Source organism: Salvelinus fontinalis, chromosome 40 (assembly GCF_029448725.1).
Source record: "Salvelinus fontinalis isolate EN_2023a chromosome 40, ASM2944872v1, whole genome shotgun sequence".
Lineage (NCBI taxonomy): Eukaryota > Metazoa > Chordata > Actinopteri > Salmoniformes > Salmonidae > Salvelinus > Salvelinus fontinalis.
In genome coordinates, this window is record NC_074704.1 from 19999318 (window position 1) to 20286906 (window position 287589).

Genomic DNA, 287589 nt, shown 5'->3' on the forward strand with positions numbered 1-287589 from the left:
ATATACAAAAGTGGAATTAACAATAAAAAATGAACAGTAAACATTATAGTCACAGAAGTTCCAAAAGAATAAAGACATTACAAATGTCATATTATGTATATATACAGTGTTGTAACAATGTACAAATGGTTAAAGTACAAAAGGGAAAATAAATAAGCATAAATGTGGATTGTATTTACAATGGTGTTTGTTCTTCACTGGTTGCCCTTTTCTTGTGGCAACAGGTCACAAATTTTGCTGCTGTGATGGCACACTGTGGTATTTCACCCAGTAGATATGGGAGTTTATCAAAATTTGGGTTTGTTTTCTAATTCTTTGTGGGTCTGTGTAATCTGAGGGAAATATGTGTCTCTAATGTGGTCATACATTGGGCAGGAGGTTAGGAAGTGCAGCTCATTTTCCACCTCATTTTGTGGGCAGTGTGCACATAGCCTGTCTTCTCTTGAGAGCCAGGTCTGCCTACGGCGGACTTTCTGAATTAGTGATGGGCATTCCGGCTCTTTTCAGTGAGCCGGCTCGTTCGGCTCAGCTCACCAAAAAGAGACGGCTTTTTTGGCTCCCAAATGACTTGTCTTTTTTCAAGTCAAACAGTTTCCGATAGTTTGACTATGATTGGTGTTAAAACAATTCTAATTAAATTATTAAATGAAATCATACTCTACCTTAACCACAATGTATTTAAAAATGCAATGATTTGATATGAAAAAGAACGCTATTAAGCATTTGCATTTAAAGTATAACTTTTTAATGTATATTAACAAAGTGCATATAAATCTGACCATTCAAAATGAATACAATCTGAACAGTATTGCACCATATCAACAAAAAAAGTACTGTAATACATTTTGTTGACAGATTTGTTTTCGTAATGTTTCGTTACCTCCACCTCATTTAGTTAGACTGAAGTTGACATAGCTAATGTTTTCTGAAAAATAAATGTCCCTGTATTTGCTGTGTGTGTGTGTGTGTGTTGACAAAGCATACGTAGACAGGTAGCTTGTTAATGCCAACTGATATATTTGGGTTCAGTTGTAACAAAACGTTTGTTTGTTTCAGGATGACATCTTCATCCCTGAAAATGTTTTCATCCTGGAGGAGACTGTGCAGGAGGCAGAGGAGGTACATGCAAATGTTATTTCTAAGACTATTGTTTATTTCAAGTATATGCAGTGTTTCTTGAATATAACTATAGCCTAATAGATGCCTTAATTGTTTTCTACCAATAGGAAAGAAGGGTTAGTGCAGCATGCCAAACTGACCCCTGGGTGCCAGAGTGTTCCTGTGCTGCGATGGAGAAGAGGTCATAGTCCTGCCCCTATACGCCACAGATGGAGCTGACGGAGAGTGAGATCAGTGAAGACCAGAAGTCGCTGTATGAACCTGCGAGCTCAGAATCACAATAACCACAGTGCGAGCCAAGATATACTATCGATCACCTTGGGGGAGCGGGCTGGTATTCCAAAAATAGAGAAGGACATTCAACAACGAATTCAAAGATACACCCATCCATGAAGGGAATCGGAGTGGAATTGTTTTTACACTTCTTTTTTTTTTTTTACACGTTTCAACGGATGTGCTACCTTGTTCCGGTCCTGCTGTTTTGACTCTCTTTCTCAACCTATGAATGCTCAGCTATGAAAAGCCAATTGATATTTGCTCCTGAGGTGTTGAACTGTTGCACCCTCTATAACCACTGTGGTTATTCTTTTGATGTAAAAGGGGCTTTTGTAAAATACATTTGATTGATTGATTGCTGTGCTGGACGTGGTGTATTCACTAACTGTCTGAGTGATGGGACATTTGTAGATGATCTGTAACATATTCTGGTGTGTATTTAATCTGCATGTTAACTTCTTAAAGTGGCAATCAGCATTAGAAACAATAACAAAGTGACTCCCCGCTCCTCTTTTGGTAAAAAGCTGAGGGATGGGGCTGGAGAAATGTATCCACTCTCAAATTCATAGACAGAGCAATAGATGCAAGGACTGATCATCCATGATATCAAAATTGTAATCCTGTTTCTATGATCTGTTTAGACTACCATGTACCCAGATAAAGGCGTCTGCTAAATAGCATATATTATTTAAGTCTACTTTGACTCAGTGTAGTTACCATTCCTTTCCAATAGTAGCAGCCAAAGCTATTTGAATTCACTTCTCTAGCAACACGGACATGGGATTAGTGTGCGTTGAAAGTAGTGTTATCTTCCAAGCAAGGTTATCTGGTTACGCTTGAACCTGTTTTTATAGTGGACAAGCTAACTAAGACTATTTCTACATAAGGCGCAGGCATAAGGTCTATGTCTTGAAACAATTATAGCAGGCTAGATTTACCAAATGAACTGGTTTTATTCAAACTCAAACTCTATGTAAATGACTTTGCTTCTGGGTATGTGCGCAGTGTTGCCAATTTAGCGACCATGTCGCTATATTTAGCGAGTATTCAGACCCCTTTAGCGACCCAAAGCAATCACAGGCGGCCCAGTCCTCGCGCAGCAGTCCCTCCCAGGAGATGTTCACTGCAAATCCGTCCAGACTGCAAATGAATCGCGCATGCGGGAAGCCGTCGCTGGCTGATCCCGTCATGGCTTACATTCAGGGCGGGATGTAAATGTAAAATGTTCTTTGTCTGAAATAAATCACTGCACAAAAATAAATCACTGCATTTGACTCACAGCCCCACTCACTTACTCACCTTGTCCACTGTGTGTGTGCCTCTCTGTGACATAAGCTAAACATCTAGCTGGCTAGCTCATCATGTCTCAGTCTAAACTGTACACTCAAAAATACAGAAAGGAGTGGGAATCAAACCCTGAATTCAAAGGCTGGTTGAAGCTGTTTATAGGAGATGATACACGGGCATACTACCTGTATTGTAAGGCTGATTTCTATGCCAAACTTAGTGATGTAAAAAAACACATGACAACTCAAAAACATACTCAAAAGGCAAAGCCTTATAACAGTTCCACCCAAAACAAGCTGCCATTTATGGTTAAAAGAAAAGGCTGGGGCCACCATGGCTTTAGCTATCGCTGGACACAGTTCCATGCTGGCATGTGATCACATTGGAGAAGTAGAGCTGCTTTCTCAGACTCCACTGCTGCTACCCACTTCAAAATGCACAGGACAAAGTGCACAGAAATGATTAATGGTGTTCTAGCACCATACTTTCTGAAAAAGTTGGTCGCAGATGTGGGTGACCAGCGTTTCAGCCTCCTCCTCGATGAGTCCACGGATGTAAGTGTTTCTAAGTACCTGGGGGTTGTGATAAGGTACTTTCTTGACACCAAGCAGACAATTGTATCAACATTTCTGGGGCTTGTTGAGTTGGAGGGAGGAGATGCCAAATCTATAGCCCGTGCTGTTGTGGCTTTCCTTGAGAAGTGTTGTCTTAAAAAAGAGAAACTCCTGGGGATAGGGACTGACAATGCCTCTGTTATGACGGGGATTAACAATGGGGTCCATAAAGTGCTGAAGGAGGAGTATGGCCTGTGGAGGATGAATCAGAATTAGTTGGGTAACATAGATAAATAAGATGTTTTATTTACATAATATGCTTATGTGAGATACTTGTGATTAGAATGTCTCCCTTTGGACTATACTGTTGGCAGTTGCACTTTTCCCTTCTCAGCTAGGGAAAAGTCACTTGGGGCCCAGAGAGGGGAGAGGTCAGGCTTGTCTTTTACATGTCTGGTAATATGCAGAATATCAGAAAGGGAGAGGTCAGAATGGAAGATTGTCTTCATATGTGAATGTATCTGTTAAACCATGTGAAGGGATGGCGTGATTAAGGGGGAACAAATTATCTCTTCGCTCCACAATGTCTGTGCGCACTCCCCTCAGTGAGCTTGTCCAGGAGTGGGGAGAAGAGGGGGTTTACTTGAGATGGGAGAATATAGAGTTGACAATTGAGTTATGCCTTGGATGAGGTAATGTTTTGGTACTATGAAGTACCAGGAACAAGATTAGAACCTAGTCTTAGAGACCAAACTGAACGATCATTTATAGCCAATGCTATATCTTTGTATTCAAATGTAGGGACTCTCAGAATTCATTATATACACTGAATTGATCTGAGAGTCAAAGGGCTATGGTGAAGCTCATATAATTAAAGATGAAGTTTAAGTATAACTCTGACTGGTGTGTGGTTTGTAACTCTCCTCATTTGGTAATACAGGAAATTGCCACGACAGGCCTCAAATATCTGGTTCTTATTCGCTGTGTGTGCCACTCTCTGCAGCTTGCTCATTTATAGTTCTAAACCTATTTAGGGTGTTCTTTACCCACTTTTTGTCTCTCCCACAACGTTATTCCTCTCTCCTACAGCGTCCATCACAATGACATGCACATGGCAAATTATGCAAATTAGGTGATGACGTCATTTAGGGACTTCTAGCGACTTTTAGGACAGCCAATAGCTACTTTCCTTACTGAGGAGTTGGCAACACTGTATGTGCGCTTTATGGAAGAAATGACACACGTCCAATTCTTCCATGTGCCCATAGGGTGAACTGGCGATAAACTGCCAGCCTGTATGCTCTGCAAACAAAAATCATAAGAAAAGTTAGTCTGATTGTCACGCCCTGGCCTTAGTATTCTTTGTTTTCTTTATTATTTTAGTTAGGTCAGGGTGTGACATGGGGAATGTTTGTGTTTTGTTGGTTTTGGGTGTTTTTTATGGTAAAGGGGTTGTTGGGTATAGTATATGGGTTTGTGTTGAATACATGTGTCTAGCGTTGTCTATGTATGTTTAGTTGTCTAGGAGAGTCTATGGTTACCTGAATGAGTTCCCAATTAGAGACAGCTGATTTCGGTTGTCTCTGATTGGGAGCCTTATTTAGGGTAGCCATAGGCTCTCATTGGTTGTGAGTATTTGTCTATGTGATACGTTTGTAGCCAGTGTGTGCACATCGTTGTTTTAGCTTCACGATCGTTTGTTCGTTTTGTTAAAGTGTTTCGTGTCGTGTTTATTTTTCGTCATCTTTTAAAATAAAAGAAGATGGCTTATTTTCCAACTGCTGCGTTTTGGTCCGTCAATCCACCACACGATCGTGACAGAATTACTCACCATTATAGGACCAAGCGGCATGGAAAGCGGCAACAGGACCTACCTACACAGGATTCATGGACATGGGAGGAGATACTGGATGGTAAGGGGCCGTGGGCTCAACCGGGAGAATATCGCCTTCCTCGTGAAGAGCTGGAGGCAGCTAAAGCCGAGAGGAGGCGATATGAGGAGGCAGCACGGAGACAAGGCTGGAAACCCGTGAGTACAACCCAAAAATTTCTTGGGGGGGGCCTTAAAGGGAGTGTGGCGAAGTCAGGTAGGAAACCTGCGCCTACTCCCTGTACTTACCGTGGAGAGCGAGAGTACGGGCAGACACCGTGTTACGCAGTAGAGCGCACGGTGTCTCCTGTACGCGTGCATAGCCCGGTTCGGTACATTTCAGCTCCACGTATCGGCCGGGCTAGACTGAGCGTTGAGCCATATGTCATGAAGCCGGCCCAACGCATCTGGTCACCAGTGCGTCTCCTCGGGCCGGCGTACATGGCACCAGCCTTACGCATGGTGTCCCCGGTTCGCCTACATAGGCCGGTGCGGGTTATTCCACCTCCCCGCACTGGTCAGGCGACGGGGAGCATACAACCAGGTAAGGTTGGGCAGGCTCGGCGTTCAAGGGAGCCAGTACGCCTGCACGGTCCGGTATTTCCGGCGCCACCTCCCCGCCCCAACCCAGTACCACCAGTGCCTCCTCCACGCACTAGCTATATGGTGCGTGTCTCCTGCCCTTTACCACCAGTGCCTAAACCACGCATCAAGCCTCCTGTGTGTCCCCAGAGTCCTGTGCGTCCTGTTGCTGCTCCCCGCACTAGCCCTGAGATGCGTGTCCCCAGCCCGGTGCCACCAGTCCCGGCACCACGCACCAGGCCTACAGTGCGCCTCAGCCAGCAGGAGCCTGCTGTCAGCACAGAGATGACTGAACTGCCCGTCTGCCAAGCGCCATCTGAGCCATCCGTCTCCCCAGCGCCATCTGAGCCATCCGTCTCCCCAGCGCCATCTGAGCCATCCGTCTCCCCAGCGCCATCTGAGCCATCCGTCTCCCCAGCGCCATCTGAGCCATCCGTCTCCCCAGCGCCATCTGAGCCGCCCGTCTGCCATGAGCCTGCAAAGCCGCCCGTCTGCCATGAGCCTGCAAAGCCGCCCGTCTGCCATGAGCCTACTGAGCCGTCCGCCAGACAGGAGCCGCTAGAGCCGCCAGCCAGACAGGAGCCGCTAGAGCCGTCCGTCAGACAGGATCTGCCAGAGCCGCCAACCAGACAGGATCTGCCAGAGCCGCCAACCAGACAGGATCTGCCAGAGCCGCCAACCAGACAGGATCTGCCAGAGCCGCCAACCAGACAGGATCTGCCAGAGCCGCCAACCAGACAGGATCTGCCAGATCAGTCAGCCAGACAGGAGCAGCCAGATCAGTCAGCCAGCCATGAGCAGCCAGATCCGTCAGCCAGCCATGAGCAGCCAGATCCGTCAGCCAGCCATGAGCAGCCAGATCCGTCAGCCAGCCATGAGCAGCCAGATCCGTCAGCCAGCCATGAGCAGCCAGATCCGTCAGCCAGCCATGAGCAGCCAGATCCGTCAGCCAGCCATGAGCAGCCAGATCCGTCAGCCAGCCATGAGCAGCCAGATCCGTCAGCCAGCCATGAGCAGCCAGATCCGTCAGCTAGCCATGAGCAGCCAGATCCGTCAGCTAGCCATGAGCAGCCAGATCCGTCAGCTAGCCATGAGCAGCCAGATCCGTCAGCTAGCCATGAGCAGCCAGATCCGTCAGCTAGCCATGAGCAGCCAGATCCGTCAGCTAGCCATGAGCAGCCAGATCCGTCAGCCAGCCATGAGCAGCCAGATCCGTCAGCCAGCCATGAGCAGCCAGATCCGTCAGCTAGCCATGAGCAGCCAGATCCGTCAGCTAGCCATGAGCAGCCAGATCCGTCAGCCAGCCATGAGCAGCCAGATCCGTCAGCCAGCCATGGGCCGTCCCTCAGTCCGGAGCTGCAGTCCCTCAGTCCGGAGCTGCAGTCCCTCAGTCCGGAGCTGCAGTCCCTCAGTCCGGAGCTGCAGTCCCTCAGTCCGGAGCTGCCATTCCTCAGTCCGGAGCTGCCATTCCTCAGTCCGGAGCTGCCATTCCTCAGTCCGGAGCTGCCATTCCTCAGTCCGGAGCTGCCATTCCTCAGTCCGGAGCTGCCATTCCTCAGTCCGGAGCTGCCATTCCTCAGTCCGGAGCTGCCCCTTACCCTGGTGCTGCCCCTTACCCTGGTGCTGCCCCTTACCCTGGTGCTGCCCCTTACCCTGGTGCTGCCCCTTACCCTGGTGCTGCCCCTTACCCTGGTGCTGCCCCTTACCCTGGTGCTGCCCCTTACCCTGGTGCTGCCCCTTACCCTGGTGCTGCCCCTTACCCTGGTGCTGCCCCTTACCCTGGTGCTGCCCCTTACCCTGGTGCTGCCCCTTACCCTGGTGCTGCCCCTTAGTCCGGAACTGCCCCTTAATGCAGTGTGGTTAATGTGGAGGGGGGTCATCTGGAGGAAGCTAAGGAGGCGGTTAGGGACTGTGGTGACGTGGGGACCACGACCAGAGCCGGAGCCGCCACCATGGATGGAAGCCCACCCAGACCCTCCCCTAGACTGTGTAATGGTGCGCCCGGAGTTCGCACCTTAAGGGGGGGGTTATGTCACGCCCTGGCCTTAGTATTCTTTGTTTTCTTTATTATTTTAGTTAGGTCAGGGTGTGACATGGGGAATGTTTGTGTTTTGTTGGTTTTGGGTGTTTTTTATGGTAAAGGGGTTGTTGGGTATAGTATATGGGTTTGTGTTGAATACATGTGTCTAGCGTTGTCTATGTATGTTTAGTTGTCTAGGAGAGTCTATGGTTACCTGAATGAGTTCCCAATTAGAGACAGCTGATTTCGGTTGTCTCTGATTGGGAGCCTTATTTAGGGTAGCCATAGGCTCTCATTGGTTGTGAGTATTTGTCTATGTGATACGTTTGTAGCCAGTGTGTGCACATCGTTGTTTTAGCTTCACGATCGTTTTCTTGTTTTGTTTAGTGTTTAAGTGTTTTTGTTTCGTGTGCCTTCTTAGTCAATAAAAGAAGATGGCATATTTTCCTAAAGCTGCGTTTTGGTCCATCAATCCTCCACACGATCGTGACACTGATACCGAAACTAAATCACAATGTATTTATAATGAGCACGGCCCATTATTGGTTAAAATTAGATTTAATAAATCATGATGCTGTCTGCGATTCAAACTCCGGTCATCTAATCAAAAGGTATATGTGTTACCATCGCGCCAAACAGTGCTGGTGAAAAACAGTGTTATAGGATACTGATTATACAGTTGAAGTCGGAAATTTACATACACTTAGGTTGTAGTCATTACAAATCGTTTTTCAACCACTCCACAAATGTCTTGTTGTAAGAGGTGCGTGACTGGCTGCAGGAAAGTCAGGCCCAGGAGAGCAGAACTGGGTAAAAACCGGAGCAGTTTAATAAGCAAAACCAACGGCACCCAGAACAACAAAATATGAGTACAAAATACCCGTCGCGAACCAGTCAGAAGTGCACATACACTTTAAAACAAACCATTTCACACACAGACATGGGGGGAACAGAGGGTTATATACACAACAAATAATGAGGGAATGTAAACCAGGTGTGTGGGAAAACAAAACAAGACAAAACAAATGGAAAATGAAAGGTGGATCGGCGATGGCTAGAACACCGGTGACGTCGACCGCCGCCCGAACAAGGAGAGGAACCGAATTCGGGGGAAGTCGTAACAGTTGTTAACAAACTATAATTTTGGCAAGTTGGTTAGGACATCTACTTTGTGCATGACACAAGTAGTTTTTCCAACAATTGTTTACATGCAGATTATTTCACTTATTATCACAATTCCAGTGGGTCAGAAGTTTACATACACTAAGTTGACTGTGCCTTTAAACAGCTTGGAAAATTCCAGAAAATGATGTCATGGCTTTAGAAGCTTCTGATAGGCTAATTGACATTATTTGAGTCAATTGGAGGTGTACCTGTGGAAGTATTTTAAGGCCTACCTTCAAACGCAGTGCCTCTTTGCTTGACATCATGGGAAAATCAAAAAAAATCAGCCAAGACCTCAGAAAAAAATTGTAGACCTCCACAAGTCTGGTTCATCCTTGAGAGCAATTTCCAAATGCCTGAAGGTACAACATTTATCTTTACAAACAATAGTGCGCAAGTATAAACACCATAGGACCACGCAGCCCTCATACCGCTCAGGAAGAAGACGCGTTCTGTCTCCTAGAGATGAACGTATTTGGTGCAAAAAGTGCAAATCAATCCCAGAACAACAACAAAGGACCTTGTGAAGATGCTGGAGGAAACAGGTACAAAAGTATCTATATCCACAGTAAAACGAGTCCTATATCAACATAACCTGAAAGGCCGCTCAGCAAGGAAGAAGCCACTGCTCCAAAACTGCCATAAAAAAGCCAGACTACGGTTTGCAACTGCACATGGGGACAAAGATCGTACTTTTTTGAGAAATGTCCTCTGGTCTGATGAAACAAATATAGAACTGTTTGGCCATGATGACCATTGTTATGTTTGGAGGAAAAAGGAGGACGCTTGCAAGCCGAAGAACACCATCCCAACCGTGAAGCACGGGGGTGGCAGCATCATATTGTGGGGGTTCTTTGCTGCAGGAGGGACTGGTGCACTTCACAAAATAGAATGCATCATGAGGCAGGAAAATTATGTGGATATATTGAAGCAACATCTCAAGACATCAGTCAGGAAGTTAAAGTTTTGTCACAAATGGGTCTTCCAAATGGACAATGACACCCAGCATACTTCCAAAGTTGTGGCAAAATGACTTTAGGACAACAAAGTCAAGGTATTATAGTGGCTATCACAAAGCCCTGACCTCAATCCCATAGAAGATTTGTGGGCAGAACTGAAAAAGCGTGTGCGAGCAAGGAGGCTTACAAACCTGACTCAGTTACACCAGCTCTGTCAGGAGGAATGGGCCAAAATTCACCCAACTTATTGTGGGTAGCTTGAGGAAGGCTACCTGAAACATTTTACCCAAGTTAAACAATTTAAAGGCAACCCTACCAAGTACTAATTGAGTGTATGTAAACTTCTGACCCACTGGGAATGTGATGAAAGAAATAAAAGCTGAAATAAATCATTCTCTCTACTATTATTCTCACATTTCACATTCTTAAAAGAAAGTGGTGATCCTAACTGACCTAATTTTTACTAGGATTCTATGTCAGGAATTATGAAAAACTGAGTTTAAATGTATTTGGCTAAGGTGTATGTGAACTTACAACTTCAACTGTATATATTGAGCACCCACCTACTGATATTAACCTAAATAATTTATAATCAAGCTAAATTTCACCAATTATTTAACCAGTATATCGGCTGCTGACTGGTCGAGTAACCTCTTCTGCCAGGAAGTCCTTCATAAGGATTAGTGGCACGTCCAATAAATACATCGCCGTCCAGACAGACTGACAGGAACCTCTGACTGGATATAATACAGCCACCATCCGCTGGAATTTTGTGCTGTATCGCCACCATCTCTCTACAAGACAAATACTCATTCTCTAGCCATTATCTGGTAGCATCCCCACTCACACTAGTTTGTGTTTGGCTACGCCGGCCCTCTAGCTGAGGTGTTTTAGGCGGCACGTCTGTGTTGTCACTGCTACGAGAATGAACTCTTTGATCTGGGGCAACGATCAGCTCAAACGTGAACGGCTTCAGTAGGTTTATTGGCTCCCTAACTAACATTTATTTCATTCTCTGTAATAAAGTTATTCTCAGACTCAGAGCTACTCTGTAAATTCAGACATTTTTGGGAGTTCCAACATTTTCTCTCCTGCCAGTGACGCAACAATGCCAATACGGCGATTTACAGTTACAGTTAGCTAGCGTTCTAAATCCTAGTGTTTCCATTCCCCATTAATCCCTTATTTTTGGCACCAAACTATCTCCATATACAGTACCAGTCAAAAGTTTGGACACTCCTATTCATTGCAGGGCTTTTCTTTATTTGTACTATTTTCTACATTGTAGAATAATAGTGAAGACATCAAAACTATGAAATAACACATATGGAATCATGTAGTAACCAAAAAAGTGTTTAACAAATCAAAATATATTTTATATTTGAGATTCTTCAAAGTAGCCACCCCTTTGCCTTGAGGACAGCTTTGCACACTAGTACCGGGGACCTTCAGACGAGTCTTGTGAGGCTTGTGGGCATTCTAGAGCAAAACAACATCGTGTTCATGAGAGTCTCATCTTTCCATAGAGGGGTCATAATAGTTTTAGGCCAAATGATTCGGACGCTACAGATGATTTTGTGAGAAGAATGATTTTCGGGATGTCTCATGGTCTGAGAAACACTGCTCTAGCTCTGCCACCTCAGATCTCTAGCTTTAACAAAGATTTTGATGGGGATTAGATTATGCTAATTAGATTTTATTGGCCGACATCGACCTTAAGGGGTTATTGAAAACTGAACCATGGATTACATAGACTAATTTCAGGGTGAGGAACCGTTAACATACATTTGTAAAACAGTGAACTTGTCCTTTAAATGTAAATAGAATGGCTAGACATTGACAGTTTTACCTTGTAGGGACTGCAAAGATATCAGGGTGGCTGTCAACCAAACCCAAAGTTTCACTGTCCCGCCTCTCCAATGTCTCCACCCATGTCTGTACTGGGCTCAAGTGTACGGGGACGGCAGCATCACACCTCCTCAACACAGGAAGACTGGAGTCTGATGGAGGAGGAGGCCTCTCTGGAAAGAGACCACAAATCATCAATAGCTTTCTTACATCTGACCTAGTTGGAAATGAATGCTCTAAAAATGACAGACCAACATTGCACTCAAGAATAAGGGAATAATCTGCTTGTGTTTGGAGTCTGGACAGGGTTCTGCAGTCTACATACATCTGTATAGAACTTGCAAACCTGCCCCATTAAAGCCTTAATATATTCTGATCCTTAATACTGTAGATTCCAGAATCTATTCTGGCTAAGTGCATAATAAGAAGGCAATGAATGAAAAGCAGAAGACCTACTTGATCTTGCAGGGTCCACAACTTTGTAAGGAATGGACACATTCAAGGGTAGAGCATTCACTCCAAAGAAAGATAAAGGCAACTTAAAAAAGGACATTTGATGATCAGCATTTATATGTACTATTGGTCATACCAGCCACTACATTTCTACAAGAAAGTGACCGCTAGCTAAGTTAGCATTAGCCTGTTTTAATACTCAAACTTTTAGTAATGCCTCTACCACACACTGTAACATTAACTGATATAGCAACAACACATTTCTTGTATTTTTTAAAATATTTTTTCTTTTGTTTGTTTATTCATAATAAAAAATGACCAACAACTTACATCCATCCCTATATCAAACATGTCTAAGAAAAAAAAACACAGATATAAACAAGAAATTACTAAATACATACAAAAAATAATATATATATATAAATAACAAAAAAAATATATACATACAAAATATTTTTTTTTAAGAACGCCAATTCTAGTGCAATTGTATTCACTCTGAAAAACTCTCATTATAATGATTCAGGAAGATGTTATTATTTTTGTTATTCACTAGGGTTAATGTCTTAATAAGATTATTTAATTCAATCAAAATTATTTTGGTATAGAATTCTGGAATTTTGGTTTATGTATATTTGGCAACAAGAATAAAAAAAATCACAATCATTTCAATGGTCTTGTTATCATTGCAATAGTAATATATTATATCCTTCATGTCAAAAACATGGGTAGTGTTCAAAAAGGTAATAAGTATTCTGCAAGGTTTTCCCCAAAATCTATCACAGATATACATTCATAGAACAAGTGAGTCAGATTTTCACCTTTTTCACAGAAAACGCAGATATCACCAACAGCCACACATTTGGACAACATAGAATTACATGGATATATCTTATGTAGAACCTTAAAGTGTACCTCCTTACATTTGTTTGGTATACAATATCTGTAAGGCATCAACCAAGCTTTTTTCCAGACAATGTCAGGAATAAGCATGTTCCAAAAATATATATTCCTCTAGGCGTAAGTTGATTCCGTGAATGGAAAATTTAACTTATGTATTTATTACAAGAAGATTTCTCAAGTAAGCCCACGCTTTCGAAACTGAGTTCTGGATAAGCTCTGTGATCATCACCCAAGTGAAGATGAGTTTTCATTAGTGTAGTTAGACCACTGGGAATGGTTTTGATCACAGAAATAAACTCTCTGAAAGGTATTGGAAACTGTTCATATGCAAGAATATTACCCCTGTCGTCGAAAGCAATAAGAACAAAGTGAATATTCCTCTCATGCCAGCTAGGGTAGAACAATGACTTATTCCTCATGGTTATGTCTGAATTATTCCACAAAAGAGCTTTATGTGGGGAAAAATTGTGCAGGAAACATATTTTCCAGAACATTTGTCACATGGGATGACACTGGAAAGACGAAGCAGGTTCGGGGAGTCAAACATTTAATAAAGAACAGGAACAGCGTCAGCAAACTAGTAATACAAACAAAAGACAATCAATGCAGAAGCGGGGAACAGAGCTGGGGAACTGACAAATATAGGGGAGGTAACAACAGGTCATGAGTGAGTCCAGGTGAGTCCAATATCGCTGATTCGCGTGACGAGGGAAGGCAGGTGTGAGTAATGGATGATAGAAGTGCGTGATGCAGGGCAGCCTGGTGCCCTTAAGCGCCAGGGGGGGGGGGGAGCGGGAGCAGATGTGACAGTAACCCCCCCAGGGGTGCCACCCGGCGTCCCACCTGGGCGAACCGGCCTGAGACATGGGCATTGGGCAAGCCGGTTGGGGCGTGGAAGCCCAACGAACCGGCAGAAGCGTGAGAGCCTGGCGAGCCGGCTGAGGCATGGAAGCCCGACGATCCGACTGAGGCAGACGCTTGTCGATCCCGCTGCAGAGAGGGAGCCCGAAGATCTGGTGGAGTGTGATGTGGGATGGGAAGCCGCCGAGCCAACCGAGGCAAGGAAACCTCTCGAGCAGGCCAGGGCGTGAAAGCCCGATGGGCTGGCTTAGGCACCCCCAGTTCCATTGGCGGTGGAATCCACCCCGACATCACCAACAAAACAAAAAACAAACAAAAAAAACTCCTGGACCGGCTGGGCGAACAAGAGCTGACAATCCGGCTGAGGCCCGACGTGGAATGAGCGCCATCCGAGCCAACCGGGGCAAGGAAACCTCTCGAGCCAGCTAGGGCGTGGAAGCGCGATGAGCTGACTAGGCACCCCCGGTTTCATCGGTGGCAACCCAGAGCCGATGCCACCATACCAACCGGAACGCCAGTACTCCCCAATGCTTTGTGTGATGTCTTCTGCATTCTGTCACATGGGATGACGCTGGAGAGACGAAGCACGTACGGGGAGTCAAACAATAAAGAACGGACATGGAATGAGACAGGAACAGCGTCAGCAAACTAGTAATACAAACAAAAGACAATCAATGCAGAAGCGGGGAACAGAGCTGGGGAACTAACAAATATAGGGGAGGTAATAACAGGTGATAAGTGAGTCCAGGTGAGTCCAATATCGCTGATGCGCGTGACGAGGGAAGACAGGTGTGCATAATGGATGATAGGAGTGCGTGATGCAGGGCAGCCTGGCACCCTCAAGTGCGGGAGCAGACGTGACAACATTAAGAAGGCGCCGAAGAGGATGGCTGACGTTTTACATACTCTTAACCAATTGTGCTATTTTGTTAGTTTTTTTGCGTTGTTTTTAACTTATTTTGTACGTAATGTTGCTGCTACCGTCTCTTATGCCCGAAAATAACTTCTGGACATCAGAATAGTAATTACTCACCACGAACTGGAAGAACCGTTTTCCTTTAACAAGTCCGATGAGAAGGATATACTGCTCTCCCGGGAACAGGCCCAAATCCCCATAATTTGCGTTTAGAAAAGACGGAGGAAAAGAGGACGCAGATTGTGCTACCTTCTGAGAATCCGTAAGCAAGCGAGTAAACTCCCACTGCCATCCATTCTACTTGCTAATATGCAATCATTGGAAAATGAAATTGATGACCTATGATTACAATTATCCTACCAACGGGACATGAAGAACTATAATATCTTATATTTCACCGAGTCGTGGCTGAATGACGACATGGATAATAAAGAGCTGGTGGGATTTTCCATGCTACGGCAGAACAGAAAAGCTACGTCTGGTAAGACGAGGGGTGGGGGTGTGTGTTTTTGTCAATAACAGCTGGTGCACGATGTCTAATATTAAAGAAGTCTCGAGGTATTGCTCCCCTGAGGTAGAGTACCTTATGATAAGCTATAGACCACACTATCTACCTATGTTATTTGAAGCCGTCTATTTACCACCACAGACCGATGCTGGCAGTAAGACCGCGCTCAACCAACTCTATAAGGCCATAAGCAAACAAGAAAATGCTCACCCAGAAGCGGTTCTCCTAGCGGCCGGGGACTTTAAGGCAGGCAGACAAATCAGTTTTACCAAATTTTTACCAGCATGTCACATGTGCAACCAGAGGGGAAAAAACTCTCGACCACCTTTACTCCACACACAGAGATGCATACAAACCTCTTCCGCACCCTCCATTTGGCAAATCTGACCATAATTCTATCCTCCTGATTCCTGCTTACAAGCAAAAACTAAAGCAGGAAGTACCAGTGACTTTCTCAATACGGAAGTGGTCAGATGACACGGATGCTACGCTACAGGACTGTTTTGCTAGCACAGACTGGAATATGTTCCGGGATTCATTCAATGGCATTGAGGAGTATACCACCTCGGTCATCGGCTTCATCAATATGTGCATCAACGACGTCATCCCCACAGTGACCGCACGTACATATCCCAACCAGAAGCGATGGATTACAGGCAACATCCACATCGAGCTAAAGGCTAGAGCTGCCACTTTCAAGGAGCGGGACACAAATCCAGACTCTTATAAGAAATCCCGCTATGCCCTCAGACGAACTATCAAACAAGCAAAGCATCAATACAGGACTAAGATTGAATTCTACTACACCGGCTCTTATGCTCGTCGGATGTGGCAGGGCTTGAAAACTATTACGGACTACAAAGGGAAACCCAGACGCGAGCTGCCCAGTGACGCGAGCATACCAGAAAAGCTAAATGCCTTTTATGCTCGCTTCGAGGCAAGCAACACTGAAGCATGTACGGGAGCTCCAACTGTTGTGGATGATTGTGTGATAACGCTCTCGGTAGCCGATGTGAGCAAGACCTTTGAACAGGTCAACATTCACAAAGCCGCGGGGCCAGATGGATTACCAGGACATGTACTCAAAGAATGTTCGGACCAACTAGCAAGTGTCTTCACTGACATTTTCAACCTCTCTCTGACTGAGTCTGTAATACCAACATGTTTCAAACAGACCACCATAGTCCCTGTGCCCAAGGAAGCGAAGGTAACCTGCCTAAATGATTACCGCCCGTAGCGCTCACGTCGGTAGCCATGAAGTGCTTTGAAAGGCTGGTCATGGCTCACATCAACAGCATCCTCCCGGATACCCTAGACCCACTCCAATTTGCATACCGCCCCAACAGATCCACAGATGACACATCTCAATCGCACTCCACACTGCCCTTTCACACCTGGACAAAAGGAACACCTATGTGAGAATACTATTCATTGACTACAGCTCAGCATTCAACACCATAGTGCCCATGAAGATCATCACTAAGCTAAGGACCCTGGGACTAAACACCTCACTCTACAACTGGATCCTGGACTTCCTGACGGGCTGCTCCCAGGTGATAAGGGTAGACAACAACACATCTGCCACGCTGATCCTCAACACTGTAGCCAAGGGTGTGTACTCAAGGGTGTGTACTTAATCCCCTCTTGTACTCTCTGTTCACCCACAAACGCGTAGCCAAACACGATTCCAACACCATCATGAAGTTTGCTGACGACACAACAGTGGTAGGCCTGATCACCGACAACGATGAGACAGCCTATAGGGAGGAGGTCAGAGAACTGGCAGTGTTGTGCAAGGACAACAATCTCTCCCTCAATATGAGCAAGACAAAGGAGTTGATCGTGGACTACGGGACAAGGCGGGCCGAACAGGCTCCCATTGTCATCAACGAGGCTGTAATGGAGCAGGTCAAGAGTTTCAAGTTCCTTGGTGTCCACACCAACAAACTATTATGGTCCAAACACACCAAGACAGTTGTGAAGAGGGCACGGCAAAACCGTTCCCCCCTCAGGAGACTGAAAATATTTGGCATGGGTCCTCAGATCCTCAAAAGGTTTTATGGCTGCACCATCGAGAGCATCCTGACTGGTTGCATCACCACCTGGTATGGCAACTGCTCGGAATCTGACCGTAAGGCGCTACAGAGGGTAGTGCGTACGGCCCAGTACATCACTGGGGCCAAGCTTCCTGCAATTCAGGATCTATATAATAGCCGGTGTCAGAGGAAAGCCCATAAAATTGTCAGACTCCAGTCACCCAAGTCATAGATTGTTTTCTCTGCTACCGCACTGCAAATGGTACCGGAGCGCCAAGTCTAAGACCAAAATGCTCCTTAAACTTCTTGTCAATAGGGGGTGCTGTTAGCACTTTGTAATAATGACGTTCCCAAATTAAACTGCCTCGTACTCAATTCTTGCTCGTACAATATGCATATTAATATTACTATTGGATAGAAAACACTCTCTAGTTTCTAAAACCGTTTGAATTATATCTGTGAGTGAAACAGAACTGGACTTAGAGCAATTCTCCTATTTGGATGTCAGAATGCCAAATTTTGCAAGCTGCTCTGAGATCTGTTTATAAATCTGCCTGTCTTCTATTGGTTGAGATGCACTGCATACGCCTTCCCCTGGATGTTAGCGAATAGGGAGACTTGAAATGGAGTCTTTACGTAGATCTGAAAGGTTATAAATCGCTTGGCAAGGACGTGTCTGGTCTTTTCCCTCTTCGCTCTGACGCACTGAGGACCTTGGCATATTGTACTAGAACCTTCGGTTATAGCTCTTAGAAATTTCCGGCTGTGTTTTTATTCGATATAGGCTTTAAAGACATCATAATGTTGTTATTTTAAACCGAATTATATCAGTTTATGTCAGTATATTGCGATTTTCGGGTATTTATTTTCGTGGCGTTCTAGGGAGTTGGGTATCTCTCTCTCACATGCTAATGTTTACTGCTAATTGCAACGTTGAAGAGGACGTTCTACAACCGAGCAACGATTCTTTTGGACAAAGGACACCTTTCCCAAGATTCTGATGGGAGTTCATCAAAAAGTAAGAACTATTTATGCTGATAATTCGTTGTTCTGTTGAAAAATGTCAAATGCATAAGCCGCCATTAATTGCAGTGCAGCCTCGCTTTAACGCACGCTGTATGTTGAAGTAACGTTAATTATAAAAATGTAACACAGCGATTGCATTAAGAACTAATTTGTCTTTCATTTGCTGTCCAACCTGTATTTTTTTGTCAAGTTTTGGATCAGTTACTGATTAGAATAGGTGCCTCTCCAAAGATTTCTCCCGACATTTTCTGGGCAGCTTTGCTACTTTTCTCATTGTATAACCACGATTTGTGCTGCTAAATATGCACATTTTCGAACAAACTCTATATGCATTGTGTAATATGATGTTATAGGACTGTCATCTGAAGAATTCTGAGAAGGTTAGTGAAAAAATTAATATATTTTGGTGGTTTATACGTTATCGCTATTTTTGGCTTGAGTCAATGCTGTTGTGATGTTTGCTATTGTGGTAAGCTAATATAACGCTATATTGTGTTTTCGCTGTAAAACACTTAGAAAATCTGAAATATTGGCTGGATTCACAAGATCTGTGTCTTTCATTTGCTGTACGCTGTGTATTTTTAAGAAATGTTTTATGATGAGTAATTAGGTAATACACGATGGTCGCTGTAGTTATTCTAGTTGCTTTGGTGAGAGTTGTGATGGTGGCTGCAATGGTAAACTATGATTTATACCTGAAATATGCACATTTTTCTATAGCATATAGCATATGTTATCAGACTGTCATCTGATGAAAGTGTTTCTTGGTTAGTGGCTATTTATATCTTTATTTGGTCGAATTTGTGATAGCTACTGATGCAGTAAGAAAATGGTGGAGTAAAAAAAGTGGTGTCTTTTGCTAACGTGGTTAGCTAATAGATTTACATATTGTGTCTTCCCTGTAAAACATTTTAAAAATCAGAAATGATGGCTGGATTCACAAGATGTGTATCTTTCATTTGGTGTCTTGGACTTGTGATTTCATTAACATTTTATTCTATGATATCCCTGTGGCTTTAGGCTAGGCTATGCTAGTCAGCTTTTTTGATGGGGGGGTCCCGGATCCGGGTTTGTGACTCGTTAGAGGTTAACAGGTTCTACCCCCAAGCCATAAGACTGCTGAACAATTAATCAAATGGCCACCGGACTATTAAATTGACCCCTCCCCCCATTTGTTTTGTACACTGCTGCTACTCGCTGTTTATTATCTATGCATAGTCACTTCACCCCTACCAACATGTACAATTACCTCAACTAACCTGTACCCCCGCACACGGACTCGGTACCGGTACCCTCTGTATATAGCCTCGTTATTGTTATGTTAATGTATAACTTTTAACTTTAGTTTATTTGGTAAATATTTTCTTAACTCTTCTTGAACTGCACTGTTGGTTAAGGGCTTGTAAGTAAGCATTTCACGGTAACGTCTACACTTATATTCGGCGCATGTGACAAATAAAGTTTGATTTTATTATATTTGATTAAAGCTTGTTGGTGAAACCTAGCCAATTTAGCGGGTAATCATTCAGGAATATAATTACATTTCAGTAAAAATTGAAGACCTCCGAATTTAATAAATACATTATTTGGAATGAAATACCAGAAAGGTTGTGAGATGGTGCAAAAGATATTGTACTGATGACGTTTATATTGTGTAAAGTCAAGTGTGGTAAGACTACCACCGAGCGGTGCGGAGGTGAAAATCTCTAATAACTGAAGCAATACTATAATTTTTAAAATCAAACTAATAAATAAAAATTTCGACAAAAATAGCAGTTGAGTTAAATGTTTTATCATACATGACAGAATTAATTTTCCAGATGTTATTTCAAGAGCAAAAATATGGAAAATAAGGCCTACTGTCAGAATCTGGTCAGAATAATGTTATCTAGGCTAATGCATTAAGATTTTTTTTAGAATTAATTGTTTTGTTGCATTAATGTAAAGATAAAACAAATTATTGTAATACAGCAAGTGTACAGTAAAAACACCTTTTCAAAAAGCTTTTCATCCATTTTGTAAAACAATGTGACAAAATGAGAACCCTTTACACATACATTTTCAACATGTTCATAACAAACACCAATCAATTTACATAAAAAGTACAAATAAGTGCAAGTAACAGAAGTTTTCTGCATTGTTTCAACAGAAGATTGTGATTCAAACAAGCCTAAAATTACATTTAGTCAGTTGTCTGAATCCTATATAAGCTTTGACCCTTTTAAGTTCTCATCTTCTGGAACTTTAAGGTCCACATTTGATGCACTGAAGTCGAGACATCTGAGTGTATGAGATCTACGGTTTGACTCTTCCTTGTGCCAATTTTTCAGGCTCCCAGTTCCGTCTGGTACATCATCTTTGGCATGTTTGGGAAATACTGTACAGTGATTAAATATATTTGATCTTCAGAAATTTTGGGGTTTGAACCATGAGTCAAATTTGTCATAGACTACAATTTTAGACTGTTTTGTACTTTTTTTATCTGCCGGTTTCATTCACCAGTTGGGGTTTCCGATTGTTTATTGCCCTTGAGGTCAGTTCTTCTCAAATTAAAATCTGTCTGTGAAACCACTAATCCACACTTTGGAGTGGGAATATAGGGATTGAGGCGTTAATACTGGGAAGACTTGAGTCTATATCTGGTATTCTTGTATAACTACCCAATTTAGAAGTCTTGGTATTGGGAATTTATGATTTCACTGTGAGGTCGCCAAGGTTAAGGTTTGAACCTCTCAGATCCACACCAAACACTTGGTAATCAATTTCTGGCAAATCAATATCTGCAATGGGATAAGTAGCGCTTCCTTTGACCTTCCTAGACTTCCCAACAGGCACTTTCATATATACTTGTCCTGGCATATCAAATCTTTTATATGTGCTCTATCAGATCTGCGTTTACTATGCGATGACACTTTGTATTCTGGGCCTCTGATATCAGCTTTGGGTAAACTCAGGCGGACATCTGGGTGACTAACTTTCAAGTCTGGTGCTTTTAGATCCACTTTAGCCTTTGGAGGAGAAATGTCATTTGTTTTCATAAAGTCCATATCTGATACTGCTCTTCTATTGGGATTTCCATACTGAGGCATATTTAACAACGGCAGTTTGAATTTTCGAGATTGTATAGCAACGTCACTGTCTGGCAAATTGAGATCAGCTTGGGGGCCTTTGAGGTTACCAAAGGGAACTTTTATGTCTAAATCTGGACTACCGATCCCTGTGTTTACTTTCAGGGTTGACAAGTTCAGGTCCGGTCCATCAATGTCTCCATCTATTCCAGCATCTGGAAACCTTCAAGACCAGAAAGGCCGAATTTAGGCATTTGAGGTGAGACATTTTGAATTTCCAAGACGGTAAACCAATGTTAATATCTGGAGTGTTTAAATCCATGTTAGGGGCTTTTAAGTCAATTGTAGGTAGGTCCAGGCAATTTAATCTAGGTCAGCACTGATGTCATGATCCGGTCCTTTTGGTGTAGACAACCCAAATGTAGGCATTTTGGGCATTTTGAATGTAGGAATGTTGATGTCAAAATCAGGGGCATTGATGCTACCATTTGGCCTCTCTATGGTTGGAACTCTGACTCTACCTGAGGGCATATCTGGAGCATTGAGGTCTAGTTTTGGGCTTTTGAGATGACCCTTAGATAGTCTCAAATCTGGGGGACTGATTCCCCCTTTTAGCTTTGGGGCTGAGAGGTCAATATCAGGTAAGTCATAGTCAGGTTCATCTACATTTGGCCCAGATAGCCTGAAACCAGGCATCTTCAAATCTGGCATTTTTAGACCTGTTCTAGGACCTTTGAGGTTAGCTGTGGGGGCATTGATATCTATATCTGCGCCCTCTAAGTCTCCATCAATGTCAACATCTGGTCTCTTTAGGTCTCTGAATTTAAGCATTTTATATTTGGGCATTTTGAATTTCCCAGAGGGTTCATTGATGTCAAGATCTGGGGCATTCACATCTAGTTCAGGGGCTTTGAGATCAGCATCTGGTAAATTCATGTCTGGAACATCAATTCCCCCCTTAATGTTTGAAGCTTTGAGCCTCAAGTCTGGGGATTTTGACATTGTACCAGGCAGCAAGAATGTGGGCATTTTCAGTTTGCCAGAGGGGCCATCAATGTCCAGATCAGGAGCATTCAGATCAACTGTTGGTTTCTTCAATGTAGGTACTTTGACTTTACCGGAGAGCATATTAAAGTTTACATCTGGTGCATTGAGGTCTAATTTGGGGCCTTTGAGGGCAACATCTGGCAGATCCAAATCTGGGTGATTGATTCCCCCTTTAAACTTGGGAGCTGAAAGATCTAAGTCAGGCCCCTTAACTTTTGGTCCAGATAAACCTAAATCTGGCATCTTGAAAGTTGGCATCTTGAAATTTCCTGATGGACTGTCAATAACAGCACCTGGAATGTTGAGATCTGCTTTGGGGCCCTTGAGTTTGGGAGATGACAAGTTCAGGTCTGGTCCCTCTATATCTCCATCTAGGTCAATATCTGGTCCTTTCATTCCAAATTTAGGCATTTTCAGATTGGGCATTTTCAATTTCCCTGTGGGTGAATGAATGTCAATATCTGGAGTGTTTACATCTAATTTAGGGTCTTTGAGGTCAATGTCTGGTAGATCCACATCAGGGGCATCAATCCCACCTTTAATCTTTGGCATTTTTAGACTGAACTTTGGTGACTTCGCACCTGCATTTATGTCCACATTTGGTCCTTTTGGCATTGTGCCTGAAAGCCCAAATTTGGGCATTTTCAGTTTACCAGATGGAGCATCAACATCAAAATCTTGATCATTGAGATCTAGTTTGGGCCCTTTGAGATGACCCTTAGGTAGTTTCAAATCTGGGGGACTGATTCCCCCTTTTAGCTTTGGGGCTGAGAGGCCAATATCAGGTAAGTCATAGTCAGGTTCATCTACATTTGGCCCAGATAGCCCGAAATCAGGCATCTTCAAATCAGGCATTTTTAGACCTGTTTTGGGACCTTTGAGGTTAGCTGTGGGGGCATTGATATCTATATCTGGGCCCTCTAAGTCTCCATCAATGTCAACATCTGGTCCCTTTAGGCCTCTGAATTTATGCACTTGAAATTTGGGCATTTTGAATTTCCCAGAAGGTGCATTGATGTCAAGATCAGGGGCATTTCCATCTAGTTTAGGTACTTTGAGATGAGCATCTGGTAAATTCATGTCTGGGGAATCAATTCCCCCCTTTATCTTTGGGGCTTTGAGATTCAGTTTTGTGGATTTTGGCATTTTACCAGACAGCCCAAATTTGGGCATTTTCAGTTTACCAGAGGGGCCGTTAATGTCCAGGTCAGGAGCATTCAGATCAACCTTTGGTTTCTTCAATGTAGGTACTTTGACTTTACCTGAGGGCATATTACAGTTTACATCTGGTGCATTTAGGCCTAGTTTGGGGCCTTTGAGATCTGGCAGATTCGGGTCTAGGGGACTGATTCCCCCTTTAAACTTGGGGGCTGAAAGATCCAAGTCAGGCCCCTTAACCTTTGGTCCAGAGGAACCTAAATGTGGCATCTTGAAAGTTGGCATTTTGAATTTTCCTGATGGACGGCCAATATCAGCATCTGGAATGTTGAGGTTTGCTTTGGGACCCTTGAGTTTGGGAGATGACAAGTTCAGGTCTGGTCCCTCTATATCTCCATCTTTGTCAATATGTGGCCCCTTCATTCCAAATGTTGACATTTTCAATTTGGGCATTTTCAATTTCCCTGTGGGTGAATCAATGTCAATATCTGGAGTGTTTACATCTAATTTAGGGGCTTTGAGGTCCATGTCTGGTAAATCCATGTCAGGGGCATCAATCCCAGCTTTAAACTTGGGGGCTGAAAGATCCCAGCCAGGCCCCTTAACCTTTGGTCCAGAGGAACCTAAATGTGGCATCTTGAAAGTTGGCATTTTGAATTTTCCTGATGGACTGTCAATATCCGCATCTGGAATGTTGAGGTTTGCTTTGGGACCCTTGAGTTTGGGAGATGACAAGTTCAGGTCTGGTCCCTCTATATCTCCATCTTTGTCAATATGTGGCCCCTTCATTCCAAATGTTGACATTTTCAATTTGGGCATTTTCAATTTCCCTGTGGGTGAATCAATGTCAATATCTGGAGTGTTTACATCTAATTTAGGGGCTTTGAGGTCCATGTCTGGTAAATCCATGTCAGGGGCATCAATCCCAGCTTTAAACTTGGGGGCTGAAAGATCCCAGCCAGGCCCCTTAACCTTTGGTCCAGAGGAACCTAAATGTGGCATCTTGAAAGTTGGCATTTTGAATTTTCCTGATGGACGGCCAATATCAGCATCTGGAATGTTGAGGTTTGCTTTGGGACCCTTGAGTTTGGGAGATGACAAGTTCAGGTCTGGTCCCTCTATATCTCCATCTTTGTCAATATGTGGCCCCTTCATTCCAAATGTTGACATTTTCAATTTGGGCATTTTCAATTTCCCTGTGGGTGAATCAATGTCAATATCTGGAGTGTTTACATCTAATTTAGGGGCTTTGAGGTCCATGTCTGGTAAATCCATGTCAGGGGCATCAATCCCAGCTTTAAACTTGGGGGCTGAAAGATCCAAGCCAGGCCCCTTAACCTTTGGTCCAGAGGAACCTAAATGTGGCATCTTGAAAGTTGGCATTTTGAATTTTCCTGATGGACTGTCAATATCAGCATCTGGAATGCTGAGGTTTGCTTTGGGACCCTTGAGTTTGGGAGATGACAAGTTCAGGTCTGGTCCCTCTATATCTCCATCTTTGTCAATATGTGGCCCCTTCATTCCAAATGTTGACATTTTCAATTTGGGCATTTTCAATTTCCCTGTGGGTGAATCAATGTCAATATCTGGAGTGTTTACATCTAATTTAGGGGCTTTGAGGTCCATGTCTGGTAAATCCATGTCAGGCGCATCAAGTCCACCTTTTATCTTTGGCATATTTAGACTGAACTTTGGTGGTTTCGCACCTGCATTTAAGTCCAGATTTGGTCCTTTTGGCATAGTGCCTGAGAGTCCAAATTTGGGCATTTTCAGTTTTCCTGAGGTAGCGTCAACATCCAAATCTGGATCATTGAGGTCTAGTTTTAGGCCTTTGATTTTACCTTTAGGTAGTTTCAAATCTGGGGGATTGATGCCCCCTTTTAGCTTTGGGGCTGAGAGATCAATATCAGGTAAGTCATAGTCAGGTTCATCTACATTTGGCCCAGATAGCCCGAAACCAGGCATCTTCAAATCTGGCATTTTTAGACCTGTTTTGGGACCTTTGAGGTTAGCTGTGGGGGCATTGATATCTATATCTGCGCCCTCTAAGTCTCCATCAATGTCAACATCTGGTCTTTTTAGGCCTTTGAATTTAGACATTTTGAATTTGGGCATTTTGAATTTCCCAGAGGATGCACTGATGTCAAGATCCGGGGTATTCACATCTAGTTTAGGGGCTTTGAGATCAGCATCTGGAAAATTCAGATCTGGGGAATCAATTCCCCCCTTTATCTTTGGAGCTTTGAGATTCAGTTTTGTGGATTTTGGCAATGTACCAGACAGCCCAAATTTGGGCATTTTCAGTTTACCAGAGGGGCCGTTAATGTCCAGATCAGGAGCATTCAGATCAACCTTTGGTTTCTTCAATGTAGGTACTTTGACTTTACCTGAGGGCATATTACAGTTTACATCTGGTGCATTTAGGCCTAGTTTGGGGCCTTTGAGATCTGGCAGATTCAGATCTGGGGGACTGATTCCCCCTTTAAACTTGGGGGCTGAAAGATCCAAGTCAGGCCCCTTAACCTTTGGTCCAGAGGAACCTAAATCTGGCATCTTGAAAGTTGGCATTTTGAATTTCCCTGTGGGTGAATCTATGTCAATATCTGGAGTGTTTACATCTAATTTAGGGGCTTTGAGGCCCATGTCTGGTAAATCCATGTCAGGGGCATCAATCCCACCTTTAAACTTGGGGGCTGAAAGATCCAAGTCAGGCCCCTTAACCTTTGGTCCAGAGGAACCTAAATGTGGCATCTTGAAAGTTGGCATTTTGAATTTTCCTGATGGACTGTCAATATCAGCATCTGGAATGCTGAGGTTTGCTTTGGGACCCTTGAGTTTGGGAGATGACAAGTTCAGGTCTGGTCCCTCTATATCTCCATCTTTGTCAATATGTGGCCCCTTCATTCCAAATGTTGACATTTTCAATTTGGGCATTTTCAATTTCCCTGTGGGTGAATCAATGTCAATACCTGGAGTGTTTACATCTAATTTAGGTGATTTCAGGTCGACTTTGGGTAAATCCAAGTCAGGTGCATCAAGTCCACCTTTTATCTTGGGAGCTTTGAGAATTAGCTTTGGTGCTTTTACATCATCATCAAATTTGGGCATCTTCAGTTTACCAGAGGGGGCATCCACATCGAAATCAGGAGCTTTGAGTTCTGCATGTGGTTTCGTTAGTTTGAATTTACCTGAGGGTATGTCAATATCTGAAGTACTGAGGTCAGGCAAACTGACGTCTGATACACACATCTCATCCGCTGAGAGGTCCAGGTCTGGATTCCTAAATCTTAGTCCAGACATAGCAAAGTCAGCCATACCAAGACTTGGTTTTTTGATCTTCCCAGATGGGATGCCAATGTCTGAATTTGGCAATTCTAGATCTATTTTGGAACCTTTAAGGTCTACTGAAGGTAAATCTGAGATATTGACATCAGGATCAGCCTCTATAGACCCATTCAATTGAGCTAGGGAGAAATCCGTTGTACTCATGTTGGCATTAGGCAACGAAAGTTCTCCACCAGGAGCATCGAGAGTCACTCTAGAGTCTGTTCCTCTGACATCAGGCTTGACCCAGAGAGCTCTCGGTACCTGTCTGTTAGGAGAGCCTCTTTCCCTAGAAGCTGTAGGTTGTCCAGAGCTGTCCTCCTTCATGAACTTCTTTATTTTGGCATTGAGTCTGTTATAGGAATCGTTCAACATCTGCAAAGAGAAGGCAATCCAAGAACAATGTATATAATTGATCTAACAACCTTGTGAAAATTTACTTTATTTGTTATTCAGCTAATTCTGTTAAACTTTAAATGTATTCCACAAACCTCCTCTGGTGCTTTCATGCTGTCCAAGGTCCCCATACTCTTGTGCAAATTATTTTTCGTCAAAACTTGAACCTTCTCATCCAATCCATTATCATCCATCAACTTCAGGATTTTCAACACATCGTCTTTCGAAAGTTGGTCAAAGTTGATTGTGGCACCCACAATTTCATCTCCTGAAAAAAAAAACATTTCTCAAAGTGAAACACAGTTAAAGCATGGTGACTGAAAATGTCAATGATTCTAAATGTGTCCTTAAAAACAGCTATGTATTTTATTGATGCACAAATGTCTGAGAAAAATCCCAAAAGTGAAAGCTCCAGTTTTTTTGTTTTTTGGGAGCTTTGAGACTCAACAACATTTTTTATTTATTAAATAAGAGACTCAAAAGTCATACCTTCTTTCAGCCCCTGATTGGCCAATGATCCATCAACAACACTGGAAACGACCAATTGTCCTTTCTCTGATTCCTCCAGCATCAGCCCATCAGAGAGCCTCTTCCCGCTGCGGACACCAGGCTAAAAGCAGACATACAAACATAGTTATAAGAAATGTGCAGACAGGCGTGTGGCCTCAGCGTTGGTCATGTTTCAATAACCCAAACATCAAATGCCAACAATGAACATTAAACTTAAAAATACATGTTATTTACAATAATTTACAAATCTATAATACAATAACTTTTTAAAATAGACGTTTTAAATAGCATACACTTCTAGAAAGTAATGCTGAGGCATAGGTGTATTTCAAAAAGTCAATTTCCTGTTGCTTAGCTTATTGTGTTGGAATATGCTTGTTATTACTATCATTATGGCTGATGGATGAATTATTTCACATACCATGATTCTTTATGAAAAGCTCTTCTGTCTAAATCTGTTGAGGGAAGAGTCAGTTGAAAAGAAATGCTCAACTTGGTTTCATGCTATAATATTCAAATCATATAGGTCTAAATATAGCATCATACTTCCATAGCTTCAAGAGTATCAAATGCAAAGAAAGAACATAATTAGACAATAATGCCACAGCTCATGTTACCCCTTTGAACATAAAACACTAAATCAGCTGAAACCATAACTAAAGGGCGGCTATGGGGGATTGATAACCTGTTTACATATGTAAATTGGCAGATGGTTGACACCCAGGTAGCTGCCCATTTGAGGTATTCAAGGTATGGCCTTGGGACATGGAGGGAACAACAGGAACAAGTTTGTCCAGAGATATATATATATATATAAGTGTACTATAGTCTGGTGTAAACTCAGAAATGACCACACCCATCAGTTTCTATTATGAAAAGCTTGCTGTGGCAGGGGCTCAAATAAAGCGATTTGTAAACGATCGCTTCCAGTATGTTCTTTCAAGTCATGTAAGTGATTTGTGTCACAAGCTTAGCGAGACTGCTGCTCTAAGAACAATAATTTGTTCCACAATTATCATCATCATCATCATTAACTTCATCAAATACTGTAAATCCAAAACATGAATATGTACAAATATTAATCACTCAGACTTATTAAACGATGTGTTTCAGTATTCCCCTATTGCTTTTAAGTCCACCCTAATGTTTTGAATGGAATAACTTTAATTCAGGAGCGGAGATTGAATGTAATTATGCCACACGCTCAACAATAACTACAGGTAACTGCCAAAATAATTGAAACACTTGAATAAATAAATAAACAAAGTCTGCTTTGCAGGCCATTAGTTTGGCCATTATTTTGGCTACCCCCCCATTTTGGCTACGCACCCATAAGATGCCAATGCCCCCATCCACAGAGCACGAGTGGTCACTGAATGGTTTGATGAGCATGAAAACAATGAAAACCAAATGCCATGGAGTGGCACCTGAGACAGCATTTTACGCCAACATCAACAAAACACCAAATGATGGAATTTCCCGTGGAAAACTGGTGTCGCATCCTTCCAACAGAGTTCCAGACACTTGTAGAATCTATGCCAAGGTGCATTGAAGCTGTTGTGGTTCGTGGTGACCCAACACTTTATGTTGGTGTTTCCTTTATTTGGGCAGTTACTTGTATATGCACTCATAAAGAAGAGTGCACTGACAGTAAGCTAAAAGCTGCAATTATATTTCATGAAACATGGCACGTTATTGACAATTACTGTTCAAATAATTCCTATTATTTGACATTCATTCACATTGTGCAGAGCTGTAAGAGATTAGAGGCTGACTGAGATTTTCTCCAAGTCAGCCCCCCGCACCTCTCTGATTCAGAGGCGTTGGGTTATATGCGGAAGACACATTTCAGTTGAATGCATTCAGTTGTACTGACCCTTACAAATACATCGTTGTGGACTTTGTAAACACTACAATAGTACATGGCACCATATCGTCTGGATGGAGCACTTCAGCAAAAGTTTCAAAATGTAAATTGACAATAAATCAAAATCTTACCTTAGTCTCCATTGGGTTGTTCTGACCGTGCAGTTTCTTGTTACTCCGCCACCGCGGAGTTTTACCACCGATGTGAGAAAGTTGTGACAGTGTTAGCAGTCCATGCTGTTCGGTACTCCTGTAGGACTGCCTACCCCTTGCCTCACTCAGCGAAAGCATACCCTCCCCAAAGCAGACAAACTGGTTCCACCTTCGGCATGCCTTCCAGGTGCCTCACTCAGTGAAAACATACCCTCCCCAAAGCAAGACAAACTGGTTCCATCTTCAGCATCCCTTCCCAGCCACAAACCGTCACATACATTCTCCAGTCCAGGTAGGCAGGGTGAACACTGAAACCTGTCCTCCCAAGACTGGAACTGTGAGATGGAGAGTGCTCTGTCTTTCTCTGACACACCAAGACAGGAGAAAAAAAAGAATTGTCTGTTAATATAACAAAAATGCAGAGGTGTGCCAAAAAGTTGTCTTGTTTCAAGGGAGGGGCAGCTAGGCGTTCATTCATGACTCATGGTAATTATAAGACACAACAATGAAGGTGTGGCGTGATCTAGGGATTAAGACTCGAATAGAACTGATTTATGAGACATAACATTCTTACTATGTAACCATACCTTTAAAGGTGGGGCTACTCCTTCCAATTACCATTAATGACAATTATGTAATCATACTGACATTTTGATAAACCCAAACTCAACAAAACAATAACATGGGATGTGTAAAACATATAAATATGACTAATTATGAAGATTATCCCAATGATCTTCAGGCAAACCCAATAAATAAAAAAGGTGACAAGAAATGTGTAAAATCAGTGCAGCCATTTTATTACACCTTCATATTACTGTACATGAGTACTGACCACTACTGAAAACGCTGTTGTTCTCTCTTAGTTGTTCTCTCTTACAGTGTATTACAAAACAGAAACACTCAAATGACTGATATACAGTAGTTCTACTACAGAATGGCTTGAAATCAGACATAACAACATTGTGAGGAGCTTCCAAACAAATGTGCTCCGTGTGAATGGTAAACAAATAGAAAAAGAGTAACTTTAAATTGTCTTTATTTATCACAAAGTCTATTCGTCTGTAGTACGTCCGTACAGCAAACAGTGTGTAAACATGCATTTTATCTATGTGAAGCATGTCCATTAATGTGCGCTCTTATTAGCTATTACTAATACTGCCAATAGACCAGGTGCAAAAGGAATCTCAGACATTCATAAATGATTGACGATGCTGCAAAGTGAATGACTGACTTGCTCTAGGAAGACAACTTTTCAGTCAAAATCCATTCTAGTGCTATAAAATACTCCCTTCATACAAAAGCAATTAAAGTGCTTATTCATTGATTCTTCAGACCCTCTGTGCTACTGACACATCGTCAGTTCTTTCGTACCACATTAACGTGTTTCCGAATAAAAAGCAGAGAAATTCCACATGACGCCCAGGTTAGAAAATTAACCCGACTTCCTAAAATGTAGTAAAAGAATAATCAGACCTTGGACTACTCAGACCTTGCAGATCTCTCTCAGGTCAAATGTCAGTCGGTGGGCCTCAAGGCAGAAGTCGCCGCCCTTAACTACAGATCTAGGATCAAATTACCCTACACCAAATCCTAACCTTAATGATCATGGGGATGAAAAACAAATCTAACCCTGGACCAGTAATTATTATAGGGCCAACTTCTACCACCTCCATTGGACAGGTGGTTGGTTGGTCCACAGAGTCTGACCACCACTGGCCTCCTGTGGGGAAACAGAGAGAGATCCCCATTGACATTTCCCATTGTCTTTAGTCCTCTGATCGCTTCTCTTCTCACTCTCCCCTCCCACCAACCAGCTTGCAGAAAATAGAGTCGTCTCTTTGGCACAGATCAGCAGGGGTGTCAAACTCCACCACCTTCCCAGAATCCATCACCAGCACCCTGTCTGAGTCCATGATGGTGTTGATTCTGGTGACAGAGAAAATCAAGGTGTCACTTTTTAAACTAGGACATCAAATTACGTTATAAATGTACCATGAAAACTTAAGTTATGTATAGTTCAGTATAAATGTCTACTAAAGCACTTAAGATCATTATGTAAAGTTGTGTTCACTGAATAATTTACCTTTGGGCAATGGTGAGGACGGTCTTGTCTTGAAACTTCTCTCTGATTGTCTGCTGTAGCAGTTTATCAGTCTTTTGGTCAACGCTGGCTGTAGCTTCGTCAATGCACAGAATCTATAGAGAGGAAACAATGGTTGAGAAAATAAGCCATGCTAGTATATGGATGGTTGAATTCAAAGCCATGTCTGTAATTGATATGGATGGTTGAATTCAAAGCCATGTTAGTAATTGGTATGGATGGTTGAATTCAAAGCCATGTTAGTAATTGGTATGGATGGTTGAATTCAAAGCCATGTTAGTAATCGATACGGATGGATGGTGTGGGCTGGTTCTTACATTAGCTTCAGTCAGCAGAGCCCTGGCCAGACACAGCAGCTGTCTCTGTCCCAGAGAGAGAGACTTACCCCGCTCTCCCACCTCAGCACCAAGACCACCTAAGATACACAAATACACTCAGAGGTTAGTGAGGCCACCTGACCAAACTCTTAGACACAAACATGAACTAATTACTACCTTCACTCTCTTCCTTTCTCACTCTCCTTTACTTCCTTGTTCTTTCACTCTCACTTGGTTTGATACCAGGGGTGAAAGTAGAATTAAGTTCTTACCGTATGGGACATACCACGTTTTTTAAAAAAGGGTCTAATCTAGGGCTGTCATGACATTTTGTGATTTTTTATTTTTTTTTAATTTAAATTTTCTCCCCTTTTCTCCCCAATTTTCGTGGTATCCAATCGCTAGTAATTACTATCTTGTCTCATCGCTACAACTCCCGTACGGGCTCGGGAGAGACGAAGGTCGAAAGCTATGCGTCCTCCGAAGCACAACCCAACCAAGCCGCACTGCTTCTTTAACACAGCACGCCTCCATCCCGGAAGCCAGCCGCACCAATGTGTCGGAGGAAACACCGTGCACCTGGCCCCCCTTGGTTAGCGCGCACTGCGCCCAGCCCGCCACAGGAGTCGCTGGAGCGCGATGAGACAAGGAAATCCCTACCGGCCAAACCCTCCCTAACCCGGACGACGCTGGCCCAATTGTGCGTCGCCCCACGGACCTCCCGGTCGCGGCCGGCTGCGACAGAGCCTGGGGGCGAACCCAGAGACTCTGGTGGCGCAGTTAGCACTGCGATGCAGTGCCCTAGACCACTGCGCCACCCGGGAGGCCCCATTTTGTGATTTTAAAATAAATAACTGCCGGTCTCAGAGTAATTGACCGTTAATTAACAAACACATTTGGCATCTCCTGGCTTCCACACCGATGCAGACCTTTGGAACCTCTACATGTTCTAATAAATCTATGTAATATAACCTTCACCATCACAATAAATCCCTTATTTATTTTAGACAGGTCTAAAGAAACATGATATTAAGAAAATGTAGTCTGTTTCAGAAGAACAGAATAGCATACTCTGAGTTGTCGTTATGTTAGGCCCTGATCTGGCTATGCCATATGGCTGTGGGCTACACTAGTTCATTTAGCAGACAAGATTTGCTTAGAAATCCATGGTATTATTTTATAGTATGAAGAATTCAATTGAACATAGCTGAATAAAATAGAAAGGATGTTTCTCTAAACGATTTCTAAGGGAGTGCGCACATGTGGCTATTCTGTGTTGAGGGGTTAACAAAGAAACAGGAAACTTTAGTTGTGATACAAACGTTGGGCTATATGTTTTGATTTTAATACTTTTTAAGGCTGCAAGATGCGACTAATGATGATTTGAAAAAAGTTGCATGAAAGGCATGAGCTCTGCTTTGTTTCTTGCACAGACAGCACACACTTAATCAGTCTCACATTCACAATTTGACAAGCACTTGATAATGCCTAAAATTTCCCGGTGGCATCCCGCTAGTGTGGCCGTAATGCCCCCTTAAAAAAAAAAATGCCTTTTGCGGCCAGTGGCGGTTGTGCGCTTGGTCTGAATATACAGTGCATTCGGAAAGTATTCAGACCCCTTCACTTTTTCCACATTTTGTTATGTTACAGCCTTATTCTAAAATGGCTTAAATTCATTTGGATCCTCAATTTACACACAATACCCCATAATGACAAAGCGAAAACAGGTTTTTAGCAAATTTATTAGAAAATAAAAAACCTTTTAAAAGCAATGAGGCTAATGCAACAGATCTGAACATTTAGCTTAAAATGTTGATAAGCTATTGGGCTATTCACATTATAAGCACAGCAATACGTACACGGCAGTAGGTTATAAGCACGAATGTTTCAAAATGCAATCAATTAGCAGGAAAACGCCATTCCAAAAGGTGACCATAAATGCGATTATGCATGTAATTCTTTATTATAAAAGGTGCATTTTTAATGGTGAAAATGATCTTCCCCAAATGTGAAACTCACGCACTGCCTATGTATGTACGTTAGGCTCTACACCGGTTGTAAAAACGGATTAATGTGCCTAAATTTTAAGAAGTTATTTGGCCACTTTAGTTGTGATTCAAACCTTATCAAAACATATAGGCCTATGGGCTAGGCTACATGAGTTGTTTCTTGCCTTAATGCACACAAGTGGGATCATTCACAAGTGTAGGGCTAATATTGTCACCCATCAGACTATTCTTGATTTAATCTTGTCTTTACATATACTAAATAATGTGTGTGAAATTAGTTTTCACTTAGGTCCATGATAACGGTCCATTCTGTCTCGGAACAGGGGCAGGGGAAAAAAATACATGCAATCGATGCGCTTAAATAGCGAATGGAGTTTTTGCGTGGTTCATTTTAATGCCAGCCAGGTAGGCTATACTTCTGTTTTAAAACGAAGCAATGTGTTTAATATTAGGAAAGCCTAACCTATTGAAAGCTGATGGCCTCTACTAAAAAGAGGATCCCATCAAAACACTGTTTTCTCCCGCAATTGCATAGCCTATAGAAAAGTTGCGCAACATCATCTCATCGATTACGTTTGCATTGATGTCAGATTGATTAGAAGGACAATAGAGTGCTGAGTACCAGGCAGTTAGGTAGTTTGGTAGGCTACTAGTGATCATCAGCAGCATCAGAGCTTGGAGAAGCCTAGTTACCATGACTAAACGGTTACGTGGAATTTGACTGCGGTCCTGGCAAGTGACTGCCGGTGTGGCGGTAATACGTTCACCCTAACAGCCCTGGTCTAATCATAGAATGACATATAAACTCAGCAAAAAAAGAAACGTCCTCTCAATGTCAACTGCGTTTGTTTTCAGCAAACTTAACATGTGTAAATATTTGTATGAACATAAGATTCAACAACTGAGACATAAACTGAACAAGTTCCACAGACATGTGACTAACAGAAATGGAATAATGTGTCCCTGAACAAAGTGGTGGGGTCAAAATCAAAAGTAACAGTCAATGCAGCTGGTGGCCACACCAGATACTAAGTACTGCAGTGCATCTCCACCTCATGGACTGCACCAGATTTGCCAGTTCTTGCTGTGAGATGTTACCCCACTCTTCCACCAAGGCACCTGCAAGTTCCCGGACATTTCTGGGGGGAATGGCCCTAGCCCTCACCCTCCGATCCAACAGGCCTCAGACGTGCTCAATGGGATTGAGATCTGGGCTCTTCGCTAGCCATGGCAGAACACTGACATTCCTGTCTTGCAGGAAATCAGCCATACTGCTCGTTCTGTGCGTGGTGGGATTGTCATGCTGGAGGGTCATATTAGGATGAGCCTGCAGGAAGGGTACCACACAGGGAAGACATCCTCCACCCTCATAACACACAGCGTTGAGATTGCCTGCAATTACAACAAGCTCAATCCGATGATGCTGTGACACACCGCTCCAGACCATGACGGACCCTCCCCCTCCAAATCGATCCCGCTCCAGAGTACAGGCCTCGGTGTAACGCTCATTCCTTCAACGATAAACGCGAATCCGACCATCACCCCTGGTGAGACAAAACCGTGACTCGTCAGTGAAGAGCACTTTTTGCCAGTCCTGTCTGGTCCACAGACGGTGGGTTTGTGCCCATAGGCAACGTTGTTGCCGGTGATGTCTGGTGAGGACCTGCCTTTACATCATGCCTACAAGCCATCAGTCCAGCCTAATGCGGACAGCCTATTGAGCACTGATGAAGGGATTGTGAGTTCCTGGTGTAACTCTGGCAGTTGTTGTTGCCATCCTGTACCTGTCCCGCAGGTGTGATGTTCGGATGTACCGATCCTGTGCAGGTGTTCTTACACGTGGTCTGCCACTGTCTCTCCTGTAGAGCTGTCTTAGGCGTCTCACAGTACGAACATTGCATTTTATTGCCCTGGCCACATCTGCAGTCCTCATGCCTCCTTGCAGCATGCCTAAGGCACGTTCACACAGATGAGCAGGGACCCTGGACATCTTTCTTTTGGTGTTTTTCAGAGTCAGTAGAAAGGCCTCTTTAGTGTCCTAAATTTTCATAACTGTGACCTTAATTGCCTACCGTCTGTAAGGTGTTAGTGTCTTAACGACCTTTCCACAGGTGCATGCTCATTAATTGTTTATGGTTCTTTATGGTTCATTGAACAAGGGAAACAGTGTTTAAACCTTTTACAATGAAGATCTGTGAAGTTATTTTGATTTTTACAAATTATCTTTGAAAGACAGGGTCCTGAAAAAGGGACGTTTCTTTTTTTTGCTGAGTTTAGATGCATAGATTACATATAGAATCCCTATTAATGTCATATGATCTCCGTGTCATAACTTTTATCCCTGTTTGATACCCCTCTTCTCTCATTCTGTTTGTCTGTTTAATTCAACTACTCTTCCTATTTCTCATCTGCTATATCACCCTCTCATTTGCATGATTTTTCATAATCTCCCTTCTATCACCATCACAATCTCCCTCTACTGTTCTCAATCCTCCCTTTCTTTCCCACCCTCCCTCTCACCGATGCGGTTGATGACAGGGCTGAGGTGACAGTCTTCCAGGGCCTCCAGTAGCCGGGGGTCAGGGTGACATCCACGTGGGTCCAGGTTCTCCCTCACTGTCCCGCTGAACAGAAACGGGTCCTGGGGGATTATGGCCAGTTTGGACCTGAAGGGGGAGTCACAAATACAGTGTAAAAAAATGGATCCGTCAACTACTCTAGAGTCATCGATTTTTTTGTAGTTCAAAATAAGCAGACGTGCTCGATGAATGTCGTCACCTATAAAGAGCTTTTATTACAGACGCACAGATCACCATCATCATCCAAGTACACAATAATGTTGAGTCTAGCAGTTTGAAAAGTACCAAAAAAAAAACATTCAAATCCATTATCATCATATCACCACCATAATTTCTTAATCCTCTCACCTGAGCTGGGCCAGTCCCACCTGTCTGGTGTCCACTCCATCCAGTAAGATCTGACCCTGGTTCAGCTCCACCATGCGGAAGAGGGCCAGGAACAGGGTCGACTTGCCTGAGCCCGTCCGGCCTACCACCCCCACCTTCTCCCCAGGCCGGACCACCAGGCTCACCCCGTCCAGGGCGTTGGGCAGCCCCTCTCTGTAGGACAGCACGGCCCCACGGAACTCCACCCATCCCTGCTCCGGCCACGAGGTGGGCACCTATGGTAAAGACGGAAGTAGATGGGTCCTCAGTCATTTAACAAACTTACTTGTTTTCTATTCCCCTGAATGGCCACTTCAGTAAGAAGTAACTGACCAGGCTAAAAGACCCAAAGAACTTGAACAAATAGATTTAATAATTTTAGAAATGACACCTATCCAACACCTCATGAAGACAACCACTGAAAACCTGCCACATAACCTTCTAAAAGGTCTACAGAGTGGCGTACACATCTGACATTGAAAAAAAGGAACTATGAAACCTCATCAATGAGGTGCACCTGAGTGGCATGCTATAAGACACACGTCCTCACAGGACTCCTCACCTGTGGGTTGCTGTGTTGTGGCTCAGTGGGCAGGGTGGTGGAGTACTCCTCGGTGCGCTCCACACTCACCAGCTGCATCTCTGTCTGGGTAAAGTTGAAGATGAGGCCTGACAGCAGGCCTGTGATGGACAGAGCATAGGACAGGGAAAGACCCACCAGACCTGGCAGGGAGAACAACCATAGAACAGTTATTATTAAGGCCTAGGCACAGCAAACAAGACATACACTGAGTATACTCTATACAAAACAATATTGGTCTCAGAACCGCTTCAATTCGTCGGGGCATGGACTCTACAAGGTGTCGAAATCATTCCACAGGGATGCTGGCCCACGTTGACTCCAATGCTTTCCACAGTTGTGTCAAGTTGGCTGGATGTCCTTTGGGTGGTGGACCATTCTTGATACACACAGGAAACTGATGCGCGTAGAAAAACCCAGCAGCGTTGCAATTCTTGACACAAACGGTGCGCCTGGCACCTACTATCATACCCTGTTCAAAAGGCACTTAAATATTTTGTCTTGCCCATTCATCCTCTGAATGGCACACATACACAATCCATGTCTCAAATTTCTCAAGGCTTAAAAATCCTTCTTAAACCTGTCTCCTCCCCTTCATCAACACTGACCGAAGTTAATTTAACAAGTGACATTAATAAGGGATCATAGCTAACATCTGGATTCACCTGGTCAGTCTACGTCATGGAAAGAGAAGGTGTTCTTAATGTTTTGTATATTCAGAGTACATGTACTGATACTATTTCTAGATTCTCCTCTACAGCAGCCTCAACAACTAGTAGACATCAGCAGTGTAATCTGAGTCAAGGCCTGTTGTGATAAACCTGTGCTGACTATGGGACACATGCTAACATGCTAGCTGGCTGCTCACCTGGGTCGATGGATTTGAACTGGTGCTGGACGACAGCGATCACGCTGATGCCCGTCACCACGACAACGCCGATCATCTGCAGGCGGATGTCCAGCCACTGCATGGCGGCGTTGCTAAGGAACAGACAGCGCTGGTTCTGCTCCAGACGCCGCTCGTTCTCCTCCTCGAATCTAGAGCCACAACAGACAAAGAACATGAACCTCCTTCCAAAAAAAAACTATGTTTTGGCCAACACCCCTGATTCAACTAGCCAAATCAAGGTTGGTAACCACAGATCTAGGTGGGTCCAAAATATAAATTCCTCATTCTAACTTTACTGTCCTCACCTGGAGGCACTGGAGCTTGCTCGGATGGTACCTAGGCCGCTCAGCGTCTCAGAGAAATGCGAATACACTGGCGAGAGGGTGAGGCTGCACAGACGCTTCAGGTCTCTGGATGTGTGTCGGTAGAAGCGCTGTGTGCGGTGGTAGAGCAGGCCCAGGGGCAGCAGGGCCACTAGGAACCAGGGCAAGCCGTAGCTCATCACTACCAGCATGCCCAGCATGCCGAAGATGTTAGTCAGCAGGATGTTGATGAAGAAAGGGAGAGTGTCATCCACGCTGTACAGGTCGGAGGAGAAGCGGTTAAGGACGCGGCCCAGCGGTGTAGTGTCGAAGAAGGTAACTGTAGCCTGGATTGATATAGAGAGGCAGGTGAGGGTTAGTTAGGTGTGTTTGTACTCTGTCATGGCAATGTAAACAGTAAACACTACAAACATGTGGATTTAGGTAGTCTAGCAGTCTGAACCACTGCCTTCAGATCACATATATGGCTGCAGCATGGGTTCGAATCCGGACCAATGCCTTTTCAGACTAAAACTATCTTTCCCACTGTCTCACCTCTATCCAATAAAGCATTTTTGTTTATGTACAAAAAATATACCTTAAAAATAAATACTACAAAATGTATAAAACATTTATTTTTATTTTTTAGAAACAGTATCCAACACTAGGAATGTTTGGACAAAACAAGTACACTGTAAATTATCTATAGAACATCAACTCACACAGTAGAGGCTGGAATGGATAATGGTTGGAATGGAGTCAATGGAGTGTTATCAACCACGTGGAAACCACGTCTTTGATATGTATTATACCATTCCATTGACACCATTCCAGCCATTACTATGAGCCATCCTCCCCTCAGCAGCCTCCACTGCTCTCACAGCATGAGTTGAACCATGAGAATTTTTCAGAAAAATCATAATTATGCTATAAATGTAAAATACTGCTTTTGCATGATCAAAACCATGACCATGATCATGACTAAACCAGTTTCCCGAGGGGTCAACTGAACAGAAAACGCTCAACCTTGAGGACTGTGTCCAGCAGTCTGTTGTGGATGACCGATGCTGCACGGATGCCTCCAAAGGCAAAGAGGAAGGCTCGGAAGGCGGTGAAGACCGTGTTAGCACCCGCAATGGAACCGTAAACTGTCAGATAGAACTTCACCTCCGAGCTCATGTTGGCGAAAGCTGTCGTTTCCATAATATTGACAGGGTACCTGGAGATAAGGGGAGAAAACACACATTTGAATAAATCTTGTCATGCGTGTGTGCTGCATCATGGATGTCTCTGCGATTTGACACCTAATTCTTTTACTGCACAATCTAAAAGATTTAGATTTAGAGGCTCTGTAATATCAATGTAGAGTACCTAAGTGTGACTTAAAGCAGTGTGGAGTCATAAGTGGTGATGGGTTCTGACTCCTAAACTTGAAATATTGAGTGCCATAGTCTGGTTTCTACACCAGAAGTAAATGGTTGTCTGTAGGAGGAATGTATATGGTGGAGGCAATTAAGCTTGGAATGTACTGAGTAAAGGAGAGGCAATCACACCGTTGCAGTCACTGATAAGGGTGGAGAGATGTGGTTTAGTGAGGAATGTGGGGCAGAGGTCAGGTCAGATTAAGGGAGAAGGAACTGTTTATTGCCCGCATCACTTAACTTCCTGCCTAGCAATAAAGATGTCATGTTTAGAGGGAAGGAGGATACAACACCCAAATTGGGGTATATATACTCATGCTGGGGGAAACTCGTGCTGTTCTTGTCTGTTCAGCTGTTCGACCCTTTGGGTGAATAAACTTGGTTTGAGCTTTTATAGTTGTCCATCAGTTTTTGCCGTGTTATTTAGAACCTAACAGTGGATTATATAAGAGGAATGACACTGCACATTCTGAGTAATTGAATCTTATCCAGTGTATCAGTCTCAACGTTGTAACAACCTCTATCTAACTTACATTAGTCCTCCAGGAGAGAATAGCAGCAGGTGTGGTGAGCTGTAGGCAGGCATGAGAACACTCTGGGCGGAACCATTGTTCTTCAGGTTAGAGATCCAGTGGGACAGCCACCAGTCAGACACATTCTTAGAGGCTGAGGGACAGAGACAGCAAAATGTAAAATACATAAACAAGCCAGCAAAGGCAACAGAAGTGTGATGTCATATTACGGCACCAGGTGGTCGCTGTACCTTGCATGAGGAGTAAGGACAGCAAGATGGAGACAGCCAAGGCCCCTCCTACCGCTCTCCAGTAGGTGTGGTAAACCTTCCAGGCCAGCCCACCCACCGCCTTCTGCTCCTCCCTTGACAGTGAAGACTCCACCTCTGCAAACAGCTCATTGGACGGACCCTGCTCCTCCTCTCGCTCAATAACATCTGATTCAAGTCAGAACGCAAATAAAAACACCTGCCAATTTTTCCATAGAGTAGTCCATCACTCAATTCAACAACGTGTAGAAAATAATCAAATGGACTTTCATTCCTCTGCATCAGTGATATTAGCTCTGTGTTGCAAGCAATATATTCCAAAACACAATGCTAAGAGACATTAACGACTACTGGTACCTTTCACCTTTGCATTACTGTCATTCTTCCGGTTCTTGGGCACTGCTTCTACCAAAGGAAGGACCTCTTCAGGTGTACCTATTTAAAACGAATGAGAAGGACATAGCGTTTATTCAGACATATGCGTTTACACAGAAAAGTAATTCATTATTCCATTATCAATTGAAGAACGTAAGGCCAGAGTTCACTACCCGTTTTAATAATTGTTCCATTGTCCATGAGAATCACCACATCAGCTTTGTCCACAAACTCTATGCGGTGGGTGCAAAGGATTCTGGTCTTGCTCCTGAGGATCCCCATGATGCATCTCTCCATGAGGTGATGGGCAACGTCAGAGTCTACTGCTGCCAGTGGATCATCCAGGAGGAAAATGTCTTTCTCCTTGTTTGTTTAAAAGAGAGATTGACATTCAATACAAAAAGCAAATTATTGAATGTTTTCTGCTATCCATACTTCTAACCTGGCAAAAGCTTGCTTGTTAAATAAAGTTGGAGATTCACTGAAACACAGTCTCTGTCTTTTCTAGATGGCTGTTGTGTTACCATGGATTCTGGTGAGGACTCTTACCATGTAAACAGCTCTGGCCAAGGCCAGGCGAACTTTCTGTCCTCCACTCAGAGTAACTCCGTTCTCTCCCACCTCGGTCCTGTCCCCATTAGGCAGAACCTGGACAAACAAGACAATTCAGTCAAATATTTTCAAATGCACCGAGTTTGGAATTCCTGTTTATAACATTCATTGGATATATAACAAATATATTAGAGGTTGGTCAAGTAAAGTTTGGACTGGGCCAAAATAAAATGGAACAAGGGATAAAGCTAGCATTGAGGTTGTCTATGAGGATAAGAGAGATTGAAGCAGAGAGAGAGAAACAGATAAAGAGAGTGAAAAAGAGAGGGGAGTCTCACATTGAGGTCGTCTGTGAGCGCACAGGCCTCCACCACGGCTTGGTAGAAAGAACTGTTGTAGTCCTTCCCAAACAGGATGTTGTCCCGAACTGTTGCATGCTGGATCCACGGCTCCTGAGCGGCTAAACCAAACCCATCCTCCCTGCCCTGGACGTATACATCACCTCCACGCCTACAGAGTGAAGTAATAATTCAATGATAGATCCAAAAAGATCATTGAAATAAACCAACAAAACAAATTTACTTGAGCTTTGTAAGCTTAGTAAATGAGGCGATAAGCACTACCTGTTGAGTTCTCCAGTGATGGCTGCCAGTAAGGAGCTCTTCCCACAGCCCACCTTGCCTACCACAACAACTAGGGATCCCTGGCGGACAAGAAAAAGATACATCTTTGCTGTGATAAGATGGTAGACCCCATGATTTCCAAGCTGTATAGGTTACATAGTTTGTGATGCAGGGTACACACCTTAGTGATGGATAGGTTGAGGCTATGGAGCATCAGACTTCCTTTGGGGGATTCAGTATCAGAGCTTGTGGGGTGGTCTGGCCCCCCAGGCCCCTGCCATGAGAATATGCCCTGACTCATCACAATGGTGTCCTGGGGGTCCTCAGGGGCCACTGTAAGTTGGAGCCACAAAGTCAATGAAAAACATTCATACACATATTTGCATATCTCACTTTCATACACAGTTATTGCACATGTATTAATTAATAATGTATGTACAAGCAAAATGTACTTTATTTATGCTGAGCACACACACACACACCTACCATGACTGAAGTATGCATCGAGGTCCTGGTTGGGAAGCTTGAGGAAGCATTGGATGCGGTCCAGGGACACCTTGGCCACCAGGATGCCGTTGAGGACCCAGGGGAAGCTGTTGAGGGGGATGATCAGCATGCCCACTAGAGCCAGAGTGGTGAACACCTGCAATGCAGGAGGGAAAGTGTCCCTATTCGAATTAGTCTCATGCACCCACATCATCATTGTGTTCCTGGGTATCAGTTAGTAGGTCTTTCAATAGTTAGTATGTCTGTTTCAATGTCCATTCTAGCATAGCTACCACTTGGAATGTTCCATCCGAAACATTACTTCATACAAGGTGGTATTGCTAGTGAGGACATTGGAACAGATTGATTGCAAAATATTTTGCTCACTTTTAAATGGTAACTACTATCGGATGAGGCACTCTAGTTTCACAAAATGAAATATGGACCATGCCTACCGTGGCTGCAGTGAGCTCATGGCCGAGCAGCATGTATGTGACGAAGGTGATGATAGATATGACTACGGGTAGAGATCCCCAGGTGTACACGCACACAGCATCCAGGTACTTAATGGCCTTGAGGTGGGATAGCTCTTGCCTCCGACAACCTGCTATCTTCTGGGCAAAGTAGGCCTCCCAGTTGTAGAACTTGATGACTCGTATTCCAAAGAGGACCTCTGTCATTAGCTGGAAGGCAAGGACAGGGCAGACAGGCGACATTGTTGAGTTCACATCTTTAGGTGAAACGTCTGCAAGCAGTTTCGCAGCTTGACATCGAAGACTTTTAATATAAAAGCTATAGAAGTTTTATGTTGTAATTACTACTTCATAGTACTGCTCTAAACAATAAAAATAATAGCATTCATATAGGTGTTGCTATGGTTGGTGTTAAGATAAAAGTAAAAGATAGTCAAAGCCATAGAGAATTTCTCACCTTGACACGACTATCCTTATGTGTGAGCATGTGCTTGTTATTCTCCATGATCTTCGAGGCCAGCACCTTATTGAGCGGCACCAGCAGCAGAGCCACACCCAGTCCTCCTAGGAAGGCCACACCCACCTGCAGGTAGAGCAGGTAGAGTGCAATGGAGAACTGGAAGGGCATACTCCACACCTCGTGGAAATTGTTGAAGAAGTTGATCACGTGGTCCGTGTCCGTGCTCATGAAGTTGACCACCTCGCCCAGGGTGAACCGCGCTGCCAGGCTGCCGCCGCTGACCCGCAGTGCTTTGCCGTAGATGGCGGAGATGAGGGCGGCGCGCGCCGAGAGTGAGACCTTCGAGACTTCGAAGGCAAAGATGTTCCGGATGAGGGCAGAGAAGAAGGTGCTGAAGAAGAGGCCCGTGGCACACCAGGCCCCTTGGCTGACAGGGGCCCCCTCCTCTTCCATGTAGTGCACCAGGCCGCTGAGGAGCAGGGGTCCCACGAAGCTCAGCATGTTGCCCACTAGCTTCAGCACACCAAGCAGGTAGTAGCGCAGTCCGAAGGCTTTGTGCAACACTTTTAACAGTCCTACCTCCTCCACTGCTATACCAGATAGTTCCTCCTGAAGGGGTGAAGTCCTTGTTCCGTTCTGTAGGCTCCTGTTTGCAGGCCTGGGTGTAGTGTTCCCTCTCTGTGTTGCTGCCCCCTGTTGGCAGTCCTCCCAGCAGCGGAGGAAGTGTTGGCGCACTGCGCTGGTGCGGAGCCTCCGGGGAAGGAGAAAGACGTTACATGGCTTCTCCAGCTCCCCACGCCGGCCGCGCCTCAGTAGAGGGTTCAACCACAGGTACATCAGGCGGGAGATGAAGTTACTGCCATCCTCTGCCACCTCTCCCGTGTCCTGGTAGGAACTCTCTGGGATGAGGAGAAAGCTGTCTGCATCATTGACGGACATGGAGGTGTAACTCCCTTCACCGACGCAGGGAGCAGCGAAGGCCAGGAGGTAGACCAGGAGAGAGAGTCCCCGGGTGGCTGCGAACACCAGCCGTGCCACTTTAAGGGGCTCCGCCAGGTCCAGGTAGGTGGCCTCCTGGGCGTAAGCCAGCAGGGTGACCACCAGGTTAGGGATAGGCAACAGGACCAGCAGTAGTAACACAGAGGGACCCCTGGTTCTTCTATAGATGGACCTCTGGAGGACAAGCAGGGCCCGAAAGTGGACCAGCCATGCCAGGACGGCACATCCATCAGCCAGGACGTCCATGTACATCTCCCCCCGGTGGAGGTGGACCACCAGGACCAAGTCCACCACGAAGAGCAGGGTCACCAGCAGGGCCGAGGCCACCCTGAGGCTCCAACCACACGGGGGAGAGGACCGGAGGAGGCTGCATCTGTGTAGTGCAAAAAGATAAAATGGTCGATGAACTGTCTGAAATATGGCCTGGCTAGATATAAAAACTGATAAAGATGCCAATCTACAGAATTGGATCCAGTACAGACATGAACTTACTGTTCTGGAGGTAGAAATCAAACATCTTAATTTTACCTAGGTACAATATGTGGGTCTGTATCGCATACTACTGTATGTGCTGTAGGATTAATAGTGGCCAGAATGTTCTAGCCTATGCCTTGTGATTTTGTGAGGGGCCTGACTGTGTGACCTAACATTACCTCTGAGCATTCAGGTAGCATGCACTGAAGACGGCCACTACAGCGTGAGCCAGGGCTCCCAGAATCAGCTGGTTAAAACAGGGGCTGATGGCTCCATTCCGCCACACTGGGAACGGGTCAAGGTTGTCCGTGTGGCACAGGCCAGAGAATAACTCACTGGGGCCAAAACCAGCCACCACACCTCTCCCCATTCTCCAAGCATCTAGGGAAAAGTTTATAAACATTGCAGATATCTATACTACTTCTGTAATTCGTTTTTCAACCTGTCTGATCAAATCTGTCAGCAACACTTGCAGTTGACTTCAACCAGGCCTACCTGTGTTAAGCTCGTCAAACAGATTGGGCTTTTAAGGGTGAGTTCACATAGCCTACAACACAGTTCTGTACTAGCTAGTTACAGTACACATGTAGCTAAATGTTTTGTTTTGGCTGGTCATAAGAAATGTGTTTGTGTCTCTATAAGCAGTCTACCTCTATGATTCAGTTGCACATGGTCTAGCTAGCTAGCTGTCACTGTCACTAGTCAGCCACACTTGCTTAGGGGGACATTTGTAAACATTGGGATGAGAGGCTAGCAAATCTCTCACCAGCGGCGTGTGTTTTTGTTCGTCAAGCTAATTAAACATTGCCTTTTGCATGATATAAAGCGTATATATAGCAAGACTCTCTGCAACTTGGGATAACACAATTGTCAAGATAAATTGAAATACCTGTTTACAGCTTTGGATTCATGGGGGAACGGTAGCACTTGGTGGTGGTAGCATCAGCAGTGCTACAACTTCCGGTCACGCGCCACATATATGTTTTCGCCAAAGCACAGGTCGCATTGAATTCAATGCACTAAATATTGTATCGCTAAATGGCAGGGGTTTACGAACCATAACTAAAAGAAAACCACTTTTTAAAAATGTATTTTGTAAACACTAATGCAGATTTCATTCTACTCTAGAAGACTCACTCCTGCGATTCAGATTCTAGTTTTTGGAAATCACAATGGGGAAATACTGTTTATTATAGTCACGGGTCTTACCAATCAGCTGGTACTATGATATTGCTTCATAAGTTTAGAGGTGATATTTATTGTATGTCCAAAGTCTTGTATGTCCAAAGATGGGTTATATTGATCTCCAAACTAGATAAGAGTTTTTTTTATTATATGCAATGTGTATATGTAGCGTGGTTCGTTCTGCGTTGTGTAATTTTAATTAGGACGCTGCCACAACTGACGGTCTGCTCGTTGAAATATTTTTATTTGCCCTGCACACGAAGAGACAACACACATATTACCCTTGGCGCAGTCACAGCTCTCGGGCACCTTGCTAGCCGAGGGTCAGGCAAAAGAGCGCCAAAAGGAATTAACAGGTGCTGCGTGCACACCCTCGCTGCACAACAGCACACCATACAAGTAGAACTATACAGAACATAATTCTGACAAAATAAAAGACATACCTGCACACGAAGAGACAACACACATGTTACCCTTGGCGCAGTCACAGCTCTCGGGCATCTGCGCGAGCACATGGACACTCACTCAACCACTGTCACAAGTACTCACAACTTACAACAGATACCCCAGTCAGTGAGCTCTGTGAAACTTGTTAACATAAATTCCTACACTGTCCACACTATAACAAACTTATGGTTGCAAAACAGTACATTGTATAACCTTATGACGGTTGTATATTAAACAGTTTCGGAGCCAAGGACAACATACCTTTCTAGCCGAGGGTCAGGCAAAAGTAAACGATAAAAGGGTATGGGAATACAGATAACCCGCGATGGGCCAAACCAAAATATACAAAACTTTTACAATCACATGTATGTACAATATTGGTATGAAAAAGTGTTTGTACACCAAATAAAAACATTAGCTATGCAGCTGTAATTAAATAAAAAAAATACACTGAATTATTATTATTATTATCAAATTATTAACATCCCCTCTTGACCTGGCCTATTTGAATTGGTCCTTGTGTGCAATTTGGTGCGTAATCTAGGGGTACAACATCACACTGCTACATATAGGTACAACTCTTACCTCAAATAAGACTGATAAGCTTACTGAGCTGCAAAACAAGTACACAAATGTATGGCTTATAATAGCTGGAGACTTTAATGAAACACCTTATAACTCTTTAGATATATTTCCACCTAGAATAGCTCAAAGAGCTCAGAATAGTGATATCATAACCTAATGTTGCAGTAAACTGACAGTGATTGATGCATGGCGCTTTAATACACACTTAAACGAATACACCTGTGTAATAGGTAAACGATGGTCAAATCCACAATTGATCTGTTTCTCATTTCTCCCCCACCTTTACAGTGTGTACAAGAAGTAAGCCATAAAACCTGCTCCTTTGACTGATCATAAAATTATATTATTTAAGTTAGAATGTTCAGAAAAACCCAGTGGCGTTCGAGGATACTGGAAATGTAATAATTCACTCCTAAATGATCCAGTCTTTAACAAGAGCTTAAAGAACTTGATCATAAACTCGTTTAATTTAAATGATTTAGAACCAAAACATGGAAGTAGCTGGGAAATATTTAAATACAAAGTAAGATCTATCGCCATTACACGCAGTAAGGAATTAAAGTGGCAAAAATGTTTGAAAGAATGAGTATATGAATAAATTGAATGTTCTTTTAGAAAAGCATACCCCTTCAGAAAAGGAAGAAACAGATCTGAATACATCTCGAATAGAACTAGATCAAATGTACATTTATTTAGCTTAAACGGCCTTTATTAGATCAAGAAAAAAGTAACTTTAAGAGAAAATATCTTTCTGCCTTAAATATTGACAATACCTTGTGTAAAAACCCTAAGTGTAAGGTTCTGTATTTATTTTCTTAGTCAACCTTGTGTTCTGTTTCTTTGTGTTCTTGAACGTAGCCCATTCTTTCATTTTTGTTCATTGATTTCACCTGTGTTAGTTACTCACCTGGTCTCAGCTCCTTATTTAGTTCAGTTCATTCTGTGTGTGCCTTTGTGAGATATTGTTCGTTTTGACTCCACTGAGTCTGTTCCTAGCTCGTTTGTGAGAACCAGTTATAGCCTTCAGTCCTACTTTTGATTCAGCTGCCTGTTTGCCTACCTGTGTATGACCATATGTGAAGAGGAGTTTTCTATAGTATAGATTAGAGATGCTCTGAAATCTATGAAGAAGGCCAAAGCACCTGGAACAGATGGTCTTTCTGTCGAATTACATTTACACTTTTGGGAACATTTAGAGGGACCAGTATTCAACATGTTCCAAGAATACCTAGTTAAGGGTGAGATGATAACTACCATGAAGTTCCCATTTTCATAGATAATTGGAGACCTATTACATTATAAAATGCAGCTTATAAATTGATAACTTTAGCATATGCCAATAGACTTAAAATGGGCCTAAACCAGCGTATTATTGAAACCTAAACTGGTTTCATGAAAGGTCGCCACATCAGCTGTGACATTAGAATAGTTTTAGACTTGATAGATTCAGTTGACGCTGATTCAGTTGACACCGAGGCTATTATTTTATTCCTCGACTTTTGTGAAGCATTTGATACAATTCAACACAAATTTGTGCACTTTTGGTTTCGGGACTAGTTTTGTCTCTGTCATCAATATGTTTTATAAAGAGATTAATAGTTACGATTAATCGTAACACATCTCAAATATTTCATTCACCGCAGCGTACGCCAGGGTTGCCCTATTTCAGGTTTCTTATTCATTTTAGTTGTGGAATTACTATCTATTAGCATTTTAAACAACCCTGAATTAAAAGGTATTTCAATTTTTGGAAAATAAATAAAAATATCTCAATTAGCAGACCATTTTTATTTTTTATTTTACCAGGTAAGTTGACTGAGAACACGTTCTCATTTGCAGCAACGACCTGGGGAATAGTTACAGGGGAGAGGAGGGGGATGAATGAGCCAATTGTAAACTGGGGATTATTAGGTGACCATGATGGTTTGAGGGCCAGATTGGGAATTTAGCCAGGACACCGGGGTTAACACCCCTACTCTTACGATAAGTGCCATGGGATCTTTAATGACCTCAGAGAGTCAGGACACCCGTTTAACGTCCCATCCGAAAGAGGGCACCCTACACAGGGCAGTGTCCCCAATCACTGCCCTGGGGCATTGGGATATTTTTTTAGACCAGAGGAAAGAGTGCCTCCTACTGGCCCTCCAACACCACTTCCAGCAGCATCTGGTCTCCCATCCAGGGACTGACCAGGACCAACCCTGCTTAGCTTCAGAAACAAGCCAGTAGTGGTATGCAGGGTGGTTTGTTTCTAAAAGACAAGGGTCAAATTGCTTTTCCACTTAATATTATCAAATAATTTACTTCTGCATCTGGTCTGGAACTTAAGTAATTGCAAAATATTGTCCCTGCATAACTCAAATTCATGCACATTTGTGGCCTGCTGGAGGTCATTTTGCAGGGCGCTGGCAGTGCACCTCCTTGCACAAAGGCGGAGGTAGCGGTCCTGCTGCTGGGTTGTTGCCCTCCTACGGCCTCCTCCACGTCTCCTGATGTACTGGCCTGTCTCCTGGTAGCGCCTGCATGCTCTGGACACTACGCTGACAGACACAGCAAACCTTTTTGCCACAGTTCACATTGATGTGCCATCCTGGATGAACTGCACTACCTGAGCCACTTGTGTGGGTTGTAGACTCCGTCTCATGCTACCACTAGAGTGAGAGCACCGCCAGCATTCAAAAGTGACCAAAACATCAGCCAGGAAGCATAGGAACTGAGAAGTGGTCTGTGGTCACCACCTGCAGAATCACTCCTGTTTTGGGGGGTGTCTTGCTAATTGCCTATAATTTCCACCTTTTGTCTATTCCATTTGCACAACAGCATGTGAAATTTATTGTCAATCAGTGTTGCTTCCTAAGTGGACAGTTTGATTTCACAGAAGTGTGATTGACTTGGAGTTACATTGTGTTGTTTAAGTGTTCCCTTTATTTTTTTGAGCAGTGTATTTTTACTTGAAATCCAATATTTAATAAATCTCTAGAATTGAATCTCTAGAATAGAACAGGGCTCCGGGCAGCCGAACGGAAATGGAGGAAAACTCGCCTCCCTGCGGACCTGGCATCCTTTCACTCCCTCCTCTCTACATTCTCCTCTTCTGTCTCTGCTGCTAAAGCCACGTTCTACCACTCTAAATTCCAAGCATCTGCCTCTAACCCTAGGAAGCTCTTTGCCACCTTCTCCTCCCTCCTGAATCCTCCTCCCCCTCCTCCCCCCTCCTCCCTCTCTGGGGATGACTTCGTCAACCATTTTGAAAAGAAGGTCGACGACATCCGATCCTCGTTTGCTAAGTCAAACGACACCGCTGGTTCTGCTCACACTGCCCTACCCTGTGCTTTGACCTCTTTCTCCCCTCTCTCTCCAGATGAAATCTCGCGTCTTGTGACGGCCGGCCGCCCAACAACCTGCCCGCTTGACCCTATCCCCTCCTCTCTTCTCCAGACCATTTCCGGAGACCTTCTCCCTTACCTCACCTCGCTCATCAACTCATCCTTGACCGCTGGCTACGTCCCTTCCGTCTTCAAGAGAGCGAGAGTTGCACCCCTTCTGAAAAAACCTACACTCGATCCCTCCGATGTCAACAACTACAGACCAGTATCCCTTCTTTCTTTTCTCTCCAAAACTCTTGAACGTGCCGTCCTTGGCCAGCTCTCCTGCTATCTCTCTCAGAATGACCTTCTTGATCCAAATCACTCAGGTTTCAAGACTAGTCATTCAACTGAGACTGCTCTTCTCTGTGTCACGGAGGCGCTCCGCACTGCTAAAGCTAACTCTCTCTCCTCTGCTCTCATCCTTCTAGACCTATCGGCTGCCTTTGATACTGTGAACCATCAGATCCTCCTCTCCACCCTCTCCGAGCTGGGCATCTCCGGCGCGGCTCACGCTTGGATTGCGTCCTACCTGACAGGTCGCTCCTACCAGGTGGCGTGGCGAGAATCTGTCTCCGCACCACGTGCTCTCACCACTGGTGTCCCCCAGGGCTCTGTTCTAAGCCCTCTCCTATTCTCGCTATACACCAAGTCACTTGGCTCTGTCGTATCCTCACATGGTCTCTCCTATCATTGCTATGCAGACGACACACAATTAATCTTCTCCTTTCCCCCCTCTGATAACCAGGTGGCGAATCACATCTCTGCATGTCTGGCAGACATATCAGTGTGGATGGCGGATCACCACCTCAAGCTGAACCTTGGCAAGACGGAGCTGCTCTTCCTCCCGGGGATGGACTGCCCGTTCCATGATCTCGCCATCACGGTTGACAACTCCATTGTGTCCTCCTCCCAGAGTGCTAAGAACCTTGGCGTGATCCTGGACAACACCCTGTCGTTCTCAACCAACATCAAGGAGGTGACCCGTTCCTGTAGGTTCATGCTCTACAACATTCGCAGAGTACGACCCTGCCTCACACAGGAAGCGGCGCAGGTCCTAATCCAGGCACTTGTCATCTCCCGTCTGGATTACTGCAACTCGCTGTTGGCTGGGCTCCCTGCCTGTGCCATTAAACCCCTACAACTCATCCAGAACGCCGCAGCCCGTCTGGTGTTCAACCTTCCCAAGTTCTCTCACGTCACCCCGCTCCTCCGCTCTCTCCACTGGCTTCCAGTTGAAGCTCGCATCCGCTACAAGACCATGGTGCTTGCCTACGGAGCAGTGAGGGGAACAGCACCTCCGTACCTTCAGGCTCTGATCAGGCCCTACACCCAAACAAGGGCACTGCGTTCATCCACCTCTGGCCTGCTCGCCTCCCTACCTCTGAGGAAGTACAGTTCCCGCTCAGCCCAGTCAAAACTGTTCGCTGCTCTGGCACCCCAATGGTGGAACAAACTCCCTCACGACGCCAGGTCAGCGGAGTCAATCACCACCTTCCGGAGACACCTGAAACCCCACCTCTTCAAGGAATACCTAGGATAGGATAAAGTAATCCTTCTAACCCCCCCCCCCCCTTAAAGAGTTAGATGCACTATTGTAAAGTGGTTGTTCCACTGGATATCATAAGGTGAAAGCACCAATTTGTAAGTCGCTCTGGATAAGAGCGTCTGCTAAATGACTTAAATGTAAATGTAAATGTAGTCAATACCAAAAAAAAAACTGTATTCTTACAGCTCTATCATAGGTTTGTACAACTGTAACCCCTGACCTTCTTACAGCTCTATCATAGGTTTGTTCAACTGTAACCCCTGACTTTCTTACAGCTCTATCATAGGTTTGTACAAATGTAACCCCCTGACCGTCTTACAGCTCTATCATAGGTTTGTTCAACTGTAACCCCTGACCTTCTTACAGCTCTATCATAGGTTTGTTCAACTGTAACCCCCTGACCTTCTTACAGATCTATCATAGGTTTGTTCAACTGTAACCCCTGACCTTCTTACAGCTCTATCATAGGTCTGTACAACTGTAGCCCTTGACTTTCTTACAAATCCATCATAGGTTTGTACAACTGTAACCCCTGACCTTCTTATTTTATTTAAGGTACATTAACTTTTGAAAGTCAATTGTTGTGATTTTTTTTACTTTTAATGTTATTTTATGTTTCTTCCGAGAAAATATACGTGTAGTGATGTCCTATGTTTTTTTGTTGTTATTGTATTGTCATTAGAAATGTTATAATAAGATTTTTTTTAAATACCAAAAAAGTATATATTTCTTTACAAAAAAAACAGGGAGCGTTCGCAATTGTATGCAGTTGGTGAAGTCTTCTTCTTTTTCTTCTTCTTCTTCGGTGGGGTTTATAGGCGGTTGGCATCCAACGTTATGGTGCATTACCGTCGTTTACTGTACTGGAGTGTGGGCCAGATACAGGAAGAAACTAAATCCTACCTGCCAGCTCCGTTGCTCTTGAAAAAAATTATAAAATATTTGAGACTATATCTAATGACGTTCTACTCAATATACTCTTTAAACTAATTTCTTGTATCTCCTTCTCCCTCATACTAGATCTCCGCCTCTTTCCCTCTGATACTACCCACACTGTAGCAATACATGCTCCACTGTACCTGTTTCCTGGCAATAATCACACTTTCCTGTTGGATGCTTTCCTATCACATTTAAAGGACTTTTTCAACCTGCTGTGTCCCAGCCTCTCTTCGGTCGGTGAAGTCGATATTGTTGTAATAAATTAAATCATGGTTTATATTGTTGTAAATTCATTAACTAATTAATATGAATCATCTACTGTGTACTCGCTTCGTGAGATTATTGCAAAATTGCTACATTTCTTAAAGATTAGAATGAAGTTACAATAACTTTCTAGATTAGAATTCAAAATGAAAAATTTATTTTCAGCAAATAAATTAACAAATGTAATCAAAAACAACATATTAAAACGCTTAGATTTTTCAGGCTACACCAAATCAAATCTTATTTGTTACATGCGCCGAATACAACAGGTTACAGTGAAATGCTTACATACAAGCCCTTAACCAACAATGCAGTTTTAATAAAAAATAAATAAATAAAGTAACAAATAATTAAAGAGCAGCAGCAAAATAACAATAGCGAAGGTATATACAGGGGCTACCGGTAGAGAGTCAATGTGCGGGGGCACCGGTTAGTCGAGGTAATTGAGGTAATATGTACATATAGGTAGAGTTATTAAAGTGACTATGCATAGATAATAACAGAGAGTAGCAGCAGTGTAAAAGAGAGGGGAGGGGGGCAATGAAAATAGTCTGGGTAGCCATTTGATTACAGTGGTTCTTCCTGTAAAAGTTGCGTCATACTGTAGCACACCTTGCGGGCCGCCGCAGAATTCTATGGCAAGTTATTTAACTGTCAGCCATTGTTGCCATTAATGCTAGTTTGACCACCAGAGGGCATCTTTGAGAAGCATTTGACAGTCTTCAAAATTGGCTGTACTAGAGAATTTAAAACCTTTTTTGTAAGAACATACTATATGGGATTGATTTTAAGAAATTTAGCTTAATTTGATTAATATTATGGTGTTTCTATTCCAAGAAAAACAAAACCCTCAGGGTTTCCGTTAGGACAATATGGCGCTGTACAACGTGACCGGTCGGGAGTAGGCTACAGTACTAAGACCATAACATTTCAACACCCTAATTGTAGTCTAACCAATACCCAAACGGAGATTCAGTGCTCATAAAAATGTAATTGATTTATCAAGACCAGTCCCCATGCTTGTCTCAGAGCAGCGCGAAATGGTGCTGAAATAGTTGACCACACGCAGGTAGGCTATTGCTTCAAATCCTATTGCTTCTAACTTCAATATGCTTTAAATGCCACAATGTCACAAATAATTGAACACACACAATTCCTAAAACTCTAATGCTTTACTATTTAATAATTTCTCCCCTCCGAATTCATATTCATTATATAAACACTGAACCCCCTAAGCAACGGTACTGGAATTGATCAAACTTGCAGTTTAATACATGTACAAAATTATTCTCTTTCCCTAAAAGCATAATGGTCATGACTTTGTTTTGTTTTTTTTACATGAAAGGGGGTCTTTAACTTGGCCCCGCAGACAATCGATCTGAGCTAGACTTAAGTTTCCTTGAACCCTAAAGAACATTATGTAGCAAACACACTTTTTTCCTGAAATCAACTGTCCAGACATCAAGCCATGAAGGGGATACAGTACTGAGACCCTATAGCTTGGAATCACTCAATCTTTTCAATAAATTATTTTATTTCCTCATTAGCCATGTACATTTGGCATAGGGTTTCCCAAGCTCGGCCCAAGTTTTAGTTTTTTCCCTAGCACTACACAGCTGATTCAAATAATCAAAGCTTGATGATGACTTAGACATTTGAAATCCGCTGTGTAGTCCTAGGGCAAGAACCAAAACATGCCCTCAGGGCTGGGCCCCAGGACCGAGTTTGGGAAACCCTGATTTCGCAGATGCTCTTATTCAGAGCAACTTACAGGAGCAATTAGGGTTAAGTGCCTTGCTCAAGGGCATATGAGATTTTTTTCACCTGTCAGCTCAGGGATTCTAACCAGCAACCTTTCAGTTACTGGCCCAACGATCTAGGCTACCTACTGCCCAATGTAAAACAAATGACAGCCAGGTAAATACTTGTACACAAACACACCTTTTTCAAAATTCATCCCATGGTTCTCAGTGAGGGCAATCTCTCGTGAAGGCTGATGGGACCTGGACGAAGAAGGACAACCCAGAACACAGTTTGAATGCTTTATTGGAGGGGTGGGTGACTGTAAAAAAGGAGCAAGCACCTGTAGTAAGCGCCTTAATACAAGTTATAAAAGATGGGCAATAGCTGAATATCTGAGGACTCCTGTTAATCAAAGGAAGTCTGAAATGGCACCCTATTTCCTATAGAGTGCACTACTTCTGACCAGAGACCATAGAGCTGTGGTTGAAAGTAGTGCACAATATAGGGATTAGGGTGCCAATTCAGACACAAACAGGATCTGTATCTATTACTGTAGTAGATCAGGTTTAGAGAGGGAAAAGCACCTGGTTCACTGAGACCAACATTAGGACCTTTTCAGTTTAGGTAAAATAACTCATCCACTGATCATTACTTAAAAATCAAATAAAAATCACACATTTTCAACCTGGGCTCAAGTCAGTGCACATAAACATCGGCATTATGTAACATAAGTTAGACAAAAATAAAAGGAATTATACAAATGCCTTTCCCTGGAAATTAGACAGAAATCTCTTTAAATACTGGGTGCAACTGTCTAAGGCAACTTTAAATTCGATAGAAAAGGGATCATCTAGAAGTAATGGTGTACAAAGCAGGAATGAAGCTATACAATGTCACATTATGCATTCTCCTTTCACACTGTACAGAGTCCACTTCCTTCAGCTCTGGCCAGGCCAGCCAAAATACAAGGCAGTGTAACTTTCTATCCTACATTTTACTGTGTCTCCCAGACACATTGTATATACACATTCAGGACATACAAGACAAACATAAATATGAGCAGGACTTTCTTTCCGTCCCCCAAGGCCCAGTTTAGGCATCCAGACATACTGGACACGATTTTTCTATTGGCTATTCAATGAAATGTTGATCTCATTTTAAAATGCATGAGGATCATTTTATTGTTGGGGGACATTTATAAATCTTTCCGATTAGTTCATAAAACATTTTAAAGAAAAATAGTAAAAATGTACGCTGTTATGCAGTTAGCTACATAAACAGTCAATATGTATTCATTGAACAGAACATATTGAGTAAAGGTTAATTGCTGGTGTTCTTCCTCGAGTGTTAAAGGAATTGAAACACCAGAAACCTTAGATAAATAATAGTAGATAGCTTGTCAATTTGTATGTCATATGAAGCGGAAATGTTTTATCACACATATTTGCCTCAAACGGATCTTAATGTAGATCATAATAAACAAGTTATGACAGGCCCGAGAAAGCATTTTAATGTCGATTATTTGCATCTTATGGCATGATTGTCATGCCAGAACAATATCTGGAACATATTTAGTTAATATCATAACGATATACACATAGCAATGCACTACATTTAAACTCATAAGGATGGAGTGTGTATTCAAAATAAATGTGTAACTCTTCACTCAAACAAAAAATGCCAAAACCTAATTTACATTTTCATATTTGATATAAAAAAAACTCCCGAAAAGGGTATTATGTCTGAACATCATAAATATCTATATTTGCCCATGTATGTGCGAATGTATGTTTGTGCGCACATACACAAAATCTTTTGCCAACTTGGGTTTTCAGAGTCTGGAACTGTGTAAGGTTTCAAAGTGGTCACCAAGGCCTCACAGGTATGTAGGTTCATTCCAACCAAATCATTTATTTGTTGAAACATCTATAATAGTACTTTGATATTGAACAAGAATAGAATTACAAATACTGTTCAAACCATGTAAAAGGATATGCATGTAGTGCAATTTACTGAAAAGGATTTGTTTGACTGAAAAAAGTACCTTGGATACCCGTGGGGCTTGAGGATCAACTTAGAAAAAAAACTTATTCTGGAGCTTCAACAACAATAATATTTGTTATTATTAACATTGAAAAGAATAAAACATGAAAAAACAAGAAGGGGCAAGAGTGGCTGGGGTCTCCTTTGGGCTCGGGTACTTTGGTAGACTAAATCTATCCGTTTTTCTCTCATTCCTCCCTCAGGCCTTGTGACTGGATATGGTGCTCAGAGCATGAGGTCATCAGAACACAGCAGCCACGCTTGCCTATCTTTCTGGGAGACCGCCTTTCGCTGTTCTACACATTCGGCCTATGTAGGTAAGCCTGCTGTCCGTAATTATATATATATATATTTTATCATTAATAAATTGACTGGAACAGTTGAGTCCGTGGGGGGAGGATTGGTATGTACACCAGGCTACGAAGCCTCTGAGGGGGGAGTAAGGAGAAGAGGGCGTATGGGGCGTTTTTGGGGTTCACCCATCATGAGACTACCCTCTTGGCATCCTCTCTTGCGGCCCTCTATGGGGTTTAGTTCATCAGGGTATGTCTGTGTATACAGTCGGTATACAGCACAGCTCACAAGTTCTTGGTGTTTATGTGTGTTTTGTAATGCTTCGTGAGATGGTCGCTCCTCATGAACCGTTTCTGACACTGGTTGCACTCGAAGCGCTTGTCTCCTGCAAGGAAAAGACAGAATAAATGAGTGGTTTAATTTTCCTGCATAACAAAACTATGAAAGAGCAATACCATCCTTCTCTGCTGCAAGGGAATCTCTGCAACAAATCTGAGTGCCTGCTTGAGTCCTGAAAACTTAAGCAAAACTTAACACACTGTATGTTACTGTACTGCTTGAGTCCTGACATGTGGTGAACACAATGGTGTATTAGAATGATTTGGCGTATGGAGTATTGTCGACTGACTTGTGCTAACTTTGCTGTGTACATACCTCCTCTGTGTGTGTCCTGGGGTGTGTTCAGTAGGTGGAAATTTTTTTGAAAACAGGGGCGGTACTATCTGAACTTGTCTAATAAGAACACAGGATTGTCATTATCCATTGCAAAACGTTTTGCTACGGTGCTCTTTACTGAACATGACCCAGTGTGTGTTGCAGACTGACCTACATTCATCCTACAGTGTGTATCAGCGTGTCTCCTGCGGTGGACAGACCTGTGTGTGTCCTGGCGTGCCTCTGCAGCTCGTCGCTGCGCGTGAAGCGTTTGCCGCAGAAGACCCAGTTGCAGACGAAGGGCCGCTCGCCGGTGTGCAGGCGCACGTGGGCCCGGAGGAGTGACGTTTTCCGGAACGTCTTCTCGCAGCCCGGGATGTGACAGATGTGCTTCCTCTTCCCTACCTCGCCGGGCCTGCACAACACAGAAAACACAAACTTAACTACACTATATATACACAAAAGTATGTGGTCACCCCTTCAAATGAGTGGATTTCGCTATTTCAGCCACACCTGTTATTGACAGATGTATAAAATCAAGCACACCGCCACGCAATCTCCATAGACAAACATTGGCAGTAGAATGGCCTTACTGAAGAGCTCAGTGACTTTCAACGTACCACTGTCATAGGATGCCACCTTTCCAACAAGTCAGTTCGTCAAATTTCTGCCCTGCTAGAGCTTCCCCGGTCAACTGTAAGTGCTGTTATTGTGAAGTGGAAACGTCTCGGAGCAAAAACGGCTCAGCCGGGTAGTGGTAGGCCTCACAAGCTCACAGAATCACCAAGTGCTGAAGTGCGTAAAAATCGTCTGTCCTCGTTTGCAACACTCACTACAGAGACTTTCCATTTTGGTAAAAAAAAAAATGGTTTTATACTGTATATAATGCTTTTTCCCACCAGGTGCTCAGGCCTGTCTCTAGTTTGCTAGTAAGAGCCACTTGCCTCTTCTCGGAGTCCTTACAGTTGGGGCAGGTGCAAGCCATGCGGCGTTTCTTCTCCCCAGGCTGGCCCTGCAGCTCCAGAGCCAGAGTCTGCTCCATCTGCATCTGGTGGCCCTGGGAGGTCACGCCGCCCAGCTGGAGGGTCCCGCCCTGCACCGTCTGCACTGTCAGGTGCTGCTGCCCTGAAAGAACAGTAGAGAAACTTTAACATCTTGCACATGTATAATAAACATATATTGTACATATATAAAGCTACTTTACACAGACATCCACACCCCAATCCACACACACACATACTGACACATGACCACTGACACACAAATGCAGGCCTCCATTGGCTTGCTAAAAGTCCATTGGAATGAAAACCGTTTTTAAAGGAAGACAGTATGGAAATAGAGTTGATATGGTCAAGCACTTTTTATATTTGTCCCGAACATACAGTACACACACACACACACACACACACACACACACACACACACACACACACACACACACACACACACACACACACACACACACACACACACACACACACACACACACACACACACACACACACACACACACACACACACCTCCTGCGTTAGTGATGGTGACGGGCACTCCTTGCACCTGGACCCCGTTGATGTTTATAGTCTGCACGGCCTGGCCCGCTGAGGAGAGCTGGGCCGCGTTCAACGCTATCATCCCCCCCGCCGGAGCTATTTTTGGTAGGGTCCTCTCCTTCCTGCCCCCCGCCAGTGTTCTCTTGGTGGCCCCCACGGACGATAGGGTGGTGGTGACCATGCCGGAGGGCGTGGAAACTGTGGTTTCCTGGAGCTGCACAGTCTGCCATTCGCCTGATGCCGTTTTGATCAGCAGCTGAGAGGAGCACAGGGGTGTCAGACTAACATGGAACAAGTCTGTCAGATTAGACACATTTCTGTACTAAAGGCCCACTTCCACTTTTATGGTGTGCAATCAAGACTCAATCATGAACACTCTTACTGACAGTTGTGGTTGCTTCGCGTGATGTATTGTTGTCTATAACTTCTTGCCCTTTGTGCTGTTGTCTGTGCCCAATAATGTTTGTACCATGTTTTGTTGCTGCTACCATGTTGTTGTCATGTGATGTTGTCTTAGGTCTTTCTTTATGTAGTGTTGTCTCATGTCGTGATGTGTGTTTTGTCCTATACTTTTATTTTTAATCCCAGCTCCAGTCCCCGCAGGCCTTTTGCCTTTTGGTAAGCCGTCATTGTAAATAAGAATTTGTTCTTAACTGACTTGCCTATTTAAAAAGGTTACATACACAAAAATACAAATAAATAAACATGTGGGTAGCCTGGAGTGAGTGTAGAGAGGTGGTGTGCATGCAGCATCTGTAAGAGTATTGTGTATGTGATCTGTGTGCATGACTACAGTGGCAACTTCAGACTGACCAATCTACAAATCACCTCGCATCCTAACTAACTACTCTGAGTAACTCCTATATCTGTCAGTTTGCTGAGAGAACTACATTGATGATCTTCTAACAACTTGTGTGTGTACCTGAGTGGGCTCTGGCTGCAGGCTGGGTGCAGGCTGTCTCTGGGGGACCTGAGGCAGGGTGGCGGAGGCGGCCTGCACCACCTTCAGGGCCTGCTGGGGGATCTGGACCACCTGCTGCTCCTGTTTCTGCTGCACCAGTTGCACCAGTTGCTGCTGGCCCGACCCGGTGTTCTGCACGATCAGGAGCTGGTTACCCGCCTGGGGAGAACACCGAGAGAGCAGCAATGAGACACAGACCTAAATCTGTCCAACACTTACTCATACAGGGACCCCAATACTGGAGGTTGAAGGGGTGATAGAGTAGGATAACCCTCATGTAAAGCATAGCACTTTGAGTTTGAGAAATACAGATGAAATCATTACTCATTTACACTCACAAGCATTGTAGACACATTCAGTAATTAGTACCCATTTGTAGCCCAATCAAGCAAGTGAACTAGTCGACAAGTCATGGTTGACCCTACACCAAATGCAGCAGAACAACAAATATACCTGAATAATATTCTCCCCGGCTTCTAACAATATCGTCTCCATCTGCTCAGGGGGCGGAGAGGTGGTCTGTGGTGGAGGGGCTGCTGCCACCAGCTTCTTCCTTCCTCGTCTGCCCTTCGTTGGAGGGGGAGGAGCTGCCGCTGGCTCCTCTCCGGTGGCTACGTTGAGGGGCAGCATGAGCCCGCTGGGCAGCCGCACCACGTTGGCTGCATTGGGTTTCCGTCCCCTGGGGGACGGCTTGATGGCCACCGTCTTCTGTGGGGTGATGGGCGCGGTAGCGGGCTGCGGCTGGGGAACCGTCATGGGCGTGGTGATGATGGCCTGGTTGGTACCCGGGATAAGCTGGATCTGTCCGCCCTGCTGCATCATCTGGATGGTCTGTGTGCCTCCCAGCTGCGGCATCACCTGGTACTGGATGTTGGATGTTTGATTCGAGCGGCCAGGGCTCTGCTGGATGGTGAGGACGATGGGGGTGCCGGGGCTATTGGAGCCCAGGCCCGCTGGCAGCTGGATCACATTTCCTTTAGCGGACAGGAAGCCCAGGTTTTTGGGAGGGGCGGGGGCGATGGGGGCGGGCTTGATGGGGAGGAGACGGCGAGGTTGGGGTTGGGCAGGAGGGGCGCTGACAGGGACCTGAGCGGCAGGGGGGCCAATCTTACTGCAGGTGGCGGCCAGGAGGGCGAGTGGGGAGGGCTGGGAGTCCTGTACAGGATAAGAGAGAGTGAGAGAAAGAGAGAGAGAGACAAATGGTTAGGGGTGGAACGAGTCGGACACAAAGGATTTACTGCTGATACCAGACCCGGGCGAAATCCCCGTCATTCGCATGAAGAAGCGATGCCGTTACAGGGGACACAGGTCAGGTGCCTTGTGAGAATTCGTCGGTGAGTGGGTAACCCGCCTCTACCATCCGTCCTATTGGCCAACGTCCAGTCATTGAAGAATAAACTGGATGAGCTCTGTTCAAGACTATCCTACCAACGGGACATTAAAAACTGTAATATCGTATGTTTCACGAGTCGTGGCAGATCGACGACATGGATAATATCCAGCTGGCTGGGTTTTCTGTGCATCGGCAAGACTTAACAGCTGCCACCGGTAAGACAAGGGGTGGTGGTCTATGTCTATTTGTCAATAACAGCTGGTGCGCAAAATCTAATATTAAGGAAGTCTTGAGGTTTTGCTCGCCTGAGGGTAGAGTATCTCATGATAAGCTGCAGACCACGCTATTTACCAAGAGAGTTTTCATCTATATTTTTCATAGATGTCTATTTACCACAACAAACCGATGCTGGCACTAAGACCGCACTCAACGAGCTGTATAAGGCCATAAGGAAACAAGAAAATGCTCATTGAGGGGCAGTACTCCTAGTGGCCGGGGACTTTAATGCAGGTAAACAAATCCTTTTTTACCTAATTTCTACCAGCATGTTACATGTGCAACCAGAGGGAAGAAAAAATCTAGACCACCTTGACTCCACACACAGAGACGCGTACGAAGTTCTCCTTCGCCCTTCATTTGGCAAATCTGACCATAATTCTATCCTCCTGATTCCTGCTTACAAGCAAAAACTAAAGCAGGAAGTACCAGCGACTCGTCCAATACGGACGACTGTGATTACGCTTTCGATAGCCGATGTGGGTAAGTCCTTTAAACAGGTCAACATTCACAAGGCTGCAGGGCCAGACGGATTACCAGGACGTGTACTACAAGCATGCACTGCGCTGACCAACTGGCAATTGTATTCACTGACATTTTCAACCTCTCCCTGACCGAGTCTGTAATACCTACATGTTTCAAGCAGACCACCATAGTCCCTGTGCCCAAGAACACCAAGGTAACCTGCCTAAATGACTACCAACCCGTAGCACTCACGTCGGTAGCCATGAAGGGCTTGAAAGGCTGGTCATGGCTCACATCAACACCATCATCCCTGAAACCCTAGACCCACTCCAATTTGCATACCACCCCAACAGATCCACAGATGACGCAATCTATATTGCACTCCATACTGCCCTTTACTACCTGGACAAAAGGAACACCTACGTGAGAATGCTGTTCATTGATTACAGGTCAGCGTTCAACACCATAGTGCCCTCAAAGCTCATCACTAAGCTAAAGACCCAGGGACCAAACACCTCCCTCTGCAACTGAATCCTGGACTTCCTGACGGGCCGCCCCCAGTTGGCAAGGGTAGGCAACAGCACATCTGCCACGCTGATCCTCAACACGGGGACCCCTCGGGGGTGCGTGCTTAGTCCCCTCCTGTACTCCCTGTTTACCCACGACTGCGTGGCCAAGCATGTCTCCAACATTATCATTTGCCAATGACACAATAGTGGTAGGCCTGATCACTGACAACAATGAGGCAGCCTATAGGGAGGAGGTCAAAGGCCTGGCAGTGTGGTTCCAGGACAACAATCTCTCCCTCAAGGTGATCAAGACAAAGGAGATGATCGTGGACTACAGGAAAAGGAGGGCCGAGCACGCCCCATTCTCATCAACAGGGCTGTAGTGGAGCAGGTTGAGAGCTTCAAGTTGCTTGGTGTCCACATCAACAACAAACTAACATGGTCCAATCACACCAAGACAGCCGTGAAGAGGGCACGACAAAACATATTCCCCCTCAAGAGACTGAAAAGATTTGGCTTGGGTCCTCAGATCCTCAAAAGGTTCTACAGCTGCAACATCGAGAGCATCCTGATTGGTTGCATCATTGCCTGGTACGGCAACTGCTCGGCCTCCGACCGCAAGGCACTACAGCGTGTAGTGCGAACGGCCCATTGCATCACTGGGGCCAAGCTTCCTGCCATCCAGGACCTCTATACCAGGCGGTGTCAAAGGAAGGCCCTAAAAATTGTCAAAGACTCCAGCCACCCTAGTCATAGACTGTTCTCTCTGCTATCGCACAGCAAGCGGTCTAGGTCCAAGAGGCTTCTAAACAGCTTCTACCCCCAAGCCATAAGACTCCTGAACATCTAGTCAAATGGCTACCCAGACTATTTGGAGTGCACCCCCCACCCACCCTTTACACCACTGCTACTCTCTGTTGTCATCTATGCATATTCACTTAAATAACTCTACCTACATGTACATACTACCTCAACTATCCGGATCCCCCACACATCGACTCTGTATTGGTACCCCTCTGTATATCATCTCACTATTGTTATTTTACTACTGCTCTTTAATTACTCATAGTTATCCATATTTTTTTCAAACTGCATTGTTGGTTAGGAGCTTGTAAGTAAGCATTTTACTACACTTTACTTTTAGTCTACACCTGTTGTATTCGGCGCATGTGACTAATACAATTTGATTTGAAACACAAGAAACCAGCAAATTTCATAAAAGGTTGTGGTGGCAGTAGAAGGCACAGCGGCAACAGGAAAAACCCTGGTACTTTATCACTAATATATGGTAAAGAATGCAAGCGACTTCAATGGCTAATTTCTCTGAACATAGGAAAAAAACATCACCCGATTCTCTCTCTCTCTCACACACACACACACACACACACACACACACACACACACTTCCCACTCCTCTTTCTACTCAACTAGTCTAAAGGCCAGTTTTATTGCTTCTTTAATCACTAAAGTTTTCAGCTGTGCTAACATAATTGCAAAAGGGGTTTATAATAATCAATTAGACTTTTAAAATGATAAACTTGGATTAGCTAACACAACGTGCCATTGGAACACAGGAGTGATGGTTGCTGATAATGGGACTCTGTATGCCAATGCAGATATTCCATAAAAATAAAAATCAGCCGTTTCCAGCTACAATACAGTTGTGGCCAAAAGTTGAGAATGACACAAATATTAATTTTCACAAAGTCTGCTGCCTCAGTTTGTATGATGGCAATTTGCATATACTCCAGAATGTTATGAAGAGTCATCAGATGAATTGCAAAGTTCCTCTTTGCCATGCAAATGAGCTGAATCCCCAAAAAACATTTCCACTGCATTTCAGCCCTACCACAAAAGGACCAGCTGACATCATGTTAGTGATTCTCTCGTTAACTTTTTATGAATGGGGGGCAGTATTGAGTAGCTTGGATGAATAAGGTGCCCAGAGTAAACTGCCTGCTACTCAGGCCCGGAAGCTAATACATGCATATTATTAGTAGCTTTGGATAGAAAACACTCTGAAGTTTCTAAAACTGTTTGAATGATGTCTGTGAGTATAACAGAACTCATATGGCAGGCAAAAACCTGAGAAAAATCCAACCAGGAAGTGGGAAATCTGAGGTGTGTAGGTTTTCAAGTCTTTGCCTATCCAAGATACAGTGTAAATTTGGTCCGATTGCACTTCCTAAGGCTTCCACTAGATGTCAACAGTCTTTAGAACCTTGTTTCAGGCTTCTACTGTGAAGGGGGAGAAAATAAGAGCTGTTTGACTAAGAGGTCTGGCAGAAGGCCATGAGCTAAATCATGCGCGCGGCCGTGAGAGCGAGCTGCGTTCCTCTTCATTTCTAAAGACAAAGGAATTGTCCGGTTGAAACATTATTGAAAATTTATGATAAAAACATCCTAAAGATTGATTCTATACATCGTTTGACATGTTTCTACGAACCGTAATGGAACTTTTTGACTTTTCGTCTGGACTAAGGTATGCCTGCGCCTCATGAATTTGGATTTATGAACTAAACGCGTGAACAAAAAGGAGGTATTTGGACATAAATGGACTTTATCGAACAAAACAAACATTTATTGTGGAACTGGGATTCCTGGGAGTGCATTCCGATGAAGATCATCAAAGGTAAGTTAATATTTATAATGCTATTTCTGACTTCTGTTGACTCCAGAACATGGCAGGTACCTGTATGGCTTGTTTTGGTGCCTGAGCGCTGTACTCAGATTATTGCATGGTGTGCTTTTTTGAAATCTGACACAGCGGTTGCATTAAGGGGAAGTATATCTTTAACACAGGTGTGAGTGTTGACGAGGACAAGGCTGGAGATCACTCGGTCATGCTGATTGAGTTCGAATAACAGACTGGAAGCTTCAAAAGGAGGGTGGTGCATGGAATCATTGTTATTCCTCTGTCAAACATGGTTACCTGAAAGGAAACACGTGCCATCATCATTGCTTTGCACAAAAAGGGCTTCACAAGCAAGGATATTGCTGCCAGTAAGATTGCACCTAAATCAACCATTTATCGGATCATCAAGAACTTCAAGGAGAGCGGTTCAATTGTTGTGAAGGATTCAGGGCGCCCAAGAAAGTCCAGCAAGCGCCAGGACCGTCTCCTAAAGTTGATTCAGCTGCGAAATCGGGGCACCACCAGTACAGAGCTTGCTCAGGAATGGCAGCAGGCAGGTGTGAGTGCATCTGCACGCACAGTGAGGCAAAGACTTTTGGAGGATAGCCTGGTGTCAAGAAGGGCAGCAAAGAAGCCACTTCTCTCCAGGAAAAACATCAGGGACAGACTGATATTCTGCAAAAGGTACAGGGATTGGACTACTGAGGACTGGGGTAAAGTCAATTTCTCTGATGAATCCCCTTTCCGATTGTTTGGGGCATCTGGAAAAAAGCTTGTCCGGAGAAGACAAGGTGAGCTCTACCATCAGTCCTGTGTCATGCCAACAGTAAAGCATCCTGAGACCATTCATGTGTGGGGTTTCTTCTCAGCCAAGGGAGTGGGCTCACTCACAATTCTGCCTAAGAACACAGCCATGAATAAAGAATGGTACTAACACATCCTCCGAGAGCAACTTCTCCCAACCATCCAGGAACAGTTTAGTGACGAACAATGCCTTTTCCAGCATGATGGAGCACCTTGCCATAAGGCAAAAGTGATAACTAAGTGGCTCGGGGAACAATACATCCATATTTTGGGTCCCAGACCTTAATCCCATTGAGAACTTGTGGTCAATCCTCAAGAAGCGGGTGGACAAACAAAACCCCACAAATTCTGACCACCTCCAAGCATTGATTATGCAAGAATGGGCTGCCATCAGTCAGGATGTGGCCCAGAAGTTAATTGACAGCATGCCAGGGCGGATTGCAGAGGTCTTGAAAAAGAAGGGTCAACACTGCAAATATTGACTCTTTGCATCAACTTCATGTAATTGTCAATAAAAGCCTTTGACACTTATGAAATACTTGTAATTATACTTCAGTATTGCATAGTAATATCTGGCAAAAATATCTAAAGACACTGCAAACTTTGTGGAAATTAATATTTGTGTCATTCTCAAAACTTTTGCCCACGACTGTAGTCATTTTCAACATTAACAATGTCTACACTGTATTTCTGATCAATTTCATGTTATTTTAAATGGGGGAAAAACTGATTTTCTTTCAAAAATAAGGACATTTCTAAGTGACCCCAAACTTTTGAACGGTAATATTATATATTAGAAACGTTGAAGAAACAATACTCCAAGCAGCAGCTCCATACTACTTGTTAGAGCTAGAGAACTGATACTGTATACTGGTTGTTGGGGTGGGCTTGGCGTGGGGGGGTCCGTGGGTGGCTTTTGATAATTTTATTGGATTCCTCATGTCTTTCTCATTGTTAGGAATAATTATGGTCATAATTCGATGTTAGGTACTATAATTATTGAAGATATGAATCTTATAAATTAAAATGGCCAATTTGGGTGCCATCAATCGGCTTTACTTCTCAGATATCAAATTATATTGCAACAAAATGTTTCAGGAATGCTAATCTTATCCATTTCTAACTACAGAAACGATTTCTGAACAATCGGAGATGGTGGGTGTCAATGCTCTTTCTTGTGCTTTTTGAAGTGGAGTGACTCTTGGGGCAGCAAAGCTTGGAGAAAAAGTTTTTTTTTAAAAAACAAATAGAGAGTTTATCATGAATTTCACACAGCCCTAGGTGGAACACAGTTTACATACAGGAGGTTAAGCTACATCTCACCATTGGCAACCAATAAAATACATAAACTGCAAACTTCATGATTCACAAAAGGATGGCATTGCTGGACTCAGTATTCAAGCTTTAGTCAAATAATGAACCCCTTGGTTACTTTTAAGACACCACTGCGTGATATTTACACATCCGAGAACTACCGAGGACAAGCAGGAAGTAGTCTAGCTGTGACTCACTTGAGAGGAAGTGGCAGAGGGTTGGAGATACTCGCTGGGACTGACAGCAACAGTGGTGGCCATACTGTCCTGTTGATCTGCAACATACATGGAAACACACATTGCATATACAGTACTGTAAATAGTCGAACACATTTCAAGTACCAAAAATAATGCAAGTCACTGTCAATACGTCTGCTGCAGAGATTCAGGAAATTATTAAATCCGAGGGAGCTGTTTTGCCCTAAACGCATGCAAAGGTATTCAAATAAGACACAGTACACAAAGGAAAATGGGCACTGCAACTCTAATTGATTAGTTGTGGCTGGCTAGCTACCACCCCGTGAATGCCAGTCACATCAGACTTTGGCGTACATTGTAACCTTTAATCCGTACTAAAAGGGCGGGTCTATGCCAATAAAAGATAGTCATACTCATGCATTGCCAACTACAACTCCTCGTCTACGAAGTACAGAATTAAAAGTCGCTAAAAAATACAGTATGCTAGCTAGCAAATGGGCACAGCAGAGGGCTACTACTTGTGTACAGTGAGTTGGTGACTACTGTATTTGGCTGAATTCTCACGCAATCTCACAAATAGCTCAAGCATGATAATGTATCGCGAGAGTATTAATACAAAAATTGGACTGTACAAATAATATGCACTGTGGATTATTGGGATCAATTGCAATCGTGACCAATGTGACTGTCTCTTTAAAATCTGATATTTCATGCTTAGAATTTTTTGGGGAGCGCGGCCTGAAAATAGCGCCGCCATCAAACGTACACAGATAGCTTCTTGCAAGCGAAATGGTTTGCTGGCTAACTGGCAGTCAGAAATGAAACAATTAGCTAGCATTGCAAATACTTTCTCGTGCAGCTGACTTTTCAAAGTGAGTGGAACAGACAGCCCATTGCGATACGTGCATGTGGAATTTGTTTTAATGTGAAATATCGAAAATGATTAGCATCAATGTATAGCTAACGGTAGCTGAAATTACAAACAGGATTCAGCTTTACTGGCTAGTATGCTAAGCTAGATACGCGTAGCAAATCAAACTCTTTGATACTGAAAAAAAGGCAGCCCTTTTCCGGAAGTGCATAGCTGGCTTGCACAATGCTCCTACTCAACCTCAAACATAAGGAATTTCCAGCACAAACTGTTCGATGTGTTTTCTTTAACACAGACCAAATTGTTTTACGAAGTACAATGTAATATAAACACCAATGTTTTAATTCCTACCCACCGCTCATGACGAAACTCGCTCTCCGTGAGCCTTCAAGAGCAAGCCCCTGGAAGATTCCGCCCACGCTCATGGACCAATCCACGCGCTGTTGTTGAATGAAGGATGCCCAGGCCAGCCAGTAGACACGAGCTTTCAATGTGATTGAAATTCTATTTAGCCAATGAAAAGCCTGAAACCTCACACAACCGTCGATGGACGCTATTTTAACCAATGGAGTATATAGATTATGGTCAATGGGGTGGGTTTTAAGGGAAAAGGTGGACCAGGCAAAGGGCCTATTATAATGGTTTAACATTTAAATGACGTCTATAATGTCCAATAAGAGCTCTATGGGACAAATCGGTCAAACTCAGAATGACATCCATTTTGATCAATGAGCTTGTTTTAAGCCATTTGCTTCAGGTAATACCTGCGACAAAGCACAGATACAATATGTTATTAGAATGGATAGGCTATACTCAGTCTGTCATAGTCAACACACAATAAGGCTTACGGATGACGAGGTATGAAGGCAGTGCTGATAAGGGCACAGGGCAAGCTGTTACAAACTTGTTTCTGTCACTCAAACTAAATTACAGCTGATCTGTAGTGATGTAGATCCTCAGGTAATCTATAGTAATAACATGTGCATGTTTTCTAAATACTCACCTACACCTATGTGAATATCCCAGTATTAAAACATTATAGTACCACTTTACACTAGCACCTGGTGGCCTACCATTTTTAGTCTGATTTGATATATGACATGGATAATACGCCTATAGAGCAGGGGTATTCAAGTCTTACCCTACAAGGTCCGGGAGGCCTGCAAGTGTTCTGTTCTACCTGATCATTCATTTTACCACCTCGTCTAAATCAGTCCCTGATTAGAGGGGAACAATGAAAACAAGCAGTGGAACTAGCTTCAAGGTCCAGAGTTGAGTTTGATGTGTATAGAGTATGGGCAAGAATTTGAAACCAGTCAGCAACAAAAGACCAGTTCATGGTTAGGGTCATTTCCATTTCAACACAATCAGTAAAACAATTATACAAAAAATTCAGCTCAGAATTGAAAATATCAAATTATTAAACCCTTAGTGTAGACCTGCTGGGCCTTCTTATCCAATTTCCTATTTCAATGTATAATCACAAACCCATTTACACAACTGGATTCTCTCTATAGAGGCAAATCACCAATACTGCTGGCATAGTTAGATGTCAAGTTTATGTGTTGTCCATCCATTAAGTTGGCCCCCAACATAGGAGCATGTGTGTATGAGCAGTCCTTGTTCTCCTAAAATCATCCTTCCTGTGTGTGTGTGTGTGTGTGCGTGCGTGTGTGTGCGTGTGTGTGTGTGTGTGTGTGTGTGTGTGTGTGTGTGTGTGTGTGTGTGTGTGTGTGTGTGTGTGTATGAATAGGATAACAATACAAAAAGGGCTATGAAATAAGCATATGTTTAGTAGGGGGGAACTAAAAAGCAAAGCAGTCAAAATTACAGGATAAGTTGATGTTTTTGTCAAGTGCAAGTGTTTAAAACTATTCTGTGTTAAGATTGACATTGCCTTTATGCTTTGCGTGCCTCTTGTCCCGACGACTATACAACAGGGTGTGTGTTGTCATTGGTGGTTTAGTTATCAAGAGTGTATGATAGAGTAAAAACATTTGACCTTGATGCTGTTTACACTACTACTTAATTATTACATCAGTCTGTATGGATTGAAAGGGCCATGTTCATCATTACCGCAAAAACACCCACACAGGGAACTGACATATACTGAGTGTACCAAACATTAGGATCAACTTCCTAATATTGAGTTGCGCTGTCCTCTCCCCCCTCCCTCATGAAGGCCTGCATGTGTGTGTCAGTGGTCATGTGTCACTATGTATAGTTAAAGTCGGAAGTTTACATACACTTAAGTTGGATTCATTAAAACTCGTTTTTCATCCACTCCACAAATTTCTTGTTAACAACCTATAGTTTTGGCAAGTCAGTTAGGACATTTACTTTGTGCATGACACAAGTAATTTTTCCAACAATTGTTGACAGAAAGATTATTATTTCACCTATAACTCACTGTATCACAATTCCAGTGGGTCAGAAGTTTACATACACTAAGTTGACTGTGCCTTTAAACAGCTTGGAAAATTCCAGAAAATGATGTCATGGCTTTAGAAGCTTCTGACAGGCTAATTGACATAATTTTAGTCAATTGGAGGTGTACCTGTGGATGTATTTCAAGGCCTACCTTCAAACTCAGTGCCTCTTTGATTGACATCATGGGAAAATCGAAAGAAATCAGCCAAGACCTCAGATTTTTTTTTTTAGACCTCCACAAGTCTGGTTCATCTTTGTGAGCAATTTCCAAACGCCTGAAGGTACCACGTTCATCTGTACAAACAATAGTAAGCAAGTATAAACACCATGTGACCACGCAGCCGTCATACAGCGCAGGAAGGAGACGCGTTCTGTCTCTTAGAGATGAACGTATTTTTTCCCCCGAAAAGTGCAAATCAATCCCAGAACAACAGCAAAGGATATTGTGAAGATGCTGGAGGAAACAGGTACAAAAGTATCTATATCCACAGTAAAACGAGTCCTATGTCGACATAACCTGAAAGGCCCTTAGCAAGGAAGAAGCCACTGCTCCAAAACCGCCATAAAAGAAGCCAGACTACGGTTTGCAACTGCACATGATCGTACTTTTTTTGAGAAATGTCCTCTGGTCTGATTAAACAAAAATAGAACTGTTTGGCCATAATGACCATCGTTATGTTTGGAGAAAAAAAGAGGGACGCTGGCAAGCCAAAGAACACCATCCCAACTGTGAAGCACGGGGATGGCAGCATCATATTGTGGGGGTGCTTTGCTGCAGGAGGGACTGGTGCACTTCACAAAATAGATGCATCATGAGGCAGGAAAATTATGTGGATATATTGAAGCAACATCTCAAGAGATTAGTCAGGAAGTTAAAGCTTGGTCGCAAATGGGTCTTTCAAATGGACAATGACCACAAGCATACTGCCAAAGTTGTGGCAAAATGGCTTAAGGACAACAAAGTCAAGGTTTTATAGTGGCCATCACAAAGCCCTGACCTCAATCCAATAGAATATTTGTGGGCAGAACTGAAAAAGTGGGTGCGAGGAAGGAGGCCTACAAACCTGACTCAGTTACACCAGCTCTGTCAGGAGGAATGGGCCAAAATTCACCCAACTTATTGTGGGAAGCTTGTGGAAGGCTACCCAAAATGTTTGACCCAAGTTAAACAATTTAAAGGCAACGCTACCAAATACTAATTGAGTGTATGTAAACTCCCGAACCACTGGGAATGTGATGAAAGAAATAAAAGCTGAAATAAATCATTCTCTCTACTATTATTCTGACATTTCACATTCTTAAAATAAAGTGGTGATCCTAACTGACCTAAGACAGGGAATTTTTACTTGGATTAAATGTCAGGAATTGTGACAAACTGAATTTAAATGTAAACTTCCGACTTCAACTGTATGTGTAGATTGAGGTGTGCATTACCCTCAGAACAGCCTCAATATGTCAGGGCATGGACTCTACAAGGTGTGAAACGTGTTCCACAGGGATGCTGGCCCATGTTGACTCCAAAGCTTCCCACAGTTTTGTTAAGTTGGCTGGATGTCCTTTGGGGCGATGGACCATTGTTGATACACACAGGAAACTGTTGAGCGTGAAAAACCCAGCAGCATTGCCGTCCTTGACACACTCAACCGGTGAGCCTGGCACCTACTACCACTTTACTTCAGTCAATTAAAAATGATTGTGCAAAAGAGGGAAGCCATATCTTTTCTCTTTTACTGAAAATGCTGAGCCTGTGGCCAGCTTGGGGTACGGAGGAACAGAATGATGAGCAAGTTACAATCAGGGATTTTTTTACATTTAAAACCAACAAACAAAGATCAACCATGGCCTCCTGTGGGCCAATTGGAGTCCACAACAACCCTCATAGCAACAGGAGGGAAGAAAACAAGGAAATTATGATAATTGGAAAAAATAGTAGTACAAATGGACCAGTGCATCAACTTCAGTTCATAGGTACAGTGAATATCTGTCTAGGGATTGATTCAAAGTCTAGGTTCAAGTTGTTTTTTTGTTTTCAGGTTGTTACAGGCTAGAAGAGTCCGTTCTCCAGTCCGTTCTCAATGAGGCTGTGTCCTTTTTTGTCCCTGCCCCATGTGTGCCTGCCGTATGGACAATTTTCCAGCATTCCACTTCTGTCCCTTTCTACTCTCATTGGTCAAAGTCAAGAGAAGGCATGGTCATCTGGATCCCTTTGACTGCAGCTGACTGGATACAGAGGGTGCCCGAGGACTTTGATTGGCTGATGCTGGAAGACTGGCAGACCAGCAGACACCTCTTCCAGTTACGTCTGAGACTCGGCCTCTTGTTCTACTCCAGCCCCTGGTCGAATGCTCTTGATTGACAGGTACATCTCTTCCTCTGCATCATAGTAGTAGAACTTCCTCAGGTACATGATCAGTGGTCTGGAGAGGGAGAGGTCAAATGCAAAAAGATACCTTTACATTATGTTTAGCATGCGAGGTAGTATTCTCTCTGTGTATAACACTCCGTAAAAGAAAGGAAACTGATGAAGATGATGATGGATTGCATTAAAGTACAGCTGCTACATATAGCACTTTTCACTTGGTCTCAAAGCACATCATCCATGTCTAATCTGTCAGCAATCAAGGATTATTTCCTTGATTTATTTATTTAGACTAAAATAATATGCTGAGGCATTTCTGTCAAAGCTCAGGAGAGAATGCTATTTCACATACAACTATTTCCAAGAAAACAAATACAAGGTTAAAATGAATGACTAAATAAATATTTTGATAAATTGAGTATGGCAGTACTTGGGCAGCGGCAGCTCCTGGATGTGGTCGATGCGGACCATCTGTCGGATGCAGAAGCGGCAGAGGTGCTGCAGGGACTTGACATTGCTGAACCGGGACACTGGGTAGAGCAGCTGCACCGGGGTAGGGGGGAGCCCTGGAACACACACACACACCCAAATGAGCACAAACAACCAATACAGATGCTCGTAACCTCTCAGCAACCTTGTATGCTATGCTTACTGTCATTCCAACCACTACACTATGTGGTAGTTCACATAAACATCTAATTGGTTAGGCCGTGTAGGAATGGGGGCCGTTTTTTACCTGGCACACGTGATCGCAGGAAGTAGAGGAATTTTCCATTCTTGGAGTGCATGATGGCTCGCTCGATAAACTCCACCACAGAATGACATCGGTCCTCAAACTTGGGGTGACACCACAAGCTGAATGTCCCTATAGATGGAGACATGGAAGGGACACACATCTTAAGGTTACACCGAACACTCACACGTACATACCATTTAAAGGGGAATTAAATAGAACCAAATACCATTTAAAGGGGAATGAAATAGAACCTTGTGGTACCACTTTATTTAAGTGTTCAGTTATAATGCTTTATTACTTGTTATAGGCACGTATTATATCATATGTCATGTATCAAACTTGTTTTTCTCAACTACCCTTTGGGTTGGGTGGCTGATATGTGCAGTATGTGTAAAACATAAATAGAATTAACTGCATGCTTTCTGTCTGTCATATATTTACTCTGCATGATAAATGTGTCTGTATGTGAGTAAATCCTGTTAGAAGTGCTTCATGCGTATGCCATGTATATTTGTGAGAATGTCTTTGTCGTTTACCCACTTTGTGTGCGGGTGACTCACCATGTTGCTCTGTGTGTGTGTCCGTGTGAGTGCATGTGTTTGTGTGCCTGCCTTCGTGTCTGTGTATGTGTGTTAATAAACATACTGACTGAGTGAGTAGCTACAACATTTATATTTGTGTGATTGACTGACTGTGTGCGTTTCTGTGTATTTACAGTACACAGGACTCACCTCTGTAGTACTCCATGTGGCGTGTGGTGTGTGTAACTCACCTCTGTAGTGCTCCATGCGCATGTGGTGTGTGTAACTCAACTCTGTAGTGCTCCATGTGGCGTGTGGTGTGTGGAACTCACCTCTGTAGTGCTCCATGCGCGTGTGGTGTGTGTAACACCGCTGTAGTACTCCATGAGCGTGTGGTGTGTGTATCTCACCTCTGTAGTGCTCCATGCGCGTGTGGTGTGTGTAACTCACCGCTGTAGTGCTCCATGCGCATGTGGTGTGTGTAACTCAACTCTGTAGTGCTCCATGCGTGTGTGGTGTGTGTAACTCAACTCTGTAGTGCTCCATGCGGTGTGTGTAACTCACCTCTGTAGTGCTCCATGCGCATGTGGTGTGTGTAACTCACCTCTGTAGTGCTCCATGCGCATGTGGTGTGTGTAACTCATCTCTGTAGTGCTCCATGCGCATGTGGTGTGTGTAACTCAACTCTGTAGTGCTCCATGCACGTGTGGTGTGTGTAACTCACCTCTGTAGTGCTCCATGCGTGTGTGGTGTGTGTAACTCACCTCTGTAGTGCTCCATGCGCGTGTGGTGAGTGTATCTCACCTCTGTAGTGCTCCATGCACGTGTGGTGTGTGTAACTCACCTCTGTAGTGCTCCATGCGTGTGTGGTGTGTGTATCTCACCTCTGTAGTGCTCCATGCGCGTGTGGTGAGTGTATCTCACCTCTGTAGTGCTCCATGCACGTGTGGTGTGTGTAACTCACCTCTGTAGTGCTCCATGCGCATGTGGTGTGTGTAACTCAACTCTGTAGTGCTCCATGCGCATGTGGTGTGTGTAACTCAACTCTGTAGTGCTCCATGCGCATGTGGTGTGTGTAACTCACCTCTGTAGTGCTCCATGCGTGTGTGGTGTGTGTAACTCACCTCTGTAGTGCTCCATGCGGCGTGTGTAACTCACCTCTGTAGTGCTCCATGCGCGTGTGGTGTGTGTAACTCACCTCTGTAGTGCTCCATGCGCATGTGGTGTGTGTAACTCAACTCTGTAGTGCTCCATGCGCGTGTGGTGTGTGTAACTCACCTCTGTAGTGCTCCATGCGTGTGTGGTGTGTGTAACTCACCTCTGTAGTGCTCCATGCGGCGTGTGTAACTCACCTCTGTAGTGCTCCATGCGGCGTGTGTAACTCACCTCTGTAGTGCTCCATGCGCGTGTGGTGTGTGTAACTCACCTCTGTAGTGCTCCATGCGCATGTGGTGTGTGTAACTCAACTCTGTAGTGCTCCATGCGGCGTGTGTAACTCACCTCTGTAGTGCTCCATGCGCATGTGGTGTGTGTAACTCAACTCTGTAGTGCTCCATGCGCGTGTGGTGTGTGTAACTCACCTCTGTAGTGCTCCATGCGTGTGTGGTGTGTGTAACTCACCTCTGTAGTGCTCCATGCGCGTGTGGTGTGTGACTCCCTGGGAGCGGAAGCTGAGGCTGAGGATGTAGCGGGGGTCAGAGCTGTCCCTCACCAGGAACGCCCCGTCAGGCTTCCCCTTCAACTTCATCTCTGCATCTTCCCAGTTCATAGGGCCCCAGTACCAGCCACACTGGGGATCGACATGTAGGTGATTATGAACGAATATCATAGAAACATACACACAGGCACAAAAGCACACACACACACACACACACACACACCATCCGTAGAATCGAATATAAACGTAGAACTGAAGGAATGTCATGAGGAAGTTATCATCAATTAACGGTTTGTTATCACACACCCACTAACACCAAGGCAGTTATCATCAGTTAAATATTTGTACCTATTTGTTAGTATGTAACCCAATCGATTAGTAGTGAGTCTATATTCAGTCAATATGTATGTGTATTTGCGAGTGTCATTGAGTGTGTCGCAATTACCTTTTCCAGCTCTCTCAGACTAGCGGTGAAGTTGCTGGCCTCAGGCCGCCTCAGAGGACAGAGCCTTGGGGGCGGGGCCAACCTGGAAGAGGGAGGGGCTGAGAGGAGCTGTGAAGAGGTGGAGTGAGGCAGGGCCCGGAGGAATGCATCTGAAACAAATAGAGAAACATTCAGTTAGACAGAATGATATGAATGTGTAGCCCAAACCATTGCATTTGGTATAAATGGGAGTTGCAAGAAAGTTCAAGTCACACGCATAGATCTCAAGTTAGGACTTGTTACTAATAGATGATAACAGTGTTCAATTTGAGCAAGACTGCTTAGACAGACCAAGTGCCACAAATACTAATTCTCAAGGCATATAATAAAAAGATTAGACAAGCATTGGTTCGCGACAGCACACCAAGCACCTTCACGATTCATTTCTACGCGGACTGGTCTGTATAGTCTTTCCTGAATACAAGCACGTATTTCACCTGAGGGAAATGATGCAACCTTGACCACAACACGCATGTGTCACACCATATCACTCTATGAACTTAGGCATTGGCCGACAGGCATACAGGTTTTATGTTACATGTATCTTCACAACTGCAGATGTTATATATGTTTATGATTGCTGATATATTCACACGTTTATAAATACAGCATTATAAATATATCATATTGGTACTGTTTTGTATTATGGTCTTTTCAGAGTCTTAGCTCTGGCCATTACGTGCTCTATCACGACACCGTCCGCCCGTTTGCCCCATGCACAGCTCCCAGCCCTCTGCTCTCTGGTGTCTTACCATTGAGGCTGATACTATGCTGGATGGTGGCATGGGAGGGATGAGGAGGAGGAAGAGGCAGGGGGAGGGACTGTAGGGAGGCCCCCATAACACTCACTAGGAAAGGACCAGGCTGCGGCCCACCTATGTCATCTGGAACAGAGCAGGGGGGGAAGGGGAGGTTTCAGACCAGGGAGGGGTCTATATCACAGGCTTTCTCAACTCCGCTCCTCTGGACCCACTGTGATGTGAAGTTTTCATCTCAAACTTTTTTTGTACTGTTAGTTTTTTTATACATATTTTTATTTAAATGTACTCCTTGAAGTATTCTAGGGTAATTAACAGATCAAAACGACATCCGATGTCATTTTATATTTTTAGGTTGCCAGAAATGGGTGATTCAACGTGACATTCAGTAAATTGGTTTGTCCTTGTACCACTGCTTGGCTGAACATTCAATTCTGATAGGTCGAGAGGGTGGGTCCCCAGGATCGATGTTGAGAAACACTGGTCTATAAGGCCACAATACAACAGTCCCTCAGACTTATGGCTGATGTGAGTGTTGCCGTGGGGATCAGAGATGGTGTAAAGCTATTAGGCTCTCCATCACCATGGAACAGAATGGGTATGTTTACATACTGTGATATAGCTTTCAGGAGAGGGAGGTAATACGGTGGGCATAGGACAGTAGGGTGAGTGAGGGTATGCAGGAATCATTTTTAGTGTTTGTGTTTGCCTACAGGTAAGAAACATAGGCAAAAGAGATGCGTGCAAGTAAGGGAGAGACACAAGGAAACACAGAGAAAAATAGACTACTCTACAGAGACACACATGGAGAGAAAGAACAGAGAGAAAGAACAGAGGGAAAGAAAGGAGGTAAAGTACCTAATAGACTGAGACTTCTGCGTGGCGGAGGTGGAGGCGTGGGAGGGTGCGGAGTGTTCGCTCCTCTCCTCGAAATATCCACATCCACCAACGAAACAGTCTCACCTGCACCCAGAAATGGAAAGAAGGAAAGAGAAAGAGAGAGAGGGAATGTGAGAAAGGAAATGATAGAGAAAGAGAGTGACGCTAGTAAAGTTACGTGAGTTCTTGGACCAGAGTTTGCCTCCTCAGCCAAGAAATGACAGAGCCCCTTACCAGTGAAAGGAGCAAAGGAAGCAGGAGAGAAGGCACTTTGGGCCCTGGTCATTCTGGGTTGGCTATGGCAAGAGAAAGACAGCAAAATAGGAATGAAGTAAGTTATAGAGGGATGGAATATAGAGGTGATAGGGTGAAAAATAGATATTAGCTAGGTAGCCTAGATTTAGAAAAAAATAAATATTCTGACAGTTATGGGTCTATAATATCCTGATACAAAATATTATATTTTAGGATAGGCTCTACAATATTACCTAGCACTGTGATCAATAAATAAATGAGTTGACCTCTATAGCCTACTATAAATTATAGGCATACAATCAGTAATTGCTCACAATGCTTAAAAGTGTGGAAGTCCTTACCTGTCCACGTCATGCTCCCCACCACTTCCACTGGCCACATCCATCAGACTTCCAGCGGAGGAGATTGAAAAGGCCACTGATGGCCTCTTATCCAGAAGGCTATTGGAACCACTACAGCTTTTAGTTCTGAAAAGTTTGCTCAGGCGTATTTTAAGTGAGCCCTTTCTGGACTTCCCTGGAACTTTTAGTGTTTTCTCTCCATCGCTTCCCCGACCGTTTGGAGTCCGGGGCGCACTGACGCACTTGTCTGCCCGCTTCCGGGGTGTTGATGCCTGGCTAGGGTTTGGACTGACAGGTCGGTCCGAGCTTGGTGTAGCCGCAGAGGCCCCAGGTATTTTCGACACCTCCGGATTCTGTTCTGTATCTCCCGGGCTCGGTTGAGTTGGGTTAGGTGCGTTTCCATGCAGGCTACATACTTGTGCGTCACCGTGCTCCGACGGACAAGGTTCTCCAGCCACCCCTTCCATCTGTCTGGTCAACTCTGCTTGAAAGCTACTGAGAGAAAATGCACCGGACATCTTTTGAACTCGACGTGCTCGACTTTCATCCGAATCGTCCTCCGGGCAGCCAGTGATACCCAGGCTGGCCACGTCCCCAGTCCCCAGCCCCTCCAGCACCAACAAAGCATCGCTAGTCTCAGTCGGGTCATCCCCATGCCCCATCCCCGCCGGTGCCGGCCCATGTGCACCCTGACACGAGCACTGGGGCATCTCCCCGTCCTTGAATAATATCTTGGGTACCGCGCCGAGCCCCAGCTCCCCGAATCTTCTGGCCAGGTCGAACACTGGGCCGTCGGGCAGTTCCCCGGTTGTGCACCCCCATTTCGACTCTATCATGGTGAGAGGATTGGATTTATCCGATAAGGGAGGCCAGTCTGATGGGTTGGTGATCAAACGGTGCCGATGACATAGCTCACCTCCCTCGATATCGGCAGAAACCGTGGATAATGCCACCCGGGGATGCAGACCCCAGCTCTGTGACAGATGGTTCTGCTGTTGCGCGTCGCCGGCGCTGAGCGTATTGTTATTGATGCCTTCGCTTATGTCGGAGACAGAGCCGGAGGTCTTGTCCAAACCAATATGTTCCCTCGACTGATTCCGACCGTCTGATTTACGGTCTAAAATCTCCTCACCATCCCTCAATATGTTCGGAAACACAAGGAGTTGAGGCCGTAAGCCGCCTCTGTGAGCGAACTCAAAGCCCTTGGCCTCCATGGCGATGTGTGGAGGAGGAGGAATAGACACCGACGGTCTAGTCGCCATCACCCCGGTGTCAGGTGCCGCCGTTCCGCCGCTCTGTTGTGCATTGTTCAGCGACGAGAGATGGCCGGAATGCGCGAGGCCTGTCTTGGGATCTCGGGAGAATTCCAAGCCCCCTTTCATGTTGCTATGAGCCAAGACCTCTTTACCGAGTCCTGCCACCACTCCACCCGACGACAGATTCCCATTCTCCTCGTCCAAGCGGTCATCCTCGGCCGCGGAAACCAGGCGCATCAAGACAAAATCGGGAGACATATCTTGCGCGTTGTTCATAATTATTCCTCAATTCACGAAAGGGAATAAACGATTTCAACGCTTCACATAGCTACCGCAGTTTGATGGATCCCCGTTGTCTTATAATAAAGAAAGGCCAAAGCGCTATCTACCATAAATAGGCTACGAGCGAATAAACTATTTAAAGTGTTCTTTCATTATCGCACAGATAAGCGCCTACAAAAAAACGACATCCATTTCTATTCTAACGAAGACCGAGCGAGTGCACGCATAAATATATCCAGCTTGCTGTTGTAAGCAGGCGAACCCCGGGGTCAAACATACGGTCTCATTTGTTAGAATAAAAAGCCTCACAAGTCTGACCACTCTCTCTCTCTCTTTCTCTCTCTCTTTCTCTCGCTATCTCTATCTCTCTCCGGTTCCCAGCGAAGCCCCACCCGCTCCCTCACTTCCGCAAATCCTATGCGTTCTGTGTTCAGTGTCTCCCTCTCCATCCCCCCATTTCTCTCTCCCTGTAGCGTGAAGTGATGAAAGAGAGAAATCAAATAAAAGTTTATTGGTCGCATACACAGATCTGCAGATGTTATCGCAGGTGCAGCGGAATGCTTGTGTTTTCTAGATCCAACAGTGCAGTAATATCTAGCAATACAAAAAAATAGACACAAAATAACACAAATAATTAATAATTTCAGAATGCTGGGCTACTTTGCAATTAGTGACTTGCATAGTAGCCTAAATATTACAACATCCAAATTGTTCCTATTATTGACATTGATTGGGGGAAATTAATTCAATACAAGACTATATTTGTTGTTGCTGAATTTTATTGATTGATGGCTGTATAATAGGCTATGGATTGATTAGTTGCAAGATTCAGCATGGTAATAACATCCCTGATAGCTTAGGCAATAATAAACATTTAGTATGCAAGGCCTATTTTGATTTCACTGCATGTCTTGGCAAATTATTGCATGACTTCAACAAATTAGTCCGTTATTTTCTCCAGTGCACGGTATAAAAATCTGACCACTTGTGCCAATGGCTGTGGGCAGTGCTGGGCACCTGATCTGCTCGGTCTGTTCTTGGCATCTCACCGCCCAGTCTTCGCCAACTTAAAAGCTGTGTCAATTTCAGTTCAATTTGTCTCGGGAAGAAACAATCTAACATTGTGCTATTAAAGTGACTAAGGAAATTAGGGGAGAAAAAATAATAAATAAAGATTCAGATTCTATTCTATTCCAGACTGTGCCACGTCATCAAAACTTCCTGGACGAGAGTCATTACACAGGCCCTCCACACTCTGTGACTGCACTTGATGTGACTGCACTTAAAAACATACATCTGGCGATTCAGCAATCCATGTGTCACTCATAGAATGTAATGTCAGAGAATAGAACAGGATAGAATATAAATTACATCAATTCATTTGCAAAAGATAAATCATCAATGCATGGGCGTTTATAATTAGACCTAACCATTTGACTTCCACTTTTAGCCTGCTATATCCTAAGGAGTTGCCTCCTAGACTGCACTCATTGTTCCCCAATTAAAGTGATGAGACATGATTGGGGAATTCTAGAGCCTTCCATCAGAGCAAGAAGCACTGTCCTGAGCTTGACAACCTACATTTCAGCAATGCCTATCTCCCCTTGTTGGATACCCTATTTCAGATTTCAGGATGCTATCAATTTCCTCCACCTGTCATATACAAAACAGACCACCTTGCAGACAAAGGATGACAAAAGGGTTTCACCCATAAATCATGACTCATTCAATCCGTTGTAAAAATATTTTTATTTTATTTACATCTCTCAACCAGAAGGTGGTGCTACAGGCCACCAATGATGGTAAATCCACTGAAGCCCAGTTTAATACAAATGATCATCGTAGAATGGATGGACAGACATTTAATTCTTGATGAGTGCTAGCTAGTATGTAAACACATATATTTAAGTCAATGAGATGGTGCAGGGTAATGCATTATCATGATCACAGATAATGTTTCATTCAAAAGCTGCTTATACAGGTAATGTTGGGCAGGGCTGGCAACACAAGGGGCTGAAAATGCACAAATGTGTAACGGATGTGAAATGGCTAGCTAGTTAGCGGGTACGCGCTAGTAGCATTTCAATCAGTTACGTCACTTGCTCTGAGACTTAAGTAGTGTTGCCCCTTGCTTTGCAAGGGCCGTGGCTTTTGTGGAGCGATGGGTAACGCTGCTTCGTGGGCGACCGTTGTCGATGTGTGCAGAGGGTCCCTGGTTCGCGCCCGTGTCGGGGCGAGGGGACGGTTTAAAGTTATACTGTTACATTGGTGCCGTGACCCGGATCACTGGTTGCTGCGGAAAAGGAGGAGGTTGAAAGGGGGGTGAGTGTAACGGATGTGAAATGGCTAGCTAGTTAGCGGGTACGCGCTAGTAGCATTTCAATCAGTTACGTCACTTGCTCTGAGACTTAAGTAGTGTTGCCCCTTGCTTTGCAAGGGCCGTGGCTTTTGTGGAGCGATGGGTAACGCTGCTTCGTGGGCGACCGTTGTCGATGTGTGCAGAGGGTCCCTGGTTCGCGCCCGTGTCGGGGCGAGGGGACGGTTTAAAGTTATACTGTTACATATGCACAACTATAAAATTGCTTGCTTATCAAGGGTAATTTTAAACAGAGTCCTGATTGTGAGATTTGCATTAACATTGAGTCCCGATTGTGAGATTTAAATGGAGGTATACATAAACACAGACTATGCACTGATCATTTGGTATCTTAACATTTACAAGCAGGCTTAATCCGGTATTACTATGAACAAACTCCCAACTACATACAGTAAAAGCACAGGCACATGTGAACACACAGAAACACACAGATTATACACACTTAATTACACACACACGCACACACACGCACGGACACACATGCACGGACGCACACGCACACACGCACACACATGGACACATACACACACACACACACACACATCTGTGCAGCATCATTGTCTTTCCCACACCACTGCAGCACCTCCCCTGCTCTGCAGTCCTGGGTGGGGGTAGGCGGCCCACAGGAATGGATGAAAATTCTCAGAAGCCCGTTGCCATGGCACCAAAACAAGGATGTGCCTGCATCACCCAGAGCCTGGAGTTGTCTGCTCCATCACTGAGATATAAGAAGGGGTGGGAGGTGTCTCTCTCTCTTTCTCTCGCTCCCTCTCACACACACAAACACTCCCTCTCTCTCTCCTTCTCTCCCACCCTCCCTCCTTCCCTCATTCTTAGTGATGATGAATACTGAATCGTATGATAAGGGAGATTCCCATTTTATAGCCACACATGACGACACTCAATATGAATCTATCTCCACCTGTTCGCCAAATAGACACAGGTAATCTATTTGTCAACACACATCATACAGCTGAAAGCATCATCAAATCTATAGCATCCCTAACTTCCCTGACAGTGTGTCACTGTGTACATATTCCTGGATGATCAAAGAGCAGCCTGGTCCCTCATCCACTCTCCTGGCTGACCCCGCTGGAACACCAGGGGTTAATCCATCGAGTGCACGATTTTGATGGATGCCCAAATACAGGCGGATTAACCCTCATCCTGCATCATCCTCTCTCCTCTTTGCGCTGCAGACACACACGCACACACTAAAACACATACATAAACACACACAGACATACACAGCAGTCCCTGCCGCCAACAGATGTGCACTCTCATCACTCCACAGGCACAACAGTTACATTAGCATCTCCAGCAGCACACTGAGGGGGAATCACAGAAAGAGAGAGAGGCAGGGGCAGAGAGAGAGAGGGGGTAGAGGTTGAGGAGCAGGGGTAATCACCGTCAGTCAGAGAGAGAGAGAGAGAGAGAGAGTGGACAGTGAGAGCGAGAAATGCTTTACAGAGGAACTGTGGAGCGAGCAAGAATGTAACAGGCAGACAGAAGGAGGAGTGCAGAAGAGAGAGAGAGAGACGGAGGAAAGCCACTCTTTTTCTTTCCCCTTCCACACACTACTATACCTGCTCTCTCTCTCCCCCCACCTTGCCTCAGACCCTCAATTTTGGGCTGTTCCCTCACTCCCCTCCTCCCTCCTGTTGTACACGCTAGCGCTTGTTTTGGGCTGGGAGTGTGGCGCACCTCTCTCTCTCTCTAATCTCGGTTGGTTTTGTCTCTCGCTGCTCTGCTGCTGCACTGACGGGACTCGTCGTCGGGAAACCGGAATACAAACATGGGAGTGACAGGCAGATTGACTGCAGACATGATGGGAATGGTAGTGGGATTGAGCGGGAACGGCACTGGATTTTCCCATCAATTCCGTCTCCCTCCCACCGACATGCAGGATTAACCAGGAACACAACTTGGATTCCCCCAGTTCCCATCGGAGGTAGAGAGTATGATTTTTATCCGTGTGTGTGTGTGAGGAGTGTGTGATTATGAGGCACAAATGAGCACGGTGTGTTGTGTGTCTGAGACAGTGCTACAGATGATCGACTCCCCCTTGTCGTTACAGCAGACACCTGCTGGAGCACCTCTGCCTGTATGACTACAACTGGAGAGAAGGAGAAGAGACATAAAGAGAGATGAGAGAAGAGGCTTATGAGGCTTTCTAAGCCTCGGCCAAAATGTGAAATTTATTTGAGGATTTTGAAAAAGGTCAAGACTAGAGATTATACAAGAGGGGGGTATTAGTATATGGCCCCCCCAACGGGAGTGGATTTGAGAATGGGCCCTGTCTGGCTCCTCCTGTTGCTGCTCACGCCCCTCCTTTCAGCACAGGTTAGCATAGTTTCTGAATTGGGGACTACAGCCGAGTCAGAGGACCCAACGTCGTCCGTTGTGAGCGCTACAGGGGAGTCGGGCACCCCCTACAGCCCCGATCCCTCAGGGTCGGTCACGACCCCCTCAGAAGCCCCAGAGGAGGACTGGATGCCGGCACAGGTCTTTCTCTACAGCGGGGACTACTCCGTCTTGGAGATAGTGGAGTGTGACAGGGCGTACAGTCTCACGGGTCAGAACGGCCCCCTGCCACGGGGGTTCTATGTCCCCCTCCAACCGTCCATGGACGCCCTGGCCAACACGGCCAACTTCCTCAACATGATCTTCCAGGCCAGCGACCTGCGGGAGAGCAGTGTGCGAGAGGACATGGAGTGGTACCACGCCATGGTGCGCGCCCTTCTGGAGGCCGACCCCCTCATCCGGCAGGCCCTCCTCACCTTTGATGCCGACCCAGCCTCCACCGCCCCCCAGCTCGTGCTCCGCGCCTCCCGGAACCCTGCCCCCCCCAGGTACCAGAGCATTCTCCTCCAGGACCTCTCTAGCCAATGGGAAAGTCTGCACCTCCCGGCCCCCGCACCCGACGACACCTGGTTCAGCAGTTTCAAGTTTCCCGCCTCCTCAAACCAGCCCACTTCGACCCTATCTAAAAGAGTCCTCCTCAATGACCTCAGCACCCTGGACACGCCCAAATGGGGGCGGGGCGATAGCTACGTGACCAATCGCAGCGGGGTGCGCTGGGCCAATGGACCATTCCTAGAGTGTGAGGACGGACGGTTTCTGCCGGGCTGGCTGCTCACCCTATCCACTTCCTTCTACGGCCTGAAGCCCGACCTCAGCCCTGAGTTCAGGTCAGTTAGGACCCTGGCTGCGTCTAAAATGATACTCTATTGCTTATATAGGTTTTGACCAAGTGTCACCCTATTCTCTATATAGTGCACTACTTTTGACCAGGGCGAGTTGGGCGAGGGCCCTGGTCAAAAGTAGCACACTACATAGGGAATAGGCTGCCATTTGGACAAACCCATGTCTCTCTCTGTGTCTCATACTGATGACATCATTTGAGGTAGATAGGTTTAGTACCATCATCAAGGACTATGATGGCCCCAACCCACTACTCCTGCCCCCAGTAGGCAATAATTCACGTTTAGTGCCTGGCTTTAAAAATATCTGGCCCCAGCAGTAGTTGGGCCTATAGTAGTAACCAGAGAGCCACACTGGAGATACTTTGATAAGCATTTGAAATAGCAGATATGATTGAATTACCCATTGCTGGATACCATCTGACATTTCAAAGTACGGCACTTTTAAAGGCCAAAGAAGTTGATCTAGAGAAAATGTCAAGCTTCAGGCGATAGAGTTGAATATGGATGATTCAATTACAATAATAATATATTTGTTCCCATAAAAGGTCTTGTTGTTTATGTTGCTATTTGCTATTTGTTTGTGTCCAGTTAGTTTCCAGGATAGTCTCCTTTACTGAAATGGATGTGTCTCTTTGTGTGTGTGCGCGCTCTTGTGCCAGGGGTGTAATCCGTGTGGATGTAAACGTACAGGGCTTTGATGTGAACCAGTGTGACACGGGAGACGCTTGGTTTGCCAACACACACCAGTGCAACCGCACCACCATGGAGGTAAAGAGATTCTCAAAATGTTTAAGCCCTGCAAAAATAGTAACTAAACCCCAAATTGTTGTTGAAGAGTTACAGGACCTCTTATCTCTGACCAAGGCCTAGATTCAATCAGATCAAGCGTTAACCGGTGATAGCGTTGGAGCTGTCAAATCGGTGAGCAGCTGCTCTTGATCATTGTCACGAAGCCACACCCATCCCATTCGCATTACAGTGGGTTTTGACCAAAGGCAACTCCTTCTCTTGACAATGCTTTGCTCCAATGCTTCGCTTTGATTGAAGTTTTTATAAAGTAGAGCAGAGCTCAACTTCTTCTACTGCTCTGCTAACAGGGTTCTCGCCTCACACAATCCCCCGCACATTTCTCTGCATGCCCTCGTTGAAAATGAATGGGGGCACAACTTCTCCAGCTGAATTCGTTGTTGGTGAAACCCCTACGTTAGAAGTTGAGAACGAGAAAGTGTAGGCTACATATACATAAGTACGTTCAAATTGAAAGTCATTCAACAAAATAATGAGGATTTCTATCAGCCTAATCGAGGTGTAGATCTCACATTCCAGTGTTGGAACTTGTAAACAGGGCTGCATTGGAATTCTCTTAATGCAACTCCATGCACCCAATGGCAATGTCTGCTGTAGATATAATGCCAGGAGCCACTTGTGGATTTGACCGCTCTAACGCACTTCCACCCCCGATCATGCCAAAACAACCGCTATGCAGATGTCTGCTAAAGCAGATCTGATTGAATTGAGCCCTAAATCTCCTAGAACCAAACCTTGAGTGGGCTGGCCAGCACCTCTGTCACAAGAGACTGCAAAACCCCCTAACTGGCTAAACTCAACTCCATGATTTACATTGGAGTTGAGGGTACTGGAGCTCCGACGTCACAGAAAATGTTGATTTGATTTGATTCAAAACTACTGATTAAATCACCCAAAGAATAGGCCACAGTTATACGGAACAACGTCTTGTGTAATTGCGGGCTATTCTTTGGGGCTAAAATCTGCAGTTTTTGAGCCATCCACACTAGTCGCCGCGCAACTCCATCGTAAGTGGTGGAGTTGAGTTGAATAAGCTACAATACTCCAAACCCTAACCTATATACTTTGGTAAGTCACCATATAGGCAATATTTAAGTAGTAGTAGTGGGTATTGTTACATCATATCATTCATATAAATACATTCGTCAACCCTAACCGCTTTAAATAGCTTTACTCTCTCTCCACCTCCATCCTTCACGTGTTACTTCATTTACATTTTTATCCTCCACTCATCCCCTTATCCATTCATATTTGTCCTCCTCTGCTCCTCCTTTACCTTCACCCCCTATTTATTCCCCTTCTCTTGTTTGATCCTCATCTGTCTTTTTCGACACAATCCTCTCCCTCTCATCCCGCCCTTCTGTTTAAAGATAGCTGTGCTGGGTGGCGGAGGGATGATCTGCAGGATTAAGATGATAATCCAGCCCTGAACGACATCCTTCCCCCAATCCCCATGCACCCATCACTCATCTGACAGACAGAAACAACACAGGAGCACACCCATATCCCAATCTCATCAGCATCATCCCCTCTCTAGTCTCATCCTGTCCCCTCATGGAACATCCAGAGACAGGTCAGAGGTGGAACAAGAGAGAGATTGATTTCCAGGTAGAATGGGATGTTTTATTAGAGATTATTACATTTTCTGCAAAAGGAGTTAATTGATTCATGTTTAATTGCGGGCTAAGGCCTCTTTAAAAAAAGGGGAAGAGATGACTTGCATTAAAACCAATTAAAAAAAATATGTAATACTGTATTTAAACTATAAGATCTAGCTACACTAAAATCAAGTGATTTGATACCTTTATCAGGTTTTTTCAAAAGGCAAACAGATGTGTCTTTCACTTTCACGTGTGTGTGTGTGTGTGTGTGTGTTACATACAAATTACTCACCAAGTCAATTGTAAATCCATATAACAGTCAACTAAGAAAAATAAAAAAACACACAATGAACCATATTAGATAGACACTCAGTAAGAGTCAAGCCATAGAGCAAATACGCCTCTGGAGTGAGCTTGATATGTACCTCATGAGGCTTTAGAGTGCAGGTCCATGCTATGTTTACCACCCGACTGACTTCTTAATTACTTACTATGTATGCCATCACCATCTGATAATTAAATTGCCTTCATGCCTGAGTTCAGTTTAATCCATGGCACATACAATATTTAACCCTTTAAGTAGAAACGCGTTTACCCCGCCCACCTGAGGATGTGTATTATTCAGCCATCTATTTCCTGTGTTTGAGGGGTGAATATCCACTTGTCACTTAATTCTCGCTGGATTGATACCTTTCATTTGAATCCTCCGACTCTTTCATACTCTTGCTTGTGCCTGTCGTTTTTTCCCCGTTAACGTTACGACCGTGGAAATGTGTGTTATGGCCTGTCAAACACACCCCGGCAATGGCTGTAATGGGCTCAATGGGATACATTGTCTTTCTGTTGAATCTATACGAACGCTAAAGCTTCGTCAGGGATTTAATACACCGTCTCGACGCGTACATCACAAGAAAGAGAAGAAAAATAAATTTCTTTTGATGGGTGTTAATTTTTTGTGGACTTGAAAAAAGTAATAATTTGATACAGTTGAAATGTTTACACATTAGATGCGCTGAAGTGAAACCAACTTCAGAAAATGAAGACTCGAATTATAGTGATATTATGTCTGATCTCGCCAACAATGTAAAGTATGTTTAGATACTGTAGGTGTAATCTAGAGCCAAGCGTGTTTATTTTTAATCTAAGGGTATCCTGCTATTATCACACTTGTTGAATTATGCAAGAAACGTGACAACAACAGTAATAAATGAGGCGGTCTAGACAGTGCAGGTAGGGTTGACCGAGAAAGTGTCTGGTGGTTGCGGCCCTGTTCCTCCCCTTTGTGTTAATTTATTCATATCTTCAAATACGTCTGGTGTATTTATGCAAATTAGTTACATATAATTTAAAAAAATACCTGATACAATAAGTAAATGTAAATGAGTGCATTCTAAGAAAGAAAAGTGAAATTTTACAATAAAATGGAATACCTGAATTCCCACCAAATTCCCTGAACTCTAATTCAGTCAATATCTCACGGATTATACAAACTCAAAACGTTTGGAGTATCTTCATCCATTGTCCAACTGTTGCATTTATTATAATAGTTTTTAAAACCTTTTAACAATTTAGATGACCGTTGCTGCTTTAAGCAAGCCATTAGGTCTGTCAATACCTGATGTGGGATTGCACATGTACTTGAGGGTGGGCATGTGTGTGCGTTTGTGTGTGTGTCTGCCTACGTGTGTGTGCATATGGGATTTCACTGGTAGAAAAGGGATAATGCTCTTGGTAGCGAGGCATTACATATCCATTTAGGGTTTAACTTAGATTAACACGGAGGCGAGGGGCGAGCGTCCAAATGGGTGTTTCCTTGACAGTGCTGCTGTGCTGGGAACCATCATGGTGGAAAAACTAACACCAGGCTGGCTGAGAGAACATGTGGAACACACTCCATCTCCATCAAGAACGGCCTGGTCAGTCCAATCAGCATAGGCAATACAGTCACCTAACTGTAACAATTCATACCAACAAAGCCCTTTTTATCATAACAAGAGAACATTGTTTTTTTGGCCATTTTCACACAGAAATGCTGATATTATAGCAGCAGCAGATAATGATGCCTTGGTTTTATTGGTTTTTCTGACGTCCACAGCTGTTTACAGATGGAAACATTGCAATGGATGCAGATATGCCAAAGAGAAAGTATTACTTGCATTTAATTGTTTTTTATTCCTCTAGGAGCTCCCCTTTCAGGTGTGGAGTGGGGATATTGCAATAATGATAAAGTCCTCCTAATACAGGCATGTCAAACTCGACACCTCACGGACCCTATTCATCCTTGGTAATCATGTGCGTAGGCTCCTTCTAGCCAATCAGGTTCCAGCCAATCAGGGACAAGGATTGATCAAAACCCAAACTACCCCTGTCCTTGTACTGTGATGTGAACTTTAATCCCCACTGCTTTTACTACCTTCCAGTGCGAGCCAATCACAGGCCAGGGATTCAGATTGGGCCAGTACTGCTGTCGCTGCAAAGAGGGATACTACAGCCCTCCAATGGATGGTAAAGAAGACACACAGGCTTCATCCCAAATGGCACCCTATTCCCTTTATAGTGCACTACTTTTGACCAGGGCCCACAGGCTAGTGCACCGTGTAGGGAATAGGGTGCCATTTGGGATGCATACACACAATCAAGAACATTTCAATTCAATGTTTGTCTAAGAACTTTACTTTATATAAGACCCTGGTCAAGGTGATGTAATCTTTTGACTTGTAAGCCAAAAACAGCTCTAAGACAATACTTAAAGATGTATTGTCGTCACTGTCCAGCTGTCTTTGTTTCTATCCCCGTGCGTGTCTAATACAGAAGGTGGTGCTCTGAACAACAGCGGTGGGGAGGGGGGTGGCGTGTGTTACCCGGCCCTGCCCATCTGTCTCCCCTGTTGGCCGGGCTGCAGGCGTTGCGAGGACGGCACCCCCTGTTGGGTAGAGGAGGACTGGTTCCTCAGAGCCGGGGTGCTGGCCGTCCAGGGCTTCTTCATGCTGCTGGTGTTCATCAGCATGCTGGTGGCCTACCAGTTCAGATGCAGCAGGGTGAGTGAGTTCTAGTGGGTGAGAGGGTCATATTCATTAGGGTACACTGTAGCAAAATGTATTGCAACGGAAAATTTAAATGAGTGCTTCTTGTTGGACATGTTAAGGTAATCCCTCCCTGTTGCATTATGTTTTCTTTCTTGTGGTCCCTAATGAATACACCTCTGGAGTAACTCCTAACAGTTAAGGTTAATGGTAGAGAAATATGATTCTAGATCTGTGGTTAGGGGCAACTTCTACAACAAGCCATCATTGATGGTTAACTGTTCGGTTTCATTATGAAGATCTCACTAATCTTCAAGTTTCAATGTTTATTCGCAGTGCTACTTTAGTCTATACTTAGAAGGAAATTGATATGAAGCTCTGTTAAAAGTAACAATCAAGTTGTTCCCTCATTCTTTTGAAACACTGTCAGTGCTAGAATATTGCTTCCTTGTATAAAGCATATGCTGAAACTCTGTGGCTCTATCACAGGTAATCTAGTCATCTTGACGTCTTCTGTCATTACTCATCATCGTCGTTGTCACTCTAGATAAGAAATGTGGAAATACCTAACTCTGGGCTCTGAGCTTGAATTAAAAAAAACGTCTCAAAGTAAGAGTGCTGATCTAGGATCAGGTCCTCCCTGTCCATATAATATTATTCACCACGATCTATAAGGCCAAACTGATTCTATATCAGCACTACTCTAAGACTCCCTCTGAATATGAGCCCTGAGTGTTAACATGAATTTAATATCTTAAGCCATGTTCTATGTGACAGCTTACGAATGAATACATTCATCCGATATCAGATGTATGCATACAGTAGGGCCAACATACAGGTAACTGACAAAATAAAGGAAATCCCCAACATAAAGTGTCTTAATAGGGCGTTGGGGCACCACGAGCCGCCACAACAGCTTCAATGCACCTTGGCATAGATTCTACAAGTGTCTGGAACTCTATTGGAGGGATGCGACACCATTCTTCCATGAGAAATTCCATAATTTGGTGTTTTGTTGATGGAAAACGCTGTCTCAGGCGCTATGCCAGAATCATAAGTGTTCAATTGAGTTGAGATCTGGTGGCTGAGACACACACGCTTTAAACCCTCTATACTCCTTTGATACGCCTCTTTCAAAGTCACTGAGATCTCTTCTAGCCATGGTAGCCAAACTAATGGCCAACTGGGCATGCTTATACAAGCATGATGGAACGGGACGTTTTAATTGCTTAATTAACTCAGAAACCACACCTGTGTGGAATCACCTGCTTTCAATATACACTACCATTCAAAAGTTTGGGGTGACTTAGAAATAAATGTCCTTGTTTTTGAAAGAAAAGCAATTTTTTTGTCCACTAAAAGGCCAGCATCCCGGAGTCGCCTCTTCACTGTTGACGTTGAGACTGGTGTTTTGCGGGTACTATTTAATGAAGCTGCCAGTTGAGGACCTGTGAGGCGTCTGTTTCTCAAACTAGACACTCTAATGTGCTTGTTCTCTTGCTCAGTTGTGCACCGGGGCCTCCCACTCCTCTTTCTATTCTGGTTAGAGCCAATTTGCTCTGTTCAGTGAACGGAGTGGTACACAGCGTTGTACGAGATCTTCAGTTTCTTGGCAATTTCTTGCATGAAATAACCTTCATTTTTCAGAACAAGAATAGACTGACAAGTTTCAGAAGAAAGTTATTTGTTTCTGGCCATTTTGAGCATGTAATCGAACCCACAAATGCTGATGCTCCAGATACTCAACTAGTCTAAAGAAGGCCAGTTTTATTGCTTCTTTAAGCAGAACAACAGTTTTCAGCTGTGCTAACATAATTGCAAAAGGGTTTTCTGATGATCAGCCTTTTAAAATGATAAACTTGGATTAGCTAACACAACGTGCCATTGGAACACAGGAGTGATGGTTGCTGATAATGGGCCTCTGTACGCCTATGTAGATATCATTAAAAATCAGCCGTTTCCAGCTACAATAGTCATTTACAAAATTAACAATGTCGACATTGTATTTCTGATCAATTTGATTGTCACACCCTGGCCTTAGTTATCTTTGTTTTCTTTATTATTTTAGTTAGGTCAGGGTGTGACATGGGGGATGTATGTGTTTTGTATTGTCTAGGGTTTTTTGTATGTTTATGGGGCAGTGTTCAGTCTAGGTGTTTGTATGTCTATGGTTGCCTAGATTGGTTCTCAATTAGAGACAGCTGTCTATCGTTGTCTCTGATTGGGAGCCATATTTAGGCAGCCATAGTCATTAGGTAGTTTTGGGTGATTGTCTATGTCTTTACGTTAGTTGCTTGTGTCTGCACTTTCATTTTATAGCTTCACGTTTGTTGTTTTTGTATAGTTTGTCAGTGTTCGTTTCGTCTTCGTTAATAAAAGAAGATGTATTGTTGTCACGCTGCGCCTTGGTCCTCCTCTCTTCCACAATACAACGATCGTGACATTGATGTTATTTTAATGGACAAAAAATGTGACCCCAAATTTTTGAACGGTAATGTACTTGTACACCTCATTTGCTCAAGTGTTTCCTTTATTTTGGCAGTTACCTGTATATCTTCATGTATCATCACATTACAGCAGGGGCATTAGTATAATTGTACCTCCCCCTAGCCATTCTTCCTCTCTAAGATAGTGCTCCACGGGCCTAGTCTCTGCATACATCAACACATGTCGAGTTAAATGGTTAAACACGGAGCAGCGATGGTCCACAGACATCAGAAATCAAACCACTGTAAGATAAGCACATCATACTGAACCAATCATGTTTCCTCAATTCCTCTCGCTCCCCCTCCCCTCACTTTCAATCTCCCCTTCCACCTCTCTCTCCCTCATCTACCCTTTCCCTCTCTCCCCCTCATCACCCGCATCCTTCTCTCCATCGACCTCTACCTTCCCTCTTCTCCCCCCCCCCCTCACCTTCCCTCTCCCCCACATCCATCCCTCCTCTTTACCCTCCCTCCCTCCATCTCACCTTTCGATCTTCCCTCTGTCTATCTCACCTCCCCCTATAGAGGATCCGGGCATCGGGTCTCCTGCTTTTGGAGACCATCCTGTTTGGCTCTCTGCTCCTGTACTTCCCGGTGAGTGAGATAATATATGAGTGAGTGAGTGTGGAGATAAGAGCGCTCTTTTCAGATCACTGCGTTGGGTTGGGGATTATATCGTAATGGGGGATTTAGATTGGTGGTTGGGAGGGGGAAGGTTGCGTCCCAAAGGCACCTGTATAGACCCTGGTCAAAAGTCGCTCACTATATAGGGAATGGGGTGCCATTTGGGACGCAGTCAATGTATTCGTTGCATAACTCTGCATTACTCGATGGCCGGCGATAGGTTATCAATCACTTGTGTGATTCATTATCCCAATTAAGTAGTCGTTGCACAACTCACTCACACATGTATCTACCCTGAATCATTGATCAAAGTATCCCGTTCAAGCCAATGTTAAATGATGGGGGCATGTGGTGCCCTTGTAGGTCATTGATCATATTACTTCGCTCGCTAGAACACAAGGTTGAGTTACATATGTGCGATATACACATATTAATGTGTTCCCTTCCTCCGTTCAAAATGGAGGAGCTTTGCTGTATTCCCACTTCACTACGGTATCACAGATGCACTAAAGAAACACATATGGGGGATTCAGACGCTGAAAGGCCGACACAAAGGTGAAATTCCTTTCAGTCTGCTGTAACTGTGGAGCGTTGGCCAGGCACAAAAGGGCAACCGAGGGACAGACTCTCTCATCTCTGTAGGGCATGACCTGGGGTGGTCACACACCGCCCCCTTTAGCACTCCAGCCATTTGATCTACTGTTGCCGCGGTCACCGACCTAGAGCACACATACAATTCCACTCATGTACACACACAGTCCTGTACACTGCGCATTTCTGTATACGTTCTCTACTGTTGTATACAGTTGTGATTACTAAGTGCATAATGTGTCTCTCCTCTGAGGAAGGTAGAAATGTTCTATTTAAACATTCTAATCAATTATGGTTCTGTATTATTTTTATCCACAAAGCCTGTTGCCTATTGTAACTACAAAAACTAGGTAAACTAAGCTCACAGGGAGGGATTTTGGGTGATAGATCATCTGCTAATGCCTCTCTCTATCCCTCCCCCTCAGGTTTTTATCCTGTACTTCAAGCCCAGCACCTTCCGATGCATCCTGCTTCGCTGGGTGCGACTTCTGGGCTTTGCCATAGTCTATGGAACGGTAACACTGAAGATATATAGGTCTGTACTACCGCACTCTCTCACTACTACATTTCACATATCGTCAGTATCACCGCATGTGTATCCCCTCTCTCTAGTCAGGTCGATCAATATGTTGTGAGCTCTTTCTCTGAACTCAGATCAGTTTGTATGCTCTAATGTAATTCAAAATGTGTCAAAAGGTGTCTGTGTATGTTTATCTCTGAGGAATGAGTAACATCAAGTCAACTTCCCACACATACAGGGTTCTCAAGGTGTTCCTGTCGCGCACAGCCCAGAGAGTGCCCTACATGTCCAGCATACACCTGCTGAGGTTGCTGGGAGTCATGGTTGTGACCGTCAGCTGGTTCCTGTGTGCGTGGACCGCGGGCGTTCTACAGAACCGTGACCGTAACGTTCCGTTACTGATCATATCGACCACGTCGGATGGTCAGGGCTTCAGCCTCTGTGACCTAGACCGCTGGGACTACATGATGGCCGTGGGTGAGTGGATAACACTAATTGAAAAAGAGGGTTGTTGGTGTTTTCCAGGTGATACAGAAGAAAAAAAATCTATATTGAAAAGAGAAACTCCAGCACACGAGCATTCTTGTGTAGACCTATTGACCAAAACCAAAAATCCAGTGGATGCTACTGTTATCGATTTGGCTTTTTCTGTCTGGCTACAAATCACATTCCTGATTGAGGTCAGAGGTAAAATCAATTTACAAACATGATTTTGAGCTCAACAACCCAGACAAAACCACACATTACTGCCTGACACTACTTGTGTATGAGAAGAGTATAAACGTTATGTCTGTCTCTTTGTCTGACTCAGCCGAGCTGATGTTTCTGTGCTGGGGCAGTTTACTGTGCAGTGCTGTGAAGCCCGTGCCCTCAGCCTTCCACGAGCCTCGCTACATAGGTATCGCCATACACAACGAGCTGCTGCTATCCTCCATGTTCCACCTGCTACGGTAACCAGTGTACATGATTTCTTGGCTCTTAACAGAGTCAGTAAACTGGGATAAAGCCAATGATTTATAGTATACAGGCCTACACTAGATCACTGACAGGGGGCACTGTTTAGAGTCCACCGCACCTCCATCTTGGCACTCCCCCACCATTGTGAAAAATATTTTGAAAGCTGTAGAAATGTATTTATTCATGTTTTTTGCACAATACCTTTATTTTATTACAAACACAATGCATACTTTACATTATATTATGTGAGCTAAACATAAAAAAGACAATAAAAAAAGTAACATGTTCCGTAAAGTATCATTTTTTGAAAGTTCTGTTACTGTGCCCACTAGAACAAAAAATACCTAAATTCATGTAATTTTGTCCTTGAAACATTTAATTCCTATGGAGGACTGCTTCTTCTGGGGAGTGCCAATATGGCTGACCGGTGGCTTCAAAGCCTCTCATCGGCCAATACATAGCATCAGCAATCCAGTGTTTATATACATCATTGAATAAAACATGTTTATTCACAAGGAGAAATGCATATTGTATAGGGACATATAACATGTCTTCCTGTTCTATATTTTCCTTAGGTTTGTCATGCCCTCTCTGCATCCTGACTGGATGCTGTTGCTGTTCTTCACCCATACGCACGTCACTATCACTGTGACACTTGCCCTGCTCTTCATACCCAAGGTACATGGCAATTTTCTTCCACAAGCAATGTAAGTATAAATCTGTCTCTGACACATAATAACTACTCTGTGTGTGTGTTCTGTAGTTCCTCCATGTGTCGAGGGCGGGGAGAGAGGAGATTGCAGAGGAAGTGTATGAGGATGAGGTGGACTTGCGGCGATCTGGCTCGTACCTCAACAGCAGTTTTACCTCAGCAGTTTGGAGTGACCACAGCTTGGACCCCGATGACATTCGGGTAAACTCCCTTTCTGCCCTGGACCCTTACTAAGTGACCATTTCTATTCAGGCACTGTCCAGGCCAAGACGGGGAGAAATGATTAAATAGAATTTAAACTTTAGTAAAATAAAACAATTATAAACATTGAATTACTGCTATAACCATTTGTAGGATTACTTTATACTAATTTAAAACCAACTAGAATTTTCATTATAAACTTACACATAAAAAGCCCTGTGTGTATTTCACAATATGTGGCCTGGCTCAGACCTGACCTGTGTTTTCTTTTCCGCCTGCCCCTTCTCTTCTCCCTAAACTTGCTCTCCTTGTCCTTAACAATAACTCTTCCCCAACTAACTGTTCCCTATGGCTTTTCCTCTGCTCACTCATACCAATACTCCCCCCTAATTCCCTTTATCCTTCCTTCTCTCTTCCTTTTCACCTGCACCAGGATGAGCTGAAGAAATTGTATGGTCAATTGGAGGTCCACAAGACCAAGAAGATGACAGCAAACAACCCCCACCTGCAGAAGAAGCGCATCTCTCGGCGCGGGCTGGGCCGGTCCATCATAAAGCGTATCACTGAGATCCCAGAGTCCATGAGCCGACAGTGCAGCCGTGATGGCAAAGAGGTCAACCTGGGCAGCAGGGATGTTACGCACTCCGAGTCCTGTAAGAGAGCGCCAGATACTTTGAGCATAAATTACAAAGATGAACCAGTAAAGCAGCCTTCACCAGTGCTGCGTAAATCTCAAAGTGACTATGACTATGTAACCGATAAAGACCCCTCCTTGCACAACACCATGTTAAGGGCGAACCTGGCTAAGAGATGCTCACAGCGCTCTGAGACAGACTCGCTGGATATCGCACCATTGGTCTGTAAGTCGGCCAGTGCCCAAAACCTTACAGTCAATAGCAATCTCTTGTTTCCTGGACCTCCCAAGCTACACAAGTCACTGAGTTTAGCGTCCAGTAAAGCCCACAGTCTGGAAGACACCTACCGGGTTGGAAGAAATACCCCAGGTGAGCAAGGGCAGTCCCAACAGGATATCGCTATCAAGGACCAGACCTCAAGTGCCCTTGTGCAATCCCAGTCTTATGACAAGGCCGAAGTGTGCCCCTGGGAGTTGGCGGAGGAACGCCCTGCCAATAAGAACCAGCCACACGTTACCTTTGCTCCCTCTGAGGAAGAACCACAGAGCCCAGAGAGTATATCATCACCAATACTGAAACATATTTGCCCCTGGGACCATTTACCTGTTCCTACCCCAGCAGAAAGTCCTGCTGGCGATTCACAAGGCGGAGAGGCAGAATGCGAGTCCCCGAGACCTCAGGCTCCCATCTCCACTAGTGTACCTGGGTCCCCAAAGGCCGCAAAGGACATGCGGGCCTTCTCCTTCCGCACTTCCACCCAGAAATGGCTCTCTGTGAAATCTTTCGTAGGATCTGTGGATGCAAGCATCAAGGAAAAATCCAAAAAGGAGACAGCAGGAGATACGGTAAAGAAACTGGACTCAATATCACGAAAAAGCCAGGGGAGTGTAGCCGCCATCGCCGTCATCGCAGCATTAAAATTAAAAACGCCAAGCATTTCCAGCGCAGAAACGAAATCACGAAGTGTTTCAAACTTGGAGAAGAAATGTAGCGTTTCAAGCGTAGACAAGAGGACACAGCAAAAAATAAGTATGAAAACAGGAGATGTGAAACCTGTCCTCGTGAAACAGGCTGCAATCAGACTGTCTTCAAGTGATTCCTCTGAAAGAAGTCCTAGGAGAATAGTGGTTGTACAGTCCACTGTCTATCCCTGGGACTCAGAGGACATGCAAAAGGACAGTGTGTATGAAAACGTGTTCATCTCAAGGGAAAACACTGCACATAGCACAGCTAAGACTCCTTCCACTCACAGAAGAGGTAGCCAAATTAGGCCTGCTCTGAGTGTTTCCCAATCAGATATTTGCCCATGGGATGTTGCTGCTTCCTCCCAGCAGGCCCCACAGAGACAACAGAGCACCACAGCAGACATCTGCCCATGGGAGGTGGGGGAACCAGAGGAGGATCCAAAGGCGCCTGCACGTGCCAGTGTATGTCCTTGGGAATCAGAAGAAGTATTTAAAAGACGGGAGAGTGTCCGGGGAGATGTGTGCCCTTGGGAAGCTGATGTTTCCGCCATCCCAATTACCTCAGCGTCCAACCAGTCTGAGGAGAAACCAGAGGGTCTGAACAAGAAACCAACAGATGTATGTCCTTGGGAAACTGACGAAACCCCACAGATTTCTCACGGCCTGAAACCCCAAAAGAGTGTACGGGTTGATGTCTGCCGTTGGGATGTGGGTGATTCCTTCCCTGAAAAAGTAAAGGTGCCGATTATTTATGAAAATGTTAATCCACAGGAGGACAAGGGATTACATAATGCGCCACCAAAATGTCAGGAGACAATACATGCCAATGTCTGTCCTTGGGAATCTGAAGAGACCCCAAAATCCAAAGACGGTATACGGGAGAATGTCTGTCCTTGGGAATCAACAGACACGCCAAGCATTGGGAAACAAGATGTACAAACAAAAAGCACAGAGCAAGCTAAATCTGCCCCTGAAAAACTAAGTGTCCCCGTAGAAAAAGCATGTCCATGGGAATTCCCTGACCCACCGAAAGATTTGACAGTACTTTGTCCTTGGGAAGAGGAGAGTCCAATGCCACCCATAACCATAAAGATCACCAAAAGATCATTTTCCCAGGAGACCACTGTTGCAAAAACAGACATTTGTCCATGGGACATTGGGGACCAAGAAAATACAGATGGAAAAGACATCCCTTGTACAAATGTTTGTCCTTGGGAAACTCAAGGCAGAACTCAAGCTGATCCAAAAGAGACTGACAGCATTCGAGTAAATATTTGTCCTTGGGAGACTGAGAAAACAGAGCAGCAAGACAGCACTCTGGCAATTGTCTCCATAGAAACAGGAAAGACTAAAAGACAAGACAGCGTTCTAGCAGAGGTTTATCGTTGGGAAACTGGGGCAAATGATGAGCCAGACAAGACAAAAAGACGAGATGGCACTCAAACGGACGTTGGTCCATGGGAAATTGGGGAGCCAAAAAAGACAGAGGAGAAAGATGGTGTCAAAGTTGATGTTTGTCCCTGGGAAACTGGAGAGACTGACAAGACAAATGGACAAGACAGTACTAAAACAGATATCTCCAAGGAAACACAAAAAGAGAAAAGACGAGACAGTGTTCGAGTTAATATTTGTCCTTGGGAAACTGATGTCCCCGAAGAACCAGAAAAGATGAAAAAGCAAGACAGTGTTCAGGCAGATGTTTGTGTATGGGAAACTGGTCCAGCTGAAGAGTCAGAAAATACTAAAAGCCAGGACAGCACCAAGGCAGACATTTGTCCATGGGAGACCAGGGATCCTATAGAACCAGAGAAGATAAAAAAGCAAGAAAGTGTTCGAGAAGACGTTTGCCCATGGGAAACTGATGAACCAGAAAAGTCTGCAGAGAAAGAGGAAACTATCCTTGCCAGTGGTAGACAGGACGTCACAGAGACCCAGGGTGCGCTCTCTATGGAACAGGGTGACGCTGCAGAATCTGCAGCCGGCAACACGCAGGGGGCAGAGGCGACCAAAGCTAACGTGCCCCTGGCTCGCCGTGATGCTATGTGCCCTTGGGAGATGGAAGGGACCAAACCACCATCATCCCCCTCATCCATCACAGAAAACGACAATAACTCTGACATTTTTACATGGGATCCTGAAAACATTCCTGAAGAGGAAGAGGAGGAAGACGATGCCGAAAGTGCTGCAGAAGCCTTCGTCTTCCCATCCGACTTGTAAATGCAAGGCCTGTCAGTTACTGGCTCGAACAAGAATGGTCTCAGTGGGTTGTTACACCCGATTCACTGACTGGGTCACTGTGCAAAGATGTCCTATAGCAGGGGGGGTAATGAACCTGAATGTAGCAAAGGCCCCTGGACTGTCCATTCATAACACTCCCCAGAAAGACACTGCTCCACAAGCAATACGTCCCTGGGCCAGGATCTGCAAAAGCTGTGCCCACCAGAGGTACATTTACCCCCCCAGGTTCTCAATCAGAGAAAGCGTCTGGATGCAGTCCCTCTTCTTCTTTCCACTTTGACCCCTTTTAGAAATGTATATTGTTTTCTGTGTCTTTGTGTGTTTATAAGTGACAATGCACTCTTCTGTATCACACAGTTAAAACCCCATTGCCATGGCTGTAAAAGGTTGACAATGTGTTTAAAAAATAACAGCCTGAGCCTTATGAAGCTGGTGGTAAATCCTTATAGACACACAGGGATATAATCTACACTAGAACAGTGCTCCTTCAGGTTAACCTGGAAGCACATCCAGCAGTTTGGAAATCACTGATTACAACGGTGGTGATGCATGTCCTTTTGTTGCCTGCTATAAACACATTCCAAACTATTTAAGGACAGCTTTCCAGCTGTAATATTTATCTGTGCTTTTTCAAAGTCAATTGTGTCAATTACACAGTCGTGGCTACAAGGATATCAAATTGAATGTCAGTAATGTAGAACAACATAATCATGTCCCCACAGACACAGTGCTAATATTAATAACATAATACATCTACCTTTAACAGAGAACTTAAATCGTACTAATTCACTGATTTAGCTATAATCTGTTCTTTTGAATAATTTACAATAGCAATTTTATTAGCAGAATAATAAATACTTATTTCAAAAAAAGGTATATCTGCACTTTGAGGATGCACGACCAAAGCTTTTTTCACATTCTTTTTTTAAGCATACAACTCAACTTGGAAACAGTTGCCCTAAAACAACTGCACCTCAGTATAGTCCCGCTAAAACTGTACACAAGGCCCTTGTCATTGATTTATTCACCATTTCCATGCTTTATTTACCAAATGTATCCAGCCATATTTGCCACATCTCCTCATTCAGTGAAAATGAAAATGTTGTACCGTGGTGATATCATCTTCATGTGTTGCCTCGTGTTTTCCGCAATGGACCAACTTCGTTTTGGGAGTGTTTTTTTTTTATGCATGTAATGTGTTTTTTGAATGGGTGTGCTATGTCTTTTTGTTAAGTAGAATCAAACACCATCATTACACAACGCATCCTTTTTGTATGCATGTTGAAAATGATCTCTGTTGATTTCAGTTATTTTTGTATGTATTGCCGATGAAAAGTAGATTATTCTGATATAACTACACATTCACTGAAATCCAAAAAGGTATGAAAAAAAGAGATGGGACATTTTATTTTTGTATTCTTTAAATTAACATGTAATATATTCACCATTGAAATAAACCATACAATCTCTACAGATCTGGACAATATGGATTATTTGAAGTGTTTGAGATATACAAGTGTAAGGTGTAACAAACAGTGTATTTTTTTTATATAAAGGCAGAAAACTAAATGTAGCTTCATGGTTTCTTAAAAAAATGTGAACGTATATGCTGGCCCAGAATTACAGCTCCCACCTGTGGTCTATTTGTGCCACTGCACAGCCTTAGGCTTGGGCACTTCATAGTTGAGCCCCTCAAATTCCTCGCCTGGCTTGAGCTCCGGGCCAGGGATCATAACAGTCTGAAACAGAGCAAATAATAGCCAGTGAGCAGAAATTACAACCACAGACAAATGGGCTCTCATATTAGCTTGTGTGTACCATACAAGTTACTGAGAAATCTAAGGCCAGTCCTAAAACTGTCTGAGACAAAACACATATGGTAAATAACAGAGATTTAGTACATTTAAAAAATCATTTAAAATCCATTCAGGTAATGAACTGAAAATGTATTCAGGAATTTCATTAGTCATCTAATCATTTTCTAATCAACCCTTTGGTAAACAGTGTTAAAGGGGCACATCACCACTTTTGAACCGCATTCATTTGTGACGTGCCCCTTTAAATCAGTAATCTTGCTATAGACTCCTATGAAAGGTCACCTTGACGACGGGTTCCTTCACTGGGGCCCAGGCTGGTACTATCTTGCCATGTAACCTCCACATGCCGTATGGGTTGACGAGGTGCCTCTCCAGAACCAGGTACTCCAGCACATCCCTGGGCTCCTCTTCGCTCCCCATCATCAGTCTGCCGAAGCGGTCGTAGACGGCCAGGGTCTAACCACCAGAACACACAAGTTAACAATTTAGGAATTATGTTATTTCAGGTAACACAACAAGGTAACACAACCCTTATTGAGGATAAGGGTGAAACGATGATGTAAACAGAGTGGTTACGTTCAGCCATAAGAGTGGGACAGATTCAGGGGGCAGGAAAAGGTAGGGGGGAAGGAGAAAAGAGAATGAGTTAAGAGAGAATTGGTTCACTCATTACTAATTGGTTCACTCATTACTACTATGCTAATGCAATGTGAATGTTTCAGTCTATAAATAAATGCAGACCCTTATAGCTAAAGCTAAGCATAGCGCCATTGTCTCCTTTTAACGTTTCAAAATGTGGGATTCCATAGTACCCAACCTGTGTGTTATATACTTGTTTAATGGCTCGTCGTGACAGTATTCCAAAATGACGACAACCATTTTCGGAGTGACAGACTGTGTGTTTGCGACTGTCCGTCTCACCTGTCTGGAGTGCATGCGCACCGTAACCTGCCCATACATGTTGCCTTTGCTGACCATGTCTGGGCAGCGGGCGTGCACCACCTTGGGCGGCTCCAGGGACTCCACGAAATGCCACCGCAGCGTCTTGTAGCGGTTCCCCCTCACCATCTCCTGCACAGGATGGACAGACAGTGAGCTAATGCCATATCTAAGCTAAAAGAGCATCCCAAAGACAAAACACAACAAGTAACTTATAGGTTATAACATAAGTTACAAGTATAGTTAACATTTGATCATACTATTTCTTCGTAAAATACCTGGTTAATTCTGTACCGTAAAATTAAGTACAATCGGCTTGGGCGATAGAGACCATGTGAGGTCGGTATGTGCTAGCCCACTACTTATAACTAAGAAATGTCAAAGAAATTATATCCAAGCCAGGGCTGCAGCTATGCATTTGATTTGCTAACTGGCTAGATGTCGTCAAGATCAAGCTTCTTGCTTACAGCAGAGACATTCAACTCCCTCCTGGATCGAGAGGACTGTTGCCTAAATTGTTTTGAGCGTTTAAAAACAGAGCCCCATGTGTGCACTTCTGGTAACACCGCATACCCCCGTATGGTACAGAAACGGTATGACAATCTATATACCGCCCAACCCTAAAGTGCAGCCACACACACTATTTGCAGCAGCAGCAATTTTCATGACATCATGATAACACTGGGATTGTATCAGTGCAAATAGAACTGAGGATAAATATACATGTTGAAATAAATAGCCTGTGTATTGTACAAACAGTAACAGTTAAAGCAAGTGTACTGGTGATGGTGACAATAACTGCCTGAAGGAAGGAGAACTTACAGGGTAACACCTTTCTGTCACAAGGGAGTGAAGTTTCTCCTTGTTAAACCTGAAAACACACAGACAGAAGAAGGGTGATACACTTAAAAGAGCGACTGCCCCTAAAAAGCAACTTCTTGTTTTGATAGTGACCTATGGCATCGATGAGCCAAAAACATTTATTCTGGTTTCAAAATTTACTACAAAGTGTAAATAGGATCATTTTGGTCATAAAGTAAGTCTCGACCAAAACTGAGATTTTCGAGATAGCAAAAAACGGTATGTCATGGAATGAATGGGACTGTAACAGTTTTCCTTGGGTTGTGTTTACTTCAAACCTGCCCACATGCCAAAAGCTGGTAGCACCCAAGTAATCATCAATTTGGAGCGCAGCTGCACACGACCAGATTTTAATGCCCATGGTCAATTTGGTTTAACATTTGATATACCCATAGGGCTAGTTAGGGACCATCGGTAAAAGACACACTGTACAGTACATTCGGAAAGTATTCAGCCCCCTTGACTTTTTGCACATTTTGTTACATTACAGCCTTATTCTAAAATTGATTAAATGCATTTTCCCCCATCAATCTACACACAATACCCCATAACGACAAAGCAAAAACAGGTTTAGACATTTTTGCAGATGTATTCAAAATACACTGCTCAAAAAAATAAAAGGGAACACTTAAACAACACAATGTAACTCCAAGTCAATCACACTTCTGTGAAATCAAACTGTCCACTTAGGAAGCAACACTGATTGACAATAAATTTCACATGCTGTTGTGCAAATGGAATAGACAAAAGGTGGAAATTATAGGCAATTAGCAAGACACCCCCCAAAACAGGAGTGATTCTGCAGGTGGGGACCACAGACCACTTCTCAGTTCCTATGCTTCCTGGCTGATGTTTTGGTCACTTTTGAATGCTGGCGGTGCTCTCACTCTAGCGGTAGCATGAGACGTAGTCTACAACCCACACAAGTGGCTCAGGTAGTGCAGTTCATCCAGAATGGCATATCAATGCGAACTGTGGCAAAAAGGTTTGCTGTGTCTGTCAGCGTAGTGTCCAGAGCATGCAGGCGCTACCAGGAGACAGGCCAGTACATCAGGAGACGTGGAGGAGGCCGTAGGAGGGCAACAACCCAGCAGCAGGACCGCTACCTCCGCCTTAGTGCAAGGAGGTGCACTGCCAGCGCCCTGCAAAATGACCTCCAGCAGGCCACAAATGTGCATGTGTCAGCATATGGTCTCACAAGGGGTCTGAGGATCTCATCTCGGTACCTAATGGCAGTCAGGCTACCTCTGGCGAGCACATGGAGGGCTGTGCGGCCCCACAAAGAAATGCCACCCCACACCATGACTGACCCATCGCCAACCCGGTCATGCTGGAGGATGTTGCAGGCAGCAGAACGTTCTCCACGGCGTCTCCAGACTCTGTCACGTCTGTCACATGTGCTCAGTGTGAACCTGCTTTCATCTGTGAAGAGCACAGGGCGCCAGTGGCGAATTTGCCAATCTTGGTGTTCTCTGGCAAATGCCAAACGTCCTGCACGGTGTTGGGCTGTAAGCACAACCCCCACCTGTGGACGTCGGGCCCTCATACCACCCTCATGGAGTCTGTTTCTGACCGTTTGAGCAGACACATGCACATTTGTGGCCTGCTGGAGGTCATTTTGCAGGGCGCTGGCAGTGCACCTCCTTGCACTAAGGCGGAGGTAGCGGTCCTGCTGCTGGGTTGTTGCCCTCCTACGGCCTCCTCCACGTCTCCTGATGTACTGGCCTGTCTCCTGGTAGCGCCTGCATGCTCTGGACACTACGCTGACAGACACAGCAAACCTTTTTGCCACAGTTCGCATTGATATGCCATTCTGGATGAACTGCACTACCTGAGCCACTTGTGTGGGTTGTAGACTACGTCTCATGCTACCGCATTTCTTTGTGGGGCCGCACAGCCCTCCATGTGCTCGCCAGAGGTAGCCTGACTGCCATTAGGTACCGAGATGAGATCCTCAGACCCCTTGTGAGACCATATGCTGACACATGCACATTTGTGGCCTGCTGGAGGTCATTTTGCAGGGCTCTGGCAGTGCACCTCCTTGCACAAAGGCGGAGGTAGCGGTCCTGCTGCTGGGTTGTTGCCCTCCTACGGCCTCCTCCACGTCTCCTGATGTACTGGCCTGTCTCCTGGTAGCGCCTCCATGCACTGGACACTATGCTGACAGACTAATTGCCTATAATTTCCACCTTTTGTCTATTCCATTTGCACAACAGCATGTGAAATTTATTGCCATTCAGTGTTGCTTCCTAAGTGGACAGTTTGATTTCACAGAAGTGTGATTGACTTGGAGTTACATTGTGTTGTTTAAGTGTTCCCTTTATTTTTTTGAGCAGTGTATAAGTAAGTAAGTAAGTATTCAGACCTTTTACTCAGTACTATGTTGAAGCACCTTTGGCAGTGATTACAGCCTTGCGTCTTCTTGGGTATGACGCTACAAGCTTGGCAAAACTGTATTTGGGGAGTTTTTCCCCATTCGTCTCTGCAGATCCTCTCAAGCTCTGTCCGGTTGGATGGGGAGTGGTCGCTGCACAGCTATTTTCAGGTCTCTCCAGAGATGTTGGATCGGGTTCAAGTCCGGGCTCTGGCTGGGTCACTGAAGGACATTCAGAGACTTGTCCCGATGCCACTCCTGAACTGTCTTGGCTGTGTGCTTAGGGTCGTTGTCCTTTTGGAAGATTAACCTTCGCCCTAGTCTGAGGTCCTGAGCGCTCTGGAGAAGGTTTTCATCAAGGATCTCTGTACTTTCCTCCGTCATCTTTCCCTCAATCTTGACTAGTCTCCCAGTCCCTGCCGCTGAAAAACATCCACAGCATGCTGCCACCACGCTTCACCGTAGGGATGGTGCCAGGGTTCCTCCAGACGTGACGCTTGTGCCAATGAGTTCAATCTTGGTTTTATCAGACTTGAGAGTCCTTGTTTCTCATGGTCTGAGAGTCCTTTAGGTGCCTTTTGGCAAACTCCAAGCAGGCTGTCATGTGCCTTTTACTGAGGATTGGCTTCCGTCTGGCCTCTCTACCATAAAGGCCTGATTGGTGGAGTGCTGCAGAGATGGTTGTCCTTCTGGAAGGTTCTCCCAGCTCCACAGAGGAACTCTGGAGCTCTGTCAGAGTGACCATCGGGTTCTTGGTCACCTCCCTGACCAAGGCCCTTCTCCCCCGATTACTCAGTTTGGCCAGGCGGCCAGCTCTAGGAATAGTCTTGGTGGTTCCAAACTTCTTCCATTTAAGAATGATGGAGTCCACTGTGTTCTTGGGGACCTTCAATGCTCCAGACATATTTTGGTACCCTTCCCAGGTCAGTGCCTCGACACAATCCGGTCTCGGAGCTCTACGGACTATTCCTTCAACCTCATGGCTTGGTTTTTGCTCTGATATACACTGTCCACTGTGGGACCTTATATAGACAGATGTGTGCCTTTCCAAACCATGTCCAATCAATTGAATTTACCCCAATTGGACTCCAATCATGTTGTAGAAACATCTCAAGGATGATCAATGGAAACAGGATGCACCGGAGCTCAATTTCGAGTCTCATTGCAAAGAGTCTGAATAAGGTATTTCTGCTTTTTATGTTTTCGCTTTGTCGTTATGGGGTATTGTGTGCATATTGATGAGAAAAAAAAAAGTATATAACACATTTTAGAATAAGGCTGTAACGTAACAAAATGCAGAAAATGTCAAGGGGTCTGAATACTTTCTGAATGCAATGTACATGGAACAATATTTTAAATGTCAATAGTACCTTATTTCAATGACAAACTATAAATTGTAGAAATTGATATACAAATATTGAAAGTATTTATTGAGACAACTAAAAGACGGACAAAATGAAAATATTGTCCCATTTACATTGTATAATTTATTGACGGTCACCAACTAGCTCCAGAGATAGGCTATCCAAGGCTATCCAATGTCAAACCAACTTCGCCACGGTCACACACTAATCACCTGAAGCTAATTGGCGAAAGAAGTTTGCTAGCACTAGCTAGCCTAGGCGACTTCAAGACAAGACCTGGTTAGACTGTTTCAAGTTACTGTTGCATCTTCTTAATGAGCAAGCCGAAAAACTAAGCCAAATCAGGTAGTTCAGATTTACAAACAAGATTGGCCTAAACAGACTTTCACAGCAAGCTATATCAGTGAAGAAAATATATCCATCATGAGCACAGTGAGTCACTGTCTCACTTCCATTAGAAATGCCTCACTGGATTAACTGGGGACACCACCCACCCCTTTCACAGATCATCTTTGCCTGGTAGCCAAGAGTGTAAGCAGGATAGGGAGCAGTTGATTTGGGTCATATGAGAGTGAGTGTATCTCTTACTGTGTGAGAGCGTTGTGCGCGTCAACGAAGATCTCCTGAGCTTTCACTGGGAACGCCTTTGTGGTGAACTCAGCGTCATGCTCTTTGATCTTGCGTATCCTGCAGTGGAGAGAAGGTTTGGTGTTCCCACTTTAAATGAAATTCAACTTTTAAGCCTTCATAAACCCTTTATTAGGCTTTCATGAATGGACTATAAAGCCTTTATAAAAGTTTGTTTAAAGTGTAACCGGGTTTGTTTCAATGCCAAAGACGTTAATGCAATATAAGAGACAAATAGGTACTCATTCTAAGTCTAATAGTAACAGAGAGTAAGAATATCTAAGGAGTACATGACAGACAGTCTTTGCTAGCTGGGAGTATTTGAGTGTGTGTGAAAGATAAGGAACGATCGCTCAATATTCTACAAAAAGATAAACAATGGGGCGGCGGGCAATGTTAGAGTGTGACACAGGAAGACTGTCTCACGCTAGCTGGGAGGCAGCACCCTGTTTGATCTGCTCTGTGCGCTGTTTCAGACCCTCTTTGGACAGACTGGAGAGACGAGCATCACCTTCTGGGGGGATATAGGGGTCAAACACTCCCGCTGTGGTAGTGGAAAGGAGAGAGATATTGGTTATTCTGACTATGTATATTATTTGCTTCATTGTAACAGTGGCAACCCTGTTAACTTTGATTCTGTGCACAACAAACTGAAGGTTTTAACTTTAAGATGACCATAATGTATATGCTAATACTATACTGGTCTAGCTTGCTTTCAGAACAAGTCTACAACATTTATTCTCAAATGGCTCATAAGTCTTACACTACTGATGATATGCAGTCATCAGCAGTAGTGCCAGAATGTCTGACATTTTGAAAAGTGTACGAATGCACTTAAACAGGTCTGTACCAGTGCAGGCGATGTTGATGGCTCTCTCCATGTACTCCTGCCTCAGGACAACACCTGCCGCTCTGGCTTTGGCCTCCTGGTCTGCAGACGCTGCTGCCTTTCCTTTAATCCCCACTGCGGGGGGAATGAAGTAGCGCTTCTTGGTCCTTACCGGGACAACAATGGGCAGGGGATACCGTACCTCCAGCGAAGCCTCTGCATTCTACATGAGGGAAAAGCAGGTGGATTAGATAAGAAATCATGGCGTACCAGTCTATGCATAAAGGTTATAGCACAATTTGTTCATGTGGTTTGCAAATTCACGGAGATAAGATAATTGCACATCCTTATCAATTGGTTATTATTGTATGGTTAATATCATAATATGATGGTACATTCGAGAACATTTTCGTTTATGCATTTAGTTTAACAAACAACTTGGTTTTTAGAAATAAATACAAAAATCAGATGATGCTAGTCAAAGAGACTGAAGAAAACAGTGTTATAAAATGCAATTATGACATCTTATTAAGTTACATGCATTTTAGGTTGGCTACGGTGATTATTAATAAGTATAGACTAGCGAGGTAGCTAAACTGGTTTAAAACTTAGTCAGTTGAAAAATGTACTGTTTTAGCAAGAGTTGCCTTCCAAAAAGATCTGCTTGCTGGGTTTAGCTAGGTTAGCTAACTTAGCTAGCTAGCTACTGCTGATTATAAACCTACAGCTTTTTTTCGGTGGCATTTTCTCGGGCTGAGCAGTCAACATTTCAATGAATTATGTGAAATGTATAGCTAATGTAATCAATATTCTCTCAAATAATACCTTCAAATTGCTGAATCTCATCCGATGCAGAGGCAGTAATGCCCTCCTCATGGACATCGCCATATTTGCTGTCAGCTCAGTTTGAGGTGTGTTCAAGAACAATATATCTGCGCTGTGCTGCGTATTGTTACGATTCTTCTTGCAACGTTTTGGGGGTCACTTTGGCTATTCTGCCTTGCTCTGCATTTTAGAATAAACTATTACTTGTTTATGTTTTTTGAATCATGAGAATCTGCTTTCAGTTATTGTTGGTTTATAGATCAAAGATGTTTAGATCAGAAGACAAAAAATCAAAGATATATCTACAAGGTGTGGCCAAATGTTTAACTGTTGTAACAATGCGGAGGGCTCCATTCTACTCTGCATGATTGGTTGATGGTAGGTGAGGGCGGGCGGTCCTGTATAAACACAAACTCAGTTCCTTGACAATTTCCTTCACAACAGCTCTGCGCTGCCCCACAACATCTCTGCGCTGCCCCGCAAAGCACAAGATGTATGAATGCCCTGACTTCTGCAGAGCCGGTAAATGCTGACCGTAGGTGCTGCACTGCCAATGCAGACGTCAGAATGACTATGCAGCGCCTTTGATATGGCCTCTGCAGAAGTCAGTGCATCTCAGAGATGCTCTGAAAGAAGTTGTCAAGGAAGTGAGTTTGTATTTATACAGGACCTCATACCCGCACCTACCATCAACTAATCATGTCAATGCGAAGCCCTACTCATTGTTACAAAATGTGAGGCGCATAGCGCAGTACGGAGCTCAATTTGGCCACTGCTTGCCTCTGGAGGCTTCGCAATCGCATCACACCATCCATACGCCTCCGACCACATTTTTGGATCAAGCATAAACGGGTTCTTATGGATGCAGGCTACAGCACCAGTTACTTAGCCGTTGGACACAGATAATAAAGAGTTACATGGGTTTAGATAGTGGAATTGTATCTTAAATTGGTTGCTTTTTCATGACATGATCTGAAGAATTGAGCAGCAGCTACTTCGAACACCTTCAGTGGCCGTGCACGTCTTCTTGGCAGGAGGATTCTTAAGCAAACAAAGTAGAGTTGATAGAGAGATGTCTGCAATGACCTACATGAGTCATGTGAGTAGCTAAGCCCTCTGACTACTGGTTTCCATAGGTGATTTACACACACTCACTACTAGGCAACAACATAGACAATCATCAAAACATTCACAACATAAAAAGGTAAACAACCTGTTGTTGATGCAAATTCTTATTTTCAGAGAGTGCAGATGACTTCATGCATTATTGTTATTTCTGCTACTATCTACTACTACTAATAAGGAATGCTACAAACAGAAAGCATGTAATTGTCAGTTATGATTTATGTCAAATATTTTACATAACATAGCTATATTTTTGGAGAAAAAGAGTTTACTGCAATTGACAAACTAATTCAAAACCAAACATATTGAACACACCCCCTTGTTCCAGTGTTCCTCCGCTTCAACGCGATGACACTTTCCTCGTCATACTGCGCTCCTACACACGTTGTTACGGTGGATTTGAAGTGAGAGGGGAGGACCCTAGCTGGTAACATTTCTAGCGAAGGATTTTATGTTGCTGGTTCTCGGCCGTCGGGTTTCGCTGTCATTCGTAAAACGAGTAATTCCCCAAGATCCAGTTTTGCTGTCGAAGCACATTTTGCAGAACTTCAGAACTATCAAATTCCGAGTAATACACAGCAGCACCGTCTTCGCAATCGCCACCAGACAAAATACAGACACCATGCCTGAAAGGAGGCCCTTCGTAAGGTTGCCCACTGACGTCTACCCTGTCAACTACGGGTTGTGCTTGAAGCCCGACCTCATCGACTTCACTTTCGAGGGCAAGCTAGAGGCGATTGTGGAGGTAGGGAAAGTAATTGAAAGACAATTTGTATCGTACTTGGTGCATGGTTATGTAATCTATTTTGCCAAATGTACAACGTTCGAATGGCAAAATGCTAACTAGCTAGCTAACTTGCCAGCTAGCGAACCACAAACTAACCGTATCTACTAACCCATGATAGTAGTGGCAAACAGCTAGCCTAGTTCACTTTAGCTAGGTTGAACATATCTATTCAATGTAGAAAATATTGGCTTGAATGGTACCGTCCAGAGTAACTAGCTAGCTACCTACCTAGATGAACCGTCATTCGCTAGTTAACTGCTAATACTAGTTAGATAGCTAGGCACATTAACGTTAACTCGCTGTAATTTTTGCAAATCGTTCACGGGCTAATAGTCACTACTACATACTTCTCACTTGAAATTAATGTATAGTATGATCAACGTCAATGCAAAGATGTTGATTTAGCTTCAATGCTAACGTTAGTTGCATGTCAGCGCACCCAGTTAACATGCGCGCTAGTGCTAACTGAGCTAATGTTTGCTAAATCATAGCTAGTAAATGTCTTCCTACTAGAGGACCTCTCAGCTTCCGTCTCTGTGTTAACCTATTTTGCAAGCGTGTTGCTAGCAGACAATTTCAATGACAAAACACTAGATATTCAACAACCATGATGTATAACATTTAGAACTGATATTGTTTGATGATAATGCACGACACTTAAAGAAATGTAGTTAAATTATTCCTAATATGTCAGTGATTGGGAAAATGGTGTGCAACCTTGCGTACTTCCCATTGCCTGTTGGTATGTTGATGGTGTAAACCAGTTACTACATACGGATGGGCATGAATTCTCAAACGGACGTCAAAGCTCGATCTGTAACCAGAGATGACTTGTATTTATTTTGTTATACTGTAAAACTATTTGGTGGAATGTGCCTTGGCACCCCCCGTTTTACCCCTAAATTCCCTTTCCCCTCCATGTCTCATTCACTCAATTGCCTTCTGACTGCTCCCTGCACACACAGGCGTGCTGAGTGTGCATCACAAGCCTATAAAAGCGGTATCTAGCTGATGGATACACAAACTACATTCCTTGCCAAATGATGACAGTTTTATCACAAATTATAAATGGACTGGTTGAAGTAGGAAAATGTGTTCCAACAACAAGCAGCAGTTTGGGAATAATTGTCTCTAGCCTATTTTCCGCTGGGTTCACTTAGACCTAGACTGACCAGGTGAAAGCTATTATTCCTTATTGATGTCTCTTGTTAAATCCACTTCAATCAGTGCAGAAGATGAAGGGGAAGAGACAGTTTAAAGAAGGATTTTTAAGCCTTGAGGCATGGATTGTGTATGTGTGCGCCATTCAGATTGTGAATAGGCAAGACAACATATTTAAGTGCCTTTTAAACGTAGTAGTAGGTCCCAGGCGCACCGTTTTGTGTCGAACTGCAAAACTGCTGGGTTTTTCGCGCTCAACCGTTTCCCGTGTGTATCAAGGATGGCCCACCACCCAAAGGACATCCAGCCAACTTGACACAACTGTAGGAAGAATTGGGGTCAACATGGGCCAGCATCCCTCTGGAACTCTTTTGACACCTTGTAGAGTCCATTCCCTGAAGAATTGGGGCTGTTCTGAGGGCAAAAGGGGAGGGGGTTTAACTCATATTAGGAATGTGTTCTTAATGTTTTGTACACGGTCTGTATGGGGCAATTAGTATTTGTTATCTGTAATACTTGAGTATGATTTAGTTTTTTCCCCAATACGAGTACTGCAACTGTCAAATGCCCATCCCAACTACTACACCACATGTCTATTACAGACTTGCTTGCTTCATTTGATTCGTTTCTTATGGGTATCATATTTGGTGACAAATATGGTGCATAAATTCCGCTCAGATGTTTGCATACACCATCTTCATCTCAGAACACAGGCTAGGAACACAAGTTACTAGTCATCATGGGGACATAACACTGGCTGTGTTTCAATGACACTTAAAACGCCAGGCTAAACTATTTTAGTACCTTACACACAAACATTGTCTAAATCTAATAGATTATTTCGGTATGGGTTATCTATGTGCCGCTGATCTATGTTTGGTATCCATAGGGGGGTGGCACATTGTTTTACGTAGTTGGTGAACTGCATTTGCCAAGGAAATTAGGCTAGATGAAAGGATTAGGCAACTCTTTGCATTTAAGTGATAAGTACAGTTGTCAAGTATGGCATTTTTAACTGCAATACATGGGCTATGTGTTGTCAGTTCCGTGGCTGCTATTTGTATGCACATTCTATAATTTCATTAGCTAAGTTAATGTCAATGCTAGCCCAGGATTTAAAAGTTGTCAGATAACCGCACAATAGCCAACAAGACTGATAGCTATGTGGCACCGTGCCATCACCTAGCACACTCTATAATTACAGCCCTGCCTTCTTGGTTACAACCTCCCAGCTCTCTGAGTATCAAAATAAACAACGGCAGCACCCAACCGTCAATAAATGGGACTAGCCTTTTCTCTCAGAAAGCCGCGTCTGAGTGTGCCTCTGGGTTCCGCCCTCAATAGGTCGGACGGTCGACCGTCGCATGAGCCGCTATCACATTGCATTCTAGTCAGAAGCCCTATAGGCTGTCTCTTTCTTTCCCTCTCTCCAAACCATCTTTCACTCCCTTTCCGCTCTCCCTGTCAAGCCACAATTTTTTCACGGTGACACTGAGCCACTGTAGGTTAAGCCTGCCACTGTAGGTTAAGCCTCCTACAGTAAGTTGTTTGATCCCTATCGCTGCTATCTGACACAGTTCAGATTAGATTTACCCTTAATGGTGGATTTGCTTATGGCAGAAAAACAAATATCCTAGTTTGGAAGTATTATATCGAGGGAGTATTATCATTGAGGGACTCTAGAATGACTGCCAAACATTTTATTTTTTACACTAATTAAAAATGTCGTTCTTATGTCTTCCTGGGGATTTATACAAGGGTATGCTAGTCCCCGATTTTACTTAGTAGTCGTGTTTCTGTCGTTTTTCCAGGTTAACCTGGCCACTAATCAGATTGTGATGAACTGTGCTGACATCGACATCATCACAGCATCCTTTGTACCAGAGGGAGGGGAAGGTGAGGGTGAGATTCTGTCAATTGTCTTTTCATATTTCTCTTGAATATAGACAAACTATTATATATATTTTTGATTTTATGTATTTCTATTTCCTGATTAGACCTGCTTTTTCAGGCTTGTTAGGCACATTTGTATGTTCTTTTCATTATTATGTTATGGCAGCGAATATCAGCCTTGCATTTTTTCCCTTCTCTTTAGAAATTAACGCTACAGGATTCAACTATCAAAATGAGGATGAGAAAGTAACTCTGTCATTCCCTAGTGCTCTACAGAAAGGTAAGTCAAAGGACTCGCCGTTAACCAGAATGGCTCCAGGGCTTTTTAGGTTTATAATAAACCCTCCACTCTCTGCCATTCACTATTCTTCCTAGTGTTTGACACCATGCCATGTCTTTTTGTTTGTAGTTGACAAAAAAACAAACCTCTTATTGTAGTAAAGGCTGAATAAACACATGTTGGTTTTTGCACCTGTTTCCCAGGATCTGGTACTTTGAAGATTGACTTTGTTGGGGAGCTGAACGACAAAATGAAAGGTTTCTACAGAAGTAAATATGCAACTCCTGCAGGAGAAATCCGCTATGCTGCTGTCACACAGTTCGAGGTACAGTAACTAGGCGCTCCTCCTGTCCTGCATTACTTCTGGTACAGTAATGAGTACAGTTTCTCTCGGCAGAAGAGTTGATTTGCTTAACCAATGTTGCAATAGTGTAAAGGAATGTGACTGCCATTTGACCACAGTGTTTGAGGGTTGTCACACCCTGGCTATAGGCTGAATGTTTTAGCAACCATTGTTGGAGAGTCTTGATAATGCAACATTGTAATCTCTTTAGAAAAAAATGTGGGGAGGGGAACGACATGCCCAGCTGCTATATACGGAATGTTGTTTATTTTGAACTTTCACTAGAGGTCATTGGAGTAGATTTATTATAAAGCAGCCCTCTGACACCCTCCAGGATGTTGGCCTGACATAACATGCTGTGAAACGTGTTGAAACTATCTTGCCTAACCTCCCGTGGCGTTCCCTCCTTTCTTCTCTCCTCAGGCCACGGACGCTCGCCGGGCCTTCCCCTGTTGGGACGAGCCAGCTATCAAAGCCACCTTTGACATCTCTCTGATAGTTCCCAAGGACCGAGTAGCCTTGTCAAATATGGTATGTGTCACACTAACTCTTCCGCCTGAGGACGCAAGACCCCAAACAGCTTGAGTCACATTTCGCCACTCTGTTGTTTGCTCTCTGCTAACATTGGCTTATGTAACATAAGACGGTCTTGTTGGGTCACTGCATTCCCCCCCCCCATCTAGCTACAAGAGTAATAAGTCTGCTGGCATTCAAAATGTAACTGAATTAGTATGTTTTTCCAAGATGTCTGCCCTGTGGACTGTTAAATTCTATGAGCTCATTCTTCAAAAGCATTGCTGACTCTATGACTTTCTGATTTACATTTTCTGTCTGTACTAATATGCCCTTGTCCTCAATGACACAGAATGTCATCGATCGAAAACCACATCCAGAAGATGACAGCCTTTTGGAAGTGAAGTTTGCCACCACCCCCATCATGTCCACGTACCTTGTAGCGTTCGTCATCGGCGAATACGACTTTGTAGAAGGCCAATCGTCGGACGGCGTGACCGTACGCGTCTACACGCCTACCGGAAAGGCGGAACAAGGGAAATTTGCACTAGAGGTGAGTTGTTTTTACCCCTTTTTAAACTTGGATACTGGTTAGACCAGTACTAAACTCTAGTCATGTATCACATATTGATGAATGACAGTTACTGCTAGCACAACAATCTATTGGCATCAAGTGTAAAATAGAAAAAAAACTAGATATCATTTCCATCTACTTTTCTCACAGGTTGCTGTAAAGACCTTACCTTTCTACAATGACTACTTCAATGTTCCTTACCCATTGCCTAAAATTGATCTAATAGCTATCGCTGACTTTGCTGCTGGTAAGTACAATTCAAATGACTCTATTTCAATTATTATATTTTGACGAAAAATAGGAATTATAGTCAAGATCTAACACGCTTGGTGCTGCCCCCTCCAGGTGCCATGGAAAACTGGGGCCTTGTTACTTACAGGTAAATCTAAAGTAATGTTGCTAAATTTGCAACTAATGAGAGGATGCACAGTTAGCCTGCCAATCATGTTATTCCACAAAAAGATTACTTGATTACCACTAGCGGGAAATGTATGTGATTTTTTTATATTTTTTTATATGCTATTTATGTTTTTGTGTTAATGCATGATACCACTAGGGGGAGTGTGAAATGAATCACTTTTGCGCTTGTTTTTCTTCGAGTTGACCTCGCTGTTTGACCTCGTTTCCCAGGGAGACGGCGCTGCTGATTGACCCAAAGAACTCATGCTCGTCCTCACGGCAGTGGGTGGCCCTGGTGGTGGGACACGAGCTAGCTCACCAGTGGTTCGGAAACCTGGTCACCATGGTAAACAACCACTGCGCTCTTTACTGCTTATGTAGAAGCAAAAAGCACTCTGCTGGTCAATGACCGAAGGACATGATCATGAAAGATATTGCATTATTGAAGATTATATGAACAACTTTCTTCAATTGCATTGTCCTGAATTAGTTTTAGTCAATATGATCCCCCCCTTGCCTTGTAGGAATGGTGGACCCATCTGTGGCTTAACGAGGGCTTCGCATCATGGATCGAGTACCTCTGTGTGGACCACTGCTTCCCTGACTACGACATCTGGACACAGTTTGTGTCTGCCGACTACACCCGCGCCCTGGACCTGGATGCGTTGGACAACAGTCATCCCATCGAGGTGTGTGGCTTTAAATTTGTAAGATTATATAGATAGATGTGAATATACGTGAGGTATCTCTATCAGATGAAAGCAAACCTCGTACTGCGTTTGAAAGCATGAACTGACTGATTCCCTGGACTGCAGGTGAACGTGGGCCACCCGTCGGAGGTGGATGAAATCTTTGATGCCATATCTTACAGTAAAGGCGCGTCTGTGATCCGTATGCTGCACAACTACATAGGAGACGAGGTGAGGAGCTGCTGCCCAGGCACACTGCCATGTTGTCCACTAATTAGTCAAGCTCTCTTTCATGTACTAGCTAAAAGGGTATTCCGTGAACAAGTGTCTCTTTTAACTATTTGTATATTTTCATCTCAGATGTTTTTCTTGATATTCTAGCTTTCTTTGTAAACCTATTTTGTTTCTTCTGTCTCTAGGATTTTAGGAAAGGAATGCATTCCTATCTGTTGAAGTTCCAACATAAAAATGCGGCAACAGGTAACACTGTCAAGTCTCCTATAAATCTCATGAATTTATAATGGCTTGTCTGGTCCATTATAACAAGATATATATATTTGAGCATTGTAATTGGTTGGTGACCACCTCTCTCCCCACCACCTTTCCCAGAGGACCTATGGGAATGTCTGGAACAGGCTAGCGGGAAACCCATCGCCCTGGTGATGAGCTCCTGGACTAAGCAGATGGGCTTCCCTATAATCGTAGTGGACCAGGAGCAGGTAAATAGACCACAATGGAAATTGTCTTTGGACAATATGAATGTTCTGTGTTTATCCTGTGAGAGGGGATCTCTCTGTTTTGGATATAGCTGTTTGTGTATTAAATAATCATATACTTTTTACTTTTGTAGCAAGGGGATGACCGCATCCTCAAGATATCTCAGAAGAAATTCTGTGCCAGTGGACCACATAATGGTAAGATAATATTTTCCAATAACTCGCCACAACAAAAAAAGCCAGGTACAAATTGCTGGTTCCCTATTTGTCACATGAGACAAATATCCTACTTTGCTTCATCTCATTGGGTCTTGCTTGTGTCAATCATCCACCAGGTGAGGACTGCCCTAACTGGATGGTACCAATCAGTATCTGTACCGGTGAGGACCCCGGGTGTACCAAGCTCAAGGTGCTGCTGGACAGCCCAGAGACCACCATCACGATCAACAACGTCAGCCCTGACCAGTGGGTCAAGGTGAGGACAACCAAATTCCACCTATTACATCTGTCTAATATAGAATTGAGTTGAAAACCAAGCCCTGAGGCCTTAACATGTGTACTATAACCCTTATACAGAGTTGCATGTTTAGGGAAATAGAAAGATGTCTAATAAAAGCAAAATGGATACAAAAATTCTCGCTTCAAGAGCCATGACCTTGGAGGTCTGCCTGCTTGGAGAATTATACATTTTTGTGAATGGGCTGTAACATTCACGATTCTGAGACAGTAAATACTAAACAAACGGATGGGAGATCATTGAGTTCAGTAAACCAATCACCTGACAAAAAGGGTCGACAAGAGGTTAAGCCAACCATGACCCTTGAAGGTCTTTAAAAGGGGTCAAAAGGTCACACAGATGGCTGTTTAAAGGGGTCACTGGAGGGTCAGGATTTGTGAATGGACCATAGAAATAGCTGTTCACTGAAAGGACATCATTAGTAATGTTAAAGTAAGTTTGGGGAACTGAGAACCATTCAAAAATAACCACTTGATTGGGACTAGTGGTTGCTTGAGTGGGATTATAACCTGGCTAGTCCCTATCTAGTTAGCAATGCTAAAGAGGATCCACAAGGCCAGTGGTTACCAGGGATACTAAGACCCCTAGGGGTACTTGTGAAGACTCATGAGACCATAAGCTTACTGGTAAAATGCACAAGGGGGTACTCCGGGCAGAGCAAAATTCAATTGGTGGTACTGTAACCGAAAAAGGGAACCACTGCACAAGGCTATGGTAGGGGAGAGTGAAACTACTTATGCGTGTGCCATTCAGAACAGAGAATTATCCATGTACTGAGTTGATCAAAGGGTTAGAAAATATCTCTTCCTGTTTCCTTAATGCTAAGCTGTACTTTTTATGGCTAGAATAGAACATTATTTTGTTCATTTGTTGGGTGGGGTCACTCAAGCATATAAGGGCTTTCTTCCACACTTGCTTGTTAGGCAGATTTATTTCCGCTTTAGCTAACAAGTTTGGAACAGCAAATGGTTTGGCATGACACCGACAAAGGAGTGGAAGAAAACAGATTGGCAACAAGGCTATGGTCTTTGGCTGCTGTTCAACTGTCCTCCTCCTCCTCCCCCTATAGATCAACCCAGGAACAGTGGGCTTCTACAGGATCCAGTACAGCTCAGCCATGTTGGAGAGCCTGCTGCCTGGTATCAGAGACCTCACCCTGCTGCCTGTGGACCGTCTGGGCCTGCAGAACGACCTCTTCTCCCTGGTGAGAGGAGAGACTACCGTCAACACTACACCAACTTGCCCTTTAGCTTGACGCTAACGCTCAAGAATAAATTTGATATTGATGGTATTGGTGCTTGTGTATAAGTCAGCCATGAACAGGGTAAGGGTCAGTTCCTGTAACAATCATAATCATAAAAAATAATTCCTTTCTGCCACAAAACCCTTAGGGCCTTGCTATATGGAAAGGGAAAGAACCTATCTGCCTAGTCTAGCACTACAGTGGCAAAGAAACAGTGTAAAAAAAAAAATCTGTATAAACAGATACTTTTTGAGGAAGCCCAGGGTCGAAGCTTCCCCTAAAATATACTAGCCGCTCAATGTTGTAAATGTGGAATCCACATAAAGTTAACGAAACCCCAACATAGTGTCAAATCAAATGTTATTTGTCACATGCGCCAAATACAACAGGTACAATTTCACCTTACAGTGAAATGCTTACTTACAAGCCCTTAACCAAGTTTTAAGGGAAAAAAAGTTGTAGGTAAAAAATATATTTTTTTAAATAAATGCTTCCTATGGGGCAGAACAGACAGGGTTGGTTTAGACTGACATGTAAACTATATTTAGTCTCCAAATGTTTAATAGAAAACATACATTTCCCCATGAGCACTTGTTGTCTCTCAAATAGTTGTTGGTTAGATAGCTAGTGAATTTGAGCCATATTAGTATAGACATGACATCAGTCATAACACCTCAAAACAAGATACAACTAGCTGAAACGAGCCACCTACGATTCCCCACATGGCAGCTTCTTTTCATTGTTGCTAGCTATCCGACCCTTCAGAATCATAACGCACGCCTTCCGGACACATCGATGCACGTACCGGTATATCATTTTCGCGACGTTGTCAGCCAACCTGTCTATAGCTGTGGTAGCCAAAATAATTCTCTGCTCAGCATTTTTTATACATTACCCTAATCATGATGATGTTAATTGCTTAATTTACTCAGGAACCACACCTGTGTGGTAGTGGTGAATGGGTCATCCGCAACCGCACCACTATGTATAAATAAATAAAAAGGAGACCCGCACCTGACCCTAATCTGCAAATTTAGAAAATGTGCTGTAGTCTACAGTCAGAGATGGCGGGATGTTTTTTTTTGACGGGTGCAGGATTTATTTTGCCCTAATTTAGATGCGTTTCTGATAAATAATGTCTGATATTTTGGCACATTTTTATCTAAATGAAATGAATGAGTCAGCCCTAATAAGGTTCTATCTACATTTGTGTCAATCTAGTTATTGACTTGTTTTGTTAAATGGTCTCTACCTATAGAGTACTCTAAATACCCCAATTCATGCTATGTTCAAAACAATACAGGATCAAAATGTATACCATTTAAACCAATGAAGGTTTGTAACTTTAAAGCCAGTTATCTCAGACTCATCTTTTTGCAGATGGAACCTTGTAGACCCAAGCTCTCTGACGTCGTTTTGACCGGTGGTAAGGAAATAGGAAACTGTGAAATACGACCCAACATGTTTCTGATAAGATTTCAGTTCGGCTTGGACACATATTTTATGTGGTAGGAAATATGATCAGCTTTTATCATGCTGATTTTAAGATAGGGGACCGTCTGTAGAGGTGCTAACTGCATTTGCATTCTCAAGATGCTGAAAGAAATCATATTTCCCCATATATTTCGATGTACATTTGGTGTTTACTTTTGCTGAATGAAATGCTTAATTCTGCAGGAGTTAATATTAAGGCTATAGACCTACAGTCGGTGTCCATATTTCAGTTTCCATTTTATCCATCTGAACGGTAGGCTAAAGTTCCCCGTCTTGTGACTGTCGAATATGTATAGCGCTCCAAACAACTTTTCTGGCCCTCCCTTCTCTTTATTTTCAACTCCGTTTTGCAGCATTTCTCTTATTTAATTCAACTCTGACATTGTCCTTTTTCCCTAAGTGGATCGACATCCACTTTTTCTGTCCGTTCCCAAAAGCATTTGGCGATTGGCATGTAGGCTATTTGGGGCGTGTACAGTTAGGACAAACGCACAAATGCCAGATAGCCTAAAAAGAATGAAAGAAAAACCTCAATGTAGCCTATAGATATATGAATAAAACATTTATGGAATCTTTTATGCATTTTCTCTTTATTCAACCTGCCACCCACCTGCCCTTCCATCTACACAGTATTTAATGAGCCGAAACCCGCCCTGCGGATATACCCGCGGGAACTGCGCCTTCTGAGTCAACCTGCGCATCACTACAGTGTGGAAGCACCTGCTTTCGATTTACTTTGTATCCCTCATTTACTCAAGTGTTTACATTATTTTGGCAGTTACCTGTACATGTTATTGTTTTGTGGCCATGTAAACGTAACCGTTATGGTTCGATAACGAACTGCTCCTTTCTCCCTCTGTACCCATGAGTATTAAGCTCTTTGACTAAGATATGTCATGTGAATTGTTAAGCATTGATTCTTCGGCCTTTTTCTCACCAAAGCCTCTTATGAAGATGTTTACTGTAGATGTTGGATAAACAATTTGTAATCCAATCAGCTTGTTTTCCTGCTTTATCCTGTTCCTCAAAGGCTTTATTGTCCCATTCATTCAGGGCTCAATTACAAACACTGTAGATAACATCACAACACTGTGACTCTTAACAACTTTTCCCCTGCTCTTACCTCTTCTATTCCTCTTACCCTCATTCTTCATATTCCTCTTTCATTCCTCTTTTACCTCTCCTTTATTTTCCTCCTCTATTCTACTTTCACCCCCCCCCCCCCAATTCCTTCTCTTCTTGTCGCCAATCTTCATCCTATTAATCATCTTCATCTTCCTCAGTCGCGTGCTGGCATGATCAGCACGGTGGAGGTGCTGAAGCTGATGGAGGCCTTTGTCAACGAGCCCAACTACACGGTGTGGAGCGACCTGAGCTGCAACCTGGGCGTGCTCTCCTCCCTGCTCTCCCACACCGACTTCCACGAGGAGATCCAGGAGTTCATCCGGGACCTGTTCACTCCCATCGGCCTCAAGCTGGGCTGGGAATGCAAGCAGGGCGAAGGTGAGCCCCCCGGGGCCGGTGGTAAGCGTTACGAACTGAGCTGCCGAGTCAATCCTCAGCTTTTAGCCCCAAGTTACTTGATGAAGCACTGATTGGGGTGGATAGGTGTAAGAGAGATGGCAATAAGTCTACGTTGCACTCTTGATAGGCTTGGTGGGATTTATTTTCTGCTATATTGCTTACACCTATACAATATATTCAGTTCTGCTCAAGTGCCTAGGGGTTAGGGGCTAAGGGTCAGTTTGGGGTTAGGCAAGTGTTTTGTGTAGTAGGGGTATCAGCCCAGAGCTGGTGATGTATGGATTTACTGGCTCCTGGATTGCCTAGCAGTAGATACATTTGGTTCTTTTGGATGAAGTTCAGTGTGTCAGTTTGTGTTTTTAACATGTGAGACTGACTGGTGCTTTTTTTTCTTTTTCTGTTTTCCGGCCCCGGTTCTTCTATTCTCTCCTCTCCTCCCTCTCTCAGGTCACCTGGATGCCCTGCTGAGGGGCCTGGTTCTGGGGAAGCTGGGGAAGGCGGGACACAAGCCCACGCTGGAGGAGGCCCGGCGGAGATTCAAAGACCATGTGGAAGGCAAGCAGATCCTCTCTGCAGACCTCAGGAGCCCAGTAAGCTGTTCTGCCACACACACACACACACACAGATACACATACACACACACACATTTATTCATAGAGAAACACACGTGTTCTTAACATGTAGTTACATAAAAAGGCCCCATTCCAAACTAACCTTTGCCCTCTAACCCTAGGCTCTTGATGACTTTCCGTCATGAATGTTTAAAGGATTTGATTGGTCAGCAATTTGATAACGTCTCCACCTATGCCTCTGGTTGGCTAGGTGAAGCGTCTTCAGTACTGCTTTGACCTGTCCATTTATTTCAATCAGTTGTGGTTAACATTTCAACAATGGGCCTGTAATCATGTTATTGATCCGTCTTTCAAACAGTGACATCTCATTTGTAGATCATCTCTAAGTGCTAATGATAGTTATTTAGTACCACCATGACTGGAAGTAGATGCCGTTTGAGACAAAGACATACATTTATTGTAAAATCAAGTGATGAAACCGTGTTGAATGCCCATGTGTATGGTCTTTGTTTCTCTCCAGGTGTACTTAACAGTGCTGAAGCATGGTGACAGTGCCACATTGGACACAATGCTGAAGGTAAGTCACACCAGCTAATGGTGTATTCACTAGTGCACACCGTAGCAAAATGTTTTGCAACGAAAACAAGCATTTCTTATTGGATAAATTCAGATTAGTCCCGCCCTGTTTCGTCACGTTTGGTTCCTAGACAATACACCCCAGCCAGGCCAGCTGGTTGGAGATCAGTCTCCTCAATAAGCATGAGTCATATATTGTAAGCATGAATGATTTCAATTACATTTCCTCAGTCAGATGAACAGGATTACCAGCTCGCTCCATGTCCTAGACATGGAGAGCCTCACCAATAATCTGTGACAGATAAAGCTTTAATCACAGTCAACTGATGAGAATTGATATCATTTGATACCGTCCCATAAATGTCACACCAAAGGTAAAATATTCATATTTTTCTCTCACATTATTGCTGTCTAATCTCTCCCATCCTCTTCAGCTTCACAAGCAGGCTGACATGCAGGAGGAGAAGAACCGCATAGAGAGAGTGCTGGGAGCCATCTCTGCCCCCGACCTCATCCAGAAAGTCCTCACCTTTGCCCTCTCGGTATGTACACACAACCATTCTTGCCCTGGCATCTGGAGTGTGTTGCTTGCTCCTGCTATTTTGTCAGGAGAATATAAAAGACAGAACAAAAATCTCTAGAAACATTCATATTTACACCTTGTGTTCTTTTGGTCTCGCTTTTATGGTGTTCATTCTTTAAAATAGCCGGTGCAATTGTTAACACTGGTGTTAACTAGTTTCGTTAATGTAGCCCTCCTAGTTCTTTTGGTCATACGAGTTTACCTATAAGATGAGCATGATGAATTCATGGCAATTGGCAAAAACCAACCACTCTGTCTCCCCCACCCAGGAGGACGTGCGTCCCCAGGACACCGTGTCAGTAATCGGGGGCGTGGCCGGAAGCAGTAAGCATGGTAGGAAAGCCGCCTGGAAGTTTGTCAAAGACAACTGGGAGGAGCTTCACAACCGCTACCAGGGCGGCTTCCTCATATCACGGCTCATCAAGGTAAAGGCTCCGCTCTGAAGCATTGTCGTTTAACTGTTCTTATTCTCATATTTTCCTCAGAGGGCACTGTATACAGTGCATTTCAAAAGTTTACAGACCCCTTGACTTTTTCCACATTTTGTTAAATTACAGCCTTATTCTAAAATGGATTAAATAAATAAAAAATCCTCAATCTACACACAATACCCCATAATGACAAATCTGAAAAAGGTTTTTTGAAATGTTTGCACATATTTTAATTAAAATCAACAAACAGAAATACCTTAATTCAATTGATTGAACATGATTTGCAAAGGCACACCTGTCTGTATAAGGTCCCACAGTTGACAGTGTATATCAGAGCAAAAACCAAGTCATGAGGTCAATGTAATTGTCCGTAGAGCTCAGCGACAGGATTGTGTCGAGGTACAGATCTGGGGAAGGACAACCATGGAGCACTCCACCAATCAGCCTTTTATGGTAGAGTGGCCAGATGGAAGCCAATCCTCAGTAAAAGCCACATGACAGACCTCTTGGAGTTTGCCAAAAGGCACCTAAAGGACCATGACCATGAGAAACAAGACTCTCAGGTCTGATGAAACCAAGGTTGAACTGTGGCATCATCCCTACGGTGAAGCATTATGCTGTGGGGATGTTTTTCAGCGGCAGGAACTAGGAGACTAGTCAGGATTGAGGCAAAGATGAATGGCGAAAAGTACAGAGAGATGAGATCCTAATGAAAACCTGCTCCAGAGCACTCAGGACCTCTGACTGGGGCGAAGGTTCAACTTCCAACAGGACAACGACCCTTAGCACACAGCCAAGACAGTCAAGGAGTGGCTTCGGGACAAGTGTGAATGTCCTTCAGTGGCCCAGCCAGAGCCCAGACTTGAACTCGATCTAACATCTCTGGAGAGACCTGAAAATAGCTGTGCGGTAACGCTCCCCATCCAACCTGACCGCTTGACAGGATCTTCAGAGAAGAATAGGAGAAACTCTCAAAATACAGGTGTGCCAAGCTTGTAGCGTCATACCGAAGAATACTTGAGGATGTAATCGTGGCCAAAGGTGCTTTAACAAAGTTAAGATTTCTAAACCTGTTCTTGCTTTGTCATTATGGGGTATTGTGTGTAGATTGATGAGGGGGGGGGGGGACATTTAATCAATTTTAGAATAAGGCTGTAACGTAACAAAATGTGGAAAAATCAAGGGGTCTGAATATTTTCCGAATGCACTATATATTCTGTATATACACTGCTCAAAAAAATAAAGGGAACACTTAAACAACACAATGTAACTCCAAGTCAATCACACTTCTGTGAAATCAAACTGTCCACTTAGGAAGCAACACTGATTGACAATAAATTTCACATGCTGTTGTGCAAATGGAATAGACAACAGGTGGAAATTGTAGGCAATTAGCAAGACACCCCCAATAAAGGAGTGGTTCTGCAGGTGGTGACCACAGAACACTTCTCAGTTCCTATGCTTCCTGGCTGATGTTTTGGTCATTTTTGAATGCTGGTGGTGCTTTCACTCTAGTGGTAGCATGAGACGGAGTCTACAACCCACACAAGTGGCTCAGGTAGTGCAGCTCATCCAGGATGGCACATCAATGTGAGCTGTGGCAAGAAGGTTTGCTGTGTCTGTCAGTGTAGTGTCCAGAGCATGGAGGCGCTACCAGGAGACAGGCCAGTACATCAGGAGACGTGGAGGAGGCCGTAGGAGGGCAACAACCAAGCAGCAGGACCGCTACCTCCGCCTTTGTGCAAGGAGTAGCAGGAGGAGCACTGCCAGAGCCCTGCAAAATGGCCTCCAGCAGGCCACAAATGTGCATGTGTCTGCTCAAACGGTCAGAAACAGACTCCATGAGGGTGGTATGAGGGCCCGACGTCCACAGGTGGGGGTTGTGCTTACAGCCCAACACCATGCAGGACGTTTGGCATTTGCCAGAGAACACCAAGATTGGCAAATTCGCCACTGGCGCCCTGTGCTCTTCACAGATGAAAGCAGGTTCACACTGAGCACATGTGACAGACGTGACAGAGTCTGGAGACGCCGTGGAGAACGTTCTGCTGCCTGCAACATCCTCCAGCATGACCGGTTTGGCGGTGGGTCAGTCATGGTGTGGGGTGGCATTTCTTTGGGGGGCCGCACAGCCCTCCATGTGCTCGCCAGAGGTAGCCTGACTGCCATTAGGTACCGAGATGAGATCCTCAGACCCCTTGTGAGACCATATGCTGGTGCGGTTGGCCCTGGCTTCCTCCTAATGCAAGACAATGCTAGACCTCATGTGGCTGGAGTGTGTCAGCAGTTCCTGCAATAGGAAGGCATTGATGCTATGGACCGCCCGTTCCCCAGACCTGAATCCAATTGAGCACATCTGGGACATCATGTCTCGCTCCATCCACCAACGCCACGTTGCACCACAGACTGTCCAGGAGATCGCGGATGCTTTAGTCCAGGTCTGGGAGGAGATCCCTCAGGAGACCATCCGCCACCTCATCAGGAGCATGCCCAGGCATGGTAGGGAGGTCATACAGGCACGTGGAGGCCACACACACTACTGAGCCTCATTTTGACTTGTTTTAAGGACATTACATCAAAGTTGGATCAGCCTGTAGTGTGGTTTTCCACTTTAATTTTGACTCCAAATCCAGACCTCCATGGGTTGATAAATTTGATTTCCATTGATAATGTTTGTGTGATTTTGTTGTCAGCACATTCAACTATGTAAAGAAAAAAGTATTTAATAAGAATATTTCATTAATTCAGATCTAGGATGTGTTATTTTAGTGTTCCCTTTATTTTTTTGAGCAGTGTATTATAAGAGGAATGTATTATGGAAGACTGGTAGCTTTTGCATGTGGCCCAATGACCTAAGCCAACTCACTTGTATATTCACCCCTCTTCACAGCTCTCTGTGGATGGATTTGCCATTGACAAAATGGCTGCTGAAGTGAAGGTGAGCATCATATTGGTTTATACCTCTTTTAATAGTGTTGTCTCGCTCAATGAAACTGATAAATGTGAACAAAAATAAGTACAGCTAACTTCTGTCGTTTTAATTCTAAACGCGGCCATTTTGTATCTTCCAGAGTTTCTTCGAGAGCCACCACGCGCCGGCGGCTGAGCGCACGGTGCAGCAGTGCTGCGAGAACATTCTCCTGAATGCCGCCTGGCTCAAGCGCGACGCCGACGACATTCACCAGTATCTACTGAAGCGCAAAGCTCCCCCGGTCTGAACAACCCAGTCCCCTCCTTCCAGCGCGGACCTCCCTGCATCATAGCTGCCTCGGCCCCCCCTTCTCAGTCCATAGATGGAGAGCGAGCATACTCAAAGCAGGCTTAATTTCTCTAAAAGGAAAAAAATACAAATGACGACGACGTCAACAAACAAGCCAAGAATTTAACCAAGCGTTGAAAAAGAAAAGAGACTATTATACATAAATAACAAAGCAAATTCATTTGTCTGACAAAGAATGTAATTGCCCCCATTCTGCCCATCGGAAGATGATACATGGAGTTAGGTTATTGGGGTTTAACACTCCCAGATATGATTTGTGGAATGGCTATCCCAGTGTGCGTCCCAAATGGCACTCCATTCTCTATTAGTGCACTATGTTTGACTTGAGCCAAATGGGCCCTAGTTAGTGAACTTTACAGTGAATAGGGTGCCATTTGAGATGCACCCCCAAGTCTGAGTGCATGCTCACACTCCCGTACAGTTACGACACGCAAAACATAAACACTTGCATACACACACAACCTTGCATTGTAGTTTGAAAACTGTGAATTTCTTTCTTTTTCTCATCTCACTCCTACTCTATGTAGAAAAAAAGCATGAATAATATGATATATCCTGTGTTGCTGTTTTTGTTCACTTTGTTTGTTTTCTGTACAAACAAATTATTTTCTTTCTTTTTTTCCGCCATAGGCTTTTCGCAGTTGCTGGTTTTTACCCAACAGGTGTAGTTTGTGTAAGAGCACAGCTGGGCAGAATGGGGTTAATATAGCGTGTGATGTTTTGTTGGCGGTAGTTAAATGAACTCATGGCACTGATCTCCATCTCTACTAACGGTTAGGACAAAAGGTGAGCAGCGCTAGCATGGTACTACATGTATACTGTATAATGCAAGCATTCTTGCAAAGACGTTCCACAAATCTGAATAGCGATATTCATTGTTACCTTACCCGCCACTCTCTTCCCCCTCAATCCATCATCCTACTCTGGCATTTGATACATACCCCCCCCCCCCCCCTTCAGTCGCCTGTATTCTCAGCCCTCTGTGGAGTTACAGAATGATATATAGTATGGCAAACGACAAACATGCATATTTAAATTGTTTCTTCATCTGCCACATTATATACAAAATTACGTCTTGTTTTCAATAACTTGTTTTTATAAGATGCAGTGATTTATTTTAACATTGAGGAAAAACTTTCATTTATTCTGAAGAATTAGTTAAACAACACTACTTGGGCCTTTTAGTGCAGTTAACGCCAGGAAACTTTAGTGTATACACTTTCATGATGTACTGGCCCAGTTTGAAATGATAGAATTTACTTAACACTGCTATTGAACTCCGAAGCCTTAAAAATTGGTATAGTGGTTTGCAATAATTACACTGAAGTGGGTGATATTCCACTGCAAAGTTACAAATATTGTTTCTAACATGACAGATCTACACACAGACTTGTTGAACGAGTATATCTATATAGAATTTGATGTGGCTTTGAAAACATTTACCCGGAGAAGATCATCAAACTAATTGTCACTCTTTCCCTGGAACATTTGTTGTGCTTTTGTTTAAAAATAGTTGGTGTTCATTAAAGTTAAAAAAAAAAAAAAAAAAGACTTAAACAATATGAAACTAGTACAGTTGATTTATGATTGAGTTGTGTGTGTGCATGCCTGGAAGTGGAAACCAGTTTGATATGTAATTTAACAATTACTAATACAATTTTGTATGATCATAATAAGCAAAAATATGATCATAAATAGATTACAAATGGTTCTAGTAAAACCTGCAATAGAAATGAACGCTGTACATAATTAAAGTTGACCTAAATGAGAATAAAGTAAATGGGTATGATGTGTAGATGGAGGGAAGTAAAATCAGTCTGTACATGTTTCACAAGGTGTCTGTAAACTTGCGGTGGTGGATTTTGGTATGTCTGAGATTTACATGCTGTTACATTTTCATTGCAGTATTACTCTGCAGTCCAACGCTTTGTGGTAGTGGGTGGAAAAAATGACTCCGTTTTTCAAACACTGAATGATCAAACTTAGTTTTGAATGTCGCATTGCTGCCGAGAAAAATGTGGGGAAAAAACTTAATTGGCAGGACGGCAGGGACGCTGGTGTTGCCAAAGCAGAAATTAAGATGCAGTACAATAAAGTAACGTGGTAATTAATATCCTTCACTATGCGAGATTCTTTCACCTTGGTTTACAGTACCTTGATCTGATGATGCATTGATAAACTGGTGAGTCTTCAATTCCAGGTATTTTTTTTTTTATACCTTTCTATAATCCTACGCACAGTGCTTGGGAACTGTAATACTACAAACCTGATCTTTGTCGGCTGTATATATTGGGGTGGGGAACCGCAGGTCGAAATGAACTTCATGGATTAATCAAACATTGTAGTGTGTAGGCATATTCTACAAAGTAATAATGCTGACATAATTCGACCAATGTGTAGCCACATTTTCTTTCTCTTTGTAGGCTCCTAAACTTTTTTGTGGGGGGGTGCAGAGCTCCTTTAGCTACTACATTACTGCTGTGTGAAGCGTACAACCAAGTCTCTGAGGAGTGTGGGAGTGAACTTGACAATAAATGGATCAGGTTACTGTAATTAACTTATAGAGGACTGGTTAGGATCACATTGTCTATTTATATATCAGTTCCCGTATGTATATTTGTAGGATGATGTGATTTAATATAGGTTCAGTGTTACTTGGTGGTTTGTATTCAGTTATGAATGTGCTACTTTCCCTGTACTGTAGGCGGCGCCAGTGGATAAGTGTGAGAGACCCCGGAAAACGGAAGAAGTGAACTTGACACTGACTGGTTCGTTCTTTACTGGCAAAACAATAACCATTACTAAATTTGTGCTCGGAGCAATGTACAGGTGAGTAGTTCATGTTCCACAAACCTGCTAAATGTTGTGATAACAGTAATTGTTGCTTCTCGTAACGTTAGCCCTGGAAAGTTATTTGTGCTAGACTACTAACATTAGCTAGCTATGTAAGGTTAATTTAGCGTAGCCAGTTAGCAAGCTAGCATGAACGCTGGCAGCAGTAGCTTGCTTCTTGCAAGGCTGATGAAATGTAGCTATGTTCGTATCAATCAAAATCTATTTGCATATGTGGTGTTAAATATATGTATTTTGCATATAGTTAACGAGCCACCAGTACAATACTCGACGTTTCGCTATCTAGCTAAAGTGTCCACATCATGGCCACGCGCTGTCAAACAATTGCTTTAGGACTATATTCTGCGTTAGCGCATAAATGAGTCTAGCTTTATAAACTATTTTTTTAATGGGATTAGCCAGCCTGTGGCTGCTCTAATAACTAATTCACAGGCCAGCGATTTAGACGTACATGTGCAAGTGAGCGGTTAGCCAACAGTCAATGCAAGGCAGACAGACAGGGTGGGCGTAACGTCTTTACAGATGGGCTACTCAAGAAGTAACTGCTAAACATGTGTAGTATATTACAAGGTTGCAGAGGTCACACAATGCTAATCTTTAGAAGAAGCTAGCTTGCTACTGTATTTATAGAGCAGAGATAGTGCTTGTACTGGCTTGTACTGGCTTGTAGCCAGTACAGTGATCTACAGGCAGGAGGTGTCAGTTTCTAAACATCCCTTAAAAGTCAACTGGCAGTCTGACACTGTCCTGGCTGTAGACCATATTGCCACCCTGAGGATTTGCCCAGTACAAGCTTTATCAGGCTTATACTGTACTGTAGGTAATGCATTTGTTTGTGTTGCCCTTCAGGTTATCAACAGATGGTAGAAGGTGGGTGTTGTCCAGTCGGTGACTCTGACCATCCATCTCCATTATGGCGCTGTGCAGCAATGTGCTGGCTGTGGCATTCCTCCTGTCTCAGGCTGGGGGGTTCCTGCACTCTTTGGAAGAGGATGCCCTTCCTAAGGAGTGGGTGCTGCTCCACGTGGTGCAGGGCCACATCGGGGCGGGCAACTACAGCTACCTGCGGCTCAACCACGATGGCAAGATCATCCTGCACATGCGCAGCCTCAAGGGTGATGCAGACCTGTACGTCTCGGATAAAACTCTGCGGCCCAGCTTCGACACCTACAAGCTGCAGTCGGTCACCTGCGGCCAGGACGTGGTCGTAGTGCCTGGAGACTTTGTGAGGCCCGTGGGGATTGGCATTTATGGCCATCCGTCGCACCAGGAGAGCGAGTTTGAGATGAAGGTGTTTTACGATCAGACTTCTCTCCAGGACCCGTTCGATAAAAGGTCGTACCCCTCGGAGGAGGACCGGGGGAAGCAGAGATACTCACCAGCTCCAGAGGATGACTTCCAGGAAGAGGAGTCCATCTTCTGGACTATTTTAATTGGGATTCTGAAGATTATACTTGAAATTTTGTTCTAATAAATGTGTGCTGCTGCTCTCTGCCATGTGCATTTAGAATGAGTACACTTGTGGTGTAGTGGAGCTGAGCGCATGATGTTAACCTATCTGAGCCCGATTTCCCCAAAACATTTTAAGGCTAAGTTCATCTTAGACCCATAGGATGCTTTTGGGAAACCTGGCATTGGTGATCTGAACATTGGACTGAAATTAACCTGAGGGGAAGAAGCGGAAAATCAAAGGGAATATATATATATTTTTTTCGTAATTCAATTGAGTGATTATCTTTTGATTAATGACAAAGGCAATGCCTCTATGTTGCTTGTCAATCAACCTCTTGGCTGAGGCTTACCTCTGTGAAAAAATTATTGAATCAAACCACTAGTATTTGCATATCTATATCAATTATGCCATCTGATTAAATGACTGGGTTATGGTGAATGACCACTGCTCTCCAAGCAAATACCATGGCCTAACAAACAATGGAAGTTTATCTGATTGGTAGTGCCTCGCTGGACGGACTGATAGCATTTCTTCATGGAAGTGTGCAATGAGCCTGTTCACTTGGAGTCATGTAGAGTTTAGCCAACCTGGGCCCGGTTTCCTGATAGCAAAGAGACTTAGGCTTACAAGTGTTTAAAAAATATATCTTTCCTACAACGGCCTAAGATGTAACATACATTTCAGTGATAATGCCAGTGAAGCTGGTGTTTGGAGGATATATTGGCACGGATGTCTCTGGCTGGCAAACAGTGCCAATATATCCTCCAAACACTGGCTTTGAGGACATTATCACTAATACAATGGGTTACCAACAAACAAATAATGATTGACATTTTCATATACATATTGAATTTATTCATGTAACGGATGTGAAATGGCTAGCTAGTTAGCGGTGGTGCTCGCTAATAGTCTTTCAATCGGTGATGTCACTTGCTCTGAGACCTTGAAGTAGTGGTTCCCCTTGCTCTGCAAGGGCCGGGGCTTTTGTGGAGCGATGGGTAACGATGCTTCGTGGGTTACTGTTGTTGGATGGACGTAAAGTTAAACTGTTACATTCATACCATTTCATTCTTCCACGAGATCAATTCTATTGGTCATTAATTCTATCGGTTGCCAGAGACGTGACCTAGTCCTTCACTCTTTTTGTTCTGTATCTATGGACATAACCCAGTTCTGGCTGGCAACTTTCTTATCTCTCTCTTGCTAGCTAGCCAACTACGGCTAATTTAGTCACGTCAAACAGTGCAGCCAGAATAACAGCAAAGTCGCTGCATTTGCGTTTGTTTAAGCTGTTTTCCAGAGACATTTCTTGTCAGGACACTGTTCAGACGAATTAGCCAACAACACAGCTAACACAATCCCTTCAAACTGTAGCTGGAAAGACTGCAAACTAGCTGCGTTTCGTTTGACCTATTTTCTATTGACATTTCTTTGTGTATATCCATAAAAATTATGCCATTTGATTCATGATTTCGACTGGCTGAGTAAAGCTGTCTGCCTATCTCGTCCCAACTCCCGAACCGTTCATTATTTTGGGACAGCTAGAGATTGAATTTCAAGTTTGAAACAATGTTGCAAATGTCAGAGACAGCAAGATTTATACAAATCTCCGCTTTTGAAAATCAAATGCTTTTCGAAAATAAATGGCATTTCAACGCCATAGCTTTAGCCGGTGGTCATTTTTGGAATAGACACTGGCTGGAATGCGGTGTTAACCAATCAGCATCCAGGATTAGACCCACCCGTTGTATAATTCCCAAAACACTAGGCAGAGAGAACGTTCGCCAAGTGCGTCGTTGAGGCATGTGTCGATACTGACAGGATCGGAATAATGGCAACGCTGCTCTCTGATCAGCTTTCCGTTCAAATCTTACTTTAACGTTCTAATTATTCCACGATACTGACGATGGATCAGCTCATAGAAAGATCACATGGCTAAAATATTAGGCAAATCAAGATTTGGCACATAATGAAATGACAAATTACAGACGGTATCATACAAGTAGCAAAATATAACTCAATTTCTTGAACATTACATGTATTTCAATATGATTGAAATAGGCCTATAGCTTACTTACTCTATGCTATATTTTAATGCAGTCATCTCTGTTTTAATTTGAAGCATGTTTTTATACGTCGCTTGTTTGTATCAATTGCAAAGATGTTGGAATCTTTGTATTTGTAGTCAACTCCTTACTGAAGTTATCAGCAGTCACAGAGGCGAATAAACCATGTGATTTTATATTTAGCGGAGATCTGTGTATCAAGTGATGCGGGAGGGCAAAAAGCATCTAATTTATTAGCTGTGCTACGAGTGGTCTAAGCCAGGCGTTCGATTTCGAGCGTTTAAATCCAACGAGGGTTTTGGGAAACAGCTCAAACGATGCGCCTACAAAGGTTCTAACGATGAACTTTGCCTTAAGATGCTTTTGTGAAACCGGGCCCTGTTCAATAGGTTTCCAAATGGGAACAAATTACTTGAAATGGAGGCGGCAGGCACTAGCTGAAACTTGCGTTTCCATTTGAAAACGTTTGCTCCCATGTGTGCCTAATGAACAAGACCCAGGTCTAAATTGGTGTCCTGGGTCTGAATTATGCAACAACTAAATATCAGTACACCAGTGAGCAGAGATGTTCAACAGTGCCTTTTGATCTGTCATGTCTTGGGTGAATGGCAATGCAACATCTCATGCAAATTGAGTCATTTTATAAGATTTTCAAATAAAGATGTGATTATCTTTGCAAAATACCTAGTGTCAGATTGTCTATGTCTGGGATATCCACAATATTTTTGTCAAATTCATTCAGATTCACTAAGTGCAATGATTTCATCCGTTTGTTCACTTGACTGTACAAGTATCAGACTCATTGAAATGCATATATATGTGTTCATGCATGCATTCATGTAAAATATAAAAAATATTGCTCTTACAAGCAATGAATGCATGCATGAACACATCTGACATGAGACAAAAGCAAGAAGAAGACCCTGCTCCACACACTCGATGGTGTTCTCACAGAGTTTCTAAACTAATTATAGCTCATTTCTCGCGAGTATTCTACAGGTTTCATTCCATTTGAGGTCGCTGTTTTCCCAGTTGATAAACTCGTCGGCGGTGATCCTGTTACCTGCTTGCCTCCATTTTGTGTTGGACGGCCCAGTTCCGGGTTTCCGAGAAGCGACAGAAAGAGTTGTGAAGCGAGAGTCTCGCTTTGCTTGCTGGTCAAGAGGAGAGCAGAATAAAAAGTATATGAAAATAGGATATAAACTGGAGTTACGCGTACCTCGAATTAGCTTTTGCACCGAAATATAACTTGTTTACAGCCATAGTTAAGACGCCATCAAAATTTCACTTGACAGCTGTCGCGAGTAAACAGTAACTTAGTTTTAGCAAGCTAACTTTGGGAATTGGATTTAGTTGATTTCACTAGCAAGCTAATTTCGCTGCTAGTGTCCCCCAGTTTTTAATAAATTTTATTCGCAAGTAACCAAGAGGTGCCTACTGCCTGGGATTGTGTTAACTAGCAAACTTGCCACAACTGCAGTTTCCATTCATGTTGTTATTGAAGACGAGACTCACAATCCTTCGAGACAGGGTAAGTCACTGCCAATCCACCCAGCTAGTTAGATCAACATGTTATCCAGATAATAACTAGTTGACTCACTTGATATAGATTTTTACCTAGATTGCTACATTAATTCAAACAATGTCCAGTTAGGTAGTTCAACTTTTAGGCCAACGGGAAGGAATTTCATTAAAAAATATATATAACTTACATGTTTTTGGGCTCGCTCACCTGGCACCTATTGTAGATTGACAGAGCGTGCGTAGACATTGGCTAGCTACCCGAGACCATTTCTGATTTGGAATGTTCCCTTATCAAATCTGTGTTTACATTTCAGTAACAAACTCAGTCAAATTGTCTGCATATCAGAAAGTGAAATTCAAGTGACACTTCTGACTCAGGCCTGCTCGTTTTAGGGTTGCTAGTTTGTGTTTTATATGACGTTAGGCCCAAAATAGTTACTGACATTTGCACTTTTGTTTTACCTCCTAGTTTATTTCCCCGTCCACAAAACCATAAAACTAACTCAATTGGTCACATATTAGGTTAGAGAAGGAGCTGTACACCTCCCCTACCTTGTAAGAATGTCATAATCCTTTGAGGTTTTAACATTGTAGTCCATTGGCAATTCTCCAAGTAGGCGCATGTACAGGTGGTAACTGCCAAAATAATGAAAACACTACACTAAATCAGGAATGAAATGTATATTGAAAGCAAGTGCTTCCATACAGGTGTGGTTCCTGAGTTAAGCAATTAACATCCCATCATGTTTAGGGTCATGTACAAAAATGCCGGGAAGGCCATTATTTTGTCTACCATGGCTATGCCCCCATAGGATGACAATGTCCAGTGTGGAAGCACGAGTGGTCACTGAATGGTGTGATGAGCATGAAAATTATGTTAACCATATGCTATGCCTGCCTCAGTCACCAGATCTCAACACGATTTAACATTAATGGGAGATTCTAGAGACATTTTGATTGACATAAATGGTTGGTGCCGGTAGTGCAAAAACAATAACATCAAATTTTGTCAATGGATGAAATATGAAGGGGCGGGCTGTGCTGTCCACTCTCGGTTTCTCTCACTTGAGGTAGCAACTTACAATGGCTACTGCGTTTCCGTTCCTTATCGCCTCACTGTCAAGCTCACCCGATGACATTCCATTTGTTTTCCTCTTCTGTGAAAACCTGTTCAAACACTCTTAACAGGTAGCTTGTGGAATGGAGTTTAGGGGCGAGTGAAGGAGGGTGGGGTTTGCTGCCTAGCTGAACGTGCTGTATGTCTGTATGTCTGTATCCACAATGAGCCAACCAACTGGTTTGGGGAGCTCTACTGAGCTGAATCATTCTAGAGTGAGTATATGCATGTAGAATTAGAGAATAGTTGGTTTTTAGTGTGGTCCACGCCACCATTGTAGTCAACAACTACAAATAGAGGTGAATTGTAATGGTCTTTGAACAGATGTTCCAATGAAATCTTGACTCACCTGAGTTCAATACAGTCCACCAATGTCAAACATGACACTACAAGGATGTACAATTTTACTCTGACCCCAGTTTAGTTCAGGAGTGTATATTTTTGACCTTGTAGTGTGTATTTGACTGAGCCCGAGTCTCTCCTCTGTCTTGTTTCACAGCAGTTTGAGAGTGTACCCAGAGCTGAGACGGTGAACAAACCTCCACACCAAGGTGCCCACAGAGGGACAGGATGCCCGTTCCTCCCCCTCCCCCTCCTCCTCCAGGACCCCCTCCTCCCCCCACCTTCAACCAGGTCAGTCCAGCTCCTAAACCGATGTTCAAAACATGACAAAACTCACAAGTCCTCTGAAGGGTTTCTAGAGATTCATAACTACATGATAAATTAACTGAAGTCACTCATTATTTGCTGTTGTATTGTTAAGGATGATACAACACCTGCTGGTGTTAGATACTATGCCAAATATATTATTATGCCCACATTTCCCATAGTATGATTTCTAGGGTTGCTATGCCATGTTTTATAAAGGATGCAGTTTTTACCTTTTTTAAACAAATCCAAACACAAACCCAAAAATGTCTAAGCTGGCCAAACACACACCCACGCAGGCACCATGTGGATTACTATCAGCTTGCACCATAATGCTGCATTGCCATCTATTGTATCTGTTGCTATAACGATGGTACCTTATGCAGTTCATGTTATTATCTTTGGCATGGTCAACATGGTGGTTTGCTCATATCCTCTCCTCAGGCGAAGACTACAGCACCTAAGTTGAATCGGGATGAGGCGAAGGGGAGAGGAGCGTTGCTCTCTGATATCTCCAAAGGAGCCAGGCTGAAGAAGGTTGGAGTGGTCAATGACAGAAGTGCACCTGTTATAGAGAGTAAGTAGCATAGAAACTATAGGTTTCCTATCTCCTAACTTTTGCACTCTCCTCATTTCCTGCTCACACACACACACACACACACACACACACACACACACACACACACACACACACACACACACACACACACACACACACACACACACACACACACACACACACACACACACACACACAGACTATACATGTATGTTTATGCATACATACAGTACCAGTAAAAAGTTTGGACAGACCTACTCACTCCAGGTTTTTTTTTTTTTTTACTATATTCTACATTGTATAATAATAGTGAAGACATCAAAACTATGAAATAACACATATGGAATATTGTAGTGACCAGAAAAGTGTTAAACAAATGAAAATATATTTTGGATTATTCAAAGTAGTCACTGTTTGCCTTGACTGCTTTGCACACTCTTGGCATTCTCTCAACCAGCTTTATGAGGTAGTCACCTGGAATGCATTTCAATTAACAGGTGTGCCTTGGCAAAAGTTAAGTTGTGGAATTTCTTTCCTTAATGTTTTTGTGCCAATCAGTTGTGTTGTGACAAGATAGGGATGGTATACAGAAGATAGCCCTATTTGGTAAAAGACCAAGTCCATATTATGGAAAAAACAGCTAAAATTAGCAAAGAGAGATGACAGTCCATCATTAATTTAAGACATGAAGGTCAGTCAATCTGGAAAATGTCAAGAACTTTGAAAGTTTATTCAAGTGCAGTCGCAAAAACCATCAAGTGCTATGATGAAACTGGCTCTCATGAGGACCGCCACAGGAAAGGAAGACCCAGAGTTACCTCTGCTGCAGAGGATAAGTTCATTAGAGTTACCAGCCTCAGAAATTGCAGCCCAAATAAATGCTTTAGAGTTCAAGTAACAGACACATCTCAACATCAACTGTTCAGAGGAGACTGTGTGAATCAGGCCTTCATGGTCGAATTGCTGCAAAGAAACCACTACTAAAGGACACCAATAAGAAGAAGAGACTTGCTCGGGCCAAGAAACACGAGCAATGGACATTAGGCCGGTGGAAATGTTTCCTTTGGTCTGAGTCCAAATTTGAGATTTTTAGTTCCAACTGCCGTGTCTTTCTGAGATACATAGTAGGTGAACAGATGATCTCCGTATGTGTGGTTCTCACAATGAAGCATGGAGGAGGAGTGCGGGTGCTTTGCTGGTGACACTGTAAGTGATTTATTTACAATTCAATGCACACTTAACCAGCATGGCTACCACAGCATTCTTCAGCGATAAGCCATCCCATCTGGTTTGCTCTTAGTGGGACTATAATTTGTTTTACAAGAGGACAATGACCCAACACACCTCCAGACTGTGTAAGGGCTATTTGACCAAGAAGGAGAGTGATGGAGTGCTACATCAGATGACCTGGCCTCCACAATCCACCTGACCTCAACCCAATTGAAATGGTTTGGGATGAGTTGGACCGCAGAGTGAAGGAAAAGCTGCCATCAAGTGCTCCGCATATGTGGGAACTCATTCAAGACTGTTAGAAAAGCATTCCAGGTGAAGCTGGTTGAGAGAATGCCAAGAGTGTGCAAAGCTGTCAAGGCAAAGGCTGGCTACTTTGAAGAATCTCAAATATAAAATACTTTATTTTTTATCAAACACTTTTTTGGTTACGACATGATTTCATAGTTTTGATGTCTTCACTATTATTCTACAATGTAGAAAATACAAAAAATAAAGAAAAACACTTGAATGAGTAGGTGTCCAAACTTTTTTGACTGGTACTATACATGCACAATTCTTTGCCACAAATGGCTTTCAACAATGTCAATGCCGGCATTATCAGCACAACAGTATAACAAGGACATTTGTACCTCTGCTTTCCCCAGAACCAAAGGAAAGTGGTGGTGGTGGTGGTAGAGGAGGTGGAGGAGGGAGCAGTGGTGGGTCAGGGGGAGGCCTTTTCGCTGGGGGCATGCCAAAACTACGATCAGTTGGAGCTGGAGGTAAGCAGAATTCACTACATATGATTACAATGTAAATGGGGCCCTGTAAACTCAGCTTTATTTTTTTGCCTGGTTCTGTTTAGTTTTTAAATGTGTTTCTCTAGGCCTCCCGAGTGGCACAGTGGTCTAAGGCACTGCATCGCAGTTGTTAGCTGTGCCACTAGAGATCCTGGTTTGAGTCCAGGCTCTGTCGCAGCCGGCCGTGACCGGGAGACCCATGGAGCGGCAAACAATTGGGCCAGCGTCGTCTGGGTTAGGGGAGGGTTTGGCCGGCAGGGATATCCTTGTCTCATCGCGCACTAGCGACTCCTGTGGCGAGCCGGCCGCAGTGCACGCTGACACGGTTGCCAGGTGTACGGTGTTTCCGCCGACACATTGGTGCGGCTGGCTTCCGGGTTGGATGGGCATTGTGTCAAGAAGCAGTGCGGCTTGGTTGGGTTGTGTTTCGATGGACGCATGGCTCTCGACCTTCGCCTCTCCCGAGTCTCATCGCTGCAACTCCCGTACGGACAAGACTGTAACTACTACCAATTGGATACCACGAAATTGGGGAGAAAATGTCCAGCTTGCTACAATTCTAATAGTCAAATTTCAAATAAATGTTTATTTGTCACATGCGCGGAATACAACAGGTCTAGTAGACCTTATCGTGAAATGCTTACATACCAACAATTTAGTTCAATAAATAGTTAAGAAAATATTTACTAAATTATCGCCTAATTTCAAGCAAGTATAGTGTAGAGAATCATTGTACCATCTAAACTGCCGTGAAATCTTTTCCATAACCAAAAATATGGTGTTTGAAGCTGGTGTAAAAGACTCAAAAAACTAAACTTAAGCACAGGAAGCTTAGAAATAGCACACATAGAACAGATCTACCACTTCATAGACTTGCTTTTAATGAGAATGACATATCTATAACTCACATTTCTATGTGAATTTGGTCAGGTCGTCCCCAAAAAGTTACATATTGCAGCTTTTATAGAAAAACAACCAAATTGAATGTTCTAAGTCCACAGCAATGCTTATTTAGATTTTTTTGTGTAGTTTAATGCAAGTTCGCACCAGCAAGAGACTGTTTGGTTAGCGGGCTTTCTGTGCGCTCGTAATTTTTGCAAAACAAAGTTTGCAAAACAAATGGCCACTGGATTGATGCAAATAATCATGATATCATTCTGCCAGATAGGCTACTTTGTAGTTATGCCTAACATTTAATTGGGATCTCTACCAGAAGAATGTTATCATTAGCATCATCGCTAACGACTACACAAAGTGTAGACATAAGCGCACACACACAAACACAGACGGGCATTTCCGTGTCATTTCAGAAAGTTGCATGAAAATACGAATCACTGATGCATTTTTTGTTCAGGTCTTATGATTAACTTGGGCAAATTAATGACTAAGTTCAATACATTTAGTTTTTTTCCTGCTAAGTTCAATACATTTTTGAATAATTTGTCTGGATTCCGTTGTTCCGTCCGTGTTCTCTACAGCATGGATTTTATAGGGCCCTATATAAATATGCTACTATAAATATACTGCAGAAACAGACTGGCATCCAGGATACTGGATGTTCTACATTTGCCATGAAGCTTGATGTGAATGGGTGTATTTATGCATAGTGTTCTAAAATGTGTGTTTCTATGCCTTCCTTCCAGACGCCTCAGTGGGCAGATCCGCCCTGCGTCCCCCAGGCTCCAGACCTGCAGCCCCCCGGTCCACCCCAGGCCGCTCTACCTCCCCAGGAGACAAACCCTCCCCAAGAGACAAACCCTCCCCCCCGGAGCCCCAGCGCTCCCACCGCCCATCTCTCCCCGACATCTCCCGCCCCCCAACCAGTGCCAGCTCCTCCCACTCCTCCACTGGGGGCATGAAGCACAGCACTTCAGGCTCAGCCCCTCCCCCTCCTTCAAGCATGAAACACGCCCCACCCGCTCCACCTTCTTCGACAGGGGGCATGAAGCCTAGCACATCCGCCCCAGCTCCTCCCCCGCCGTTTAACCGAGGTGGTTACCGCAGCAATGTCCCGTCAACCCCGCAACAAAAGGCCCCAGTAGGCCCCAGCAACAGCCGGGAGAAGCCCCTCCCCCCGCCGCCGCAAAGAGGCCCGGCTCCACCCAGCTCTGGCCCCCCTCCTTCATCGAGACCGCCTCCTTCCTCCACGCGGCCGCCCACTGGGGGGTCCTCGGCGCCGCCCCCGCCTTACAGGCACCCCTCTGCGGGCACCTCCAACGGCCCCACGGGGCACCATGGTGGAGATGGGGCTCCGAAACTTCCCCATAGGCACAACTCACTGCACAAGAAGAACTCAGGCGGCAGCTACGGCGGACGCAATCACGCACCTCCTCCACCCCCCTCGCCATCTGCAGGACCTCCAGTGGGTGGCAGACCACCCCCACCCGCCAGGGAGCCCCCCAGCAAGAGATCAGGTACTAGAACACAGCTCAATGTTTATATTGGGGAGCCATTAGTCTTATCAAGGGACTACCGTCACAAAGGGTAATGACCTTTTCCAAATCAATCCTTTCTTCCACACACAATTTCATGGTCTGAAAGGAAAGGATGGGTAGTAGCCAAAGTCTTAGACATCTCAACATTTTATATGTCCCATTATGGTGTCAGAGCATGGGCAGCGCCATTGAGTCGATTTTCTTCGACTACTTCTATGAGTTGGCAAACAAACTGAAAGCGGGCATACTGCTACCTGTAGCGTGTTGTTGGAACAGGTATGAGGCCAAGGTTGCCGATTTACTGCCACCTGCCGTTATGGAACGTTTGCTCACAAGTTTGCAGTGCATTCGGAAAGTATTCAGACCCCTTGACTTTATCCACATTTTGTTACGTTACAGTCTTACTCTAAAATGGATTTAATTGTTTTTTCCCCTTATCAATCTACACACAACATCCCATAATGACAAAGCAAATTTACATAAGTATTCAGACCTTTTACTCAGTACTTTGTTGAAGCACTTTTGACAGTGATTACAGCCCCAGGTCTTCTTCAGAATGATGCACCTGTATTTGGGGAGTTTCTCCCATTCTTCTCTGCAGATCCTCTCAAGCTAATTTCAGGTCTCCAGAGATGTTTGATCGGGATCAAGTCCGGCCTATGGCTGGGCCACCACTAAAGGACATTAAAAGACTTGTTCCGAAGCCACTCCTGCATTGTCTTGGCTGTGTGCTTAGGGTAGTTGTCCTGTCTGAGGTACTGAGCGCTCTAGAGCAGGTTTTCATCAAGGATCTCTGTACTTTGCTCCGTTCATCTTTCCCTCTATCCTGACTAGTCTCCCAGTCCCTGCCGCAGAAAACATCCCCACAGCATGATGTTGCCACCACCATGCTTCATCGTAGGGATGGTGCCAGGTTTCCTCCAGACGTGACGCTTGGCATTCAGTCCAAAGAGTTCAATAATGGTTTAATCTGACCATAGAATCTTGGTTCTCATGGTCTAAGGGGCTTTAGGTACCTTCTGGCAAACTCCAAGCAGGCTGTCATGTGCCTTTTACTGAGGAGTGACCAGTCTAGCCACTCTACTATAAAGGCGTGATTGGTAGAGTGCTGCAGAGATGGTTGTCCTTCTGGAAGGTTCTCCCAGCTCCACAGAGGAGCTCTATCAGAGTGATCGTTGGGTTCTTGGTCACTTCCCTGACCAAGCTCCTTCTCCCCCAATTCCTCAGTTTGGCCAGTCAGCCAGCTCTAGGAAGAATATTGGTGGATCCAAACTTCTTACATTTAAGAATGATGGAGGCCACTGTGTTCTTTGGGACCTTCAATACTGCGTTTTTTTTTTTGGTACCCTTCCCCAGATCTGTGCCCCAACACAATCCTGTCTCTGAGTTCTACGGACAATTCCTTCAACTGTGGGACCTTATATAGACAGGTGTGTGTGCCTTTCCAAATCATGTCCAATCAATTGAATTTACCACAGGTGGACTCCAATCAAGTTGTAGAAACACTCAACGAATCAATTTTAGAATAAGGCTGTAATGTAACAGTGGAAAAAGTTAAGGGGTCTGAATACTTTCCGAATGCACTGTAAATTATTGGCTGATCCCTCCTGATGACCCGGATGGAATCATGTGATCCTTACTTAACCATAGGAAGTCCCACCCAGTTGAAAGTCCTCAATGGCACGGCCCATGCTAAATTCGGCTTTTGGGCACTAAAGTCCTCTATCTCTGATAATTAGGTCTGACCCCATTTAGTCGATTGTTTGGTCTATACGCTGATGGTCGACTAAGATATTGTATTTAGTCGAGCAGTGGCAAATGTATAATGAAAAAAATCTGGTCTGATTCATGCCTGTCTGAGTGGACTAATCCAGAGGCCATGGGGATGGCACACCAGTAGTACATTTACAGTTAATTACCATCATTTCTAATCTACAATGTTTGTTTGGTTATGGTAATTTCTGTTAATGCAGTCATTAAATGATTATTACAGTCTTACTGTTGTCATTGTAGGAGTGGGCACGTTGTTTGCAGAGCGCACAACCTAGGCTACACTTGTGAGAAGTTTTGGTTTATATCATTCGATTTACGAGTTGACAATGTGTTCATTGTCTTTTGTTTGGAGTGCTATTGTCAGTCTTGAGTAAGTACACGCTTCTCAAAGTATATTTTTCTTCGCCTCAAACATGAAGTAAACAAAGTATGTTTTTACATAGTTCCTCAGTGTAGACTATTTGAACAATCTTTCCAGCTCTCTCACTTTCGATTATTCTACCACTCAGCATGAAAGGGGGAAAAAAAGTCATGTTCTGATCCGGTGGAAACGTCATAAAATAGGCCTAACGATTACTTATTATCCCTTGCGCAAATAGCCTACAGCTGTGTCTGTTTGTCTGGGGCTCACTGGTGTGGGAAACTGAGGGCCCAGAATATTTTATACACTGTTGCAAGTTTGCTAGTTAATGGAAAAGGTTGCCGACCCGCTGGTGTAGCCTATTACCGGCAGCAGCGGGCAGAGGAGGGTCAGGAGTAGGTTTTTGTTCTTCTGGTTAGGCTATATTGATCTCTGGCTCCCTCCCGCTTCAGCAATTTGTGTTTTTTAATTAAAGCATCAGACAAGCTCAGTAGCCTACATAGTTAATATTGAAAAATACACCTTTCAAAATTTCACCCAATCGATTGGTCGAAAGAACAGATGACTCTCGGTCAACCAAGATATTTTTTTGGGAGGGGGGACAGCTCTAATGGTAATTGCAATATAACAATTGCTCCACCTTTTCAGACCTACATGAAGTAGGACCTAGGGGTTGATTTGGAATTTAGCATTTTGAATGCGCAGCCTCAAATTGTCATTAGATGGCTGAGCCCTCCTGGTTTCTCTGCCTTCCACAAGCCTTCTCTGGAATATTCTGGCATTCTTTGCGCTCTTGTTCTCTCTCTCTTTGCCAGCCTACAGTATCTAGTATTTCTTGCAACACGACCAGTCCTGGTCCCTTGGGCATGGTCTGTTATTTAAGGACATACAGTGCATTTGGAAAGTATTCAGACCCCCTGAAGTTTTCCTCATTTTGTTACGTCACAGCCTTATTCTAAAAATAAATTTAAAAAAAAATGTTTCCCTCATCAATCTAAACACATTACCCCATATTGACAAAGCGAAACAACAGGTTTTTCAATTTTTTTACAAATGTATTAAAAATAAACATAAGTTTGTACCACTCAAGGACAATTTACATAACTATTCAGTCTCTTTGCTGTAAGACTCGAATTTGAGATCAGGTGTATCCTGTTTCCATTGATCATCCTTGAGATGTTTCTACAACTTGAAGTCCATCTGTGGAAAATTCAATTGATTGGACATGATTTGAAAAGGCACACCTGTCCTATATAAGGTCCCATAAGGTCCCACAGCCCACTTGGAGTTTGACAAAAGGCACCTAAAGGACTCTCAGGCTATGAGAAACAAGATTCTATGGTCTGATGAAACCAAGATTGAACTCTTTGGCCCGAATGCGAAGCGTGACGTCTGGAGGAAACCTGGCAACATCCCTACAGTGAAGCATGGTGGTGGCAGCATCATGCTGTGGGGATGTTTTTCAGCTGTAGGGACTGGGAGACTAGTCCGAGATATCCTTGATGAAAACCTGCTCCAGAGCGCTCAGTACCTCAGACTGGGGCAAAGGTTCACCTTCCAACAGGACAACGAACCTAAGCACACAGCCAAGACAACGCAGAAGTGGCTTCGGGATGAGTCTCTGAGTGTCCTTGAGTGGCCCGGACTTTGGACAAACCTGAAAATAGCTGTGCAGCGACGCTCCCCATCCAACCTGACAGAGCTTGAGAGGATCTGCAGAGAGGAATGGGAGTAACTCCCCAAATACAGGTGTAGCGCCATACCAAGAAGTCTCGAGGCTGTAATTCGCTGCCAAAGGTGCTTCAACAAAGTACTGAGTAAAGGGTCTGAATACTTATGTTAATGTGATATTTCATTTTTTATTTTTTTTTGACAAATTTGTAAAAATGTCTAAACCTGTTTTTGCTTTGTTAGGGGGTATTGTGTGTAGATTGTTGAGGGGTGGGGGGACAATTTAATACATTTTAGAATAAGGCTGTAACGTAACAAATGTGGAAAAAGTCAAGGGGTCTGAATACTTTCCGAATGCGCTATACCACTTCAGTTTACTGTAGAGTACAGTACAAACATTTTTCAGAAAGTTACAGGTTGGAAGGGATATGTTTGCTGCTATGTGATTTATTTTAATCAGGCATCATCATGGTCTTACTATTGTGTGTGTTTGTTTGCTACCGATGCAGCCCCTTCTGCACCCAATCCTGGGTCACGAAACGGGGGTGGTGGGCAAGCCCCTCTTCCCCCGCCCCCCTACCGGATCCACAGTACTGTCACTCCCAACACCACCTCCTCGGAGCCACCCCACCACACCCGGGGGCCCAGGCCCCCTCCACCCCCTTCATCTTCCTCCCGCACCGGACCCCCGCCGCCTCCCCCGCCCATCCGCAACGGACACTCCTCTTCCTCCAAGTCCAATATAGGTGAGTCAGGACAGGCTCATATCCTCCGTCTCCCAGTCCTGGTCGTCAGTGTCCACTGTACATTCTGGTTTTCTTGCAAGTCCCGTTTTTGAGCAACTGTCACTGCGTTTGATTAATATGATGTGATTGACGGCTTTTCATCGCTTTTTAGTATCTATCTTGTGTTGAGTATTAGCCTCCACAGACCTGAACACGGTCTACTTTGGAACACTATGGCCATTTGTTAGTTCTCAAACCAACAGACATGTTGGAGACACTAGTAGCCTAGTTGTTGTTGGTAGTAGATTGTCAGGTATTATAGCCCCATATTCAAATGCCAGCTCAGTAATGCAAATGTTCCTCTTGTATTGTGACCAACCCAGAGCATTCATAGAGTTCATAGTCAAATTAAAGTTTCCAGGAGAACTGACCATTGTGCATGGCATTGTTAATGGAAATTATTAGACAAGCTCGAGAAGTCAAAAATACATGACTTCTAATTTGTTTATATGCTGGACCGATGCTAAAATGTTACTGTACTTTATTCATTCTATTACTGTACTAAGGTCTTGGCCTTCATTTTTTGCTAGTTTAGTGTTATCGTGATTTACAATGTTGTGTTGACCTTTTACCTTTCTGAACTCTCAGAGGATTTTGAGTCCAAGTTTGACTTCCACCCAGTGGAGGACTTCCCACCCCCTGAGGAATATAGGAATTTCACCAAGATCTACCCCAGCAAAAGCAATAAACCTGGACCAGGTACAGGCTTAAGCTTAATTCATTCTCCACACCACTGCCTGCATACATACTGTACACAACATCCAATATATGGCCTCTGCACTACTGTGTCACAATGTTGTTACCATATGGAATGTCAGCTGGGATTGAGTTAAAGCGAATATGGGCTCTTTCAAGTCGTCTTTCCGTGATTCCTCGCATTCTGTCGACTTGCCTCCTTTGCAATCATATTGGAGAAGGTCCATGGTCCCTTCCCTTCTTCTCTCATGCGTTTTGAGAATGATGCGAGGAATTGAGAAAAGTTTTATAGAAAATAAAGAGCCAAACGGTTGTTTTTGGAGTTAAGAATTGACCTGATGTAACCTTTTGTTTCCTCTACTTCCTGTAGGCATGATCCGGGGAGTACCTCCAGCGCCACCATTGGCAAGGTGAACTATGGAATTCAGGAGCAAAAGGACTTTAAGTCACTCGGTCTAATCAGAGGACGTTCAGGGGAGTGGCACGACACTTGAAACACACACAGGCCTAAACATAGACACTTTATATGACCAGCCAGAAACAAGTCAACCCCAAACACTATAGAAAGTTCACTAGTCTTGTTCGACGCTACTGTTTTTACAAAACCCTACACTACCAGTCGCTCTCTTTTCCACAAACACTTCAGACACTTCTGTTTCAGCATGATAGAACAAAACCGCTGAGGAACTGACCTGTTTGACTGCTGTGGCCACAAGCCAATCTTTCTGCAAGATGGCGGGGCGTTGCATTGATTATACTTTATAGCAGCAGGACCAACTAAGAATTCTGAATTCCATCTTTTGAAATGTGTGCATAATCCACGATGATGATGATGATTTCCTGCGATATATGAATTCATGTTTTTTTTAAATGTTCTATCGTTAACCGCAGGAACTGTGTCGTCAGTAGGACAAAATCGGAGACACGCCAACGTCGGCAAAAATGTGTTGGGTGTCAATTGGTATCTATAGTACGTGGTGTGTTTTCTATAGTTTTTTTTTTTTAAATGCCGCGCTTCCAGTGCCCTGTGGAGAAGGTGTGGAATAGAATTCTCTCCTACCTTGATGTGCCAATAGTTGGGTGGAGTAGAATGAGGGGCCTCACACTTAGGAAAGCTGTCGTTTGCTTCACGCAGAAATGGCTTAGTTTTTTTGGTATGAAACAGGGACAGGAGAAATTACTTGAATGCTTGTCATGATATGAGAGGGCGAGTCTTGCTGACAGTGCGTGACACGGTGTAAAGACTGTGAGGGGCATTCCCAATTAGATATTTGTTTTGTTCTTCCTCATGGCATTGCTCTGTGGCAGCATAACAGGTTAACCGTGGCGCCTGTGAATGCCATGTTTTTACACTAGAGGAGAACAGAAAGTGCTGCTCTGATCGGTTGCAGTCTAGATTTATCTGAAACGAAAAATAAATGCGTCTTCATTTTGTCAACACTACGAAATGTTTCAGGGATCCACGTTGCCGCTCCTCTTTAATGATCGTTAGCTGCCAAAGCTCCTTTACTTTATTGATCAAGGAAGACGTTTGAGAGTACTGTATGAAATTCTACTTTCACTTTGTTCAATGCTGTTCCTGTTTCTTGCCACAAGGGGGCGATCATGGATAAATTATTACCCTCATTCCTTTCTTTGGACCAAGGGTAGCTTTGCAGGGCTGTCAGTCATTCAACCCTGTCTTTCTGAAGTTCCTTCAAAGAACAAAAAAAATGTAATCTAATTTTTGAAACTAGAATATTTGATTTTACTGAGGTGGCCCTTTTGAATAGACTATCCTGGCCAGAGGGAAACCATAATGCTTGAGTTTTTAATGCATTCCTATGCAAGGAACGATTTTGTTTGTATTCTCACTTCTCGTTGGTAGCAACTAACCAAAAAGGAAACACCTAGGTGCCAGAAGAAGGTGTAGGGTGAAGTTGCTCCTAGGTGCTGCTTTGGGGTCAGTTTTGTATTTTCCCTACTAATGTTTTAAGGTTAGGATTGGGGAAGGGAATCTTATCCTAGATCTGTACCTAGGGGAAACTTCACCTGGATCACCAGGGAACTATTTGGGCAGAATAGGCCCCAGAAATGTCATCATGGTGGATTTATATAATTTTTATGACTTAGGAGCTCCTAAATGTGTGATATCTAAACTGTCATTACATTGTAGCCTTGTGATTTCTGTTATGATTCCACTACAGTGAAAGAGAACTACATGGACCAGCTACATGAGAATAGATTCCTTTCTCTTCTCCATTCCTTTTATGTAGTCCCCAGGCTGGTTGTTGCCTTACACATCTATTGTCATACTTATCGGTACCAGTGCATTTGATAAAAATAAAAGTGAGTCTATTCAAAATGCAAAAAATAATGTATATTTACATAAAGTATGAGAAATATGGTAATCGAAGTTATTGATATATTTTAATGTTTGTAAAAAGCTTGTAATATAGGGAGGAAATTGATTAAAAAGTTTAACAGTCCAGTTGTGGGCTTTGTCTGACAGCCAGAGAGATGGGTCTCTTTGCAGCACTTCTCTGTATGTCTGACTGTGTGTGTAATTTGTGTGATTGATGGATATGTTTAGTCTCACACAGGTGACTCATTGACTATGTGTGATTCTCATGTTCTCACCCTGTTCATTTCACTTGTTAATCAACCATGTTTTATCATTTGAAATAAATATATGCTTTTGGGGGGAAAATGGGTACATGATTGTTTTGGTGTCCATTGTATTTGACTCTTTATCACCATCTCTATCATCCATCTTTTAAGCTTCTTGCAGGTGCAATTTACAGTAATTTATTGTGGAAGTTAAAAATGTTTGAAATAGCTTACACAGAAACATAAAGAACTCAAATTAGTTGTTTTTTCAGTTATACACATGTATGCATCATTTAAAAAAAAAAAATCGATCCGTATGCCAGAGCACATATGCAGAAGTTCTAGTAATTCTCTCAAACTGAAACAAAGTTACTAACACTAGAGAATATTGTGTTAAATGTTACACCAGACAATGCTGAATTTCCCGGGAAATTTCCAGTCCGCCAAAATATATATTATTGAAACTCCCGCCACCATGTACTTGTGTGACGTAGACACTGACGCTACCTGACAATCGAAGATGAACCAATGAGAGCCTGGGAAATAACAAAATGACACAAAAAGGACAAATCAGACCTTAGCTGCGGGAAGTCCAGCTGATTGGGGGAGGAGTTGTAGAGACATTTGGCGCAAGTTTTGTTTCATAGTCAGACAGACAGACTAGAGCGCGCCAGAGACATCACACGAAATCCATCTAGACGACTAGCCCGAATACTACTTAATCAAGAACTGAAATAAGGTAACACTACTTTCAATTCATGTTTAAAACGTGGAGACTTGTAGCATTTACGTTGGATTTGTCGAGATAATTTAGATTTTGTCAGAATTTGGGGGGAGATGTATTACGAGCGAGTTTCCGTAGCATACTGGGGGGATTATTATCAGTCAAGTTTAACTAGCTAGTCAGATACAAAAAACAGTTTGTCGAAAACAGCAAATATATGTCCTGTTTTCTTTGATTGTGGTATTTTACGCCATTTCAGTGTCAAAAATATTTGTGCTGTTGGCGCCACAAATGAGGACACGTATTGTTGGCGCCATTGAGTCTTCAGATACAGTAGTTACTGCAAATTCCCACCAGTCTGATGGCCCCGGAAATGGCCGAATTGTTTGTTGCATAGCCAGTATACAGTCGAACATTCGGACTAACCTTTTGTAATGTTGATTTACAACAGTGCAACAACGGCACAAAGACGTATACGAAGACAGCACACACTTGTAAATCGAGGGAGTCATGCTTAGCAGTTATAACATTAACTTGAGTGGAAAATACTATAACTACTTCGATCAGGGTAGGCCTGATCGCTAGGATGGATGGTATTGTAACGTCATTTACTATTAAGCGGTTCTGTACCTCTTCTGTATTCACTCATTTCAAGTCACTCTTGAACATAAGACAATTGTTTTTCTTGCTATCTATTCATGGTTGTTGTCACAATGGCTGACCTTTATCCTCATCCCCCCCCAGTCTTTTGAAACCGGTCTGGACGCTAAGTGCTCACCGGGAAGATGCCCAGTACACGTTCCCAGGCTCAGCCCATCCTCCAGTTCCCCAGATGCAAGTCCTCTAGGGTTGACTCAAAAAGCACCCCCTCCAAGAGCACATCCCAGCTGAAGGAGACCCAGTCCCTCTGCTCCGTGGAGGCTTCTAAACCGCAGTCCCTTCCAGAGAGGGTCCAGCTAACGGCACTCTCACATGGGCCCGTGGCCCTCAAAGGCATAACTCTGTGCCCAAGGCTGACCCCAAGAATACCCCTCAGCCCTCGCAAACGCACAGGTATGGGATTGTTATTATACACAACTTTGAAAGTCTTTCACTGTCTCAAATTTCAGTCAGTTTACGATTTAAAAAAAAACATTTTTTTTTACATATTCTGTTCAAGGTCTAAGCTGATAAACCACCATGCTCAAAATTAAGGAATAATTTCAACTCTTGACGTAAACGTGACGTTCTTTCAAAGATAGACATCTTGTTTCTAACCTAACCATCCGTCTTCTGTGTGTTTCTTAGGAGATGAAAATGGCTGTAACCTCAGTGCCAACCTACTGGGCTCTCCTCCCAAACAGACCCGCCTTAACCTGTCCTCCCCCCGCAAGCTGGGCTTGGATGAGAACTCCCCCGTTCGATCCCCGAGGAGACTACTGACCCCCCTCTCCCGCCCCAGGGCCTCCCCCAGCAGCCTGCATGAGACCCCCAGTGGGAGCCCATCATGTCCCCGATCAGAGAAGACCCCCGGGGTCCGCCTCTTTGCTGAAAGTAAGACATGTCTCTCATGGTCTCTTCCTCTTCTTCCTTCTCTCCTCCCTCACGTTCTCTTCCTCGTATCTTTTTCTCCTCCCTCACGTTCTCTTCCTCGTACCTTTTTCTCCTCCCTCACGTTCTCTTCCTCGTACCTTTTTCTCCTCCCTCACGTTCTCTTCCTCGTACCTTTTTTCTCCTCTCACGTTCTCTTCCTCGTACCTTTTTTCTCCTCTCACGTTCTCTTCCTCGTACCTTTTTTCTCCTCTCACGTTCTCTTCCTCGTACCTTTTTCCTCCTCTCACGTTCTCTTCCTCGTACCTTTTTCCTCCTCTCACGTTCTCTTCCTCGTACCTTTTTCCTCCTCCCTCACGTTCTCTTCCTCGTACCTTTTTCCTCCTCCCTCACGTTCTCTTCCTCGTACCTTTTTCCTCCTCCCTCACGTTCTCTTCCTCGTATCTTTTTCTCAAGTGCAAATGAAAAGCGTTAAACTCCAAAGAGAAATGTGTGCCTTTATTTGATTTGCTCATTATTCTAAATGTTCACGTCATATAGACTTAAGGCAGACTATTAACCCATTCTCCGGTCCCTCTCCAGAGTCCAAGTTCCATAGTGTGAAGCAGGCCCTCCACACGGCCGTCCCAGAGCGCCTGCTATCCCGGGAGGCTGAGAGGTCCTCCATCCGCTCCTTCCTGGAGGACAAGGCCCTGAAGGCCAGCCCGGCCAGCCTCTACATCTCTGGAGCCCCCGGCACCGGCAAGACGGCTTGCCTCAACTGTGTGTTGCAGGAGATGAAGGTTAGCGCCACTGTTCGCGTTAGCCTCCACTTTGTTAATGATGGGTTAATTGTTAGCGTTAGCCTAGCATTGGATCTGTTGCCTTGACAGGATTCCAACATTCATTGGCCTAGTGATGGATCTTGAGTGGATCCCAATACTCTAATATGACCGTGCACCTCTACCATAAGGTGCAGAATCACTTAATTCCACCCCTTGTGTACAGCCCTGAACCCTGTGTAAATTTAACCCCATTGATTTCTGTTAAATGAATTTAACTATTTCCTCTCTTGATCCAGGATGAGCTGAAGGAGATTCAGACAGTGGTGTTCAACTGTATGGCTCTACGTAGCTCCCACGCCATCTTCCCCTTGCTGGCAGAGAAGCTGGGGGCTTCCGGGAGCCACACCGACACCAAGCTGCAGAAACTGCTGACCAGCACAGGGCCCACTGTGTGAGTATCTATAACCCTGAACTAAAACTTAAATCACGTTTACAAAGAGAAAAAAAAGTTGCTTTTCGCTCTGAAGTTTTCTTTGTCCAACTACTCAATTTACACCATAAAAAAAAAAAACACATTTGAGAGGATCTACATTTTGCTGACCGATAAGTTTTGTCTATTGGTTTCTTTCTCCTTCTCTCCCCAGTCTTCTAGTCCTGGATGAAATGGACCAGTTGGACAGCAAGGCCCAAGACGTTCTCTACACCATCTTTGAGTGGCCCTACCTGCCCAAGTCCCGCCTCTGTCTCATCGGTAAGAACCCCCGAATATACCGTGTAAAACAATATACGCCGTCTCTGGTAAACACGTTTCATTGGCCGTTACAATTTCTAGTTAATATCTAAGAATTCATCTTTAGATTTCACCCTAAAACTTCATACACACGTCTACCCATTTCTAGATTTAAATTCCATCCATTCAACTCTCATAGCCATTTCCTAATACGGGCTGTCCTTAGTCTTCCTGTATGCAGGCAGGTGTAATGACGGTGTTGTGCCATTCTAGGTATCGCCAACGCTCTGGACCTGACGGACAGGATCCTCCCCAGGCTCCAGGCCCTGCCTCGCTGTCGCCCCCAGCTGTTACACTTCCCTCCCTACAGCCGCCAGGAGCTCGCCGCCATCGTACAGGACAGACTCACACGGGTGTCCGGAGAAGGGTTACTAGACGCATCGGCCGTGCAGTTTTGTGCCAGGAAGGTGTCTGCTGTATCGGGAGATGCACGCAAAGCTCTGGATATCTGCCGGTAAGGGAATGAATTGGCTAAATATCTTAAATACACTGCAGTAATACTAAATATCATGTTGGTTGCAATGCTGACTTCTTAGGACACCTTTGGATTGGCCACGAAAATAAATGTAAGATCAAATATGAGCAACCGAAAAATGTGCGTTTACTATGGCTAGTTCTAGGTGGTCTTGGAAAGTTGGTATGGGAAGGGAGATACCTAGTCAGTTGTGTAACTGAACGCATTCAACTGAAATGTCTTCCGCATTTAACCCCTCTGAATCAGAGAGGTGCGGGGGGCTGCCTTAATCGCCGTCTGGGGGACAGTGGGTCAACTGGTGGAAGTTTTGTTTGAGAACAGAAAGTGTCATGACGCCAGTTCCTCTGTTACAGGAGAGCTGTGGAGCTCGTGGAATCTGACGACAGAAAGAAGGCAGCAGAAACTACTGAGTCTCGTGTGAGCGTGCCCCAGGTGGCCAGAGTGCTGTCGGAGGTGTACGGGGACCGCATGTCCTCCTCAGAGGGAGAGAGCTTCCCCCTCCAGCAGAAACTCCTGGTCTGCTGTCTGCTACTGCTCACCCGCAACGGCAAGAACAAAGAGTTCCCACTGGGCAAGGTGAGAGATGGGCACTGCATTTGTGTGAACACGATACAACCACCCATGTTTGTAAATTGAGAGCGAGCATTTAGCTTTTTTTGCTTTTAATCATTTTCTAATACACCTTGATATAGAGTGTACAAAACATTAAGAACACCTGCTCTTTCCCTGAGACTGACCAGGTGAAAGCTATGATTCCTTATTGCCAAATCCAACTTCCACTTGCTAAATCCACTTCAAATAGTGTGAATGACAGATTAAATATTTTTTTTGCCTTACACAGTCCGTGTCTCAATTGTATATGTGTGCCATTCAGAGGGTGAATGGGCAAGACAAAATATGAAGTGCCTTTGAATGGGGTATAGTCGCAGGTGCCAGGTGCACCGGTTTGTCAAGAACTGCAATGCTGCTGTGTTTTTCACGCTCAACTGTTTCCCGTGTATATCAAGAAGGGCCCACCACCCAAAGGAGTGGGATGCATTGGAGTCAACATCCCTGTGGAACGCTTTCGACAACTTGTAGAGTCCATGCCCTAACGAATTGAGGCTGTTCCGAGGGGGGGGCGGGGGGGGGTTGCAACGCAATATTAGGAAGGTGTTCCTAATGTTTTGTACACTCAGTGTACATTTATCATAGAAGCCTAGGTAGCTAGTCAGAATGAAATGTAAAATACAGTTAGATGTTTTCTCTTGCACTGACCTGGTTACCACAAAGTCATTGAGTTGCTGAAGGCCAGTCTTTCTCAAGTCTGACTCTCTTCTCTATCCCTCAGCTCCATGAGGTGTACAGCCGTATATGTGCCAAGAGACAGGTGGGCAGCGTGGGCCAGGGCGAGTGCCTCTCCCTCTGCAGTCTGCTGGAGAGCCGGGGCATCTTTGCCCTGAAAAAAGCCAAGGAGGCTCGCCTCACCAAGGTTTCTCTGAAGATTGAGGAGAGGGATGTGGAGAATGCTCTGAAGGATCGCACCCTGCTGGGCAGCATCCTGACCGCTGGCCTACCATGACCTCTCACCCCAATGATGATATCAACTGACCCAGATTTATATTTATTTGTGACTTTTTTTTGTGGGTTTTGTTTTTTGATTCCCTTTTTTTTTCTGGTCGGGTGATGCATTTCCAACAATGACTTCCTTTTTCAGAACAATGGGAAATGCAGCGATTTGTTACATTTTTATTAACAGATGATGACCATGGACTGGAAACATTTTAAATGATCAGCCAACCAGCTGCTTTTTAACTTGAGTTTAAAATGCTCATTTATTTTTGGGGGTGAAAACCTTATGTACATTTATGTTGTAATAAATGAATGTACAAACTTTTTAAACAGTTGTCGCTCTTATTTTAATTCAGCAAGAGGCCTACTATTTTTGTTGAACATGGTGCATCAAAAAAGAAACTCAGAAATAAAAACAATGGTTTTGTAAACTAGGCATACCCATCAAAATACTGAGGAAATATAGCCTTAGTCCTTTTTCCTTAGTCAAAATAAATTTAAGGCCTGCCTGCTACTAATGAGCTATCTGTGAAATATGCAGTCCACAAAAACAGGTGCAATGACAACACAAGTGAAAGTCATATCTCAGCCAGCAAAGCCATTGATAACCAAACAGCCGGAGGAAGCAAAGAAGGAAGGTAAGTCATGAACTCATTTAATACACTACCCACATTAATTGTACAGTTCACTTTCAATTGTTTAAGCCGAGGAGTTGCAATTTGGAAATGGTATCAACACAAAGATCAAGTCATCCATATTGTGAGTATTTATGTACAGTTGAAGTCGGAAGTTTACATACACCTTAGCCAAATACATTTAAACTACCTGAGCCACTTGTGTGGGTTGTAGACTCCGTCTCATGCTACCACTAGAGTGAAAGCACCGCCAGCATTCAAAAGTGACCAAAACATCAGCCAGGAAGCATAGGAACTGAGAAGTGGTCTGTGGTCACCACCTGCAGAACCATTCCTTTATTGGGGGTGTCTTGCTAATTGCCTATAATTTCCACCTTTTGTCTATTCCATTTGCACAACAGCATGTGAAATTTATTGCCATTCAGTGTTGCTTCCTAAGTGGACAGTTTGATTTCACAGAAGTGTGATTGACTTGGAGTTACATTGTGTTGTTTAAGTGTTCCCTTTATTTTTTTGAGCAGTGTATTTGGTAGCATAGCCTGTAAATTGTTGAACTTGGGTCAAATGTTTTGGGTAGCCTTCCACAAGCTTCCCACAATAAGTTGGGTGAATTTTGGCCCATTCCTCCTGACAGAGCTGGTGTAACTGAGTCAGGTTTGTAGGCCTCTTTGCTCGCTCACGCATTTTCAGTTCTGCCCACACATTTTCTATAGGATTGAGGTCAGGGCTTTGTGATGTGGTCACTCTAATACCTTGACTTAGTCCTTAAGCCATTTTGCCACAACTTTGGAAGTATGCTTGCGGTTATTGTCCATTTGGATGACCCATTTGTGACCAAGCTTTGATATCTTGATGTTGCTTCAATATATCCACATAATTTTCCTCCCTCATGATGCCATCTGTTTTGTGAAGTGCACCAGACCCTCCTGCAGCAAAGCAGCCCCACAACATGATGCTGCCACCCCCGTGCTTCACGGTTGGGATGGTGTTCTTCAGCTTGCAAGCATCCCCATTTTTCCTCCAAACATAAGGGTGGTCATTATGGCCAAACAGTTCTATTTTTGTTTCATCAGACCAGAGGACATTTCTCGAAAAAGTACGATCTTTGTCCCCATGTGCAGTTGCAAACCGTAGTCTGGCTTTTTTATGGCCGTTTTGGAGCAGTGGCTTCTTCCTTGCTGAGCGGCCTTTCAGGTTATGTCGATATAGGACTCATTTTACTGTGGATATAGATACTTTTGTACCTGTTTCCTCCAGCATCTTCACAAGGTTCTTTGCTGTTGTTCTGGGATTGATTTGCACTTTTCGCACCAAAGTACGTTCATCTCTAGGAGACAGAACGTGTCTCCTTTCTGAGTGGTATGACGTCTGCGTGGTCCCATAGTGTTTATACTTGCGTACTATTGTTTGTATAGATGAACGTGGTACCTTCAGGCGTTTGGAAAGTGCTCCCAGGGATGAACCAGACTTGTGGTGGTCTACAATTTTTTTTTCTGAGGTCTTGGCTGATTTCTTTTGATTTTCCCATGATGTCAAGCAAAGAGGCACTGCGTTTGAAGGTAGGCCTTGAAATACTTCCACAGGTACACCTCCAATTGACTCAAATTATGTCAATTAGCCTATCAGAAACTTCTAAAGCCATGACATTTACTGGAATTTTACAAGCTGTTTAAAGGCACAGTCAATTTAGTGTATGTAAACTTCTGACCCACTGGGATTGTGATAGTGTATTATAAGTGAAATAATCTGTGAACAATTGTTGAAAACAATTACTTGTCATGCACATGGTAGGTGTCCTAACGGACTTGCCAAAACTCTAGTTTGTTAACAAGAAATTTGTGGAGTGGTAGGAAAAACGAGTTTTAATGACTCCCACCTAAGTGTATGTAAACTTCCGACTTAAGATGCCTACTATTGGAGGTGACGGTATAAAGGGTGTTTTATTTCTTCTAGATTCACACTTCAGCATGGGTACCTCAAGACAGCCAAAGCCTATAGCCTGCAAAATGCAATGTCCTGTAACAGATAAATGGTTTCTGTCAGCACCAAATATAGCCTAAATGCCTGTGTTCATGACCACCTGATCTGGATAGCGATACCTTTTTTACTTTATCACACATGGCAGTCAAATGAAATACTGAACTACATGGGTATTTATGAAGATGGTAAACATTGATAAATCCCTGAACTGCGGAAAGCTGTCATGCGAAGTTAGAGGCGACATCCTGTAACGTGTTCCACACAGTTTGTGTGACGGGGCGGAAATTCCATTTCAACATGGGTGAAAACTACCAACCGCCCGCTTGCAAACACTGGAAGAACAACTCAACTATAATGTAGTGCAGCTTTTATGATTCTCAGTTTTCATACGCAATGCCATATGATAAACACTGACTGTATTAGCTTGGATAGTTACACTACTGATATCCATTTGAACGTGATGTATTATATAGTAAACCAAGTTGTGAGCTGCCGCAATGTTGTTTTCCAAATGAAGGAGTGGGCCTTTAATTGTCATCACAATTCTGTTCTCTCTACACAGTATGAGCACTCTCAGGGGAGAGAGTGGGGGTGCGCCTAAACAAAATGGCGATCTGACGGAATTGACACTTAGAACACTTTCCAGCTTCATTGTATGTATGGGACTGACACAGATTCCTAACAGCATATCTATCACACATTTTGATCATTGTAGAGCTCAGAAGTGATATTACATCATAAGGCAAAAGTAGCCTGGGTACCAATCTGTTTGTGCCATCATGTCACTCCTTGGCATGCAAGGAATGGCTTGATGGCACAAACAGATTGGAACCCAGGATAAGGCAGAAGATATTATAGACTGAAGATCTGTCTCTGTGTTTTAGCCAAATCCAGCAGGAGAGACGTCTGACCTGTACCCAGCTGTCTGATCATGCAAACATACATGTCTGTTGATCCTCCGTTCAATTTCAGGACAGAAAATATATCTACTGATCAACAGCTTGTCTGGTTTGTGTTCTTGTTCTGCTCATTTGTTTCTAATCAATGTTTTTGAAGCAAACAGTAAATCACCAACTTCCTGTAGTTTTATGAGTTACATTGAATGTGCTTCTTTACAGGGCCCAGCATCAGAGACCATACACCGCTGTTTGTCCAAGAACAGGGACCAGTCAACTTCAAGAACACTTCAGGAATGGGAACACTGGCCATGCGTAAGAATTTATCACGGTTCCCTCTTTTATCATCTTTATGTCTCCACATTAAAGCATGAAGTCAGGACTCCCTTATGTTTGACTGTAGGTCTAAGTTGTCTGCTGACAGGATCCAATTCCCCTGGACTCAGCTGTGAGTCCTTTAAGAGTGACTGGTCAATGGTTCATCCTAAAACACAATTCATGGAGGAAGGCATTTCTACTGATCGAAGCCGAGTGCTTTAGATCTTAGAGCTAGACAGACAATTTCTGTATTCCACCATCAGCCAGATATATTCTGGGGGGGGGGGGTGATTATCAATAAGGTAGCACTTGTGATGCGTGTTATGTCATGTGTGCAGAGACAAGCAAGAGAGATCAGAGTCAGACATTCCCTGTGGCCGGTCTACGGCAGAGGTGAGCTGGCTCATGTCTTAGTTAAAAGTGAATGGATAGTTGTTTGATATCTTTGTGACCTTTAACCTCTGACTACTGAATGTAGTATTTAAGGCTCAAGGCCCCACCAGGAAATTACAGCATTAAACGTTCAGATAAATAATGTTTGTTCTTTACATATGAAGACCTGTTTTTGCCTATTCCAGTTGGTTGAAGACCAAGTCATCACATTTGTAAAGAGTGAATTAAAGAAGTTCAAGAAGATTCTGAGTCCAAATCACCCAGAATGCTCTGACAGTCAGGGGAAGGTGGTGGTGTACGGTGAAGATGAGAACCAGAAGAGCAGTGCCAGAGAGGGAGCTCTGAAGATCACACTGCACATCCTGAGGAACATGAACCAGAACGAGCTCGCTGACACACTGGAGAACAGTAAGATCTTTAATGTTCAATTTTAATATGCCCACAAACAGTTGGATTGATGTACAAAAATATGTATTGAACGTACTATGCCTTTATTAGAATGCTTCAAAGTACATTTGTCCTTCTCATTGTCAGATCGTTTAGGTGAGCTTGAGGTGTCAACCTAAACTCAAATTCAACTTTTTTTTAAAAAAGGACGTTTGAATGTGTGTTTGAAGGAATGGCTACACAAGGAAACCCAACACTTCTCAGATCTACACGGAGCTCTACATTCAGAGGGTGGAAGTGGAGAAGTCAGTAATGAACATGAGGCGAGACAGATTGAGACAGCATCCAGGAGATCAGCAACACAAGAGACATCGTTCAAAATGCAACGACATCTTTGAACCCTTACCTGAGTAAGACAAACCAACAGAACTGTCCTGACAAAGGGAGTTGCTGGCATTGGCAGAACAGTCTCTGGCAGAAGTTCATTCTGGACTGGGCTGAAGGAAAAGCCATTCAAGATATCCAGTTGATATTTTCACTTTGAGAGGAATTTGATGAAGGGGGAAAAAACACAGCTTGCTTGACCTTCTCAAGCACCTTTTTTATGGAAATAAAAGTGACCGCAATCTCAGACTTCAACAAGTACTGTTTGTCTTTGGTGGTCTGGATGAGTGTCGACTTCCCCTTGACTTCCAGAACAACGAGACCTGCTCATGGACGTGCTGCTGACAAACCTCATTCAGGGGAATCTGCTTCCCTCTGCTCACATCTGGATCACCTCCCGACCAGCAGCTGCTAGTCGCATCCCTCCAGAGTGTGTTGACCAGGTGACAGAGATGAGGCTTCAATGACCCACAGAAGGAGTACTCCAGGAAGAAAAATCAGTGACAAGAGCCTAGCCAGAAAAACCATTACACACCTGAAGTCTTCAAGAAGCCTCGACATCATGTGCCACATGCCAGTCTTCAGTTGGATTTCAGCTACAGATCTGGAGGCTGTTGCGTGAAACCGAGTCAAGAGATGCCCAAGACCCTGACTCAAATGTATTCACACTTCCTGAACTGTAACATATGGCTCAAAAAACAGAAATTTCCAAAGAGACCAGATCATGCTGAGACATATTCACAAATGGAAAAAGACAAAGATGATATGGAAACTGGCCTTTGAACAACTGGAAAAAGGGCAATCTGATCTCCTATGAAGACGACCTGAAAGAATGTGGCATTGATGTTACAGAAGCGTCAGTGTACTCAGGAGCGTGCACTCAGCTCTTCAGAGAGGCGTTCTCATTGTCGAATGTCAATCTCATGGTTGAACAGGAAACAAGCAGAAACCTAACATCTGAAGAGACACCTGCAACCATCGTCCACAAGAAAGCAGTGGACAAGGCCTTGCAGTGTAAGAATGGACACCTGGACCTGTTCTTCGCTTCCTCCTTGGCCTCTCACTGGAATCCAACCAGACTATCTTACGGTCCCTACTAACAAAGATTAGAAGCAGGTCACAGAACAATGAGGAAACAGTCAAGTACATCAAGGAGAAGCATCAATCTGTTCCACTGTCTGAATGACGACTAAGGAAGTACTACAAATCAGAAGGTCTTTTGAGGCTGTTGCCTATGATCAAAGCCTCCAGAACAGCTCTGTGAGTACCTGGTGTTTTAAAAATCTCTCCATTAGATATGATACTATAAGGACATTTCCAATAAAAACAAAAAGGTACACTTTTATTGCATAGAGAGTGTCCCACCTCACCTTCCAATGCATTAAAAACCTACTGGGAAATATTTTTGTTGATCATGTACATAATTCCTCTTCAGACTGAAAGGATGTAACCTCACGTAATGACGCTGGCCTCAGCTCTCACCTGAGAGAGCTGGATCTGAGTGACAATGACTTGCAGAATTCAGGAGTGAAGTTGCTCTCTGCTGGACTGGAGAGTCCAAACTGCAAATTGGAGACACTCCAGGTTAGTAAATTCAGTTTGACGTTATTAAAGTGAACTAACTCACATTTGAAGCATCAAATGGTTTGTTACTATCTTTTCACTCAACGTGGATCGAGACGGACCTCCTTGAATAGGAGAAGGAGACAGTGTGGACCATGATGCAGAACACTGGATAAAATCTGGCTTAAGAAAATGTTGATTTCTCTCTTGAAAGCTGCACACACACGATTCAGTGAGAATAAATGTTTTTGTTGGATAGAAATAAGATTAAATAGTAATAAAAAATTCGAATAAATCGTGTCTTTTGGTCTCTCCATTAGATGCCTGTGAGTGATTGGCTGTATCCTGATTAGCAGGGCTGTTGGCAGGTGCTGTGTAAAGAGGGTCTGAACAGGCGCAGTTATTGAGAGGAAATAGAGACAAATCGGCAGGAGTGGAGAGGTTGGGGACTGTTGGCTGGGACGTAATGACAAGTCCTGGAGTTTGCGACGCTTTGAAAAGTTACATCGCCTTCCAGAATGCTAGGATTATTGCTTTCCCTGCTACCGCGTCTTATTTGAACAGAGTAGGAGTGTATCTGGACTGGCTGGCACTCCGTCCTTCTACAGTGTCTCCTCTGGTACACTGACCCATCTGCGTACATTTTACTCCACATTTTCTGACCCTCTTTACCCAGGGTTTAGGGTTTGGAATGACAGTGTGCCTGTGTCAGGTAGAGCAGCCTCCAATTTGAAACTCAGGCCAGAATTCCATCATCGCAGGTAGTTGATTTTTGCATTGCGGTTTTAGAAGCAGAATCGATACAGAAATCAGTAGGCCCGTACTACCTGGTTTTAGCTGAAGCTCTGGTAGGATGTTATTTGACAGTTACCATCCTTTCTATATTTATCTTGATAATTCCTTTGGTCGTCATTGCAGTCTCACAGATTTTAATCTGTAACACACAAATTCAGTGACCTTAACAAATTAAATAGCATTTATTTTTCTGCTCTGCTTCACCTACAGCAAATATAATATTTGGTTTTGTTCAATTTAGGAGTTAAGAGTCCTGAGTGAGACAATTTTAATAATGTTTCTCTGGTATACAATTCTAAAATGTGCCCAGACCACAGCCTTAAACGACACCTGTAATTTAAGAAATCATTTAGGGTACATGTTGTAGGCTAATGGAGTATTATAAAATAACATGCTATAGCCAGGTCTGCTGAACTTGTTGCATGGGCTCCGGTGTCTCCGCACACCACTAGATGGAGCCACAAACCATTTTATGTAGTGAACATTCTTCAAGACAATGTGACTGTTTTAGGCTGAGAGACTACTGAAAATGTTCTCTCTAGTAATGCAAGTAACTACTACCGTCCCATGAAGAGTGGCGGTTCTGACTCCAGCATCACTAGCTATGCATCATCATTGGATAAAGAGTACTTTCCCTAAATTTGGGTAGGAAAGATATGCTGTACAGAGCAACAAAATAAACAGTATGGCATTGCCCCAGATATACAGTATTTCCCAGAGAGTAAAATCAATACCCAGTCTGCCTGTACATTAATATATTCTTTATTTTCTTAAACAAAATTGAAGTAAAAACCTTTATGTAGAAAGACAAAATTTCCCTGTCAGTAGCGTTCCACCTAAGGTTCTTGATTTAGGGCCTCCAGTAGACTCCCCCTATTGGGTTCTCTTCTACTGTGAGAGTCAAATGTAAGAATATTACACCACTGAGTCAGTATTAGCTCATGCAGACTTTCGAGAAACACAGTTGGAAAAATGTTAACAGCAAATAGTGTTGAAAGTAAGCAGGTGAGCTGTACACTACACATCATTGTCCAGTCACCTCTGGCAGTGTTTTCAACTAGTATTGAAATAAAAAAAATAAAAAAGGAAGCTACATGATTATCGTCACAAAATAAAATCTCTTTGGCATCGATTACCCACCGAAAAGCGCAACAACAACAACCTTAAAACGTCCGACTAAAAACCGGTGCATCATCAATATTATTCTTAGAAAACAGAAGGTAAGCCCTGTTAGAATCGGAGTCCCACAGTCAGTGATAATTGCATATACTACATCGAGATGAGCAGAGACAGATTGACATCACTCAATGTGTTGTGGCCCCGTGTGGCTCAGTTGGTAGAGCATGGCGCTTGCAACGCCAGGGTTGTGGGTTCGATTCCCACGGGGGGCCAGTACAAAAAAAGTATGAATGTATGTACTTGTAAGTCGCTCTGGATAAGAGCGTCTGCTAAATGACTTAAATGTTAAATGTAATCACTCCATTTGAAGATTGTGTGATTTCTTCTCCCCCTCCCCCTCTGCTTCTTCCTCCCTTCAGTGTCTGTAGAGAGAACAGTATCTTTATTAAAAAAGTGGTGCGACTTGTTTTTATAATAATAGGTGTATGTAACTAATGGCTGCTCGGTCTCCGTGTATCTGCGCGCTTGACAATAAGAGCGCGTGTACATTTGTCTATTGGCTGTATGCACGGACCCTTGTCCTAATAGCGCTCAGCATATCCCGGTTGCCTCATGTCGTAGTTCATGCCGCCGGTCTGGTACTCAACATCGGACATCCCCATCTCTCCTTCCATGGGCATGTCAGCAGGGTAGTCGACATAATGGGGGTAGCCTGCATCCAGCTCTGAAACACACACATTCTTAGATCAACACTTTGCAAAATATTAAATGATCTGGAGATGATACTTATTTCAATCATAAAAGAATGGGGGGGGGGGGTGATGACTCACTTTCGCTCTCCTTAATACAGTATAATCATGTCAGAAATTTAAAATATAGCAAAGCAATACATTGGATTTACACAGCCCGTTGGAACAGTGACTAACTAGCACATGAACCCACAGAGCTATAGCCAGCGTTCTGTTCTGCCCCATGTTAGTGTGTCAGTCAGTATGGGCACCTTTCTGCCAGAGTGAGTTACTCACCGTCTGCTGCGTAGCCTGCCTCCATGGGGACAGCATTGTGGGCCTGGGGAGGGGGTCACGAGAGGTGAAAGGTCAAAATCAAGTCAGCGAGTTGCCCATATATGGATGACAGAAACCTGTTTTCTTAACCTGCATCATCTACCTTTCTCTTAATACAAAATATTACACTTTGCCATTTTACAGAAACTGAAATACTTCACATGTAAGAATCGACAAATTGAATACATGCATTTTTAATCAATATTAAATTACCGCTAGAAGCAAAGTATTTTCTTCAGTTAAATCAGAATTGAGAGAAGCTGCAATTTGTTATTAGATCCTGCAGTGGCTCCCTCCTTGCCACAGAGGGCGCTAGAGGCCTCGAGCATAGCCCCACTCACCATTTCCCAGGCGGCGGGGTCGTGCTTGAACAGGGAGTGCGTGAGCTCCACGGACACGCGCTTCTTGTAGTCGGAGTTCTTGTCCTCGGAGATGCGGAAGAGAACGGCGGCCGCATAGGTGGCTTGGAGGGAGGAGAAAGGTGACATGGTTAGATTGTCACACGGACACATTGATTGGCTGACAAAGTCAATCTACTCCCAAGTTCTGAGAGGATGTATCAGGGGGAATCTAATGGCTGCAGTGTGCAATGCTACTTCTCAATCCTTGTCTCATTCAACAATTGAGTTAAGAGATCAGATGTGGCCCAGACTCAATAATTGGTAAATTAAGTGCGAGAGAGATGAAAGCCAGCAGAGACTTGCACCCGTTGAGGCTCCACTGGTTTATGGAAATGTTGCCCATTACGCAGTCAGACAAAAAAAAAAAGCATTCTCTTCCAGGTAATAACTTCCTCTCAAATGGACGCCAAACAACAATCTCTGAATCTATCCGCAAGGCCCTCCAGCGGGTGGTGATGACGGCCCAGTGCATCACTGGTACCGCGCTTCTACCCATTTAGGACATCTACTGGAAACAGTGCCCGAGGAAGGCATGCAGCGTCATCAAGGACGCCACACATCCCATCACGAGCTGTTCTCTCCCTTTCTGTCGAGCAGACGGTATCGGATCACGAGGTCTGATACCAACAGGCTCAGAGACAGTTTCTAACTACAAACCGTCAGACTGCTGAACACTTGAACTGGACTGACCACCTGGTCTGAGTCTCCGCACCTTCCAACACATCACAACTGCTGCTACCAGACTCTTATTATACTGCTACATTTATACACTTCCCCCCCATCCCAAAAACATGTAAATATTGGACTATAGATTGTGCCTTCCTGTATTTTACTTACGCTAAAATGTTTTGTATTCTTCTTATTGTTGCATTGTCGAGAAGGAACCTGCAAGTAAGGATTTCGTTGGGCGATGTATACCATTCGTATACCGTACGACTAATAAAAAAAAAACGTGAAACTAGCGACGCATCTATGGCAAATCCTGTTTTTTTTGATGTGGTTCTAATAGAAGTGGTCTCACCGATGCCCTCGTTGTTGGAGTGCAGCAGCTCCATGAGCGGCGCGGAGGCTCCCTCTGCGTCGATCATCTCAGCAGACTGCTTGTCCAGGGCCAGCTCACACAGAGCCCCCGCTGACACGCGCTTCACGTTCTCCACTGGAGAGTACAGCAGCTAGGTAGGAGGAGGGAGACAACGGTTAACACACAGTCGACAGGAGGTACAAGCAGCAACAGAGATAGATGTCTTAAAAGCAAGAAACATGATTAAAAAAATTTTTTTTAAAAGCTCTTACCTGTACAAAGAGTGGGATGGTCTGCATGCTGGCGATCTCTCCCCTGTTGATGGGGTCTCTGGCCATGATGTGCAGGGCCCCTGTGCACCCCTCCACGATCTCCTCCATCCTCACGCCATCCTGAGAGAGAGCGCAAGAGTCAGTAACAAAAGAGACTAGGGAGGTTAAGAATAGGGCACATTACTGATGTAACAGTTGGATACATTTATTTACATACATCTTTTTTAAGTCAATAGATCTGTTGCTACATCTACCTGGTACGTCTGCTGTGCGGCGGAGCCGTGTTTCTGGGCGTCCTGGTGGGCTTTGAGCAGCAGATTGACCAGGCGGGGGATGGCCCCGGCGTCCCTCAGAGGGGTCTGGTTGTCTGGGCACAGTGCCAGGTTACGGATCAGACCAACCACAGCCTGAGGACGAGAGAGACGGCGTTACCATTTTGATTAGTGCTCACAAAGAAAGCGAAGTTGTTTTTGGTTAGAGGCGTTTAAAAAAAAAATATCACCCATCTCATCGTTTACAGTTTCTCTCGCACTACCATTTCTCACCCTCTCCCTGTAGCTTCTTCCTTATCCCTCATTTCATCCTTCCATCACAACCTGGTCTTCCTCTTTCCCTCTCTCCTAATGCCTCCTACTTCTCACCTCAGAATTAAGCAGCCGGTTACGTGAATGGTTAGCCCTCTCCCTGGGCAACCATCTGTCAACTATTCATCTCTCTATCCTACAACCCCTCACTCTCTCTCCCCCGCTCACCTTGACGACAGGCCAGTAGCAGGGCTGGTTGTCTCTCCACCCTGCCTATCCTATCCTCTCACCTTGACGACAGGCCAGTAGTAGGGCTGGTTGAGCAGCTTGACGATCGCGGGAATGCCATAATGCATGCGCACGGCATTCTGGGCCACCTCGGCGTCGGAGTGGCGCGACGTCAGGTGACGCAGGGCGCACACGGCCGGCTCCGCCACGTCCTCCTTCTCTCCCGCCCTCAGGACGGCGTGGATGAGCGCCTCGATGCCGTTGCCCTGGGTGACCATTGCCTTGTTGCGAGCGTTGTTGCAGGTGAGGTTGGAGAGGATGCCAGTGGAGCAGGTGAGCATGTTGACGTCGTCAGAGCTCAGGAGACCAACGAGGGTCTGAAGAAGACTGTCCAGACCCTCCTGGAGAGACAGAGTTTAGTTCATCTGTAATATATTAATGGTTCTTAAAAACACATTGCTGTTGCAAGAAATAAGCACATTTAGAGTAAATGCAAGTGAGGTAAAAGGACAAACACGAGAGAAACAGACAGCAGGGTGGAAACGGTCTCTGGGTTGGAAGGTAGAAGTCTCACCTGTTTAGTGGCGGCGTCAGACAGGTTCCTCAGGGTCCACAGACAGTTCTGCATCAGACGCTGACTGGAGCCTGTCAGGTGCATCCCCAGAGCCTGCATCCCACCTGACAGAGGGAAACCGAGAGAGGGATAGATAGGGTGAGATAATCTATTTTCTAACTCCTTTTACTGAAAAATATGTCGTTCATAATCTCATAGCATTACAACTGAGGGGGGGGGGGGGGGGGGGGGAATGATTTCTATTCATTAAAACCACAGTGTTGCTCCTCGCAAATCTAATACCCCACCCACTGTATTTCAAACACTTACCAGCATCCACGATGGCAGGTTTGTTGCTGGGGCAGACAGAGAGAACTTTGAGCACGCGGCTGGTGGTCCACAGGAGCTTCTCATAGCTGTAGTTCCTCATGATGTGGACCAGGCCCTCCGGACCACTGTTAGCCAGGATGATCAGCTGAGAGAGGGATGATGGGAAAAATGGAGTTTAACAATATGAATCAAGCAATAGCATTTCCATGAGCCGCAAACAGTGTGGACATTGACTTTTAGTCCAGCTCGTGACATGTTTGGATGTGTCCAATTCCTCATTTTTCCAGTAGGGGTTTAGGCGTTAAAAGGTTAATGGGAACGTTTTCAAAAAGGGTCAAAATATTTCATGTATCACAGGCAAGCGCACACAGGGCAGACATCCCTACCCGGCCACACCTGTCTCATATCCACGCGTGCTGTCACAGATTTACTATGGCAGCCACGCCAACACAGGGCAATCATTCAAACACACTCTCATTCACCCACACCCACACACCTTGCTCTCCTGGTTGCCGTAGGACAGCAGCTGCAGGCAGTCGGTGGTGATTGCCAGGAACTTGGGGTTGCTCTTCTTCAGCAGAGGCACCATTCGCTGCAGGCCGTCGGCCAGGCGCACCGCCATCTTGGCTCCCTCCTGGTGCAGTAGCAGGTTGTGGAGGGTGGTGATGGCATAGAAGAGCACAGACTCCATGGGAGAACTGACAGAGGGAGAGAGTTATCTTAAGGATTTCCATAGATTTCCATAGTAAGACTCATAATGAGCTATCAAATGCTTTGTCAATAGAAGGCCACAAAATAAGAGAGTTACGAGAATGAGAGGGTGCATTCCCACACACACTACCCCCCCGGCAGTCCCTCAGACTCCTACCTGAGCATGCGGACCAGGGCAGGGATGCCCCCACACTTGAAGATGGAGAGCAGGCCCTCTCTCTGGTGGGACAGGTTGTGGAGGATGCTGGCTGTAGCCCGGGCGGTCTCCATGTCCCCGGTGTTCTGCATGGCCCGCACCACCGCCGCCACCATCTGGGGGGACGACATCAGCGCCCGGCGAGACGCCTCCTTACGGGTCAGCTGGTTGACGATCAGGGAGGCTTTGTTGACCACCACCTGGAAGACGTAGAGGGGGGTTTGGTTCGTTTGAATGGAGGGAAAATGCAGAGATATTAAGGGAGAAAGGTTGACTATTGGAGAAGTACAGCAATGTGAATGAAGGACAGCCAGGTTGACTACCACCTGTGATTACTAGTGGTAAATAACATGAACGAATGAGTGATTGAACGAATCAATGTCTAAATGACAAGGGTGGATTGATGGCTAGATGCTTGGGGTAGATAGAAGAAACACACATAGCAGGGTTGTGCTCTTTTCAGAATTGAAAATGCAAGTAGTAAACATGGTACAGAATTGCAATTCAAATGAATTAAAGGAAATTGAAATTAAATAATGCCTCTTCTATTCTATAATGGTGTAGTCAAATATACAGTTGAAGTCGGAAGTTTACATACACCTTAGCCAAATCCATTTAAACTCAGTTGTCTACAATTTTTGAAATTTAATCCTAGTAAGAATTCCCCGTCTTAGGTCAGTTAGGATCACCACTTTATTTTAAGAATGTGAAATGTCAGAATAATAGAAGAGAATGATTTATTTCAGCTTTTTTTTTTTTCATCACATTCCCAAGGGGTCAGAAGTTTACATACACTCAATTAGTATTTGGTAGCATTGCCTTTAAATTGTTGAACTTGTGTCAAACATTTTGGGTAGCCTTCCACAAGCTTCCCACAATAAGTTGGGTGAATTTTGGCCCTATCCTCCGGACATGGCTGATGTAACTGAGTCAGGTTTGTAGGCCTCCTTGCTCGCACACACTTTTTCAGTTCTATTCACAGATTTTCGATAGGATTGAGGTCAGGGCTTTGTGTTAGCCACCGATACCTTGACTTTGTTGTCCTTAAGCAATTTTGACACAACTTTGGAAGTATGCTTGGGGTCATTGTCCATTTGGAAGACCAATGTGACCAAGCTTTAACTTCCTGACAAATGTCTATAGATGTTGCTTCAATACATCTACCTAATTTTCCTGCCTCATGATGCCATCTGTTTTGTGAAGTGCACCAGTCCCTCCTGCAGCAAAGCACCCCCACAACATGATGCTGCCACCCCCGTGCTTCACGGTTGGGATGGTGTTCTTCGCTTGCAAGCCTCCCCATTTTTCCTCCAAACATAACGATGGTCATTATGACCAAACAGTTCTATTTTTGTTTTATCAGATCGGAGGACATTTCTCCAAAAAGTACGATCTTTGTCCCCATGTGCAGTTGCAAACCGTAGTCTGGCTTTTTATGAGCAGTTTTGGAGCAGTTTTGGAGCAGTGGCTTCTTCCTTGCTGAGCGGCCTTTCAGGTTATGTCGATATTGCCAGCAGCATACCACCCTGCATACCACTGCTGGCTTGCTTCTGAAGCTAAGCAGGGTTGGTCCTGGTCAGTCCCTGGATGGGAGACCAGATGCTGCTGGAAGTGGTGTTGGAGGGCCAGTAGGAGGCACTCTTTCCTCTGGTCTAAAAAATATCCCAATGCCCCAGGGCAGTGATTGGGGACACTGCCCTGTGTAGGGTGCCGTCTTTCGGATGGGACGTTAAACGGGTGTCCTGACTCTCTGAGGTCATTAAAGATCCCATGGCACTTATCGTAAGAGTAGGGGTGTTAACCCCGGTGTCCTGGCTAAATTCCCAATCTGGCCCTCAAACCATCATGGTCACTTAATAATCCCCAGTTTACAATTGGCTCATTCATCCCCCTCCTCTCCCCTGTAACTAATCCCCAGGTCGTTGCTGCAAATGAGAACGTGTTCTCAGTCAACTTACCTGGTAAAATAACGGTAAAATAAATATAGGACTCGTTTTACTGTGGATATAGATACTTTTGTACCCGTTTCCTCCAGCATCTTCACAAGGTCTTTTGCTGTTGTTCTGGGATTGATTTTCACTTTTCGCACCAAAGTACATTCATCTCTAGGAGACAGAACGCGTCTCCTTCCTGAGCGGTATGACGTCTGCGTGGTCCCATGGTGTTTATACTTGCTTACTATTGTTTGTACAGATTAATGTGGTACCTCCAGGCTTTTGGAAATTGCTCCCAAGGTCTACAATTTTTTTTCTGAGGTCTTGGCTGTTTTTTTGGGATGTTCCCATGATGTCAAGCAAAGAGGCACTGAGTTTGAAGGTAAGCCTTGAAATACATCCACAGGTACACCTCCAATTGACTCAAATTATGCCAATTAACCTATTAGAAGCTTCTAAAGCCATGATCATTTTCTGGAATTTTCCAAGCTGTTTAAAGGCACAGTCAACTTGGTGTATGTAAACTTCTGACCCACTGGAATTGTGATACAGTGAGTTATAAGTGAAATAATCTGTCTGTAAACAATTGTTGTAAAAATTACTTGTGTCATGCACAAAGTAGATGTCCTAACCGACTTGCCAAACCTACAGGTTAACAAGAAATTTGTGGAGTGGTTTAAAAACGAGTTTTAATGACTCCAACCTAAGCGTATGTAAACTTCCGACTTCAACTGTATATCTAGTAGATAAAATATCAAACATGTTATATACAAAAACTGTTGAAACAACAGATTTTCAGGACAAACTTCAAATGAATAAACAAAGTCATTTCATTAATACCACATCCCCCAGAATGCATTAGTTTAACCCTCAAATTGACCTTAAGCCATTCAAAAAGAAGCCAAACAAATTAAATCATTGGTGTAAATATAACTGGCTATTCTAAGCACTAAGGTTAAGAGAGTATATGAACATTGTTTCCAGAGAAGTGTGATATATTCCTTGGTATCTGGCAGTGTGACCTGTCGGGGTCAATTAAACTTTCATGTTCTATGACTGAGTGGAATTTCTTTGAATTGCGCCGAAGAAAATTGCACTTCCTGTTACTCAAACTCAAAAATGATACATTCTGTGTGGCCAATTCAATCTCATGAGCTGAATGGGAGTCAATTCCAAAATTCTGAATTGAGCCCAACCCTGACGTATCAAACAACCCGTACTGTACCTGGTCCTCATCGTTGAGCAGCTTGGTGAGCTCGGGGATGGCGCGCGTGGCCAGCTCGGCGTCGTCCTGGTAGTTGATGAGGTGGACGATAGCCGTCTTCAGGAGCTGCGAGGGCTCGGCCAGCCGCTGGACGTTGGTCATCTGGGACGGGTCAGTCTGGGTGGACAGGATGGTCGTGCCCTCCATCACCGTCTCTGGGAACATGGCCGCTCGGACACGCTGGGCCCGGGTCAGGGCGTACTGAGACTCCACTTCTACAGGGAGGGGGGAGGAGAGGAGAATGTTGTGGTTTGTATTTTTAGATGTTGGGTTTGAATGACAGTTTAGTATTAAGCAGTAATAAGGTGTGTGTGTGTGAATGTTTGTGTGTGTGTGTGTGTTTTAACTCCATGTTCCTAAGTGACACAGTGCATGTTTGTAGCAGGTTGTACTTTTGAACGTTTGTTGATGTCAATTTGAGCACGTGTATTCAAGCACTAAACTGCGTGCGTCTCACCAGCAGGGTTCTCTGAGACGACGGTGGTGGTGACGGTCCTGTACTGCTTGGTGCTGTACTCGGTCCCGTCGTCATCGGTCCTCACTGTGGTGGCTCCTGACTGGATCCCAGAGTCCCCGGCGTAGTAGGTCTGCTGCCACTCTTTCACCTTCACCCTCCCATCATTGCCCACTACGGAGGGAAGCAGGGCAGAGAGGTTAGAGTGGAAGTGCACTTTGAAGTAATATATTATCCATGTTCAACACACTTGTTAGTGCCCTCAGGGCTCGCCCACTACAGAGGGAAAGAGGGGAGATCTATGTGGTTATTATGGACTGCACTTAGAATAATAGCTGACACTCTTGTTAACGCACTAGGGGGGAGAGCAAAGAGGGGTTACTAGAGACAACACTGCACTTGGAAGTTACCTATGAGCCATTATGCATCTAACATGCTTGTTATTGCACTAGGGGGAAGACATTGTGTTCAGTTGAACAAAGGAGAGGAAGGAATATGGGAGGGAGAGAAGGAATTAAGAGAAGAGGAAGAGGAAGGTGATAGCCAAGAAGAGGAAGAAAACAAAGGAAGAAATAAAAAAGGTTGTGAGAGGGGGAGAACAATATAGCCAGATTATGAACCCACTCTGCATTTCCATGGTGGCCTCCTGGGCTCAAACCAACAACAACGGAGGAGAAGACCTGAAAGACAAAAAAAGAGAACATTGAGATAAAGAATTATCTTCCACATTTTGCCACAAATTACAATCATAACACTCAATTATTTTACAGTTTGCCGTCTTTATTCTTCTAATCTGTCTTTAAAAAAAAGGTAAATATTAATTAGGCCGTTAGTTAAAATACATTTTATATCATACTCTCTCCCCCAGGTAAGAGTACAGATAGGTGAATGAATGCCCTCCCTCTGAACAGTGCCAGAAATGACAACACCGAATCAACAGCAAAGGTTGCTGGGATAGGAGCGGAGGGGGCAGAAAAACAGCTGCAGGACAGGAATGCCAACTGCTAAGCCCCCGCGGCCTTTAACCCCGGGCTGAGCCTCCGCCTATACATACGGCTGTGGGAGCTAGACACCTGCCTGCCTGCAGGCTGCTGGCTGACAGTATAAGCTCCCAGAACCCGCTAGACAGGTTTCTCATGTGTGAGAAAGTAAGTAGTCATTCATACACACCCTATTCCTCCTAAGACAACACCTTTATAGTTCACACACACACAGTTCCTTCGCAAAACGCCACACCTCCTTCGCCTGTAAATACAGGCCCAACGCTTTATGACCATTTATCACTGGCCGATTTAAAACCATTTCTAAACACTCCCACCTCAGTTCTTTTTCAATCCTTATCAAGTCATTTTTCCCGTCAGTACCTGTCGCTCGCTCACTCTCTCGTGACCATCTATCACCCGGGCACCGAAGAGGCGGATGTTGATTAATGCAGCCCTCCGCACCTCTCTCGGATTCAGAGGGGTTAGGTTAAATGTGGAAGACACTTTTCAGTTGTACAACTGACTAGGTATCCCATTTTCCCCTTCCCCTCCTGAAGTATCGTCACACAGCTGAAGTGCATTACTTCTGCAGTGTTGGTTTGGACCTGATCTACTCTACCCCACTTAAGTGATCCCTCAGTTGGCCCCACGTGGTTTCTCATTATGAAGCATTTAAAAGCCCGACTCATTCTATTGCAGCCATGCTAGCTCTCCATCAACATTACATGGGGATATTTAACCAATGCTATCTAACTGAATGTCTAGAATTAGACAAATATTCTTAAAGTTTCTTACAATTACATGCATTTGAACTTTTTCTGTTTGGAGCCATTTTCCCAACGAGCAAAGGCCAAGTGAGAGTGTGTGTTTGTGTGTTTGTGTGTGTGTGTGAGTGTGTGTGTGTGTGAGTGTGTGTGTGTGTTTGTGTGTGTGTGTGTGTGTGAGTGTGTGTGTGTGTGTTTGTGTGTGTTTGTGTGTGTGTGTGTGTGTGTGTGTGTGAGTGTGTGTGTGTGTGTTTGTGTGTGTTTGTGTGTGTGTGTGTGTGTGTGTGTGTGTGTGTGTGAGTGTGTGTGTGTGTGTTTGTGTCTCTCACATTGAAGACCATCAGAATTAGGAACGTTGTGCAGACTCAAAATAACCTCTGGTGCAGGAAAGAGCTAGTTGGAGGATGACCCACATCCCCTCCTCAATATAAAACACTCAGGTTTCACTGTGAAAACGTCACGACTTCTACACTCAACCCACCGCTCACTCAATACATGATCAATGATGGCTCGTTCATTGCAGTTAAATGCGATGGGAGCGGCACGTGACGCTACAGTCCACTCTACAATGTCACCAGTGTGTGTGGTTCAGATGTTTGCGGTGATGGGAGTTACTGTAACTGAAGGGATGGGATTCTTTGCCGGGCACAGACATTACTGACATGCTGTGTGTGTGTGTGTGTGTGTGTGTGTGTGTGTGTGTGTGTGTGTGTGTGTGTGTGTGTTTGTAAACTGGATAGGATTGTGGGAGAGTCCGTGGGACGCATGCATGATACAAGAGTCAGGCTGTTGAGAGCCATTCTCCTAAAGAGCAAAGGCCAAGTGTGTGAGAGTGTGTCAACGTGGTTTACACGTTTCTGTTTACACGCATCTCATTTTTCATATGCATGAATGTAGCCGCTTGAGACTTCACACAATTCCACACGAATGCACCATACGTCCAAGATGAGCTAAGATGAACTATGTAGAATGCAGAAATCTTTTTAAGTCGATTTTGCACTGCTATTCCTTATTCATACGAGAGTGGGTATTCATTTGAAGCTTTTAAACCATTATATTTACCTGCTTATTTCTAGACTCAGGCCACAGATACATACAATATAAAATACTTCCTATGATGCATGACAGAGTGTAGCCTACAGATTCACTTAATATTGCCGTCACCGGAAAAGTCGGACAAATGTTTGTTTCCAAATATATGCAGCTATGGAAATGAGGTGGAGGGTTGGACTGACTACCGTATGGCAGGATGAAAGGAATGAAGGAAAGCGGATCTATTTTACATTTTCCACCTTGTAGTAGCTAGGAGAGATAACGTGGCGAGTCGTGACAGCGTGTTGTCCCCCAGGCGTGTTTCCACTTGATGGGCGATGCCCTAACATTCCTGGCTACCACTGCCTGTCCTTGTACACAACCCAGGTATCTCCAGGTTCTGCATTTGCATATATGTGATTATGACCCAATACAGTAAACATCAAATGTATCCATGAGCGTTACTACGCAAAAGCATATTCGTTTCATCTCATATAGGACTCCGTTTTAGAAATCGAAATTGTCATCCCTCTGGAAAATCACATTTTAACACATTGGTATTTTATGCCGCTCCGAAGTATTTTTGTACACGCGAGATAGTAGCACTACTGTACCAGCACGCATAACAATCCTTGTCTGAAATGAGTCTGGAGTTGCTCTGTGGGTCTGTCAAGCCGTGAGCCTGTTACTGATGTGAGTGATAGTAGCACACCCTCCTGTGTTAGCCCCGGGGCTCAGAATGGGGGATGTGTGTGTTTGATGTGTTCTTATGTTTCAATCTCTAGAACGGGAGAGTTGTCATGTGTTTTCCACAGAGACTAAGAGTGTAGTGGAGATGCCCTTATAATTGTGTATTTCTCACTAATGACCTTCCTGCGTTTTCCCCAGGGTTCAGAGAGAAATTAGATTGGTGTGTGTGTGTGTGTTATTCTAGACCCTCCACCCAGAGAGCCCTCATGCATACTTATCTCACTAGCATTTGGAACAACAGACTGGTGAGTCACAGGCAAGTCACCATGTTGCCATGGGAGTGTCCGTGTGTGTGTAGTATGCATCGGTCTCACTCTAAGCCCTTAAGGAGGTACGTGTGCCCATCTGAGCTCCATTGAGAACAGTCGAGTCACAGCCCTGTCAGGAAGCTACCTGACCTATGGGGGTTCACAGTGAACGGGGCGTTGGCCAAGAGGCATTTCTGTCTGAGCTTGCAGCTACACGTTACAGATACGAGCTTACTCATCATGGACACAGATCATGTCTCCCACCTCTCCTACTCCCCATGTCGCTCTGTGTTTAAATAGAGGTGTAGCACACATTTCTCCTTTTCCCAAGCTTGGGAGTGTCTTGTCTTTTCAACTGTGCCAAATACCATTAGGTAATAATGAATTAGATGACATTGATAAATAATATCATGGCAAAATTCCAAAATACTAGGTATGCGGTCTATCCTGGTTCCACAAGCTTATTTTTATTTATATATATCTTATATATATATTTTAATGTTTGTGAATCTGTGAAAGTGTTCATGCCGTCTGTTTTCCTGAGCAAGGCAGTGGGTTTCTGACAACGAGTTCCCGATTTAATTGTTGCGACACACCCCACATCGCCTTAGTAACAAAGACTTCACTCACTCACACACACACTATACTGTTGACTATCTAGTCTATCAACTCTTCCTGGTTGTCCAATCAATCTTATAACCCTAACCCTAACCCTTTTTGTAACACTGTGCAAACAGCCTCGGCAGCCTTGCCCCTGACCGTACCAGACTGTAGCTGGCTATAGTGATAAACGATATAAACGATATGATAGCAGAGAAGAACAGATGAGAGAGAGAGAGAGAGAGAGAGAGAGAGAGAGAGAGAGAGAGAGAGGGAGGGATGTTGAGTGTGTTTCTACAGTGCTCTGGGTGCTGGTAAAACAGCAACAGACCTAGAACTTGTGGCTCCTTCACCAAATCCCCCATTAGGAATCAACTGGGAATTAAAAGTACAGATTCCTTGAGCTGTATTGACCACAAGTTAAAAGTGGTAGTAGTATTGCAATATGTCGTCTGCTGACAGAACGACACTGTGCATACCTGCCAATGAACACTGTTACATCGTGGGGAGTGACCAGGAACTGCTGTTGGATTGCATGGTGGGTACATCGGAGTGGACTTTGCTCCTCGGCCCTGCATTCTAAGTAGTGTGGTTCGGTTAATGACTGATGGACTCACTCCCTCCTACTGTACCTTGATCCATTATTATTCACCACTGTACAAGGAGCTATACTTTTCTTTTCCAAAGCCCTGCCCACCCCCTGCCCTGGCCCTGCCCACCCCTGGCCCTGCCCACCCTTGGCCCTGCCCACCCTTGGCCCTGCCCACCCTTGGCCCTGCCCACCCTTGGCCCTGCCCAACTGGCAGGTGTCTTCACTGACATTTTCAACATGTCCCGGATTGAGTCTGTAATTCCAACATGTTTCAAGCAGACCACCATAGTCCCTGTGCCCAAGAACACAAAGGCAATCTGCCTAAATGACTACAGACCCGTAGCACTCACGTCCGTAGCCATGAAGTGCTTTGAAAGGCTGGTAATGGCTCACATCAACACCATTATCCCAGAAACCCTAGACCCACTCCAATTTGCATACCGCCCAAACAGATCCACAGATGATGCAATCTCTATTGCACTCCACACTGCCCTTTCCCACCTGGACAAAAGGAACACCAATGTGAGAATGCTATTCATTGACTACAGCTCAGCGTTCAACACCATAGTACCCTCAAAGCTCATCACTAAACTAAGGATCCTGGGACTAAACACCTCCCTCTGCAAGTGGATCCTGGACTTCCTGACGGGCCGCCCCCAGGTGGTGAGGGTAGGTAGCAACACATCTGCCACGCTGATCCTCAACACTGGAGCCCCCCAGGGGTGCGTGCTCAGTCCCCTCCTGTACTCCCTGTTCACCCACGACTGCATGGCCAGGCACGACTCAAACACCATCATTAAGTTTGCAGACAACACAACAGTGGTAGGCCTGATCACCAACGACGAGACAGCCTATAGGGAGGAGGTCAGAAACCTGGCCGGGTGGTGGCAGAACAACAACCTATCCCGCAACGTAACCAAGACTAAGGAGATGATTGTGGACTACAAGAAAAAGAGGAACGAGCATGCCCCCATTCTAATCGACGGTGCTGTAGTGGAGCAGGTTGAGAGCTTCAAGTTCCTTGGTGTCCACATCACCAACAAACTAGAATGGTCCAAACACACCAAGACAGTCATGAAGAGGGCACGACATAGCCTATTCCCCCTCAAGAAACTAATAAGATTTGGCATGGTCCGGAGAACCTCAAAAAGGTTCTACAGCTGCAACATCGAGAGCATCCTGACTAGAGGTCAGGTTAATTAAATAGATATATTTTTTAAATGGTCCTCCAATAATCGGTATCGATGTTGAAAAATCATAAATCGGTCGACCTCTAATCCTGACTGGTTGCATCACTGCCTGGTACGGCAATTGCTTGGCCTCCGACCGCAAGGCACTACAGAGGGTAGTGCGTACGGCCCAGTACGTCACTGGGGCTAAGCTGCCTGCCATCCAGGACCTCTACACCAGGCGGTGTCAGAGGAAGGCCCTAAAAATTGTCAAAGACCCTAGCCATAGACTGTTCTCTCTACTACCGCATGGCAAGCGGTACCTGAGTGCCAAGTCTAGGACAAAAAGGCTTCTCAACAGTTTTTAACCCCAAGCCATAAGACTCCTGAACAGGTAATCAAATGGCTACCCAGACTACTTGCATTGTGCGCCCCCCCCCAACCCCTCTTTTACGCTGCTGCTAATCTCTGTTTATCATATATGCATAGTAACTTTAACTATACATTCATCTACATACTACCTCAATTGGCTCGACCAACCAGTGCTCCTGTACATTGGCTAACCGGGCTATCTGCATTGTGTCCCGCCACCCACCACCCCCTCTTTACGCTACTGCTACTCTCGGTTCATCATATATGCGTAGTCACTTTAACCATATCTACATACATACTACCTCAATCAGCCTGACTAACCGGTGTCTGTATGTAGCCTCGCTACTTTTATAGCCTCGCTACTGTATATAGCCTGTCTTTTTCCTGTTGTTTTATTTCTTTAACTACCTATTGTTCACCTAATACCTTTTCTGCACTATTGGTTAGAGCCTGTAAGTAAGCAGTTACACCTGTTGTATTCGGCGCACGTGACAAATAAACTTTGATTTGAACCCCACTATTGTTCTTCCTGAGCTACTGGGATAGTTGAGGATTCTGATCTTGTGTCAGTTTTGCATTTCCCCCACTAATGGTTAAGGTTAGGATTGGGGGAGGGGAATCTGATCCTAGATATACCTATGGGGAAGCTTTACCCTATAGCAGGGGTGTCAAACATACGGCCCGCGGGCCGGAACCGGCCCCCAAGGAGGTTCGATCAGGCCCGCAGGATAATTTGAAAGTGGAAAAAATGCATAAAAGACATGGAATTAATATTTTTAATTCGCTGCAATTCATGGATTATCCGCTAAGGGGCGCACTCTTTCCATCAGAGTAGAAGACAAGCCGCATCACTGAGACAGACTGAAAACAGCAGACGGTATCAATGCGCCATCTGCTGCTTGTTACGACGTTGTTAATACCTTGGTCTCTACCTCTCCGCTACACCCTCATTAGCCAAAATGTCGTTATCCAAACGGAGAAAAGTAGATAAGGAGTGTAGAATTTTCAAAGAAAAATGGACCACGTCCTATTTATTTACAGAGATGCACGGAAAACCTTCGTGCTTGGTGTGTTTGCAACAAGTTTCGGTATTGAAGGAATATAATAGTCGACGCCACTACGAGACTCATCACAGCGAAAAATATGACGGCTTGCAAGGACAACTGAGAAGAGATAAGATTAACGAATTGCTGGCGGGTCTGAGGAAACAGCAGTCAACTTTCATCCAGAGCCGAGAAGTCAGTGAAGCAGCGGTAAAAGCCAGCTACCTAATTGCTAGCGAAATAGCATTAGCATCGAAGCCGTATTCCGACGATGACTTTGTTAAACGATGCATGATGAAGGCGGCTGAACTTGTATGTCCCGAGAAGCGACAAGCTTTTGCCAATATTAGCCTGACGAGGAATACTATAGCAGAGAGGATTTCGGAACTATCGGCAGATTTAGACAGTCAATTGAAACAGAGTCAAGTCATTTATTGCATTTTCCGTGGCAATTGACGAGAGCACTGACATCACAGACGTGGCCCAACTGGCCATATTTATTCGAGGAGTTGATGAGACATTGACTGTTACTGAAGAGTTTCTTGAGTTGGTGCCAATGATGGACACCACAACAGCCGAGGACATTTTCGGCTCTGTCGTTGCTGCATTGGACAGAGTTGGAGTGGACTGGTCCCGCGCTGTCAGCCTGGCTACAGACGGCGCGCCATCCATGGTCGGAAAGAAAGCAGGTGTCGCGACAAAGTTCAAAGACAAAGTACAAGCCCTTAATGGAGGAGATCGTTTCTGGACATTTCACTGTATTTTGCACCAGGAGGCATTGTGTTGCAAGTCGCTGAAAATGGACCACGTCATGGAGGTGGTTGTTCGCACTGTAAATTTCATCCGGTCCAGAGGTCTGAACCATCGTCAGTTTGACAAACTTCTCAGCGACAGCAACATTACCCACAGCCTGCCATACCACACTGAAGTGAGATGGTTAAGCCGAAAGGCTGTGCTGAGGCATTTCTTTGATCTACGAGAGGAAATCGGACAGTTCATGGAGAAAAAAGGAAAACCGCTGTTGGAATTACAATCTCAGGAATGGCTACGGGACCTTGCATTCTTGGTTGATATTACTGAACACTTGAACAATCTGAACAAAATGTTGCAAGGCCGCAAAAAAGTTGTCACACAGTTTTCTGACAACATACATGCATTTAAGTTGAAGCTGACTTTGTGGGAGATGCAACTGGCAAATGGCAACCCTGCTCATTTCCCCTGTCTGAGAGATGTGTGTGTGACCAGACCTGATGCGGACATGAAACGGTACAAAGACAAAATTGCAGGACTACTGCGGGAGTTTGAGAAACGTTTTCAGGTATTTGGTGAACTTGAGACAGAATTTTCAGTTTTTCGCTCACCTTTCACAGTTAAAGCTTCTGATCTGCCGGTCGAAATTCAGCTAGAGATAATTGATTTGCAGTGTGATGCAGATTTGAAGGGCAAATTTGCCTCTGTAGGTCTGGACAGATTTTATCAGTATCTACTACCAGGGTACCCCAAATTAACAGCCCTGGCTGCTAAAATTTTGTGCATGTTTGGGACAACCTACCTTTGTGAACAAATTTTCTCAGTGATGAATATCAATAAAACAAAAATGCGTTCAAGGCTCACAAACAAGCACTTAAATGACATTCTGAAAGTGACAGCTAGTCAGGACATGACACCTGGTGTTGATGCACTTGTACAGGCCTTGTACAATTAAAGTTTTGTGCCTTTGTACAATCAGTGGGATCAGTTGCAATGCATATTTGTGAATGATAAAAGTAAATTGCACATTTGTCTAAGGAAATATGAGGTGTTTCATGAAATGTTTTGTAAAAGGATAGTTCATTAAATTTCAATATTTTCCTAATGTTCTTGTGCTTCTTTACACCAAAACAAAGGAAAGACATGATATTTTGGTTATTTATAGCAGAGTATGGTATAATTTTAATGGTCCGGCCCACTTGACATCTCCCTAGGCCGTATGTGGCCCACGATGCGAAATGAGTTTGACACCCCTGCCCTATAGCTTTACCCTACAGCATTCTGGACTGCTGGTCAGGCCTTCCAGGACGCACAACACAATGGGGGGCAGGAATGTCTGACTGTCAGAGTGCCCCCAGCGGACGAGAGTGAACGAGAAATGAATGCGGTTTGGCGCCAATCGCTCGAATCCTGGTGTGACATTCCACACTAGCCCCATACATTCAGCCTCGTTCGACACACTTTCCCGCTGCGAACATCAACCAGAAAGTCCTGAAAACGCTGTTTCACCCTCTCTCTCTAACCATCTCATCCTGTACGGCAAACAAACACCATCACCTCCTCTGACAAACAAGTCTCTTAACTATTGTCATACATCCAAACCATCCCTTCCGGACTAAACGGGCTCACACAGACGCTGTGTCGGTGGATGATTAACTAGGTTCCACAGATGGTGTGAATACTGCTCATCATCTCCAGCCTCCACTCACAGGCATGTCAGACTGGGGAGTGTCCTCATAACCCTGGCAAGTTGTGGCACTGTGCAGTGTGTGTGTCTTCGGCTCCTATCTGGCAAAACACACCCACTCGCTGGAGAGTATAAACCGTAGCATTGCTACATTTAAAATTGGAACCTCTTATTTATTTGACCATTATTTTTTTACAGGTAAGTTGACTGAGAACACATTCTCATTTACAGCCACGACTCTTTACAGTCCTATCCATTTATACACCGACTTGACTCAAACATGGCTATTAGCGTGAGCCTTGACACACTAAAAGAGATCCAGCGGACCTGGTTCACCGGGATAAGGTTGACTGAACCAGGCTAGCCTAAGCTACACCCCAAAAGGAATGAAGAGGATAAGTGACAGAGTGGAAGAACCCAGATCTAAGGAGATGGAAAGGCTTCAATCCGTTTCAAAAGCCTGACGGGGAAACAAACAGTGGTGGAGGTGTGGCTAGAGGCATCATAGACCTTCACAGTCTAAACATTGTGGGTCTCTAAAGCCGATCACAAATCTACATCTGAGAGCAGCAATGCAACGTGCAGAACTTATTTCTGGTCTCGTAGACAGAGGTTTGTTTTCTTGATCCTGGCCACGTGTGCTGCTAAGCCAGAGGTAGACTTGTTCCACAGACAGCCATAAGAGACAGAGGGATCAAGAGACAGAAGACAGTTGTGACAGAGGTGGGTGGGGGTGGTACAGATCAAGCAGATTAAGTCCCATTACTACACATCTGTAAAGCTGCGTTCACTATCTGTGTACAAGGCGGACCTGCCTCCCCCCACCAATGCACACACATCAACATACACACACATCAACATACACACTAGGGGAACTGGGTTAGCGAGATTAAGAGATTTTCCGTCCAAACCTACTCCTGTTTCCCGGGATAAATAACTGAGAAACCTTGTAAATCATTTCTGAGAACAGCATGATGTGAAACGGAACTGTTCATTTATAATGTCATGTCTAAAATCGGTCTTCTCTACAGACTTTTCTGCATGATCAATCAACACTCAGCCCGGTGACAGACAGCGCATCTCATCAATGCAGGTCTTCACTCTCGCGCAATACTCACCGGCCCTCCGCTGGCCTCTCTAACTCGTGTGGAGTCCCGGGAAAAGCTAGACTAGAATGTATTATACTTGTGGACTGAGAGGGATGCAAGCTTGCTCTTGTTTGCTGAATGTTAAATGCAATGGCAATAGACTATAGCAGTTACTCATTCAGACCCATAACCATTCAATCTCGGTGAAGAGAAGCGAAATCCGTCTGCATCATATTCTCGCATGTCATTACAATGAAGGCCAACGAAACATTTTATTTAACAGATGAGAGCAAGGAAGAAATGAAGCAACGAGGGGTAATACGCATTACTCACGCCGTACAACATTAGGGGAAATATTATGAAAGGTAGACTAATGAGTCAGCATACTAATTATACAAAATGTAAAATAGGCCATATTATATTTCAAAATTAAAATCTAACTAACAAATGTAACTTTGCAGGCTGCATGTCCTACACCAGCATCACGTGTTCTCTCCCAGCGTCATGGTTTGAACAAAGTGCGTAATTCCAGTCCATGCAACACGATAATACAGCCCACCGTTAAAAAGATTACTGGAGCTTGTTTAAAATGTATTTACCGAAGAGAGCATACAACTAAGGACTTGGATCTTTTTCTGTCGTGCGTCATGTGCAGTAGCCAATTGGATAACGGCACAATCATTTGGGCTTTTTTGGGGGCGTGTGTTAATAAATTAATTTAATAAAATGTCTTTAATGTAGGGCTCAGGTAGTATCAGGCTTGACTTTTTGTGCTGATCACAACTCTAATCAAACCCTACCATATTTATATGACACTTCCGGTTTTGGTAGGAAATACACGTTATTTAGCAGACACTCTTATATAGAGCGCCTTACAGTTAGTGCATTCATCTTATGATGGCTAGGTGGAACAACAGGCACAGTGAGTACACCTTCCCTCAATAAAGTAGCTATCAGCAAAGTCAGAGTTAGAAAGGGGGTGAGGATGGCGATTATTTAAAATCCCCTTAAAAGCGTTTGGGTTTCAGGTGCTTTCAGAAAAGATGGGCAGGGACTCTGCTGTCCTAGCTTCAGGGGGTGGCCGGTTCTGCCATTGGGATGCCAGGACAGAGACGAGCTTGGTCCTGCGGAGTCATAGCTGCTTGGAGTTGCTGAGAAATACTGGGTTACCCAGGACAAAAGTGATTTGTTCTCGGGATGGAACATTTGTAAAAGACCGGGGGGAAAATATAACCCCGACTCCCCAAAAACCCATCCCTGCCAATTCTCAAAATGGATTTGCAGCCCCGCTGCTAAGAGGCCATGGTCAGTAAGTGGTCCCTAGACACAGTTCACACACACAGCTGTGTGCCCCCTGTGTGTGTCTGGTAGGTGGTTTTGGTCCAGCTAGCCTGCTGAGAGAAAGCTTAAACCCCCTCAGGACCCTCTCACCACCACCTCCCCCTCTTATTCACACTCTCCCACTCACCCTTCACTTTGTCCACTGTGGGACTACTGGAAGAAATAGGGGTTAATTGGCCAACTGTGGAGTGTAAAAATCTATACGGGAGGATGTGCAGTGGTGTGGAGCGTGATGCTAATCGATCGACAGTGTGGGCTACAGGAAGTGGTGGTTATTCCACGGTCAGACCAGGCTATGACTCAGCAGCACCGGGGGTCTAGATTGTTTTCCCAGTCAGAGGGAGAGACTCAACAACATTAGCTACACAGAGATAATTGTTTCCCATGTAGATACAACCACATCAAAAACTAGGTTGGGCCAATATTTAGTTACAGTTACCAGTCAAAATTGAAGAAAGGTGTAGGAAACTATCTGTGAATGTTCACTGAGAAGGTGAATGCTCCCCACTTGAGCATAGGCTACACTCCATTTAAACCAACTTCAGTGGCCCTCAACCTAGAGCAAGACAACCTCTCCCTCAACTTGAGCAAGACAACCTCTCCCTCAACTTGAGCAAGACAACCTCTCCCTCAACTTGAGCAAGACAACCTCTCCCTCAACTTGAGCAAGACAACCTCTCCCTCAACTTGAGCAAGACAACCTCTCCCTCAACTTGAGCAAGACAACCTCTCCCTCAACTTGAGCAAGACAACCTCTCCCTCAACTTGAGCAAGACAACCTCTCCCTCAACTTGAGCAAGACAACCTCTCCCTCAACTTGAGCAAGACAACCTCTCCCTCAACTTGAGCAAGACAAAGGAGATGATCATGGACTACAGAAAAAGGAGAGCCGAACACACCCCCATTCACATTGATCAAGTTCCATCGTGTCCACATCGCCAACAAACTATCATGGTCCAAACACACTAAGACAGTCGTGATGAGGACACCACAACACCGTTTCCCTCTCAGGAGACTGAAAAGATTTGGCATGGGTCCCCACATCCTCAAATACATCCTCAAATACACAGCTGCACCCTTGAGAGCACCCTGTCCGGTTGCATCAGTGCCTGCTATAGCAGCTGTTTGGCATCCGACCGTAAGGCGCTACAGAGGGTAGTGCGTATGGCCCAGTATATCACTGGGGCCAAGCTTCCTGCCATCCAGGACCCATATACAAGGCAGTGTCAGAGGAAGGCCCCAAAAAATTGTCAAAGACTCCAGTCACCCATGTCATAGACTGTTCTCTCTGCTACAGCACGGCAAACGGTACAAGAGCACCAAGTCTAGGTCCAAAAGGCTCCTTAACAGCTTCTACCGCCAAGCCATAAGACTGCTGAACAATCAAATGGCCATCCAAACTATTTGCATTGACACCACCCTCCCCCTTTTTGTTCTTACACTGCTGCTACTTGCTGTTTATTATCTACACAGTCACTTTACCCCTACCTACATGTACAAATGACCTCGACTAACCCTTACCTCCGCACATTACTTGGTACCGGTACCCCCTGTATACAGCCTCAGTAGTTATTTTATCAAGTCAGTCTCATTGTTATTTTTTACTTTAGTTTATTTAGTAAATATTTTCTTAACCAACAATGCAGTTAAGAAAATGGAGTTACGGGGCTTGTAAGGAAGAATTTCACGGTAAGGTCAACACCTGCTGTATTCGGCGCCTGTGACAAATCAAATTTGACTTGAGGTTAGAGTCCAGGTTGTGAGTTCAATTCCCGGCCGAGTGTTAGCAAAGACTGCTAAAATGGGACCTGATGAGTCTCTGCTTTGCACTCAGCACTAAGGAGATAGATTGGAGGTAAGGCCCTGCGATAGACTAGTGTCCTGTCCAGAGGGTTCACTCATCTACGATAATCGATCATTTCAAAAAGCATTTTCCTACAGCTGGCCACGCTTTCCACCTGGCTACCCCTACCAACAGCTCTGCACCCCCTGCAGCAACTTGCCCAAAATCTGTATCCCTACAAATCAGCTGGGCTAGACAATGGACCCTCTCTAAAATGATCTGCCGAAATTGTTGCAACCCCTATTACTAGCCTGTTCAACCTCTCTTTCGTTTCGTCTGAGATCCCCAAATATTGGAAAGCTGCCGCAGTCATCCCCCTCTTCAGAGTGTCTCCCCCTTTAAACCCAAACTGTTATAGACCTATATCCATCCTGCCCTGCCTTTCTAAAATCTTTGAAAGCCAAATTAACAATCAGATCACCGAACATTTCGAATCGCACCGTACCTTCGCCACTATGCAAAATGGTTTCCGAGCTGGTCATGGGTGCACCTCAGCCACGCTCACGGTCCTAAACGATATCATAACCGCCATTGATAAAAGACAGTACTTTGCAGCTGTCTTCATCGACCTGACCAAGGCTTGACTCTGTCAATCACACCATTCTTATTGGCAGACTCAATAGCCTTGGTTTCTCAAATGACCGCCTCGCATGGTTCACTAACTACTTCTCAGATAGAGTTCAGTGTGTCAAATCGGAGAGCCTGTTGTCCGGACCTCTGGCAGTCTATGGGGGTGCCACAGGGTTCAATTCTCGGGCCGACTCTTTTGTCTGTATATATCCATGATGTCGCTCTTGCTGCTGGTGATTCTCTGATCCACCTCTACGCAGATGACACCATGATGTATACATCTGGCCTTTCTTTGGACACTTAACAAACCTCCAAACAAGCTTCAATGCCTTACAACACTCCTTCCGTGGCCTCCAACTGCTTTTAAATGCAAGTAAAACTAAATGCGTGCTCTACAACCGATTGCTGCCCGCACCCGCCCGCCCGACTAGCATCACTACTCTGGACGGTTCTGACTTAGGTATTTGTAGTTGTCCAGGTATTTGTAGTTGTCCACATATTCTAGGTGTCAGGTTAGACTGTAAACTCTCCTTCCAGACTCACATTAAGCATCTCCAATCCAAAATTAAATCTAGAATTGGCTTCCTATTTCACAACAAAGCCTTCTTCACTCATGCTGCCAAAAATACCCTCGTAAAACTAACAATCCTACCGATCCTTGACTTTGGGATGTCATTTACAAAATATCCTCCAACACTCTACTCAGCAAACTGGATGTAGGCTATCACAGTGCCATCTGTTTTGTCACCAAAGCCCCATATACTACCCACCACTGCAAACTGTATGCTCTTGTTGGCTGGCCCTCGCTAAATATTCATCGCCAAACCCACTGGATCCAGGTCATCTATAAGTCTTTGCTAGGTAAAGCCCCGCCTTATCTCAGCTCACTGGTTACCATAGCCACACCCACCCGTAGCACACGCTCCAGCAGGTATATTTCACTGGTCATACCCAGAGCCAACACCTCCTTTGGCCGCCTTTCCTTCCAGTTCTCTGCTGCCAATGACTGGAACGAATTGCAAAAAAGAAAAATCTAAAAATCACTGAAGCTGGAGTCTTATATCTCCCCCTCTAACTTTAAGCATCAGCTGTCAGAGCAGCGTACCGATCACTGTACCTGTACACAGCCAATCTGTAAATAGCACTCTATGGCCTATTTATTCTACATCTTCTACATTTGCACACACTGTACATTTTTCCTATTATGTCATTGACTGTACGTTTGTTTAAGTGTAACTGTGTTGTTTTTGTCGCACTGCTTTGCTTTATGTTGGCCAGGTCGCAGTTGTAAATGAGAACTTGTTCTCAACTGGCCTACCTGGTAAAATAAAAGGTGAAATACTTTTTTTTTTTTTTTTCTTTTTTAAATCAACTCATAGGCTCCTGCCCTACGAGCTGTTCCAGCTACTTTCTTACAGTCCATTTATCAGTCCACTGACAGCAGCCAGTCGATGGAACTCCTCTTGGCTCCACTAGCATACCAAACCCCCACTACAGTCAGGCACATTGAAAGGCTTAAGTACACAACGCAGGGCCCTGCTGGCAGGATTGCATGTGAAACAGCGCTAGCACACATTCTCCAACTTGAAAGAGGGGACGATATCGGACTCTATGAAAATCCATGTCTAAAGAGAACCTGCGTGTCAAATACATTTTACGTCTGTTTATAATATGCTTTCAAGAGTCAAAGCATGAAGCCTCTCGGACTTTAAAATTGAGGATTAGGCCTAGTCTGAGTTTTAGAGTTTGGCTTACTGGACTTGATGAAATGCTTCATTACCACCCGAGCTAAATACAGTGACAGCATTAGAAAACAGTGGCCAGTTCCAAGACTGTAACAGCATGGTTTTACATTACAGCAGCTACATGGTGTCCTTAGCAGGGATTCATCAGGAGAAATGCAATGCCTTTCTAATGCTAATGCTAAAGCTAATGTTATTGTGTTAATTGACTTTGCCCGGAAAACAGCTAGCAGTCAACTGACAAATAAAAATAAACGATGACTTGCAAGTCATTCACCAAGTCAATGTAGGTCCTATTAGACAGTGTAACACAATAATGTCTAACCAGTAAGTGATTAAATAATCATTCTAATTAGGCTTCGATCTGTCGAAAGTGTATTACACCAGACCAGAGGGCATACAGTTGGCGCAGACTGGGATGAGCTATTTGGGTAATTCGTGTTTACTCCCTGTACGCTCCTCGCACTATGCATTATAGGAGGTCAGTGTTGTCTCCGAGGTGTGGAAGTGCAGAGTTGGATCAGATTACACAGAGAAGGGAAGCAGGGGAGGAGGAAAGTGTGTAGCAGTAGAACTAGGCCTTCGTGTCTGCGTGGCTTCTCTGATGCAACAATGACAGTGTGAGGGTTTATGGAAGGCTGTGTGGTCTATGGAAGAAGGCCGAGCCGCCATTGTGGCATCTGAAGAGCTTGCCTTGTTTCCCCGTCTCCATTGTTATAGAGCCCTCAAACTCAACTCTGGACCCGAAGCCAGTTCCACTACTTTTTTCCCCCTCCTCCATTGTTCCCCTCTAATCAAGGACTGATTTAGACCCGGGACACCAGGTGTGTGCAATTAATTATCAGGTAGAACAGAAACCCAGCAGGCTCCGGCTCGTGTAGGGTAAGAGTTGAATTCCCTTGTTAGAGAGTAACGGGAGGCTGTGTTGTCACTGCAAGGAATGACGATTCTGCATGAACTCTGATGTAACATGCTGGGCTGCTGTCCACAATTACTCTGTATGGAGGTAGAATGGACAAGGAGGCTTGTGTCACAATATCTAGGGTGAATGGGAGGACGTCAATGGGAGTGAATGGAAATAAGTATTTTAAAGTGAACTCAGTTTCTCAGTGCTTGAGGGGACTATACAAGAGTTTTGTACAGAGCAACTAGAATGGATGTCCGTCATCGTCTGGACAGCGAGGTTCACTTGGTTCCATCTAAAGCCCTCCTTTAGGGTTAGTGGGGAGGCTTCGCCTGCTGCAGCGTGGATACTGGATATATGCATGGCTGTACTGGTGAGCACTGAGGCGATGCGACAGATGATGAATATTTCAGAAAGATCAGAGGCGGAAGGGAGGCTAGGGAGAGCAGGGAGGTTTCAATTTGAGGGGACGCTAAAGAATACCACACACCCCCCCAGAAGAAGTTAGTCTGACTAAGCCTGTAGCAGACATATTTTGAGGGGAAGATGGAGTAGTTGCATTTACCTGCAGTGTTTAGGCTTCCACTTTGAAAAATGTTCTCCATGTAAACCGTGACCAGTACAAAAGACGACAGGGGACTGAAGCGCGGACGGAAGACTAACAAAGACCGTTTTCTTTCTTTCCTTGGTGTGGTGAGGTTATTGTGAGGCGTTGCTTCCATAAAAGGTCACCTACACGCCACACATCATTGCGCATCTATCATCGTAACAGACACTTCATATCTGTGTGTGAATTATAGTCACTCTTCTAGATGAGGCTGATGATTCTCTTCTCTGATACAGCGTCTCGACGGTGAAGAATTCCCAGTCGTTAGCGTTGCTTTTCCACCACACCCGCACCCCTCCCTTCTCTCCCGCTCATTGGAGTGCAATTAAACGGATGAGTAGGAAGTGGGAGATGAGAGCAGGGTGAAGAGGGACACCACAGCAATGACTAGGAGTAGTCATCCAAGTCAACTTACTGAGAAGCACTGCTCAGTGTAGGCTAAACGAACCAGCCCAACTGTAAAACCTGTATTTAAGTCACCCATGGATTCAGGAATCCAGTCCACTCCAGTCCCTCCCTTCTTGTGAAACTATGTCAGTAATGAAAAAATTATCAAAGGTAATATATTCATAAAAGAAACAGACAGTAATGGATGCAGCTATTTCCAGCATGCTGTCAGCAGATGTGGCCTGGTGGTTATGAAGAGCTGTCTGATAGGAGCCGACTTGAAAAGAATACAGTTGGCAGAGTAGTACCAGACTTCCAGAGCACCAAGTGATGGGGGAAAACGGTTGTTAGGCCTCCCCAGAAAAAAAATGTATTGAGTGAATAACTCATATTCATAATGGTAATGGGAGCACAGCTGTGTTGGTCGCCTGGGCGATGCCAGCTTGGATGGATTCTTTCATATTGTGCCACCTCTGCCACTCCATTGATGACTGGGTTCCAAGACGCTTTGGGCCTCTATGGCTTGCTTAAATCATAGCATTCTCCAAGTTAAAGGCTCAGGCGTTAGACCCACCTGCTGTTTTGCGTCGATAGGCTTTACTACTTCATATCTTCTGCTCCGCCCTTGTGTAATGTCCTTGACATTTGCAACAGCCGTCCAATATGGAAGTCGCCTTAGTCTAGGGATAACATATCAAAAGATAGTGATTTTTGTCTTTGTTCTATGCCAATAATCTAAAAAAATGGTGGCAAAGGGGAGGGTAGAAGTCAGAGTAAATCTGCTTTGGGTTGATAACAGCATTGTCTGAGAAGATATCTTAAGCCCCTGTCCGGTTGATTTAACCCTTAGGAGATTAGGCCGCTATCGTCCCACCTCCTCTTTAACCCCAGATAGAAGACGAGTCCATATCATGGCTGACCAGAAAAAAATCCCTATCTTCCATCCCCGTATGTCGCCTACACATGCACGCAAACACGCTCAACCTAGATACACACATTGGCACTGAGGCCTGGTCCCACGCATGGTCTGATTAGGTTCTGTGGTGTAACGGAGCTCTCTGTTCTGCTCAGGCACCACCGGGGAGGGAGGGCATGGGGCGAGGAGAGAGACTGAAGTCAAGAAGAGGGAGGAGAATTAGGTAGGGAAGGGTCACATTTGAGAAGTGGCAAACGTGGAACCAAGTTAGAGACACACGTAACAAGACAGCATGATGAAAAAAAAGAAAGGAAGGAAAAGAAAGATGAGGAGATATACGGAGTTTGTTGAATCGTCGGTAATCTCCTTGCTGGACAATATCAAGGAATTAAATAAGGGGGAGGATTAGCGCCAGTATGACCCCAGCTGCAGCTGAGAATCTCAGCCTAACCCCCACCCCCCAGAGGCAGACAACAGCCCCAGGCGAGCCAGACCGCACCTCATGGCACAGCACCAGCAGCATGGCAGGTCTGGCCAGGGCGGACCAGGAGAATGCACTGGCGTAGAGAATGTGTGAAAGGACGCAACTCAATTCAACCTGACATCAATTCAAAACATCAGCTGGGCTCACTGGTCCAGATTCAGTACGCTGTTGAATGCCAGAAAAACTTGGTTGTTTCTGGTCATTGGAATGGCATGATCATGACTGGTGTGAGAGGAGAGAGCTCTCCATTTTGACAGACATCTGTCCAGCCCTAATGCCAGGCTGTGCCATGTCAAATTTGACTTGGACAATTATTAAAAGTTGGTCTTGGGAGTAGTTGAAAAGACTAAACCGCGTAAGATGAGCAAACGAGATAATGTTATTTCGGTTGCATGTTGAAAGTGGATTTACTTGTGAAATAAAATGAGAGGATCTGTGCTCTGCTATTGCAGTGGCATAGAGGGGGTAGTAAAACTACTGTAACGAATGGCATATAACCATATGCCATACTAAGGACATTTTGGTATCAATGCCTCATTGTTGACCAGTATTATTCATCCTAACCCATGATGTATGTATGTATGAACCATGCAGGCACTCATCATGTCATGCCCCACCCCCAACTCACTGAGGTTGTCAAAGCCCCCAGCAGACCCCTTGAATCGAGATTACATACTAGGGGCTTCAGAGTGGCGCAGCGGTCTAAGTGCAAGAGGTGTCAATACAGTCCCTGGTTCAAATCCAGGCCGTATCACACCCAGCCGTGATTGGGAGTCCCATAGGGCGGTGCACAATTGGGCCAGCGTTGTCCGGGTTTGGCCGTCATTTGTTCTTAACTGACTTGCCTAGTTAAATAAAAAAATGAAATGCTGTATAGCCTTCTGCAGGACATAGCTTGGCCCCGACTAGGGGGGCAGTGGATTTGACAATGGATGAGGGTTAGACAAACTTCGATCATCTCTCACTCTCTCACTCTCTGCTGTGTACTGTCACACCACGAGTGACTTTCACCTCTATTCTATTGAAGGATAAAGGAAATCGCACAATGCTCGTTAGTATCACTGATCTTTAATAAGCTCTATTCTATTGAAATGTGCATGATGTCAAGAAGTTGATCAATAATAGTTTGTCAAAAAAAAATTGGGGGGCACATCTATTAGGCAGGAACAGCGTTTGACAAAACCTTGTAGCGACAAACTAAAAACATCTGCCTGTTTTAAGAGCAAGAAGGAGTAAACGGTTTCTGTTACATAACGTTTTGTAACAGAGGAAACGTTTTGCAACGGTATCAGCGTAATGAATACACCCACGATAACTAAATGTCCGACTTTAACGACGTTTGGGTGGTGACTAGACACTTGACAATAGGAAAGGAACATTACGCTATTCTGCCATCAGGTTCAGAGACAAATACAAAAATTGACGGAGACAGAATGTCAGAGACAGGCTACCGGGAAGAACATTTAGGGACCGCTGGAGATTCGTGTTTCCAGTCTAGAGACAAGCGCAACACAGGAATGGAGAAACTGACTATTCTATCCCACTCTACTCACTTGACACGAATTTACTCTCTCCGAAGACTGTCAATACACGGGAATGTGACAATAAATACATATCTTTCTTACCTGTCAAAATACACGAAATTGTTTCGAATATTCCAAGTCTACGCAGGTCCACAAACAGACTTTTCCAACGATATACTTTGTCCTCTCTGCCTCACCTCAACTGCGGTAGGATGATACTCAGAACAATGAGTAAAAAGCCTAACACCAGCGACTCCGCCCCTCTCACCATATCGCTGTCGACCCGACCCCACCCTTCACTTCTCCACAATTTGGAATGTAAACGCAATTGGCCAGAACAAAACAAAGCTGGGGTTACTTGAGTCTATACAGTAATATGAATATTAATGTTGTTTCCCAAACGTATTTTTGGTCAACTACATTGCTAAAACATTGTTATTTTGTTGTTTTCGAATTTACAACTATGGATAAAATGTTAGTGCGTTAGCATGCCCTGCTCACAAACACGGTTATTAGTCTACCTGTGTGAGAAAGTAGCCTACAGAACAGCCACACCTTAGGCTACGTCATGAAACTTGACTAGACAGAAAGGTGAGTCACATGGGTAGACTCACTTTTATGTCGCGAAGTGCTGGCGTAAAATCGTATCACATTTTTATAGAGAAGACGCCCACAGTGGTGGAAAAAGTACCCAATTGTCATACTTAAGTAAAAGTAAAGACACCTTAATAGAAAAATACTCAAGTAAAAGTGAAAGTCACCCAGCTAAATCACTACTTGAGTAAAGTCTAAAAGTATTTGGTTTTAAATATACTTAATAGTTAAAAGTAAAACTATTAATAATGTAAAATTCCTTATATTAAGCAAACCAGACGCCACCATTTTCTTGTTTCTTTAAAATGTATTTACAAATAGCCTGGGCACACTCCAACACTGAGTCCGTCAGATCAGAGGCAGTAGGGATGACTAGGGATGTTCCCTTGATAAGTGCATGAATTTGACAATTTCCCTGTCCTGCCAAGCATTCAAAAATGTAACTAGTACTTTTGGGTGTCAGGGAAAATGTATGGAGCAAAAAGTACATTATTTTCTTTAAGAATGTAATGAAGTAAAAGTCAAAGTTGTCAAAATTATAAATAGTGAAGTAAAGTACAAATGCCCCAAAAAGCTACTTAAGTAGTACTTTAAAGTATTTTACTTAAGTACTGTACACCACTGCACACAAATACACTCCACAAACGTCTGTGACTTTCACCACGGAGACAGCCCACACAAATACACTCATACAAACCACAAACATCTGTGACATTCACCATGGATTTAATGTAACCAGGCACTTTTGCTTTGTTTTGTTGTCTGCTTTTTCAGCTTTTTTTTCTGAGGAAAATCACACAGACTTCATCCAAGACAGTGAGGACGGGGCGTTGTTGCCGCTAGACACCCATCTAAGGTCATGAGATAGGGAGAAGGAGAAAGTGCAAGAGACAAGATGAATCTGGATCCATAATTTTAACCCACATTCACGCTCTCATTCGTCTTTTCGAGAAAAAAAACTTTCTCAGTGGGCACAGAGACAGTTTTAGTAACTTGTGGATGAAAATTCAGTGACACCCTGCATGGTGTTAGGAGTCTAGAAAGGATTGAGAATGTGGTTACGTGAGGGAAGTGACAGAGAGAAAGTGAACATGTGGAAAGTGTTTCTCTCTCGCATGCTGTATGACAGACTGAAATAGGTCAGCGCCATATCCTGCCTCAGGGTGTATTGTTGTCAGGCTAGTAGCTAGCTGTCCATTGTGACAGCCATATTCTACCCCCCTAGACTGGATGAGACAGGGGCCAGGGTCGGTGGCACGGTATATTGGGTCAGTGCTGCTGATTATATAGGCCATGCGTCCGGGTGTAACAGCATGTGTGTGGTTGACAGACGAATGTCTGGCCTAATTGACGCTTCTTGTCACAAACTTGTGTACTTTGTGACTGTGTTGCCTAGCCTACTCTTAGTAAATTGCCGCTGTGAGTGAACCTATTAGAAACTAACATGTAAACCTATTAGGAAGAATGTATCAACAACTTGCTGGTCAGGGAACCTGCAATTCCTCCCAAAGTTGAGATTTGGTTTGACCGGTCCATTCGTGAATCAAAACTTAGACTTTAGCTCAAGAGATCACATGATTGTTCATATCACAATAACTCACTTTAAATTCATTCTGATGCTGTGTAACATGATTACAATCGTGTATTACAATAATAAAAGGCCCTTCATTTGTTTTAAATCAGTTCTATATCATTAACTCTGCTAAGCTTTCTTTACAGATTACTGGATATTGTGGATAAGTGGCCGTAGGATTTTCAGTGAGATGAATGGTCCTATTGTTTAAACACTGCATGCCTTGTCCTTGAATATTAGCCAGGAGGAATTAAAGTGTGGGGTTCATGTGGGTTTCTGACTCTGTCTTGCCACCTGTTTAGGGGCCTTCAAAGACGGGTATTGACTCTTTGTTAAAATGGGACCATTGAGGTAGAGTTTCAAAAGATTTTCTCCAGAATCAAAAATATAACATCCATCTGGTTTTCTTGTATGGGCAAGCATAACACACCCTGTTCCTCTGTCCTCTCTCTCTCTCTTTCTTTCTTTCTTTCTTTCTTTCCTTCTTTCTTTCTTTCTTTCTTTCTTTCTTTCTTTCTTTCTTTCTTGCGTTCACAAACGCATGCACGCACACACACCACAATGCCTCCTTCTACGCGATATCACAGATGTATTCATTGGCTTGTAGTAGGGCTTGTAACTGCTCTGAACTTTCTACATAGGGGTCATCTGAACATTCTGACGACTGCATTTGGGTGCCAGTGACCAATCAGCCCTCTCCGACCTCAAAGCAAATGGACCAATGAATCTCAGTGTATATGACTGAGTCAGTCTTTCACTCCAAGGTCATGGCTGGCTGATATGATGTCCTGCCTCACAATACTCCACTGTCTCTGCTTTTACACCCGACAGGAAATGGCCCCATTGTCCTTGGGAGAGGATGAGGCCGGGACCGGACCAGCCCCATCGGCTCACTGGCTGGATTGATGGAGAGTGTTGTAAATTATTAATGGCTGTTTCCCCAATGTGAGACACTGTAGTCTTGTGTTTAATGTGGAAGAATGGACAGTGGGAAGCTATATAGGATCTCACACCACAAGACAGAATTAGACTACTCTGCTACATTAAAACGTGTTCGAGTGATTATAGTGTAGAGAGGTTCAAGGACCAATGCTTTTTTGGTGGATTAATATGGATAAATAATATTGTCTATAAAGCGGATTGTTTAGCATGCAACAGCTATGACAGAGTACGCGTGATAAAATCTATAATGTCCTTTGTAACTCAGTTGGTAGAGCATGGTGCTTGTAACGCCAGGGTAGTTGGTTCAATCCCAGTGCCAACCATATGTAAAATGTATGCATGCATGACTGTTGCTTTGGATAAAAGCATCTGATACATTTCATATTATATATATATACACTGAGTGTACAAAACATTAAGGACACTTGCTCTTTCCCTGACATAGACTATCCAGGTGAAAGCTATGATCACTTATTGATGTCACTTGTTAAATCAACTTCAATCAGTGTTGATGAAGGGGCGGAGACAGGTTAAATAAGGATTTTTAAGCCTTGAGACAACTGAGACATGGATTGTGTGTGTGCCCTTCAGAAAAGGGGCAAGAATGGGCAAGACAAAAAAATCGAAGTGCCTTTGAACGGGGTATAGTAGTAGGTGCCAGGTGTACTGGTTTGTGTCAAGAACGGCAATGCTGATGGATTTTCCACTATAGCTAATGGTAAGTTTCCCGTGTGTATAAAGAATAGTCAATGCATTGCTTTGTGATCTTACTGTACATTTCTGTACATGACTTTAGCCACTAGAGGTAGACAGTAGCCTACGCACCAAAACACTGCACATTCAAATACTGCTTTACCCCATATATCAGTGCCGCCATGTGTGTGTGTGTCAGTGGAGGCTGCTGAGAGGAGAATGACTCATAATAATGGCTGGAATGGAATCGATGGAATGGTATCAAACACAACAAACACGTTGCTTCCACGTGGTTGGGGACACTGCCCTGTGTAGGGTGCCGTCTTTCGGATGGGACGTTAAACGGGTGTCCTGACTCTCTGAGGTTATTAAAGATCCCATGGCACTTATCGTAAGAGTAGGGGTGTTAACCCCGGTGTCCTGGCTAAATTCCCAATCTGGCCCTCAAACCATCATGGTCACCTAATAATCCCCAGTTTACAATTGGCTCATTCATCCCCCTCCTCTCCCCTGTAACTATTCCCCAGGTCGTTGCTGCAAATGAGAACGTGTTCTCAGTCAACTTACCTGGTAAAATAACGGTAAAATAAAATAAATAAAAAAATACCAATCCATTGACTCCATGCCAGCCATTATTATAAAGCGTCCTGCCCCCAGCGTCCTCCCCACTGGTGTGTGTGTGTGTGTGTGTGTGTGTGTGTGTGTGTGTGTGTGTGTGTGTGTGTGTGTGTGTGTGTGTGTGTGTGTGTGTGTGTGTGTGTGTGTGTGTGTGTGTGTGTGTGTGTGTGTGTGTGTGTGTGTGTGTGTGTGTGTGTGTGTGTGTGTGTGGGTGGTTTAGGGTCAGATGGATGCATTCCCAAAGGGGTTTGGTGGTTCTCTCTGGGGGTTAAAATAGTCTAGCATTTGTTGCTCCAACCCAATGTAGGCATCTTAAGGAGTGTGGGAGAATCTAGATATAGAGTAGGAGAGAGATGAAGCTCATCTTTAGAATGGGAGAAACATCAAGCCCATAAGAGTTCCTGCTGTTTTGGGAGGAGTGATACAATTTCACAGCAAATGGGTCTTTCACAATTTTCTCACAATATATATCTGTACCCTTGAATATTATTAAATCCTTCAAAAAGAAGTATGAATATAACCATAAATAATATATAAGAAAGTCAATAAACATCCTCAAAATGTAATATAGGAAGTAGGTCAAGCTTATTAATAATTTCCATGCTTGTAGTCTGCTGTATTCAGGTTGACTGCCTCCTTTAACCTACTAGATGAATGCCTGATATGTCAGATATAGTATCACCAAAATGATCCATGGAGCAGCAGGACATGACTAAAATACTTTACATGTGACCGCTGGTTTGGACTGCCTCTAATTTGAACATGGCTGGGCTGCAAACTGCAGGGGCAGTTACTTTTATGACATACCCAGGGAACTTCCACTGGAACTTTTTAGGTGGTGTGACACTGTCCTCAACTGGGTTGCTTTTCTATAATATTTTTTTGTCTGTTGAACTCAAACAACATGGTCTGTGTGTACATCTTATATCTACATTTGGAACACATTCTCAACACATAATACATACAATGTAATACATACAATTTCACTAAATATTTGTCATATTTGCGCATGAATGCGAAATTGTTGTGGTGTTCATCATGTCTGTTACTGTTCCTGGGGGCCACTGGTTCAAAGTATTCTCGCTAAGCAAGGAGGTTGCCCGTGAAACTACATGTTCCATAATGCTTCGCTTCCAAGATGACCAAATACAGACGGACCCAGCGCTTTGACAGATCGAAGTCCGGAGGAAAAGTTCCTGTCAGGTTTGCCGACAACGACCTTGAAGAACTTGGGTTAAAGCAAATTCGTAAGTCTCTATAAACGTGTTATCGTTTGTCACAGTATTATCTGTTGATAGTTGTATTTTGGTATTTACCTTCTAAACAAAGCAAAGGGTGACCAACTTGATGAAGCGATGTTTCCATAGGCTCACACAGGGTGGAATCAAATGGTAGGATCCCTGCCCTTTTGTTGTCGGTGGAAATGCAAAACGCCTGTGCTCTTTGAAAATGTTCTCAAAAGAAACACTTATTTACCTCAATGAAGTAGGACAAATTAACTCATTGTACACGACTGTCACCCTTTTTCAGTTGCAGCATAGAGAAGTAATTATCAGCAGAAAAGATGAAGAGAGATGTAACGTTAGCTAGTCAACTGGAAAATTGCTGAGGCAGATCGGATTTTATCACGACAACATGATCTAATCTTTGTTAGGCCTAATTGACAAATGAATCGCACTCATCCGGTTTGCCGACAATTCAAGTCGATAATTAACGTTTCCTTTTTACCCCAAACATGATTTTTTTTTAGTTCACATGCAAGTGGACGACAAATCACAACGGGATATAGGCAGAGGGCAGGTAAATATTGACTAGGATAGTCTATAAACAGGACTTGCCATGTTTCTGTTTGCCACATTGTTTCTGTTTGCGACACAATTTTTGCAACAATGTTTCAAACAAACAGCAACGTTGGTCTTTGAAAATCCCCTGCCGGTATAACTGTAGTAGGCTACAATTTTATGGGTACAGTCCATGTGTCCTGTAGCGGTGCTTCCGTACCAGTCCTCTGTCAATGTGGTCATGTGGGCATGTTTTGAAAACATTTGTTTATCAAAATAGGTGTATATGACCCTATTCTATCATCTACTGCATATTGATAATGTTAAACAACTGATGTTGGTCCTTGGAACCATCCAACACCACTCTTGACACTGACTATACCAACCCTACATATTGATGGGTGTTTGCAATATACTATAGCACCTTGATACACATACAGTCAAGCGAGTCACTGTGTGTCAGATCCAGTCACCTCACTCTTTGAACGTCATTATCACTGTAGCCTAGGCTGTCTTGACTGCATCCTGTTGTGTTAGCTCGGGGACTCAACAGGAGGTGGCGCTCTCACCACCAGTTTTGATGACTAAATAGAAATGCCCTTTTATGGTAGCCCTTATTACTCCGAGCTGTAACTTAGAACATGCTTTTTCTAAGTTGTGATACTTTTCCCATAAATGGCCTAACAGTTCATGACCAGCCAACTGGTTCAGAGTCTATGCCAAATAATGAAGCCTCTGGGATCACAGATCTATGATGTATTCATCCATTTCATATTCAGTGCCTTCCTTTTATTGCGCATAGTCTGATGCTGGCCTACCATATGCCATCGGCATGTAGCCGAAGTGTCCTCGTTTCCCGGTTAGTTTAATTGTCAAACTACAATGGGCAATTGTTTCTAAAACCTATAAGCCAGATTTAGAGAGCATTTTGGGACCAAACAACATGAGCTAAGTTTATCTGCTGACTGTTGGTTGCACGTCACTGGTGTGATTAGGATCCGATTTGAGCATCATTGATTGTTAATCAGTTATCTTCTACTTTTTAGAAAAACAGATTCATTATAATAGCTGTAGGTAATAGATGTTGAACTGTAGCGTAATAAACTAGTGCATGGGTAAGGCATTTGATTTGGCTAGTGTACGGCCGTGTGTAAAGCAGAAAGTGAGATGTCTGATTTGGCTAGTGTACGGCTGTGTGTAAAGCAGAAAGTGAGATGTCTGATTTGACTGACGCAAATGAATGGCTCTGACCAGAGCACCAGACTGAGCCAGATAGTATGACAGAGAGAGAGGGGAGAGGGAATTCCTTGCTTGCAGCTGCAATACGACAGCGTGTACAAGTGCTGACTCACAGATTGTCTTCCACTCTCATTCTCATTCTCATTCTCTCTCTCTCTCACACACACACACACACACACACACACACACACACACACACACACACACACACACACACACACACACACACACACACACACACACACACACACACACACACACACACACACACACACACACAATCTCTTTGTCTGTCACACACACCCTCTCTCGCTGTCCCTCCCCCACCTCTCTCTCCATTATAACCCCACCTCCTCCCACCTCCTCCTGCCTTCTCTCACTCCCTCACGCTCCCTCTCCCTCTCAGCCAGGACACCACACTGGATGAGGGCTAAGGTAGCTGACAGGAGAAGCAGCAGCTGTAGAGGCCATTGGTTTTTGACTCGGGCTCACTCACTCTCAAGGAGAGACTGTCCTAGCAACTGTACCTGCGTCCAATCAATGTAAGGATACTCCTAGCAGCACAGGAAGTAACTGTCCATTTACAACAGTAAGTGATATACTCAGTCAAAACAGCGAATAACCTAACGTTATTAGCATTATTAGCATACCGTCTCTGTGTCTATGCTGCTGTAGTTAGCCTCTGACTCGGTTTGTGTTCGTTATCCCTGAGAGAGCCGGCACAGAGAACTTCTGTGTTTGTTCTTCTCCCCTCCCTGCAACTTTGTAATGTCAATACATCCGAGGCAGACTAAACAAATTGACTGCAAACTAGAGATGTTTGTGTGTTTTAGAATGCTTTTGCTTAATGAAAACATTGCAAACATTGACCAGAAGCACAGTAAAGAGGTCTGTCATTTTGAAGATCATAGAGGTTCACTTCATAGCTGATGTATTGTGTCGTCATGTGTGTATTGTTGGCCTTAGCTAGGTTGTGTAAGAGCCAGTCAAAAGGCCTGTAGGCCTGTTGAACCACAGTACTTGCAAGATGGGGTTAACATATACTAAGGTTCGATATTTCACTGACTGATGCTGTGGTTGTACTTTATCAACTCTTTAGATGTTATTATGATGGTATGGTTTATCTATCCTAATGTTGTGACTATGTTATTATAACGACATGAGTTAGCTAATGTTGTGGCTATGTTATTATAACGACATGAGTTAGCTAATGTTGTGACTATGTTATTATAACGACATGAGTTAGCTAATGTTGTGACTATGTTATTATAACGACATGAGTTAGCTAATGTTGTGGCTATGTTATTATAACGGCATGATTTAGCTAAGGTTGTGACTATGTTATTATAACGACATGAGTTGGCTAATGTTGTGACTATGTTATTATAACGACATGAGTTAGCTAAGGTTGTGACTATACAGGTGCATGTCACCTGTTCTCTTTCCTTGGGAGGCCTATATAGAAAATATTCAATATATAGAAGTGTAGGGAAATATGTGTCTGGTGTGTGAGAGGGCAAATGTCTGAAAGGATTTATAGCTAACCTGGCGTGGTATGACTGACAAACAACTGAAGGAGCTTGTGGCCAGACAGAGCAGATGTGGTTGGCAGCCATTGCAGAACGTGTTTGTGTGCGTGTGTGTGTGTGTGTGTGTGTGTGTGTGCGCGCGCAACACATGCATTTGTATTTGTGTGTGGCCACCTTAGGTTGATTATTGACCTGTGATAACTGTCTTGTGAGCTGGCAGAGTGGTTTCAATTAGTAATACCGTCTTCCTACTTTAAAAAAGGTCCAGAGAATGTAATACCATGCAGTCGTCCAAGGTATTTGTGCAGAGTCAAGTTGACCTGAGTTGAATTGCATGTTGTGTGAAAGTCTCTTTTAGCCACATCACAACTGCAGCAATTCACACTAGCGCAGACCAAATGTGTGCATGATAAAGGATATAGTGTGTGCATTGGCGTTCCCAACTGCCCAAACCATCAGTGCATTCTCTTGAAATACAACCATATGGATACAATAGCAACTCTCTGTCTGTTAGCATATTAGAGGTAGAATGCCACTCTATTAAGCTTGAATGGTCCTACTTGTCTTCTTTATGCCGAGTTGTGAATGACATTACATTGATGAGAATTACGACTTGACAGACATAATGATGACTGTGTTCGACTCTCAATCCTTGAACCTCTCCTCACTTGTAGCTTTTGTTCACGGACACTTGTCTCTATCTACAGGGTGTGCAGGCTTTTGTTGCAGCCCAACACTTAAGTCAACTAATTCAACCGATCAAGGTCTTTGTGAGTAGTAGATTGGTCCGATCACGACAGCGGGTATGTTAGAGCTGGGCTGGTACAAAAAATCCTGCTCACCCTTTAGTGTATTAGCTCTGTAGGAGCAGGGCTAGTGACCTCTGGTCTACACAGAGAATCAGCTGAGAGTGTGTTGGTATTTAGGTTTAGGTATTTAAGGCCACTTTCTATTCATACCGTAGTTGGAGTCCAGGTATAGCTGCTCCAGTTGTCTGGGTGACTAGTGGGTTGTAAAAATAACCGGTCTCTGTCCAAGTAAAGGTTCTCCTGTTACAGTGCTGTTCTCTCTCTCTCTCTCTCTCTCTCCCCTTCTGTCTCTTTTTGTGGCTATGTATCGTCTCACTCTGTCCCCCCCCCCCTCTTTCTTTCTACACTTTCCCATGCCCTATACCTGCCTTTGTATCATAGCTGTATTCATTAGCTTGTAACAAATCTTCTGGATAGAGGTCATTTTAAAGATAGATGCTGGTGTCTGTGTAGTGTCTCTCTCTAGCTTTCTTACGATTTCTCTCTCTCTCTCTCTTTCTCTCTCTCATCCACTCTCCTGTTTTGTTTTTCTCTCATACTATACCAAGTGTTTCCTCATTTGCTTTGTGGAGCGTTATCTCTCACCTCATATCCTGCCTTTTGTCATGACTCATGACAGGCTTGGTGATTTGCATTTTGCCTTGGTTTATACCTGATCAAGGATCTGCTCCTATGATCATGTCAATAGTATCTGTGGCTTCATCTCTGTAGATCCAGAGGCTTCAACGTTTGTCCAGACTTTGGTTTTGTCTGTACCATCCATATGATCTAAAAGAGACAAACGGGCATAACAACAGATGGGATATAGACATCACACGAGTCATTTTCAAAGCATCCAAATAGTACATATTGTTAGATAGGCAGAGCCAGGAGAATAACTGAAATGTCGCATTGGAAATGCACAAACAATGATCTTCAAATGCTTTGTCGCACTCCTTTCCCATGCCAGAGTTGAAACAATAAAAATTTAAGAGACACCACACCTTTATCAGTGAGGTGGTTGATAGACTGGGTCTTCATGGGAAATAGTACAATGAGGAAGTTAATACTTATCCAACCAGTGCTCTCAGTTTGTGTTAATGGTCACTGCCGGTCTTGGGGGAGGTTGCTTCATAGGAATGAGAGTGTCTGTTAGAAGACCTATGTAGACAGGGTGTAATAGATGTGGTGTCTGTTGGGTGATATCTGTCAGTTTGTCTTCAAAGGGCCAAGGACGTTCATTTTTTTTTTTTGTTATTTAGCAGACGCTCTCACCCAGAGTGACTTACAGTCGTGAGCACATACATTTTCATATTAGTTCATACTGGTCCCCCGTTGGAATCGAACCCACAACCCTGGCGTTGCAAGTGCCACGCGCTACCATCTGAGCCACACAGACCTATATGTCACGGCAGTCTGTTTCCAGGGTCGATGGCTTTGTCAGCGGTTTTGATCAGGTTAGCAATAGCAGGGGGAAGCATCTTGCAGCCACGGCGGCTGCTGACGGGGGAAAATATTAGGCTTTGAGGGGATTGGGGGGAATTTGGAACATATATCACTTTCCTCGTCCTCTGAGAAGCTTGAATTTGTTTTATTCTATTGGAATCAGGAAACTCCGCTTACTTTAAAGGTAGACTCAACGATTTGACGGACACGCCGAAAGTAAACAGCACAGTGGGCCAATTTCCGCAACAACTGAGAGCGTTGAAGTGTGAGGCTCAACTTCTCTGCTGTTTTGGTGCCGTCTACCACGCTTTAATAGCGTGAAGTGAACCCGTGCACACGCGCAGATGCTGTGTGTGACTGTGTGAGAGCGAAGTCTCGCGTCTCACGTATCTCAATATCTGCGGTGCTGCTCGCGGCGACGTCATTTCGCCGAGTCTGCCTTTTTTAAATTGAGATATAATTTAGTCGTAATTGCCGTGTGACTTGATGAATCAGGTCTGTAGTGAAGGCTGTTCAGCCATGGTAAGTGTGCAGAAGGTCTCGTAGGCATTGTTTATTGTTTGGGGAGTGAACACTGTGTCTAGATACTCAACTGATACAATACAGCAGCTTATCTCTGAACATGAGACAGTGGCTAAGGTCATCTCATTAGCTCTGCTGTTTGAAATGAGAGTGTAGTAGCTACATGTCTCTGCATACTCCTCATTGACATCAACCCACGTTGTCTGGCTGCTTGGCTCCAGAGATGCGTATAGTATTTACATACTGCGTAGTATGCGTAGTATTTACATACTTACTCAGGCCTTTTACTCCTCCTGGATCATAGGCCATCAACTATTTTAATAGTTCATTTCCTGCTTTTTATTAGTATAGTGTGTTGACTAATTCTTGTCTTTTCTCAGAGGTTTGGTGGGTTTTCAGTATCTTTCCGCAATTTAGTTTGAAGGCCTACCTAGTAGGAACTAATGTTACCTGTTCTATTTTGGGGGACCCCTCTCTATGGTCGTGTCTACACTTGACACTTTACATGCAACTTCTGCTATCAGAATGCGAAGATCGTATTGAAAAGACGGGTCTGGATGCATTGTGGTTTGATAACTTCAGGACGTGGTCAGGGATGCATTGTGTGTGTGTGGGTTTCGCCTCAGTCTGGATGCAGTCAGTCTACCAAAAGCGCCATCAGCACTCTGCTATGAGTCTCCAGAAAATGTGTGCTTTGGGACCGAGAGGCACCTTTTCATTATATTGTCGGAGGAAATACATTCCTAGCGTGTGTGGAACATATTTGCTGGCCTCATAAATGCTATCCAGCTAGTTCATATTTAGAACAATCATTTTTTGTTTGGCTAGAGTTATGCTAACCCGTTTGCAATCCCTTTAATTTTGCTTGCTTGCTACAGAGGTCAGCCGGCTAGTTAGCTACAGTAGTTAGCTACAGTAGTTAGCTACTGCCATCAGTTGTTGTTGTGTTATTATCATATTTAGCCTATTCTATCGTTTGCAGAATGCTTACTGGCATTTTAATATAGTGCGGGAAAAGGGAATCCGGACACAATGTGCACATGGTGGACACATTTTAAATGTAGGTGTAGACGCGTGATGTGTTCGGAACTCCATGATCAGAATACAAAAACTACATTAACTGTCAAGTCTAGACATGGCCATATGGGAGCAACACTCCTATATGAGGCCTCTATAATTAGCCTGAACCCAAATCATTAGAAAGGCTCTAATCTCGTCACCCATAACTAAATCTCGTGTGCATGCTGGCTGGTCAGCTCCTTGATTTAAGCCTATCAGGAGAGACCATATAGGCTACTATCTCACGGTAGTGTTAAATAATGAAATGGAAGGTATCATTCAAGCACTAGTTTATCGACCTACCTATCTATCTGATCTCATTATCCCATAGTGCCCTCACTGCCCTCCCTGGCCACCACAGTAATGGACAGTGTGGCACCACTTGAAGTAAATGAGGCCAGTTATGGGGTCAGTTACACCCTCAGTGAAAGAACGCTGAAGCTCTTGGATGGAAGCCCTGTCCGGGTTCAGAAAACAAGTTTCATCACTGATGCATTGTGTATTAGCTTGTGTGGGGGGTGATCTGGCTTAGATTTACTAAAGCGATCTTAGAGGTGTACTTTCCTCATTCTTGTTGTTATGTGGATGTCTTATATTGTTTGACTTCGATTGTTCTAGCTTTTCATGTTCCCTCTGGGGGGAAAAGGTGCAGATTTTGCTCTAGTGCAAAGGGTCTTGTAAATCTTGCCCCATTTTAGTACAGAGCCTTTCTCTGGTTTGTGGAAAAAGTTCAAGCTTCTACCTTGAAGTTGAATAATTACGTACTTACCATTTGAATAAAATCTCTACTGGCAGAGGCATCAGTTGGGCTTTGTCACATGACCAAACTGTTGCCCGGGCGACCATGGGTCCAGAGTCCTTGGCCCTCTCAGCCAATTAGAGGCGAGATTTGCATTTGACAAGCTTCTCCCTCTCAGCCGGTTTGCAAATTTTGATTTGTTGGTGGTGACAGTCTGGTGTTGACAGTCTGGTGGTGACAGACTAAATTGAGTGTCACCCATTCATCTCTTTCTTCCCTCTTTTCCTAAGTACCCTTCTCTCAAGGGCCCCTCTCCTCCCGCCTGTGCCCTCTCTCGCCGTCTCAGTTTGCCCACTCTTTCCTACACCTACCTTCCCACTTTCCTAAGTACTGTACCCTGCAAGTGTCCCTCCTCAACCCTCACTGTCTCTTTTCTACCCCCCCACCTTCCCTCGCTTCTTTCTGTAGCACCTTCTTCTGCCCTTCCTTCCTCTCTCGTTCCTGTGTGACTCCACACGCGTACACACCCCTTCTGAACGGCCAAAGAGCACCAAAGACGGGCTCTTCCAACCGGCATTGACGAGTTCAACGTGAGTCCTCTGGAAGGTCAGTCAGACTCAGAATGACATCCATTAGAGTTAGAGTTAAACATATACGTGACTTATTGAAGTTCACTCGGAAAAGTCTCCTTATTATTCCTTTACTTTTGGCACGGCTCATCTTGGATGAACGGGCCCTGTGCAACTATAACACATTAAGGTAACGTTTCAACTTCTCATTTACATTAGGAAAGTAGTTTGCGATCCTTGAAATTCAGATTGAAGTAACTTTCCTTGTTTGAGTTAAACCACGTAGCATACTGCTTTGCATATTGCTGTGCATTCCACATCTCTCAAGAGCAACTTGTGTAGGCTACACAGAAAATAGCCTGCGTGTTTGATTATATCCTTATGGATATACTGTACAGAACACATCCTCAGGAATCAGATGTTTTTGGCTTTGTCCTTAGTGGCCCAGCCTTCCGCATCCCACTGTGTTTGTCTAGGGAACTGGACAATTGTTTTCTCACAGTTCCTGTGGATTCTCTGGACTGTTAATTTGCCGATCTGGGGAGCGAGGGCCTGGTGGAGCCCAGTGTGTCCAGTGGGCACACTGGACAGCGTAACAGGGTCTTTCCCTTGCCATTCTGCCTGGCCCAACGACAACCACACAGAGAAAGAGACAGGGGGAGATGGCCAATAACCATGCTCACTGGTGACCCACTCTAAATGGGATACAAGGCTGCGCTTGGCTGGGTAGATAATAGACCCACAATGTGACAATACAATGCCTGCCAACTTGGCCTTGGCAGCATGTAAATATGACAGATAAAGAGACGATGGGTCTTTGTGTGTGTGTGTGTGCAGCAGGTTAGTTGAGTGCCATTACCAAATGCCAATTGATTCCCCTCAATATCTTTTTATTTGTCATTTAAGATGTGGGAATAAGACATTTATAATTGTATAATAACATATTTTGGACTGCATCAATGCACCCTCATTTAGCATCCTAGTGAAAACACAAGTCCTACTTATTATTCTAGTCACTAGAAACGGCATGCTACAGAACTACCAGACATGCATCATGGTGGTGGGGGTGGATACAGTAAAAGCCAGACCTAGAGTATGTATACGACCCTGCTGCTCCCTCTGACAGCTGTAAGTGGAGGGAGTGGATGGATGGATGTGGCAGGAGTGACCAGAGCAATACACTCAGTTAATTAAGGGGGTTGGAGAGGGGGAGGAGAGGAGGAGAGATTGTCATTCTCATCTGTCTCATCTGTCTCTCGAGTGGGTGTGTGGCGAGGTGCGCACAGCTGAGTGTGTGTGTGTGTGCACGCTTGTGTGCGTGTCACATGTTTTGTCTACCCACATGCACGGTCAGTGCTTTGTTAACCCAATAATCCTCATATAATATGTCCTTGACCCATACTGCATTGCATAGCTAATGTTTTGTATGATATCCACTGTCCTGTACCACTGGCCTTGATATTGCCTAGGTCTGATGTATCCAAACACTAACAACCGCAATATGACAAAACTGGATGTGACAATTGTTTAGAGTTCCAGCAATAAACTAAGGCTACTTTGCTGCCCATTGTTAGAATGTCCTGAACCCCCTCCCCAACCTAATTTTATTTTTGGATTACGTCACTAGAAAGGCTATTCAGTTACAGAACGATGGCCCGCAGCATTTCCTGGCGGACATGTAGGTGAATGTGATATGCCTTATGAAGAGGGACATCATTCTGTAACTGAATAGCCTGGTTAGTGACGTAATTCAAAGAGAAAATGAGGTGGGGCATAATAAAAGTCATTCCAACTAGGACCGTGTGCTAAGGCTAGCTGTTTCTGTTTGCTTTCGTAAACAGAAAGAATTAGCATTTACTCTAATACAGGTTGCAGCTAGCCTTAGCACACGGTCCTTGTTGGAAAGTACAGTTCTTTTATTATGCCTCGTAAAGCTTTGTTTAGTAACTGTGTTGGTTTAAATGTCATAAGGTGGTGTGTTGTGCTCCGGTTGTAACTTGATCTGTGTGTGGCTAGGGTAACTTTAGCGTTCCGACCCTAAAAACTCTGGGGAAAGACCAAGCCTGGTGAGACAATTGGAGCATGCATGACACTGTACATGGCTTTAAAAAGATGAAGATGCTTGTAAAGTTGTGGTTCAAGTGTCTGAAGTAAAAAAATAATAATAATCTTAAACGTGACCTATATCTGTATGTCTTTTAACCAGGCTGTTCTAGAATATGAGAGCATCATTTCAGTATCTCACCTGGAAAAACGGGTGAAATACATTTCAGTAAAGGGATGAGAGTTCTCTTGATACATTCATATTTGATGGCATTCCATGTTCAAACGTAAAACGGCATTTAATGTTATGCCATTCCGTACTAAAACGTAAAATACTATGATGTTGATGAATTAAAGATAGTCGGCTTGAATGAATCTTTCTAAGCAGGTTTCCATCCAACCTTTTTATGAGAGTAAATTACATGTCGGATAAAAAATGTTTAATGACAAGACTGATGGAAACAGAAAATGTTTCAGTCAACTTTCCAAAAATAAACTAGACAAGGTGGGATCTTTTTGTGTCTGCAAAATGAATTATGCGAGACATGTCGTTTGAAACGCTTTTATGCAAATATTGATATAATAACCACAATGTCAAAGTAAATTTGGAGTCACGCAGTTTATTAGGCTACAGATTAAATAAGGTATAATGAACTTCACAGGGTGGTGAAAGTGCAAAGTAATGAGCTTTCCAATAAATATCGAGGGTCTCATTCTGGTGACATGTTCATCAATGCTTGACTGCCGTTTGACAAATAAAAATAATCTTACCCTTTTTATCGTAGATACAGTATCTGGGCCCTGTGCGGCGTTGGCTAGAGTGCACGTGCCAATACCAGAGTTGCCACATTCGCTATTTAACGCAATTTTTGTTTAGTGATAAACCCATCAATAGAGTTGAAAATGCCATGGAAACCCATTTAATTTGTATTTGTTTATTCAGTACATGGGAACTTAACTGCAAAATGTATTTTGATGTGCAAAACGTCATCACACACCTTTCATCTGCAACAAGTAAATTTGAGGGAAACACATCTCTGGTGGGAAAATGCTTGTGTTGTTTTTATGCGGATTTTAGAATATTTGCATGAAAATCTGTCACAAATTGGATGGAAACCTAGCAACACTCACACTCCTTTTTTTTTTCTCTCTCCCTCTCTCAGACCAGCTTTGGTACTAGATGTGCGATCAGCCTGCTGTTTCTCCCTGATCCACCAGGGGGCCTCAGTCCCTCACAGGGACCAGCCCTGAGTCCTCCACCCGCACCCTGAACACCCCGGCCCCAGTCAAGCTGTCCCACCCTCATCCCTCTCCCTCTCCTCCTCATCTCTTCTTCTGGCCCGCACATTCCCCACTGGACCCCCTGTCGACCCTCTCCCTTTACGGGGGGCAGGGGGAGGCGTCCGGGGGCCTCGATGCAGAGACCCTGCCCCTATATGAGGGCCTTAAAATGGAGTGCGACCTCCTGGAAAGAGTGGATAGAGGAAGCCATGATGTGTCCACCCTCACTGGTAGGTCACAGTTAATTAATGTAGTAGACGGGTTATAGGGGATTGGATAATGGGTTCACTTTCATGTTGGACAGCACTTGCTAGAAGCTAGTGGGAAGATGGGTCTCTTAGAACCATTGCAGGGGACATTAGATTGGACTATCATCCTGCATCCAGGAACAGTGTTCAATTACATGTTTTTAATGTAATGCATTATAATGTGGCGAGTGGGAACTGTGTCATCCAGTCAGTGCCTCAGGGGGGCAGCAGAGACTTATAGATTTCAGAGCGCTCAATCCAATGTGATGAATGCTGCCTCTTTATTCTCCCATATCTCCCCTGCCACACCCTCATACACCTCCCTCCCTCCCTTTCCACTGTCAGAACTTTGTTCAGGTGGCGATAGTGAGGTGGAGATAGTGAGCCTGCTGTCTGAGGGACTGCCTAACTACACTCTGCGGGCGGACTGCATGTTTGGCTACGACCACGACGACTGGCTCCACACCCCTCTGCTGCCCCCGGAGGTCGCCCTGAGACTCACACACGATCAGATAGAAGAGACGCTCAAGTACTTCTGTAAGTCCACCACTCTGTCCACGCTAGGTTATCGAACACAGGAGAAGACTGTGGTACTGGTGTGCCAAATGTACCGCACCTGTTTTACTAGTTAATCACCTCGCCAACTTAGATTGGAAGGAATCAACTTCTTAAATCCAATGATGAGTTGACTCATGTGGTGCAGCTGCTGGCTTGAGTGAAAGCACCTACCTGGTCTCCTAGATATATAAATCGGAGGCCATATTCATAAAGAGTTTTAGGCGGTCCGGTAGGGTGTCACAGCAAAATAAATAGTGGGGGTACGCCTTACCGGTAAAACATGAGCCTATTCAAATAAAATGTCAGGCTATATTACACCATTATTTACCAGTACCGCATGTCAGAGGCATGAAACATTTGCAGATGGACTTGAAAATGTCTGGTATAGCCTACGCTCCAAATTGCGATGTGATTCGACGAAAACACAGACATTTTTCCAAGGCAGACATGAGTGGCTGACACCGAGACGCACGTGGACAGCAGTGGACGCTTAAATTCTAGCTAATGACAAACACCAAATGTTATTATACTTTTTGGTGTTTCGTGTAACAGATGTTTCTTCCAATTCACCACTGTTTGGAGGCTGGAAATATGTTACCAGTGGATAAATGTTCACAGGTAGCCTAGAAAAACAGCCCTTTGAAGCAGGGCTGGATTAATGCAGGGGCTTACCAGGGCAGAAGCCCCTGGGCCCAGGACCATGGTTGGCCCAAGAGGCAGCAAAACAAAACAACATTTTTTTTTCAAAAATTTAAATGCATACAGTGCATTCGGGAAGTATTCAGACCACATCCCTTTTCCACCTTTTGTAACATTACAGCCCTATTAGAAAAAAATTATCATCAATCTACACACAATATCCCATAATGACAAAGCGTAAAAAGGTTGTTAGAAATTTTTGCGAATTTATAAAAAATAAAAAACATTTATCTTATTTACGTAAGTATTCAGACCCTTTGCGATGAGACTCAAAATAGAGCTCAGGTGCATCCTGTTTCCATTGATCATCCTTGAGATGTTTCTTTAACTTGATTGGAGTCAAGTTGAAAAAAAACAAACAAGCCATGAGGTCAAAGGAATTGTCCGTAGAGCTCAGAGACAGGATTGTGTCGAGGCACAGATCTGGGGAAGGGTACCAAAAAATGTCTGCAGCATTAAAGGTCACTAAAAACACAGTGACCTCCATCATTCTTAAATGGAAGAAGTTTGGAACCACCAAGACTCTAACTAGAGCTGGCCGCCCGGCAAAACTGAGCATTCGGGGGAGAAGGGCCTTGGTCAGGCAAGTTCCAAGAACCCGATGGTCACTCTGACAGAGCTCCAGTGTTCCTCTGTGGAGATGGGAGAACCTTCCAGAAGGACAACCATCTCTGCAGCACTCCACCAACCAGGCCTTTATGGTAGTGGCCAGACAGAAGTCACTCCTTAGTCAAAGGCACATGACAGCCTTCTTGGAGTTTGACATAAGGCACCTAGGACTCTCAGACCATGAGAAACACGATTCTCTGGTCTGATGAACGGCAAGCGTCACTTCTGGACGAAACCTGGCACCATCTCTACGGTGAAGCATGGAGGTGGTGTAACGGATGTGAAATGGCTAGCTAGTTAGCGGTGGTCCGCGCTAATAGCGTTTCAATCGGTTACGTCACTCGCTTTGAGACCTTGAAGTAGTGGTTCCCCTTGCTCTACAAGAGCCGTGGCTTTTGTGGAGCGATGGGTAACGATGCTTTGTGGGTGACTGTTGTTGTGTGCAGAAGGTCCCTGGTTCGCACCCGGGTATGGGCGAGGGGACGGTTTAAAGTTATACTGTTACAGTGGCAGCATCATGCTGTGGGGGTGTTTTTCAGCAGCAGGGACTGGGAGACTAGTCAGGATGGAGGGAAAGATGAACGGAACAAAGTACAGAGAGATCCTTGATGAAAACCTACACCAGAGTGCTCAGGACCTCAGACTGGGGCGAAGGTTCACCTTCCAACAGGACAACAACCCTAAGCACACAGCCAAGATAACGCAGGAGTGGCTTCGGGACAAGTCTCTGAATGTCCTTCAGTGGCCCAGCCAGATCCCAGACTTGAACTCGATCGAACATCTCTGGAGAGACCTGAAAATAGCTGTACAGTGACGCTCCCCATCCAACCTGACAGAGTTTGAGAGGATCTTCAGAGAAGAATAGGAGAAACTCTCCAAATACAGGTGTGCCAAGCTTGTAGCGTCATACCCAAGACTCAAGGCTGTAATCGCTGCCAAAGGTGCTTCAACAAAGTACTGAGTAAAGGGTCAGACTACTATGTTAATAAGATATATACACTATCAGTCCAAAGTTTTAGAACACCTACTCATTCAAGGGTTTTTCTTTATTTGTACTATTTTCTACATTGTAGAAGAATAGTGAAGACATCAGAACTATGAAATAACACATTGAATCATGTAGTAACCAAAAACAAATCAAAATATATTTTATATTTGAGATTCTTCAAAGTAGCCACCCTTTGCCTTGATGACAGCTTTGCACACTCTTGGCATTCTCTCATTCAGCTTCACCTGGAATGCTTTTCCAACAGTCTTAAAGGAGTTCCCACATATGCTGAGCACTTGTTGACTGCTTTTCTTTCACTCTGAGGTCCAACTCATCCCAAACCATCTCAATTTGGTTGAGGTCGGGGGATTGTGGAGACCAGGTCATCTGATGCAGCACTCCATCACTCTCCTTCTTGGTCAAATAGCCCTTACACAGCCTGGAGGTGTGTTGGGTCATTGTTCTGTTGAAAAACAAATGATAGTCCCACTAAGCCCAAACCAAATGGGATGGCGTATCGCTGCAGAATGCTGTGGTAGCCATGCTGGTTAAGTGTGCCTTGAATACACAGACAGTGTCACCAGCAAAGCACCCCCACACCATAACACCTCCTCCTCCATGCTTTACGATGGGAAATACACATGCGGAGATCAAGCGTTCACCCACACCGCGTCTCACAAAGACACGGCGTTTGGAACAAAAAATATCCAATTTGGACAATAGACCAAAGGACAAATTTCCACCGGTCTAATGCCCATTGCTCTTGTTTCTTGGCCCAAGTAAGTCTCTTCTTATTATTGGTGTCCTTTAGTAGTGGTATCTTTGCAGCAGTTCGACCATGAAGGCCTGATTCTCACAGTCTCAGTCTCCTCTGAACAGTTGATGTTGAGATGTGTCTGTTACTTGAACTCTGTGAAGCATTTATTTGGGCTGCAATTTCTGAGGCTGGTAACTCTAATGAACTTATCCTCTGCAGCAAAGGTAACTCAGGGTCTTCCGTTGCTGTGGCGGTTCTCCTGAGAGCCAGTTTCATCACAGCGCTTGATGTTTTTTTTTTGCGACTGCACTTGAAGAAACTTTCAAAGTTCTTGAAATGCTCCATATTGACTGAACTTCATGTCTTAAAGTAATGATGGACTGTCGTTTCTCTTGGCTTATGAGCTGTTCTGGCCATAATATGGACTTGGTATTTTACCAAGTAGGGCTACCTTCTGTATACCACCCCTACCTTGTCACAACACAACTGATTGGCTCAAACACATTAAGAAGGAAAGAAATTCCACAAATTAACTTTTAAGGCGGCACCTCTGTTATTTGAAATGCATTCCAGGTGACTACCTCATGAAGCTGGTTGAGAGAATGCCAAGACAGTGTAAAGCTGTCATTAAGGCAAAGGGTGGCTATTTGAAAAATCTGAAATATAAAATAGATTTAGATATGTTTATCACTTTTTTGGGGTTACTATATGATTCCATATGTGCTATTTCATAGTGTTGATGTCTTCACTATTATTCTACAATGTATAAAATAGGAAAAATAAAGAAAAACCCTTGAATGAGTAGGTGTTCTAAAACTTTTGACCGGTAGTGTACATTTGCAAAAAATTCTGAAAACATGTTTTTGATTTGTCATTATTGGGTATTGTGTGTTGATTGATAAGTAGATTTAAAAATAAAAATAAACATTTTAGAATAAGGCTGTAACGCAACAAAATGTGGACTAAGTCAAGGGGTCTGAATACTTTCCGAATGCACTGTATATCTTTTTTTTTTAACTGCAACCCGCAACCACAGGAGGACTCAGGAGCCCGCTGTCAATGAGTGTAGACAGCCTGCTGCTGCTGCTCTGCTAATCGTCAGATGTGGGGAGGAGAAGGAGAAGGAGGTAGGGGGCCACGTGGGTAACTGGGGGGCTGTAACGCTTGTTGTTGGAATGAGGTGAGGACCAAAGCGCAGCGTGGTAAGTGTCCATATTCAATTTAATAACTGGACACTAAGAATACAAAAATAACAATGTGAATGATACAAAACTAAAACGAAACAGTCCCGTATGGTGAAATCAAAGACACAGGAAAACAACCACCCACAAAACACAAAGGAAAACAGGCTACCTAAATATGGCTCCCAATCAGAGACAACGAGAGACAACAAGGCCAAACACATAGAAATATAACCATAGAACAAAACATAGAAAAACAACATAGAATGCCCACCCCAACTCACGCCCTGACCAAACTAAAATAAAGACATAACAAAGGAACTAAGGTCAGAACGTAACAGGGGCCCTGTCTTGATTGGTTAACTGCTTAATCAACTTTTTTTTAAACTGCATAATAAATCAATGTTACTGGTCAATTGTGTGAGTCAGGTGCTGGACCCAACCCCGTTGGAAGCCCAAGAGGCAATCCAATATTTTTATTTGTAACGTTATTATTTTTATCCAACCACAGGTGTCCGCTCTCAATGTTCAAAATATTCCAGAGAGCATAATTTAGCCAAAGAGGACCAATAGTTTCTAAACAATAACTGTGGATTAAGTTTGATCACAAGCACATACAGGTAACTGCCAAAATAAAGGAAACACCAACATAAAGTGTCTTAAAATGGTTTGGGCTACCACAAACGGTCACATTCCTGACCTTATTTCCTTTGTTTAGTCTTTGTTTAGTTGGTCAGGACGTGAGCTGGGTGGGTACATTCTATGTTTTGTGTTTCTATGTTGGGTATGTTTGGCCTAGTATGGTTCTCAATCAGAGGCAGGTGTTTGTCATTGTCTCTGATTGGGAACCATATTAAGGCAGCCTGTGTTCACTGTTTGTTTGTGGGTTATTGTCTATGTCTATGTCAGTTGCCTGTACTGTTTAGCTTTAGCGTCACGTTCGTCGGTTTATTGTTTTGTAGTTGGTCAAGTGTTTTTTCGTCTTCGTTTAATTAATTAAAGTATGTATTCAAACCACGTTGCGCTTTGGTCCGATCCTTGCTCCTCCTCAGACGAGGAGGATTACGACGTTCGTTACAGAATCACCCACCATACTCGGACCAAGCAGCGTGGTAAAGGGCAGCAGCGACAGCAGCAGCAGCGGTCCATTTTGCAGGACTCATGGACTTGGGAGAAGGATCTGGGCTATACAACCTGGGAGGAAATAGAGCACTGGTCGATCGATCCAGAGGGAGTCCCGGAGCCCGCCTGGGATTCGTTGGAACAGTGCGAGGAGGGATACAGGAGAATGGAGGAACAGAGACGTTATCAAGGTACGCGGCTAGCTCGGAAGCCTGAGAAGCAGCCCCAAATATTTATTGGGGGGGGGGGGGGGGGGGCTAAAGGGGAGTGTGGCGAAGTCAGGTAGGAGACCTGCGCCAACTCCTCGTGCTTACCGTGGAGAGCGAGAGTACGGGCAGGCACCGTGTTATGCGGAAAAGCGCACGGTGTCTCCTGTACGTATGCTTAGCCCGGTGCGGTACATTCCAGCTCCAGGTATCGGCCGGGCTAGAGTGGGCATCGAGCCAGGTGCCATGAAGCCGGCTCAACGTATCTGGTCTCCAGTGCGTCTCCTCGGGCCGGTGTACATGGCACCAGCCTTACACATGGTGTCCCCGGTTCGCCAGCACAGCCCAGTGCGGGCTATTCCACCTCGCCGCACTGGCCTGGCTACGGGGAACATTCAACCAGGTAAGGTTGGGAAGGCTCGGTGTTTAAGAGCTCCTGTACGCCTTCACGGTCCGGTATATCTGGCGCCACCTCCTCGCCCCAGCCCAGTACCACCAGTGCCTACACCACGCACCAGGCTTCCAGTGCGTCTCCAGAGCCCTGTTCCTCCTCCACGCACTCGCCCTGTGGTGCGTGTCTCCAGCCCGGTACCACCAGTTCCGGCACCATGCACCAAGCCTCCTGTGCGTCTCCAGAGCCCTGTACGCCCTGTTGCTGCTCCCCGCACTAGCCTTGAGGTGCGTGTCCCTAGCCCGGTACCACCAGTTCCGGCACCACGTACCAGGCATACTGTGCGCCTCAGCAGGCCAGAGTCTGCCCAGCGCCGTCTGAGCTGCTCGTCTGCCCAGCGCCATCTGTGCTGCCCGTCTGCCCAGCGCCATCTGAACCGCCCGTCTGTCCTGAGCCTTCAAAGCCGCCCGTCTGTCCTGAGCCTTCAGAGCCATTCGTCAGTCAGGAGCCGCTAGAGCCGCCCGCCAGACAGGAGCCGTCAGATCCGCCCGCCAGACAGGAGCCGTCAGAGCCGCCCGCCAGACAGGAGCCGCCAGAGCCGCCCGCCAGTCAGGACCGGCCAGAGCCGCCCGCCAGTCAGGACCGGCCAGAGCCGCCCGCCAGTCAGGACCGGCCAGAGCCGCCCGCCAGCCAGGACCGGCCAGAGCCGTCAGTCAGCCAGGACCGGCCAGAGACGTCAGTCAGCCAGGACCGGCCAGAGCCGTCAGTCAGCCAGGACCGGCCAGAGCCGTCAGTCAGCCAGGACCGGCCAGAGCCGTCAGTCAGCCATGACCTGCCAGAGCCGTCAGTCAGCCATGACCTGCCAGAGCCGTCAGTCAGCCATGACCTGCCAGCGCCGTCAGTCAGTCCGTAGCTGCCCCTCAGTCCGGAGCTGCCCCTCAGTCCGGAGCTGCCCCTCAGTCCGGAGCTGCCCATCAGTCCAGTGGGGTTAATTTGGAGGGTCGCCATTAAGAGGAGGCCACGGAAGCGGGAATTAACTATGGTGGGGGGGGGCCACGTCCAGCGCCAGAGCCGCCACCGTGGACAGATGCCCACCCAGACCCTCCCCTATAGGTTCAGGTTTTGCGGCCGGAGACCGCACCTTGGGGGGGTGGGGTACTGTCACGTTCCTGACCTTATTTCCTTTGTTTAGTCTTTGTTTAGTTGGTCAGGACGTGAGCTGGGTAGGTACATTCTATGTTTTTTTTTTTAAATGTTTGTTATGTTGTTTGGCCTAGTATGGTTCTCAATCAGAGGCAGGTGTTTGTCATTGTCTCTGATTGGGAACCATATTAAGGCAGCCTGTGTTCACTGTTTGTTTGTGGGTTATTGTCTATGTCAGTTGCCTGTACTGTTTAGCTTTAGCGTCAAGTTCGTCGGTTTATTGTTTTGTAGTTGGTCAAGTGTTTTTTTTCGTCTTCATTTAATTAATTAAAGTATGTATTCAAACCACGCTGCGCTTTGGTCCGATCCTTGCTCCTCCTCAGACGAGGAGGATTACGACGTTCGTGACACAAGCTGCCAGAACAGCTACAATGTGCCTTGGCATAGATTCTACAAGTGGACCTAAACCATGCCAGAAAAATGCACCCGACACCATAACATACTGTTTAGTTTTTATACCTCATAAAAAATACAAAATAAACCCGTGGCTTATGATTTCTTCATCCAGCCCAGCTTTGAAGTCATTGTTTAACAATCAGATCAAAACATCATGACTGGTTGTGTTTATGTCACAATAAAAGGTCATAAATTTTTCAAGTTAAATTACAAACCTTTATGACTAGACCCACAAAGATCATGTTAAATTGATTGGGATTCTATATTTAATTCTATGTTTAGGCTCACACATTTTTTGGGGAACACATGCAAATCCATGCACATATAGGAGGTCTCGTACCAGGAAGAAATTAGTTCTGCTTTCAGCCCTTACGGGAACTGATGCTTAAAAATACTCAACTTGATGTACTGTACCTGCGGCATTCAGCACCAGGGCTACCTACTCCCAAAGCTATTGCATGTACCTCTGTGGAGGCATGTGTTATATTTCAGGTTTGAGAACATGCTGTCCTCTATCTAGTGTCCTAACCTGGTGAAATGAAGTCAATACACGACCTTAGTTGAATATGCACTGAATGTCGCAAGGCTATTCCTATAGGGCCCAAACACTTCTGTTTTGCATCCTCTCTTTCTAATTAGGGACTAATTAAGACCTGGGACACCAGGTGAGTGCAATTAACTACCAAGTAGAAACAAAAAAAATGAAATGTTTCGTCACTCCAGGACCGGAATTGAACAGCCCACTAGTGTTTAATAGGAAATGTTTTAGCCTACAGCAATTCCATCTTAAAGTCCTACTGTGAATTGACCCCTCACATATGCTTTGGAATTGGTCAATGGAAACTTGTACACAGATAACACATATCCTTTAATCACTAGGCTTTATAGTATAACATTGATGGGATAATCTCTCTCTCTTTTGCCATTATCAGGTCATCCATATGGTGTGGATCTAAAGAGCTTGTGGTCTGACTCCTTGCCTGTAAGACAAATACAATTGGAAGAAATAAGATATCTTAACACACAGTGTATGCATTAGCAGTGTCCACAAGAGAAGACATTGATTGTGAATGTAGCAATATGTCCTGCAATAATATATCTGATATTGTACCAATTTATCCTGGTGTGTTTAAGTCACACTTGAAGACACACTCATAATAGAATCGCACAGTAGTGGTGACTAAATGACTGGAGTTAGATGGGGTGGTATGGGTCCAAAGGGTTTGGTTGGCGGCACGTTGCCAACAGGAAGGACCGTATATAATGACCATGGTAAACTCCTGCCAGTTTATCTTGAACTCTAAATCGGTCTGACGCAGAAGCCCGAGTTAAGGTCTGGCTGAAGATGAAATCTGTTTCAATTGTCCTTTCAACAAAGTGTTTACGCTTGACTCTCCGACGTAGATGTGGAAAAACAAATCGAATGAGATTTGTGAATGTTTTTTTCAACAATATTGTGATTGTTTTAATGGGGTAATGTTATAAAGGTAAATGCTCAAATATGAGCTACAGACAGATATGGGTGAAATTGATTATAGTCACAAGATTGTCTGATTCTATGGAGAAACAATTGATTCGGTACATGGAAGCCTGCATACTGTATCCCTCAATCTAACATAACAAACACTGAGTTTACCCAAACCCAACACTGAACATGATCATGCTACTGACTATTACAATGCTACTCCACTTGTCATAATCACCTTAACGGGACACTATAATATCAGAATCTCCATTTATCAGTACAGTACAGTAGTACACACATGTATGTATGGTCTGTTTAGTAGAGGAGCTAACAGAAGCTCCTCCCCTCCTCCCTCTGGTGACTTTAGGGGAGGTGTCATATCCTCTAGCCACACCCCTTCCCTTGATGCTTGGGGCCACAGATGCCAAATGCCAATAAACCGATTAGCCTCTTAGCTATAATCAGTTTCCTTCTGCACCTCCAGTTCAGAACTGACTTTAACAGTAGCCTTTTACAAAGGGCTTGGCCCCGAGCACTCACTGCTCTTCAGACGTTGTGGCGACACTGACCGTACTCTCGTCACTGTGTACGACTTGGTCGTCTTAGCAACCCATCAGTAGTGCATATTTGAAAGATATCTTTGTGAGCATAGTCTAGAGCAGAGAGGTGTCAGAAAGGTGACGGGTTGAAAGCTCAGAGAGTTTGCTGTGTAAACATTGTGTATTTGTGGCCTTTGGTGTATTTTTTAGAGAGACATCCTGAAGAGGTAAATTAATGCGAAAGCAAGTTGGAAGGTCTCAAATATAGACGGACGTTTAAGATTGGCTGAACATTTTGGCCAGGTCTCCTCTGTTTGTTTGTTTTACCTCAATGGGACAGCCTGGTGACATAAAGGTTGAATAAATACAAATATACGTTGCCATGCATTCGCAAAACAAAACAAGTGTGCGCCGGCTAAACAGACGATATGCCAGTCTTTTCTGACATTATGATATCATCAAAGATGGCATTTTCTTGTATCTGATGCGGTCTATGTTATTAGGAAAGCATACAGAGCTTGAGTTGGGCACAGCGCCCGGATTTCACGTGTTGACATTCATTTCACATTGGCCCAGAAGTCTGAATTGGTGATAACCTTAGTGTTAGTTGAACATGTTCAACTTCTGACCTCATCAGTGCACTACTAGGGTTGCCAGGTTTCCATAGGATTGCATGGCTAACTCCCTCATTAGGCAGGATTGTCTATACCGTCCTTTCACTAAAGTAGAGCTGGGACGATACCAGTATTGCAATATTTAAAAACCATCTGTATGTAAAATATTGTGCTATAGCTTGGAAAATAAATACATGTGACTCTGGATGACACCATAATGATGTTTGTTTCCAACATTAGGACTGTTTCCCTAAAAAAGTTAAATCCGCTCTGTGTTTTGTTTCCTTGCCAAGATACTAACGAGTATCGCGAGACTGCTTTTGTCCCGGCCCTACGCTCAAGCCGATCGTGACTAGGGGTACGTTGCCATGTTGGTTCCCATAGGATTGAATGTAAGACAGGATAGACCGTACTCTCCTTTACTCAAGCCGATCGTAACTGGTGGTACAGTGCCAGGGATACTAGGGTTGCCAGATTCCAATAAGATAGTGAGAATAATCCCCCATAAGGCACGATAGGCTGTACTCTCCTTTCATTCAAGCTGCTTTGGACTGGGGGTACAGTCAGTGCCAGAGTCGCGATGTCCCATAGGATTGTATGGCTTTCTCCTTCATAAGGCAGGATAGGCTGTACCCCTCTTTCACTCCGTCTTCTTTCCAGAGCACAGGTCAGACAGGTACACAGCCAGTCAGCCGGCACACAGCTGTGCCTTATGCCTGGTCCCGTGTTGACATTAGCTTCTTAGCACGCGGCACGTGCCCTAAACTTCTGTACATCTCTTATTTGGTTGTCCTTCTTCTGGCAATCTACCTTGGTGCACACCTGTTCTGATCTAAATCTGTTCCCTCCCTCCTGTTTTTGCTCTCTGTTCCATCTGTGGGTTGACCCATTCACTGCTTCTCTCACTTTCTACCCTCCTCTAGCTGTCTCCTTTATAGCAATTCGGTATGTTTCTCTACTCCCTTTCTCTGTTATGTCCTGCTCTTTCATGCACCTTCTGTCTCCTGACTTCTTTTTTCCGCCTCAAAGGCTCTCCCTCCGTCTCTGTCACCCTTTTAAACGATTCAACTTCATTCCAGTTACAGACGTATTAGTAAGTAGTCCTTTGTGTCTGGCTCTGTTGCTTGAAATACCGGTTCAGCTTACAGTCTTAACATAACTGGCAGGGATATGGGTGGATGCCCATGGAAGTAAATAGACACACCTGAAAGGGAGCTAACCCCTATGATAAACAACCCAGTCTCTGGATGCGTCTGAATCGGCATCCTATTCCCTATGTAGTGCACTACTTTTGACCCGGGCTCTGTTCAAAAGTAGGGTACTAGACAGGGAGTAGGGGGGGCATTTCAGATGCACCCTTTGTGTTGCGCTGGACGGCTGACCACTTCAAAGAGCAGAACGTGACGGATTCCACTCTTCATATGTCGTTGTTGATCAAAGCGTATCGAGCTATGTGATCACTTCATGGTGTACTTTACACTGGATCAATCGCTCTTTATCTGATCAGTGATATGGAGCTCACCGTGTTGTTTTGCTCTGACTGTGTTTCCACGGAAACCGTAGGCGCCCATAAAACTATTTGGCCATTGACCTCTAAGGGTGTGTTCTTTCCATTGGCTGATTGCAAGGATGGTGATATCAGTGCAAAGTGATTTCTTGTGTCAATATTGATTAGGAACTTGTGTTTTTGTCCATATCTGCGGAGGCAGAACGGATTTGCCCTTGAATTAGTGTAGCAGCTCTTGGTAACACTTTACTTGATCCTTCCACTGTTATTAGCATGATATTACATAAGTCATGATAACTGACATCATTTTATGTCAATATAACATTGTCAGGTTGCTTGCAGTGCTATTTTTATGCACACTAACAATGGCTAGGCTGGGGTGGACTGTGTGGGGGGTCTCGGATGGTTGAGGGGCAGCACTTGGGGAACTGTGTGTGTGTGTGTGGGGGGGGGGGGTGTCTTAAAGGGCCGGTGGCTGACGGATCGCTGGTTCAGGTCCCCGTTTTTGACCTTGTGGGAGATCTGTCGACGTGCCCCAACGCAAGGCGTTGACCCTGGTTGCTTCTGTGTGTCGCTCTGGAGGGAAGTCTGTTAGATGACTACTGTGATGTAGTTGTTGAGCGACTTCACTGCAGGTATATTGTATGTTTTAAATATAAATATAAATATATTTTAAATATTCGATGAAAAAACTAAACAATGGCTAGGTTGGCATAGTCATGACTGTGTCAAATTAGTCAGCTAATTATGACTGCTTAGTGCTTATGGTATCTGTTATGTCAGGTTTGAGATAGATACAAAGGTACAAATCTGTCGTTCTGCCCCTGAACAGGCAGTTAACCCACTGTTCCTAGGCCGTCATTGAAAATAGGAATTTGTTCTTAACTGACTTGCCTAGTTAAATAAAGGTTAAAAAAAAATACAAAATAAAAATAAATAGATGATGTGATGGAAATGTAACCCAACTTTACAACTACACATGTTTTAATGAGCTTTGTGTTGCTGCACTTTTTATTGGAGACAAAGGGCCTGACACTGTATATTCTGTACTGTGGCCTTCTTTAGCCATCTTGGCCCTAGCTTAATCTAACTTTCCACTGTCTTTCTAATACTGTGACTCAACAAATCCTGTTGTAGCAGCGACCTGTTTCTGTTAACTGAATTAATCAGTTAGGTTTGGAAGGCTAAGGAAGTCTAATTGTATTGGATGGGCTGGTATTTTTAGGGAGCTGGCAGCCTCCGTTTTGTCTTGGCAGGCTAATGCGTTGTGTTGGGGTGCTGTGTACACAACCCTGGTAGGAACGGGACGTGGATGAAGGGAGGGATGAAACGGGATAGGGGGATGTAAAGAGAGGAAGGAAAAGAGAAGGGGGAGACGGTGAAAGTTGTGTCCCAGCCGCCCCTCGCGTGGCGTACTCAACCAGAAAGAAGCTGTCTGCGGGTGAAACATTTATGAAGGGGAGGTTAATATTTGATTTGGAGAGGACACTTGCTTGCCAGGGTAGCAACAGGGATGGCACTGGGTGGATGAAGTGATGATGATGGTTGGTGGTGATGAAGGCTAGACTTCAGGGGTGTGTTTTTCTCGATACTAAGTTGCTATATGTCAATAAAGCATACCTGGCATATATCTGATATATTGTTTTGACACGTATCAGTTGATGTGAAATAAGCAGCTTTTGTACTTTGGGAACTTTATTTGAACTCCGTCAATACAGACCATTAATTGGAAAACATGAAAACATTGGGCATCTATTCAGTTTGTACATTCATCAAGTGTATTTGCATTGAGAATTGAGGAACTATTGTGTTTGCATTATTTTACTGTGCATGTGAGGATTGTAATTCGAGAGGCCCTGCTGAAAACCCAGCTTGACATCAATTCATATATCACTTTCCTTCTCAGACACCTCCCCTCTCTCCACACAAACATCAACAGTCGATTTACAATCTCAGTCTGTGTGTACAGTGTCAGTGTTGCATTCCTCTCCCTCTAGAAGGGGGTGTGGCTCAGTCTGCACCAATATTATGTGTGCAGGGAGACAACAGTCATGGCCTTAGCAGGAACATACCATCTCGCTCTGGCTCACGGGGGTGCAGGGACTAAGTGCATTCTGTTGCTAAACCAGATTATAATTCGTATTGTGTTTTATATTAAAGCCTTGCATTTCTATATGTATAGTTCTTAGGCAAAGTTAGGTATGATCTATTTTAGCTTTCATGCGTCGTTCTGGTCTCAAGCTACCTCCGATACCCCTCCTCCTCTTTTTGCGCTGTCCCGTAGTCCAGTGTGGCCAGGTCGATATAAACAGGAGGTAAGGACAGATGGACCTCCCAGTCAGAGGGATTACATATTAACACTAAGGACAGCTCAGTCTCTTCTCACACACACGTAACACGCACCCACAGTCACAGGGACACACAGAGGAAGATACTGTGTTGGACACGCAACAGAGCATCGGTTTATTGGGATGGGCGTAGAGCTGAAGCAGGGAACAGAAGAACAAGAATAAAAAGAGCAATATAACAGAAGGAGGGATGGAAGAGGGCTTCTGTCCGGTCACCATGGAGGTGTGGAGTTCCTCTGCTTCCGATGAGGAGGAGGAAGAGAAGGAGAGTGGCCACGGGAGCCAGGAGGAGGAAGAAGAGGAGATGGAGGAGGGAGGAAAGCAACACAGTAAAGAGAGACTGTGCAGGGAACTGATGCAAGGTGAGGGAGTAAAGGGAGGATGAGAGACGGACAGAGAGAAGAGAGTGATTGAGAGAGGAGCAAGGATCGAGGGAGCAATGGAGGAGGTTGAGAGAGAGAGGGGGGAAAGAAGGGAGTTGCAGGCGACCAGGGGGATTCTGCAGCCATAAACCTGTCTTGTTGGCAGTGTTGCTGTGCTGTAAACATACTGTAGAGTCTGTGTAGCTTACAGTCAAGGTGAGTGATGGTATGGCTGGGAAGGTGCTTATGCATGGATTCTTTGTTGTATGAATGGTTCGTTCAGCTGCGATTTCATTCACATACAGTAACACATGGTTAGGTTATTGACGGGCTGCATGTGTGTATATGAATATCCGAAAGCCTGATCTTTGTCTCTACTTTTGAGTTATCGAAGTCACATATGCCAAATGTATAACTTACCTCCAGTGAACACGGGCTGCCAGGTATACTGAGCTTGCAGTTCTCCCCATAGAGTGTGAAGGTGTCTGTGCCACGGTGTGTGTTCTTAGCAGCAGTTTGTGTGTTCTCCGTCAGCAGCAGCAGTGTTTTCTGTGGTGTATTGTCTCTGTGCCTTTTGAGTGTCATTGACTTTGGGCTGCAGCAGACAGACTGGCTGGAAAAGGTTTGTGGACTTTTAGGACTCGCTATGAAGGTCAAAAACATGGAGGTACTGGCTACCCACTGGGCACAGACGTCAGTGCAACATCTAGTTTTGATTTGCCTTTGGTTAAGTTGTCAACTAACGTGAATTCAACGTGAAATAAAAATGACATTTCACATGTTATTGGATTTATGTTAAAAGTTGGGTGTCTAAATGCCCTTACGCTGATGATGACTTTCTGCAAATCCAATTAGTTTTCCACGTTGATTCAATGTCATCACATAGTTTTTTTTTTGTGGTTGAAATGACAGGGAACAACTTTGATTCAACCAGTTTTTGCCCAGTGGGTATGTTCTGGTACTGTCCATTTGCCCTGATGAGAACGATGTTTTGTAAAGATGGGATCTAATCATATCATCTTAACTACATTGAATTAAGAAATTGAATCAACCTCTCATGTTTTAATTGGGTAATTGTCCATTGAATTTTCAATTCATACCCTAAATTGATGAAATGACAAGCTGATCCCAATCATGCTGTTTTGTTATGGTCCTTCAATGTGGCAGGTATCATGATGATGCCCTAGATTCACATCCTAGTTAATTGTCTTCACTCAGTACCTCTAGCAATATTCCAAATGCTGGGTTACAGTATAATATACACTCAGTAGCCAGTTTATTAGGTACACCTCCCCATTCACGAAATGGTTCTCTCCTACAGACAGTGAGTCACGTGGCCGTGGCTTGCTATATAAAGCAGGCATCGAGACATTCAGTTACTGTTCGATTGAATGTTAGAATGGGCAAAACGAGTGACCTAAGCCACTTTGAGCATGGTATGATCATTGCCAGGCGCGCCGGTTCCAGTATCTTGGAACACACAACTCGTTGGTCCTTGTCGGGATGGGCTATTGCAGCAGACGACCACATCGGGTTCCACTCCTATCAGGTAAAAACAAGAAGTGGCTTCAGTGGGCACATGATCACCAACACTGGACAATTGAGGAGTGGATAACATTGCCTGTTCTGACGAATCCCGGTTCCTGTTGTGTCATGCTGATGGCAGAGTCAGAGACCATGACCTCATCCTGCCTGGGTACAGGCTGGTGGTGTAATGGTGGGGGGAAGGTTTTCCTGGTGCACGTTAGGTCCGGTGATACCAATTGAGCAACATGCTCCAAAGAATTCAGGCTGTTCTGGAGGCAAAGGGGGGTCCGACTCAGTACTAGATGGGTGTACCAAATAATCTGGCCACCGAGTGTATAATAGTGATACTACTATAGTATAATACTGAGTATATGAAATAAGAATACGGCAGATTATTCACTCTACCTCAGAATATTCTAGATTGATTCTTTGCAATGTAAATCAGAAAGGATTGAACCCTGTCAAGGGTTTAACTTGCAGATAAAAGGGGCACCCTGCTTTGACACACAGATATATAGTTGCTAAGAAGCGACCTATTTCAGCTGGAGAATGTCTTTCTTTTCAGCCTCCATTTGGTTCTTTGTCTGAACAGGCTGCGTGCTGACTGGCTGGCACCTTTTCTGTCAGTGTACTGCGACACTGGCATAGATGCTGGCACAGACCCAGAAAACGAACAGACTTTTCTAGAAAATCTCTGGCTGTAGATGACTCTTACACAATGGCTAAATCAAATTGGATGAATTATAATATTCCATTACACAAATACAGTACAGCTGTAATCTGTAGGCACTGCTACTCAAGGGATTTGACGCAAAGGATTTGATGATTTGACGATGATGTCATCAGGGCTGCCGCAGACAGGCAGAAACTTTAACCTGGGTGCAGTTTCTGCCACAAATTATGATTTATTATCTCCCTTGTCATCATTTAGTATTACATGGAATTAACTAGGCTAATGGTGTAATCATAAATTATGTAGAGCTAGAGGCTGGATATATTTGTCTAGGTCTAATATTTCATACCAAATAGTCAATTGGGTTTTATTGTTTATCGACACAAGTTCAATCTTGCGATTCACTGGCTCTTTACTGCTATTCTGCCTTAAAGCCCTCATAGTAGGCCTCAATGACCCACTAGGCAGGACATTATTGTACTGGCTGTCTCTTTCTCCCTGACCCCTGCAACACACAGCTAAATGGATCAGGGCAGGAAGACGGAGGAGGTATTGTGATGTCACGTGCAGGTTTCTGCGACCTGTCCCAGGCAGATACAATGGTCTGCCTTGTATTAGTAGCCTAATACCTCAGAATGGACGTTTCCAAGAAGATCGGGATAAAGGCTTATGATAATGTCTGTAGGGATGCGGGGAATCAAACTGACAGAGGACAGAGTTGAGCTTGTGGGTTTGATCCCTATGGATCCCGTAGGCTCCTATGTACTGTACAGGATCTACTCTCAACCCTCTTGGTTAGGGTACAGTCAGCTAGGGAATCCCTCAGTCAAAGAGCCCCTTGAGACCATCTGTAGCGTGGACTTAGACGGCCATATAGGACAGTAAGTATTGCTCACAGACAGTCAACTACTGTACTGTGGTATAGCTTTTAAAGGGATAGTCCTATCAGATGTCATCATTCTAGAAACATTTTCTTTCCAAAAGAAATCAATCAAGCTTGGCACTGTGAAAATAAATTAAGAAAATAAGTTGACAGCTAGATACAAATTCCGTATTAGTTCGTCTCGATGGTCCAACACAATGTTCTGTCTGCAGTGTGTCTATATTAAATACCTTTTTCTTGTCTGGAAAGTAGTCCAGTCTATAATGTTTGTTTTTTTAAGCCTGATTACAAAAAGGATAACTTGAGTTTGTAAAGATTGAGAAGCTATTGGGGAAGCTAAATGGGGAATTAGCATTAGCATAGGTATGTACTCCCAGTAAATTACCATGTAACCATCGGATTTGCAGGATGTTAGCCAGTTAGCTTGTTAGCTTTTGTTCTATGGATGAATCTATTTTGATAATAGTACAATTAGGAATTGTTACATGGATAGAGCTATTTCAATTGTAGTGACCTGATTTATAATGAGTCTTTGTTCTAGGAAGCTACTTTAATTGAAGTAGGCCTAGCCATATTAGAAAATGTGCCTTTTGTTCTATGGAGGAAGCTATTTTAATTGTAGTTCCAGGTGGGAAAATTAGCAGCTAGCCCATCCCAGTTAGGACAGCAGTGTTTTAGGAAGCTATACTTACTTAGGGTCAAATATCCATGTGGCTATGTAATCTTATAATTGGAAACTGGACACTCTTGCTCTGCTCTACCATTGATACTTTTACTGCAATGTATTGGCACTTCTTTTGGTGCATAAGTAGCAGCGCTGTCTGTTGCAGGGGTTAAGTTGGCACTGTAGCTACAGTCTGCTAGTGCCCGTGCCCAGTGCTGCAGGAAACCGTTGGATCCAACTCAACCACCACCCGTTTCTGTGGACCGGTCTCAGTATCCTAGAACAAGATGTTATTTCTCTTTCTCTCTCACTCTTTCTTTCCCCTCTTTCTCCTTTTATTTCATTCTCTGTTTCTCTCCTTCTCTATTTCTCTCTCTATCTCTTTTTTCCCACGCTGCAGACCCCCCATCACCTCTAAACAAGGACACACACACTATTTTCTTAAAGGGTTTAAAGGATTAATGACTGTAGGCATACAGTAGATCCGGCCCAGGACCATTTCATTCCATTAGATAATTAGCTAACGCATACTGTTACACAGTCACCCCATTTTCAGCCAAATGCTGCCCCTCACTTTAATTATTTTAATCTACTGTACAATCTCCTTGGTGCCAGCCAGGATTTGGAGCATATGGAGATTTGAATGGCTGATTTGAACATAGGGGTATGTTACTGCATTTACCTGAGACTACGTCTGCAGGATGTATGCTGATGAATATACATGTAAACTTGAAAGTCCCGGCTGGTCGGGATATAAACATATTTTGGATTATATGGAGATGAGGCCTTGCACTGCACATGGATCCCACTTCGTTAGGTCACCAGAATGGTTACTATGACGAACGAAGCATCAACTGTAACTCCACGATGACTCGGCTTCCAAACAGGATGACCACTATTCACCCACCCATCAGTCCTGAACGGGGTCGCAGTGTCCATTCACAAACCAGTAAAAAAACGGACCTGTCGATAACCAGACCTCTCTATAATCACGGCCATAGATATCCAGCCTAACTTCCTACTGGGGATTACGTAACTGTTCTCATTACAGTGTTCTACAGCAGCTTGTGCTGAGGTATATTTATATCAGCGGGGAAGAGAGAGATGGGTCTTATCCTTGTAATGAGGATCAGGCTAAGAGGATAAGCTCTGACTGACTGGCTACGTGGTAATGTTGTGGTCAGCGCCCCGGGCTGTTTCCTTTCAACTGTTTTTGACCATGAGTCATTCACAGAAAGAGAGGGGATAAGAGAGGACATAGTTGCGGGACAATAATGACCTGATCCACTGGGCAGTTAGCGTTTACCTGTCAAAAGTTTTATTTCCCGATATCGTGGTTCAAATTAACTGAATTATGTGGTCAGTGTATGCCAGAAATTATCTTAGCTCCCGTGACCAATTATGTTTCTAACCAGAAAGTTACTGTCTCTATACTGTCCGAATAATTCACTGTCCAATGGCCTCTCCTACTTTTCAGTGAACTATATATTAACTAGTTTTTTTATATTTTCTCCCTCCATTCCCATCTCCCCCCTACAGTGCTGTGTTCAGAGAGAGTGGGTCAGGTCACTAAGACGTACCATGACATCGAGGCTGTCACCCACCTACTGGAAGAGGTTAGTAAATATAACGGGATTGTTTTCGTACGTAAACCCTTAATCGCCCCCGGGGACGAATGAAGTTGTATTGAATCGACTGGGTATATTATACATTTTGAGTAAGTCACGATAGTCATCAGTCATAAGCATGTTGCTAGAATGGTAAACAAGTCTTCTGCTAGAAACTAGACTGTAACTACATCACAGAATGAAGAACATCAAACAAACATTTTTTTCGTCTTGCAGAAAGAGCGGGACCTCGAGTTGGCGGCCCGGATCGGCCAATCACTGCTCAAGCAGAATCGGGATCTAACGGCACGGAATGAGTTAATGGACGAACAGCTGGAGATCGCTACCGAAGAGGTATGAGACCATCACTGTAGCCCTACTTTGATATATCTCACCTATTACAGACAGAATACAGTAGTACTGGAGCATAGCATTTAGCGAGAGAAAATACACACTCATTTTGGTCCTGGAATATGAAACTTACAGTGTATGTAGTCTTTTGTTCCAGCCCGGCATTAACACAGCTGGTTCAACTTTGATTTAGACCTTGTATCACTTGAATCATTGCATTAATGTTAGGCAGGATCAAAATCCTGCACACCCGAAAACTCTCGCCCAGACCAGGAATGGGGACCAATGTACATGATAGATCCTAGTTCAGTACTCTTACCCTGGCTCCTACTTCCTGTTTCCCATTCACCAGATAGCCCAGCTGCGACATGAGCTCTCCATGAGAGACGACCTGCTCCACTTGTACGCCAGCACAGAGGAGATCGAGAACGCTTCCGACTCACACGCACTGTGAGCACACACACACACACACGCACACACATACACTGCAGAGTACACATACACACACATACACTGCAGAGTACACACACACATCGTACACCCCCTCAGGCATATCGACACAACTTTGGCAGGTAAACGTAAGAGTTAAATTCTGACCGCCTTCTCCCTCTCCTGGTTTTCAGAATGAAGAGGAACGAGTCATCTAACTCCCTCAGTAGCTTTGTCAATTATGACTTCATACAGCAGAAACTCAAAGGTCTGGAGGAGGAGAACCTCAAACTACGCTGTGAGGTGTGGAACACTGACTACTTCGAAATATCTGAAGTCATTATAGTGGATTGGAAACTTGTTCATGCTAATGCCATTGATGTTGTCACTCCACAGGCCAATGAACTGACGTCAGAGACCGCTAACTATGAGGAACAAGAGCAGGAGCTGATGATGGTGTGTGTGGAGGAACTCAGTGAGTATACTATAATGTACTACAGTGTAATATTATACATATTTGTTCATGTATACGGTATTACTGTGTTCCTGAGGGGAGAGGTAATTGGTGAGTGGGTGAATACAGTGAAAACAGTATGTGTTTGTACTGTGTATTCATACTAACCCTCTCTCTCTCCCTCCTCTTTTTCTCTCTCTATCGTCTTCTCTCCCTCCATCTTTTTGTTCTACCCCCCCAGCCTCTGTGAATAAGCAGGTGGTGGACATGTCTGATGAGTTGGCCCGTAAGGTGGAGGACACTCTCAGGCAGCAGGAGGAGATCAGCTCCCTGCTCGCACAAATAGTCGACCTGCAGGCACGCTGCAAAGGGGTGAGTGATCACAGACACAACCAGGCAAACGCATACACACACCTAAATACATACCCACACACACACACACAAGCATGCAGTGCGCGGACACACACACACAGAGTTGACATGGCACTCCTCTCATGCCTTGAGGTTCCACAAGGACAAAAAACTCAAGACTCACCCACACCGAATGCTTCTATAATGGAGGACATTAAATATTTACATGTGCACTTAAGTTGGTATCTACAGTATTAAGTTGGTATACAGTATCACTGATACGATCATGGTATTAACTCTCCACTCTGTTCCTCTAGCTCACCACTGACAATGAAGAGCTGACCCAGCACCTGAGTGCCTCGCGTGAGAGCCAATCACAGCTCAAATCAGAGGTAAGACACGCCCTCAACACTCTCCCCACAATCCACAACTTATTACCCTCCAGTGAGCTATCTATAACTTGTAGGATAAAGTTGCTTTAACAGTGATCCAAGGTCGGTTTTGTTAATTATTGTTAATGCAAGGATTTGGGGAGGCTAAGCTGATCCTAGATCTGTCCCTCAAGGCAAGCTTGTACATAACCGCAGTAGCAGTGTGTATTTAACTGACCTCTGGCACTCCCTGGCTGCAGCTAAACTACCTGCAGGACAAGTACTCGGAGTGTGAGGACATGCTACGGGAGGCCAGAGAGGACATTAAGAACCTGCGCAACAAGAGCCTGCCCAACAGCACGGTGCAGCGCTACAGCGCCCTATCAGCCGTGTTCCCCATGGACTCCCTGGCAGCAGAGATAGAGGGCACCTTCCGCAAGGGCCTGGACGTCCCCGCACCCTCCGAGTACAAGTGAGTGATGATGTCACTGTGAAAACATAAAACACCGGTGACAGTGTGCTTTTTCCAACCTGTTAATCTCAGTTGAATGACAATACCAGTATGTCAGTTATGTGCCAGGGGTGAAGTGTTACCAAGTATGTTTGATTGAACAAAGACATAACAAAGTAAGTCTGTTCATGAAAAATATAGAGTAAGTCAAATACAATGTTTAAAATGTTCCCAGAATTACACTAAAGAAGATCGAATATTCAAGCAGAAATACACTGACATAAACATATATATGTTAGACTTACTACCGGGCACTTTTTCACCACTCCTAATCTATGTTGTTTATCTATGGTTGCCAAAGGAACCACCCGTGGCGCGTGTTTGAGACTGTGAAGGTGGTGAACCAAGCTTCGAGGCTGCGTTCGCGGTGCCACTCCCCCGGCCAGGTGCCCGGCTCCAGCCCTGTGTCGCTGCGCTCCAGCCGTGCCTCCACCCCCCGTACCAGCTACTACGGCTCAGACAGCGCCAGCCTCACCTTGGAGGACAAGCCCCCTAGTGCCGTATTGAGGCTGGCAGAGGTGGCACACACTGAGGACAACAGGTGAGACTGGCAACAGTGTGTAAATATACACTACCGGTCAAAAGTTTTAGAACACCTACTCATTCAAGGGTTTTTCTTTTCTTTTTAGTATTTTCAACATTGTAGAATAATAGTGAAGACATCAAAACTATTAAGTAACACATATGGAATCATGTAGTAACCAAAAAATGTGTTAAACAAGTCCAAATATATTTTATATTTGAGATTCTTCAAATAGCCACCCTTTGCCTTGATGACAGCTTTGCACACTCTTGGCGTTCTATTAACCAGCTTCATGAGGTAGTCACCTGGAATGCATTTCAAATAACAGGTGTGCCTTGTTAAAAGTGAATGTGTGGAATTTCTTCCCTTCTTAATGTGTTTGAGCCAATCAGTGTTGACGTGATACGGTAGGGGGGTATACAGAAGATAGCCCTATTTGATAAAAGACCAAGTCCGTATTATGGCAAGAACAGCTCAAATAAGCAAAGAGAAACGACAGTCCATCATTACTTTAAGACATGAAGGTCAGTCAAAACGGAAAATTCAAGAACTTTGAATATATCTTCAAGTGCAGTCGCAAAAACCATGAAGAGCTGTGATGAAACTGGCTTTCATGAGGACCGCCACAGGAAAGGAAGACCCAGAGTTACCTCTGCTGCAGAGGATAAGTTCATTAGAGTTACCAGCCTCAGAAATTACAGCCCAAATAAATGCTTCAAAGTTCAAGTAACAGACACATCTCAACATCAACTGTTCAGAGGAGACTGTGTGAATCAGGCCTTCATGGTCAAATTAATGCAAAGAAACCACTACTAAAGGACACCAATAAGAAGAAGAGACTTGCTTGGGCCAAGAAACACGAGCAATGGACATTAGACCGGTGGAGTCCAAATTGGAGATTTTTGGTTCCAACCGCCGTGTCTTTGTGAGACGCGGTGTGGGTGTACAGATGATCTCTTTGTGTATTTGTCACCATAAAGCATGCAGGAGGAGGTGTTATGGTGTGGGTGTACAGATGATCTCTTTGTGTATTTGTCACCATAAAGCATGCAGGAGGAGGTGTTATGGTGTGGGTGTACAGATGATCTCTTTGTGTATTTGTCACCATAAAGCATGCAGGAGGAGGTGTTATCAAGTCACACTTATCCAGCATGGCTACCACTATCACGTTTCAGGTAGGACCCAGATGCAGAGTTTCTTTCTGAAACAGGGGCAGGCAAACGACAGGTTAAAGGCAGGCAGCGGTCAAAACCGGGAAGGACTAGAAAACAGGAACAAGAAACGGGCAAGAGTAGGGGAACAAACGCTGGTAGGTTTCATGAACAAAACGAACTGGCAACAGACACGGAGAACACAGGTGTAAATACACAGGGGATAATGGGGAAGATGGGCGACACTTGGAGGGGGGTGGAGACAAGCACAAAGACAGGTGAAACAGATCAGGGTGTGATAACCACAGCATTCTGCAGCGATACGCCATCCCATCTGGTTTGGGCTTAGTGGGACTATCATTTGTTTTTCAACAGGACAATGACCCAACACAGTTCCAGGCTATTTAAGGGCAATTTTAAGAAGGAGAGTGATGGAGTGCTGCATCAGATGACCTGGCCTCCACAATCCCCTGACCTCAACCAAATTGAGATGGTTTGGGATGAGTCAGACCGCAGAGTGAAGGAAAAGCAGTCAACATGTGCTCAGCATATGTGGGAACTCCTTTAAGACTGTTGGAAAGCATTCCAGGTGAAGCTGGTTGAGAGAATGCCAAGAGTGTGCAAAGCTGTCATCAAGGCAAAGGGTGGCTAGTTTGTAGAATCTCAAATATAAAATATATTTTGATTTGTTTAACACTTTTTTGTTAACTACATCATTCCATGTGTGTTATTTTATAGTTTTGATGTCTTCACTATTATTCTACAATGCAGAAAGTAGTAAAAATAAGTTTAAAAAACCTTGAATGAGTAGGTGTTCTAAAACTTTTGACCGGTAGTGTACATGGGTATTCATGGGTATATGTGTGAATTACATTAACTCTCATACAGAGTCTACAGACATCAGACACAGAGTATTTACTTTTCAAATCAGATTCATTTGTATTTGTCACATGCTTTGCAGACAACAGGCGTAGACTAACAGTGAAATGCTTTTCCATAGTATATTAATGGACTTCTGTCCTTCATACATGTTCAAACATACAGCTTCCATTTCTCTGGTCTATGTGTACTAATAACAGCAGTGCATTTGTATCCAAAACCTATTCTACTTCCTCTACTCTGAGTGTTAGTGCATCAACAGTGTACAGTATATCACTAACCTGCCTTTATTTCTCTCTGATCTCAGTGTGAGTGGCCCTAAGCGTCTGGGTATGCCGGGCATGCCTGGAGGCCAGGACCTTGAGGCTGCGCTCCGCTGTTTATCTGACCGCCAGCAGAGCCATGCCTCAGAGCGCCCCTTCTTTGAGGTGGAGCGTGAACGCAAACTCCGCGCCCTGGCCGCCTGCCAGGGGTGCAGTGAGGAGGGCGAGGAGGTGGGCGAGCTGGGCTCCAGCGGGTTCCTTACACCCAACGACAGCCTGGTGTCCAGCTCGGTGGCGTCGACAAGCACCAACTACTCCAATGGCAGCTCGCTGCACTCCTCGGCCGGATCGGGGGGCTCGCGCTCCTACCTACCCGATCGCCTGCAGATTGTCAAGCCCCTGGAAGGTGAGGAGGGACGGGGAGACCCTGTGTGGGTTCTTAGCTGAGATATTAGGTGTGCGGTAACTCAACTGTTAGTTTTACGGTAACATGCCTAAGGTTGCTAGACTCAATTACAAGTGAAACTATGAATGTAGACTCTAGAGCTGAAAATATACACTCTTTACAATTGTTTCCTTCTTTCAATATGAAAAATATGCATGATTAGAGAAATACAGGTTATGACATAAATAAATAAATGTGTTATTCCCAACATACAACAACGCTAACTATATCGCCCTTCCTCTCCACCCCAGGCTCAGTGACCCTGCACCACTGGCAGCAGCTGGCCAAGCCCAACCTGGGAGGTATCTTGCACCCTCGCCCGGGGGTCCTCACCAAAGACTTCCGGGAGCTGGAGATCGACCTCCAACACGTCTACAGCCTCAATGACCTGGAGGAGGATGACCCTGACCTATCACAGCTCTCCCACAGCCTGGCTGCCGGAGCCCACGGCACCATGGGTAAGAAAGGCCACAGGGTAGTGTTTAGTTGAGTTCAGTAGATACGGTTGAAAGGGTCTCAATTGTGAGTGAAAACATTCACACACAGTACACACTCATTCCTCTGGTCCCTCTAGTCTGGTGTGAAAATCTGATCGTTTTCCCTTCTCCCTCCGACGGAACTCTTTAGGTCCGTCAGATTGGGTAAGGGAGAACGATCAGGCATTGACACGGGAACCTTCTATTTGGATAACATGTCTACTGTGGTCCTTATCCCCCTAAGTTCACCTGTGTGGTAGGTGTGATGTTACTAAACAGTTTGTGTCATTCCAACTCATACTGTCGTTGTGTATCGTACATTCTCCCATCCGTGTCGTGTGGTGGGTGGCTCTGGGATTTTCCTCATCCATTGTGAGTAGCTGTATTTGTTGTTGTGTGTGTGTTTTTGTGTAGTTGTGTAAAGTGTGTCCATCACCCACAGTCACTCCTCCATCCTCCGGCCCCAACCTCCCCCAGACCCTTCCCACCCACACCGTCACCACCTGTCGGCGCCACCACCCCTTCCTCCTGCTCCCCTCCTTCTCCACCAGGTAAGATCTGCGAGTCCCTCCCACACACCACTTTATTTTACAGTCCGGTTTCACATTTTATTTGATGCATGATTTATTTAACCAAAAAGCAGCGTACAGTCAAGTGCAGAAAGTTACATGTTTTTTGTCTGTTATTTACGAAGAGTGTATTTATGGTGACAATGAATTATTCCTGGAAGGTTCGTCAAAGACGTCGAAATAATAGGACACTTGGTACTAAATGGTGTTTGAAATGAATCCAAAGAAACATAAGTAATTACCAGGTAGTGGACTGTTGAAGGTCGACTGAACTAAATCTACTATTAAAATAAATATGCATCTGAATGGAAGTGTGAAGAGACTTTTCCCTGTTTCTCCAGTTTTCGATTTTGCTTCCAGCACCATCACTAATCGGTTTTGTGTGTGCGATAGATTCTGCCTATTATCCCCAGGTAGTGGACTGTAAAATGAAGTGAAATCCATTTATTTTTCATTCATTTGCCTTTTGGCATGCATTCATTCATTCATTCATTCATTCAACCAAAGCCCAATATTAGTAATGACGTGAAAAGGTATTTACGATAGGACTACAAAAGACTACCCCACTCTCAAAACAACAGCAGCTTTGCTGTGCTGCCCCATTTCTCTGCTCAAAAGTACCTTTCTACTTTGTGTGTGTGTATAGCAGTCCTTCTCTCCTCCCTTACTCAATCCGTCTCCCCTTACCCCATGTCTCTCCCCTCAGTGGTAGGAAACGCTGGTCCAAGCACTTTCTCCAGCTCTAAAGGGGGCTTCCTAGGCAAAGTAAGAGCCAACAGGCATGGACAGAGTGGGAATGATGCCGGAAAATCCCATATTTATCCCCTAACTTTTCTAAACCATGCCCCTTCTAACTCTGACCCCACCCAACCCGGAAGTACAACTATTGATCGTACCCCACGCTAGAGCCTTAAACAAACACCACTACAAAGTCACGTGAATGAATGCACTCGCAGCTTCGACAATGCTTCAACTTTCCATGCATAAAAACAAATGGATGTTCTTTTGTCTATTTAAATCACTTTGAGGTTTAGTATTAGTTTATTGGGGCGAAATCCTAATTTAAGATAACACACATAAGATAACACACACACATAACTCAAACGTTAATACACTCAGGTCTCCCATTCCAACATCTTAATGCCTGCTTCTCTATTAAGGATTTGGCCCATTATCTTGAAGCTACTTCGTAAACAACATGTCACACACTTGCTTGGCTTGCTAACGTGGACACCATGGCCCCTGTGCTCATCTTAACAGTTCCTGATCCCTTCCAGATTCTTCCAGGTAAACTGCATGAACCAACAGAAATCCTCTTTTCAGTTCTCAGGCTGACTAACTAACTGACTAACACAACCTCTAACCCACCCTTACAGGCGTAATCCATCACTGGGAGCAACTAAACGAACTAACCACTCTTAACTAATGCTGCACTGTTACTAATGCTCCTAAGCTTCTAGCTATGTATTTATTACATATAACAGAACTCCTGTGTCTGATTGGTATTTTTCTCTTTTGCTGTATTTCCAGCCTTTGCTCTCGCAGCCTGTCCGCTCGTGGGAGCTGTGAGCATCTGAGTACCACATCACCCTCCTCCTCCAATCAGCAGCACTGTGTGCTGACCTTTGACCCTAGCCAGGGCGGTGGCCACCACTCCACCTCCACCCCAGCACCTCCTCTATCACTGGGACTCCTGAGGCTGCTGGAGGAGCAGGGCATCTCCGCCTCCACCCTCCCCTACCCTTACCACCAACTGACCCCACACACTGCCCACACTCGCCCCACAACGGTAGAGGAAGAGCGGGGTGGAGGAACATGCACTATGGAGGAAGAAGGGAGAAGGAACATTTTCAGCTTCAACCTGGTAGAGAAGCTGAGAAGTCTGGGACTTCACAAGGTGGCAGACCGAGGCGTGGTGGACTGAAGAGAGAATGGAGAAGAGAGAGAAGCAATCAGGCAATACAGACATCCAGGCAATACAGACATCCACCTAGAGTCTGATAAAGACTGGGAAAACTTCTTCTCCCCTTCCTCCTTAATGGTCATTGACTTCAATCCATATACTGACTATGCACTGTACCGCCATTTTGTGTTTGGGGCCCACAGCAATACATCGTAAAATGGAACCTCAGGAGAACCATAGAGCCATACGTTGAGTTTCGTTCCTGTTACGTGTATAGTCACTCTTCTGTTTGTAATGGACTCATGTATTGTAGATACCAGGTCTCCACGACAATGTGTGACATCATGATCATTCTCAGGAGAGCCACCTGATCACCGGTCCGGCTGGCTTGAACACGCGCAAGTTTTTTTTTTTTTTTTTAAATAAAATTTAAAGATGAGGAACATCACAAAGAAAAACATGCGTTTCTTTTTTATACCTGTGTTTCGTGGGTGTCGGATGGTTTTACACGGTATGAAAGAAAGGGAAGGCTTCTCGTGGTGTTTATTATAGAATTTTTTTTGAAAGACCCCCACCGCTATGCTTTTAATATATATTTTTTTACCATCAAATACAATCACATGACCTTTTCATTACTTTGGGAAAGATTCAAGGTATCGTTATTTAAGAACCACCAAACTGACCACAGTTTGTCACACTTAAAAAACCCAAGATGCACCGGAATTCAGTATGACCTTCTGCATATTATCTGCTATTAGAAAATAAAGCATTTGTGGGTATTAACCACATTCACTTTACTGTGGTAAAACCACACTTCAATCACTCCCCGTTACAGAATGGTAAAGAGATTGATACACTGACTGAACTTCCTGACCGTTTGGGACATTATTGACATTCACTGAGGTATACTAATCTGCTCTTTACCCAAAAGTCCTCATTTAGCACTCGTGGTACTGTGCGTTTGCATGGCATCACACATCACCTGCTGCAAGTCACTGTAAAATGCTTTACTTCGAAATGCTGTCAATTATGTCAGTCATTGTAAACTTGTGCATTTAGTCGGATCTCACCAAAACCATTCAGGTAGTCTACCATGCTGTATGAAAGACAACAGAAAGTGACTGTAAAAGGTCTCGTCACTAGTCTATTGTGCTGGATCTGTGTTAACAGACCTTAAACTAAAGTGTTGTTGGTACAAATGTAATTCATGTCATCAGGAATAATGAAAGTGAGCTGTATGAACATTTTTTGATCAATTGATCATGGACTGCATGCTTTTTTGGATGCTCCTTCGGGTGTCTGGACAATCAATTGTAGATAAAAGGCGTAGGATACTGCAGATCAAAAGGGAAAATGATAGCAATTATGACCATTTGAATACAGAAGAAAATGAACCAAACAGCACTACATATATTTCAGATGTTGAAATTGACTACTCTTTGCTGAATTTTATGTTATGATCACTGAGATGCATGTCTGTATAAATTGTACCACATGTACATTAAAAAGTACATTGTATTTCCGTCAGCCACACATGCATGTGTGTTCTTTTTCTACTCAAAGGGACGGTTTCACCGGACACATTAAGCCATTAAGAACACTTAATGTAGATTCTACAACCGGCCCATGTCCTAAATGAAGTCAAGAAATGTCCGTAGACATAGATACTGCAAACATGTTTATTTTGACACTTGGATAAAAATCAAAACTCATGATATAAGCCAATGAAAATATATACAATCTATTTCAAATAGGGATGTATTCCTGAGTAACGCCAGTGCAGGCAGACGTTCCTCAGTTGGTCTTTGGTACGTCTCTACTCTGCACCCCGCCGTCCAAAGTCGACCCATCCTTGGTAGTCCCGGCCCGGACACTGGTTCATCATCTCTGCGGACAATACAAACCTACATGAACCAAACAGAAAAGTTCAATGGGCATTTAAAGCAAACGACGATACATTTCACATTTGTCACGGTAGATGTTAGCATCTCTCTCTCTCTCTCTCGCACACACACAAGCACTTGACTCGACACCAATACGTACCTGAGATGGCCTGCATGATTTGCTTGGACATGGACTCGCGCTGGTCCTCTGACAGGTGCGCCATCCTCTCCATCCGTGCCATGCTCGTTTGTGTGTCTTGCTCCCGCTTAGCGGCGTTCTCCGCAGAATTCCACACTGCCTCCCTCCTGGAAAGTAGCTGTGGCAGTATCCCACCCTGTTTGGTGTTGCCATCCGACTTGGATACGGGTGATGTCAAACCAACCCCCACTAGCGCTGCCATGAGGACGCACACCAATAATCCACTCATTGCCATGCCTGGACACAGAAGAAGAGTTTTCTTACAATATAGCTTTAGATTATTAAAAGTAGGGAATACAAAAACAATTTTTTTGCATGGAAGTGACAGTGGCAATTACCTTAAAAGAGAGGTGACAGTCCATACAAAACGAAGTCAGCAAGTGCGAATGATATTGCCAGCTCTCTGTGTCAGGTCTTTTATACACAAAGGTCTATCTAACCAATATGGTCAAAGAGCAATATCTGATAACAATGTCCAAGATGGATCCCTTGATTGATTAAAAAAGACGATGGAAACGCCATGCGTAATGGATACCTGCGTCCCATTCTGGCACCATCAATACTCTAATCGTTCACCTGGAAATGTGAGGCAATAACGTATAACTCAGACGTTCAATAGTGGTTGTTGTTACAGAAGTCTACAACCCTGTCATAACACCTGTATCCAAGGCCCAGGTCCACCAACTCTAACTTCCACTTGCATTGACATGCAAGGAAAACCATGAATCGATCATTAAAAATGCCATGGGAAAAAATGGCAAGTTAGAAACACACAGGCACCATATCATTACTGATGTTCTTAATATAGACCTAGTTGTAAAAGGATTATGACAGCGATATCGTTATGGCGTAACCTAAACAACGGACGAGGAAGGGTTTGAAGTGGACAGTGTGTGATGACGTACATCCTCCACTCTTATCTGGACTAAAGAGAGCCTCATTGACTGGAACCAACATTAGAGTTGTTTACCTATAGATTTTCTAAATAGTTAAGGAAGTAACTTCTGTGTATAATATAGTCTTTAAAAGCAGGAAAACATTTTAATTCAATTTATACAGATATGATATCCATTTAGAATGTTGTCAACGAAGCTTGTCAATATATACATATATATTTTTTTAAATGCTGGAATTGTTGTCAGGATATCACAGCCAAAGTGACATGCAGTTATGGAAATAGGAAACAAAAGATAATGGTTTAACATGGACCTGATGTCTCTTTTCATTGTGCACTTCACAGTAATGTAAAGTATCAACTCATTTATATAGAACAACTGTAAGCCAGTCTGTCAGTTTCTGGCACTCCAAGGATGATGAGAATGGATAGGTGGCTCTTTCCTAGGAAGACTGGAGGTGTGTGTGTGGTAACTGGGGTATTTGGAGTATGTTTGAGATGTTGTTGATTCAATTTTGAGATGTTGGTGTGGAAGAGAGTGTATTGTAGAAACTGTTTATTAAAGGGAAATGAAAAGTATAATTATAGCAAAAAAGCATGTAAGATTGTTCATGTCCTAGATTAGAAATATACCCATTTTGTTAGGGTCCTTCCACCTCTAAAAATCCACGTCTAAATTGTGCTGGCCCAGTCTGTGCTGTGTCCATCTTTTTTACTGGTGTAACTTCCTGTAAAGGAGGTATACCACTCCCTTCCATACTTGCTTTATCATAATAGCCCAGACACAAAGGCATTCCAGCTGACATTTGGAAGTAATTGCTCGTAGGCCAAAGACATATAGGACTCACCCTTTTGTTATTGTCTTACCTAATCGAGGCAGAACATCTCTACTTGTGATGATAGAACCAAAGAAAACAGTAGAAATAACAGAATGCCTGCCAAGTGATTAGGCACGCAATGGTGTCTTGGTTTCCCAGACATTCCTTGGATATACCTCTTGTCACGCGGTGCCAAAGAATAGTCAAGTCAAACACTTCCTTTTAACCTTTAGTGTCACCAGAGAATACATAGAAGCCATCAAGTTAAGTGTTTTTTTCATGTACAAGTGTATTGGCTGAATGAGGGGGCTTTGGGGTTTCAATGGGTGGTGGTTTGAGGATAGCAACAGTGAAGTCTTGATGGGGATGGGTTTACATAGCGAGGCATGTGGATCATTCATCACGTCGTCTTGTGGGTTCACCGTGTATGAATGATTTGTACTTTTGGGAGGTAAAAAAAGAGAAAAATCTTAAGAATGTATTCACACCCCTTGACTTTCTACACATTTTGAGTTACAGACGGAATTTAAAATTGACACAATAAACATTTTGTGTCACTGGCCTACACAAAATAAACCCACAATGTGAAAGTAGAATTATGTTTGTATTATATAATAAAAAGTGAAAAGCTGAAATGTCTTGAGTCAAAAAGTATTCAACCCCTTTGTTATGGCAAGCCTAAATAAGTTCAGGAGTAAAAATTGCTTAAAAATTCACATAATAAGTTACATGGACTCACCCTGTGTACAGTAATAGTGTTCAATATAATTTTTGAATGACTACTTCATCTCTGTACCAGACACATACAATTATCTGTAAGGTCCCTCAGTCAAGCAGTGAATTTCAAGCACAGGTTCAGCCACAGAGACCAGGGAGGTTTCCAATGCCTCGCATAGAAGGGCACCTATTGGTAGATGGGTAGACATTTAGAAAAGCAGACAGTGAATATCCCTTTGAGCATGGTGAAGTTATTAATTACACTTTGGATGGTGTATCAATTCACCCAGACACTACAAAGATACATGCATCCTTTCTAACTCAGTTGCCGGAGAGGAAGGAATCTGCGCAGGGATTTCATGAGGCCAATGGTGACTTTAAAACACTTACAGAGTTTAATGGTAGTAATAGGAGAAAAGTGAGGATGGATCAACAACATTGTAGTTACTCCACAACATTAACCTAAATGACAAAGTGAAAAGAAGGAAGCCTGTACATAATAAAAATATTCCAAAACATGTATCCTGCTTGCAATAAGACACTAAAATAAAACTGCAAAAAATGTGTCAAAGAAATTAACTTTATGTCCTGAATACAAAGCATTATGTTTGTGGCAAATCCAACACAACACATCACTGACTACCGCTCTTCATATTTTCAAGCATGGTGGTGGCTGCATCATGTTATTGGTATGCTTGTCATCGGCAAGGACTAGGGATTGTTTTTAGGATAAAAAAAATTAATAGAGCTAAGCACAGGCAAAATCCTAGAGTAAAAGCTGGTTCAGTCTGCTTTCCAACAGACACCAGGAGACAAATTCACCTTTCAGCAGGACAATAACCAAAAACACAAAGCCAAAAATACACTGGAGTTGCTTACCAAGACAAAATTGAACGTTCCAGAGTGGCCTAGTTACAGGTTTTTTTTTGTGCTTAATTTGGCTTGAAAATCTATGGCAAGACTTGAAAATGGCTGTCTAGCAACGATCAACAACCAACTTGACAGAGCTTGAAGATTTCTAAAAGGAATATGTGCAAATATTTTACAATCCAGGTGTGTACAGCTCTTAGAGACTCTTAGAGTCAGAAAGACTCATAGCTGCAATCGCTGCCAAAGGTGATTCTAACATGTATTGACTCATAGGTGTGAATACTTATGTAAGTTAGATATTTCTGTACTTCATTTTCAATAAATGTGCAAACATTTCTAAAAACAAGTTTTCACTTTGTCATTATGGGGTATTGCGTGTATATGTTTGATACGTATTTTTTTATTCCATTTTGAAATCAGTCTGTGACACAAACGTGGAATAAGTCAAGACGTGTGAATACTTTCTGAAGGCACTGTATCTGTGTGCTATTCATCACTAATGATTTTTGTTCAGGTGAAATGGCACTAGGGATGTGTCTGTGTATGCTCTGACAAGGTAGAACTCATTCATCATCATTACATGAAAAGAGGCAGGGCTCAATTCAGTGCTTACACAGCATCTCACTTTCCCCATGATCAAATAAAATCCTAGAATGGTTTTCACTACTGTAAAAATCCAACTACAGACTCCTCTAACAGGTTGATGCTTAATGGTTTCAAATCAAATCAAATCAAAATGTATTTGTCACGTGTGCCGAATACAACAGGTGTAACCTTACAGTGAAATGCTTACTTACAGGCTCTAACCAATAGTGCAAGAAAGGTGTTAGGTGAACAATAGGTAAGTAAAGAAATAAAACAACAGTAAAAAGACAGGCTATATACAGTAGCGAGGCTATAAAAGTAGCGAGGCTACATACAGACACCGGTTAGTCAGGCTGATGGAGGTAGTATGTACATGTAGATATGGTTAAAGTGACTATGCATATATGATGAACAGAGAGTAGCAGTAGCGTAAAAGAGGGGTTTGCGGGGTGGTGGGACACAATGCAGATAGCCCGGTTAGCCAATGTGCAGGAGCACTGATTGGTCGGCCCAATTGAGGTAGTATGCACATGAATGTAAAGTTAAAGTGACTATGCATATGTGATAAACAGAAGCGTAAAAAGAGGGGATGGGGGGTGGCACACAATGCAAATAGTCCGGGTAGCTATTTGATTACCTGTTCAGAAGTCTTACGACTTGGGGGTAAAAACTGTTGAGAAGCATTTTTGTCCTAGACTTGGCACTCCGGTACCGCTTGCCATGCGGTAGCAGAGAGAACAGTCTATGACTGGGGTGGCTGGGGTTTTTGACAATTTTTAGGGCCTTCCTCTGACACCGCCTGGTGTAGAGGTCCTGGATGGCAGGCAGCTTAGCCCCAGTGATGTACTGGGACGTACGCACTACCCTCTGTAGTGCCTTGCGGTCAGAGGCCGAGCAGTTGCCATGTCAGGCAGTGATGCAACCAGTCAGGATGCTTTCGATGGTGCAGCTGTAGAACCTGTTGAGGATCTCAGGACCCATGCCAAATCTTTTTAGTTTCCTGAGGGGGAATAGGCTTTGTCGTGCCCTCTTCACGTCTGTCTTGGTGTGTTTGGACCATTCTAGTTTGTTGGTGATGTGGACACCAAGGAACTTGAAGCTCTCAACCTGCTCCACTACAACCCCGTCGATGAGAATGGGGGCATGCTCGGTCCTCCTTTTCCTGTAGTCCACAATCATCTCCTTAGTCTTGGTTATGTTGAGGGATAGGTTGTTATTCTGGCACCACCCGGCCAGGTCTCTGACCTCCTCCCTATAGGCTGTCTCGTCGTTGTCGGTGATCAGCCCTACCACTGTTGTGTCGTCTGCAACCTTAATGATGGTGTTGGAGTCGTGCCTGGCCATGCAGTCGTGGGTGAATAGATAGTACAGGAGGGGACTGAGCATACACCCCTGGGGGCTCCAGTGTTGAGGATCAGCATGGCAGATGTGTTGCTACCTACCCTCACCACCTGGGGGCAGCCCGTCAGGAAGTTCAGGATCCAGTTGTAGAGGGAGGTGTTTAGTCCCAGGATCCTTCGCTTAGTGATGATCTTTGAGGGTACTATGGTGTTGAGCGCTGAGCTGTAGTCAATGAATAGCATTCTCACATAAGTGTTCCTTTTGTCTAGGTGGGAAAGGGCAGTGTGGAGTGCAATAAAGATTGCATCATCTGTGGATCGGTTTGGGCGGTATGCAAATTGGAGTGGGTCTATGGTTTCTGGGATTTTGGTGTTGATGTGATATAGATTTTAACACAAAAAGAAAAACACAAAAAGAAAAACATACAACTGACTATGTTGCAGATTTATCATTGAAAAATGTTGCGTAACAAATTCAGTACTTCGATAAATACAAGCATTTGACAAAGCGAGCCATTACCAACCTTTCAAAGCACTTCATGGCTACGGACGTGAGTGCTACGGGTCTGTAGTCATTTAGGCAGGTTGCCTTTGTGTTCTTGGGCACAGGGATTATGGTGGTCTGCTTGAAACATGTTGGAATTACAGACTCAATCAGGGACATGTTGAAAATGTCAGTGAAGACACCTGCCAGTTGGTCAGCACATGCCCGGAGCACACGTCCTGGTAATCCGTCTGGCCCCGCAGCCTTGTGTATGTTGACCTGTTTAAAGGTCTTACTCACGTCGGCTATGGACAGCATCCGGAACAGCTGATGCTCTCATGCATGCCTCAGTGTTGCTTGCCTCGAAGCGATTATAGAAGTTATTTAGCTCAACTGGTTTAGCTCGTCTCATTTCAGAATTAGTGTGTGAGCTTGGGCACATTTTATTAAACTAAGACAGTGTGTAAACATACTGTACAGGTTCGACTGAAATCCAACCTCAGCATGTAGGAAAGTAATGGTGCAGCTGGCCATCAGTAGACATCATTTGATTTGATCATGGAGATGTATTTGAAAAGATTATTTCCAAAACGCTATATCCACAAATTTTTCGAAGTGTTTTTTTCATCAGAAACGATTGCTTATGGGTATCTTCGTGTGTTTGTAAAATATTTATGTTCTCAGATTTTTCATTCCTAGATTTGAGATTATAAAAATGTTTTTTGTTGCAAAATGTTATAAATCCATTGTTAAGCTTGAATGGAATTTTCGTATCCTTTATATTTGACTGTGATATCCCAGCTAGCACATTTGTTTCCTTGGAAGTTGTGGGAACGTAAGTTTTTGGCTTCCCATTGGTTCTGGGAACAAAGCCATACTGTTAAAACGGACAGTTTTTTAAACGAAAGGGAAATATTCTCCTATTCTGGGAACATACATTTTTAAGTTGCAGGGAGGTTCTGAAAACATTTTACTAGGGTTCCCTGAATGTTTTCCTGGGAGGTTTTATTAATGTTTTGAGAACGGAAACTATAGCTTATTTGAAGGTAATTAAATAACGTTCTGAGAACATGTTTGTTTCAGTAAGATTTTAAATTACACTGCTAGTTTAGTTATTTCCAACTCCAACACACCTGAACACAATTAACAAGATAGAGGATGAGAGAGAGTGGTTGATGCTAAGTTCAGAATGTATATGTTTTTAAATAACATTCTTAGAATGCTATTTGAGCATTACTCATGTTTTCTTGTGGATTTTATGGAAAGTTTTCTTAATGTTCTGAGAACATGTCTTTAAATAGAACCACAAGGAAACCTGCAGAAAACGTTATGCTGAAGTACTGAAATTCCCACAGAAGAACGTTGTTTCATAACGTTCTCTGAAGTATCTGCGAACATTACTTTAAATAGAACCATGAGAAAACTGTAGGAAATGTTATTGCAGCATTCCCCAAACTACGGGTCGCCTGATTAAAAAATGGAGAGAAAAACTCTGAAATAAATCAAAAAGATTGGGCTTGGTTCATAGAGCCGGGGTTTCGTTAGTAACCTCTCGTAGCCCCTAGATGCGGTGGCAATAAACAGAGCGGTTTCTGTTTTCTTTCTAAAAATGTGACTATCGTTTGAATAGTTTCAGCTACAAAATATTATGACCCCATCACTGAAAGACAAGACTCTCAGGAACACATATAGGTCTTATATTTCCCTCTACAATGCCCACAAGCCTCATCAGAACAGAGTGGAAGAGACCAGGCACTAAATCAGACTGGGGGTGTGGGGGGGGGGGGAAACAATCAATGATGATGCTCTTTCTACACAGAAGATTAAACAAAATTATTGACTAATGATCTTCTTAACTTTCCAATACCTTTCTGATGCATTTCAGACACTTCAAACCATACTTCCTTCAGATTGAAATACTGTCAAAAGTATTGTCAGGCTTATTTGTAATAGACTGTCATACCCACAATTAAAAAAGTAAACATTGACCATTGATTTACATCACTTTCTTTTACACGGTGGGGTCGCAATCATTTCTTGATATTAAAATTAGGTCATAGGCCAAAAAAGTTTGGGAAGCCCTGTGTTATGGGAAGGTTGTATGCAAAACAGCCACAGGACAACCACACTCTCACCAAGCTCTAAGAAACATGTGGTTCTCAGAACGTTATGTGCTAGCTGGGATGTGGTTCTCACTTACATGGTTTGAAATGAATGCACTTGCTGTAAATGACTAAAATGTCAAACGTAAACATTCCCATATAGATGTCATATTACTATATTGAATAACTTTTTTGTAAAACATTTTTAAATATTGATGTCACAAATGTATAATTTGTACATTTCTTCGTGATTTTTTATTTTATTTGTTACATTTGACTGTGTGAAACCTAACAGTAGTAACAAATACATGTCTGTCATTGAACAACCTCATTAGATTGTGAAAAAACACCAATCTCTTTCGTAATTTCTTGAAACAATAAAAGATAATTGACCAACATTTCTGAAAATGGATATAGAGCGTTTTGGAATGAAACTGTTCAACTTATTCAGGCTGTTATGTGGCTGTTTTGCATATACATGTCCCTTGAGTAAAACACACTATCCAAACCAACATCTGAGACCAAATACTGAGTAGGCAAAATGGAATGTGAGGAATTACGAGGTTTATTCATATTTCAAATAAGGGTATAGTTACTGAACAGTACATCTGTGAATTTAGAAAGAAAGAATGAGAAAATCATCAAAGTGACTTAGGGCAAAATAGTAAGAATACCTACTACACATCTTTGACAATGATTGAACACACTATTCAACCAACTAATCTGAGAGCAAGTATACTGAGTAGACAAAGTAACAACATTGAATGTGTTGAATTTATGAACAGTTGATAGTGGTTATCTATATTTCAAAAAGATGACTGTTACTGACCATCTTTTCAAATGGATAGAATGACAGAAAATCATCAAATGTAAGTGATGGAGTGACTTGGTGCTGTTACGCCCTGACCTTAGTTCCTTTGTTATGTCTCTATTTTGGTTTGGTCAGGGCATAAGTTGGGGTGGGCATTCTATGTTTTTGTTCTATGTTTTATATTTCTATGTGTTTGGCTGAGTGTGGTTCTCAATCAGAGGCAGCTGTCTATCGTTGTCTCTGATTGAGAACCATACTTAGGTAGCCTTTTCTCCCCTGTGTTTTGTGGGTAGTTGTTTTCTGTTGTGTGTCTGCACCAGCCAGAACTGTTTTGGTTGTTATTTCAGTGTTCATTAAATAAATATGGACACATACCACGCTGCACCTTGGTCCTCTCCTTCCAACAGACGTTACAGGTGCAACATTTTAGTTTGGTAAAATAATAACACATACAATATTTAGCCTACAAATCCTTGACAATGATGTAAACTGCTCAAAAAAATAAAGGGAACACTTAAACAACACAATGTAACTCCAAGTCAATCACACTTCTATGAAATCAAACTGTCCACTTAGGAAGCAACACTGATTGACAATAAATTTCACATGCTGTTGTGCAAATGGAATAGAAAAAAGGTCGCATTGATGTGCCATCCTGGATGAACTGCACTACCAGAGCCACTTGTGTGGGTTGTAGACTCCGTCTTATGCTACCACTAGAGTGAGAGCACCGCCAGCATTCAAAAGTGACCAAAACATCAGCCAGGAAGCATAGGAACTGAGAAGTTGTCTGTGGTCACCACCTGCAGAATCACTCCTTTTTTGGGGGTGTCTTGCTAATTGCCTATAATTTCCACCTTTTGTCTATTCCATTTGCACAACAGCATGTGAAATTTATTGTCAATCAGTGTTGCTTCCTAATTGGACAGTTTGATTTCACAGAAGTGTGATTGACTTGGAGTTACATTGTGTTGTTTAAGTGTTCCCTTTATTTTTTTGAGCAGTGTATATAAAAAATATAGCAAATTTCAGTAAACAAAGCAACATGTAATTAAAAATGGATGTCTGAAACCATGGAATGCCAGCTTTTACAAAACACATTCAGTAAAGCTGTCTGACTTGCCAGACTATACCTGTCAAACACACTGCCCTTCATAAATCACAACATTTACTGAACCATTAATTTCCTTAGTTGTTGTAAGCCCTGTACCCACCCACTGAACAAAACAATTAGATATACCTTCGTTCCAAGGAATAATGGTGACGCAGTCAATCATTCTTAATCCAACTGTATAAAACGCTCGAGGACACAAAAGGGGTTATTTTACCTGACGCCTCAACTACGAAGAACGCACTTTAACCTCCCAGGACGCATCGCCAGACTATCTCTCGCCATGTCCATTGTAGCCAGTCGCAGTAGTAGCCGTAGATACAGCTCAGGTAGCGGTTACGAGTAGCCTCAGTTCGTCCGGTGGGATGCAGTTTTCCAGCGGTTTGGGATACGGTAGGTCCCGTATGAGCGTGTCCTCTGTTGCGAGCAGTCGCTCGCCGAGTGTATATGGAGGTGCCGGGGGATACGGCACCCGTATCTCTCAATCTTCTTTCTCTACGGACGGGTCAGGTCAGATCACTATCGGTGCCAACGAGAAGCATACCATGCAGAATCTGAACGACCGTTTGGCCACCTACCTGGAAAAGGTAAGGAAGAGTGATGGGGATGTGGATGGAGATTAGGCGCGCTGCGGGATATTACGCACAGCCCACATTATGGAGACCGAAAGACAAGGCAGAGTGATAACTCTTTTCAAAACACTACATAGTCGATGATACAGAATTGTTTTATGAGAAAGTGATCTTTAATCTTTTTTAGAAAGCATTTGTTTTAAATAACCCCTTTCATCAATACTATCCACAATGTTCAATTTAATGTGATGATAAAGTAGGCTACAGTAAATTGACCCTATAATATATATATTTATTAACAACTTTTACTTAACTTGTAACTTTTTAAAACCGATTTATTCCATCATTGTTTCTAATTGTAAAATTGCTATTGAGAAGAAACAGTAACCTAAAGTTTGCCTGTAAAGCTCCAAGGAAAGTCTCATTATTATTAAAAGATACACCTGTATTACTATTATAAATGCACGTTCCTAAATACATAATGAGGACCAGTGGTGTAAAAACTACCCAATTGTCATAAATTACCTTAATAGAAAATGACTCAAGTAAAAGTGAAAGTCAAGTAGTAAAATATTACTTATTACTAATATTACTATAAAAGTCCAAGCCTTTGGTTTTATATATACTTTAGTATCAAAAGTAAAAGTGGAAATCATTTCACATTCCTTATATTAAGCAACCCAGACAGCACAATTATTTGTTGAAATTTTTTGTACTGATTGTCTGGGGCACACTCCAACACTCTGACATAATTTATAACCAAAGCATGTGTTTAGTGAGTCTGCCAGATCATAGGCAGTAGGGAAGACCAGGGATGTTCTCTTAAAAAGAGTGTGAATTGGACTATTTTCCTGTCCTGCTAAGCATTCAAAGTGTAATGAGTACTTTTGGGTGTCAGAGAAAATCTATGGAGTAAAAAGTACACTATTTTCTTGAGGAATGTGGTGGAGTAAAAGTAACAATTGTAAAATAAGGTAAAGATACCCAAAATTCTTACTTAGGTAGTACTTTAAAGTATTTTTACTTAAGCACTTTACACCACTGATGAGTACAATGACATAGCAGGATTTGATAATTTATTTAAAATTTCATTATGTTGGGGATTATCTCATGGGAGTGCACAGATTCACATTACGTGATGGGATGCGCCGCAAATGGCCTCCTATTCCCTATGTAGTGCATAACAGGGCCCATAGGGCTCTGGCCAAAGTAGTGCTCTATATAGGGAATAGGGTGCCATTTCGGATAGACCCATGAACTGAACTGATTCCTTCCACTCTCTGTGTACACAGGTGCGCTCTCTAGAGACGGCCAATAGCAAGTTGGAGTTGCAGATCAAAGAGTTCTACGAGATGAGATCACCGACTCACAAGAAGGACCTCAGTGGGTTCTATGCCACCATCACAGACATCCGCAACAAGGTACTTCTGGGTAATGTAGTCTTAATGTAGCAACCCACTGGGCACACACTGGTTGAATCAACATTGCTTCCATGTCATTTCAATGTAATTATGTTGAACCAACATGGAATAGACGTTGAATTGACATCTGTGCACAGTGGGAAGGGAGGTGGGGATAGGATTGAGAAGATGCCAACAGGTTTGTGAAAGAAGAGAGTCACTAGAATGAATTACAGTGCATTCGGAAAGTATTCAGACCTCTTGACTATTTCCACATTTTGTTACGTTACAGCCTTTTTCTAAAATTGATTAAATCGTTTCCCCCCCGTCATCGATATACACACAATACCCCATAACGACAAAGCAAAAACAGGTTAGTAGATATTTGAGCAAATTTATAAAAAATAAAAAACTGAAATATCACATCAACATAACTATTCAGACCCTTTACTCAGTACTTTGTTGAAGCACCTTTGGCAGCGATTACAGCCTCAAGTTTTTTTGGGTATGACGCTACAAGCTTGGCACACCTGTATTTGGGGGAGTTTCTCCCATTCTTCTCTGCAGATCCTCTCAAGCTCTGTCAGGTTGGATGGGGAGCTTCGCTGCAAGACTTCTTTCAGGTCTCTCCAGAGATGTTCGATCGGGTTCAAGTCCGGGCTCTGGCTGGGCCACTCAAGGACATTCAGACACCTGTCCCGAAGCCACTCCTGCATTGTCTTGGCTGTGTGCTTAGGGTCTTTGTCCTGTTGGAAGGTAAACCTTCGACCAGTCTGAGATCCTGAGCGCTCTGGAGCTGGTTTTCACCAAGGATGTCTCTGTACTTTGCTCCGTTCATCTTTGCTTCGATCCTGACTAATCTCCCAGTTCTTGCCGCTGACAAACATACCAAAGTATGATGCTGCCACCACCATGCTTCACTGTAGGGATGGTGCCAGGTTTTCTCCAGACGTAACGCTTGGCATTCAGGCCAAAGAGTTCAATCTTGGTTTCATCAGACCAGAGAATCTTTTTTCTCATGGTCTGAGAGTCTTTAGGTGCCTTTAGGCAAACTCCAAGTGGGCTGTCATGTGGCTTTTACTGAGGATTGGTGGAGTGTTGCAGAGATGGTTGTCCTTTTGGAAGGTTCTCCCATCTCAACAGAGGAAGTCTGAAGCTCTGTCAGAGTGACCATCGGGTTCTTGGTCACCTCCCTGACCAAGGACCTTCTCCCCAGATTGCTCAGTTTGGCCAGGCAGCCAACTCTAGGAAGAATCTTGGTGGTTCCAAACTTCTTCCATTTAAGAACAATGGAAGCCACTGTGTTCTTGGGGACATTCAATGCTGCAGAAATGTTTTGGTACCCTTCCCCAGATTTTACCTCGACACTATCCTGTCTCGGAGCTCTACAGACAATTCCTTCGTCCTCATGGCTTGGTTTCTGCTCTGACATGCATTGTCAAATGTGGGACCTAATATAGACAGCTGTATGCCTATCCAAATCATGTCCAATCAATTGAATTTACCACCGGGGGACTCCAATCAAGTAGTAGAGGATGATCATGGGAAAGAGGATGCACCTGAGCTCAATTTCGAGAATCAGAGCAAAGGGTCTGAATACTTACGTAAATAAGGTATTTCTGGGGGTTTTCCTTCCGAAAACCAGTTTTCGCTTTGTCATGTTGGGGTATTGTGTGCAGGTTGCTGAGGATAAAAACATATATATATATATTTTAGAATAAGGCTGTAACGTAACAAAATGTGGAAAAAGTCAAGTGGTCTGAAAACTTTCCGAAGGCATTGTAGGTAAGTGCTAGATTAGAGGTGTAATTCCTATAGTCTTTCAGTACTTATCTTGTTGATTGTCAAAAAACTGTGTTCTGTTGTAAATTAATGAACAGTAGACATGAACCTGATCTGCTGATCAAAACACATGATATCCTGTACATAGTTGACTCTGTTATTACTTTCCATTGACTGTGGCTGTCATCCTGTTCCTAGATCCAAGCCAGGTCTGTGGAGAACGCTCAGATGATCCTGCGGGTGGATAATGCCAGAGTTGCAGCTGATTACTTCAAGATGAAGTAGGTGCACTTCCTGTTTGTACTGTACACAGCCTCTGTGAGTGTACTGTTTCTGTTTGTAGCTTTGGCCTATAGGTTTGAGATTGAGTAGATCCAATCCTCCCAGATCTACAGAAATGCTTATGGGGGTATGCAGAGGCTATGGATCAGTTTATGGTTGGGCAAGTTGCACCTTGTTTTGTTTTGAGAAGGAACTAATCGCCTCAACCCCTGTAGGTTAGAGATGGAGGCTAACATGCGTATGACGATGGAAGGGGATGTAGCTCGTCTGAGAGGAGTGCTGGACAGCTTTATGCTCACCAGAGGAGACTTGGAGATGCAGATTGAGGGGCTGAAGGAGGAGCTGGTCTACCTCAGGAAGAACCATGAGGAGGTAACCTCCTTATTTCTCCTCACACACTCAAGTCTTAACGCTTGTGCTGTTGGCTAAAGTGCCAATATGCCAGGACAGCCACATGTGGTTTTTCATTTGGACACAATGGCTTCCCTTGTACTTTTTGTAATATTTTTGCACTTTAATTTATTAATTAATTCTCAGTGAGTTTGAAACATTTCCATGTTTGCCCACAAGGGGGCAAAACCCACCCCCAACAAATCTAGGGCAACTTCTCTGTTATTTGTCCTCAAATATACGGTAACTGATTGTTTTCAGGTGCTTTTGCCCTTCCCTGTGTATACGTGAACTACACATCTCAGGTATTATAGCACAATTTGTGCCCCTTTTCCTGTTGTTAGGAGATGCATTTGATGCGGACGCAGCATTGTGGGGCTGTGAATGTGGAGATGGACTGCGCTTCCTCAGTGGACATGAGCAAGGTGCTGGAGGAGATGAGGACCCAGTATGAGGGCATGGTGGCGAAGAACCGGAGAGATGCTGCCAAGTGGTTTGAGAGCAAGGTGAGACAACCTCTGAAAATAGGACAGGGGGCCTTGAAGGGTGTGGGCCCGGATTCCTAAATGTGTTTTGTGGGAGGCACAATTGACATGTATTTTGTGAAGTGTTACTATACTTTTGACTAATACAGTGTGTATGTGTGTGTGTGTGTGTGTGTGTGTGTGTGTGTGTGTGTGTGTGTGTGTGTGTGTGTGTGTGTGTGTGTGTGTGTGTGTGTGTGTGTGTCAGGTGGAGGTGCTTCAGAGCCAGATCACCACCAGCACCACAGAGGTGAAGACCTCTCAGTCTCAGGTGACCGACCTGAAGAGGACCTTCCAGAGCCTGGAGATTGAACTGCATGGCCTGCTCACTCAGGTATGATGTAAAACCATCTTAGTGAATCAGCATCCCTAAACATATAGCATTTCCCTTTACCCTATCTCTGTTCCTAAAATATGGAATTCCTTCAGGTCTTAAAGGAACATTACACTCCAAAATCAAAGTTTGTTAGATGTTTTCAGACCTCCACAGTGGTCTAATGTCAAGGTGTTCTAACACCCTCTTGCACACCCAGTCTAACTATCTCTACCCTTATTCATCTCCCTCTTTATACATTTCTACTACCCTCTCCTTCCTTCCTTCTCCATTTTCTTCATCCCTTACAAACATAAACACATTCCTAGAAGGGGTACCTGGAGCAGAGCGTCGCTGATATAAATGGCCGCTACAGCTCCCAGCTGAGCCAGCTGCAGGTTTGTATCAACAGCATGGAGGAGGAGCTGCAGCAGCTCAACGTCAGCATCCAGCAGCAGGCCTCCGAGTACCAGATCCTCCTGGACATTAAGATGAGGCTGGAGATGGAGATCGCTGAGTACAGGAGGCTGCTGGATGGAGAGGGATTCAGGTGAGAGGGGATAATGGAGGGGCAGGAAAGAGAGGGAGGGGAAGGGGTGGGGGGATGACAGCTTTTTATCAAAAGTAAAAGTATAAATCATTTCAAATTCCTTATATTAAGCAAACCAGATGGCACCATTTTCTTGTTTTTTTTATTTACTGAAAGCCGGGGCACACTCCAACACTCTGACATAATTTACAACCAAAGCATGTTGGTTTAGTGCGTCCGCCAGATCAGAGGCAGTAGGGATGACCACGAATGTTCGGTTGATAAGTCTGTGAATTGGACTATTTTCCTCTCCTGCTAAGCATTCAAAATGTAACAAGCACTTTTGGGTGTCAAGGAAAAGTACAATATTTTCATAAGCAACGTAGTGAAGTAAAAGTAAAAGTAGTCAAAAATGTAAATACTTAAGTACAGATACCGCAAAAAACGACTAAGTTACACCACTGATTGCAAACTAGTAGATAAAGATGTGTGTTGGTGAGTTTAGCTGACCGTGAGTGTTCTTCCACTTTATGTCTTCCCGTAGGCATGTGGAGACCAGACAGGAGGTCAGGAAAGTGATCGTGGTCGAGAAGGTCCAGGAAGTACAACAAGTCCAGGAAGTGGTGGAAGGTGAGCAAGCAGAGAATAATTAATCAAATGAATGAATCAATGAAAGAATCAAGTGTTGTTCCCCATAATACACACAATGAATGAATGAATGAATTCCTGCGTTGTGGCTCTTTCCACAGAGTATAATCCACACATGCAGAAGCGGGTGAGGGTGATCGTGGAGGAGATGGTGGATGGGAAGGTGGTGTCCACCTCAGTTGATGAGAAGGTCCAGGATATGAACTGACTGAGAAGGCCAGATAGTTCTGGGATCTGGTGAAGCGGTAACGGACCAAACATACCCCTGGACCACACATACCCCTGGACCACACATACCCCTGGTGACGGGTGTTCAAGCCCCATCTATATATAAATAAATAATGTCATGGCTGCATACTGTAATATTTCCCTTTTGACAGGATTGCATCAGCTGAAAGATAACTGATGTAATTTACTCATGTTACCTCATAACTCTTATATGGATCTATCATGTGACCAATTTAATATAATTTCTAGTGTGCTTTTCCTTTTGTTCCATTTGTGGCCACCAGGTGGCGTCTCTCCTTTTAACATCTTTGGCCAGTGCAATTAAAAGTGAAAATGATTGTGTGAAAAGTGGAAACAGATTATTCCAGTTACGTAAGTGACATCAGGGAAAATATGATTTACGTCATCAGCCAATTTAAAGCTATTTTAGCTCCATTATATCCTCCCAGGACCACAAGCCATGTATGTTCTCTGCACTCTATGACAAGGTTAAAATTCATGTTCTGTAGGGTTATGACACTGACACTACATGTTACATTTGGCTGTTGATTAGGCGCTGATATCATAATTGAGGGTGCGTTGTTGTCCTCTAAAAAGCTGAAAAGAAACACCAGTGGCGGTGGACAGCAGTTGCGGTGGATGACAATTGTTTTTATAAGCTTGGCCTTATTTCTATTGCAGCATATTGGATGACTGTCATTCATATTCCATTCACCCAGTTCAATATAACAATGACAGGTTAAGGCTTCTACATGAAGCTCACATTTTCCCTATAAACGTCATGAGGTAGCTACAAGATAGTCTATGAATGAAAGTTTACAACTGTTATGGGATTTTGATGAATAATGACTAAATTATGTATACATTTAGCTTAAAACTATAACTAAACGGAATACTACTATGTTACTGTATGGATGTATGAACATAATTCTAATCATAGTGCTGAATATAATGCGTGTAATTTTAATCAAGAATTAAAACAAGGACTGTCTGTACCTTGTTAGAAACTAATGGAGTTATCATCAGACAGGCTGGAATGCTGTGTTCCTTACAGGACATTCTGTCTCTACCCAGGGAGGGGAGAGACCTTGGGCTGGTCGTAGATTGTTTAACAGGTGGCAGACAATGTAAGAAGGCTTGTGAACTGTATTGTCATTGCATCCGAGAGGAGGAAGGACATTTTAAAACCTATGACGTTATTTTTATTATATAACCTGATGTAAATTGTACTATGATCAGTACTCTCGAGAATAAACGCTATTGATTGATTGATTTTGAGACTGGTTTCTGTCAATTTTATGCAAATAAGTATCTTACAAATTCTTATGAATAGGCAGAGTGTTTTAATTGAATTGGTTGATAAACATATAGGAATGAAATTCCTTTAACAACAACGTGGGTGCTCCAGAGAAAACATTTGAGGTGACAGACAGTGACACATTTAACTTGCACACTCTTGCCTGCATCTAGCTGATCTAGGGTGTAATCATTAGACCAACAGTTGCAAACGAGAGTTTCTAATGGCCGAATTCAGGTATGTTTATCCCCGTTTTGTTCGCTTCCATTTAAGATTTTTTTTCAACAGAATCGGCAGAATGATTCCTGAGTGGCGCAGTGGTCTAAGGAACAGCATCACAGTGCTAGCTGTGCCACTAGAGATTCTGGGTTTGAGTCCAGGCTCTGTCGCAGCCGGCTGCGAACGGGAGACCCATGGGGCGGTGCATAAATTGGCCCAGCGTCGTCCGGGTTAAGGGAGGGTTTGGCCGGCAGGGATGTCCTTGTCCCATCGCGCACTAGCGACTCCTGTGGCGGGCTGGGCGTAGTGCACGCTGACACAGTCGCCAGGTGTACAGTGTTTCCTCTGACACATTGGTGCGGCTGGCTTCTGGGTTAAGTGGGCATTGTGTCAAGCAACAGTGCTGCTTTGTTGGGTTGTGTTTCGGAGGACTCTCGACATTTGTCTCTCTTGAGTCCGTATGGGAGTTGCAGCGATGAGACAAGACTGTAAGTAACAATTGGATACCATGAAATGGGGGCGAAAACAGGGTAAAAAATGTTTTATAATAAAAATAATCGGTGGAATGAATACACCCCATATCATGTGAAAACACAGTTCACTTTCATAGCAGCCACGTTGCATTCCTTCTCACATCTACGTGCTTTCCTCCTCTCACCTTTTCCCTTTGCTTGTGGACTTCAATGCACAACACATCAGCTATCTGGGACCAGGGGAAAAAAACAGCCTACATCGTGGTCACCATATTAGGTGAAGTAACATCATAGTCAACATAGCTAATAGAAGTAATGCGTTAGTAAACACGCAACAAAATATGCAGTACAGTGTACAGACAATAATCAATTTAGCAGTTACACCGGCGGATCCCGGTGGCAACAAATGAATAAAACCAAAAGCTAAGTAAAAGCTAAATAATGAAAGTGAAACCAAAAAATACTTCTCTCTCTAAGGGGGTGAGAACCATGAGCCTCCTAGGTTTTGTATTGAAGTCAATGTACCCAGAGGAGAACAGAAACTAGCTGTCAACTGTCTACACCATGGTGCTGTTGAGGCTACTGTAGAACTTACTTGCATAACAGTGTTTTAAATCAATAATTTGTTGACGTGAATATATTCAGTATAGTTTTATCTAAACATGATAATATTTTAAATGTTTCACAATTTTTATTTTTATGAAATTCACTGAGGAGGATGGTCTTCCCCTTCCTCCTCTGAGGAGCCTCCACTGATTGAAACAAAGTATGTGCAGAGAATCAGTCGGTACAGTTTCAGCAGAGAACGTTTCAGTTACATATATATACGTTTAAACAGCTAAGAGTATGACATGGAGTAGCTCTGGTCCAGGGCGTTACATGCAGCTTGAGCCATCAAGGCTCAAACCAGATATAAGGCCTTGGACCAGAGCTTGACACAGTAAAGGCAGGTTTGTCATGCAGAGATATATTGGGCCTCATTTCCCATCATTCAAAACGTTTTAGAAGTTCTCCACAGTGGTAGTAATTGCATTCATAACTGCAAGACTTGATTACTTATTCAATTTCGAGCGTTACAACAATCTTTCCTCTCGTCAACAGGTGATACATAAGAACAATTACATTTTCAGCTAACATCTTTATGTGCCTGGTCAATTACTTCAAGCTTAAGTTCATTTAACAGAATGGGCCCTGGTCAAAAGTAGTGTACTATATAAAATAGGGTGTCATTTGTGATGGAGCCAATGAGGGTTGTCTGAAAGCAGAGGTGTCTTCTGGTCCTAGCTATATCTTCCTCATCTGAGCCATCAGCTCCTCTAGACTCGGTTCCGTCTCCCCTAAGAGGAAAATGTTTCATGGTCCAAATAACTTCACAGATCTTCATTATAAATTGTTTAAACTCTGTTCCCCATGTTTGTTCAATGACACATAAACAATTAATGAACATGCACCTATGGAACGGTCGTTAAGACGCTAACAGCTTACAGATGGTAGGCAATTAAGGTCACAGTTATGAAAAATTAGGACACTAAAGAGACCTTTCTACTGACTCTGAAAAACACCAAAAGAAAGAAGCAAGGAGGCATGAGGCCTGCAAATGTGGCCAGGGAAATAAATTGCAATGTGCGTAATTCGAGACGCCTAAGATAGCGCTACAGGGAGACAGGACGGACAGCTGATCGTCCTCGCAGTGGCAGACCATGTGTAACAACACCTGCACAGGATCAATACATGCGGGACAGGTACAGGATGGCAACAACAACTGCCCGAGTTACACCATCAACGCACAATCCTTCCATCAGTGCTCAGACTGTCCGCAATAGGCTGAGAGAGGCTCTGAGGGCTTGTAGGCCTGTTGTATGGCAGGTCCTCACCAGACATCACCAGCAACAACGTCGCTTATGGGCACAAACCCACCGTCGCTGGACCAGACTGGACTGGCAAAAAGTGCTCTTCACTGACGAGTCGCGGTTTTGTCTCACCAGGGGTGATGGTCGGATTGGCATTTATCGTCGAAGGAATGAACGTTACACCGAGACCTGTACTCTGGAGCGGGATCGATTTTGAGGTGGAGGGTTCGTCATGGTCTGGGGCGGTGTGTCACAGCATCATCGGACTGAGCTTGTTGTCATTGCAGGCAATCTCAAAGCTGTGCGTTACAGGGAAGACATCCTCCTTCCTCATGTGGTACCCTTCCTGCAAGCTCATCCTGACATGACCCTCCAGCATGACAATGCCACCAGCCATCCTGCTCGTTCATGTTCGTGATTTCCTGCAACACAGGAATGTCAGTGTTCTGCCATGGCCAGTGAAGAGCGCGGACCTCAATCCCATTGAGCACGTCAGGGACCTGTTGGATCGAAGCGTGAGGGCTAAGGCCATTCCCCCCAGAAATGTCAGGGAACTTGCAGGGGCCTTGGTGGGGGAGTGGAGTAGCATGTCACAGCAAGAACTGGCAAATCTGGTGCAGTCCATGAGGAGGATATGCACTGCAGTACTTATTGCAGCTGGTGGCCACACCAGATACTGACTGTTACTTTTGATTTTGAACCCCCCCTTTGTGTTCAGGGACACATTATTCCATTTCTGTTAGTCACATGTCTGTGGAACTTGTTCAGTTTATGTCTCAGTTGTTGAATCTTGTTACATTCATACAAATATTTACACATGTTAAGTTTGCTGAAAATAAACGCAGTTGACAGTGAGAGGACGTTTCTGTTTTTACTGAGTTTATTATGTGAAATTTCAGAAACGTAGTACGCTTTAAATTCCAGGATGTACTGATTTCGGCTTTTCATCTAGTAGAATTTACTGCACACTATAGAGGAAAATAAACGTATTTTGAAACCTACATATTTTTGACAACAGCTGATAATCATAATGGCCGGACTCAACCCAATTGATCATTAGATGACGCCTTTGCAGCATGGATGAGAATAGTATGTTGATATTAGTTGCGTACTGCATTTGTTTTTACTAAACAGTGCGTTCTAAATAGTATGCAGTTTAAGTAAGTACCCAGCTACTGTAGCACAGTGGATCTGGGCCGATTCCGGCTGAGAGTCGGGGCACTCTGCTGAGAGTCAGACTCGGCAGAGGTCATGTGGCCCGAGTCTGGGCCGCCTTCGGCAATATTACTTATGGCTAAAACGCAGGGATTGAGCTCGGGCCGATTCCGGTGTGAGTTATCTGGCCTAAATTTATTACTTGGGGCTCGGCCCAATTGTGGCTCCTCTCTGGCAGATGATTACACGGGCTGCTTAATATAACTTACATTTCATTATTTATTCATTTTTCCATATATTTTCTCATTGTTTCTGTGATCAAAAAATATAATGAACATTTATATTAAATTCTTTAAAAGTAGTATTTTAGTATTTTGATACTTTGTGCAAATTGATAAGCATTAAAAAATGTGTGGATGGGGCCTCCCCAGCGGTCTAAGACACTGCATCGTAGTGAAAACTGCATTGATACAGATGCTGGTTCGACACCCGTGCCGGCTGCGACTTGGAGTCCCACGAGGCGACGCACAATTGGCCCAGCGTCGTCTGAGTTAGGAGAGGGTTTGGCCGGCCGGGATGTCCTTGTCCCATCGTGCCGTAGTGACAGCTGTGGTGGGCCAGGCGCATGCACGCTGACACTGTCACCAGGTGTAAGGTGTTTCCTCCGACACATTGGTGCGGCTGGCTTCCAGGTTAAGCGTGCATTGTGTCAATAAGCAGTGTGGCTTGGTGGGGTTGTGTTTCGGAGGACGCACGGCTCTCGACCTTCGCCTCTCCCGAGGCCATACGGGAGTTACAGCAATGGGACAAGACAATTGGATATGACGAAAAGGGGTTAAAATAATAATAACAATAATAATTTAAAAACAATTGTGGATGGGTATAATTTGTATGTATAAAATGTATAATAGTAATATTTAAAATTACTAAATCGAGTAATTTTGTATGCATTTATTTAAAATTGCATCACCACTTCTGGGGGGGATACTGGTAAGATGCTGGCAAAGTCGGCTGAATTCCGGTAGATGGAAATGGCCCGATGTACTTGGGCCGATTCTGGGCAGTCATTCATTTTGATTCCGGGCCGAGTCAGACACCCGAAATCCGGGCCGATTCAATCAGTTTCCGGCCCCCGGCAGAGGGAAGCTCCTGGGCCGATTCCTCATTGCTAGCTGGGAATTGGCATATTTCAAGCAGGTTCAATTAACAACAGCCTTACCTGAAATCTGACTTTTCTACTACTGGGACAAGTCTCTGAATGCCCTTGAGTGGCCTGGACTTGAACCCGATCGAACATCTCTGGAGAGACCTGAAAATAGCTGTGCAGTGACGCTCCTCATTCAACCTGACAGAGCTTGAGAGGATCTGCAGAGAAGAATGGGAGAACCATGGAAAAAGTCAAGGGGTTTGAATACTTTCCAAATGCACAGTGCCATTTTCCTCATTTTGTTAACAGCCTTTTCTAAATTTGATTAAAATAGTTTTTTCCCCCCTCATCAATCTACACACAATACCCAATAATGACGAAGCAAAAACAGGTTTTTAGAAATGTTTGCACTTTTCTTAAATGTAAAAACTGAAATATTACATTAACATAAGCGTAGTGGCTAAATTGTCCAATATAATTGTTCCAATACAAATTCCATTCAAATCATTTAGCCACAATGGAGAGTGGTGAAATGTTAGTCTTGACACATACAAATCCAATGTCCAGAGTTTGATTCAAGTTGAAAATGAATAATACATTTGTTGTTCTTCGGGATACAAAAATGTATATAAATCTTCCAAAACGAATTCTGATCATCTAGGGTCTGTTGTTTCAAGACAGAATGGAGCACCTGGCGAATCACCCGAAGAGCCTTTCCTAGACTCCTCCATGGTGGGACGCCCCAGGGTGATTAAAGCTCCGTTGTATTCCTTCCTGAAGTAGAGCATCCTGGATCTTGCCTTGGTTTAAAGCATATAGAGCTTCTCTGAGTTCTCTCTCAGTACCATTAAAGTTAGTTCCATTATCAGATCTTACGGGTTGTACGTGTCTTCTTCTGCACATAAATATTCTTAAGGTGTTACACGAGTCTGTGTCAAGAGAGTAAGCAATTACAATGTGTATTGTTCTACTGGACATACATGTAAAGATCACTCCATATCGTTTAACATCTCCTCTTCCTCTTGATTTCTGTAGGACTAAAGCAATCCACACGTATATTGGTAAATGGTGGGATGTCTGGCATGATCCTTTCAAGTGACTAATCTGCCATCTTCTGCTCACAAATCTGGCCTCTTTGACTTCGGCACACAACACACAGATGATCTTCCTTGCTGCAGAGTTTGCATTGGTGATCCAATACCTTTGACGGAGAAGTGAGTGCATGTGATTCCTTCCACCGTGTCCTGTTTGTTGATGTATGTGGCGGAGGATAAGTGTAGATATGTCAAGGTCTTTGGAAAGAATGACAGGGTGCTTAACTTCTTCAGGCATAGCTGCCTTACACAGCCGTCCTTCCACTTTGAAAACTCCATCCACCAACACTAGATCCAACTCATAAGTGACACTTCCTTTGTTGACTGTAGACGGCGTCATTGTCAAAGCCAAGAGCTCCTCTGTGAATCTTTGTCTTTGGGTGAAGCAAATGATCGCCTCCTCTGCTTTCAACAGCTCGTCCAAACTTACAGTTTGACCACTGAATGTTGTCTTGTGGGCTCGACTCTTGTCTTTCACCATCTGGTTCCGTGAGCGTGTGTGTATGCTGGTGAGATTGAGATATAACTAGATATATTTTCTTTCCTGTACAAGTGACTAAAACTTTTTTCACTTTCAGGAACCAAGCAACTGCAATCTTCAACTACATCCATGTAGAGAAATAGCTTGTTGGTGGAATTTTCAATCTCATTGACAGTAGCACTGCACACAACAATAGTATTTTTAATCTCAGGGTCAGCAAATGTGAGGGAAACTTAGTTCATGTGTTCCAGGGGCCACTGCACTTCTGGTTTCCAAAGAAACGTTGGGCCATGGATCCACCTTTTGCACTCCAAAAACTTGTTTCCACTCAGTCCTCTAGATGCATCATCAGCAGGATTTTGCCTAGTATCCACATGCCTCCACTGTGATACGGATGTGCTCTCTCTGATAACTGAGATCCTATTTGAAACCGTGTACGCTCATTGGCTATGCACTTGAGCAATTACTGGCTATCTGTCCAGAACACAGAGTCGTGCAACTTCAGCTATAGCTCTGTATGCAGGATCTTGTCCACCTTTACACTCAGTACTGCAGCAGCCAGCTCCATGCGAGGGATGGTTATCTCCTTCAGAGGTACAACTCTGGCCTTCCCCATGACAAGAGATACATGAACATCACCCCTTTGATTCATCAGTCTCACATAGCGTACTGTTCCATAACCTAGCTCACTGGCATCTGAGAAATGGTGCAGTTGAGCTTGAGTGGGTGGCCCAAAGTTAGTTGGCTTAAAACACCTTTCAATCTTCAAGTTGACGATTTTTTCCAGATCCCGAGTCCATTTCTTCCACTTTTCAGAGAAACACCTGGGGATATTCTTATCCCAGCCACAGCTTCTTCTGTACAGCTCCTGTAACAGCAGTTTGTCAGGCAGGGTGAAGGAAGCGAGGGATCATAGACAGAACTCACCATGGATAGAATTCCTCTACGTGTGTGGGGTTGGTCTTTTATGGTAACATTAAAAGGTAAATGTGTTGCTCTGCACACACCATTGTACTCCCAGCGCTCTTTCAATGGGAAGTTTGTCTCTGTCCAAATTCAACTTTCACCTCTTTAGCTCCTTCAGCTTCTGAGATGGAGGCTGGTACAGTTGCCCTCTGACACATTCTCATCAATGATAGAATGACAAACTCTACTGTGGAAAGTCTAAACGTCAGAGGTATCGGATTCACATGGAATTGTTGTTTAATTCAAATGTTTGAATATGAAATTATTTGTGAAGAGATGAAATGTAATTTTAGCTTCCAAATAAGAGATTTGGGTTTTCAGAAGTTTGGCCTTCTGCTCACCAGGGGCCCGCCCCTGTGAAGAGACATGGGTTATAAACTTTTCAGACACACCCCTCTCCCTCCACTATATAAAGCCATTTGACAAAAATATAGCTTCCTGTTCCGGGTACATTAGGATGACGATCCGATGTCAGAATGGTTCAGATAATAACTACAGAACTAAGCCAACATCAGCATGGACTTTGGTTGCAAATGGTATGAACTTTGAACTCGTATTCACTACAGAGTGATACCTCCTAGCCGTTGAGTTAGCAACAGCTGCTACAAACGCAGGTTAGGAAGGACAGTCAGAGTATCCCGTCTACTACACATCAACGTTACTCCAACGCATCCAGTGACCACCAGAGACATTCTTCAAAGGACAGAGGACTCGGTTTGGCAAGACGGTCTTCCATCTACCACCAACCTACTGAAGCGCAGCTCAGAGTAAATATTTATTGCATTTTCCTTTTCTAAATGGGCGGTAATTTAGAATGCATAAGATACTGTATTTACGATAGTACAGCTTCGCCTCTGTCCCAGTCTCCCGCGCTTTCACTAAAACTCAGCCCCTTCCCTTTGTGTGACAAGCTGTCATATCTATTCCGCCCGCTAGGGACGTTTTTCTTTATGACGGCAATTGGTAATCAAGTTATGATTTAATTGTGTATGTGTGATTCTGTGTGATTAGTTAGGTATTTAGTAAATAAATAATTAAACCCAATTTTGTATTGCTGATTCAACTTGTTAGCCAGGATTCTTGCAGATAACCAAGGATTTACAACTTTCAGATGAGACTGAATAAAATGACAATTAATGTGACTGCTATGGATGTAAAATATTACTAAATCTTTAAGAGTTTATTCGGAAGATAACAGCTCTATAAATATTATTTTGTGGTGTCCCTCTCTAGTTAATTACATTTACATGATTAGTTCAATCAGGTAATATTAATTACGGAGAAATTATTTTATAGAATAGCATGTCATAGCAATTAATCTGGCATAGCCAAAGACACGACACTTTGTATGTAGCAGCACAGTCAAACACGGCTCTGATTGTCCCCTTCTTTAGGTGATATATCCCATGGTGTCATATACATAACTTTACCATCTGTACGCTCTAGTTGCTCTTCTAGCACTCTCTCAGCATACCCCTTGTAAATGACATCAGAGAGGAAACTCCTTATGTAAGTGTAGCCATACACTCAAATGTACCCACTAATCACCCAAAAGTTTGGGCGCTTGTTAGGCTGCTTGACATACCCATGTGCGTATTTTCTACGCTGTACTGTAGTCTTGAGGCTGCGCGAGTGCTTTGATCCTATGCGTCCTTCCAAACAATACAGTTTTTAAATTCCAACGAAGTATTTTCCAGCGGAGTATTTTGACTAAGTGGGATAGGATCAAAGCTAAATGGCTAATATAACTGTCAAAATACATTTTCCATTCTAATCGTACGCCATGCATAATGGATACTTGGTGCCATTCTGCATTCAGGCGGGGCACATCAATATTCTAATCGTTCACCTGGAAATGTGAGACAATAACGTATAACTCAGACGTTCAATAGTGGTTGTTGTTACAGAAGTCTACAACCCTGTCATAACACCTGTATCCAAGGCCGAGGTCCACCAACTCTAACTTCCACTTGCATTGACATGAATCGATCATTAAATATGCCATGGATTAAGTGGCAAGTTGTCCATCACTTAGAAACACATTTGAAACACGAAGGCACCATATCATTACTGTTGTTCTTAATATAGACCTACACTCTAAAAATGAGGGGTTCAACAAGGGTTCTTCTAAGATCCTCAAAGTTATTTGAAGAAACTTAGGGTTCTTGACACTGAAAATTTCCCCCAAAAGGTTCTTCCAAGAACCCCATAGGAGGAGGTGTTCATCGAGGAACCTCATTAGTTGGTGGGGGTTCTTGCAGGAACCTAACTGCCCAACTGAAACATTTGTATTTGATTTAGGAAGGAGGCACTTAACTGAAACAAGTATAGATCTCCTCAATTTAAGGTAAGGTTTGTCCCTTGATTGATCTACATTTATATTGTTTGATGACAGATGTTGTCTTTTCATATTTGTGCAAATCTTTCTAAAACAGAAAATTGACAATTTAATGGCTATCAAATCAACAAAGCGGTAAGAATATGTATGCTATTAGAAAAATGTTGAAGGCTAGCTGTATTGGGTGCAGATGACTGAACTGCTCACTTGTGTGTCTTTAGGTATACAGAGGAGGCATACAAAGGTATGTCAATTAGTATTGGTATGTTATGCAGATCACATGTACCATCCTCCTCCCTTACCTCTTCAATGAAAATCCCATAACCTTCTACATTATGGACATGGTATGTAAAACCATTATCTAAACAGCTTTTTCATTCATATTTACCACAAAACCAAGGTATGAATACTGTCGTGTGCATGTTTTGTTAAACATCTGTATAGTTAAACAATTTTGGATTCACAGACTTCACCCTCCCTACACCTCTGATGAAAATAACAGGAAACCTGTTCAATCACCATGCACTGCAAAATCATTTTGGCTGTGGATACGGAGAGCATCAACACATTAACATCAACACGTCAGAGAATATACCAATTGGACTTGAGGCTCTGCTCGGAGTTGACCTCATATTTAGATTTGTTTATTCAGCTTTGCCACTAAAATCAACCTTTTAAAGAGTTCTTCGAAGAACTTATAGGGGTTCCCCCACAGTTTCAATTTGAAGAACCCCTAAAGAATACTGCTGGAACCTTTTCTTTTTAGAGTGTAGTTATACAATTATTATAACAGTGATATCGTTAAAGCGAAACCTAAACAACCGATGAGAAAAGGTTATGTGGACAGTGTGTGATGACGTACGTCCTCCACTCTTATCTGGACTAAAGAGAGCCTCATTGACAGTGACCAACATTAGAGTTGTTAACTTATAGATTTTCTAAATAGTTAAGGAACTATCTTCTGTATATATTATAGTCTTTAAAAGCTGTAAAAAAATGCAATTCAATTCATACAGATATGATATCCATTTAGAATGTTGTCAATGAAGCTTTCTAATAAAATATATATTTTAAAAAACACTGGAATTGTTGTCAGGATACCACAGCCAAGTGATATGCTGTTATGGAAATAGGAAACGAGAGACTTTTACTTCACTACATTCCTAAAGAAAATAATGTACTTTCTACTACATACATTTACCCTGACACCCAAAAGTACTCATTACATGATAAATGCTTAGCAGGACAGGAAAATGGTCCATTTCATGCACTTATCAAGAGAACATGTGGTCATCCCTACGGCTTCTGATCTGGCAGACTAACTAAATACAAATGCAATGATTTATACTTTTACTTTTGATACTTAAAAGTATATTTCAGTAACTACATTTACTTTTGATACTTAAGTATATTTAGAACCAAATACTTTTAGACTTTTACTCAAGTAGTATTTTACTGTGTGACTTTCACTTTTACTTGAGTAACTTTCTATTAAGGTATCTTTACTTTTACTCAAGTATGACATGTGGGTACTTTTTCCACCACTGATCATAATAGCGAAGACACACAGGCATTCCAATTGACATTTGGATGGAATTGCATGTAGGGCAAAGACAATAACGACTCACTCTTTAGCTTTTGTTACCGTCTTAGGCTAATCGAGGCAGAACATAAATATATCTACTTGTGATTCTAGAACCAAAGGAAACAGTAGAAATAGCAGAAAGCCTGCCAAGTGATTAGGCACGCAATGGTGTCTTGGTTTCCCTGGAAATACCTCTCGTCACACGGTGCCAAAGAAGAGTCAAGTCCAACACTTCCTTTAAACCTTTAGAGTCACCAGAGAATACATAGAGAGCATCAAGTTCATTGTTTTTTTAATATGCAGTCTATTGGCTGAATGAGGGGGCTTTGGGGTTTCAATGAGTGGTGGTTTGAGGATAGTGACAGTGAAGTCTTGATGGGGATGAGACGAGTTTACATAGCGAGGGTATGTGGATCACGTTGTCTTGTGGGTCCAGCGTGAATGAACGATTTGTATTGTTTTGGCTTAGAGGAAAGTGCCGGGGGATAAGGCACCTGTAACCCTCAATCCTCTTTCGCTATGGACGGGCCAGGCCAGACCACTATTGCTGCCAACGAGAAGCATACCATGCAGAATCTGAATGACCGTTTGGCCACCTACCTGGAAAAGGTAAGGAAGAGTGATGTGGATGGAGATTAGGCGCGCTGCGGGATATTACACACAGCCCACATTATGGAGACCGAAAGACAAGGCAGAGTGATAACTCTTTTCAAAACACTACATAGTCGATGATACAGAATTGTTTTATTAGAAAGTGATCTTTAATCATTGTTAGAAAACATTTGTTTTAAATAACCCCTTTCATCAATACTATCCACAATGTTCAATTACATGTGATAATACAGCAGGCTGCAGTAAATTGTCCCTATAATATATATATATATATATATATATATATATATATATATATATATATATAGTGGCAGACCAGGGGGTTGGGTCAAGACGTTTACACAGAGCAGACATGGACAGAGTATGATTTGCTCGGTTTCAAGGGTGTTTATTAAATAGTCAATCAAAAGAAAAGGATAGGTCTCCCCCATGAGACCCTTTCCGGGACACCGTCTTCTGGGCTCCGGGTCTTGCTGTATCCTGTGGGCACACAAACTCAAACCCCCTCGCTTTAGCCTGGGCACCGACTCCAACTACACAGAAGTCACCTTACTTCCCCGAGTCTGCAGTAGGGATGCCCAGGGATGTTCTCTTGATAAGAGTGTGAATTGGACCATTTTCCTGCCCTGCTAAGCATTCAAAGTGTAATGAGTACTTTGGGTGTCAAGGAAAATCCATGGAGTAAAAAGTACACTATTTTCTTGAGGAATGTGGTGGAGTAAAAGTAACAATTGTCAAAAATATAAATAGTAAAGTAAAGTAAACATACCCAAAATACCTACTTAGGTAGTCAGCCCTTGATTCCTCACCAACTCCCCAATCAGCCCCAATTAGTCCTGGGCGGAGAGCCCGTCGAGACCTGGCACGTCCAGCAGATGGAGTCATCGCCTCGTGATGTATACTCCGTCTGTCACCAGGCCTCGACGAGTCTCCCCCTGGTGGCTGGCCTGCTGTACGCCACTTGTCACAAGCTGGCTCATAGCCTGTGACAAAAATGAGGGGACACGAACAAAAGGTATAGGCCAATTAAAAATGTTCTTTATTCTAAACAAAACTATTAACTTTAAACAAAGAAAAAGGAATGAGGTGTGAAAGTATCATAATGTAAGGTGTATGTAAAGTGCATGGATGTGTGAATCTGTGTGTGTGAATATGACTGAGTGAAAACTATGCAAAACTACAAAGGAACAAACAAAACAGGATCATACCTGGAGGAGCAGAGAGAGAGAGAGAGACGATTAGTGAAACAGTTTATAAATACCCTGAGCCCAGGTGACTCCAATCACTAACGACCCTCCTCTGCCTGCAGGAGGAACCGCCCCCTGCACTGCAGAGGAGGAGCCATGACACACTATATATATATATCAACTTTTACTTAACTTGTAACTTTTTAAAAGCGATTTATTCCTTCATTAATTTTTCTAACTGCTATTGAGAAGAAACAGTAACCTATAGTTTGCCTGTAAAGCTCCAAAGATAAGTCTCATTATTATTAAAAGGCACACCTGTACTCCTATTATAAACACACGTTCCTAAATACATGAGGACCAGTGGTGGAAAAACTAACCAATTGTCATAAATTACCTTAATAGAAAATGACTCAAGTAAAAGTGAAAGTCACACAGTAAAATACTACTTCAGTAAAAGTCCAAAAGTCTTTGGTTTTAAATATACTTAAGTATCAAAAGAAAATGTAATTGCTCAAATATACTTTAGTATCAAAAGTAAAAGTAAAAGTGTAAATCATTTCACATTCCTTATATTAAGCAACCCAGACGGCACAATTATTTGTTTACATTTTTTGTACTGATTGTCTGGGGCACACTCCAACACTCTGACATAATTTATAACCAAAGTATGTGTTAGTGAGTCCACCAGATCATAGGCAGTAGGGATGACCAGGGATGTTCTGTTGATAAGAGTGTGAATTGGACTATTTTCCTGTCCTGCTAAGCATTCAACGTGTAATGAGTACTTTGGGTGTCAAGGAAAATCTATGGAGTAAAAAGTACACTATTTTCTTGAGGAATGTTGTGGAGTAAAAGTAAAAATTGTCAAAAATATAAATAGTAAAGTTAAGATACACAAAATACCTACTTAGGTAGTACTTTAAAGTATTTTTACTTAAGTACGTTACACCACAATGACATAGCAGGATTTGATAATTTATTTTAAATTCCATTATGTTGGGGATTATCTCATGGAAGTGCGCAGAATCACATAACGTTATGGCAAGCGCCCCAAATGGTATCCTATTCCCTATGTAGTGCATAACAGGGCCCATAGGGTGGGGTTATATCCTGCCTGTTTGGCCCTGTCCGGGGGTATCGTCGGATGGGGCCACAGTGTCTCCCGACCCCTCCTGTCTCAGCCTCCAGTATTTATGCTGCAGTAGTTTATGTGTCGGGGGGCTAGGGTCAGTCTGTTATATCTGGAGTATTTCCCCTGTCATATCCCGTGTCCTGTGTGAATTTAAGTATGCTCTCTAATTCTCTTTCTTTCTTTCTTTCTTTCTTTCTTTCTTTCTTTCTTTCTTTCTTTCTCTCGGAGGACCTGAGCCCTAGGACCATGACCCAGGACTACCTGTTCTGATGACTCCTTGCTGTCCCCAGTCCACCTGGCCGTGCTGCTGCTCCAGTTTCAACTGTTCTGCCTGCAGCTATGGAACCCTGAACTGTTCACCGGACGTGCTACTTGTCCCAGACCTGCTGTTTTCAACTCTCTAGAGACAGCAGGAGCGGTAGAGATACCCTGAATGATCGGCTATGAAAAGCCAACTGACATTTACTCCTGAGGTGCTGACTTGTTGCACCCTCGATAACTACTGTGATTATTATTATTTGACCATGCTGGTCATTTATGAACATTTGAACATCTTGGCCATGTTCTGTTATAACCTCCACCCGGCACAGCCAGAAGAGGACTGGCCACCCCTCATAGCCTGGTTCCTCTCTAGGTTTCTTCCTAGGTTTTGGCCTTTCTAGGGAGTTTTTCCTAGCCACCGTGCTTCTACACCTGCATTGCTTGCTGTTTGGGGTTTTAGGCTGGGTTTCTGTACAGCACTTTGAGATATCAGCTGATGTACGAAGGGCTATATACATACATTCGATTTGATTTTGATTTAGATCCATGCCAGGTCTGTGGAGAACTCTCAGATGATCCTACGGGTGGATAATGCCAGAGTTGCAGCTGATGACTTCAAGATGAAGTAGGTGCACTTCCTGTTTGTACTGTACACAGCCTCTGTGAGTGTACTGTTTCTGTTTGTAGCTTTGGCCTATAGGTTTGAGATTGAGTAGATCCAATCCTCCCAGATCTACAGAAATGCTTATGGGGGTATGCAGGGGCTATGGATCAGTTCACGGTTTGGCAAGTTGTATGTAGGTTTGTTGTCTCGTAGTCTTTCCTGAATCCCTGTAGGTTAGCGACGGAGGCTAACATGACTATGAAGATGGAAGGGGATGTGGCTCGTCTGAGAGCAGTGCTGGACAGCTTTATGCTCACCAGAGGAGACTTGGAGATGCAGATTGAGGGGCTGAAGGAGGAGCTGGTCTACCTCAGGAAGAACCATGAGGAGGTAACCTCCTTATTTCTTCTCACACACTCAAGTCTTAACGCTTGTGCTGTTGGCTAAAGTGTCAATGGGCCAGGACAGCCGCCTGTGGTTTTTCATTAGGACACAATGGCACCCCCTGTAGTTTTTGCATTGTTTTTACACTTTATTAATTCTCACTGGGTTTGAGACCTGTCAATGTTTGGCCACATGGGTGCAAAACTCCCTCACAGCAAATCTACGGCAACTTCACTGTTATAAGTACTCAAATATACAGTAACTCATTGTTTTCAGGCGCTTTTACCCTTCCCTGTTTATAAGTAAACTGCAAATCCCAGGTATTTTAGCACAATTTGTCCCCCTTTTCCTGTTGTCAGGAGATGCAGTTGATGCGGACGCAGCATTGTGGTGCTGTGAATGTGGAGGTTGACTGTGCTTCCTCAGTGGACATGAGCAAGGTGCAGGAGGAGATGAGGACCCAGTCTGAGGGCATGGTAGCGAAGAACCAGAGAGATGCTGCCAAGTGGTTTGAGAGCAAGGTGAGGCAACCTCTGAAAATAGGACAGGGGGCCTTGAAGGGTGTGGGCATGGGTCATTAAATGTGTTTTGTAAGAGGCACAATTGACATGTATTTTGTGAAGTGGTACTATACTTGACTAATACAGTGTGTGTGTATGTGTGTGTGTGTCTTAGTGAATCAGCATCCCTAAACAAATAGCATTTCTCTTTACCATATCTCTGTTCCTAAAATATGGAATTCCTTTAGGTCTTAAAGGAACATTACACTCAAAAATCAAAGTTTGTTAGATGTTTTCAGATCTCCACAGTGGTCTAATGTCAAGGTGTTCTAACACCCTCATGCACACCCAGTCTAACTATCTCTACCCTTCTTCATCTACCTCTTTATACATTTCTACTACCCTCTCCTTCCTTCCTTCTCCGTTTTCTTCATCCCTTACAAACATAAACACATTCCTAGAAGGGGTACCTGGAGCAGAGCGTCGCTGATATAAATGGCCGCTACAGCTCCCAGCTGAGCCAGCTGCAGGTTTGTATCAACAGCATGGAGGAGGAGCTGCAGCAGCTCAACGTCAGCATCCAGCAGCAGGCCTCCGAGTACCAGATCCTCCTGGACATCAAGATGAGGCTGGAGATGGAGATCGCTAGTACAGGAGGCTGCTGGATGGAGAGGGATTCAGGTGAGAGGGGATAATGGAGGGGCAGGAAAGAGAAGGAGGGGAAGGGATGGGGGGATGACAGCTGTTTATTGGCACCTCATTGCAAGCAGTGGTGGAAAAAGTACCCAACTGTCATACTTGAGTAGAAGTAAAGATACATTAATGGAAAATCTCAAAAAATAAAAGTAAAAGTCACCCAGTAAAATTCTACTTGAGTAAAAGTCTAAAAGTATTTTGTTTAAAAGATACTTAAGTATAAAAGGAAAAGCATAAATAATTTTAAATTCCTTATATTAAGCAAACCAGATGGCAACATTTTCTAGTTTTTTTTTATTTACGGAAAGCCGGGGCACACTCCAACACTCTGACATAATTTACAACCAAAGCATGTTGGTTTAGTGAGTCCGCTAGATCAGAGGCAGTAGGGATGACCACGAATGTTCGGTTGATAAGTCTGTGAATTGGACTATTTTCCTCTCCTGCTAAGCATTCAAAATGTAACGAGAACTTTTGGGTGTCAAGGAAAAGTACAATATTTTCTTAAGGAATGTAGTGAAGTAAAAGTAGTCAAAAATATAAATAGTAAAGTAAAGTACCTTTGGAAATACCTGGATTTCTGCATAAATTGGTCATAAAATGTTATCTGATCTTCATCTAGGTCAAAACAATAGGCAAACCCAGTCTGCTTAAACTAATAACACATAAACAATTAGACGTTTTCATGGCTTTATTGAACACACCATGTAAACATTCACAATGCAGGGTAGGAAAAGTATGTGAGCCCTTGGATTTAACAACTGTTTGACCCTCCTTTGGCAGAAATAACGTCAATCAAACATTTTCTGTAGTTGCGGATCAGACCTGCACAACGGTCAGGAGGAATTTTGGACCATTCCTCTTTACAAAACTGTTTCAGTTCAGCAATATTATTGGATTGCCTGGTGTGAACTGCTCTCTTGAGGTCATGCCACAGCATCTCAATCGGGTTGAGGTCAGGACTGACTGGGCCACTCCAGAAGGCATATTATCTTCTGTTGAACCCATTCTGTTGTTGATTTACTTCTGTGTTTTGGGTCGTTGTCCTAATTGCATCACCCAACTTCTGTTGAGCTTCAAATGGCGAACAGATAGCCTAACACTCTCCTGTTAAATGTCTTGATAAACTTGGGAATTCATTTTTCCGTCGATGATAGCAAGCTTTCCAGGCCCTGAGGCAGCAAAGCAGCCCTAAACCATGATGCTTCCTCCACCATACTTCACAGTTGGGATGAGGTTTTGATGTCGGTGTGCTGTGCCTTTTTTTCTCCACACATAGTGTTGTGTGTTCCTTACAAACAACTCAATTGTAGTTTCATCTGTCCACAGAATATTTTGCCAGTAGCGCTGTGGAACATCCATGTGCACTTTTGCAAACTTCAGACGTGCAGCATGTTGTTTTTGGACAGCAGTGGTTTCTTCCGTGGTGTCCTCCCATGAACACCATTCTTGTTAAATGTTTTACGTATTGTAGACTCGTCAACAGAGATGTTAGCATGTTCCAGAGATTTCTGTAAGTCTTTAGCTGACACTCTAGTAGTCTTCTTAACCTCATTGAGCATTCTGCGCTGTGATCTTGCAGTCATCTGTGCAGGACGGCCACTCCTAGGAAGAGTAGCAACAGTGCTGAACTTTCTCCATTTATAGACAATTTGTCTTATCGTAGACTGATGAACATCAAGGCTTTTAGAAATACTTTTGTTACCCTTTCCAGCTTTATGCAAGTCAACAATTCTTAATCCTTGGTTTTCTGATATCTCTTTTGTTCGATGCATGGTTCACATCAGGCAATGATTCTTGTGAATAGTAAACTCAAATTTTGTGATTTTTTTTATAGGGCAAGGCAGCTCTAACCAACATCTCTAATCGCGTCTCATTGATTGTACTCCAAGTTAGCTAACTCCTGACTCCAATTAGCTTTTGGAAAAGTCATTAGCCTATGGGTTCACATACTTTTCCCAACCTACACTGTGAATGTTTAAATGATGCATTCAATATAGACAAGAAAAATACAATCATTTGTGTGTTAATAGTTTAAGCACACTATGTTTGTCTATTGTTGTGACTTAGATGAAGATCAGATCAAATTTGATGACCAATTTATGCAGAAATCCAGGTAATTCCAAAGGGTTCACATACTTTTTCTTGCCACTGTAAGTAGTTCTATAAAGTATTTTTACTTAAGTACTTTACACCACTGATTGAAAACTAGTAGATCAAGATGTATGTTAGTGAGATTAGCTGACCGTAAGTGTTTTTCCACTAGGCATGTGGAGACCAGACAGGAGGTCAGGAAAGTGATCATGGTCGAGAAGTTCCAGGAAGTGCAACAAGTCCAGGAAGTGGTGGAAGGTGAGCATGCAGAGAATAATTAATCCAATGAATGAATTAATGAAGAATCAAGTGTTGTTACCCATAATACACACAATTAATGAATGAATGAATTCCTGTGTTGTGGCTCTTTCCACAGAGTATAATCCACACATGCAGAAGCGGGTGAGGGTGATCGTGGAGGAGATGGTGGATGGGAAGGTGGTGTCCACCTCAGTTGATGAGAAGGTCCAGGATATGAACTAACTGAGAAGGCCAGATAGTTCTGGGATCTGGTGAAGCGGTAACAGACCAAACATACCCCTGGACCACACATACTCCTTGACCACACATATGTCACGGCCGTCAACAGAAGTAGACCAAGGTGCAGCGTACATATTCCTTTATTTATATGACACCGACAAAAACAACCCAAAACAACCGTGACGCTAAAGGGCTATGTGCCACAAACAAAGTTAACTTCCTGCAGAGACAGGTGGGAAAAAGGGCTACCTAAGTATGGTTCTCAATCAGAGACAACGATAGACAGCTGTCCCTGATTGAGAAACCTACCCGGCCAAAACATAGAAATACAAATAATAGAACTAAAGAACATAGAATACCCACCCCAAATCACACCCTGACCAAACCAAAATGAGACATAAAAAGGCTCTCTAAGGTCAGGGCGTGACAACATACACCTGGACCACACATACCCCTGGTGACAGGTGTTCAAGCCCCATCTATATATATATATAAATAATGTCATGGTCGTATACTGTAATATTTCCCTTCTGACAGGATTGCATCAGCTGAATGATAACTGATGTAATTTACTAATGTTACCTTATAACTCTTAAATGGCTCTATCATATGGCAAATGGAATATTATTTCTAGAATATGTTTTTCCTGTTTTTCCATTCATTGCCACCAGGTGGCAGGTCTCTTATTTAAATCTTTGGCTAGCCCAATTAAAAGTGAGTAAAGTGGAAACATATTATTACAGTTACATAAGTGACATTAGAGAAAGTATTACTTGCATCATCAGCCATTATAAAGCTATTTTACTCCCTGGACCAAAAAGCCATGTATGTTCTCTGTACTCTATGACAAGTTTAGAGTTAATGTTGGAGTGGCAGGTAGCCTAGTGGTTAGAGCGTTGGACTAGTAACTGAAAGGTTGCAAGATTGAATCCCTGAGCTGACAAGGTACAAATCTGTCGTTCTGCCCCTGAACAACTTAGTTAACCCGCTGTTTCTAGGCTGTCATTGAAAATAAGAATTTGTTCTTAACTGACTTGCCTAGTTAAATAAAGGAAAGAATGTTCTATAGGCCTAATACAGTTGGCTGTTGATTAAATATAGACGTCAATGCATTCCAGCACGCTAATATCATAGTTGAGGGTCTGTTGCTGTTCTCTCAAAAGCTGAAAAGAAATACCTTTGCAGAGTGGATGAGGCTCGATGCGGATACTGTGCCCTACATTATATGAGCATAACACTCTTTGGAATTTCACTTACTCCAACATGTTCTCAGAGCAGAACGGATTATGATTGGTTGCATCAGACAACCAATGAAAAAGAAGGAGGAGGTGGGAGGAGATGTAGCTTCAACCCATCATTCAGGCCATGTGGGGCAGACCTGTTTTGTGACCCACATGTTTTGCTTGCTAGTAAACCATTTTGCTGCTCTAAGGGAAGTTTGAGTCAACTGGGTCTTCTGCTGCTCTAACAGCAGAACCGTCAGTACTGGCCATCAACACAGTCAGTACTCCACATTCCTCTTCCCCCATTTTCCTACATTATTTCATTCCCTATTAATGATGTTGTGAACGAACGTGTGACTCATGTGAAATGCACTTAAAATAAAACTCTTAAAATAAACGTGAGTACTAACATGTAATTATTTCCTGACTGTAAAACATTCATTATTGAGTTGGTGATGATCAGATGATGTACGTTGGGTCATCTTTTTTCTCCTAGGCATGTAACGAGCTGGATCAGATCTGGATGTAGTCAGGTGTGAGTGAGCACGCCGTGTTAGAATAGATTCAGCTTACCATACAGAGGTTTTGTGTAGATCTTGTGTAGTTGTGATCGGTAGGAATTCAGCAGCAATTTTTCATGAGGTAGACCGCCTGCTTCGACTGTATGTCACAACACACACTAACTCTAAAAGTAATTGTTTTCTATTTAATCTGACAGAGCTTGAGAGGATCTGCAGAGAACAATGGGAGTAGGATTCAATCTTAATCCTTTATTGACGTTTTGCCTGTTTGATGGTTCGTCTGAGGGCGTAACAGGATTTCTTATAAGTGCCCGGATCAGTGTCCCGCTCCTTGAAAGTGGCAGCTCTAGCCTTTAGCTCGATGCGGATGCTGCCTCTAATCCATGGCTTCTGGTTGGGATATGTACGTACGGTCACTGTGGGGACGTTGTCGTCAATGCACTTATTGACGAAGCCGGTGACTGAGGTGGTATACTCCTCAATGACATTTTGATGAATCCTGGAACATATTCCAGTCTGTGCTAGCAAAACAGTCCTGTAGCTTAGCATCCGCGTCATCTGACCACTTCGGTATTGAGCGAGTCACTGGTACTTCCTTCTTTAGTTTTTGCTTGTAAGCATGAATCAGGAGGATATAATTATGGTCAGATTTGCCAAATGGAGGAAGAGGGAGAGATTTGTATGCGTCTCTGTACGTGGAGTAAAGGTGGTCTAGAGTTTTTTCCCCCTCTGGTTGCACATGTGACATGCTGGTAGAAATTAGTTAAAACTTATTTAATTTTTTTTAAATTTTTTAATTTTATTTTTTACATTTTTATCCCCTTTTCTCTCCAATTTTCGTGGTATCCAATCGCTAGTAATTACTATCTTGTCTCATCGCTACAACTCCCGTACGGGCTCGGGAGAGACGAAGGTCGAAAGTCATGCGTCCTCCGAAGCACAACCCAACCAAGCCAAGCTTCTTTAACACAGCGCGCCTCCAACCCGGAAGCCAGCCGCACCAATGTGTCGGAGGAAACACCGTGCACCTGGCCCCCTTGGTTAGCACGCACTGCGCCCAGCCCGCCACAGGAGTCGCTGGAGCGCGATGAGACAAGGAAATCCCTACCGGCCAAACCCTCCCTTACCCGGACGACGCTAGCCCAATTGTGCGTCGCCCCACGGACCTCCCGGTCGCGGCCGGCTGCGACAGAGCCTGGGGGCGAACCCAGAGACTCTGGTGGCGCAGTTAGCACTGCGATGCAGTGCTCTAGACCACTGCGCCACCCGGGAGGCCCAAAACTTATTTAAGTTTGCCTGCAATAATGTCCCCGGCCATTAGGTGCACCGCTTCTGGATGAGCATTTTCTTGTTTGCTTATGGCCTAATACAGCTCGTTGAGTGCGGTCTTAGTGCTAGCATCGGTTTGTGGTGGTAAATAGACAGCTGCGAATAATATATGTCTTGGTAGATAGTGTGGTTTACAGCTTGTCATTATCTACTCTACCTCAGGCGAGCAATACCTCTAGACTTTTTTAATATTACACATCGCACACAAGCTGTTATTGACAAAAGACACACACCCCGCCCCTTGTCTTACCAGACGTAGCTTCCTTGTCTTGCAGATGCATGGAAAATCCCGCCTGCTATATATTATCCGTATCGTCGTTCAGCCACGACTCTGTGAAACATAAGACATTACAGTTTTTAATGTCCCGTTGGTAGGATAATCTTGCACGTTGGCCAATAGAACAGATGGTAGTGGAGGTTTACTCACTCGCCTATGAATTCTCAGAAGGCAGCCCGACCTCCGCCCCCTTTTTCACACAAATGACGGGGATTTGGGGTCATTCCCGAGAAAGCAGTATATCCTTTGCGTCTGACTCGTTAAAGAACAAATATTCCTCCAGATCGAGGTGAGTAATCGCTGTCCAGAAGTTATTTTTGGTCATAAGAGACGGTAGCAGCAACATTATGTACAAAATAAGTTAAAAAACAAGTTACAAACAACGGGAAAAAACTAACAAAATAGCACAGTTGGTTAAGAGCCCGTGAAACGGCAGCCATCCTCTCCGGCGCCA

At 43.8% G+C, this 287589-nt stretch overlaps 13 protein-coding genes, 2 non-coding genes and 1 pseudogene across 37 annotated transcripts; 9 read left to right on the forward strand and 7 right to left on the reverse strand.

Moving 5' to 3' along the window:
• Nucleotides 1-20187: 20187 nt before the first annotated feature.
• LOC129839567 (neuroblast differentiation-associated protein AHNAK-like) lies at nucleotides 20188-29986 on the reverse strand. Its single transcript, XM_055907092.1, has 5 exons — nucleotides 29881-29986; nucleotides 28304-28337; nucleotides 27862-27982; nucleotides 27468-27640; nucleotides 20188-27351 (listed from the first exon to the last, which is right to left on the reverse strand). Exons 2-5 carry the CDS (start codon nucleotides 28304-28306, stop codon nucleotides 21811-21813), a joined length of 5838 nt encoding a protein of 1945 aa, XP_055763067.1. The 5' UTR covers nucleotides 28307-28337; nucleotides 29881-29986; the 3' UTR covers nucleotides 20188-21810.
• A 694-nt stretch (nucleotides 29987-30680) lies between these two features.
• On the reverse strand, nucleotides 30681-47592 carry LOC129839122 (ATP-binding cassette sub-family C member 10-like). Of its 2 annotated transcripts, XM_055906393.1 has the most exons (23): nucleotides 47585-47592; nucleotides 47320-47377; nucleotides 45871-46072; nucleotides 44216-45590; nucleotides 43741-43968; nucleotides 43286-43442; nucleotides 42981-43132; nucleotides 42800-42879; nucleotides 42515-42686; nucleotides 42174-42272; nucleotides 41798-41987; nucleotides 41607-41684; nucleotides 41232-41417; nucleotides 41002-41134; nucleotides 40074-40266; nucleotides 39051-39394; nucleotides 38725-38894; nucleotides 37839-37999; nucleotides 37259-37512; nucleotides 36852-36997; nucleotides 32323-32420; nucleotides 31988-32100; nucleotides 30681-31830 (listed from the first exon to the last, which is right to left on the reverse strand). In XM_055906393.1, exons 2-23 carry the CDS (start codon nucleotides 47375-47377, stop codon nucleotides 31695-31697), a joined length of 4725 nt encoding a protein of 1574 aa, XP_055762368.1. In that variant the 5' UTR covers nucleotides 47585-47592; the 3' UTR covers nucleotides 30681-31694. The 2 variants fall into 2 exon arrangements, with proteins under 2 accessions (XP_055762368.1, XP_055762369.1); XM_055906394.1 differs by lacking the exons at nucleotides 47320-47377; nucleotides 47585-47592 and adding an exon at nucleotides 46581-46848.
• An 8461-nt stretch (nucleotides 47593-56053) lies between these two features.
• LOC129839344 (transcription factor Sp2-like) lies at nucleotides 56054-70131 on the reverse strand. 2 transcript variants are annotated; one of them, XM_055906713.1, is made up of 8 exons: nucleotides 70031-70131; nucleotides 68805-68881; nucleotides 61725-62426; nucleotides 61233-61430; nucleotides 60281-60566; nucleotides 59704-59884; nucleotides 58981-59174; nucleotides 56054-58490 (listed from the first exon to the last, which is right to left on the reverse strand). In XM_055906713.1, the coding sequence occupies exons 1-8, from the start codon at nucleotides 70098-70100 to the stop codon at nucleotides 58390-58392; spliced, it is 1809 nt and encodes a 602-aa protein (XP_055762688.1). In that variant the 5' UTR covers nucleotides 70101-70131; the 3' UTR covers nucleotides 56054-58389. The 2 variants fall into 2 exon arrangements, with proteins under 2 accessions (XP_055762688.1, XP_055762689.1); XM_055906714.1 differs by lacking the exon at nucleotides 70031-70131 and having other exon boundaries at nucleotides 68805-70022.
• Nucleotides 70132-73812: 3681 nt separating this feature from the next.
• Nucleotides 73813-82086, reverse strand: LOC129839439 (suppressor of cytokine signaling 7-like). 2 transcript variants are annotated; one of them, XM_055906897.1, is made up of 9 exons: nucleotides 80096-82086; nucleotides 79734-79795; nucleotides 79479-79583; nucleotides 78615-78746; nucleotides 77824-77972; nucleotides 77342-77510; nucleotides 75201-75329; nucleotides 74895-75030; nucleotides 73813-74522 (listed from the first exon to the last, which is right to left on the reverse strand). In XM_055906897.1, exons 1-9 carry the CDS (start codon nucleotides 81625-81627, stop codon nucleotides 74402-74404), a joined length of 2535 nt encoding a protein of 844 aa, XP_055762872.1. In that variant the 5' UTR covers nucleotides 81628-82086; the 3' UTR covers nucleotides 73813-74401. The 2 variants fall into 2 exon arrangements, with proteins under 2 accessions (XP_055762872.1, XP_055762873.1); XM_055906898.1 differs by lacking the exon at nucleotides 78615-78746.
• A 3242-nt stretch (nucleotides 82087-85328) lies between these two features.
• Nucleotides 85329-104049, forward strand: gpr179 (G protein-coupled receptor 179). 2 transcript variants are annotated; one of them, XM_055906465.1, is made up of 12 exons: nucleotides 85329-85961; nucleotides 86088-87201; nucleotides 87876-87984; nucleotides 92045-92129; nucleotides 92436-92662; nucleotides 95659-95727; nucleotides 96774-96883; nucleotides 97107-97345; nucleotides 97680-97818; nucleotides 98401-98503; nucleotides 98589-98738; nucleotides 99172-104049. In XM_055906465.1, exons 2-12 carry the CDS (start codon nucleotides 86270-86272, stop codon nucleotides 102553-102555), a joined length of 5547 nt encoding a protein of 1848 aa, XP_055762440.1. In that variant the 5' UTR covers nucleotides 85329-85961; nucleotides 86088-86269; the 3' UTR covers nucleotides 102556-104049. The 2 variants fall into 2 exon arrangements, with proteins under 2 accessions (XP_055762440.1, XP_055762441.1); XM_055906466.1 differs by having other exon boundaries at nucleotides 86091-87201.
• Nucleotides 103958-112390, reverse strand: LOC129839175 (39S ribosomal protein L45, mitochondrial-like). Its single transcript, XM_055906473.1, has 8 exons — nucleotides 112213-112390; nucleotides 111409-111610; nucleotides 110985-111102; nucleotides 110520-110618; nucleotides 106155-106203; nucleotides 105315-105464; nucleotides 104676-104849; nucleotides 103958-104315 (listed from the first exon to the last, which is right to left on the reverse strand). Exons 1-8 carry the CDS (start codon nucleotides 112273-112275, stop codon nucleotides 104217-104219), a joined length of 954 nt encoding a protein of 317 aa, XP_055762448.1. The 5' UTR covers nucleotides 112276-112390; the 3' UTR covers nucleotides 103958-104216.
• Nucleotides 112391-112983: 593 nt separating this feature from the next.
• LOC129839173 (puromycin-sensitive aminopeptidase-like) lies at nucleotides 112984-133023 on the forward strand. Of its 5 annotated transcripts, none has more exons than XM_055906471.1 (23): nucleotides 112984-113311; nucleotides 117097-117187; nucleotides 117381-117458; nucleotides 117662-117783; nucleotides 118225-118332; nucleotides 118667-118867; nucleotides 119039-119135; nucleotides 119234-119267; nucleotides 119519-119633; nucleotides 119812-119976; nucleotides 120103-120207; nucleotides 120396-120456; nucleotides 120586-120695; nucleotides 120827-120890; nucleotides 121028-121167; nucleotides 122279-122413; nucleotides 125230-125470; nucleotides 125918-126060; nucleotides 126563-126619; nucleotides 127053-127160; nucleotides 127471-127626; nucleotides 130523-130570; nucleotides 130704-133023. In XM_055906471.1, exons 1-23 carry the CDS (start codon nucleotides 113285-113287, stop codon nucleotides 130848-130850), a joined length of 2553 nt encoding a protein of 850 aa, XP_055762446.1. In that variant the 5' UTR covers nucleotides 112984-113284; the 3' UTR covers nucleotides 130851-133023. The 5 variants fall into 5 exon arrangements, with proteins under 5 accessions (XP_055762446.1, XP_055762442.1, XP_055762444.1 ...); XM_055906467.1 differs by lacking the exon at nucleotides 112984-113311 and adding an exon at nucleotides 113716-114082; XM_055906469.1 differs by lacking the exon at nucleotides 112984-113311 and adding an exon at nucleotides 113716-114082 and having other exon boundaries at nucleotides 125230-125449.
• Nucleotides 133024-133622: 599 nt separating this feature from the next.
• On the forward strand, nucleotides 133623-137967 carry LOC129839177 (UPF0669 protein C6orf120 homolog). The gene is made up of 2 exons (XM_055906474.1): nucleotides 133623-133741; nucleotides 134615-137967. The coding sequence occupies exon 2, from the start codon at nucleotides 134679-134681 to the stop codon at nucleotides 135234-135236; it is 558 nt and encodes a 185-aa protein (XP_055762449.1). The 5' UTR covers nucleotides 133623-133741; nucleotides 134615-134678; the 3' UTR covers nucleotides 135237-137967.
• Nucleotides 137968-138067: 100 nt separating this feature from the next.
• On the forward strand, nucleotides 138068-153560 carry LOC129839174 (WAS/WASL-interacting protein family member 2-like). The gene is made up of 8 exons (XM_055906472.1): nucleotides 138068-138815; nucleotides 140425-140558; nucleotides 141018-141150; nucleotides 143010-143126; nucleotides 144788-145558; nucleotides 149894-150130; nucleotides 150758-150868; nucleotides 151236-153560. The coding sequence occupies exons 2-8, from the start codon at nucleotides 140496-140498 to the stop codon at nucleotides 151277-151279; spliced, it is 1476 nt and encodes a 491-aa protein (XP_055762447.1). The 5' UTR covers nucleotides 138068-138815; nucleotides 140425-140495; the 3' UTR covers nucleotides 151280-153560.
• A 541-nt stretch (nucleotides 153561-154101) lies between these two features.
• Nucleotides 154102-159618, forward strand: LOC129839712 (cell division control protein 6 homolog). The gene is made up of 9 exons (XM_055907297.1): nucleotides 154102-154193; nucleotides 154923-155231; nucleotides 155466-155711; nucleotides 156291-156490; nucleotides 156769-156923; nucleotides 157117-157223; nucleotides 157476-157716; nucleotides 158091-158313; nucleotides 159068-159618. The coding sequence occupies exons 2-9, from the start codon at nucleotides 154964-154966 to the stop codon at nucleotides 159296-159298; spliced, it is 1671 nt and encodes a 556-aa protein (XP_055763272.1). The 5' UTR covers nucleotides 154102-154193; nucleotides 154923-154963; the 3' UTR covers nucleotides 159299-159618.
• LOC129840037 (small nucleolar RNA SNORD58) lies at nucleotides 157779-157849 on the forward strand. The gene has a single exon (XR_008757156.1). It is a non-coding gene; the product is annotated as a small nucleolar RNA SNORD58 (small nucleolar RNA).
• A 7767-nt stretch (nucleotides 159619-167385) lies between the features above and the next one.
• On the reverse strand, nucleotides 167386-198342 carry LOC129839330 (junction plakoglobin-like). 3 transcript variants are annotated; one of them, XM_055906668.1, is made up of 16 exons: nucleotides 198208-198342; nucleotides 177335-177390; nucleotides 176714-176884; nucleotides 176218-176471; nucleotides 173020-173258; nucleotides 172648-172849; nucleotides 172152-172296; nucleotides 171843-171946; nucleotides 171331-171669; nucleotides 170771-170923; nucleotides 170517-170636; nucleotides 170245-170395; nucleotides 169164-169285; nucleotides 168784-168826; nucleotides 168333-168482; nucleotides 167386-168180 (listed from the first exon to the last, which is right to left on the reverse strand). In XM_055906668.1, exons 2-15 carry the CDS (start codon nucleotides 177345-177347, stop codon nucleotides 168340-168342), a joined length of 2199 nt encoding a protein of 732 aa, XP_055762643.1. In that variant the 5' UTR covers nucleotides 177348-177390; nucleotides 198208-198342; the 3' UTR covers nucleotides 167386-168180; nucleotides 168333-168339. The 3 variants fall into 3 exon arrangements, with proteins under 3 accessions (XP_055762643.1, XP_055762642.1, XP_055762644.1); XM_055906667.1 differs by having other exon boundaries at nucleotides 167386-168482; XM_055906669.1 differs by lacking the exon at nucleotides 198208-198342 and adding an exon at nucleotides 195757-195824 and having other exon boundaries at nucleotides 167386-168482.
• trnaa-ugc (transfer RNA alanine (anticodon UGC)) lies at nucleotides 167956-168031 on the forward strand. Its single transcript has one exon. It is a non-coding gene; the product is annotated as a tRNA-Ala (tRNA).
• Nucleotides 198343-203670: 5328 nt separating the features above from the next.
• Nucleotides 203671-246271, forward strand: LOC129840002 (trafficking kinesin-binding protein 1-like). Of its 13 annotated transcripts, none has more exons than XM_055907788.1 (17): nucleotides 203671-203772; nucleotides 215404-215751; nucleotides 216115-216306; nucleotides 236001-236077; nucleotides 236306-236422; nucleotides 236772-236869; nucleotides 237043-237151; nucleotides 237245-237323; nucleotides 237544-237674; nucleotides 237971-238045; nucleotides 238285-238496; nucleotides 238837-239076; nucleotides 241396-241757; nucleotides 242048-242254; nucleotides 242715-242823; nucleotides 243548-243606; nucleotides 244372-244463. In XM_055907788.1, the coding sequence occupies exons 2-16, from the start codon at nucleotides 215691-215693 to the stop codon at nucleotides 243585-243587; spliced, it is 2109 nt and encodes a 702-aa protein (XP_055763763.1). In that variant the 5' UTR covers nucleotides 203671-203772; nucleotides 215404-215690; the 3' UTR covers nucleotides 243588-243606; nucleotides 244372-244463. The 13 variants fall into 13 exon arrangements, with proteins under 13 accessions (XP_055763763.1, XP_055763760.1, XP_055763755.1 ...); XM_055907785.1 differs by lacking the exon at nucleotides 243548-243606 and adding an exon at nucleotides 244002-244128 and having other exon boundaries at nucleotides 244372-244456; XM_055907781.1 differs by lacking the exon at nucleotides 243548-243606 and adding an exon at nucleotides 205952-206134 and having other exon boundaries at nucleotides 203701-203772; nucleotides 244372-246271.
• A 289-nt stretch (nucleotides 246272-246560) lies between these two features.
• Nucleotides 246561-247383, reverse strand: LOC129839598 (cholecystokinin-like). The gene is made up of 3 exons (XM_055907137.1): nucleotides 247362-247383; nucleotides 246788-247063; nucleotides 246561-246631 (listed from the first exon to the last, which is right to left on the reverse strand). Exons 1-3 carry the CDS (start codon nucleotides 247381-247383, stop codon nucleotides 246561-246563), a joined length of 369 nt encoding a protein of 122 aa, XP_055763112.1.
• Nucleotides 247384-256642: 9259 nt separating this feature from the next.
• On the forward strand, nucleotides 256643-264505 carry LOC129839786 (keratin, type I cytoskeletal 13-like; annotated as a pseudogene).
• The last annotated feature ends 23084 nt before the right edge of the window (nucleotides 264506-287589 follow it).

Bases quoted from the DNA above. Each gene is read 5' to 3' on its own strand.
- LOC129839567 (XM_055907092.1), bottom strand. The intron at 27,641-27,861 runs GTATGACTTTTG...TTTTTTTTTCAG, and splicing joins CAATCAGGGGCTGAAAGAAG to GAGATGAAATTGTGGGTGCC. The intron at 27,352-27,467 runs GTTTGTGGAATA...TTCTCTTTGCAG, and splicing joins GCATGAAAGCACCAGAGGAG to ATGTTGAACGATTCCTATAA.
- LOC129839122 (XM_055906393.1), bottom strand. From the start codon at position 47,377: ATGCCCGAGAGCTGTGACTGCGCCAAGGGTAACATGTGTGTTGTCTCT. The intron at 45,591-45,870 runs GTAATGTTAGGT...TGCACTACACAG, and splicing joins TGCTACCTGAATGCTCAGAG to ATGCAGCCTCCTCCGGTCCT. The intron at 42,880-42,980 runs GTGTGTACCCTG...CTTGTCCGCCAG, and splicing joins TCAACCTATCCATCACTAAG to GGATCCCTAGTTGTTGTGGT.
- LOC129839344 (XM_055906713.1), bottom strand. From the start codon at position 70,100: ATGAGCGTGGGCGGAATCTTCCAGGGGCTTGCTCTTGAAGGCTCACGG. The intron at 68,882-70,030 runs GTGGGTAGGAAT...TGTATGTTGCAG, and splicing joins AGCGAGTTTCGTCATGAGCG to ATCAACAGGACAGTATGGCC. The intron at 60,567-61,232 runs GTACACACACAA...TGCTCCTCTCAG, and splicing joins TGCAGCCAGAGCCCACTCAG to CTGCTGATCAAAACGGCATC.
- LOC129839439 (XM_055906897.1), bottom strand. From the start codon at position 81,627: ATGAACAACGCGCAAGATATGTCTCCCGATTTTGTCTTGATGCGCCTG. The intron at 78,747-79,478 runs GTACTTTACCTC...GCTCTGTTCCAG, and splicing joins CAGAAGTCTCAGTCTATTAG to ATGACATAGGTGGGCCGCAG. The intron at 75,031-75,200 runs GTAAAAAACGGC...TGTGTGTTCCAG, and splicing joins CCTGCGATCACGTGTGCCAG to GGCTCCCCCCTACCCCGGTG.
- gpr179 (XM_055906465.1), top strand. From the start codon at position 86,270: ATGGCCCCCCCAACGGGAGTGGATTTGAGAATGGGCCCTGTCTGGCTC. The intron at 87,985-92,044 runs GTAAAGAGATTC...ACTACCTTCCAG, and splicing joins GCAACCGCACCACCATGGAG to TGCGAGCCAATCACAGGCCA. The intron at 95,728-96,773 runs GTGAGTGAGATA...CCTCCCCCTCAG, and splicing joins CTCTGCTCCTGTACTTCCCG to GTTTTTATCCTGTACTTCAA.
- LOC129839175 (XM_055906473.1), bottom strand. From the start codon at position 112,275: ATGGCGATGTCCATGAGGAGGGCATTACTGCCTCTGCATCGGATGAGA. The intron at 105,465-106,154 runs GTAAGTTCTCCT...CATCCTGTGCAG, and splicing joins TGACAGAAAGGTGTTACCCT to GAGATGGTGAGGGGGAACCG. The intron at 104,316-104,675 runs GTGACCTTTCAT...GCTCTGTTTCAG, and splicing joins TGAAGGAACCCGTCGTCAAG to ACTGTTATGATCCCTGGCCC.
- LOC129839173 (XM_055906467.1), top strand. From the start codon at position 113,789: ATGTTGCTGGTTCTCGGCCGTCGGGTTTCGCTGTCATTCGTAAAACGA. The intron at 118,868-119,038 runs GTGAGTTGTTTT...CTTTTCTCACAG, and splicing joins AAGGGAAATTTGCACTAGAG to GTTGCTGTAAAGACCTTACC. The intron at 126,061-126,562 runs GTAAGCTGTTCT...GTTTCTCTCCAG, and splicing joins CTGCAGACCTCAGGAGCCCA to GTGTACTTAACAGTGCTGAA.
- LOC129839177 (XM_055906474.1), top strand. From the start codon at position 134,679: ATGGCGCTGTGCAGCAATGTGCTGGCTGTGGCATTCCTCCTGTCTCAG.
- LOC129839174 (XM_055906472.1), top strand. From the start codon at position 140,496: ATGCCCGTTCCTCCCCCTCCCCCTCCTCCTCCAGGACCCCCTCCTCCC. The intron at 143,127-144,787 runs GTAAGCAGAATT...CCTTCCTTCCAG, and splicing joins ACGATCAGTTGGAGCTGGAG to ACGCCTCAGTGGGCAGATCC. The intron at 150,131-150,757 runs GTGAGTCAGGAC...CTGAACTCTCAG, and splicing joins TTCCTCCAAGTCCAATATAG to AGGATTTTGAGTCCAAGTTT.
- LOC129839712 (XM_055907297.1), top strand. From the start codon at position 154,964: ATGCCCAGTACACGTTCCCAGGCTCAGCCCATCCTCCAGTTCCCCAGA. The intron at 156,491-156,768 runs GTTAGCGCCACT...CTCTTGATCCAG, and splicing joins GTGTGTTGCAGGAGATGAAG to GATGAGCTGAAGGAGATTCA. The intron at 158,314-159,067 runs GTGAGAGATGGG...TCTATCCCTCAG, and splicing joins AAGAGTTCCCACTGGGCAAG to CTCCATGAGGTGTACAGCCG.
- LOC129839330 (XM_055906668.1), bottom strand. The intron at 172,297-172,647 runs GTGTGTGGGTGT...TCCCTCTCTCAG, and splicing joins ACGGCAACCAGGAGAGCAAG to CTGATCATCCTGGCTAACAG. The intron at 170,396-170,516 runs GTAAGAGCTTTT...CCTCCTACCTAG, and splicing joins CCATCCCACTCTTTGTACAG to CTGCTGTACTCTCCAGTGGA.
- LOC129840002 (XM_055907780.1), top strand. From the start codon at position 215,691: ATGGAGTGCGACCTCCTGGAAAGAGTGGATAGAGGAAGCCATGATGTG. The intron at 237,324-237,543 runs GTGAGTATACTA...CTACCCCCCCAG, and splicing joins GGTGTGTGTGGAGGAACTCA to CCTCTGTGAATAAGCAGGTG. The intron at 241,758-242,047 runs GTGAGGAGGGAC...TCTCCACCCCAG, and splicing joins GATTGTCAAGCCCCTGGAAG to GCTCAGTGACCCTGCACCAC.
- LOC129839598 (XM_055907137.1), bottom strand. From the start codon at position 247,383: ATGGTGCCAGAATGGGACGCAG. The intron at 247,064-247,361 runs GTATCCATTACG...TTCTGTGTCCAG, and splicing joins GGTGCCAGAATGGGACGCAG to GCATGGCAATGAGTGGATTA. The intron at 246,632-246,787 runs GTACGTATTGGT...TATTGTCCGCAG, and splicing joins AATCATGCAGGCCATCTCAG to AGATGATGAACCAGTGTCCG.